General features: G+C 34.7%; 3 protein-coding genes across 8 annotated transcripts in view; 2 read left to right on the forward strand and 1 right to left on the reverse strand.

Moving 5' to 3' along the window:
- Positions 1-56,481: 56,481 nt before the first annotated feature.
- Positions 56,482-109,268, forward strand: LOC121410367. The gene is made up of 6 exons (XM_041602401.1): positions 56,482-56,752; positions 84,182-84,281; positions 84,707-84,758; positions 93,438-93,533; positions 95,991-96,128; positions 106,983-109,268. Exons 2-6 carry the CDS (start codon positions 84,201-84,203, stop codon positions 106,991-106,993), a joined length of 378 nt encoding a protein of 125 aa, XP_041458335.1. The 5' UTR covers positions 56,482-56,752; positions 84,182-84,200; the 3' UTR covers positions 106,994-109,268.
- Positions 109,269-111,270: 2,002 nt separating this feature from the next.
- LOC121410368 (talin-1-like) lies at positions 111,271-218,079 on the reverse strand. Of its 6 annotated transcripts, none has more exons than XM_041602402.1 (58): positions 217,757-218,079; positions 216,148-216,342; positions 213,999-214,096; positions 200,856-200,930; positions 198,184-198,238; positions 197,635-197,729; positions 190,139-190,226; positions 188,714-188,856; positions 187,950-188,077; positions 187,334-187,397; positions 185,616-185,720; positions 184,270-184,359; positions 183,651-183,818; positions 182,730-182,898; positions 178,379-178,464; positions 175,720-175,857; positions 175,119-175,279; positions 174,286-174,439; positions 173,630-173,731; positions 173,138-173,305; positions 172,569-172,670; positions 171,698-171,925; positions 171,295-171,423; positions 170,059-170,187; positions 169,382-169,495; positions 168,929-169,042; positions 167,997-168,131; positions 167,040-167,168; positions 165,350-165,661; positions 164,075-164,194; positions 161,382-161,477; positions 160,014-160,214; positions 159,320-159,456; positions 158,639-158,822; positions 158,054-158,176; positions 157,330-157,473; positions 156,172-156,333; positions 154,081-154,221; positions 153,130-153,311; positions 152,286-152,418; positions 151,592-151,693; positions 150,871-151,041; positions 150,472-150,618; positions 149,202-149,303; positions 148,540-148,659; positions 147,037-147,057; positions 141,818-141,964; positions 140,287-140,456; positions 139,614-139,774; positions 137,853-138,001; positions 137,409-137,525; positions 136,928-137,113; positions 136,371-136,475; positions 134,585-134,690; positions 133,549-133,673; positions 119,152-119,277; positions 117,449-117,694; positions 111,271-114,809 (listed from the first exon to the last, which is right to left on the reverse strand). In XM_041602402.1, exons 2-58 carry the CDS (start codon positions 216,287-216,289, stop codon positions 114,564-114,566), a joined length of 7,791 nt encoding a protein of 2,596 aa, XP_041458336.1. In that variant the 5' UTR covers positions 216,290-216,342; positions 217,757-218,079; the 3' UTR covers positions 111,271-114,563. The 6 variants fall into 6 exon arrangements, with proteins under 6 accessions (XP_041458336.1, XP_041458338.1, XP_041458339.1 ...); XM_041602404.1 differs by lacking the exon at positions 161,382-161,477 and adding an exon at positions 162,798-162,830 and having other exon boundaries at positions 217,757-218,078; XM_041602405.1 differs by lacking the exon at positions 161,382-161,477 and adding an exon at positions 163,119-163,136 and having other exon boundaries at positions 217,757-218,078.
- Positions 218,080-268,827: 50,748 nt separating this feature from the next.
- Positions 268,828-288,358, forward strand: part of LOC121411976 (cytoplasmic dynein 2 intermediate chain 1-like) — a 44,294-nt gene continuing 24,763 nt past the window's right edge. The window contains exons 1-12 of the mRNA XM_041604888.1: positions 268,828-269,036; positions 274,822-274,869; positions 276,763-277,300; positions 281,192-281,319; positions 281,869-282,155; positions 283,813-283,903; positions 284,080-284,154; positions 285,285-285,312; positions 285,734-285,960; positions 286,788-286,899; positions 287,511-287,602; positions 287,930-287,967. Of these exons, the coding sequence (XP_041460822.1) occupies positions 269,025-269,036; positions 274,822-274,869; positions 276,763-277,300; positions 281,192-281,319; positions 281,869-282,155; positions 283,813-283,903; positions 284,080-284,154; positions 285,285-285,312; positions 285,734-285,960; positions 286,788-286,899; positions 287,511-287,602; positions 287,930-287,967 (1,676 nt within the window). The 5' untranslated portion in view covers positions 268,828-269,024. The remainder of the gene's footprint in view (positions 269,037-274,821; positions 274,870-276,762; positions 277,301-281,191; positions 281,320-281,868; positions 282,156-283,812; positions 283,904-284,079; positions 284,155-285,284; positions 285,313-285,733; positions 285,961-286,787; positions 286,900-287,510; positions 287,603-287,929; positions 287,968-288,358) is intronic.

Here is a 288,358-nt window from a genome sequence, read left to right on the forward strand (position 1 = left end):
GTATATCTTAAAAGAAGATGTTTTACATCGGTAATGTTAAATTAGGATTATCCAATAGCTATTAAAATTAATTAAGTTTACGCAGATTTTTATTACGAACATTTTTTGAAAGTATTGGGTTATGGGCTACGTCTCCCGCTTCAATGCTTTTTGAGCTTCTTCGCCAATATATCGCTCACTGAAGCACCCACGCAATGTTTAGGTCCTTGCTCATCACAATTATATATATATATATATATATATATATATATATATATATATATATATATATATATATATATAAACACATTATTAACTATTAAAAACAACTTTGTGAAAATATTGCATATTCATATATCCCATTACTTCTATCGTGTGTTGGCTATTCCATGGTCAGTCCCATATTATGTGTCTTTTCTATTACTTGATGATGTCAGTTTTACAGGGGTGAGTGTTTCTATCACCGTGACTTTTACTTGACAACCCAGGCTTTAAAACGATACATACGGAAAGGTTGCAGGCTGTATATTGTGGATGCCATGACATAAAATTATACACAAAAAAGGACATGGAAATAAGTGACTAATTACTTTTTTTTATATTTCTTCCAAATAAAAACACCTTTGCCAATTTCATTACCTACAAAATGTTTCTTACATAATCTCAAATAAGACATTTGAATTTTGGTGAGCAACTTCGAGTTTCTTTTGTGGATAGAAAAAACCCGGTCAGTCGCTATACAGACATTCTAATTACACTTTGTCCGGCACCACAAATTATATATTTTTTCCCCACAACTTAAGGTTGAACATTCTCTTTTAATATGATGTATAACAATGATATTCATGTTATTCGACTGAAAGTTTTACACAGCAAGCAATAGTTTTCTCTCAAATTGAAATTAAAGTATAAAATATAAAATAGTCTGATATACATATGTCATTTTGTTTTGCTTCGTTCGGGTTCTTCTATAAGGAGATGCATAAGGACGATTTTTTTTTTATTAAAGGCTGATTATGATCCCTATTTGTATTTATGAACTTCCATATGGGTTTAGTCCAACATTTTGATCCAGATTTGAAAAAGAGGAAACATAAAATTTTGGAAAATGTCCGCTTTGGCTTGGAATCATACATCTGAAAAAGTGTATGTGGGTGTCCGAATGAATGAAGTCTGGGTACTCGTTATATCATAAGACAAAATGGAAAATGCCAGAATCAGGGAACACTATTTTTGTATTTTTCATTTCATAATTGTTTTAAAATCATCACACAACTGGCACGTATTATTTTTAAATGTCTTGTCTGAATGTACATAAAATGGGTACAAAATACAAAACAATTTTACAGTTCACATTGCATGGAACAAGTGACATGATTGATGAGAGTAATAGGTTGTCTATCCAGTACAGATGTGCATAAATGCAATGTAACACTAAATTCAACTCCGTTAAGATTACACGTTAGCGTATCAGTTCCTGTTTGTGCTTTAAAAATACTCTCAACGATTTAAAATGGTTCAAGTTGTCTCTGTACAAACGTCCAGGGAGCTTTCAGATAATTGTTGTTTAAACAAATTGCCTAGGATGTTATTTCCTCCCACAACAGTTACTCCATTAGTCGAATCCGTGCTCTCATGATTGCCATGTTTTTCATCAAACATTAGGGGCGGCAACCCGGTCCAAAGTGACGATCGATCAGTCTTCTTCGTTGAGTTTGTATTCTTGATATCTCTGAAACTTCACGATTTCTGACACTTTTTTTTACATTTTTTCACACATACAAATTGATAGTAAAGTTGTAGTAGGTCCATGGTAAATCAAAGATAATGACAAATATGCAAAGATATGATATTCAACAAATCTAACAAGGTATACAGCATTGCCGGTTATGAAATGCAAACTATTCATATTATTTCAAATAGACTTAACCATATTTTAACCATGTTTTTTATGTTCTGAAATTTTAAATCAATTAGCTTCCACGTTCCAGGTTTGAGGTTATGCTTCATTTAGATTTCTTAACCATAACAAAAATAAGAATCTTGATATTTCAATTGGCAGTGTTAGTGGTAACTGTTTCTTAAAAAACTATACTGTGATGTGATTGCGCTTGAAGATTAATCAAGACCCCAAAATTAATTTATATTTATTAACATTTACTTGATACTGATTACTTTTTTTGTAGAAAAACGAGAAGTAAAATATTAAAAAAAATACCGTCGCAGGGGCGGATCCAGCCTTTGCCAATATAGGGGAGGGTGATTTTTTCAGTCACATTTTCCCCGATCGGCCGCTCGAAGTTGATTCTTGTTTGTTTCTTTGAAGGGGTAGCCCTAATAGTCACTTCTGACACTTCTGATATATATGTATATATATATATATATATATGTATGTATGTATGTATATATAAAAATCTCATGAGCCTTATTCAAAGGACAAGTCAACCCCAACAAAAAGTAAACTTGAATAAAAAGAGAAAAATCCAACAAGCATAACACTCAAAATTTCATCAAAATCGGATGCAAAATAAAAAGTTATGACATTGCAAAGTTTTGCTTAGTTTCACAAAATAGTTAGATGCACATCCTGGTCGGTATGCAAAAGAGGAGACTTATGACGCCATCCACTAACTATTTCTATTGTATTTTATTATAATGAAATATGATATATTCTAATTGTATCCACATTGTCAGGTGAAACAATTATTAATTCCTCCCTGAACATATGGAATTGGCATAGTTTAATACTATAGGGTTCAGTCAAGTTGATCCTTCTTGTCAAATCTGTAATAAATGAAATATTGTATAATTCAAACAATAAAAAAACAAAAGAAATATATAGTGAGGGACATCACTTGCATGTCACCGAGTTGTGCATATCAATGTTTTATTAAAAAATGAGCGAAACTTTAAAATGACACAACTTTCTTATTTTACATTTCGATGAAATTTTCAACGCTATGCTAGTTTGATTTTTTTTATTTATTCATATCAACATTTTTCTTGGGTGGTCTTGACCTTTAAGCAGTGCAAGCGCGAATCGCGATCTACTTTTTTTATTTCATGTATTTTTGTCCTAAAATTTCAACGCTCAAAGCAATGTGTGTGATCCTGAACGAGATGCGTAGACAAGTAAATAATTACTGCGAACGCGAAGCGCGAGCAGACATTTTTAATATATATATATATATATATATATATATATATATATATATGTATGTATATATAAAAATCTCATGAGCCTTATTCAAAGGACAAGTCAACCCCAACAAAAAGTAAACTTGAATAAAAAGAGAAAAATCCAACAAGCATAACACTCAAAATTTCATCAAAATCGGATGCAAAATAAAAAGTTATGACATTGCAAAGTTTTGCTTAGTTTCACAAAATAGTTAGATGCACATCCTGGTCGGTATGCAAAAGAGGAGACTTATGACGCCATCCACTAACTATTTCTATTGTATTTTATTATAATGAAATATGATATATTCTAATTGTATCCACATTGTCAGGTGAAACAATTATTAATTCCTCCCTGAACATATGGAATTGGCATAGTTTAATACTATAGGGTTCAGTCAAGTTGATCCTTCTTGTCAAATCTGTAATAAATGAAATATTGTATAATTCAAACAATAAAAAAACAAAAGAAATATATAGTGAGGGACATCACTTGCATGTCACCGAGTTGTGCATATCAATGTTTTATTAAAAAATGAGCGAAACTTTAAAATGACACAACTTTCTTATTTTACATTTCGATGAAATTTTCAACGCTATGCTAGTTTGATTTTTTTTATTTATTCATATCAACATTTTTCTTGGGTGGTCTTGACCTTTAAGCAGTGCAAGCGCGAATCGCGATCTACTTTTTTTATTTCATGTATTTTTGTCCTAAAATTTCAACGCTCAAAGCAATGTGTGTGATCCTGAACGAGATGCGTAGACAAGTAAATAATTACTGCGAACGCGAAGCGCGAGCAGACATTTTTAATATACGTTTTGATCTCATAAAAACAAATCTGTTAACGGCTGCTTGCATTCAGCCATGAAGACGTTACATATTTAAATATCAAATAATACGAGCGCGAAGCACGAGCTGATAATTTTGACATTTCTACCTGAAGAATGGAAATTATAAGCACTCTTTGTAATCGTGAAAAAGATAAGTATATAAATAATAATAGATGTATAAGAAGTATATAAATAAAATAGATGCGAGCGCAAAGCACGAGTGGAAAAAATCGAGATTTACACTAAAAAATTGAACACTCTATTCATGTTTTGTAAATTGTTAAAAGAATGAGCAACTGGAAATCTTCCTACATTAATAATGCGAGCGCAAAACGCGAGCAGAATTTTTTTTATATTTACAGTGATCTGAAACTTAAAAACGATTTAAATAAAGAACAAGCTGCTTATCTGAATAAACATGCACGTGCGCGCGTGTTTCAGATTTTGGCCTAAAATATGGGCATTCTAAATACCTCTTTATCATGAAAATCAATAAAGCTATCGCCAGCCAAAAATATTTTATATTCCGATCTGAAAAAGGGTAAATTTAAGCTCTGTATTTCAAGCTCTTTGTACGAAAATTGTGAGGTGAATATGGATCACAGATAAAAAAAGAGCTGATATATTTCATTATTATTATTTTGAGTTTTGACATTCTAAGAACATTATAATTTATCATCATATAAAAATGATGACTATCATTCTATTTCTCTTCCTAAGCGCGAGATGAAACCTGTCGATATTCCATTCTGAAAAAAAGGGACAATTCAATTGTCAAAATAATATGTTATTGATTAATACAATAAGCCTAATGAGAGCGCGAAATCTGTTAAAATCATGGCCTGAAAACTGGACATTTTAAATCACTTTTGTAATTATGAATAAGATGCATGAGTTAATATAATTGTTTTCATCAATCATTGCGAGTGCAAATCGCGATCCGAAATTTTTGATAAACTGTTATGAACTGGGGATTTTAAGTAGTTTTTAATAGAATTTGTATTGAGATATACATAACTCACCAACCAAAATGCAAGCGTGCAGCGCTAGCTGATACGTATTGACAATCTGACCTGACCTGATATTTTGATAATTTTATGGAATACAGGAAAATAATAGGTACCTCACGAATAAAATTTTGCGAGCGCAAAGCGCGAACAGAAAATTTTAATATTCAGACCATTAAACAAATTTTTACAGATTACTTTTTAAAAATCAAATAGTAATCAAACAAAATAATGAAAGTTCGATTTCCAAGCTGAAATGTGCTTTGTTTATTGATCTCAAAATTTGATAGTTTAAGCTCCATATTGAGCAACTTATGTAAATCTTTTGAAAAGCAATGCGAAAAGATTTTTTAAAATTATCTCCCCCTCATCTAATTTAATTCACTCGTCTCCCTCCTCCATTCCATTCTTTCTCCCTTTCCCCCCTTTTTTGGCTCCGCCAATGGGGGGGGGGGGGAGAGGGAGGCCCTCGCCCCACATGGATGAGTCGTGCGTTAGTATAACAAATTCAACAATTTAAAGTTCCGCATTGCTTGCACAAGTATATATTTTTCATTTATTTTAATATGGTTATTTTCAACTCCCCATATTTGCAAAAACACATTTTACTTCGATGTCACACTTTCACAAGCATAAAACATCTCGTTGATCAATGACACATCTTATTAATGTACAGTAATATTTTCATTTTTTAAGGGTATCTAAATGTTGGCTCTCCCATTTATGTAGGTTTTAACACACGAGATTCGTACTAACTCATTTAAATTCCGGTAGATGACAATTGAACCTTCCAAATATGTCGTCCTAATTACGTCACAAAATTGGGATGATGAACAAGACGGGTGACTTAAAACGAGTTAAATATGAGTAGTCAATGCTTTCAGTTGGAAAAAAAATTCTCAAAATCTTCATTCAATCTGAAACACCCGTCAATCTCTAGGAGTGACATAAATCAAACAAAACAAGTGCCCACGGCACTAAATGGCACAATTCCAATACTCTAATCTATTGTAGTTCCATGACATGTGCTCCGACGACACTTGCTCCGCTATAAATCCACATTTTAACCGAGTGAGTAACTTCAACCTCGGATTTAACAACACAGCCAAACCTAAACATAAACTCCCTTTGGACCCTAACCCTTCATCTAACATAAAACCATCTTTTGAACCCAACCCTAACCCTAAAACTTAGACAAAATTAAGGCCAGAGCAATCGTCGTCCGAGAAAAGCCGTGTAACCCTTCATGATATTATACGAAAGAAGCCCAAATAGTTTAAATATATCAACATCTATCTCGTCTAAATAAACAGCTTAAAAAATCATTTGTAAATGGAGATATCTGGTCAAAGTATCTGATAAGAAAGATGCATCTGCATCATCATCCGCATCGTCTTCGTCGTCAACAACAACGTCATCGTGTCATTGTTATCGCTATCAGAATTATACTACGGTCTTTGTCGCCATCGCCTTGAAATAGAAGTATCAGTACAATTAATCACGTTAAAAGCAGCAGTAGCAGCATCATCGTAAAAAGGTAATAACGATAGAACGTAATTCACCATAAGGTAAACATTATTTTCTCATCCCAATTATTTTTTTGTCTCGCGATATTATACGGCACGGTTTAGACTCCAGCTTTCGTAACAAAGAAGTTGAGGGGGTTGATAATTGTTTCTGTATATTACATGAAATGACACATTCAATTGTGAAGGAAAAAAAAACAACATTTTGTCAGGAAACGTGTCGAGACGATCTTCGTTTAAGTTGGGTAAATCACTTTTGTAATCGCCTGAAATCTCCGCTGTGAGTAATCTTGCCAGTTTCACAGCTTACTCTTTTTCCCATTAAATGACAAGGTTAAATATGACAGAAATCGTAGAAGATGTAAGATTAGCACAAAGCCTTGGAATCCACCATCAATCTCTTGTGATATAGCTAGCTTGAGGCCCTATTGAGGTATCGCCGATTTCTTTTTTTTGACAGAAATTATTCAAATATTGGATTAGGGAGTACTAACAGAGCTCATCATTAAACCTACAATATGCATGATTTACTGGAAAATTCATTATAAGGTACAATTGAAATATTGTATCAAAGAAGAAAGATAAACGAAATACAACTTTAGATAACATGTATCCCATGTAATTATTGAGATTACATTCACATCATTCATTGTTCGTAATTATAATATTCATTTAATCTTGACATATTATTTTTTATAGGATTACATGATGGTATTGAAGAGTGTCTTAAGATGAAATGAAATTTTGTAGTTGTCAGAATTATAATCATATTGCATTTACCTTTAATCCGTAGGATGTATTGGTTCAATTTGAGCATAATCACAATTTGTTTCAAATATACCTCTTCGTAAAATGGGAATTAGAGTGTATTCTTCACCGTACTATTATGCTTTTTGTTTCAATCAAAATTAGATTCTTCATTTGCTAGTTTATCAGAAAAACATAGAAATTGGTAGAGAGTGAATTGTGCGGTGAATTTTTTTTGTTAATGTGGCAATTCAGATGATTTCCAAATTTGACATTTTGAAAGGCGAGGAAAAACACGGCTAGTCACAATTACTGTCTCAACATCCTCCCAAGTTGATCCCCTACTGAATCTGCGATTTCTGTTTTAATCGGGATTAGACAGACTGCTGAAACTACCTAAAATCAATTTCTTCTCAGCGACCCGCCTTCTCAATTTCCGCCATCACATCCATGTCAATATTGCCCCTGGCCTACACACATCAATTTATGAATGAAAGGGGGCATGGTCCTTCTATCAACTTCTATATAATATATTTGCTTTTCTTGTTTTTCTAATCACGATGATCATCGCATTAGGGTTCCATGACCGTACTGCACTCTCAGTTCATTAAAGGGGATTAACCTAAAACATAAAGCGGATATTATTTGCATTAATCCGTTGGGGATTCAGATTATACAAGTACAAAACAACCTTCTGGGTATGAACATATTTCAGCTTAGGATTCTTGGAATTTATACACTTCGTGAGTTCTAAATAATTGTTTAATATCTGATATTTGCATTTTAAGAATCACATAGCCCTGTAAGAAGGTCGTAATAGTCAACTCTTATGTAAAATGCAAATCAGTGAAAGCTTTTATTTTCCATACGTCAATGTGAATGGTACTTGCATTGAGGGAATGTGCTTTATTAAGTATTATCTTTTGGAAGCCATTGTTTGAAAAAATGTGTGGAGCTTTAACTTTCTCATGGTTGACGGGGAGTCTTTTGATTCAGGGAGAAATTATCCTGACTGGGCGTGAAAAAAAGGAGAGCGCAGAAATTCCGTGTCGCTTTCTATCTTCTTACAAGGACCTTTACCTTTATGAAGTACGTCAGGATTTATTCAGTTGATTTCTATTTTAAGTTTATACTTGCAAAACTGGCAATGATATATTATTGATAACAAATGTCGCATTCAAATCTCCCAGCACCCTTTTTATATCAAAATGTACTTTATTATCTGGTTGTCGGATTGGTAATTAACATTTCTGTGAGAGGTTTCGGGTGTGAACATTATGTGACCAATATCTGTATTTCATCAACGCCAAGTACACAGTTCTATGCAAAGCTTCTTTGAGTGCATGTATAGACGTATAAATGTATAAATTTCAGTGGAGGCCTAGTGTATTTCAAAATGGAGGGGCATCAAGGAAAAGGTACAGTTTACAAAGAATATAGGCAATTTAAAATTCACAAAATGGGACATTTAAAATAATTGGACTTTTGGGGTGTTTGAAAAAGTGTGTGTGTTTAGAGGGGAAATGAGCCCCATGAAGAGAGGTATGAATGGCAGAGGTGAAAAAGGCAGAGGTAGAAATGTCGAGTTAAATACATGTATATGAATAATATCATTATGAATAGCAAACCGTTACATTATTGTTACTAGCGGATGGATCAGAAGTGGGAAGGGTCAAAAGTATATTAGTTTTACTGCTGTCATTTTTAAATCCGCAATTCGAACTTTGTCATTTTAACTCAGCTATTTTGTACCACGCACCATTAATACAGGATCAGAATTCTCGCATAGTTTATAGAGATTATAATAGATTTACAGAATTTAGATAGAGATATTATGGAGATTACAGGGGCCTACATTTAGGCTTGTAAATATTTACTCTTGAATGGGTAAACTAACTTTCGCTAGATACTGTTCAATATTTTCTATCTATCAAGTCCATTTACAACACTGGACAGACCACCAGAAGTCTTTCAGAGTACTCTCATCTCATAGACTTTAAAGTATAACTTGAATTTAGTCCAGGATAGAAGAGGCATAACCTTGTTTTTTCATATATACAATATTTGTTTATGGTTTCTTGTCAATTCGAGGGTGCTGATTTCGAATCTGAATGATGCCACTCGTGTAACCTTGAGCACTTTCCGCAAATCGGCAAAATCCAATATGGCCGCCAAAATATGCAAATTTCCCATTAAAATCATAAAATTGTCCGCACATTGGCTATGAAATGCATGAAATTGTGTGGCAGGGGTGAAATACTCTCTGAAAAAAATATCTTTTTTTACAAAATATTTATTTATCTCATATTCAAAATGGCCGCCATATGCCATTGTATACTTATATAATGTGAATAGGGAAAACTATTGCATTTTGCCAATTTGCGGAAAATGCTCAAAGTACCACGAATGGCATCATTCAGATTCGTAATCAGCACTCTGGAATTGACAAGAAACCGTCAAAAAATATTGTATATATAAAAAAACAAGGTTTGGTCGAGTTTCTATGGGGCCTATCCTGGACTAATTCACGACATAAGGGATGAAAAGAGAAAATCCCCCATGAATGGAGTCACAATGAAACGTGTATTTTACGCTGATTAGAGTGAGCATGTGAGGGTGATGTATATAGGCTGACTTAAACACTTCATTTTCTGTCAATTTATTGAAAGTTTATGGCCGACGTTGGTATACTGATACATAATTTCAAAATTTTCTTGTCAGTGACTACTATATCATTTTATTTACAGCCTCTTTTCTTAGACAGTTACAGACTTATGTATTAAATTAGGTGATAAGCGCTATACTTGTATAAAGCAAGCGTAATTATCATAATTGTTTGAAAAATAATTGATTTTCCGATCTTGCCTCTTATTACTGAAGGGAGTTAGTAGCAAATTTCTTGATACACTTTTATAATAACGGTGAACAAAACTAATCGTAATTTTATATGTACCCATTCTCAAAGACGCATGGAATTAATTTCTCCGATCAGAAAGGAAATAATTTCATAATAGTTTGTCCGTAAGCTGGTGTCGACTCTATACCAAGCGGTAGTCCATTGATATTCAGCCTGATTCTTTGATAATTATATTATCTTACCCAGATGTTGTTTAATCACGTTACCTCTTTGTTGACAATAACCTCACCACCTGAATAGGGTCACAATCAAATTATAGCCCCCCCCCCTTCACGTAAAAAGGTAGAGCAAGTATTGGACAAAAAAAACTTAATTTTAGTGTACACTTTAATGAAAGGGCAATGTTTGTAAACAGTTATCTTTTGTCGTCACCCTTCCACATTCTACTATATAATATAGTCTAACTAATAAGTCTTAGTAAGTATATAGTCTTAATAAGAATGATAAAATGATACCAAAGACCTAAGTAATCTTAGATGGTTTAGAAGTATGCATATCATATAGAAGGAGGGAATTATATCAAATCTTTTTCGAAATATGGTTTGCAGAAAAACAAAACTAGTACTGCAGGTGACTGTAAATATAATTTAGTTCATAATGCATTGCTATTAGCAAGGTTCTAAGGTAACTTCCTGGAACCAGATTCTGCATGATGGTACCAAAAGCTGGAATATGGCATGCCATGTTGATATCTCAGAATTTTCAACAGCCAAAATTCAAACATCTTGAAGTTTAAACACCTTGATTACCATGTTAAAGACAGATTTTTAAAATGTTTTATAGGAGATCATTAGAAAACATTGTCACAAGTTATAGATCGACTGATATTTCGCCATTTCATATTGCAGTTTGTAGGTTCTTGCGTGTAGACTTTTAAGAACATCTCGGCTATGTTAGCTCTATTATGATGATATTGAATTTATCGTCTTTGTGACATCTTTCTTGTAGACACATAAATATAGTCAAATTGTATAGATTTCTCATCGCAAGGTATGTTTATGCACAGGTCTGGATATATTTTTTCGACACTGTAGAAGAGACGCCTTGACCAAAAGGAACCATTAGAAATGAATAATCTCCTGTGATGTTTCAAACAAAATTTATAGAAATTTGGGATGTGTTATCTTGTTAAAGATCGAATGCATTTTTGGTGTGAAGAGCGGTGAATTTTATATTTACCGTCATGCACTATTCATGCAGTTCTCTTCCCGCAAATGTCAAAGAAAAATAGTATCCGTAGTCTTCATACGCTAGTAGTGTATCTGTTCCCGTATATTCTGGTTGCCTTTTTCAGAATCTATTGATTACACAAGGATCTGAGGGTCTCTGTCTTGAATATGTCTGTCACCATTCAATTTGTAAACAATTTTTTCAAATGTTAATTGTGATTATATACGTTATCACAATGAGTGTTTGTTAAACAGGTTGATATTTGCGAAGAATCAACCGAACGTAAAAACTTTTATTAAAAAATAGTGTCAATAAATGCCACGTATCCATGGGTAACCCGGCACACCATTTTAATAAGAGCAGAATTTCTAATTCTGACTCTAAGTAAATGTGATATGATGAAGCGCTTTAGAGACTTACATCACAACTAAATCCCTCACACTCCTACCTTGACAAAAGAAATCCGGTGACAAATGGTGCTGGATCATGTTGTTGGATAATCTACCATGCATGCATTAGGAGTTACCTATGAAGCTACATGATACCCTGTTTTCAAGTTAAAAGTCATATCTGTGCATGTCTTTAAAAGGTATACTCAGGGGATTGATTTCATATGATGCAGATTCGTTTCTTTATTAAATAAAGAAATGAATAGATTATAAATAAATTAAGATCAGGATGAATCGTTCCATCTAATGTTACTAAATTTATTTTCTAAAATGTATCCCTCCCGCGGCTAAATTATCAAAGTAATTTATAACGCAAGCAAAGTATCTTTAGAAAGTGAGTGTGGCAATTGAAACAAAATGCGATGTTTTACTAATTGAATCCACGGATAGCTATACATTTATTTCTAAAATTAAATGAACGTCAGAATATGCCTAAAATGCATTTACATTTATAAAGGTTACATGAACTAGATTTTTTCCATTTGGAAGAAAGAATTATATCATTCGTAGATGGACATGGAAAAATACAATCAATGCAGTTAAATGAGACGACAGACAAGATCCCACTAAACAAAAACACACAAAAAAGGTAAAACCATCTGTCAAAGCTCGTTCTTATGATGTTACCCTCGATCAATATTGTAATTCTACTTGTAGACTTTCGTGCTGTTGGAACATTAAGCATTAAAAATCATGAAAGTCACCCGTGGGACTACAATATTTACGAGTGTACCGTCGTAAACGATATTTTATAGTCAAGAAAAAGGGTGAGCACTCTTTATTTTTCTGTAATTTCCAACTAGTCAAAATGATTTCAAGGTTATATGGAAAATAGATGGCTATTTCATGAATATAAAAATGAAAAATGTGAAGTTTCAACAACTTTCGGGGATTTTTTTCTTGCATTTTGTCACTAATTCGACGTATGTTCTGCCGATATTGGATTTTGAAGAGAGAAAAATATGGGTTGATCGGTCAAGGACAACTGAACATTTTTTTTTCATTACAACTATATGCACACGGATTTCTAATAGTCGTACTTGTGTGATAAAACCTACCTTAACAAATGAAAATATCGGACTGTGTTCTTTAAGTTGATAACCTTTTTGTCCCATTTCATTTAATACAATGCAATTGTCCTTTTAAAATATTCATTTTCTTTTAGCAATGTATTATGGATAATCCTTTAACCCCTATGAGTTCCATTTGGAATATCTATAGCTTTGTTATGATATTCAGTCGGATTTAAGCGGGAAAATTTTGAACAAATGATTTAGATTAAATCTAAGCCACGACGTATATGCTAACCATTTGCAGATAGTATCCATTACATATCAGGTTCAGGTAAATGTTATAGAGCGAGAATCCGTTTATTTTCTAAAACCGACTACACCACGTGTCTGATGAACGCATCGATAATACGAAATAGCAGCCAACCGTACGAATCTTTTTTAAATATGACGTGAGGAGGTACACCAGATATAAACGGTAACATGGAGAAAGAGAGAAAGAAAAGAAAACAAATATATATATAAAGAAAGAATCGTTACAGAAGGGGATACACGGTAAGCTAGGGATAAAGACGTGTGCGCGTGCAGATGTGTGTGTGCGACGGCATTGAAAGGTGAGTATATGATTTGTGTTTTTCTAATCAATAGAATAATAACAAATTTTCAGTGTTTGAATAATCTCAGTTACAGAGGTTTTTTGTCATGCTCATCAAGATGGCTTAATGAGAAGTGAATCCCACAGGCAACATCTTTATCCATTTGTATTAGATGAGGGTCTCCGTAATGTTATAAAGGATCCAAAATGGGTGAAGAAGGAATATTTTGAGGGCGGTTTTATGTTAAGAGAATCGAATGTATGCATTTTGTTCCACTAAGTTATATCTGTATCTTTAAGATGTTTTCGTACAACCTGACCGATATGACTTCACCGAACATGGGCGTCGGAGCAGATGATTATCTTTTGTATTATTTTAAGGGGGTACGAAACAATAGAAGCCCCCCATGAACAAAAGATAATCCACTGCGCCGACGCCAATGCCACCGAAAGTTATCCTGTCATTGCGTTTCCAGAAATCGTGTATCAAAAAAGGGGAATGAAAACATTGGCAAATTCAGGACAGGGGGGCGCAGCGAAGTTGAAAGAAGGGGGGGGGGGGGCACAGGGGAAAGAGGCACCTCTTTCAAAAAGGGCACTATCTTAAAACAAAGGAAAATTTACTTATCTATCCCAAGTCACATGAGTCGTGAAACTTAAGGCACGTAGGATTATTCTTACAAGTTTCTTTCTTTCAAAAGTAGTGACATATAAAAATGAGAATATTGTTTTTTTGTTTCTTGCCTATGATGTTTGATTATGGGAATTTGCAAAAGTATTGCAAACAACAGCCTCGTATTCGTCGAGATAATTATAATGTGGAATTGAAATTCATCAATTTAACATTTCTTCTCCAGAATCACAATAATAGGAACACTTGTTCCAAAGAAAAAGGAACGCCGTCAGAATATTAACAGACTATGCTTGAGCAAACTAGAAAAGAGACGGGGCATTTATCAAAAGTAAATAAGGGCATGTTAAAATAGGGCGTTTAATCATAGGTTAAAATGGATGAATTTTATTATCAAAAGAAACAGAAGTAGCGAAAGGGCCATATCATATTTGGAAGAGGATTATGCGACTATAGGCTGAAATTGTAGAAGGAAGCATATTAGCTAACTAAAAAAACCAGGTGCTCATCCGGCACGAAAAGAGTGGGTTTTTTAAGGACTTATTATCTGATCTGGAAAATATGCACATATGAGAAGGCAAAGGGGGCAATCGTTAACACATAAAACGGGTCCTTCTCATGTGAAAAGGGCACATAAAATGTTTGTGAGGGACATTTTCATTGGGTAAAAAGGGGCACTGATTCGAAAATGGTACTTGCAACAAAGCAAGGGGGCACTTGCCCACACATAAAATGGGTCCATATCAGGTGAAAGGGGCACAGAACACGTTCAAAAGGGGCATATTTTGGTAAAAATCGGCATTTATACTATAAAAGGTGCTTGGTAACACATAAAATGTATCCTCAGGTGAAAGGGGCACAGTAAACTTTCGTAAGGGGGCATTTTTTGCGTAAAAAAGAACGTTTCTGTTGTTCAAAAAGTTGCCCCGGCTCTCTTAGGATCGCAGCCCCTGGGCACTCTTATATTTTCAATAAACAAGCTGTATTATTTTACCGGCTTTATTGATAAGAATAAAGCTCGAAGCTATCAATCATGTCATTTTCATATTTTCCAATCTTCTCAAGGTCGTGACGTCATTTGCAGGAACGATAATTATGTCAAATCAAAGATTGACGTAATTGGAACAATTCTTTTCAAAATTATTACAAATCTCGAGCAAGAATGTAATGGGGCGGAAATAATTGCAATAATGAATTGGAGGGGCCAAAACCAGAAAAAACAGGGGTTTCGTATCACTCATCGTATGACATTTTCAAACCATTCTTGATATAAACTTACAGCCTCCTTTGAAATTGATGCGAAAGGTCCGAAATTATTTTTTAATGTTGAAAATGGTTTTGACTGACTATTGTAATTTCTTTAATACTGCATGGATACCGGAGAGTCATTCAATTGAAACCATTATGAAAGTCATTTAAAATACCCACAAATTTAGCTTTATAGAAACGTACAATATACATTCCTGGTATAAAAAACCCAAATATTTTGAATAAAAAAAATTATATCTTGAAATTTGGAAGTTTATACACGAAGAAGACATGGATCGACTTTCCCGCAGAGATCTTGTAAAAATAAATATATGTTTGTGATAAATTCTAATAATTATGTTGCCATATTTCACCGTTTTTACTTAACATTTTGTTGTGCTTTGTTGTGCTTTGTTTTCATTCCTTTTTCGCTATTTGTATACCACCACTTTGCATTGGCGTAAACTGAAACCAACTGGCTACTGCCAACTGGACACCTAGCATTACACATTGTGACCTAACCAGAGACTGAATAAGCTATAATGATATAATAGAGAACACAGTGGGTGATTTCAAGTACAGTGTTTAAATCTGGTGTTGGTGTTTTGGTGGATACCAGCACATTATAAAGGTTCACTTTATTGTAATTTATTATCAACAACACCGTACTTGAAATGATGCTGGTGTCGTAATTTCGGCAGTTCGCATTGAGCGCTAGTGTTGAATGTCGTCTTCTGAACCCAGCATTACAGCTGGTGTTGACGATGTACGTGTTATTTGCCCATTCACCAACACCAACCCCTGTGATTAGGAAAATCGTGATTTTGAGTTCGGTGTTGATATTGATGAACTGAAGCTCACGAACATGCGGCGAACTGGATACAGCATGCCTGGAAAAAGTATCTTTTACAGTTGAGGTGAGTGCAAAGTTATATATACTTTAATGAAAAATAATATTTTCTATTTCTTCTTCTTGCAGGCATTCTGTACGATAAGATTTTACTGCAATTTCTACCCGATTTCTTTTTCGTCGTCAAGACTTCTCGGGTGAAAGATGATCGGCAGCGCAGGCGTGTGACGTCATGAGCTAACGATAAGGCGATGGGTATCGTTCTTCTTAACCCAGCTCGATTAGGCAGCCCTATCAGGCTCTCAACACCAACACTAACCAATCACCGTACTTGAAATCACCCATGCAATTATTATCAAAAATTGATTTAACGTTGTCACTATGTTTCACAGTGTGCTAACTGTGTGTTCTTTACCCCCACCACACGGATGACATGTGCATCGGACTACTCTATATCAAATATCGTATCATTGTAGAATGATATTTTATTACAAAAATAAAATGTCACATTTTTTGTAAATTAATTTAACCCAATTCCCCTAACATAAGTCCTTTCTCGTCTATGATAATAAAATAAAAATTGATCGGTCAGTTGTAATCGACTTTTTGTAAATGAACTTTGTTTATATCCCCATCTCTTCTCCATCACTCTCATCGTTTCTCTCTCTCCACCCCCTTCTCTTTCTCAGACACACTCACGCTAACTCCCACATTTTCCCTCACACACTCATACCCACACACATATCATGACCCCTGAGTACTCATAAATTCTGTGCTGAATAATTCAAACTCTACTGAATAAGGAAAGAGTCATAAATTACCATCGAATTTCACGCAAGAGTAAAAAAAACCCGTCTCCCAACAGACGACAAAGGGGTCAAAAGAGGGCGTGACCATTAATCACATAAATGAACTCTTAAAAAAAATCATAAGAAATAGGTGGTTACTGGTTATCCATTAAAGTGAGTTTTCCTGGAAGAAAAATAAAAGAAATATATATCACAATAACAACTTTGAAATCCCTTGTTTTTAATCTGACAGTATAATTGCCTATTTCAAACGAAGCAATAAATTTAATAACCTCCATTTTCAATTATACATAATCACAGGGTCAAATTAAACCTCAAAAGTAAATCAACATAAAGAAATTTCTAAACTGTATGAATCTTTAGATGGTTATCATTTCTTTTTAATTACGATGATAGCTTGCTGTCCAAAGAGTCAAGTCCATCAAAACAAAACTTGAATTTGAATTAATAGAGAGGACTGAACTATAGCATAACGCTAAGGCTCAATTGAAATCGGATATAAAGTAAGAAGGCTGTGACGTTTTAAACTATTTCATTTCGCACAAGACAGAGAACATGACACTTCCTGACGGAAATTCTGTCGGGAAATTCTGAAACGGAGTTTGCAGATAGGGCCTAGTTATTTTCATTTTATTGATTTTGAGGCAGAGTTTCATCAGGTGCGGTGTTGGGAGTTGTTTCAAATTTAAACTTATTGGTGCAATCGTGTCAAAGATTCCTCGTCAATATAAAACACCTATCAGCAAATACTGCAAATTCTAGGTAGGCAAAAGTGAATATTCCCTGAAACATACATGTAGGTTCCTAACAGCAAGGTAACTTATTCTCTCTGAAGTACTATAACACTGCATCTTTAGGAGGAAAAAGGCTCATTTTTACAAGTCTAAAATCTTAAAAGACATCAAGAGAGATTCAAAGAAAATCAATCTACACCACAACAACACATCGACATCTTCAAACCATGATATGGACAACTAAACTTCCAAAAGATAATTATTACATGACCTCATGACGTATGAAAACGATAGTAGGAAGAAGTGCTCTATTGCAAGATTGTGTATAATTCAATTAAAACCAACAACACACTATAAAATGATCCCTTCTTATAAATTTTGTGTTTTTACCTAGAATGTATTTCTATTTTTAGCCGGAATATATTTTGTATTGTTACCCAGAATGTATAATCTAAACTTTTGTTTTCTTAGCACCTTGGCTTTTCTGTGAAACTTTGTCAGAGCTGTTTTGCGTAGATATGGATCTATAATGTCTGTTTACATTACAGATTTGAAAAATATGAAAATCCATTGTAACTGTTTTGCTAAGACGGTAAACATCCCATCCTTATCGAATCTAGCTAAAGTACTGGGATTGCTTTTGAAAAATCCCAAAGCATATACTGCATATATTGAAGAAGAAATTCGAACCAACTGCAATAGGTCATGTAACACCTCTTTCTTTTGACAGTTCTAGCGGACAATACACTTGGGCCTCCAAAGGCGATTATAACTGAGATCCCAAGACGAGAGGGGATGACCAAGTAATCTGTCTCTGCCCTTACCATTTGATCGAAAAACGCTCTTTAGATTCTCATTTCTGAGGCATGGATTTCACACCTATTATTAATACATTTCTTATCTTTTATTAAAGACATGCAATTGAATCCTCGTGGACGCGGGACAGATAAACAAATATTAATTTGGTAGTTAATCTGAATTATGATATAAGGCGTATCAAATCAGTAACATTGCTAATTTGCATGCTCCTAGAGCTTTATGTTGCGCCATTGACAGTTATTCTTTCGTAGTACCTACGTGTGCTTCAAACAACAATAAAATGGCATCAAACACCATATCGTCACAATCACATATTTCTGAATGAAAGAAAAATTAAAAGTTGATTTAAGAAGTATTGCTTTAATCTAGATGTACCCTAAGACCAGGTTGAATGGAAGGTTTATCATTCTCTTTTTTCACAGCTCTTCGCTATTATCATTATCGCTTGGTCTGAAACCTTAATTGTTTGAAAGATGAAAATGGTAATATCACTACAGGCAATATTAGGTTAAATGGTTGTTTTACAATCAGGGTATATTGTAAAGGGGTCTTTTGTGCATAATGAAAATGAATATGTAGGCCTAAAATGGGATCTCAAATCTACGATGGCATGGCTATTGGGTACTTTATACTACGCGTTTACTTCCAAAACTTGACCATGTGTGGAATTTTAAGGCATAAATTATATTAAAAAAATATGGAACATGTGTACCGTTCTATAAAACGATCTCTTTTACGATATAAAGTTCGTTTGAAAACAAATTTACATGGAGTATCAGTGAATCCCTATCTGCTTCTCCGTAAATGAATGACAAAATAGAGTTGTTAATCTTGATATCCCGTTTGCTTCTGATGGTTACGTGTCTAGAATAAAATGCACAGTTAACGTATACAAGCAGATTTATTGTTGTCATTGTGGAGAAAACTCGTCCTTCAAGCCAATCCTAAACTCGTCTTCATCGTCAAAATTCTCCTTTCTTGCCTTTCCTCTGATGGGAATATCATATTGGCAGAGTTCACACCTTGCTTAATATTCAATCATCCCAAAGGCTTCATTGAGAGGGAGGATCTCTCTTCTAAGCTTGGGGAGTCTGGTAAGGAACCAAAATAAGACTCGATGCTCCTTCCTGTCATTGATAATTATAAATTGAGACCAGAACAGAGGAAGATGGAGAGGGAACAAATGCAAAAGAAAGATTTAATGGGAGAGATATATAGAACGCCAGAATCATGTATATTATAAATACAGAAATACAAATCATGTAGATATATAGATAGATATAGATAAATAGACAAAAATGAGTGTATAAATACAGAAAGAAAAAAAACAGATACATATATCATGGTGATATTTGAGTGGAGAGATATGAATAAATAATGAATAAGATATGTAGATATAGGAAATAAATGTAGAAATCGGGATAGGTAGAAAACGAGAAAGAGAGAGAAGGGAAGATAGCGGGGTGGGGATAAAGAGATAAGGGGGTTGAATTGAACAGACGAGAAAGGTTTAATAATAAAATAAATTCATCGTAAAATTGTATTATTGTGGTATACAATAAGTTTTTACTTGATAAGCTCTTCTACCAATTTGGAGATCGTACCCAAAACGTCGATAGGTATACGCTCCAAACCATCTCTCCCGCTTATACCTTGCACCTTTTGTTTTGAGTATAATAACAGGTGGATTTCAAGCTTCGAATGCACATAAGCACAAGAAAGGTATTCATCTTGTCAACAATTAACTTTTAGTATGTGAATGACATTGACTCCTTGAGGGAACGGTTCATAGTTTCTTAACCTAAAAATGGTGACAGTGTAATTACAATTACATTCATCGAAAATTAATGTCCAACTTCCATAGTATAAAAGGTATGATGAATTTCAGTTACGTCTCATGAGATTTACGGGGAAAAGATATGTCAGATAATGATGAGAAAAGTGCAACATACTCATCTGGGGTTAATATGAGTTCAAATTACTTGACCTAATTGATATTCAAAGTTCATGCTATTGAGGGTATGAAATACATGCTCAGCTGGAGACGTGTAGTATGAAAATTACTGAAGTGTGTCCCTACAGAATGAAGTTGGCACGGGGAAAAAATTTCTCCATCTTCTTCATTCTTCAGTCACAACAAAGAAATCGACTACATATCGACAAAGCTATCACGTGATTATTAGTTGGGAGTTGGTGTGACTGTATACTGGCCTAGCATTTTAGCATTCTCTTTCATGTTGATCATGTAGATTGTTGAAGAAGATAATAATGTTTGGTGTGTCGAGGCAAGTATTCATTGAATTCCTAGCCGAATCATAAAAGTTTTGGCTGGAAGATCTATTCGAATATCACAGAAATAAAACATATATATTTTTATAGATAAATAATAGCTATTGTGCATTCATTACAAATAAAGAAATGGTCTTCAACGCAGTTTTTACATGACGGATGAATGCCTTACCGATCCTATTCACACTAAGATAGATAATTATTACCTCCTTCTTGTATACATGTTGCCTCCTTCTCTTTCTCGAATTCTCTAAAACAATGTGATAAATTACACAACGATGTCAACGACGACCATGAGGATGATGTTAATAACAACAAGAATTGTAATGTTTTATTTCTTGCAATTACTAGTTAGATTATATGAAAAAAATGGATGAGGCGTAATTTTCTGTCATAGTGTTTTCGTTACATGATTGGTTTGTCAACCAAAAGCAGAAGCTTATCGATTAGCAAACCACTTGGTTATTTCTTGTGCGTATCATAATACATGCGGGAATTCTCGTTCTTTCAAACAAACATTTGCTAAAGTTTGCTAAACATTTTTCACCCTTTTCGAATTCAGAGAAATTACTGCTATTGCTTTAACAAAAATCACAAAGCACACCTTCCGTTCCTTCTTATCGAGCTTCATCTGCAACCTAAATGGTCACGAGAGTTGTATTTTGCATAGCGCCACCAACCCCTTGTGTTTCTGATAGCAGAAGCAGAAAGAGAGAGACAAATAGTAATGGAAAAGAGAAGAAACGCAGCGAACACATTGCTTGTACATTGAATTACCCATATTGGGCTTACTTTGTTGGCTATAAATCTCTTAAATTCCATTTTGACATTCATTTTGATTGTTATTGTCTCTAAAAAATAGATAAGTGTCGGTGCGCTGAAGCAATAATAGTTACGAGTAGTAAAAAAACTTATTTACTTATTTAAAAATACTTTAAATTGTCATCTATATTGAGTGATTTGAGAAGAAAAGTGTAGAAATATTTTGCCATTGCTCACCTTTTAATTTCATACGAGGCATCAAATCACAGAGGCAATATTCCTAAATAATATGAAAGGTAATGAACATCCACAAAATCTGAATAACGTCGTGAGACACAACAACAACTACATATACATTAGAACTGTGGCATCGTATTAAACTCACTGAAAGAAAATTATGGGCGCGTTACTTCTTCAAAAATACCTTAAATTATCATCTTAATAGATTTATGTTGGCGATACACTAAAAACGCGTATTTTGGTCTGCATCAAATGCCCGTTCAATACTAGAACGTATCCCTTAAAACCGACCAAAATCCGACGAAAACAAGGGACCAAATTCACAAAAAATTAATGGTTTTAATATTCATGATCGGTTGAACCCTTGGTTTATGAAGATTTCCTGTACAAATCACGCTAATTAAATGCCTCTATTAAAATTATTACCTATACACAAGGCATTCATAATAAATAAATGTCATTTCGCTCGCTACTTTAAATCGAAGACCAACGGGGTAAAAATTTGCCCTCCCCGGGCTTTGCCTATAGGAATATTGTACAAAAACAGATGGCCATTTTTCTGCTAGTGTGCTTGCGTATATGTTTATTTAGTGCGTATACAGTGTCCAACGCTGATGCGCACTTTTGTCACAGTGCGAAAAAATGCCTGTTGGCATGGTTAAGTACGCTTTTTTTATCCATTGAGTCCACTGTTTGAAGAATGGACTCATTGGCCCGAATTCAAAAGGTGGTTTTTAAAACCATCGGCTGAACCCACGGTTTATGCAGATTTCCTGTATAAATTACGCAGCATAAAGCACAATCAATTACCGATAAACCAAAAGCCGGTTCTGAACCGAAAGCCAATGCACTCAATAATGAACTACAAGTCCCATATCAACGATCAAATTTCATCTTATGAAGTGGTATAGTAGGATGGGGGGTCGGGTGTCCGGATATTTTTAAAGCCTTTTTTCTGGTCTTTGGATTACACTAAGAATATGCATTCAATAAATGTAATCATCTTCAATTTTGTTCTCTTATTTCCTAATATTTTGTACTAAATATTTATAATATTCGCTTGTAAATTTTTCCAAATGACTTTCTAAAATTGATCGTCCGGACACACAACCTGTCCGGACACACAACAACTGGGTGTATATGATGTAGTAAGTAAAAAATTGTTCCCGCTTTTTTTTTAATGATGGGGCTGGGATAGATGATAATAGTTAGATTTCATGGAATACCATATTTCACTCGTCAGGGCCAATATTCCAGGATGGACGATTCGTAGGAATATTTGCCCAAACTCTTGGAATATTTTAATTTTTCATTCTAAACCATCCGATGTAATAAAAATGGTCAATGATTAACAATTTGAAATGGGTTTATTTTTGCGAATCAAGGATAAGAAAATGAATTATTGCAGATTTAGAAAAGAAAAAGTCGTATATCTTACGCCCATATCTCATTATCAAAATGAAATGGAAAGTTTCGACATCTAAGGTAGATATGAACTTACTTCTGTTACCGCTAGATGGCAGCAATCAAATTTGAACGAAATGCAGCGTCTTCTGGCCGGATGGTCTACCCTTGACGTCACACATAGACAGGCGATCGATCCCCAGCCCGGCACTTGTGGTATCGATCAAAGCGTTTTCTCTACTACAATGCTCTTTAAGCCCCACTGTGTCTAAATGGAATTGTTTACTTTACGTAACAATTACAAATGTGACGATGCGCTATGCTGAAACCAAACAAATCCTAACTTAGTTATCATAAATTATAATGAATTATATATCACCTGAAAGAGGAAAATGTATCCTTTGTTTTACCAAGGCTACACAATAATGAATGATTGTGAATTATTTTGTACAATATAGGCATAATGTTCAGACCTTTCTGTGATCATGGAACCATAGCTCGCAATGTAACCATGATTATATTCCGTAAGATGAGATGAATATGTTTTTATTCGACTTGAAATTCTTAGCAAATGTTTTTAGATGAATAGATATCTGACTGATGTTGCTTCATTGACCTTTATAAATGGGTGTATAATTTCATTTTTCATATTTCATATTCTATTGAAATATGAAACAAAAAAAAATAAATATGGCCTATATTTTGCACTAGTCCCAAATGGTTTTTAGTCATTTATGACTTGATTTGATAATTGATTTGGTGGAGCGTTGTGGCCCAGTGGATAAGTCTTCTGACTTTGAAACAGAGGGTCGTGGGTTCGAATGGGTTCGATGGCGCTATATAAATGCCTATTATTATTATTATAATAAAACAAAATCATCATCATCATTATAATAGACATTTGCATAGCGCCATCTATTGAAAAATAATCTATTCCGAGGGGCATTGTTATTAATACCCCGGCTTTAGCATGTTTAGCTCGAGCTACCTTCAGCGCTCTCGCCGGGTACCCATTCACCTCACCTGGGTTGAGTGCGTGCAGTACAATGTGGATAAATTTCTTGCCGAAGGAAAACATGCCATGGCTGGGATTCGAAGCCACGACCATCTGCTTGAAAGATGAGTAGTCCGGGAGCAAGGACAGGAGATTCCTGAGAAATATTAGGTGGTACAACCAACCAACACCACAGAAAAGGTTTGACCCAATAGGTAGTTAGTATGGACAAGAAGTTTTTATGACTGGAGTTCCAACAGGCAACAAATTTATTCAAGCAGCTGTTCATTTCTAAAGAAGCACAAAAGAAAGAACGGCAGTTAAGACCTTTTTGATGTCCGCCTTCGAAGCCGCCAGTTTTACTGAAGAAATCCAAGAGGTGAAATATCCATTTGGATCAATTTTCCATCTTTTTTATTAATAAACAAACAGAAATTTGTACGCATGACAAGACATCAATAACCAAGCACTATATACGCTGAGACATTTGCCCAGATTATGTCAATTTACCTTTAATTAGTGGAAAAAGTAAGAATTTGATCTTTACTGAAATCAGATTTTAACACTTCCGATCGTCTGCGGCAAATGAAAATTTCAAATGTGGTCGATGGAATATTGCTATTCATTATTGTATATGCCAGTCGAGGAAATTTGAGTCATATTTTGGGACATACATATTGCATAGTTAATTTTCGCATCCCTCCGATTTATGTACTACATTATATATGTAGACCAGATGCGGCAAAAAGTAATTATTATCACAAAATCATATTTCCCTTTACATATGATCTATAGCTGCGGAGTCATGCGGGAATCATTTGTCTGCACAATTGCAAGAGATGTTGAGCAAAGTGTGGCCTGACATACTTTCTGCTGGCGGTTTTAAACCTTGTTCAAAGGGATTTTATTTGCTGTAACTCCATCTCGTTTGAAACCTCCTTGGTATGTACCCTTTAGATCGCTGCTAGGTAGGTTGTAACCTCAAATCACTTTTTTTTCTACAGTTGAATTGAAAGAGCAATGTAAAATAACCCCCCAAAAAGAAAAAAAAATCAATTACCTTTAAGGGGAGGTGAAATGTAAGTTTCCACATCTCCGCTTGTATCATAATACGTCATTCATGCATCAAAATGTTTCTGGGTGACAGCTCTAACGTTACAGCAACATTCAAAAGTGAAATTTAGATATCGAACCTTCAAAAAAGAATACACTGATTACTAGTGACCATTTCCGTCAAATCTGAGACGATAAATAGATTTTTTGTGTTTAAATATGTGGCGCTCTTTTAAACTATATTTGGATTAAATATGCGTTATTCTTACACTCTAAAAACACTTGTGTAAAATTTTACCTAAATTGGGTAGAAAGGGAACATGCATGTTTGCTGGGTATTTTTTTTTACCCCTAATTGGGCTATTTCAACGCAACATTGCGTAAATTGACAACATATTGGGTATGTTTCTACCCAACCAACTTGCATGTTCCCATTTTACCCAATACTGGGTAACCTTTTTTTAGAGTGTACAAAATAAAGATTTTTTTTTTAAATTCAGATATTTTCTAACTACCCTACCCTACAGGTGGGCTTCTATTTACAATCTTGTAGTGCCGTTAGCTTGGATCTAACGCTGCATAAATCAATCAAAATCAATTTTTACTGGCGATATAATCTGATCCAAACCAAGTTCATTACCACTAGAACCCCCGCCCTCAAAAAGTAAAACGATGGGGCCAGACATGGAGTATGGGGCAAAATGTCTTAGAAACTGTGCGCGACCGATGCGATTGAGCCAATATTACGATTTTGATACAACAATATACTTTTTACAGATTATGACACGAAATCCAGAAAATATAATATTTCCTCCTTTCCCTTTCCTTTTCTTTCTTCTATAACTTCATTTTTTAACAGTGAAATTTCTGAAAATATTATCCTGGTATATTAAAGCCTATTTTTACAGGAACCTTTTAAAAGTTACCTCATCCTTTTTCGTAGTTGACATACAGTGCGTCCCACAAAAAAACACGAAACTAAGGTTTAGCGATGATTTATCATAACTTAATCTCAAATACAATAGACAAATTACCTATCATAAAAAGCTTAGAATGTCTTCATTAAGTTGATATAACAAACAAGATTTTTCATCTACACATGAGTGAGTAAAAAACAAGAATAGCAAAAAGTCATTTAGTGGGGGTATCAATTTCAAAAGAAAATCATATCAATATCTGCTCTTTAATTTGATAGCTAAATCGCAGAAAATGGTTAAGAAATAACAAAGTATTGTTTCATGTTTCTTCTAAACAATGCTTGCATTTCCATAATTCCATTAAACATACGTGTTTTCACCGGTTTCCCACGGAAGCTATCGCACAGTTAACAAATGACTTTCTGCATGGTTGATCGTCAACAAAACGGAGAGTCGAGTAAGTCTAAAAGCTATCCTATAAAACCTCTTCACTTATTATTTCAAACAAATAGGAGTTTGTTACATGTATTTCTTGACAAGTTTGTTTTTGTTATTCAGGTATCAAATTAAAGAGCAGATATTGAACTTTTTTAAAATGTGATTATATTATTGAAACTCAGATACCGCCCGCCAAGTGACTTTTTGGTTTCCTTTCTTCAAACTGTTTTTGCTAACCCATGCATAACTGAAGAATAATTTCAGTTATATCAAATGAAAGAGACCCTACGCTTTACAATGATAGATCATTTGTCTATTGTATTTGTGATTAAGGCATCTAAAAATCTCGGTTTCATTTTTTGTTGGACGTATTGTATATTTAGAAATATCGTCTTTTGCATCACCATTGGAGTAAAATGACATTTTTTCTGTATCCGGAAACATCGGAAGCAGCTTTTTGCCTCAATGGGGGCTCAAAAATGGCAGATTTTCCAATGATGGTATGAGTAACTTCGGCAGCCCCCTGAGTGGTATAGGCTTCGATGTCCCAGCACTTCTTTATGTTATGTAGCTGCAGAGAAAAGCCTACTATTTTGTCCCCAAGTGATTTCATGACAATAAAAGCAGCTTTACTACATAGCAGATACGTTCTTTTTTGCCTCAAAATGGCAGATTTTTACACAAATAGGCAAAATACAGAAAATGGCTGGGTGACTTTGCTTGGCAGCCCCCCCCCCCTGAGCGAGTAGGCTTCAATGTGCCAGCACCTCCTTATTTGGAACAGATGGATAAAAGGTTGTCTTAAAGTTGCTTCAAAAGAATCGTGGATTTGCTATATTACTGAAACGCTTTTTGCCTCAATATGGACTACAAAATGGCAAAAATTTCCAAGAAATAGACAAACTTCGGAAAAAGGGATGGGATGACTTTGGCACCCCCCCTTCCCCCTGGGGGAGGCCTTTCGGCCAATGAACCCTGTAAAAAGAATTCAAAATTTAAAGAATTTAGAACAAATTTAGTTTGAAGAAAGAAAATGTAATACGGTTTGAAATAGGTTATATCCCCAGTAAACAAGAAATTCTAATTGATTCATGCAGAGTTGGATCTCAAACTAATGGCATTACAAGATTGTGAACAGAATCCCGTATATGGTATTAAAACATATCTGAAATGTTTAAAACAATGCCAAAATCTCCATTTTGTTATGAGTAATGCATATTTAGTCCCACTGCTGTTTTGTAGAGCGCATCATATTAACAATCGTATTAATTTTTTCAAATCTACTTGTGATGGAAGTAATAGTGTGGTACGGTATGTCACTGACACAGCTCCCGTAGGACTAGGGTGCCAAAATTGATTTTTTGGTTGTTTTGGCTTCAATAGGGTCCCCTTAGACCAAAAACGATGGGGTTCAAATTTTCAGACCCTTCCTTTCCTTTGTGGGGGGTCCTTTTTGGCGCCATATTGGCCTGTACAAAGCCGAATAGGATAATCCATTGTTTTCAACCTTATTTCTCACTTTTCTTCTCCAATTTTATTTTTACGTTGTCTGAGGTGTACAAGAATGAATATTTGATGATGTTGTGATGTCAATATTTTTTCACTTTTCCCATACGAGGGGCGGATTTTGCGAAAAATGCCCCAAAACTTGTAAAATATTGCCCCCAAAATATTATTTTTCCCTTTTTTGGCACTAAAATTAGGACAAAGGGATTACAAAATGAAATGAATATGTCTTGTTATACAATCCAACAACAGATCTATATCACATGTAATGTATATCATTATTTTTGGTCAATTGATGTAAAAATCATCCCCATTTCAGGATTTTATGCAGTGAAAACCTTTCTACAACACTAGAGGGCGCCATAACTAATGATAAGCACTTCCCTAAAAAAATCTAATTCTAGGCACTGTCATTTTATCAATAAATTTGAAAGCTGACACATTTCAAGAGAAATTATTTCCAATGCCGATTAATAGTATGGGCATCTAATTTGTTTTGATTCTACCCCCCCCCCCCCTTAAGTGACCTTAATTTGGTTTCTATACACAGATTTTTAAGGGTGAAGAAGTATATCGGGAAAATTACAAGGACCCAGAAATCCAAGATGGCTTCCAAAAATGGAGTTTGAAATTGCTGTTGATACTTTAAATGGACATAGCACATTTTATATACCTGAGATAGATGGAATCGGTGTCTAGACCATGGTTTCATCGATCAAAATTGGGACAAGAATACCGTTTCCTTTTTTTTAATTTATTTAACTTTTGGAGGCCATCTTGGACTCAACATACCGGGACAGTCAGTGGTCCGGTATGCTAAAAAATCTAAGATGGCTTCCAAAAATGGAGTTTGAAATTGCTGTTGCTGCTTGAAAAACCGAAATAGTTTGTTCAATATCCGGGAATATGAATGTGTGTGACTACCATGGAAAAGTGAGTCTAATAATACATTAGAATAAGGAGAGTCGTTGGTGGTGTATGTTAAACAATAGAGTATAAAATAGCCACTGTTATTTACAAGTGGACATGTAATATCCATCAAGAATATGGTTTGATATCTAAACCATGATTTTTAAAGTCAGAAAATTAGTTACAACCGTTTGAGTGTTGTGGCCCAGTGGATTGGTCATTTGACTTTGAAAGGGTCGTGGGTTCGAATCCCAGCCATGGCATAGTTTCATTCTGCAAGAAATTTATCAACATTGTGCTGCACTCAACCCAGGTGAGGTAAATGGGTACCCGGTATAGGAAGAAATACCCTGAATGCGCAAAGATATTCCTTGAATGCTAGAGCGCCTAGGCAGCCCATCTAAGGCAGGGGTAATAATAATGGCATTGCCCGCTGGGAGAACAGTTTTTAGAACTGAAGTGGCTTCCCTAGGTAAATATACCTATATTATTAATATTATCATAACAAGGACAGTCATTGGTCTATGTCGGAAAATCCAAGATGGCGTGAAGAAATCTGAGTCTAAAGTGAATGCTGTTACTTAAAAATGGACATCGTTCATTTAAAATTCACCAAGGACATGTGATTTTGGTGTCCACTCAATGGTTTCATGATTATAATGATACTTTCGACTAGTTACAAAGATATGCACTTGTCCATTTTGCCTAAAAATCCAAGAAAGTTTTCAAAATGGCATCTAAAATGATTCCTAAAACTCATTAATAATGGTCAGAGTTCATACAATATGTGAGGAATAATTTGGATGTCTACATGGTGGTATAAAGGGTCAGATAATACATTCAACAAATAACAAGGATATTTAGTTTTCCATTTTGTCTAAAATCCATGGTAGATTGAAAAATATACATCAAATGGGTGCTATTACAAACTCATGAATCAATATGATAACTTATCCCATACATTTAAGTGTAGGCACCAAAATATTTCTCACAGGTTGGTATTGTTTGAATAATGCCTCCACTTTTAAGTAACAATAGTCATTTTGGAACCCATTTTTAAAAGCCAACTTGGATTTTAAGGCAAAATGGATAACTGCATAGTCATTGTAGCCAGTCCTTAATAAATATTTTTAATTTCAACTCTTGAAATACTAGTGTAGACACCAAAATAATATACCCAGGTGTATGTTTTATGTTCTATATCCACTTTTAAGTAATAGCAGTCATTTTAAGCAATCTTGGATTTTTTATAAACTTGACATCCGACTGTTCTTTCAACTTAAAACAATACTTGATCCTTTAAACTCTAGTGTAGACACCAAAATCAAATCCACAATGTGCATTTCTAATGAACTAGGTCTACCTTTAAGAACCACAGTCAATTTAGACCCTGCATTTTGGAGGCCATATCGCATTTTTTGACATACCAGACCACTGACAGCCCTTATTTACTGATCCAAATGTCTTATTTGACCCTTGAAACCATTGGTTTGGACACCAAGTCCTTTAATCGTAAATTGTACTCTAGAACAAGTGGCCGAATGGTGAAAGTTGTATGCCAGTAAGTTTGGGGGGAGTACGGGATATGGTTGGTAGGATGCTCGTCTAACTTGAAGCCTTCAGATATAGGCATTCTAGCTGTCTAGGGATGATAAAATACCATAAAACAATTCATTTTATAACCCGGCGCAAAATTACGAATACTCCTGTTTTTAGTGGGTCTTGATATAGGTGACCCCCCCCCCCATCAGGCAGTGGGTGAGGGTGGGGAAAATTGGAACCCTATCATTTCCTGATAGATTGGACCCAAGTGAATCAAAAAAAAAAAAAAATTGGGCACAAAAATCCTGCAGGAGCTGTGTCATGATATACCGTACCATTCTAATATCATCATGATATGTTATGGCACCCTCTAGTGTTGTAGTTAGGTTTTTTACTGCATAAAATCCTGAAATGGGGGTGACTTTTACATTAATTTACCAAGAATAATGATATAAATTACATGTGATGTATTCCTCTGTTATTGCACTGTACAACAAGACATATGCACTTCATTTTATAATCTTTTTGTCCTAATTCTAGTGCCAAAAAGGGGGGAAATTATATTTTGGGGTAATATTTTACAAGTTTTGGGGCATTTTTCGCAAAATCCCCCCCCTTATGGGAAAGGTGAAAAAATATTGACATCACAACATCATCAAATATTCATTACTGTACACCTCAGACAACTTAAAAATAAAATTGGCGAAGAAAAGTGAGAAATAAGGTTGAAAACAATGGATTATCCTATTGGGCTTTGTACAGGCCAATATGGCGCCAAAAAGGACCCCCCTCAAAGGGAAGGAGGGGTCTGAAAATTTAAACCCCATCGTTTTTGGTATAATGGGACCCTATTGAAGCCAAAACAACAAAAAAAATCAATTTTGGCACGCTAGTCCTACGGGATGACACACCATACCGCACTAAAGTGGATATTGGCCATGAGTGTATTCCTATTTTGAAGGTTTGATATCTAATGATATGGCAACTTACATTTCAACTTGCCATTAAAGGTAATTGAATGTTTTTCATTTGTTTGCTATTTTACATCGCTCTTTAAATGCGACTGTAGAAAAAAAATGATACCTAAATTTTAGGTTACTATTACCGAGCAGTAATCTAGAGGGCGTGGGTTATACGAACCCCTTCAATAGGGCTCCTATGAGATTTTGCTCCCGGACTAGAGAGTCGTAACCACTAGACCCCGCATTTTTATTAATTGCTGCACAAAAGATGGCTAAATTTTATATTTGTCTCAATACACATTCTAGAAATATAAAGTAATGCCTATAAAAGACTAGTATGGCTTTTTTTAAAAACCCAGTAATGGGTATTGTTGGGTGTGATGGTGATACAGTTGTCAAGCCATTTTAGATGACGACGAATGTATACAGGTATAAGTTTTAACCTACGTCTGATTTTTGAGAACACTCATACCACAAGTAGACCATGAAAAGTGGTATTGTTAAAATGTCACGGATCTCTTTACATTTGCTCAAGCAAGCAGAGTCACCCTTATGGGATAAAATGGCACCAACTAAAATAATCGAGTACCTATAATCCAGAGGGAATATCATTGAGAATCCCTGAACTGTTAAACTGATTCTATTGAAAGAAAAACATATTCAAATAATTGTATTTCATACAGTATGTCCATTTTAGCTTTACGTCAAAGAGACGTTCAAGTATTTTTTTAAATGTAAATACAGTGGCGTAAAGATTCAATGTTTTTTTAGGGGAGGGGGTAACACGGCGTTTGTGGCGCAATTGTCTATAAAGTCGTCAGCGAGAAAAAAAATGAAAATACAATATTAGTGATAGATTCTTAAATAATTGCAACAAATGTATTTACCATATTTTTCCATTTTTCTTTTGGTTTCCTTTTTTCCGTTGGGGCGGGAGACGAAATTAATTTTCCCACCACAGTTCCCGACCCAAATATGAATATTCATTATTAGCATCTTCGGAATAAGAGTACGTATGCGCGTGGCTGTTCACGTTAACATTGCCGCGAATAAATCGGCACCTTCAAATTACCGGTTCCCTTACATATTAAGTACATATACATATAAGCCTCAGGCTTAGATCTGTATCTGGATCAAATTGCCATTAATGACAAGACAAAGTGCTAGGCTAGACTCTAGGGCTAGCCTAGGCTAGCACATTAACTATATCTCAAATCTGGACCTGTCAAATGCCTAATGCCGACTAATGCCATGGTTAACTTAGAACTGGTTTACCTTGATTTACCTTGATGTTGGGCATAAAGTATAGAAGACTTATTTGCCCCTCTGCATCTTCTTAGAACTTTTCCTCAGTTATAAACGAAACAACGTAATATGCCTAGTTCATATATAGAACTAGTAACACAGTTGCCGATTTCGAACACGGAAATAAAAAAAAATTGGTAAAGAAAATGCATCTACTACTCTGCGATTTTTATATATGCTAGCCGCACGTGTACATAAACAGTTTACGAACTTTATGTGCACAGTGTTCTGCGCACTGACGTGACGTTCATTTGTGCCTGACATTTATACGTTCCATGCTGATACAGTGTAGATGATCAGAGTCTGTCAAGATCTATAGAGACTAGGTCTTGCCCGTGAAAGATACCACCCAAATAAACGTGATTAACTGATATGCATTGATAAATGATAACTTAAGTGTTGCAAGGGCAGAAAGCAAAATAAATGGGGATAGAAAGACTTGAGTAGCTTTCAAAGCTCAAAGATAGCTCAAACAAAACATAATTATCATAACTTTTTGTGATCATCATCTTTATCCTCGTCATGATTATCATTGTTATTATTTTGGCAATTTTTCATTGTTGCTATCGTTCTATCAATGCATGGGCGATTCACATAAAATATCAAGTGTAAAAAAAAAAGAACTTCCGGAAAGAACACATTGTGCCTATGTGTGTTCAAGGTGTGGAGCACCGAGTGAAATCATCGTCTCATTTTTTTTTAATTTGAGTATTTTAACAGTATGAATATACAGTGTGAATGTTCACAATATTTGTAAGCTGTGCACATTCACACTGTAGAGATGTCTACAATCCAAAATGTTTACCACGTCACTGGGCGAAGACACTGTGGTCAGTCCAGCAAGAAAATTTCATTCTTATTATTTTTCAACATTTTCATTAAAGGTCAAGTCCACCTCAGAAAAATGTTGATTTGAATCAATAGAGAAAAATCAGACAAACACAATGCAGAAAATTTCATCAAAATCGGATGTAAAATAAGAAAGTTATGACATTTCAAAGTTTTACTTATTTTTAACAAAATAGTTATACGAACGAGCCAGTTACATCAAAATGAGAGAGCCGATGATGTCACTCACTATTTCTTTTGTTTTTTGTTTGAATTATAGAATAGTTCAATTTTTACGAATTTGACTATTAGGACCTCCTTGCCTGAAGCACAAAATGTTAAAATAATGGAATTCCACGTGTTCAGGGAGGAATGAAACTTCATTTCACATGACAATGATGAGAAAATGAAAATATTTCATATAATAAAATACAAAAGAAATAGTGAGTGATTTCATCAGTGCCCCATTTGCATACTGACCGAGATGTGCAAATGAAGTGAAACTTTAGAATGCCATAACTTTCTTATTTCACATTAGATTTTGATGAAATTTTCAGAGTTATGCTTGTTGAAATTTTCTCTTTTTATTCAAATAAGTTTTTGTTGGGGTGGACTTGTCCTTTAAAAACACAAACACACTGTTTTTATCAGCGAACTCAATGCATTTCCTCTCGCCCCTGTCGCTAAAAACAAACTTGATTATTTTTTTACATTCCAGAGTGGTCAATAGATTTCGCGTAACATTGCAGCCGAAGCCTTCAAACAGCATTATCTGATTGAAATTATGTTAATCTTGCAAAATTGCTCAAGTACAATATACAAGGGAACGGCTTTCAATTACAAGTTTTATTTGTATTAAATATCAAGTATTGCTTTCCTCTTCTGCCCCCTCTTTCGTCTCCCATTGGTCATTGTGGATGAGAGAATGCATGTTGATACTGGATAATAAATTTTCTTTTAAGATCAAAATGGAGAATCCGTTTATATGTTTATTGTAAAACAGTTTTCATAATAAAGGAAATTAAATGCGTTTCTGTTTACTTCTTTATGTTAACATGGCTTATGACAATGCATACATCACGTGCCCGAAGGCGCCAAATTCAAGTTGCTTGTCTTTCATACACAACTACCGCCACGTACCGTACGCTTTCTGTTACGTAATGCATGCATGTACACGTATACGGCGTTTTCATTTGAAGAAAGTCACTCGGCCTACATAAATTTGACACATTTATTCCTAATAACTTAAACCATATTCCAGCATGCCAATCAGCTTATCTGATAATGTAACTAATAAACTTCAAAATAAACAAGTATAACTTACGTCATTGGGCTCGTATCACGAAATTAGAGAAATTTAACAACAACTTCGGACAGGCGACACGCTTCCCATGACCGGGTAAAAAGGCAATACTCCCTCAATCGGTAAATTCAAATCGATTTACAAAATGAAACAAAGAGAGTATCAAAACAAATTAGAAATTAGAAAAAAAATCATCCTGTACACGACAGTATAGATTAACACTTAAAGATGGTCACAGTGATTTTAATTTTTCTTATGTTGAAATTTGTAAATTATTTGGACATATCAGAAGTACAACTCTTATAAGATTTTTAAATGGAGCCATATATAATAACAGAATATTTGGAGAGATTTGGTTTCGTGGGGGATGATTACTGCTCGTTTTGTTGTACACAAATTGAATCATATTTTCATATGAAGAGATATGTTCTCAAAGGAGCTTAATCCACTTTTGGTATTTTCTGTAATCGAGCTTTTTTTAATTCACCACTTTCCCTTAGTCACTGTTGTTTTATTTTTATATGTATGATTGTACTATCATCATATAGGAAAAATAACAAATCTTATAACCGTGTAGTGAATTTAGCTCCTTTTGGAACAAAACTCAAATTTGCAATCAATTTTTACCAACCTTTCCAAATGTTTTTCCTAATGCGATATGTGGCATTTGATTTCCACGTTCAAGATACATATATTTGTATTTAAAAAAAAATCAATTTTGGTCAAAAGTGGATTTAGCTCCTTTTGGAATCAAGTTCTTCATATATTCATGGACTTTGTGGTTAAACCACTGCGGCAATTTTGTATTAATCATATTTGTTTAGGTGAATTAGAAATATGAATGGGTGGGATATATTTTAAGAATTACCTGGAAATTCCAATAGAAATAAATGTGTTAATTCTGTAATTTTATTCATGCTATTCTTAATTCTAGACATGAAAACCGGATACCATCTTTCATAAAAATACCAAAAAAAAATTATGGGATGTATAGAGGAAGAAAGTCGCCTGGCAACAAAACGGGTAGGATGGGTCTAGTGTGGTGCGATTGTCAATTTTGGTATGAGTGTTGATGATTGGGTGAGTGATGATGATTTTGTACTAGTTCGCTTTAATTTCCTCTTCTCTTTTGTCATTCTGATTTGCAGATTTTTCTTTCTGTACCCTATGTTAAATTTTGATATTCATGAGCAGTTTTTGAATATATGTTTATGAATGTGTGTGGTGTGTTGATTGTGTGTGTGCGAGTATGGGTGTATAATGTCAATGCCCTTTTTTCATTGTATGAAGAAACTGAATGTAAAATTGATTAGTGGCCCAACGATAACATGCTGTTTTTCTGCAAAATGTTCAATATTATTCATTTGTATTAAATGGTGACATAAGGGGTCGGGGCTGAGTTAATTTTGTGTATATATTAAATATATTATATAATTAAATATATCATAATTAATGTTATATATATTTTAGGAATTTCATTCCATCATTATTTGCTTCACTTTGTTGGTAAATATTTTTGTATTTTGTTATTGATATGGAATGAAGATTTGTCAATTTTGCTTATATTAACCTTGACTTCAATTGAATGAAAACCTTAATAAAAACATGTTGAAAAAAGTGATTTCATTTTCTAACGGTTTCGGCACGTCGCCTTTCATGTCGATCCGTTAAACATTTTTTCTGGTAAAAGCATATTTTGAAATCAAACCAAACCAATGTCATTCTGTCTGTGTCATCTGCTTATTGTAAATCAATGCTTTAAGACGTGGATAAGTTATATATATTCTGACATGACAGCTGATGGTAATCAAAGCTTCCATACTATTAAAGCCCATCAAACACTATCGACCCACCCATCCCTTTCAATATTTTCGCCATTCGTTTCCAATGAGGAAACACCATGTACTTCATGTGACCTTAAATTTATTTTTCATTTAAACAACAAGTGATATAATAATTGCGTTCTAATATTCAAGTTCTATTGAAGAATGAAGTTGACAAATTAGATAGAGATGACAGGGAATGGTGTTGGAGGGCTCGTACTTACAAATGTAATAATCAAAGCCTTTTCTTAGTAGCACCATTGACACTACGGAAGCTGAGTAAAAACAAAAGCCCATGTAAACAAATGGAAAATATAGAAGTGCAAACATAGATATAGACTGAAAAATAGCCTCGTATATGGCCATGCTATAGAAGATGTGTCAACAGCGAGGAAACAGGACATTTTGCATTGATGTGTTGAAAAATGGCACCGTGCCTAACAATTTCTTATGGTAAGAACACTTGACTTGATGAAAACGATTCCTACCATCTATAATTTAATTTTCTTTTTCTCTTCTTTGTGCAAATAAAAGACATCAAGTCAAGCTATATTATCTAAACTACCTTGGTTTGTTATTTTTCATTCAACATCTCTTCTAAATGAATTGAATTACACGTTTTACATGTCAGTAAATAAAATCGAATACATCATTTAATCCAAAAACCAATCATGTTTTGAAACAATAATGATTTTCTTTTATTTTATATTGTTTGAAGTTCATTGTCTAGCTAATAATGAATATTATTTTATTCTGGAAACTTAATGTAAATTCTTCTTTATATAGAAAGCATTTCCCTCTTTGAGTAAAAGGCCTTCTAATAGATATATCTAGCAGATATTATGTGAAACATCATGTAGTATTGGCTGTGTATGATGTTTTGGTATGGTATACTACTTTTTTAGAGGGCCAAGTTAGTCAGTCTCCTGACAGGCAGGATTATTGAAAAAAATCATTCTGAATGAAAAATCGGCTAACTTAAACTATTACTACAATATAAAGTGTAAGTCATACACAAATTACATTTAGCCTATGTCTATATTTACTTATGACTTTACAGGTCCAGGAGATGGGTTGCATACATTTTTATAAGGAGTTTCAATTATCCTGAATTATTAGCGCTGAGGTATAATATGATTGATTAAGTGTTTGTGCACGACTGTCTTTTTTCCACATTAAACAAAATTCCTTTTCCACAACAGTGATTAGCAAATGTATTTTAAATAGAACAAGTGAAACGTTCTGATACACATTAATGGTTTGTGTTAATATATCAGGCGGTTATCCAGGCTGAGTCATGCTCTTAATTTTCTGCAATTTGCAGGATTCTCTAAAATGGCGCCATTGCTGCCAAGTACACGGACTCAAGTTTGGACAACTGGTAAGTTATACAATCGCTAAAATTTGCAAGGCTCATATTTCTTTGATTTCCATTGTTTTGGGTTTTTTTGTATTTTTTACACAAGTCAAATTTTCCTTTGGGAGAAAGGCCTGCACTTCCAACCGATGTCCTTGGTAAGCTCGTATGGGGTATTAACCAATCCCAAATCACGACACATAATTCACATCACGTCACTGTCATACGAGGCGAAACATCTCTTTTTCTACACAAGATTTGTCTGTATATTTTGTGGCGCAGTGATCAAATTATTGCGACCAGGTTTACCACAAGAAGAAGATTTGGTTTGTTTATCTAACTTGTATAACCGTACTTCAGTCGTCTTCGTTGACGTATGATTGTAAAAACTCTGCGACTCTTTCCGACGTGTGAACTTCTAGACAACGTAACCATTGGAGATGTTTTACCAAGTGGGGGTCACCTGCTGGTAACAGTGTTGATCTTAGGTTAGAAATTTAATATACTCAGCATTAAGCATCCTTCTCCAGACACATTCAATCAGATTTTCAGAACAGCTTGCACCTGGCACAAGATATAAAATAGAAGTGTATGTGCCAAACGACTGTGTAGGCCTACATGTATTAGAATTATTAAGTAATACAAAGGTTTTGATTTAAACAACACGAGTAAAATACAGGCCTACAAATATATTTATTTCTTATGTCATAATATGTATTTAATATTATATTTATTTGAATAAAGAGAAGATATAACCAGTGATGTTGGTTATCGCTTTGGATTGATAATAAAAATGAAAAACTTTTATATACTATGTCCAGTCTGGATTAATTTGACACAATACCCCTCTGACCCCAAACTCCACAATTGCTGTTTAATATCACTACTTCATTAAACCCATACACTTAAAAGTATTATCTAAACTGCATGTGCACTGCCAGTTGAATTAAATACCATTTGAAGTGAAATACTTCACTGAAATACACCGAAAATGCCATAGACGGATTCTTTTATAACACGGCTATGACACCATAAACCAGTCCACACACACACACACACATATACCACCCATCACACACAGACACACAGCCACTACCAACCTACACATTTGCACACCTACACCATTAATGCAATCGGTTTGTGATAATCGATAGCGACATGATATCTCGATATTAAACAAAAATGATGATCATTTTTTTCTTAAATTAAAAAAATATATCGTTACGAGGATATAAGACCTGAGTTTCTGTTATCAATATCACAAGGACTATTTTCTGTCCTCTTGGAGCGTTGTGGCCCAGTGGATTAGTCTTCGGACTTTGAAACAGAGGGTCCTGGGTTCGAATCCCAGCCATGGCGTAATTTCCTTCAGCAAGAAACTGATCCACGATGTGCTGCACTCGACCCAAGTGAGGTAAATGGGTACCGGTAGGAAGTAATTCCTTAAGAAGCTGTGTGCGCTATGAACGCCTAGCTTAGCCGGGTAATATAGGAGCGCCTTGAGCACCTAACAAGGTGGAAATGTGCGCAATATAAATATCCTATATTATTATTATTATTTAAAAATACATATTTTCATAGTTTAACCATATACGTAGAAAAATTGTGTTTTTTTCAGCTGAAGATGTAAATTTTTGGTCCAAAATTAGGTTAACTGAAATTAACATTTGCAAATTCTAATATGGCTTCAACTATTTTTTTGTAATGCATAAATAATGAACCGCTTAAAAACACTGTTAAAAAAAAATCTTCCTCTCATTTCGATTTCGCTTGTATACCTTGTGATTGAAAAAAAGTATATATATATATATATATATATATATATATATATATATATTGATACGGTGGCAGTAATAACAGGCGCACCGTAAAATGATTTCAATATCTAATGCATGTATTTCTTATACGAAAGTCAACTCTTGATATCTAACATGTCCTATCTACCAAAGGAGATATGGGGGCAGAGTAATCGTAAGCTAAGGATCTGCTATGGTGTAAAACTTTTTAGATTTTCTCGATTGTGCCTGAAAGAAGGGGAAAAGAATTTATCTTGGGGCAAGAGGAAGCAGAAGCTGAAGGTATGATAGTAAAAAAACCGGTACTAACTTTAATCACTAATATGGCAGGGTCGAATCACTATGCAATGACAGAGAAAGGCTTGTGACGATAAAACGAAATACCCTCTTTTCTCGAAACGAGGACGAACTCCTTTATAAACTCCGAAAGCGCAATCTTGATGAACAAATGTTCATCTCTCCGAAATCTTTTGAAAAAAATACAGCTAAATTTTGGAAGTGACAAATACAGGCCTAATAAATTCATGATCCCAGAAAGTATTATATTTATATTGAAATTAGCATGATAATCAGCAAAACTTTGATTGATGTTCCTTTTTAAGTCGTTGAATACTGTAAAATTATAAATCTGAGTTTTATGTTGAAGTCTTTTCGTCCAATGGATTTTTGGATATTGCCTGGGATATTGTTAGAACAGAATAGGCCGATATAGAGCACTATGGTGACTAATCAGTCAAGTTTTAACGACAAAATAAAATATTCAGCAAAATGAGGAAAATGCGATTTTCTGATTTCCGAGGATTAATAAAACAACATTCATGCAATTTATTTTTTCTCTCATGAATATCATTTGAATATTACGAAAATTAAAAAAACGATAATTGCCCCCAAAATTGCATTTTTTCTTTTTTTTTACATTTGAACCAAATGATAGAATCCGAGACATATACGTGAATTAAAAAAAATCGTGGTTTGTCTAGTTTGGAGACTACACCTTAGAGTCAAGCAATCATACTCTGTAGCAATCAAATGGATATAGGTAAACGTGTTTTGATAACTCCCAAAGTAAAACCCCATGTCGAATTAAAGGTTTTAAACACTGTCGTCAAACGTCATTTGATCACGTGGGCGATATCAAAGTACCCGGATTAACCTTCTGCGGCGGCTCAAAAGTGCTACGAGTGTGGGAGTCTTTGGGCAAGGACCGCTTAACATAAGACCGCCATCATGATTAAGTGTCTTCCAAAATAAACGTGTCTCTACATCATACCACTTAGGGATAGGCCAATGGACCGGAAAGTTTTCTGGGCCAATCTTGGGTTCCGTATTTTACAATGAGTAAGTTAATACATAAACCTTTGAATTGGAAATAAAAACGAAATGATCTATGAATCCTTGATAAATGGCGGTATTATGACAGGAAACTTCATCATGATATCATTAGACATTAATCATCTGCAAACCCAATTTATACGTGAGCTATTACGTGGCTGTTTATGGCCAAAGTAGTACACAAAATTTACTTGTAACCATACCTTATGCCGACGGATGCCCACACCACTCCCTGTAGTCTTTCGTTATTTTCCTCTTATCCTGTTTATTTTTGTGTTTAATCTTCATAATATTTATACTAATTTTCTTCTTAGTTGTCATTGTATCTTCTTCTTCCCCCTTCTTATTTTTTCTCTTCTTCTTCTTCTTCTCCTCCTCCCCTTTCTTCTTTGCTTTTCAATTTAATTCAACTTAGTCAATAGTTAAAGTCATTGGTATTCTGAAACTCTTCAGGTTTCTGACAGGTCTTAGACATATTCAAACAGTAAAATGGAGTCAACGTGTCAAAATTGCATATATATCTAACATTCCTAGTAACTGTAAGAAAAAAATACTTTCGTTATCCAAAAAGTGCTTTAACGTCGATCAAATGGAAATGAGAAAATACAAATGAATTTGTCCCCCGTCCACCTCTCCCCTTTTTTTCTTCTTCTACGTCTACTTCTCCTCCTCCTCCTCCATCTTCTTCGCCCCCTTCTCCTCCCCCATTCTTCTTTGCTTTTATTCCCAAGCTTTTCAGGTTTCTGACAGGTCTTAGACATATTCAAACAGTAAAATGAAGTCAACGTGTCAAAATTGCATATGTCTAACATTCCTAGTAACTGTAAGAAAAATAATACTTTCGTTATCCAAAAAGTGTTTTAACGTCGATCAAATGGAAATGAGAAAATACAAATGAATTTGTCCATCAGTCCACCTCTTCCCTTCGTCACCTTGCTGTAGCTAGAGAAATTGCCATTTCAGAGGAAACTTTTTTTATCTGTTATTCGAATTAGATTATATTTTCTTTTGGTATTGAGTTTTCCTCTCTTTATTTCATACGATTATTATTTAAATAATCATAGTGGCGTAACTATTAGGGGAATGGGGGACACGTGCCCCCCAAATCGGCTGGCAAAAAAAAAAGACGGGGAAAAGGAGAAAAAGAGGGAGAAAGGAAAAGAAACGTAGTGGGAAAAAAATTATGTTCATTATAATGCTATTATTATGTAATAATTATGTCATGTTATATTTACATAAGAAACATTTTTTCATAACTTTATGAAACATAATTTGCTCAGGGCCTATGTCTTTATTGTTGGTGGTGCTCGCATTACTTGTTTAATGAGATATATAATCTTGTTGTACTAAAACCTCCCGTTTTCAAGTCAATATACACCAAATATATTTCCTCGCACTTCATACTATTATTGTTTTATGTAGTGACATATGCCTCTTTTTCATGACTAATTAACGTGATTGCCCCATTTTAAGGTCTTAATATGAAATGTTGCATTGCGTGCTTACGTTCGCATTAGTGGATTGGTGAGATATGTCTGCTCTTCATGAATTTCTAAAATCAGTCCTTAAAATGTCCCCTTTTCTGATCTAAATATTAAAAAATTTCAGCTCGCGCTACGCTTTCCCATCATTTGGTTAGTAAAATATGTATGGTCTTAGTGAATTTCTACAAACAAGAATTAGAATGCCCCTCTACATGTCTGAATTTCCTAATTTTTTAGCTCGCGCTTCGCGTTCGCAATATTTTATTAGTGAGATGCGTATGTTCATTATTACAAAGACTACAAGTGCGTCATGTGTTTAGATGTAATTCTAACAAAATCTATTGCGCTTGGCACTTGCTTGAGATGACTATGGTGAGATATGTATACGCTTAATAGATTCCTTAAATACGGTCCTTAAAATGTCCCTGTTTGGGGTCAATAAATACAAAAATCCCAGCTCGCGCTTCGCGCTCGCATTGTTTGTTTAGCGAGAAAGGTACGTATCATGACTACAAACATTTGCTTATAATGTCAATTTTTAGGTCTGAATACCAAATATTTTCAGCTCGCGCTTCGCGCTCGCATTATTTGATCAAAGACATACATATCCGTTTAATGGCACTGTCCTTAAAATGCCTCTATTAGATCAGTATACTTGGCAATTGATCGCGCTTCGCGTGCTCAATAAGCAATAAGTTGCTTTATTTTTTTTGCTGGTCCCCCCATGCCGTGACCCACGGTACGCTACTGGTTATATCAATATATTCAAAGGTTTAAAGAAGTTCATATCACTGACTACCTCTTAAATTCTTTCTGTTCTTTTATACGAGTGCTTGTGTATGGTAATGGAAAATATTCAAGAACAAAAAGTAAAAATGATTTTATTTGCAATAACAGAACAGCTTCTGTAATACGCTTAAATGCTTCCCGAAGTATATTTTAATAAGAAATATATGGCAGAACAAGTGCAGTGTCCAATGAAAAGAATACTCAGTCTGGAATATTAAAGAAAACTTCGTTTTCAAACCATTCATCCATCCAATCCATATTGTTCGAAATAAACATGAAATACTCCGAAAATTTGTTTCGCCCAATTAATCGTGGGCCAGCAGGAGCTGTGCAGCGTCAGATCGACGAGGCTCTTTCCCTTTAATTTATCGTTGAATGACAAACAGGACAGCAGCAAATCCAATTTTTTTAACGTCTTTTGGTCTGACGCGGCCGGGGTTTGAACTCCCGACCTCCCGGTTGTGAGACGGACGCTGTACAAACTGAACCAACACACCGGTTAGATTAGATTATCTTTTCTTTTGGTAATGAGTTTTCCTTTTGAGTTTTGTACACTATCCTCTTGTTCCGAGAAATGGGCTTTCTTGTTCTTTATGGCAAATCCAGGTAAGTTATAGATTCATACACATCCATAACGAATGCTGTGTAACGTTTCGGTTCTAATAATATACCATCAGAATTTTCATGGATATTTTATTCTTGAGAGTACCGAAGCGTGACATTGTTAAAAAGATGCATTCCGGGACGCATTCCATTAAGGTTTTATTCATAATATATCTCAGAGCAGAAGCGGCATGATAAAAAAACACATCCCAAATATAAAGCTAATGTATTGTGTGCCTGTTTCTAAACATTTTGAAAGATAATTTTCAACATCTAGCTGAGCAGTCTGTTAGTTACACACACTATCAGAGACTATAGAAATTTCTCTGTTGCAGATCAACCTTTTCAATCTGCATTTCTCCCTTTTTAAGCCAATGGTCGTGATTTGATGTAAATTTCAATTTCAAATTATCAGGTGTGATACGTTTCATTTTATTTCACCCATTTTCAGTTTTTACCTTTTTAAAATACCTTTTTTTAATGATAGATGCATGTATACTATTTATTAGTCACTTTGTGTGATTAAGTAAATAAGAAACACTGTTTGCCCCTTCAGCAATAGGACATGAGAGATGCAATCGGTTTACGTAGGGATTATAACTGTGATAAGCGTTTGAAGAATATCAGTAGATCTGGATCCCTCATCTGGCAGGTGTCTAGTATTATTATTAGTTGTGTCTGTCTGCAAAACGTAGAGTTTCCTTTCCCATAATGTTCACATTCAAATGGGTTGGTTGAATGCAAGTTACTTATAACTCAGAGGCATCAAATAAGCTGAACGAATCGTAAAGTCAAGTAAAGTTATTACAAACTTTAATCTACCATTAAACTCAAACTCCAAAAACAACACAATAAAAACAAATAAAAACTAGTTGTATATAATATATATATATATATATATATATGTGTGTGTGTGTGTATACCGCTCTCTGATAAATGTAGCTCTAAAGATTGACAGGTTTTTTTTTACAGTGCAGTGCAGTATTTTTACTCTTAAATTAGAAGGAGAGATAAAAGAAGAAGAGAAAGTAATTCATATTCCGCAAAAAAAAATAAAAAAAATGTTACAAATAATATTTGTAAAATTACAGCTGCAATTTGGAACGTGATTCTGTAGTTAAAAAAACACGATATCAGCTATATTCATTGTTAAATCGTTGTCTTGTATATATATTTTTGTATACCATGGGTATGATTATATTTTAATGATTGTATTTTTTTGTATAGTGCATATACATATGAAGCTTGACCCCATTAGTATTTATTTGATAAATTTTAATCAGTTATTTATTTAAGGGGGCTCACATAAGCAAGCGATGCTTTCTAGTGAGTTCCCTTTTTTTCATTTCTGTTATTCATATTTTAATTTGTTCCTACTTACTCTGTCAATTTGTTTGAAATGAAGAAGAATAATAAATTCATTCATTCAATCAATACAAATCGTATAGCATATCAAATCTGCTAGTGTTTTAGACATTATAAGTTTCAAATCTTGTATTGACTGCAAGTACATGAATTGTGGTAATCAACTTTTACACTTCAATTTTACGAACAGATACCTTCTCCATTTTTCAGTGCTACGATAACCATAACAGACGCAATCAAAATCGAACACAAAAGTATAAACACGATCTTTTCATTTGTTGTTGCATGTGCGTTATATCATTATTCAATCTTGAGAAATAAGTGTCTCTTATCAACGATTTAATACATACCCTGATATCTTTGACCTCTTTTTCCTTTTCCGGAAAATTGTAAAAGAAAGGTTTATAACACGTTTTACTTTTGCGATCAATATACATGTAGCTCCCTCTATATTTTCAAAAAATATGAAATGAGTGTCATTCTGTCCGTTGACTGCTCTTCACAAGGATATATAATACAATTCAATTGCCTTAAATATTCTATATCTCCAATTTAAGCACATCTAGATTTTTTAATGAAGAGATGAGATGAAAATGATGATCCTCCTATACAGTGAATGTATTATAAACATTAGCATCAATGGCAGATTATCTCTATGACTGATGGAAAACTTCATGGAGTCAAGACTCGTATACATCTACTCTAATTTTTTTTATAACCAAACAGTACGTAAACTTGAAAATGAAATGATGCATTAATTTGAATTGAATGAATTTCTACAGCTTGAATATGTTGTTCTGAATCAGTTACACATAACAAGCTTGCGTAACATGTCAGAGCCAAAAGTGCTCAAAAACGTGATTTCATGCACAAAACCAATACAAATTTTCTGAATAGCGAAGATTCATAAATTTATCATTATTTATACTTCTACAGATAGAAAGCAATTTATATCATGTCATTTAGGACTGAAAAAAAATATGAATACTCAAAATTCATTAATGTATCATTATTTTTACTTCTACAGATAGAAAGCAATTTATATCATGTTATTTAGGACTGAAAAACAAAACAAAATTCTGAATATCCAAAATTCATTAATGTATCATTAGTTTTACTTCTACAGATAGAAAATAACTTATTTCATGTTGTTTAGGACTGGAAAACAAAGAAATGTATAAGATATTTTAAGAACAATGAAGTAACTAAGAAGAAATTGGATATCCTTATCAATTAATTACACATTTGCTGAGAATCCTAAAAGCGTGTCCATACCAAAATTTATCAATTTCGGAGCTAATTCAAAAGAAATAGAGCCTAATTGTGATTTCATGCATTAATAATCATAATTAATTAATCAAAAATTAATCGGAGTTACTTTTTAACAATTAAGTATCCAATTTTGGAGATGACGTCATTGGTGACGCGCGTGTCAATTTTCGTCACGATTGCGCGCTCAACAAACGAGATCTGAGGAGTGGTCCAACCCCCCTCCGCTATGCGTTTTCAAAATAGCCCGGGACAATGAATGAGCGACGCAAAGGAATTTGAAACTCATATCAAAACAACTTTCTTAAAGAATGTGATTATGAATATTTTACTAAATAATTCTTAGCAATGTGGCCTTTTGCTGAATATCATTCACTTGTCCGTTGCATTTTTTTAAAACAATTTTTGCAACAATAAGTTGACGAACTTGACTATCACAGCATACACTACGAAGCAGTCTTACAGAAAGGTCAAAGTTACAGCATATTCTACCGTGATAAACCCGTAGGGGTACTCAAATCCTTCTATTATTGACGACGCTATCAGTAATCATTTAGATTCTGAAGAACTTAAAGGAGATATAAGACGTTCCAGAATCTTTTCATCGATGTATATTTTTCTAAGGACTACTAATTGTTTTACGCTCTGTGATTAACAAATATAGGTCATTTTTCACTGTTCGGTCACTTTTTATTTATTTATTTATTGTTATAAAGCTCAATTTATACTCCCCAGGCAGGTTATAGATGACACTGTAATAGGATTTCAATAATATGTCTCTCTTACTTCTATTTACATCGTAAAAATAATATTGCGACAAACCACTGATATGGTTTGATATGTATGTGTATTATGTAGGCATGCATGAAGATTTTAAAATATGAAAGCTCATCAACCACCTTTATAAAATGCAACTATTTTCCGTGTCTGTGACGGTCCCATCATCAATATCTTTAGTTTGAGATAGCATTGCCATTCTGCATATTTGTTGCCATTCTGGAATATTGGGTGCTTTTTTAGTTTTTTTTTTCAATCAAATTCTGACTACAATTAGGTGACACAAAGACTCTTCATCTGCGTTCAACGCTCTACTTACAGTCAGGATTTCCCATGCAGGTAGAGCAATATGTTTTGGCTAATCTAATTGTTCTGATTTATTAGTGTGCATTTTCTAATCCGCTGTGGTTTGAAATCATACGTACCCAATCAAATAACATGTACGTTGAGTCACTGATCCATTTGCTCAATATTCTATGAAATTATTAATCATCACATGACGGTAAGTAGGGCCGGATCCAGGATTTTGAAATAGGGGGGGGCGCCAGCGGCGAGGGAGCGAAGCGACCGAGCGGAGGGGAGGGTGTGGGAGGGGGGATACCCCCCTCCCCCTCATGCGAAATAGTGGAATTTAATTACTCACACTATAATATATAAGGGATATACTTTTAAAGCTCTGCACGGTAAGGACTTTTTCAAAAAATCATGTCCAAAAGTCGTATTTTGAGAGCACCTTTAGAAGAAAAATGCAATTGATGTTTTTTCTACATGTTAAATCAATGTATACTATAGCTTTCCAACCAACAAAGTAAATGTTGTAAACTGTATTGATTGCCTTCTGTTGGGCAAAGCTATTCCTGCCAAGTTTGAGCTCAATCAGTACTTTTATTTTTTAAGATGAATATATGGAAAGTTTATTTATGCAAGACAAACGAAGAACAGACGAAATAGTGGAATTTAATTACTCACACTATAATATATAAGGGATATACTTTTAAAGCTCTGCACGGTAAGGACTTTTTCAAAAAATCATGTCCAAAAGTCGTATTTTGAGAGCACCTTTAGAAGAAAAATGCACACTTAAATCACTGTAACTTCATGAATAAAAGACACATACTGACTCATTTAGGAGCTGGTTTCCAGCCACACACCGTATAAGCGGTCATTCAAAACATACATTTGGCAAAGGCTCTTCACTTGCTTGCATCGTATGATTGAAACGTCAAATTTAAATGATACGAAACTGAGACTTGTAATCGATAAGTTCCGAATAATCCATTCTGTTTATTGTCACTTGTGTATTTACATTGTGTGTTTCAAACGAGAATTGTTTAGTCGTATGGCAACATGCATAAAATTTGTTTTTTTCCCCCAAAATGCACAGTAAATTGTTACAAACTACAGAAAAAACGACATCATCTTCTGGTAATCAACCTTTTCCCTCGTATTATTTTCAAATCATCTTCAATAATCCAGTCATTCTGCACAACCTCAAAGTAATATAATGCTTCTTAAGGGGATTCTCATCATTTTTATTGTTTACGTTCAAAGTCTCTCATCGCGTTGCCATCTTAACTTATGACCAGCCAGGATGAAATTGTATTTATATTTATTTTAACATAAGATAATCAATTTTTACGAAGCACTTGTTAAAACTATACCACAAATAATCAAATAAGGTCAATGATAAAATGCTAGAAAATACATGTAAGGAGCTTTGATATCCAGTCCATAATTGTATAAGTTATAACTATCAGTGGCAGAAAATGTAAAATAAACCGAGACTCGTCTTCGGTATACAGAGTTCAGAAGGCATTTTGTATAAGCTTTTCATTTATGAAATTACAACTTGTTTAGACCATGAATTCATATAGGCTTCCAATTTGATGTTTTTTCTACATGTTAAATCAATGTATACTAGCTTTCCAACCAACAAAGTAAATGTTGTAAACTGTATTGATTGCCTTCTGTTGGGCAAAGCTATTCCTGCCAAGTTTGAGCTCAATCAGTACTTTTATTTTTTAAGATGAATATATGGAAAGTTTATTTATGCAAGACAAACGAAGAACAGACGAAATAGTGGAATTTAATTACTCACACTATAATATATAAGGGATATACTTTTAAAGCTCTGCACTATATAGATCCCGTTTGCTGCCTGTGCAAGTCTCGAGGTTCTGTGGGCATGGTCCCGCTTATTTAATACCGTATCCTCCCATTTTGTCATAATTATATTGTGTTAAGATACTGCATACTTAACTAGTTCATCATCATTACAATGTTGTGATTGCTTTCAGCTAGGTTTGTGTCTGTTCAGTGGTGTTGATCTTTTTTTTGCGTAATCGCTGGTACAAATTTAGTTTCTGAAAAAGAGATAATGATTTTTTTTCATATGGCGGAGCGGTAAATAGTTATTTAGTCTGCAGACTTCTATTTCATTTTTTCATACCATCTTAGAGAAAATTGTGACTTTTTTGGTCTGAGTTGCAAGATAATGGTTTTGCATTAGGGTTACGGAATAGGAATAATGTTTAGGACTTACAAAACTATTTTTTTTTTCGATTTTGCTGGCAATTTTTTTAAAAAGATATATTGTAATCAGCAAACCTATAGATTATCAAACATTAAAAATGGGGTAAGGGGGGGGGGGTTAATGTCACAATTTCTACTTTTTAACAATACACAATGTGTCCTCGGGACGTTTTTCCCCAGCACGAAAGTATTTTTATTCTCCCCCCCCCCCCGTCACATAAAATCTTCGCTCCTTACGCTGACATATAGCTGCCTATACACAGCAAACGCGGAGTGGGGTCGACTGGTGATTGAGAATATACAATTTTGCTCCTTGATAATTCGTTGGAATGATTGCTTCGGCGAAACTTAGTTGGGGCGCCCTGGATAATATGCCTCTGAATCTACCAGAAAGTGTAAAAGTTAGATTACATTAAATACAAATATGTCTGACCTATACATTTCAGTGAAAACGTACATGACCAAGGCAGAATGATAATGCTGCGCACGTGGCGCCCGATATAGGGCTTCATCTTTGAGTGAAGAATAATCTCGGGGATAGACATTATCATTCGCATCGTTGACACTTTCTCTCGCGATCTGTTACTTACAATTTACATGTAATTGCCATAAAGACGGACAAACGCATGTTACAAAAAACACAAAATTTCGGAAAAAAATGATATCCAATCCAACATCTTCACACTGGTCACTGCACTGCAACTCCCGATTACAAGTGGTGCAATTTTCCAACCAATCGACTTGCGCGCCCTGGAATTCCGGAATTTACATATTGCAATACAGTATGACAAAGGTGCATTTGTGCGAACACAAAGGCCATGAGCGTAAGTTAAAATATAGTTTTGACTAGATTGTACCAATTGTACCTTGAAATTGACTACATTGTACCAATCCAGTAAATATAACCATCCAAAAAAAAAAAAAATCCGGCGAAAATAGGGGGGGGCCCCGGGGCGCCCCCCTCTGGATCCGCCACTGGTAAGTAGTGTTCAAAACCGCGCAAACATGATAACAGAGATTAAGATATATGCATTTCTGTCTACGAACATACTACAGCTGGAGGTAAAAATATACCTCTTTAACATGGCACAGATTATTTTTTTTACTCAAAAGTGCTGAAGTCGTATTCTAAGTCAGATTGTTTGGGAATGAATAGCACAAAGCAAAAACTTTAATAAACAATATGTATAAACTTAAGAAAAAAGTGGTTTAATATATTCAACAGTTTAGAGAAACAAAATATTTTAAGATTATTTACAATGTTCACATTTTGAGCGATGAATATTAGAAACTAAAAATATTTGCGCAAATGTTAAGGGGAAGTCCACACCAGAAAAGAGTTGATTCGAATTGAAAAGATTAGTGTCAAACGAGCATAACACTGAAAATTTCATCATAATCTGATGTACAATAACATAATTATTAATGTTTAAAGTTCGGCTTTTACGCACATCCAGATAAAATCGCAATGCTTAAGCCTACTTGAAAAAAGATCGCGTTTTTTTTTTCTAAGCATAGTCTGATTAACAGATAAAAATAATCTATTCATATTCATTAAAAAGCAATTTTTAGATTTCAAACAAACGACTGATGATTTTATTCCCTTTAATTATGTTGTTCCTTTTTCTTTGAAAGAAAAAGTGCAACAGTCAATCAATTGAAAGTCCTAAAAAATAAGTTTTCAGGAAAAGTTCCATATGTTGGTAATATGATCTTTCAAGGTATGTTAAATGTTCATACTTAAGCTGTTGTCATATCTTATCAAATACAGGTAAGTGAAAAAATAAAGCCTAGTATTTGGTTTAAAAATAATTGAAACAAAGAAGAGAAAAGGCGGACGAGATGTGGACTTCCATGCTCAAAAGGGAAAGTTCACCCTGAAGAACAGTTTGTTATAAAAGTAGCAAAATAAAAAAATAAAAATATTGGTGAAGGTTTGAAGAAAATCTATTAAAGATTACGAAAGTTATTACAATTTTCATTTATGTATTTGTAACGTCATAAACGACCAGCTGCTCCATTATGTTATATGATATAAAATACAGAAATTTCAATTTTTTAAGGGATCGTGATGACTTATTTTTGTTTTCTCTTTCGGAACGGGTGTGATATGATTTGTATATACTGAAGGTGTAAAAACGATTTTCAATTTTCTGAGAAAATAATATTTCATTTATTAGTTACCATGCGATATCTAGAAGAGCTGATTAGACATGATGCAACAAAGCATATAAATTATTATTTTTTATTCTTTGATGGATTTCTCTCAAAACTTGAATTAAGATGTTTATCAATAAGCACCCTTCCACCACCACCACCTATCGGTGTTTGTATTTTTTTTTTACTTCAACTTTTCCTTTCAGTATACATAATATATTAAGTTGCATTATATTTTCGTAATCATTTCAAGTTTGATGTTTTTAAATCTGTACACTCTATGTATATGTAAACTGTACGCAATTCAGCATTTTGGCTGCAAAGTTCAGTAATTTTAATAAAACCTTTTCAATTTCAATTTCAATATATTATATGATTCTACATGCTATTTTTACAATTAACTTTTTTGTCAGGGTGAACTTCCCCAATTAAAGCCCCCCCCCCCCCCCGTCTTCAGTTTCAATAAATTATCATACTTATTTATTCAAGTGAATTAAATTGTAAGATCATTTAATCGGGTTTAGGGATGTAAAAGTGTAAATGCATATTTTTGGAAAATTGTCAACGTAATGAAAGCATAGACGACTCTTTTAAACAAACTTTTATTAAGTAATATCAACATTTTATTAAGCATGCTAACCGGTATCCCTTATACGTTTTAAGACATGTTTAGAAATTGCTTAATCAAAGTGAATGTGTAAATCCTTAATTTTGGTGTTATACTTAATTACAGATATACAATTTATTTGTTTTCTTTACCTTTCCTTCAAGGCCATCGCACACCTTACAATTTTTCTGCGACTTGATTTTGGAATAAAACGTACTAGAATATGATGCTATTGAGACATGGAGTATCGTACTTTGTAAGTTCTAAGTCATCGTAGGAATATACCTATATTCAAATCTGTGCTAGCATTCTTATTAGAATAAAAAAACGAATTTAATGTCTACTTGTAATAACGTCATAGTAGTCGCACGGTTGGCTATGATTTGAAACTGATCTGGCCTTTACTAAAAAACAAAGGCTTGCAATCATCCAAATATGATGCTTTTCATTCACATTCTCGGAAATGAGCAAAATCGGATTGTGGACCAGCAGTAAGGTGTGCGGTGGCCTTTGTCCACTTAAATCAAGTTACCTCAACTTCGCATATATTCGTATTAAATTTCGACGCTCCGTTATTCCGAAGGTTCGTTATTACGAATGTTTGTAATTCCGAAGGTTCGCTAGTCCGCAAACGAAATAAGGTTCATAATTCCGAAGGTTCGTTAGTCCGAAAACGGACTGAGGTTCGTTAATCCGAAGGTTCGTTAGTCCGAAAACGAAATGAGGTTCGTTAGTCCGAAAACGAAATAAGGTTCGTTAGTCCGAAAACGGAGTGAGGTTCGTTAGTCCAGAAACGAAATGAGGTTCGTTAGTCCGAAAACGAAATGAGGTTCGTTAGTCCGAAAACGAAATTAGGTTCGTTAATCTGAAAATGAAATAAGGTTCGCTTGGAGTACTTACTAGTATTCTATTCATGTATTCCATGAAGGTCTCAAAATATTCCTTTTCAGGTCTGATCGTCAAAACTTATCAGCTGGTGACTGCATGCTCGCATTTTCATTAGTATGTATAAAGCCTACTTCTATATGACTTCTAACAAGTTACTTAAAATCTCTTTCTATGACAACTGTTTATAAAAACAAAATAGCTTGCACTTCGCGCTCGAAGTAATTAGTTAGTTCCATACGCGACTTGTTCATTTTCACAAACATTGCTCAGAATGTTCAATTCTTAAGAAAAAAATCTTGAAATTTCAATAAAATTTAGGTCGGCTTCTCGCGTTCGCATTATTCAATCAGGGATTATGAGATAAAATTATCTTGTTTATAAGAATAAAGCTAAGGAGTCACTTTTCGGACAACCCCAAAGAAAAAAAAATCAGCTTTGAGCAGCCGATCGGGAAAATGTGAATGACCCCCCCCCCCTTATATGCGATAGCTCGATCCACATCAATATGTGTGAAATAAGTGTGTGCTTTCATTCCGAAAAGATGGTTACGATGGCTGCGGATGACTATTTCTCCTGCCCTGGACAAAATTTATCCCCTCAATATTGGTTCAAACAATCCCCCCCTCCCCGCGCAGAGCGATTTTGTTTAAGTTTTGTATATAAGTGGTAAACATTTAATCAAGAATGGATCTTTTAGTATACATTTTTAACTTTGAAAAAACAATTTCAAAATGCAACAACACGCCCCTATCGATATTTGATGTGATAACTTTTATGATAATAATTCTGCTCTTATACTGGTCTTCGTTAATAGGTCAATAGTAGTTTTCTCGTTGAATGCATTTCTATTTTATTTGTTTGATGTTCAGTAGTCTTTTTTTAAGTTTTAATTATTGTAAACTTGTCTAGTTTGGTACTTGTAACTTTGCATCATATGCATTTATTTACATGTATGTTTGCTTAAATAAAGTGAATAATACAATAATATTTGCAGGTCTAGCAATGAGAAAAAAAAATATATATATACATAAACTAGCCTTTGATCATCCCTTAGAGAGAATTCTGCGTACGTAAACGCCCCTGGCAATGATGGATCAGCCCCTACCTACAGGGGTGGTGAAAGCAAGGGCAGGGGGACAGGGGGCACTTGCACCCCCCCAAACAAAAATTCGCCGTAGGATTGAAATACTCGTTTTCCAAAATGGAAATTCCCTTGCTCTCTTTTTTCCAAAATGAAATGTGCAGTTTTTCGAATTGAAATACTTTTGTTGAAGAATACATTTTAGATGAGAAAATCCCAATGGGGGGGGGTTATTGTTATCAGTTATTGTTTAGTAGGCTACTCACCGTTTTTGGTTGTAAAAGAATGTGAATTTCCAGTTTTCAGGCTCGAATATCTTTTTAGCTCGCGCTTCACACTCGCAGTATTCGATGTATCCTATTCATGATGACTAAACGCAGTCCTTAACATGTTCCTTTTATGGTCGGTTTATTTTAGCTCGCACTTCGTGCTCGCGTTAATTCTTCAGTTAGATGCACATCTTTTTAACGATTGCAAAAACTGCTCAGAATTTGTTATTTTCATTTTTTATTGAAATGTCCAATAGTTTAAGCTTGCGATTCACGCTCACAACACCTCCCAAGGAGACCCTTTTAACAGTAATGGACCCAAAAAATGGGTTTTACAACATCAGCTTTGAACATTTTTTTTCCTAACCACTCGCTCGTTACAATCTCTGGCGAAAAATAAAGCCTAAATATATTATTATACCATAATCAGAAATCACTTAAAAATGCTTTGTCCTACTTCACTCTAATTTGCTCCACCGCCCTTCGTTTTGCCTCCTTAACACAATAAAATTGAACAGCAATGGTTTCCCCCCTCCCACCACCACGCTCACCTTTCCGATTTTCCCGGCTTCGCCATCGATTATTCCTTTTTTTTGGATTAACGAACCTTCGGAATAAAGAACCTTATTTCGTTTCCGGGTTAGAGAACCTTCGGAACAACGAATCTTATTTTGTTTTCGGATTAAAGAATCTTCGGAACAACGAACATTATTTCGTTTTCGGACTAACGAATTTTGTTTCGTATTCGGACTGACGAACCTTTGGAATAACGCCACTATTGTTCGGATTAACGAACATCGAGGTATATGCAATTTACGTGTTTCGGAACTACGAATCTTTGGAATAACGAAGTGTAGCCTATCAACTTAATTCAATTTAGTAAATCTTGCCATTGAATATGAATAAAGATATTGTAGTTCTTACTTTCTTGTATTTATTAGTTTACATTTTATTGGGGGGCTATTCGTTTTCGCTTCGCTAACTTTGCTGAAGCTAAATGGGAAGTAAAAATGCCGTTTTGTAATTCCAGTAACTGAAAAAATCAAAATCGTTTTAAAGTTTACCGACTGGCAGTGGAAGATTTTGTTTTGTTATTTCAAGGGTACGGACACTGGCGCCTAATTAAGAGAAAGTTAAAATAATGCACAAGCTTTGTCCCGAAAACTGAAGTAGAAACTTTAAATACCAAACCAACATTCATAATCAGTCTCGTTCTTGCGTCATTGCCGAAAACCTTAACTGGCGAATGAGAGTCGCCAGGTACACTCAATATATTTTATATAGGCTTGCATAGTATTTCCCTTTTCTTTGCGCACGACACCTTTCTATCAATGAATGTGAAGTATTGTGCACACGGCACGTCGTTTTCCTGAGGATACGAATTGAAAGTTGGAGATATATGCATCCCTTTTAAGGTGGGGTAAGGCATTGAGTTTCAACAACGACTGCTGGCTTGCATGGACATTATTAGTGACCTACTGAGAATATTTCATCTCTAATATTTATTTTGACCCAAAACAAAAGAGGCATGTACCAGGAGAACTCATAACGCAAAACGGCTCGGTGGTTGATTTTTTTTATGCCCTGGGTTTTGAAGAGAGCTTACGGTTAACCAAGCTTTCTTCCCCCATCAGCAGAGTTTTGTATATGTATATAGAGACCACAGGTGAGAATCAACTTTTCTTCTTTTTTCTCCAATGTCTGATCAGTAATCTTCTATTGAAATCGTTACGTACATTGTCGGAGTAAGTCCATAGTCCAACTTGAGAGCAAATTCAGAGAGTTAATTTGAGATTCGTATTTTTATTCCTTTCAAGTACTTCTTTTTAATGAAGATTTAATTAAGGGTTTTGTTAAATAGTGTAGTTTTCTCTACACAAACACAAAACTTTAATCAATGACGAGTTAAGTCGGATTATTAACCCGAATCCACTTCTTCATACCTAATCACCACCTATTTGTGAATGATGAATTGTATTTTTGAAAAATTTCTTTAAATTTGATTAATTTCTTTTAAAGACACAGACTTTTGGAGAAAATACAATTCAAATTATTATGCTTAAAAATCATATGAACATGTGTAATACCGTTTTTTTTATTTTAAAAAGTTTCAAATGTTTAAAGTACCCCCAATAGATTTGAATCCGCACATACTTTTTTTTGTTTAAGATTTCCTTTTGGTTTTTAAGAATTTCAACGTAAATCAAATTAGAAATAGAAATTGACACAAATTGTCACAATTCGATTTTAATGTCTTTCCTATAACGATGGAAATACTATTCAGTATTCTGAATATGGGTATGAATCAAATAAAATGCAGATAACTTTCTCAAATATGTACACTTACCATAAATCATCTTAAATCATAAAGTTTATTGTTGCATTCGGCCTGCGTCATCTTCGGGGCATGTAAACGATCTCCCATTTCTTGTGGAATGTGGGAGAAAGAACTGAATTCAAATCCACGTGCAGCGTAGTGATAAAAAAAATCAATGCTCATTTTGACATGCGATGTCCGTACGATGTTCGTTAATTCATCGTAGCAGCCATTTCGTATAGCTTCGATTTTGGTGACTTAATACGATCGTAAAATTTTACGATTTTAAAATGTTACGGGTATTACATAGCTTCTTATATTTTGATAAAAAGACATATTATTCTTTGAAAAAAAATAGTCGTAGTGTAACGCAACTGATTTTTCTGCACAGAACAAGAACGATTGTAGTTTTCTCTATAAACGCTAATTGAAATATATAGGTCAGTGCACTTATATTGCACGATTTCATTTTGGACTGCTCGCTGCATAGGCATGATAAAGGGTACGAGAAATGGCACGATGTCTGCATATGAATACAACAATATGAATACATATTATTCTTTTGTATCCGCACCTAAAATCACACGTAGAAGACGTTTGCAATCAAAATTGTATATTTTATTTTGAAAGTGAGATCCCTCTTGTTCCCTCTGTCACTTTTAAGGATATAAACAAAATATTTGCTATTTTTGACATTTATGCAATTACGAATCATTTCTTAAATATATTATCTTTATGACATCTCAAAGTCATCGGCAGTCTTTATTATCGCTATCTCCAATACCTCATTCAAACATAACTTAAATAAAATCAATAATCATAAGGGCTTCCATTAAAAACCGAACGAATTTCATTTTCTTGTTTTTTTTTACATTTGTTCTCTTATCGTCATATGGTCATTTTATCATACCAATTCGTCATCTGTTCTCGAGGCTTTGAACTAACTAATAATATCATTTGTCATTCACTTTTATCCCCAGTGCTTCATTTGGCATCAATCGTTAGTATGCAATTGAGTCAGTCAATTTCCAGAAATTTGGTATAATGGCATTTTGCCAATCCTGTTATAGCTATTGACTTGAAGTAGGATAATGTTAGAAATATTGACAAACGATGGATTCCTGCTAAATAATTAAATCTAATATGTCATGGTACAGTTTTTTCTTCGACTCTTCGAGTATTGTACCCCATTCAAAACTAGTTTTCATTGTGTCGTGATGAATTATTTCATCCTTTCATAATTATTTCGTAAAGATTTATTCTGTCTTTAATTTTTTTTTTAAATTTAAGATTTTCAACAAAAACAGGCATATTCATTTTCAACGAAAATAATTTTGTATATATATTTTGCTTTAAATTATTACAAAATCAGAATATTTCAAAGAGAAGGTATTGCAGTATGAAAGTTAGAATCTCGAGCCAAATATTTATAAATTAAAAGTGAAGAAATTATGATGATAAATTACAGCCACTGGATGAATAAGATGATTAACATTGATCAGAGAAAGTAATCCACGCCGAACAATTCAGATTTTAGGACGACATGCGCATTCAAATTTTACCACTGGATTATATAAACCCTCTACTTCTCAATAGCCTACTCATTATTTCCACTTTACATTCATATTTTTGTGTCGTTCAAACTAAACTGATGATAATTTTTACCTGAAATATTTTTTACACGAATCAAACTAAGATTATTCAGCGTTGTAGATAAAGAGAACCTTATTTTGTGCACGGAAAGAAGATAACATGCCATATCTGATTCTATGAAACAGGTAGTATTAATTAATCCAAACAGCCAAAACTGTGGTGTTAACCGGTGTACATAGAGGACCACACCAGTTATTTTACACCGGTGTTAAATTGGTGGTGTTAGTTTTACACCTATAGGTGTTATTACAACACCTTTTGTTGTTACATTTACACTCTTTGGTGTTATGTTTAATCTCTAGGGTGTAATTTTAACACCTCAGGGTGTGGTCCTCTATTAACACCAATTGGTGTCAGTTTTGAAACCGCAGTTTTTACAGGGCAGCTCAAAATCTGTCAGAGTTTCAAGAGCTCTTCGAGATGAAATACCACGATTACAACTGCACTTACTATTCTTCTTACATTGTTTATTTACCCAATTGTTTCTGTTGTTTGTAACCTAACCTAATGCAGCAATCTTTAAAGAATAATCTGTATCAAAACTAAGAGAGAAAATACATGAAATACAAAATACGAGACTCACCAAGGCATTAATGTCGTAAGGTTCGATTATCAAGTCTCGACTGAAAAACAAATTCACAATCAATTTACAGCAGAAATCTACCAAAACATGTGATTAAGAATATGATTAAAAACACAACATATAAAATTAATTGAGTGTGATATATATATATTTTTGTATCTGCTATTCTCAGTGATAATAATCCTGTATTAAAATATGCAATATCCTCACACTGCCGTAGTTTCCGATTTCACAGTTTCGACCGAAAAACCAATTTACAATAGTGTGAACCTTGTTTCACAAAAATGAACAGATTATTGGTAATTTCCTTCAAATATAGTGATTAAAATTGTTTTGTATGTAATTTCTGAACACTTTCTTTTAGCACAAATCTGTTAGCGCTCTAAATGCAGCGAAATTTCCCTTAGCAGATAAGCTGCTACGCATCCTGCGTTTCAAGGATTATATTTTTGCCAGAGCCCCCTACTCGGGTCGAGTGAATTACAATATGAATGAATTTCTTGCTGGAGTGATAACGTTCGATGTAACCTGCGACCCTCTGATTAAGAGACGCTAGTATTAATCATTCCTCTGTGACGCTTAAAAAAATATGTATTGAAAAATAAATCATCATAACTTTGTGTAGATATTCTAGAATTTTCCAATGACATACACAGTCTATAAAAGATTACTAAAGGTACATGTAATTCATTTATATGTATGCGAATCTCTATGATTAAATATAATGGAGTCACAAGGTATGTATTACAACGCTGTACTATCTTATTGTCTTTTTCTTAATTTTATTTGCTGACATAACGAACACATACAAGTACACAGAATACATAAATAATATAATTTTTTTTCATGACCGATGTTATTGCACTTTATATCCAATTACTCTGAAAGCATCTTCGGGTCCCAGGTCGATTCTTTCAGTTTGGTTTATAAACGTGTACCATTTAGGGCTGAATATTTATATTGAGAAGTCTTAAGGGTTGGTATCCATACGTACAAGTCATATCTGATAGACTAGTTAAACTCAAATATACTCACCCACCCCTTACAAACACGCACATTCAATAAACACATCTAACTCAAACATTTAAACAGATTTTACCGTTTTATATAAGTTTTCTAAATATTCATTTTCCATCAAATGACAGGCAAAACTATTAAATTTCATGTCAAAAAGCCGATGATGCTAAATAGTAAAATTATGAAATAGCTTTCAGATATAAAGAGTATGAAGTAAGTTCGGACGGTGTTCGTAGTGAATTGATAACGGTAAACACAAATTTTGCATAATAAATCGAAATATATTCTCATTGAATTCTGTATTAAATATGGTAAATCTATTTTTAACCACCAGACAGGGCAGTTCAATTAGTTGTTGAGTAGCTCATTACATTTAAAGTCTTCAATATCTTCTTAAAAGGCATTAATGAGAAATACTGATTAAACAAACATTTAGCAAAACAAGGTTATAGAAATCCAATTTAATGCGATTCAATATTAATATTTAGTTGAAGTAGATCATATTGCCTGTTTTATAGATTATTTTGCTTCAAGTGGACGTGTATAATCAAAATGAAGACACTTGATATTTTTTCAAATATTCATTGTCTTAACACCAAAAAATTGAGATTTAATTCTCAATGAATATTAAAACTTTGAGCTTGTGTTATTCCTTATTTTTTGCAACTAACCTATCATACTGACATTACCTAACCAAAGTCAAATTTGATGGGTTCAGTGATTATACAAAGATACATGTTGTTGAAAGGGTTTTTAAAAAATGTGCATAAAATGACTGAATGTCTGCATGCAAAATATATTTGCCAAAGGATTCTGGAAGAAATCGTGTAGTTGCTGAAAAATTTGCCCCCCCAAAAATGTAATTCCAGGTAGACGGATCTTATTAAAAAAATAATACATTATCCCTTATGTGCTTAATATCTGTGTTGGTTATTTTCAGTGTGATCTTTCAGTTTTAATTTTAATTTCACAAAATTCAATATATGTTACTGTACCAGATCTAGATCTACGATGATATGAAGACAGTTGACCTTGGTTCAACAGACTTTCTCATGAACAAAAAAGGGTTCACTGCAACTACATTCATTTTTCTAGAACATATCAAGGAACATGAAAAACTGGGCGTTGTGGCGTGCGCCTGTAATCCAAGCTGTGGGGAAGTTACAAATTTTTGCAGAGGGTCGAGGTTCGAGCCCTGGTCACGTCTTTCGGATGGTGACGTTAAAGGTCGGTCCCAGACGTAAATAATCATATCTGATTGATACACGTCTGACAAAACTCAAATACACACATACACACACTTATTCACTGCTTGTCCTGACTCGACAGATCGCTTACCTTACATGTGTATGCACCTGCTTTACTGATCTATTTATTTGAGGATTCCTCGAAAAGATAGAAGGGTTGTTCAGAAATTATCCCCGGAAGTGTTAACCCACAAATACAACATAGGAGAAGTAGGTTGACATTAATCAGATCCAAGGAAAAACTGCACTTCCACAAACTCCCCATTTCAGGCTAAAAGATAATACATTCAAACGCAGTTTGATATTGCCGAAACACGGCAGGATGACAAAGTAGTCAGTTTTATTATGTAATTTCACCGGATTTTGTTGGAGAAATTAAAAATTATACATGTTTTAATCGATTATTGTACTAGAAATCAGAATAGCAATGAATATGACTGCCATTTTGGAATTTTAACAAAATGGCTGCCAAAAAAGGGATTCTCGACAATATTTCGGCTTATAAGCAACCTAGAATCATGTTTTTGGTACCTAAACTACCATTTCTGAGGTCAAGGTATCCATTGGTATAAAAATAATCGAATTCATTCAAGAGAGAATATTATTTTCATAAAATGTCTTTTTCTATGTATTTCAACACTTGTACTGAAATTAAAGGCCAAAATAGGTGTTGCAAATTAAAGGACAAGTCCACCCCAACAAAAGTTGATTAAAAAAAATTCAACAAACATGACACTGAAAATTTCATCAAAATCGGATGTAAAATAAGAAAGTTATGATATTTTTAAGTTTCGCTTAATTTAACAAAACAGTTATATTCACATCCTTGTCGGTATGCAAATGGGGAGACTGATGACATCACTCACTCACTATTTCTTTTGTATTTTATTATGTGCAATATGAAATATTATATTTTTTCCCTATTGTCGTGTAAAACAACGATTTATTCCTCCCTGAACATGTGCAATTAGCATTGTTTAATATAGTCAGGGGCTTTAGGCCCAAAATTTGAAGATTTGGGGACAGAGTTTACAAAAGCACCAAAATTTTCCTATGTCACTATTAGGTCAACAGCTTCATTTTTCCCCACAGAACACGGTGTTGAAAATTGCATCTTCATGCAAAAATATGCTAATTTATGTAAATTAGCAGTAATTTATGCATGAAATCATATGCCAATAGGAATTAATTAACAAAAGTTAATCAAAAAGATACCAACCCTTAGGAAAGTTTCTATCAGGTCAATAGCTTTAATTTTTCCCACAGAACATGGTGTTGAATATTGCATCTTCATGCAAAAATATGATAATTTATGTAAATTAGTAGTATTAAATTTATGCATGAAGCCATATGCCAATAGGAAATATTTAATAAAAGTAAATAAAGAGATACCAAACTTTAAGAAAGTCTCTTTTAGGTCAATAGCTTTAAATTTCCTTATCAAACATGATATTGAAAATCCTGTCTTCATGCAAAATATGCTAATTTATGTTAATTAGCAATTATTTCATATGAATAAATTAGTCCCATTCCAATGGGTATTAACAGTAGAAAAGGGCCCAAACTTTTGAAGTACCTCTATCAACTCAAAAGTTTCAATTTTACCAGCAAAACATGCTATTGAAAATCCTGTTTCCATGCAAAAATGTGTTAGATTATGTAAATTAGCAATAATTTATGTATGAAGCTGTATTCCAACCCAAACATTGGCAAAAATCGAGCCAGAGCGGCCAGAATCGAGCTGAATTTAGCCCTAATCCTCCGATTATCGCCAAATGACGACCTGAATAACGACCCGAATCGAACGATTATATGCCAGAATTCTCCAAGTACGCCACCGAATTTCCAGATAATGCGCCAGATTCTTTTGAAATGGGCTATAATTCACCGATTTGGCAGCTATTCGGATGCCATTTTTCTATTTTCTGGCCAATTCGTCTCGCTCGTCTATATTCTTCTTTGTACTCGAGTAATGATTCGTATGATATGGGGAAGCAAGAGTCAGACCTTTACTCTATGACTGATACGAAGAGGTCTTAATCTTCCCAGAATACCCACAAATGCCTCCCAAAATACAAACGATTTTTTATCGGAATACATCCCGAATGTGGCCCGAATGGAATTTGTCGTAGCGACATTCGGGAGTATTTTGGAGGTATTCGGCTGTTTTTGAACATTTTCATAACGAGCCGAATTCCTCCAAAAATGTTTTCTAACCCCTCCTGAATTTTCCTGCATTCGGGAGGGGAGAACAGAGTGCTCCAAAGTCTATCCTTATGTGTATTCGGATAGATTTGCAGCTGATTCGGCTCCGGTGTTACCCATGTTTTAAGTAGGCAATCCGTTTCTAGATGACAAACCAGAATAGGATGCAACTGTGGTAAACAGTGTCTGTAAAACATTCAGATGAAAGTACAGTAGCAAGAATAAATCACGTCAGTCCTGGTTTAAGCTAGGTTTTACACCAAAACCAAATTCTCCCGAATAAATTCGGACATATTCTGCCCGATTATGAGGTGATTCAGATGGATAGGGAAGTGGGTCCAGAATATGTTGCGATTCTGCGCAGAATCGCCAAGAATTGACCAAATCAATTTTTGCCATCCTCCAAAAAATAGAATGCCAACACGAATGGTGGAAGAATCAACCCAAGCATGTCCAGAACCAACCGAATGTGACCCGATATCACTGATTTACAGCCGAACGATGGCCTGAATTATGGACCAGAATCAGAACGAATGCACCGAGCTCGGACGGTTCGGGATAGTTATGCCCAGAATGATACAAATAGGTCAGAATCCGCCCAGAAAACTTGTTGCCCGAATACTTATGTGGCCAGAATGAAATCTATTGTGGTCACATTCGGGAATATTCTGGAAGGCATTCGGCTAGTTTGGAACATTTCAAAATGAGCTGAATTTCTCAGCGAATGTTCCCGAATTTTCTCGCATTTACGAAGGCAAAACATAATATTCCTGAAACCACCAGATTTAGTGTATATGGATGGATTCGCAGCTGAATCGTCTCCGTTCTAACCCTAGCTTTAAGCAAGGGTTACACCAAAACCAAATTCTCCCGAACAAATTCGGACCAATTCTGCCCAAAATGGCCTGGATTCTGTACTTATCTATCTCTGATTCGGGGAGCTCCCGGAATCGATTCGGAAGGATTAGGGACTATTCTCTTCTCCCTCCCCATCGGGAACATTCATGGAGGGATTCTGCTTGTCTTGAAATGTTTAAAGCCAGCCGAATATCCTCCAAAATGTTCCCGAATGTGGCCAAGACACATTTTATTCAAGCCACATTCGAGATGTATTGGGAGAATTTGGTTTTGGTGTTACCTTAGTTTTAGAGATAGAGATCAATTCATAAGCCAATAAAGAGAAATCACTTAAATTATTCAGGTCACGTCACCGTCAATGAAGGGAAGACAGAAAAAGAAGAAGGATCAGGTCTCTTCGCTCAATTCTGATGTGTCCCTGTTCTAAAAATGTACATAGTTGTCAGAGGGGCAAACATGGACAGCTTTTTTCTGACATGAGAACCATCCATATACCCTCCTCTTTCTGACAGGGAAAAACTCTACTTGGGAAAGAAATTTGACCTCTTGAATTGCTTTGAAAAAAAAGATAAAATACTGGTTTATCTTTTCCATGTGTTTTTTTTAAATTGTGAAATGGGTATGCACAGGATTTATAATTTGCATAAATTTGTATTTTAAACATGATGCTCTCCTCTGGTCGCATGGAAAGTCACCATTATAAATGGATTGTGGAACAGTGTCTCATATGCATAGCGTTGTGCTCTTCCCTCAGTTTAAAACCTCAAAATATGATAATTGATGAGTTTTACACATATTTGCAGAAATTTTGCATAAATTGGCACCGATTTACATTGAAAATTGATTCTTATTCAGGAACTGTACAGAAATCAATCTAGATTTGATGCCCTATCAAAATAAATCCCAAATACCCCCCCCCCAAAAAATAGGCTTCTATAGAAAAGTTTAGGTCTGTACTATATATATATATACAGTAATTTACGGTGAATAGTGTGATTTTGCATAATTTTGCATAAATTAGCACTATGAAATAGGATTCCAGTCATTGATACCGAAGCATCCTATCAAGAATTAATGTTTTTGGTATCAGTGACACATGTGGACAAAAATTGTGATTTTGACAATTCTATATGTCGATATATGATAGAATATATGTTTTTACATCTAATTTGCATAAAATTTGCATAAATTAACTTTAAGAATTGGTTCATGCTCACCAATTTTATAAAAAATCGACCTGCAGTTGAATATTTAGCAAAAGAAGACCCAAATACACAAAAATTGGGCATTTTAAAATTGTTTTTGGTGAGATATGGTGAATTATGAGTTTTTTGCATAAAATTTGCATAAATTGGCAGTTTAAAATAGGGTGCCCTTCACCGATTTCGGGGCACCCTATCTAGAATTAATGCTTTTGATACCAGGGACCCACATGCAAAAAAATGGCGCTTTTTTGCTAAGGCCCCTGACTAGTCCTTATTGTCAAATTTGTAAAAATGAAATATTGTATAACTCAAACAATAAAAAAAACAAAAGAAATAGTGAGTGAAGGACATCATCGACTCTCTCATTTGTATGTCGCTGAGTTGTGCATATCACTGTTTTGTAAAAAAAATTGCGAAAAAATAAAATGTCATAACTTTCTTATTTTACATCCGATTTTGATGAAATTTGAAGTGTTGTGCTAGTTTGATATTTCTCTATTTATTCAAATCAGCATTTTTCTTGGGTGGACTTTACCTTTAATTTGGACTTTAATATAAGTTCTAGTCTAGAAATATGTAGAAAAGAGACACAAAAGTTCATGAAATTTTTCTTTCGAATAAAGTTGATTATTTTTATACCAAAAGATTCTTTGACCTCCGAAATGGTGATTTAGTCGTCACAATCATGATTCTACTGTAGGTTATTTAGAAGCAGAGGTTTAAAAAATCCAAGATGGCTGCCATATAGGCCACGGTGCAAATGGAAATATTGTAATTCTGAATCCTTATACAATTACCTTTCTGAAAAAAAATCCTGCGAAAGCTCAAATATGAACAAAGTGAACCTGCTATAGGCCATATTTGGATTTTTTTAAATGAGTGAGAACCATAAAATGGACGTCATTATTGTGATATATGAGCTAAGTATTGTCTGAAAACATGATTTCTAATGAAATGTACAATTCTTGTATGCATGAGGTAAATGCTGTATGTTTAAATTCAAAATGGCCGCCATAGGTCCTTACCGTATTATTCACAATATAAATGGGGACAAATAATTTTGACGGAATTTGGATTTGCTTAACTACACTCTAAAAAATGAAGTGCTAATTTAGCTCTTAAAGAGCGTGTATAATGACTGCACTTCGGAGTGCTGATTTGTCTAGTTCAAATTTGAACACTGTTGTGTGTGCTAAACATCCTGTCTGAGTTTCAAGTCCCATGATCAAGGTCAAAGGTCATTTGGGGTCAATGAACTTTGGCCAAATTGGGGGCATATGTTGAATTACCATCATGACTCTGATAGTTTATGGATCTGATTCATGAAGCTTGGACATAAGAGTAGTCAAGTATCACTGAACATCCTGTGCGAGTTTCAGGTCACATGACTGAGGTCAAAGGTCAGTGAATTTTGGCCATGTTTGGGGTATTTGTTGAATAACCATCATAACGCTGAAAGTGTATGGATCTAGTTCATAAAACGTGGACATGAGAGTAATCAAGTAACACTGAACATCTCATGTTCCAGTTTCAGGTCACATGTCCAAAGTCAAAAGGTCATTTATGGTCATTGAACTTTGGCCAGTTTGAAGGTAATTATTAGATTGCTGTCATAACCTTCAAAGTTTATAGATATAGTTTATAAAATGTGGATGTAGGGGTAATCAAGTATCACTGACAAGTCTTAGGTCTCATGATCAAGGTCAAATGTCATTTATTGTCAGTAAACGTATTATTGCTTCATTATATGAATGGTTTTTTTTTCTTAATAATTATTTCAGAGTAGTTTTCAAAGTCAGTACTGCTGCTATATTGAATCGCGTGATGCAGTTGAGACTGCCAGAGGCGCTCCACTTGTATAGTCACAAGTTTTTCGTCCCCGATCACATTGTACATAATTCTCTTCGGATCTAGGGTGGTCATTTTGAGTTTTAAAAGTACAGTGTTAATCACCAACATACATGGCTGACGAAATGAAGTTTTTGGACAATATTTTACTAATTAGTCACAATTTCATGCACTTCATGGTGATCACTCTGGTGAAAATAAATTTTCCCAGTTAGCATTATACATGAGATTGGGCCAACGACGTCCGTTTTAAATGTCAAAATACAGCATTTATCACAGATATGAAATACGAAATGACATATCTCGTTAGAAACCATATTTTCATTAATAAATCACAATTATAGCCATTTTATAGTAAAGCAAAGCCAAATTTCATGGGAATTTTTTGTTCCAGTTCATTTTGCACATAACTTAGGGAGCCTATGGAAGTTAAATTTTATTCTAAAAAGATCATTTTTCACATACATGACATGAAAAATTATATATTCCGTTTAGAATAATGTTTACAGACGGTAGTCGAATAGATCACAGTCACATGCATTGTAGTGTTCATTTTTGTGAAAATTATTTTCCCCACTCATATTGCAAATAATAGAGTAAACAGGGGTCTGTGGCAGCCATTTTGAAAATTAAATTAAAAAAAATGTTTTCAGACAGCATTTCACACTTTATCACTATTACAGGTATTTTATTGACAGCGTCTGTGCAATATTGTGATTTCCATGGGTAATTTACATATTTTTGCGGCTACATCTATATTGAATTTTGGCAATTTGCAGGAAATGCTCAAGGTTCTGCGAGTGGCGTTGGAATCAGCACCTTCCTTAACTAGGATAACTTGCGTAGTAGTTAAATACTACTAGACATTGCCTAAAAAAGCATGCTGATTTTATTTTCATCTCATTTGCATAATAATATAGAAGAAGACTTTTCTGAATTTTCTGATGTTCAAAAGTATTCATACCCCTGTCCTTCTCAAGTATAAGACACCATATTTTTCACAATTCAGATATTTTACTACCCCCAAATCGATTCAAGCTGGACCCTATAATGTCAGGCATGAATACAAAATAATTTAAGCCATGTTGCATGGTATCCAGGAAGAGGAAGTTCCTGAGATCTCAGAAATCTTCTCTCTTCTGAGGCTTGTCCAGATGTCAGTTGCCATGTTGATGAAATAGATTTATAATCAATTCAATACAAGATTGGGGGAGGGGGGGCATTCCGCCTTTTTGAAATGAAATTTTGTTGAGAAAACCAAAGTTTTTGAATTCTAGAAACATTAGTGGTTCTATAAATTGAGAATCAGTGGCAAGATCTTTGCCAGTTCATCGGAGTCGGCTTAAACTTCATCATGGTCATGCGAAAGGAACTTAGTGACGACCTGAGATCGCGAATAGTGAATGCTCACAAAGATGGTTTGGGCTACAAGGCAATATCCAAGCGTTTTGAGGTTCATGTGGCTACTGTCCAGAGCATTATCAGAGAGTACAAGACTTTCAACAAAGTGGAGAACCTTAAAAGACCTGGACGGAAGCCCATAGTCTCAGCAAGGCAAGCGAGATGTTTAGTTCGAGCTGCTGCTGTCAACCCCAGAATCACCACAAAGGAGATGCTGAAGGATCTCAATGGCCCAGGGACCAAGATCTCTAGGCAAACCATCCAGAGGACCTTGAATAAGGCAGGATTGAATGGACGATGGCCACGGAAGACTCCACTCCTAAAACACAACCACACAAGATCACGTTTGGACTTTGCTAGAAGACATCTGGGAAATGATGAAACTTTTTGGAGGTCTGTTCTTTGGTCTGATGAAATGAAGATGGAGCTGTTCGGACACAGAGGTGTCGCCTACGTCTGGAGGAAGAAAGGGAAGCCTTTAACCCAAAGAACACAGTGCCCGCAGTAAAACATGGTGGAGGGAGCATAATGATTTGGGGCTATTTTTCAGGAAGTGGGACAGTGAATCTTGTTAAGGTGAGTTTGCAACATTATCAACGCATCATTTCTTTTTTGTTTTGTTTTACAAGTAGTGAAATGATTTTATTGAATAAGAATAATACAGATTTTCTTATCTTTGACTAGATATTTAACTTCACCAAAATTGGAGTCAAATGAAATTGGAAATTCTCATTTTAAGTAAATTACGACATTGCTGGTTAAGTACTAACTCACGGCACGCCAATTACCTTGTATGCTTAGTTTTACATTGAAATGCCCCTAGGAATGTTTTGCCTAGTGTCTTTGGAGGTTTTTAAGCCATGTTGAAATAAGACTATAACACCTTTTTTCTTTTGATAGGTCAATGACATCATGAAGAAGGAGCAGTAACTCGAAATCCTGCATGAGAACATGAAAGAGTCTGCTGAAGCACTTGGCCCCAATTGGATCTTCCAACAGGACAACGATCCAAAGCACACTACCAAGAAGGTCAAAAAATGGTTTCAGGAGCATGCAGTCAGCGTACTGGAGTGGCCGAGCCAAAGTCCTGACTTGAACCGAATCGAAAACATTTGGAAAGAGCTCAAGGTGAAGGTCAACGCAAGGAAGCCCAGCAACCTGAAGGACTTGAAGAGGATTGCAAAGGAGGGATGGGCCAAAATCCCTGTAGAGACATGCAAGAACTTAGTAACAAACTATAGGAGACGTCTGGAGGCAGTCATTGCGAATAAAGGCTTTTCAATTGATTATTAACTTGTGGTTCATGACAGGGGCATGAATACTTTTGGACATCAGATAATCCAGGAAAGTTATCTATTCTTTTGATATGCAAATAACGTGAAAATAAAAATGCCATGCTTTTGTACATGATACCTAAATGTATTTGACTGATTTGTATTAAAACACTGACTTTATTTATACTCTTATTTTTCTAAAAAAATGCAAAAAACTGTAATTTCCAAGGGATATGAATACTTCTGAGCACAACTATATATATATATATATAAACAGTTTATGTAAAGAGCCAAGCTATGAATGCATGCCATCCGTACGACTTAATATCCTCCTCATATATTGAAATCGTGCAGTGATCTGACAATTGACAATTTGGGATCTAAAGGAAAATCGCAGGGTCCCCAAGTCGCATACACCCACTGAATCAAACCACACACGCTCTCCATACGATTTCTGTATAGATTGAGGAGATAGTAGGGCAACTGCATTCACTTGTAATGCGCAATGCCCCTATCGGATCTTTGTAAAGTCTTTGTCCGAATTTCCGCATAAAAGAACAATCCCAAAACTGATATCATTAAATTTTTAACGCAACGGGAGATACTAGGTGACAAAAAAGGGTGTTGAAATTATGGTGAATGAAGATCAAATTGTATTGATCAGCTACTGATGCTTAAGTTATTTGCAATTTCCTTGATCGTAGCACTTTAAACAGCTGCTGTGTATATATTTGGAATAACGTTTTATAAAAAATAACTGCCCGACTATAACTGGCAGAATGCACCAAATAACTAAATTTCAGAGTGATCTGCTTTGAGAGGCATACCAGGCGTCACTTTCTCTCTTACTAAAAGCCTGGTTATTTCAAGAACTGTGCTGCTATCAAAATGACACTGAGTATCCGATGAAGAGTGCAAATATGCTGCGGCCATCTAACATACCGAGCAAAAAGGGAGAGTAAATGAAAAGAAACCGGAAAATCACGAAAACTGCCACAAGAAATGTATGTTATTTTTTTTTAAATAGTTGACGAGAGACCTGTAAAGGTAGTTCGTTGTCGGTTTATTTTCCCCACTAGGCGATACTATACAGAGGAAAGATCATTTCCAGTATGTGCAGAGACATACGACCGTTTTCAAAAGTACCCATCTCAACCTGGTTTATGAAAAAGGAGGGATCGTACGCTCACTATTTCTCCTTTTCTGACAATGACAATCTATGTCTTTATAAGAAGAATAACAAACTCACCATAGTTCCTGTCATCTTCTGCCAGAGGCCTAAATATACTCTCCCTAACTTTTACGTCACTCACAAGTCCGTTTTCGTCAAGACGGGCACTTTTTAAAATTCTTAGGTGTTAGGATTAACACGCTGGCTATCTCAGCATTCACTGTTTCATTCCATTTTTCGATATAAGCAATAAAGGTCGTTGCAATGGACTTCGCCATCCATATAAACAGGTTAAAATTCACATACGCTGAAAGCTTACAGCCGTCCTAATCCATTTATATACATCTGATCGCAAGGATGAAAAGGAGACAATTGAGAAAAGTGTCCTTGAAATTTTGTTATAATGATATTCTAGATAAAAATACCATCATGGATTAATCCTTAATTATCGTTCCAACGAATATAATACATCCGAAATGCAATAGAAATGGATCAAAAATTCATGTTAAAGTGCAAGGCTACCCACAGGGCCAGGAGATCGGATTAACTTCTGATTTTTATATTAATAATAATGACTTTTGGACTGCATTGAAATCCATCAAGCAAGGTGCACAGAGACATAAATCTCTGAAGTATTCCAAACAGATATATAAACTTACGCCAAACATCAAATAACACTTGCATGGAAGGGGCTAACCAACTAAATTGAATTATCTTAATGATGCAGCTACACTTCAATTGCATACTTTCTGCAACATCTTTTCTCTTTATGTCTTTATTAAAAACTCGTACAACAATAAGAGAACATGAGAACAATTGACTGACATGAAAATGTAAGCTTAAAAAATTTACAATCCAATACACAAAAAGACAAGGAATATCTATGTATAAAAGGATTAATCCCACCGCTTGCTAGCATTATTCATAAAGCAATCAGTCGTTTCTCTCCAGCTCTTTTATATTCAACATTACGTTTTAACTTAACCAACTGCAAAAAACATCAATGTTAAGCAAAGCATCTTGAAAATTTGACCGATAAATAAACATATTTAAATTTTGAAAACTGCCTATGGGGTGACTGATATGTATAGATCCGGATAGCTGAAGCCAAATTAGGCACCTTTGTACAATCAAGGGTTTCTGGTTCTTCATCACAGAAGTTACATTATTATGTCGAAATCTAAACTGTTAATATAAGTATTTCTGCAACATATTGATAGTCTTGAAGGAAGTTTTGGATTCAGCGTAAATTGTGTATGACTCTGACACCTTATGAAGCCAAACTTCAAAGAATAATCAGTAATGACGGTTTAACCCCGATTAGTCACAAATACTGATATCAATCATGGTTATCATTAGCACAAAGGCAAATGTTTAATTGCTAATCGAGCATGTTAAGAAGCGAGGTTTAGAGTAAGTGATTTGACGAGGTATTCTACAAAATTGTTTTAACTTTCCGCTTAACCAGCCTCCTTACTTTTATCATTATTTGATGTAATTGAGGAACTAGGCATGAGGAAAAGCTATTCATCATCATTTGAGAGCAGTGTCATTAAAAAAAAGGAAAATACATGATTGTTCCTTCGTTAATCATTTAAGCGCTAATTGTTTAAAAATTAAATGAAAACACATTAGTTATCCGCAAGCAACGATGGTTATATCTGGATCAAATCGGATGATTAATGTGCTTTTATATCAAATGTATACATTAACATATAGACATGTAACTTTATATGGACGTCATCTTACACACACACACACCCTCACACCCACACACACACACACACACACACATATATATATATATATATATATATTTGTATACTTTTGTATACTTTCTCCCACACGTGTACTGTATCAAAGCACTAGCTTTGTATCAAAGCAATATCTTTGATCCAGCTGAGGCATGGCGGCTTGTCATTGTTCAAAACCCAACTTCACCCGACAAAGGAAATGATAATTGGTATGGTGTCGAAAATCTGTCTATCTGACGGTCAATTGGATCAGGCTCGCCCTTATCACTAACCCGTCTAAGCGGTCTAGTGGTTAAGGCACCGGCGTTCAAAGCTGGGGGCCCGGGTTCGATTCCCGGCAGAGACATTTTTTCGTCATCACCAATTTTTCCAAAGGGTAGATAGCTCTGGGGAGCCTTGATTTAAGCTACGCCTACCATTGTTCTCTTCATCCATTTCTTTGCACAATATATATATATATATATATATATATATATATATATATAAGCATCTTGGTTTTCCACGTATTGGCAATAACAAGACATCAGAAATGCGAAACAAATTATATTCACGAGTAATGCAAGTTTGCAATGCCAACAAGTTCTTTTATTCAAAGAAATACACCTTTTTGCATTTGTATCTACATTGAAGGGTTTCTACAGTGCGTATCAAAAAAAATTTTACACTTTGAAAAAGCCGTGGGAATTAAAGAATATACAATATGTTGGTATTTTTTTCACATATATTCTTGGGTTTGGGTCTCATTTATCTAATGAAAGTAAAAAGTGTTGACGGAATGTTACACTTGAGTGAGCACTGTCCGTTTTTGTAAAGCTCGCAGAAATCTGTTTGCGCAGAAATGCTTGTTTTCACGCTGTGTCAAGGGGAAAGGGTGAAATCAAACTTTCCCTGCGAAACATTTCTCATACATTTCCCTTGCACTTTAAGTCAATTGAAATAAAAGGGATACATTCAAGCATTTTGCAAGAATTTTGCCACAAAAATTGAAATTTCAGCACTTGGTAAGCACAACCTTTACACTTTTTGTGTCAGCTGGATCTGAGGACATGACTGAATCTGAACAAAAGTTTTTATCAGACATCTCCAGCATTTTTTCACTATGTTTTTATCATTTAAAGTGGGTTTACATTTCATTTTTCACGTAATACTTGTTTCTCCACACTTTTCCGAAGCTTGACAATGATTAACAAAATGAAAATCAAGCCTAAGCCATTTCATGTAAATCACAGCGCAGTGTAAAGCAAATATCGTCACGATGGCCTCGGTGTATGGGGAGTGGGGTGGGGTGAAATGCACTTTTAGAAGTGTTTTGGGCAAAGAAACAGGTCAAGAAAGGTAAAAGATATCTTCAAATCAGTTCAACTAGCTAAATTCCACGTGTTCTTCATGATTCAGGTCTACTTTTATTCGCATAACTATTTAAAAGTTCTGCGCAAATCATTTTTACTGCTTTTCAAAAGTAAGTGGTGCTCACTCAAGCAGAAATATTTTTTGACAGTTATATCGTCATTTGCTTAAATGGATCTGTACCAATGTTAAAATGTGGAAAAATCTTCAGGATATTACAAATGTATAATTTTACAGAATTTTTTCAAAGTGTAAACTTTTTTTTGATACGCACTGTATAAAACATTTTTTTCGGTCGAGATGATGTCAAATAATGATAATAATATTCCGCATTTATATAGCGCTTAACACATCGGAACGACGTCTCTAAGCGCTTTACAGATATATTAATACCCCGGTCATCGGATCCTTGCATGCCCGCAAACAATATGCACCTTTTCCACTTCCTGGGGAGCATTCCAACAAGAGTTCCAAGACTCAGTTGCTAGGCATACTACATAGGCTTTTACATCCTATCGGGTACCCATTTAACACCTGGGTGGAGAGTGGCAAATTGTGGATTGACGTCTTGCCTGAGGACGCTAGGCCATGGTGGGATTCAAACACACGACCCTCTGATTACAAGGCGAGTGTCAGAACCGCTACACCACGGCGCTTCCACGCTTCCAAATACGCAACATCTTCAGGAGTACATGGCCTTTAACATCAAGTAACATCAAGTAAACATGCGCCAACATACCTATTTATTCACAAGGTATAGCAATATATATGAAAAAGAAACAAGATCAATATCCCAGAAAGTGCGACTATCAGAGTCGATATGAAGAAACAAATAAAAAAGGATCAAGATAAGAACACAATAGATTATACCCACTTCCCTTTGACTTAAGTTGTAAGTCGATGGCATTTTGATCACAATATGAGATTGTATCGTGTGGGCGAAGGGGATAATAAAGAGGATGATTCCACGTCCCATTCTTAAATATCTACAGTTATTACACAAAAGTGCACTTGAAGATGAATATACTTATGAACTTTTGTACTTTATTTACTTTGCAAGAGATAATACACCAGTTGGTGGACTGCACTTCATCAAAGAAGATGCGTATGTATTGTTTTATTCATATTACTATGATTTTCTCGCTCAAAAATATGCGAAAGGTAATTTCGAGAAAAGAGTTTACTTAAAAAGTACATGCCACAATAATGTAACACGAATGTAGACAGTTTAAACAGTTAGATTAACATTTATTTTTCTCGCTAAATCATTATTACATTTACGATATGTATTTGATCAATTCGTTCATCCCTCAAAGACTCGCAGACTAATAAGTCAACCTGCCATGATGGTGTTCTTCAACTACCCGTATAGCCGCAAGTGACTCTTGGGTGAAATGAGCATGCTCTTTAGACACATAAACAGACGTCATCGAGAAGACAAAAGGATCTACACTTCGGAGGAACCCCCGCAAATATTTGAAGACTGAATTCATCCATCATTGCCTTCATATCAACATCTTCATAATTCCCGATCAAACATTTTTTTTCTTCTTCATTGAGCCCCTATAGCTTCCCTGCACTTTTTAACTTTTTTTCATTATCGACGCTTTTTATTTGTCTGTAAACCTAAATATTTCCTTTTTAAACAATCAACTTTATACATTTTATACAATCATGAGTTGTTAAAATTTAGAATCTGAGTCGCACCTGTAAATTTATGTACATGCTATTTATATTCTGTTAACGCTTCTAAGTCTGTCTTATTGTGCTTGTATCCAGCCCTGGTAAATTCCGTCACATTTTGTCAACCCTTGTTGGGGTGACGCCACAATGCTTCTCAATCGGTTGTGTCAGGAGCCTGCATACTCAGGGGAGATCTCGGATAAAAATGAAGATTATCTGAAGTAGTCACCAAAGAATGCAGTAAAATGAAATGAAAGTTCATATCTAACCATGGGATCTCATAAGGGATCTCATTATGAAGCCCCTCATTGGCTTTGCAAAATCACTTGAAAGGTTATCTTACTTGTGAGTAATGCTGGAAAAAAGAAGGTTTTGAGACAGAACTGTCGTATATTGGCATTGAGAAGTTAGCCTCCTCTTCTTTTGATTAAATATTTTTGTTGTAACCTTACCGTGTGCAGTTTATATGACAATGTATGAATTGTTTTCTTCTCCATTATCTTATTCCCCGATTATCCAATCTAAATCGTTCTTCCGATAACATCTACCAACATTCTTAACTCTCATCAACAATTCACTTCTAATGCCAGACAATTCAATCAACCACGCTTTCATTTCTTTTTCTCTTCACTTGGATTCATTTTGTGTAACCCTTCAAGACTATATTCGTCCTAAAATTCGGTTTTGTATAATTTGCTAGATATTTTGCCCGTCAAACTTATGGGAGAATAATTTTACTAGTAAAATTGTGTCCAATTAGGAGGGATAACTAATCTTTGAGTTTACATACATTCACGCGAGAACACACGCCCCCACGCACACAAATATACACACCCTCTCCCCACTGTATATATAACCACTACAATGGCAATACCGTCTGCATAATGGATCTGTGCGAGATCATTTTTGTATACAATCATGTAAAAAAAAATGGGACTTTCAATTTTGTATCTCCGATGATGTTTTTAAACAATCCATAATGTGCACATTATGTATTTTCCTGTGATTTTTTTTATGAGTAAAATCTTCTTTTGTTGTAGTTCTTATAATGACCTTCGAATCATAAATTTGTAGGCCTAATGTCAATCCGGTCGTCAGATTTCTTGTAGAAAAATTTTCGGCTACGACGCGCATGAATACTGAACAAGCGTACCATTCCGTGATATGTGGTGAGATGCTCTCAATCCAAGCGATAGAACTCACGCTCTCATCATAACAAATACCTGTCAATCATGCCCTCTTATAAAGCGCTCTTGCGAAACAAATCATGGTCTTGTAAGTCATAATCAAATCAAGGGTGTGAGCGCGTATACACAAATCTTGCATTTATATCAACACTGGACCTATCCTTGATTAGGGAGCTTATAACACGCAAAGAGACAGAGATTCAGAGCGAACGAGACATGAAATATATGATGAAAAGAAGAAGGAAGAAGTAAAAATAGAAGAAAGTGCAAAGTCAAGGTTTTGTGTTCTTAAAAACATGTATTGAACATATTTCATTAATACTTGTAAAATTATTTGTTTACACATAATTAAAAGAAAAGCCGCTAGTATTTTGATAATGAAAAACCTCGCGTATCATAGCGATTCTTAAGTTATTATCATCTTATCTTGCTTATTGGCTTGCTATCTCAACAATATACAAAGTAGCGTAGCAAATTGTTCTTATTAAATGTAACTTATATAGAAACTTGAAAGGCATTATTTCATCAATACTTAAAAATAAGGAGTTGCTCTGATTGGTTATGTAACACAAAACAATAATTAAAAACATAATCACAGTATTACTACCACTTACCATTGTTTTCTTATGGCCGTATTTATTGTTGAGAATAATCCTCTATCCCCTTTTTCTATTAATAAGTTTGCACATCCGTCATTTTCTTTAACACTTTCATGACTTTACAGCGTTCATTTATTCAGATCTATTGATATGAATATATCAATAAAACTTTCTACTGTTTGAATCGATAATTTTTTTTATTATTTATTTATTTATTTTTTGGGGGGGGGCCGTGAAGGGGTTAAAGATATTTTGCTCCTGGTTAATCTTATTGGTATTATCCCTGGGAAATAGGAACGAAGCATATGGGGGAAATAGTACATTGTATGATCTTTCTATGGTTATGAAACGTGAGAGGTGCATGGGAATCTAGTGATGGCACGAATTTAGACAGGCCCAAGGGAACATTTATGGAAAATTGAAGCACATGGACAGCCGAGCAAGACGAGCTTGATTGAAATCAAAACCAAATTAAATGTTACCAAGTCCTATACAAAACTCTTTAAAGAGTACATATTGAACAGTATTCTCCCAATATAGCAAAGCCTGTATACATGTTATATACAGGATATATCTTGTCCGTTGGGGTAGCTCACACATTTTCTTGTCGTAATTCAAAGGTCCCTTATCGACTATGGCTTGATAAGTTTAACTACATAGACTACATCAATATCATGCATGTAGGATTTAGAGCGATGTGTTTTTTAATACGCTTGTTGGGAAAATATGTTTGTAGAATTAGTGATTCCGTTTCTAATTATATCATGTTCACCTCAAATCTCAAAATATGTGTCCACGTAGAGAGTGATTTCAATAAAATCAATTTCTTTCAATTAATACTGATGTTCATAACAATGTTTAGATTAATAATGACAGCGACAGTTCAGAACCATTCTCAAACACAATAAAGACTTTCACATTTTATCATGCTGAAAATGAGAAGTTATTGCCTTGTGTGCAATCTGAGATTAAAAGTTGATTATATAGGAAAAGGAGGAACCTGATAAATTAATTCTAATTCTTCTAGCCCTATTGCTGACATATTGACGATCACACGTATTGCTCCCATTTACTTTCTCAAGTTGGGCCCTCGAATTGGCGGTAAATCTTAATAATGGGAATGTATAGTCTGCGCACGACTATTTACACCCATTGAGTATGTGTGCATGGTTGATACTTCAAACATCTTTCAATGAATATCTCTGGTTGCCATCTTTCAATAGTCACCCTTCAACTAGAATACACGGGGTATTAAATATGAATATTCCCTTTTTCATTAAATCTGCTATTTACAAAGTATGTTGTTTAAAGGGTCAATGACGAATTTTGAAAAGGGTAGCGAAGTTGCTATCTCTTGCTCACTGGTTCTTATGTTAGGGCTGCATGCACTCTGTCATCACATATTTTCTTCTCTTTCGCTATATTAAAAATAGTAACTTTACCTTTTATACGTCGAAAGTGAATACGAGTCATATTAATTTCTTTGTTTGTATATGCGTGTATGTTACTTATTATGATTGCATAGTGATACAAAATATCATGCTTGCAAGACTAATTTTAAGTGTTCACTTAAATCATGACGGCAAGCCTTACTATTACTTTGTAAACATTATTCATATAAGCCCATAGAACGGCTACTAAAAACAAAAAACAAAAAGTAAATGTTATTTGCCATATTAACAACCTCCAATGGAAGTCTCTTCGACATTTAATTAAGCTTCGACATTACCAACCATAATCACAATAGAATTTTTAATCAATCCCTCTTATTCTAGAAAATGTGTGGTTTATTTGTAATTGGAAACCTGATATTTCACTGTAATTGTTTTCATATGCTTGTATTCCAACCAAATGCTTATTTCGGGCATGGTAGTACTTATTAGAATTACATAATTTTTGTCTTGCTTCAAACAGTAATCATGAAATTTGTTACGTCATTTATGTATTGATAGAAATCGATAAGAACCCATAACGAAACTCCGATAAAGACTTTCCATCTATACAAGTAGTGTACAGAAATCACCCATTATATGAGTTGCATTGCAGCATCGCAATTTTGTGACCAAGACAATTATACAAACATGAAAAGGATGTATATGAATAGTACCGGACCATTATGGCATCGATTAAGGCTGTCCATGTTTCTATTGATCAGTTGTTGTTAATTGCATTAGGAATGGATGTACTCACCTTGAATTCCTTAATTACTTAATTGTATTGTAACCTACGTATTTTGTGGTAATTCAAGTCTAATTATAGGGGTAATTATAGAAATCAAAATCGATATGCCTACAGCATCGAATAAATGTCGAGCCATCACTGTCCCTGCACATCTATAATATTAAACATTTTTTAAATGAATTTAAATAATTATCAAAAATCCTATCACCATAAGTGACTTGATTACAACTATATATTCATATGATATTTATGAAACATAACCAAGAAATTCACATTGTTTTAATACACACGTTAAATAAATCTAATAAACAACCAAACAAGTAATACGACTTTACGAATACGTTTTTTTTTTAACTTGCTAAATTCAATAGGATGGAAATGCATGTTCTCGTGTTAAAAATAACTTGAATGATAAGGATAGTATTTTATGGTAATTTTCAAAATATCTTATAATATACTCACCGAGATTTTATGATGGAAAAGTGTCATTCACTGTGGTTACATTTTCTGTGAGTTAAATTGAAATCTGTATTTCCTCACAATGATATGAAGGTAAATTTTATTGGACACATGACTTGTGATTTCATTTAATTTTTTTTCAAGTCACGCGTGATGTGTTTGGGAATGTATCAATTCAAATTTGAATGACTAAGGTGAGTGTTGAACACAACTTCTCCTAATATCACACTCGATTAGTGTATGTTTTCGTTAGCTTTCCTGTAATGTAGCTTTGCCTTAGGATGTAAAGGGGGGCCTTTTCTTTACACGGTGTTGTCTACAAGCTCAACAATTGATGGAACAATCCGTCATCAGTTCAATCCCAAAGCTCGAAATACAATGTTTAAGCAGTCTTTCTCAGTTAGCCCACTTGCATGGAAAAGAAAACACTAAAAGAGCGTCAAAGGCCGCAGGGAGGGGGTAAGGGGAATCTAGGTGTATTTGTAGTTTAGAACCGAATCCGGCCATATTTAAAGCTGTCAATATTAAACCCGTTTGTACCGTCTCCTTTGAACGTGAATGTTTTGCTCACGAATATTTACTAATTTTGAGGAATGGATCTGGAAAAGTGTATTTTCTTTGTCAATGGTTTAGGATGTATGTGCGATCTAGATATCAAAATCTGTAATAAAAACAAAACAGAACAATATGAAGCCAAATGAATTTGTTAACCTTCCTGGGACGTAAACAAAGGTCAGCAATTAATCGCTAATATGAAAGAACAATTCTTATTGGTTCCTACTTCCTAGTCAGTGTAACTAGCAAATTGTACATGCAACAATGATCTTGATAGGCCATTTCATTTAACGATTGATAGCTAATCTTTGTGATTTCGCTATCGCCCATTTTGTCTATTGTCTGGAGTGGATGAAACCGGATAGAGCCACCCCGACATTTTGTTTGTCCGCTATCCGTTATGAGTCCGTTTTGTGTCCGTTAGCCAGTGGGACCAGGCCTAAAAGTCCCTGGGAGCGTTTCATAAAGGATTTGTCGGACGTTTCATCCGACAAGTCAAATGACTCATGTCACATACAACGTGAAGCCGGTGTAGCGGCGGATATATCCGCCGGCAGATATCGTTCATATTTGGAACCATATTCGCCGGGTATGACGCGGTTTGATGTTTTCAGATTTGGTTCCTCAGCGGATTTCGTTCAGATCATGGCGGCAGAAGCATAAAAATTTAGGAGGGGGGGGCGGAAAAAATATGTTCATCCGAATTTTCCGAGTCGGCTGCTAAAAGCTGTTGTTTATATTTTTTGTTTACGGAGTAGTCTACACTAACGTCTGTAGTTTTAAGTACATCTTAGTTTTTCTTACAAACATGATGAGATATCTAACAAGACAGGCGCATTTACAGGATTTTGCACCCCGTGGGCCCTACCTGATTTTGTTGCCATTGTGAACTTTTCGAAAAATGGAGCCCCCATCAACATGAATGATGAACAGGATAGTATCTAAATAAACCTTTTATGCGAGCGCAAAGCGCGAGGTGAAATGTTTGATAACCTGACCTAAAATGTTGACATTCTAAGCACTTTGGGTCATCAAGCAGGATGCCGTATCTATCTCTCTTTACAATTGATGTGAACATTTTTTATATTTTGACATAAAATCTGGACAATGCACTTTTGACAATCATGAATAGAATCTAAACATTTTTTGCGAGTGCGTAGCGCGAGCTGAAAACTTTTGATATAGATCCGGCCCAAAATTTGATATTCTAAAGCAATTTTGGGAACCATGAAAGGGATGGGTATTTATCTAAACAATTAATGCAAGGGTGAAGCCCAAGCTGAAAAAATAAAGATTTTCTGACCTAAAGTTTTGACACCATTATCTAAGCACTTTTGGTCATCATGGGTAGGATAGGAATACATGTATAACTAAACAACAATAACTTTTAACGATAGAAGATCGTTAACAAGCGGTTATCCACAGTATAGACTCCGAGGTCGAATTTTGAGATCTGCTCGCCCGGCGGTCGTGGACAGGTGGTCCATTTTGACGGCTTTGTTTGGCCTAAACAATTCAGCGAGGAAATTTCTCTCTTGCTTCTTCACTTTTTTTCGTTGCGTTCAGAGTAGCACGTCGTATAACAATGTTTGTTATTCCAACCCAAAACTGGACATTCTAAGCACTTTTGTGACCATGAACAGGATGGGTATCTATCTAAACATTTGATGCGAGCGCGAAGCGCGAGCTGGAAGTTTGTGGTAATTTGGCCTAAACTTGGGACATTCTGACTAAACATTTTATGTTAGAGCGAAGCGTGAGCTAAATTTTTTTTTATATTCCGACTCAAAGCTTTAAATTCTAATACATTTATTGTGACCATGAACTGGATGGATATCTATCTAAACAATTGGTGTGAGCTAAAAAAAACATTCTGAGCTAAAACATCGGATTCTAAGCTCTTTTTGAAACGATGAATAGGAAGGGCATGTTACTAAACAATAATGATGCGAGGAGCGAGATGAAAGTAAGCGATATACTGACTTTTGAGAAACTGTAACATTTGAGAAACTGTTTTCTGTAATACATGAAGAGAAAACGTATCTCACTACATTTGCCTGTAAAATTATGACATCGCATAGCGCTAGCAGATTTTGTTTTATGATATTCAATATTTTTTGTAAGCATAAACAGAATGCAATGGAAACTCGAATCGCAAGCAAAATAATTTGTACATATTGACTTCAAGATTGGATAGGCCAATTCTAAGCTCCATGGTATCCTAATTAGCAGGAAGTGGACGAGGGTGAGGACATGACGCATATGGCAGACCAAAAAATGACGCCATCTCGTACCATTTGGCTATGTGGACGTGTGTTTCTAAAACTGCTCAATTGCAGGCCTCTGACCATGTGTAACAGGGGTAAAATGATCTCAAGACGGCTTTAAACTGAAGACGTGAAGGAGTCAGCTTCAAGCCAGATACATATATATCAGGGATCTTAGACTGAAAATGAAAGACCACTTGCTCTTAAGAACATTTTTTTTTGCGTTTTTGCAGGTTCTTGAGGTAATAGAACGATTTACTGTCATTCATATTCTTTCTTTACAGATTCGAATATCTTTTCAAGATGATGAAAGAATTAACAGTTGCTGCTCTTGTTATATTGGCTTTATCAAGTGCATTTGCCTCACCTATCCTTGAATCTCAGGTAAGCTATTAAAATTTGCTGATGTGGTTTACGGTACACCATGTGGAGTGTTATAGAAACAGTGGATAGAAGAAGAGAAGAAGTGGATAGGCGAGAAAGTGGAGATTTGAGAATAGAGTATTCTTTCTTGAAAATAGTCCTGAAAAGGACTGTAAACCAGAAGGAATGTTGAGTGAGAACAGCTTGAGTAGTAGAGCTGATGAGGAGATGCTGGCTTGAGTCGGCGAGTAGAGATGATGAGTAGTAGAGAGACTCGACGTTTCGGACAGGTTGACTGTCCGTCTTCAGGAGTGAAGACGGACAGTCAACCTGTCCGAAACGTGGAGTCTCTCTACTAGAAATTAAATTTATTTTAAGTATTCATAATACACGTCTATAAAGTTTAATTACTATCGTTTCTTCTCAATTTCTATACATTTTTCTAGCTCCGTCTACAGTCTGATGTCGCCGAACTTATTGCAGATATATTCAAAAATGGTAAGTGATACCATTGCTTTCTGAGTGAAATACAAGTTTATCTCAATGAATAGCTCTACCAATCTCCTATGCTTATTTTCATTAAAATATTTTAACATAATTTAACACTGTGGGTACGTTTCATACTTTTTTCTATTCGTTTGCGTATAATCACTACCTCAGGTGGATACATCATAAAAGCTGATCGTAAGGTTACGCAAGACTGATGAAACATTTTCTTTTAAATGCGAAGTCAGCTATACATCATGTAACACAAGAAAAGGTTATGCGTAAAATCATTCGTAACTAACACATGGCTTTTGTGAAACACCCTCCGGATCGTAATTACTTTGTTTTTTTATTGAGTAGTTTTTTATTGACAACTTTAATTCATATACAAAATAAAATAAATATAACAAATAAAAGTTTGATGTCTTTACAAATTAATAAATACCTTGACGACTTATAAATCAACACTATATTTTCCTTAAGTGTTGCAATAAAACACAGTATCAGACAATACATAATTATGATAACATTGATGATAATAAAATGGATTAAGAATAGACTTCTGCGTTAAATTCAACATATTCAATTTTTCCGAGTGTCAAATATTAACTTAAAAAAGGAGATTTTCCAACTACACAAAAATGAATCAATACTAAAACCTGAACGAATTGAAGCCATCAGCATTTAAAAAAAAAAACCGATCGCCTCGGCCTATTCATTCAGATAATTACTATCCCAACAACAATCTCAGCCCTGGTCCCTATCCCCCCGACCCTCCCTAGAACACCCCCATGGCCCCACTGCCTATCCGGTGGAGAACTGGCTCTGGGTTCCTATTAATGGTCTAATATATAAGTTATATCATTTAGAGAAATGGATTGTAAGAGTCCCCCTCTTTGTTGCCAATTTCTTTTCTTCTCTTTGATTCCCTCTTATACTTCGTGACTTCATCATTCGATTATATTTTTTATGGTATTTAGATTGTCCGCCCATTATCTAAATATTTAGTTTACATTGATATACATAATCCCTTTTATTGGAAACCATCATCATAGAATCCTCTTACATACCAAGAAACCGAACCGTCTGCTTTTCTAAACTGGAGGATGAAATCCAATTCATAATTTTCGAATTAGATTTGGATGCATATATAATCCAAAGTAATTGAGATTTTGTAAATTAAGATACTCTCAATGCATCACAGAAATATACACTTTGTAGAATTAATATTCATTGCATGTCTTTATTTAATTTCCTAACTTGATTAATCAAAGAGCACATTGTTGACTATAAACATCATATACAAATTATTTCGGTCATTGACACAATTCACTTTTCCTGCCACAGATCAATAGCGTTTGACTCAACCAATTCGGGACAAAGTTGGAATCGTAACAAAATAAATGAAATTTTCATTTTCTATATTTCTTTTATATAACATTGCGACCAAGACAGTGTCCGTCAATATCGAAATATTCGTCATGATTATTCTTCGATATTCTTCTTCACGAGAAAAAAGGTTAATCTCATCCGAAGGGCATTCCTTTTTACTAGAAATTTAATTTCTAAATCATGAAATATCCATATCTTCTATATAATATCCATAAAATGTAGGGAAAATGCACTTTAACATGTACTACTTCTTCTTAAAATCGTCTTGATTTTGTAAAGGACATTTGGAATTGTCTGAGTCAATGGTAAAACAGAAGACGCCATACACGAGGAAATACCATGTAATGAAGTATATTTTGGTGTGTGTTTTGATACAGCAGTCAGTATTTCAATATGTCCAAATCAATTAAACTAATAATAGCACACAAATCAATTAGACATTACGGTGCAGATTTATGGAATAATTTATCACCTGACACTAAGTTATGTTCTACACTTTATTCATTTAAGGCTGTTTTGAAGAGAAATACACTCTTGAAATATGATACCTAAAATCTCTGTGTGTCACGTACCAACCGATATTACAACCCCCCCCCCCTTGCACTTGCACTCTCGCACACTTGTATTTTCTCTTCTATCAACATGATTATAACTTCCTCATTTTAATTTTTCTTTCCCTATCTACTTTTTTGGTAATATTCCTATTATTTTGTGCAGTAAAGGATAAGTCTCTTTTATTGCACTGTTTGTCTGATTTTCCTTCCCCTTTCCTTTTGAGGCCTTCATCACTTTCAAGCTCTAAGCTTAAGATGAAGGTCTCTCACATTTCAAAATGTACTATGTTGATATATGTATATATATTATGATTTTTCTGCTATTTTTTGTAACAATTAAATAAAAATATCAGGTATAAATATATTTCAATTAGATTATTAGATTGTATATATGTTATGTTATTAATTATATCATTTACTTATGTTATGCTGAGAAAAAAATGATTTCACTTGTATGTGATTTTATTGGAATGTGGAAATAAATAAATCAAATCAAATCAAATGTTCAACCTGTTAGATAAACTGCATTTCCCGACTTCCGATACTCTCCCTTTACCTTTCTCAATACAATAAATATTCATTTTCTATCTTTCTCCTTCCCTCTCAGTTCAAAACGAGGATATATGCAAACACAGCCCTCTATTCCCCGAAAGGAAAAGAAAAATGTCATCCTTATCTCTCGCTAGACCTTATTAAATGAATCATTCACATCAACATACAAAATTGTCCTTTTTCTGGAAATCGGAAAGGCCACTTTCGCAAATGAACCAAATATTAGAAAGGTTGCCTAGGTAGCTTTTATCTTGTTGGCAGTGCAGTGGTTATCACGATAGAGAGTAAAACTATCGTGTGATAATTTAGTAACCCAAGGCCCACGTTGAACTTGATCATGTAGGGATGGAATGTTGATCTTTATACCTGTAGAAAATTGTTTTTATTAAATGCCTCAAAGGGGAGATTTGGGAAGTACTTTTCTACTTTTGGTGAAAGGTATCTTCAACACATTTCTGAGGATAACACGACATCATTACCCAAGTGATGGCCTGAACGGATTCGTTTTAAAATGTTATTCATCACTTATTCCTACGTTCCCCCGTTGATATCCATTCCTTTTCTGCTCTAAAATATGAATGATTTCGACAGAACAGTATTGGCAGGAAGCAATTCAATTCCATTAGTGGATCAAATGGTCTTTCTAGTTTTTATACCAAGAAAGTTAGAATTCACCCAGGTTTTAGTTTCTATATTCCATCGATTCCTCAATATCATCACTACTAAATAGTGAGGAAAATACATATTCATGTAGGGGATATAGTTTTGCTCTGACATTTCAGTTTGGTATAATAATGATAAATCAATGGTAGAGTAGATAATCTAGATGGATCAATGAGATAAGTATGACTTACCTAGTAGGATTTCTAGCGCATATATGGTGATTGATATAAATCTTTACTATGACATGTATTTCCATCCTCTCTTCGCTAGAACATTAACAATCTAAGCAATGATGTACTTATTTGTTGATGTAGACCTCCCCTGTGTATCGTACATATAGATTTTGAAAGCACATTTGAAACCTTAGATTTTATATATTTTTTTACATGCATTCTTCTAAAGGCATGTTAATGAGTGCGTGACAAATCCTTGTCTTCCTCTGTTCAATCTTCGTGAAATGAGCTGACTAGATCTTTCACAGTCTTCCAAAAGTTTATGAACACTTTGCAATAATTAAATGTTCTTTTTTTAATCCATATATATTTTTCTATTGAATAATTTAAGTAGCGCTGTGAAATTCGAACTATTGAAATGGATACTAAATCAGGGGCGGATCCAGGATTTTCCAAACGGGGAAGGGTCATATTTTACCGAGGAAATATTTGACAAGCAAGGTTTTCGTCCACGAAAAAAAATGACAAGCAAAAAAAAACGAAGACCTTCACTTTCAAGGGGGGGGGCACACACTTCTATTTTAACTCAATTTTTGCATGACAATTGTGCCTCTCAGGGGGGGGGGGGTGGGCGGCACGGGCCGGTTTCGCCCCCTCCCCTGGATCCACCGATATGCTAAATGGTAACACATTGTATTGTCTTTGACATGTAAAAGAACTCACCAGCAAAAATAAACACAATATGACTACTAGTTCCTGGCCCTTTATAAGCTCATTTTTTTGACAAATTATTGCTTGTTTTGGTTAATATTTATAACGATAAACATACATTATTATAGCAAACATATAAACCAATTGCTGTGTATCTAGATTATGTAGTTTATTTTTTGGACATTTTCCGGAAACATTTTAAACAAAGTATAACAAAATGTAATCAACATTGACGTAGGTATTGGTGTGTGTAGTTCGACCACTTCGACCACCACACCTCCTGCAAACACATACACCCACAGGGACACCCTCAATTGAACACACACACATTTATATTGCTATAGATCGAGGGGAACGTATTGTTCTCCCGATTGTTCTTCAGACAGTCAACAGATAACGCACATATCCTATGTTCAATATTCTAGGAGAAGAGTCACGCTTTCAAGTACGAATGTTCTTATGATTTTTTTTTCAGTCCTGGGGCTAGCGGTGAACAAATTGAGTCAAAGTTTGAACGACAGTGAGACGCGCAATATTTCAGAGATGTTTCTCCCCATTTTTTATCTTTTTGAAAAAAGACCTTCTTTTTAGAAGAAAAAAAATGAGAAGGTAATGTAAAATAGATTGTAATTTCTCTTTGTCTAGCGATGCATATTTCCAATTGTCTCGCAGTTTCATATATATATATAAGTTAGAATAATCTCTGCGTATGAGGAGAGCTATCCTAGTTACTCGACATCTAATCAACTCAATCTCTAACCCAGTTTCTTCTTTTATCAATACGCGGAGAATTTGCTTTGCTTTGACATTGTTTTTGCTGAGGATAATAATTATGTATCCACTTTGAAATAAAACTATATCAGCATTTGCTTATTTGTCTCGTTGGTACATATGGCGTGAATGTGAAGGATATATCTGGATCCAGAATTTCGTTTATTCAATGTAGGCCTATGTGTGTGTGTGTGTGTGTGTGAGAGAGAGAGAGGAGTGTGGTACGGTCTGAGAGTGAGGATGAGGGTGTATGTATGTATGTATGTTGTGTGTGATGATATTGACATGCAAGGTGTTTTTAATAAGAAATAAATTTTAAATTGCTTATTCATGAACAGAGGTACCTAAATGCTTTAAACACGCAGAAATGATCACGACGATTTGTGTTATGATTTGTAGATGACATTTAAAGCTTGGCTTTGATTTTGACTCTATCGACCTCACATTATTGGATTGACTCTGTCCGATGGAGACTATCGTTTATCTAGCAGGCAATATCCTTCAGGCATTTAAAGACGACGGTAGCTTGCTAGTCAAAGGATGATACTCCCACCATCATGAACATTAACCATACTATAGATTGTACCAACATTTAAATTTATCTGACCATAAAAAGTATGATAAATAAAAAAAAAGATTTGAGCTCTCATGTGATTGGTTCTGTAAGAAATGCATACTTGCCGTTATTTATGCCTCCACCCTTTCCTGATATAAATGTCTTGCACTTTATTTTGTTTAATCCTCTCTTTATTTCTTTCATACAAGCACTACGATGCCTTCCATAGCCATGTTAAAACGAATGATAGAAAAATAATAAACAGATAACGGAATAGCAGAGAGACTTTCGTCGATGAATTTGTGAAGAAATCTCATTAATGTTTGGTACAATTTTCTATCAACTAGTCTAGCTATTCTCTTTTCTCAAAGATACAGCATCTAACGTGTGGTCACGCTTGAGATAAATGTATAATGTTTATTTTTTTGTATGTTATTGTGGAAATGAATGATTTGATTTGAATTGAATTAAAAATTGTTTGCGGTAAAATGATGAGTTCCCACCCTCTTCAATTTGATTAAATTTCAAGGAACTCATATCATATACAAGTTTTCCTTTCCTATTAATTCAAATTGAACTTGTGACCATACAATGCACCACCATACTATTTTATTTATTTTGCTTCATGATTATAATATACAACAATATATGATTTCAAGTTATATTGATCAAAGGCACTCAATACATGCACTGCGATGAAAAAAATCCTAATTCTACATAGCTATGACATAATGTTTAAGTCATACATCTATATAATAGAGAAGCAAAAATTTTGTTACTCTTTTGGGATATCTTTATCTGAATAACCTGTCAGGGGAGAAAATAAAATCTTGTCTAAACGACATTTTTATTGCCTGTCATAGAAATATGTAAATGACATTTGTTTAAGAGATTTAATATTATGAGAAAACAATACAATAAACATGGTAGCGTGCTGTGCGGTCGTCTACCCTTTTGTGAGTTTGAACGACACATTTTTTTTCAATAATCATATGATGGTGATCTAAAATTAGATTTGTTCAGTTGTTTAACGCGAAGTACACATCCAATCTGACATTACTGCAAAGGAACTATTTTCATCCAAGCTCTAATAATGTATCAAAAGGAAGGTTCCTTTATATAGTCTGTAGCAATCATTCTGTATAGCGCTTTTACGCGTATAAAGGCTTTACAAAAGCAAACATTACTTCATACGCAATTCGATAAAGAATAATGTGTGAAAATGACCAACGAAGTCTGTATGGGATGTTGGATTGGATCATAATACGGAAACTGTTATATATCGTAATTGATCGTTTATAACATAGACAACCATAAAAAAATGCACAAGCTTTTCGGTATATCGGATAACCCACTGTGAGATATTCTAAATGGGTATTTGTTCAGTTTTTGTCTTACTGTATTGTTTATACCTTGGTCACATTTGCTCTACGGCGGCCGTACGGCGAGTCGAAAACAGCGGTATTATTAATTTTAATTCAAACCACCTATATGTAGTTGGTACAAAAATTATCAAAACGGCTGTTTTCGACTCGCCGTACGGCCGCCGTAGAGCAAATGTGACCAAGGTATAAGGCAAAAAAAAATCAATCTAAAAGGGTGGGTGCCGTTACCGGAATGAATGTAAGGATATTTTTTTAAATGTCGATACCTTCACACTCAACAGCTACTCATTTTAGATCCTCACCATGTTGGAACATATTCATCCAAACTAAGTTCTACAGTACCAGTATATAAAAATGGTCAAAAGCAAATGTGGAAGTTACAATTACACTATAGGATAGGATGCATGAAAGCCCCCTAAATACTTTGATTTTGCCGGGGGGGGGGGTCTAATTCAGGAATTCAGATCTGAATTATAATCCAGGTAGCAGTCAAGAATTGTATTTCTAAGAACCATGTGTAACCCATGGCTCTGTTTTCCCTGTTGCTGCACCTGCCACATTTGTCCATTATGGACCACAAAGTGACTGCTAAGCAACACTTACAATGTGATATTCAAATGTGATAGAGCGAAAATCTTTCTCACTCTTCGCGTTCCCTTGTCTATAAACTGTTATCCATCACAAGCAAAGAAGTATGATTTGACAAATTTCACTTGGTTCCTTCAAAACCATTGAGTAATCAAAAGTGTGATTGTACCACACGACAGAAACGCCTTTTAGTGAAGATGTTTAATCACGTGATCATTCCCAAAGAGCAAAGGGATAGCTATGAGCTTTAAATTGTCTCTTGTGTCTTTTCACGTTAATAAATGTGTACCCCTCTCTCCCAGTTGTCGTAAGAGTACATAGATCAAATACTTTTATATGTTCAATTTCGGATTTGATGAAGAATTTAAGCTCTCACATTTTCACTTGTACATGCGTCTTTCTTGTATCATATAAGCTTTTGAAAATAAACATATTTTGATAAGGTGATGTACATTTTACAGTTATGTATTCATTTCGGAAATTAGTTTAAAAACCGAAAATAAAAAAAGTCATTTTTGTTTTAGTTTTAAGAGTATGTTCCTCAAGCAGAGCACGGTAATACACGAAGATGCGTGGAAACTACTTTAGTGACTATGAGCAAAATTAACCTACCATTTTAATTGCTATTCATTTATAATTGTATTCATCCTAGTAATCAAAGAGTAGAAATTATATATATCAATAATCGATTAATCAATAATATCCATAATACTAAAATTTACCACATTATTTTCTGTCCTCCATATAATATGTCATATATAAATCTGTATTCTGATTTCTCTTTACGGTATAGGTGCTTGAGACTGTGCACGGTTATTAATTTTTCTTTATTCCAATAAACCTATGTATTTTACAAATTAATTGCAATTTCAATCTAGAAAACAAGAATGATAACTACAAAAGATATGAAATCGATGAGTTGCATTGGGAATATAGTTCGTTGACATGAGTCGGTGTTTACTCACGAGACGAAGAGCTCATCATCGTTCATTTGCAGATAATTTCAATCTGTGCTTTACAACTTGTCCCCAAGAGAACTTGAGTTTAATTGTATTAGGGTACTGGTTATGACAATGTCAGTGACTAACCGGGTAGCTTTCAGGGTAGAATGATGATGCGTGCTCTTGATACATCTCGCTCATTGACAGTCATTCTATTGTCTTATCGATACTGTTCCTGAATCTATACAGTTTTTAAATTGATTTCAAAATCATTTATGAAACCAATGATGATGAAATGGATAATGATGATGACCACGATCATAATAATCATATTGGTGAGGAGGGTAGTTAAATGAATGTTATTAATGATACCACATTTCTCATCGTTTAAATCATACTATATAGGAGGATTGAAAAGGAACAAATCGCCAAACTTTACAGCTAAATTGGCCCAGATGCACGCCATAGGAGGAATGGGAAAGCGGACTATAGAAAAAGAAGGTAAATATATCTATTAAGAATCAATCATTTCCATTTTTCATTTCTTGTAATTACCATCATGAAACTTGCTTTACTGTATGACCTGTTCTGTTTTCTGTATTTTTCATTTATTATAAACATTGTTCATATTTATTAAAATTCTGCATAGTTGCAACGAAGGAATTAAACTGAATCATACTAAAACCACGTTATTCCTGTTCTCTATTTGACCCAGAGTCTGTCATTTCAATCATGTTTACATCTAGGTTGGGTAGGAATTGTCATTGATTAAGATTATTCTTACGTCTGCGTATTCCGTTAAAATGACGTAAGTGATTAATGAGCACCATGGCATGTTGCTATTGAGGCGTTCCATAACAATAAGCACATCAGTAAAGAGCTATGTTTCCCCTCTTTCACTTTGAAGTTCATCCCAACGTTCATAATGCACGCGTGATTGAGTTATAACAAAATGAAAATGTTCGAGTACATTTTCATTAGCACGAACATATCACGATTTTAAGTGAGTTTTTTTTCTTGCTTTTACTGATATTCGGAAAAAAACTTCATAACTTAAATATCCATTTTGTCATCTTTCTTATGAGACCTTGTGCGTAAAATATAGTCAAGAAAAAGTTGCATGAAAACATGCTTGATTTCTACCTTTGCACGGATCATTCAAATTTAAGCATATTTCTTGGGCATATTTTTTTTGTAAAACGTAAAAAAAAAGAGAGAAAAGATCAAATTAGTTAGACGAGGCAGGGGCAGCGGAATGTTGGATGGGGGGGGGGGGGGCGGGTGGCGGCGGCCGAAGCTCTTAAAGGAAAATAAGCATTCCGAGTCACACATGGTTTTCTCCTCTACACTTATAAAGAGTTATGTACCCTTTTTATGCTTCATCCCGACCCTTCAAACATGTTCCGCCTCCCATGTAAAATGTAGCGACGAGCGAAACGAACGAGAGAAGTTCGAGATAAAAAAATCAGTAAAAGATAACCATTACAAAATTTAACTCCCATCTATAGACTCCAGGCCGTATCAATGAAGGGCTTTCGTTCTCTGGCCCGAAAAGCATTCCCGTTAGCCTATTGTCTGCTGCTTTGTTTGGGGAAACCGAAATGCTTGTTTTTCAACGATCCGTCGAATAGGTAGAAATCGAGCATGTTTTCATGCAAGTGTTTCTCAACCTTTCGTCAATCACATTTTACGCACAAGATCTCATAATATGAGCGATTACAAAATTGATGTTTGAGTTAGGAACTTTGTTTTCGGAATTTATAGCATTATAGCAGTATAAGCGAGAGGGGGGGGGGGGGCAGGGATAGGACCTTTGCATGTGTTGTGACTCATCAGGGGGGCAGTCTGCCCCCCCCCCGTAGGTACAAGTGCAGTGACCACGTAGTATTGTGTCAATCGAGACATTTTGTCTAAGATTCGACCAAGAAGGAATGTGTTCCTATAAACTAGTTTATTTTCATTTACTCCTTCCATGTTTGGGACATTTCTTTATTTGGTTGGAGATCAAGTTCATATAAAAAAAATTTACGTCGGTTGACTTCAAACGAATCGCAGCTGCAACAGGACCCAATAAGACAGAGCTTTAGAATGATTGTATGATTGATTTTTACAATTGATGGTATAAATTATTCGTACAATCAATCGTAAAATCTCATGATCACTTGCTACACTTTTGAGTGGGGGCATCCAGATCCCAACCTTATATGAAGCATACTCAAATAGGCCAAGGGACTGATTAAAAAGGGGAAATGTGATTACGTGAGACTTAAGAAAATAACCACCCTGTTGAGTTTTCTTGTCTGCTGTTAGCCAGATGGCTCAGATTACGATTTTGCATCCTCGTCGATTTTTGTTTCTGATGGCCAAAAAAAGTTTATGGTATATAACCATGAAAACCACTTATTTTACAAGCTCGCGTCGTATACCCTGAAGTTGGAGGGGGGTTAAAAACGGAACTTCGTTTATGCTGCTTTTTTGATTGATAACAAAAAGCAAAAATAATATGACCTCTTCCAAAAAATCAGACAACACGATTTTGCAAACCCATTATTTTTCGAGGAAGTTTGATAATTAAAGCATAATTATTTTTTTATGAAATATTGTCAAACAGTGAAACGTTTACAGATTCATATATAAAGTCTGAAAATGAAAATGTTAATTTCTTTTTTTTTTCTTCTTTTTTTCTTTGATTTCCTTAAAACACGATTCTGGTACCCCTATATAACTGTTCTTGTTTCCTTTCTCATTAGGTGTATTTCTGAAACCTTACTAATTACTTTTAAATCATACCGACCAAATCCTTCATCTAAATAATCTTCTATGTATAAAATACTCATTTGCTAATTGGTATTTTCATATTCTTTGTGCTACAACTAAATCGTCATACTTTCATTATAAAACATTAAACAACCACTTCTATTCGTTTTTGTCTAACCAAACACCCGTTTTCTTTTTCAGATATAGCTAAAAACCTCCGGTTGCTGAGAGCCTTAAGTAATGAGTTTGATCTCAGTGATACGAAGTCAATACAGAACAGAAGGCCGAATCTCAATCAGGATGAGCTTTATGAAGAAGATGTCCATCCATTTCACGAAGGCAAGTATCAAAAGAGAACTAGAATGACTTAGCACTAACAACAGGCTTTGTAAACTAAGGAATATCTTTAACTTGAACATAGTCCCTTCAATGAGATAATCATTCACTCCATGTATGTGCCAAAATGTAAGAAAATAGGTTTTCGAGGCAACTCGGGATAAAAACAACAACGTGTGAATTTCTTAAATTGCCGCGTCATCGAGTTTCTCGCTGTTTTTCGTCGCAACGCAGTGTTAACATTGTACCACATTTTCTCTTACCCCCCCCCCCCTCACTCTAATGGAGTGGTGTAACATCGGAAAACGATTTCATACTAAGAGGAATCGTGCACAGTGTGAAAGCAATATATATTTTTAATGAAATGTCTAAAATTTTCAAAGATCCCAATGAGCAAAAGGCATTTCTACGCTTTTCGAATATTGAAAACCAAAATATAACCGGTTATTCATGGATATATCGCCATAGTTATTGATATATCTCCATACACATACGCATAGTTATGGATATATTTCCATACACATACGCATAGTTATGGATATATTTCCATACACATACGCACATACCCTCCCTCCAAATATACACAAAGCAACTAACACTATCATATGCACATATAATTAACTATAAGGAACTGTAATTTATTCTTTCGTTGTTGCTTATTGTCTATTAAATCATAATCGAATGAAAAACTTTGCTTTATGATTTGTTGCTCTGTTTGGTGTTCATCTTAAACTACTACGCCACTCACCCTATTCACGCACACCCACACTTACATTGTGCGCCCAAACACACGCATATATTCACGTGAATTATTACGGAGCACTAGAAACCAATGTTCTAAAGGATTTTCATTCGTACCCAATTATCACTTAAAAAAACAATACACCCATCCTTCCAACATGCACACACACATAATTTAGTAGCGCGCACTCTAATTACACGAAAGTTCCCTGAGATGTGTCAAGTTTATGGATTTATTATATAGAATATCGACTGATATGCCCAAATTTTTACCTAACGATCTTAATATGTTACTAAGGATGTCTTCTATCTACCTAGGGTGTCTACGTATCTCATGAAGAAAGCATATTCAACATGGCCCCATTTCCAGTGTCCTTGATATTTATTTATTTATTTATTTTTTTTTTTTGTGGGGGGGGTTATATATGCTACATAAGACTATATTATTATTATTATTATTATTCCCCTTTTCACTCATCCTTTCATGCCTGTCAACCAAAGTAATAATATGAATATTTTATCAACACACAGTTTTTTGTTAGCTTACAGAATTTACCCTTTTCCACCAATTAAGCTATTTTCTGCCTATATACGCTTTTTATCACTATCATTCACATACACGCCAGGTTCATGAGAGAATTTCATCAATGCTTGATATTGGATGATTGACTCATCATGACTATTTGTCAATTCATGTAGCGAATTCTTTAAATAAATGCGATGTTTCAAATGGAAGTATAAATTATAATCGTTAAGGTAATGGGAATAAGAAGGAAAAAGCAAAGCCCCCCCCAAAAAAAAAAATGGGCTGTGGAAAATCAATCATCGAATAGTCATCTGAATTTCTTTCAGGAGAATAAGATTTTTTTCCCTTTTTAAACTATGTTGCACAGACAGTACCTGCAAAATGACTTTAATATCACAAAGAGTTTGACGAGGCGAAAACATGCAGGAATGAAACGTCTCTGCTCTTCATCAAAGAGAATCTAAGGAATTTATTTTTCGAACTGAACATAACTCAGAGAAGGTCATTGTGAAAAACTGTCGATTATATTTATTGAAAAATGTGAGCATGAAAATATGATTGAAAATTTCGCCAATGATCTTGGTGATGGAATGTTGGACAGGTATAAAGTGAAATATATGTTCCATCCAGTTATGTCGAGACATGTTCGTCGAAGTCGTCCGTTTGATTTAGACTTCAATTATTGAACTGCACAAGATTTATATTAGACTATAGGAAAGAAAACAAGTTATTTATGAAAGAGGACATTTGGATGATTATTCGGTATTACGCTGCATTCCGTATTGGAACCTAACCTTCACATGGTGTACTTGCTGGTAGATTCGGACGCCTGTAATTGAAAAAGCGGATGTTTCTCCCCTTTTTTTTTGTTTTCACGGAGTGTACAGAATTATGTATTCCCTCTAGTTGTGGCGGGAACGTTATAGAATCTTTGCAGCTCCTTTTTGGAAAAGGTCAGCATTGATATTGGGAACTCAGAACCATCATCCAAAGATAGTCATCATCATATTAGACCCTGTTAGAGGGACATCCCGACCAATCTCAACAAGTTTTTTGTTCAGGTAATTGAGGGATTAGTTGTGTCATGTCTCGGAAGAAAAATCATCGTCTTACGTAGAGAAGGTTTCTTGATAGATCAAAGAACTTTTCTCGGTGTAAGTTCTTATACCACCATTTGGCTAACTGGAAGGATTTACTAAGTACTCATCCGTTAATTCAAAACCGTAATGCCGATATGTATATACTTTATGTATAATTATGTGTAGAATTTGAGGAAAAACAACCAGTGAAGAACAAGTTTAATAGTCAAAAAGAGGCTCAATCATCCACTATATTATTAAAATATTTGAACTACGAATTGGATGTTATCTTATATGCACCAAGAATGTATGAAAACTGCAGTATTTATGTAATCTAAATGTCAACACATTTTGATTAGCAGGCCATGCCTGATTAACCTATGTATTTGTTTATGTCCAGATGTAAATGATCATTCACGCGAGAACGAGCTATTCTAATCAATAGACAAACACCAAATGGACCTATATTCTTAAACTGGGAGAATGCACTTAAATAATATTTCAATTTTCTCACTGATCTCGAGATATTGATAAAGTGATTCGAATCATGCCGGCTGTTGTCCATGAAAAATAGCAAGATCGTTCAGCCTCTAACGGGTTAAACGTTCCTTCTGCATTGGAGTAATATAAGTAGTTATGTCATATTGCTCACATATATCGTTTTAATCATTTTCTTGTCTGCCATTTCAAAAAGATGCATCCCGTTAATTTCCTATTCTCCTATATATCTTCATTTCAAAAGTATATGATATAGTCCTATTGCCGAGAGGGTTTCTAATCCCCTAGATCACGAAAATTAAGTAAGTTTTGGTGCTATCTGCTTTTTCCGAAGGGTTTTAATCTTTTTTATCATCTCTGCTACGCATATTTAGATAAATGGCACAGACACTGCCACAGTTCTTTTCCGTATACAATATATTAGAGATGGAAGGATAACTATTGCCTCATTCACATTTCATTATGACGTGAAAGAAAAGGATAAAATACACCCTCATAATACCTGATGTAATTCAAACAGAGGGGTGAAACAATGTAAATAAATAGATATCACAAATATCAATAGCTCATGTAATCACGACCAAAACATAATTCTGTTTGAGAGGAATTTTATTTTTCTGCGAAGTCTGAAGAAGCACAAAGTAATGATTCATTTTTACATGGATTCAATATTGAATAATTTCTGCCAATTACAATATTGACATTTTTCCCTAGCCCACAAGATCATATTTGGAAAAGACATACTCTATTGAAGATGAGAATGGTAGATAATAATATTTGTTGTGGCCCTGTCTTGTCTTTCCTTGTAATCATCACTTTTAATACGTCGTTTTTCTGTCCCCGCCGGTGGTATTTTCGTCCCAAATTGCAGCCTACTCGTACTTGTCCGTTCCAATTTGCTGCTAGTTTTGAAACGGTCACGATCGACCGCTCTCCTCATCGCTCCAATAGTCTTAAGTCACCCATTATACTTTTGCTGAGAAGGACGATCAGCCTTTTGTTTGACCATGTCCTTTCATCATTGCACATTGACGTGATTAATTTCAATTGCTTCATATCTACCATTGATAACTACTATTTCTGTGCTAATACCGATTTACAATACCGTTAGGAATCGGTTGTACACGGGGGTGTACATCTTCTATTCAAAATAAAAAAATTAAAAGATGTTACAGTCTTATCCTGTCCAATTTTAGACTTTTTTAAAAGTAGTAAAATCCTTGTGTTTTAACTCTGAACACCAGAACCATGTGATCTGTTTAATCATTTTTTTTTATTCTTTCCAGTTTTATCTCCCTCTCTCTTGTTTTAATCCCTACCCTCTGTCCATATAGTCCCTGCACTCTCATCTCTCTTGCCTTTAACTCTCCCTTTTCTATTTTTTTTTCTCAACTATACTATAATTTTGTTCATATCTCTCATATCCTTCAATCTCCATATCTGCATCTCTCACTCCCACTTCCTCTCTATCCCTTATTCCTCATCTCCCTCCTTCTCTCTCTCCATTCCCTCTCTTGTTGCGTATATACTAGTATTTGGTCATTGACGAACGAGGCGCGGTGTTATCAAACTACATGTCGGCCGCTGTACTCAATACCAAATTAGATTGATTGTGTTCGGTGGGGACGGATCACTTCCGATTCATAACCAGCTATAAGAAAGTACTAAAGACCTTTCTGATATAACATGATACATGCTGCTTTCGATTAATATCCCTCTCTTTTGCTATAATTCCATATGAACGGTTCCCTTTGCTTAATCCCTCAAATTATGTACGAAATAGAGAAATATAAGATGTCCCCTATTATCTTTGTAATTGATTTTTTCTTAATTTTTATTTATTGTTATCATTACTGGTACATGAATAAAAAAATAATTTGACCGCCTTGTTATTCATATAATAGAAAAATACTTTTAATACATTTATTTAGATTAAGAGTTATCACGTATTTCACCGACATATTTTGAGAATAAGAATACATCATTTCATATTTTCACTATTTCGCATTCTGTCAATGAAACTACATTATTGAGTGTGTTCTTAGTAGTGTTTTACGTGGGAAATCCACCAGAATTAAATTTATTCATGAGTTTATGAATTCAAATCTATGAAGGAATTGGACACGAAATCCCCGCCTGTTTCTTAGGATTTGATTCATCAGTGATGTGGAAGAATGAATAAGAAAGTAAGATAAGTCATTTCGACATGCTTATCACGCTCCAATCCATGTACCACTCTATTCAACCATCAACAAGTTTGAATGAAATTCAAACTACATCGTTTATTTCTCCCTCATTATTGCACTTCCTCAAATAGAACGAACTATATGTAAAAATCAATAATCCATAAAAAGGGTAAAATGGGATTTGGGATTTATGTCCTCTTTTCCAGCTAAAAGGAATATAACAAGAATGTAGAAGTCAATGAATAATTTTGACTGACAAATCGGTATGATTTCGTGTTTAATATTCATACTTCATCAGTATCATAGTAAACCTTGGAAGCAGATGTAATACGACTGCATAAAGAAACGACATATAGACACAAACAGTGTATTTTAAAGTTATGAAACTTAGTATTAAGATAACCAAAAAAAATCACATAGGCAGGAGTGTGAGACATTTTTTCTTTAGTATTGACTATTGTTTAAAATATCAATAATCATTTACTATTGAGTCACTGGGATTTACCCTTCATAAAGGTTTTAATATTGATATTTGTTTTATATCATGTAACACACGGAACAACATGGATTGAATAAATATATATACGATGGTTACTATTCAAACGTTCAAGGTATAGACATACTATGAAATATAATATATGTTTGAATCTTCATAATGGCATTTCACCCAGTCCCCAGGTTATTCAGAAATGGCAATATATTATAGGCAGTAATATCAGTTGGCATCATCATAATTCTCGGAAATTTATCTATTTTGGGAATAGTGCTTTCTGATTAATACTACCTCCATTATCTTTGAACATAACGCGATTGCTATGTTACAATCACTGATCTGAAGTGGTTACAACGGACACATCAAAAGGTACTAGTACATCCTCGCCTTTACTATTTCTTTTCATTCATGGCAGGGGGAGGGGGTTCGTTTACACATGTCAACAGATAAAACATTCGGTTGACTTGCACTTACATGTAAACCCCCTTTGTTTGGTTAGCCTATATGTGAATTAATATGATTACAAAGATCCGCTACACAAAGGTTAGCGAATGATCGCTAATTTTATTTTCACGATTTATTGTACACTGTAGTCAATGCAATCAGTTGTAGAAAAAATTGTTCTACGATCATTGCTAAACTTTGTTATACAGGCCACACCGGATGGGGCGTTTCACAATAAAAATCGACAAGTAGCGTGTGGTAACTTTAAGCCTGCCGCGCACTACACAATCCGATACATTGCGATTTCGGAACAAATCGCCTTTTGCATTAATTGCGAAACTTCCAATCAGTATTATGATAAGTTTGGTACCATATTAGGAGTACTGAAATATTGCCGAGTTGCAAGGCTTTATGGTTAGCATAAAATCCACATCGGCTTCAAGCTAGTTGCAACCGATAATGTTGTCATTACGATTTAATATTGAATTGGATTTTATTTCAGGAGGCTCGAAATATAGACTATAATTTCGATTTCAGTAGTCACACCACTATTCGGAACTTTGATTCGATTCAGTCGACTTACATCCAAATCCCATTTGTTTGGTCGGCCAATAATATGTGAATGAATAACCTAGATCGGGTGGGGTGTCTCACAATGTACAAATCGCCAAGTAGCGTGTGATAACTTAAACCCGTCGCACACTACACGATCCGATACATTGCGATTTCTGAACAAATCGTCTTTTGCAATCACTGTGAAATTTTCAAGCAGTAAAATTATTATTATAAGTTCTATATCATGTTAGGAGTACTGAATATTGCTTTGTTGCAAGCATTATGATTAAATTTATAGGTTACAATGTTCATACTTAAAGCCATTACAATTTCTTTGAAAATCGGATCGCAACGGATCGTGTAGTCTGCGCCGGGTGTGATATCTAGTCTCCACGATTTGCGTAAAGATTGAAACCGTGGTCTTAACCGTGGAGTAATCGTAATCTTGTCAGATCGTATAATATCGTATCACATTAGTCTTGGTAATCGTAGAATTTTTTTTTTTGAATTGTTCATTTTTTCCGCAATCAGCTACGAAAATCCATCGTGGATTTCGTAACGGATCGCACAACAGAAGAAACGAGGCATTTCGAAACACTACATCACTGCATTGGTCTGACACCGGTGGATCGCGTTTTTCCTGATCTCGCTTTTGCTTATTAAGGCCACCAAACACCTTACGACTGGTCCACGGTCCAATTTTGGAAGAAATCGCATTATGCTTATTTTCTGAAAATGTGAATAAATAGCATCTTTACATTGGAGATTCAAATTAAGACCAATATAACAATTTTGGTTGATTGCAAGCCATTATTTTAAAGTTAAGGCAAAATTAGTTTCAAATCTTAGCCAATCGTACGATTGCTATTACGTCATTATATGAATAATTTTATATTCGTTTGTATTTTAATAAGGATGATAGCATGTCACATATTTGAACATAGGTATTTGTACGATGACTTAGAACATTACACAGTAAGATATTTGATGTCTCAATATTAGCATCAAATTCTACTACCTTTTATTCCAAAATCGGGTTGCAGATCAATCATAAGGTATTCAGTGGCATTTAGACAGGACATTGGGGTGCTTAATGACACTGTGCGGTATAAATGACGTGTGTGCGTTTGCATTTACATGACTTTGAATGAATTAAATCTTACTCATTGTGAAGCACCCTTTTTGCTCTTGTTTTTCAAAAGAATTTAGTATTTCACTCTGATTTATTAAAAGTAATATATAAAAAAGTGAAATGCTTCTTTTCAGGGAAGGCGACCTTTGACTGAAGAGCACGTGGATGCTACCTTAATAGCAACATCTTTGTGTATATCTGTTATCTTGGATTGTATTTCTTCTTTTCCATTCAGGAAACTTTTCCTTCTCTGTTCGATCATGTGGGGATGTAACTCCAATCCAATGTATTCAACAACAGTTTGGCTCCTACCGAAGGGGCGTCGCTAGGCCTTTTCCAGGGGGAGGGGGGGGGGGGTGTGGTGGCCATGATTACCAACAGATATCGGTACCGATTTACTGACGTCCGGCGACTATGAGTCATGGTAGAGTTCCTCATTCTCTTTAGCCTTTCGTCAAACCCGGGGCACAGTGGCGTACCGTGGGTCACGGCATTCGGGGGCACCACCAAAAATTTTGAGTCACTTAGTGGGCGCGCAAAGCGCGCTAAATTGGTAGGCATACTTGTTTGTTTGTTTGCATTTATTTCCATATAAAAAGATAAAATATATACATGATCTATTTGACATAACATACAGATGGAGGATGGCCCATTTCAGCGGTATCAATAAGATACCACTGTTCTTCCATGGGGCCCTTAATACTGATCTAATAGAGCCATTTTAAGGACTGTGCCATTAAACAGATATGTATCTCACTGATCAAATAATGCAAGCACGAAGCGCGAGCTGAAAATTTTTTATATTCAGACCTAAAAAGGGACATATTAAAACAATTTTTTGCAATCATTATACGTACCTGTCTCGCTAAACAAACAATGCGAGCGAGAAGCGCGAGCTGAAATTTGTATATATTGACCATTGACTTTTTTTACATTTTTTGAAGGACTCCATTTAGAGAATACATATCTGACCATAGTCATGAAATGCGAATGCCAAGCGCTTGTTCATTTTGTTAGAATTATCTAAACACATTAAACACTTTTTGTAGTAATTGTTATCATGATTAGCATACGTATCTTACTAATCAAATATTGCGAGCACGAAGCGTGAGCTGAAAAATTAGGAAATTCTGACCTTTAAGGCTTGTTTGTAGAAATTCACTAAGACCATACGCATTTCACTAACCAAATAATGCGAGCACGAAGCTCGAGCTGAATTTTTTTATATTCAGATAAGAAAAAAAGGCATTTTAAGGACTGATTTTAGGAATTAATGAAGAGCAGACATATCTCACCAAACCCCTAATGCGAACATAAGCACGGACTGGTAATGTTTTACCTTAAAAGGGAGAAATCACTTTAAGTATTCATGAAATAGAAGCATATGTCACTATATAAAACAGTAATAACTCGAATCGAGAGGAAATAAATTTGGTGTATATCTCGTTAAACAGACAATGCGAGCACCGTGAACGATGAACATATAGGCCCTGAGCAAATTATGGTTCATAAAGTTAAATATTATAATGTACAATAACTTCCTCTTTCCCACTACGTTTCTTTTCCTTTCTCTCTCTTTTTCTCCATTTCTCACTTTTTTTCTTTTTGCCAGCCGATGGGGGGGGGGCAGGTACACCCATGCACCATATATAGTTACGCCACTGCAGGGGCAGTTACAGCTTTCATCAATACGAGGGGGATATTTTCATTCACATTTTCCAACCGCCAAAAACTGATTCTTTTTTTTTTTTTGGGGGGGGGTTAGTCCTAACTATATTTCCATGTAGCCTTGATCTGAATTACGTTTGGTTGATGTCTGTCAAATTCTGCATGAGATGCGACTTCTACGTTTTTAAAGATCTTTAACATTATGTTGTTAAAAATTGATGGTATGATAATGATTTCAATTATAGGGGAGCAGACGATAGGCCATTATTTTAAATTGATTATTTGCTTAATGCGTAAGAGTATTGTTAATTGCTTAAGAGGCTTGAAATGAACAAAAACTATGCAGGTAATTCTTTGTATCGTCTTACGTGTATGTATTATTTAATGATGTTTGATATTTTTATGTAAATGTTAAATGAAGATGTACATAATAAATAAATGCTAAAGAAAGACAAAAAAAAATGGTATATAATATGAATTTAAAAAAAGAAATCTGTAATGGCTTGAAAAGAAATTGAGCCCAGTCCGGCCATTTTATTAGACAAAGGCGATGGGGATTTTTTTTGCTTTCTAATCATGACAGACTTCCTTTTTTATCAAATTGTTTTTTACACACCCCTTAAAACAAGAAAAAAATCTATGTCAATATGAATTACTCGCGATGGTTAAACTTGTTAATCACTTCTTGATGATTTATATTTTTTAAGAGAGACTTTAAATATCTCGCAGAATTAAGGGAATATATCGTCATTAAAAATTTAGTCAAATAGTGTCAGTGTACACTGTACATCCGAGTGATATGACGTCATAATCATTACCGTAACTTTGGAATTAGTATATTATGAAATTAACATTCTTAAGTAGTCTAAAATACACATGATCACGCAATTAGCTTTGTCAATCAATGGAATTGATTTTTATTCATATCAAGAGTCTTGTTTAATTCATGTTTTATATGATTATATCAATAAAATACTATAATAATTGGATTTACTTGAATTAGAGGATTTATTTTTGACTACATTTATCACTCGCCTAAGCTTTGTAAGCCGTCAAGCTCAAGAGCTGATCGTTGCCACATGCCAAGACATTATTTAATCTGAAACTCATTCATTCCATATTGTAAAAGAACTTAAATCCATGAATATCAATATCACCTCACAGTACTTCTAATTTCATGTAAAAAAATGTCGGCCTTATTTTGTGATCAAGAATTAGATACTATTGGTTTTATATAAAATATTAAAGAATAAGAAAATGAAATAATCAATATAAATCCATTTCTCCCCCATATCATTATCATCGTAGTATCATGCTCTGCCCCATATTTAGATTATTCACAAAAGAAATGCAGCGACACGTATCTAGCTCATTCGAGTGTACCATTTTAAGAATAGTATATTCGGTACAAAACCACTCTACTCCACGTCTTCATTTTTTTTCAGATATCAGAGATCTCTCAAAGCTCACGTATCCATTAGTAATTTTCTAATACCCTCTCTTCCGTTTAATTTTATATTTTCTTTGTATAACAGTGAATTGGTGAGGAGTGATATGCAACCACCACCTGATCACCCCAATTCTGCATCCACCTCGACCAATTGATGCCCTATTTCAGCACTACCAACGTCATCTCTCATTATCTACAATCTTATTTTAGCATGTTCAACATAATCGAGCGCATCTTTCAGAACATGCTTAACATGCACACTCTCAAACAAACAAAAAAAACTTTTATCTTTGGGGAGGGGTCGAAAAAATTATAAAATATTTCCCCGGATTTTCTTTTTTAATATAATAGAATTGAGAGCAAAAATGAGAAAACGTATCGAAGGTAATTTAGAATAACACATTTTAAAATGTAAGTTATAAGGGGCAATTCAAAGAACAGCTATTACCAATTTCAACCTCCTAGAAAAAAAACGTTCTTTGTAAGTGGTTTAGGGACTGTGAAAAGAACATTTTATTGCAGCTTGAGTAATAAAATAAAAATCACCTCTGTGTATGTAAATATATACATATTATGTTTAGTTCCATGTTTCATGTGTCTAGTAATGATAATTATCTTTTAATACTAAAGAAAACATGATGAATAACAAGTTTGAATAGGTAAGATAGTGCGGTGTCAAACGGGCAACAGTAAATTGTGTTTAGCAGCAACATAGTCCGAGCATTTAATTTCGATTTAAATAATACTCTTGATCTTCATTGCAAGAAATGTTTCGTGAAGTAGGGTAGACAGGTAGTTGAAGAAAATGGAAATTGTGAATTGTGGTGCCTAAACTATTTTTTTTCCTAGTTTACATTTCACTTTAACAAGTAGCATTCATTGTGTAGTGATAAGAAACCAAAGGTTAAAATTTTGAGCAACTATTTTATCATTTACTTCAGTAATTATCTCCTTTTCAAGAAACTTGGGATATCAAGCCAAGTAACTTTCCACGGGTATATGAATGGGTCAAATATCAGAATTCAAACGTATAAGAATGAAAACACATGGCCAAACAAAACCAGAAACAAGTTAATACAATAAGGTGATCATTCGAAAGGTAAGCTAAATTTAAGATGTGGTTCAGGAAAATTGTTAACATTCAAATCCTAAATCTGACTGGAGTCAATTCTGTTACTTCAGTGACAAAAGCATAATTTAGTTACAACAAATTTCATTTATAACCTATGTAAAAAAAAGGTTTCAAGAACTTGTAGTCATAAACTACAAACCTATACTTGTACATGTGTGTTTAACCAAGTTTGATGAAAGCTGTGAAATACAAGTAAGAATCTAATTTGGTTTGAGTGCTTGTATTATTCGTCTGCATATGCCAACTGAGGTAATGAGATTACTTCAAATAATGTAAGCCAGCTATTTTCTTAGCTCAGATGACTTGTAACAAATGCAAATGGAACGCAAATGATAACAAAATGTAACTTATTTATGTAAGTATTTGGAAAGATTTTCTTAGATTTTTTCAGGTAGTTTTACTTACTCTTGCATCTTTCGCCTTGAGATGTTTATTCAAGAACATTTTCATTTAGGGGTACACGTCTCCACACGAAGATGCGCGCATTGTCTGGAAAACAATACTGGAATAGGTTGATGTTGAACATATTAGAATATCAAATTATAGTTTTCATTCACGAATCAAAAGTGTTTCTTCTATTTACGAAAATTAATATTTTTATGACGGAGATGTAAAATGCTGATTTAGTACAATGATGTTACTCCCTACCAAGCTGCTTTAGCAATTAATGAAAAAAAATAACTGCATATTGAAGATGGGTAGCACACACACAAAAAAAATGTTTACTGTATGCGGTGGCAGGGAACACAATGAAATGCTTGATTCTAATATAACTAAATGTCACTGGGATTCATCATGATGAGACTACTATTTTTACGTTTAGAATAACTTAGGTCTAACTTTCATATTTGAATCTATGGTTAACTTATGTATGCACTGATGTATTTATGTGTAATTACAAACATGTTTATCAAATCATGGAAAGAAATGTTTAAAGACAGTGCATACTGTATACTAAGTAAATAAAGATTTCTCTTCTTTTGTCCAAAATATTATGGCCTTTCAAACCCTGGTTACCATATCAAACTCACTTGTCTCATTGATCAGTAATTTCAAATGCAAGATCTTTTTATTTTGAAGGTGGAGACTTTATTAAAGAAGCACCTACTTCAACACCATGTGAAAATGATTAAAACCTTGCTGGGAATGTTCCTATCTTATATGAGGGGAAAAACTAAGTACAAGTGCTGTACATAAGTAATATAATTTGTAGAACTAATGAGAAAAAAGAAATAAAGTTTACAATATAAATAACTTGTTTCTTGTTTTCATTTTGTGAAATTGTTAATTTAAGACAAATTGAACATTTCAGTTGTTTGAAAACACATAAATTATGATCAAACTTTCATAACAAGATTTTTTTTACGCTAAAAGAAAGAAAATGTTACTATTGGCAATAGCAGATCCTAGGGTCCTGTAATATACAAATTTATATTGGTATCATAAAACGATAATTTGATTCAGAATAACAATGAAAGTCAAATTCTCTTTTATCCATCCATCTCTGCTATGCTTCAATAGGCAAATAAGATGGGCATACTAGTAGAAATGCCCATCTTATTTACCTACCTGTCTTCAAATGGGTCCCATTGATGACCAACTGATTTATTTATTTATTTATTTCATTTTATTTTTTTTTTGGGGGGGATAAGTCACTCAGAGGAGGACAAGGTGAAAGTAAAAAGTTATTCCATAACAGACATTTTTCTTCCAGAGCTGATGGAAGTTCTGCATAGTTCTGAGACCAAGGACAGGTCAAAGGAAAGGTGGTGCCAAAAGTCACTACAGGTTCTACGAGACAAGAAATTTTCAAGAAACAGTTGGAAACTGGTGAAGTACCAATCAAATCAACCTGCCTCAACTGTTGCTAGTGAAGTTGAAATTAAATTCAAAATAAAAAATAAGGAGGCATTGTTCAAAAGTTCTTGTCTTGATCGACACCATAGTGAACAGAAGATTCGACAGTAATTTTGGCAGGTATACTTGATAGTTCCTTTACAATGACGATGACACTGCTCAAAATTCACTAAGAATCTAGCGATTCCCCTGCAAGAAAAAGATTGTTGACTTTGATTAATGTGCTGATAGAACTGACATTTTTCCATGTCCCCCCCTAAAAAAGGATTCAATAAAAGAAATAGGCAAGAATGCTAAGATGACAAGGCAGAGGGGCATTTCAGAAGAATCCATATTGCAGTGCAAGAGGCATGGCTAGGATGGATGAAATTATGCATTTAATTTGAGGATTATTATCAAAGAACATTATGAAATTTGCTCTTCAGAATTGATTAAAATTTCATGATACCAGTCATGTTACTTTTTAGACATGCCTCGTACATGCATCATGTGTTTGTTCAACATTGAACTTGATAAATCAAACATCATATCTAGACTCTAAAAAACAAGGAAAAAGAAATTTTGTGTCTCGCCCACTTATGAAAATAACCAGAAATATCGTGATTTGCGAGGGCACGCAAGAGAATTATATCAAACTTCGTTGTGAAATGACTGGGATGGAATAACACTTTCAGAAGAGCCTTGCACATAAACTTTAATGTTGACCTGAAAATGACCTTTGACCTTCATACCATGTGACCTCCGACTGCAGCATAACATGCAGGTCGCCTAAGTACATCCACCATCCAAGTTTTGTTGAAAAGTGACTTACGGTTGCAGAGTTAGGTGTCATAAGAGTCTTGCATGTAAACTTTAACGTTGACCTGACATGACCTTTGACTTTACCATGTGACCTCCAACTGCAGCATAACATGCAGGTCCCCCAAGTCCATCTACCATTTAAGTTTGGTTGAAAAGTGACTAACGGTTGCGGAGTTAGGTGTCATAAGAGAGTCTTGCATGCAAACTTTAATGTTGACCTGAAAATGACCTTTGACCTTACTATGTGACCTCAGACTGCAGCATAACATTCAGGTCCCCCAAGTCCATCTACCATCCAAGTTTGGTTGAAAAGCGACTTACGGTTGTGGAGTTATGAGTCATTACAGGTTTGTGACGGACGACATTTGGATCCCTAAGTCTCGCCTTCACCTCTGGTGGGCGAGACAATAAAAGGATAGAAAGAGGTAAGCCATCCTTTAAATAGGCTGAGTGACACTTTTTAATAAGGGTGGAAAACAGAGCAACTCCTTGGCCCTATTCCCTCCTTTTTGCCTCTTTGTGTTTTTAACATGTATCATCATACACATTCACACAAATAATACAAGACGTCTTCACACATCTCTTCATTTATGTATAAATGTTCCTTGATGTATTTTTGTTTTTATTTCAAAAAACGTGAATATCATACAGGCATATATGTGATATATCATGTAAATCCAAGAGAGAGTTAAGAAAGAGATACTATTTTATAATTAATAGACTGAATCACAATTTTGTAACTTTGTTCTGTCTTAAATCTGTTTCATGAATTATTAAACTGTTTTTCTGTCATTAAAAAAAAATAATCATAGAAAATGACTATTAGTTTTGACAGTTATATCAAAGTATATTCATAATTCTTTGATAATGTAATTACAAAAATCATAAAAATTTGTTGAAACACACATGAAAAAGAAATTAATGAATTAGATGTAACCCAAACTAATTAGACCCAAACACATCAAGCATCCATGCAAATAATATATAGCTTAGTGATAATAAAACTAGGATGAAAACAATTCATTCCAAACTACAAAAAATGAAAGCTAAAGCTTTGAGCAGGTGTAACTAAATATGTCATTACATAAAGATATAAATTGTTTGAATAACATTTAGAGATAAATGTTTTTTTTCTTTGCTCAAGAGCTGGAAATTATTTACAATAGGCAATTAATGAGCACAGGCAATACTAACTGCATACATAATCACATATCATGTACCAACGTTGTGTGCTATACCATTATTTGCAACAAATTATCTTCATTTACATATCCAAGATTTGTTATTCAACTTGAATTCCATTAAGTCATTCCAAAGTCAATATATTATCTTTGTACTCTCCTAACTTGTCTTCAAGTAGTAAATGTTATAAAAGCTAAAAACCACTTAGTTGTTTTATGTGTGTGTGTTTTGTTTCTTGTGGTAATGTCATATACAAATGAAATGCTTTGCTGTTCATTACCATCAACCTTCAGAGATATATTTTCAACCATTTACCATTCAGTGCATATAGAGATTCTGAGTGCTTGCTGCATGACATTATTAACAGCAAGTTGTCACAATTATTTAATCATCATCATCGTTGTTTTATGTTAAACTGTGCATCCATCTGAGCTATGTGAGTGATTCTGAACATGACAATAAATCATACAATGTAGAATTTGCTGCTTCAATGAACAGGTGAGCGTTCTTTTGTGATAGCATCTTATAATTCTTGCATATTCATTTACTTGATATCCACATGTCTTAATCACATACTCCCAATTGCATTCAGAGGGGTAACAAAATATATATACATTATAAACATACAACTTCACAGACATGCTCTATCTAATATGAAAATATATTGTTCTCTCAACAATTAATGACAAACACGATCTTGAGAGCATTTATATTTCACCCAGTGATCTTGGGATAGTTTGATGATCTGTTTTAGCATCTAGAAGAATAATTTTCAAATGTCACAACAATCATGGTATCACTTTTCCCCCAAAATCAAACTTGTTGATGCTTATGACCAATGAAAAAATGAGTAGCAAAAAACGAAAAAAAAAAAAATAAAGTACAAGTTTTCACTATTAATGCAACTCTACAAATTGGATATAGACCATATTATAATTTAAAATAAAACTTGATATTTCAAACATGTACAGTAAACAAAACAGAACATACTATATAAATACTAGCAATCTTCTTACATACAGATCATACAATTGAACCAATACACATTTCGAGATGCAACTTGCAGAAATTTTTTTTCTATATTTTTCTTTAACACAGAGAGTGAGTTAGAAAACTCCATAAAATCTAAGCTAGAAATAGAGAAAGGGATCAAAATTAACATTTATTTAATTTTTATCATTAATACACCACATGAAAGGCAGATATATACATAGACACGCACACACTAACAATCAGATTGTTATCATCCAAAATGTGATATGAATGAAAGCATCAGACATGGAAGCTATAATAATGTTTGACAAAATTTACAAAAAGAAAATCTTCATTATCTGCCCTTTTCAATCAAACTTGTAAACTTATTTCTGAAAGAAAAAAATATTTAAAGCCTGAAGATGGAAGACAATAATTAAACTATGTCATTCAGGCCTAACTCACTATATACTCATGATTAGATTTATCTTCAACAATATACCACCAGTCAGGAAATCTAATATCAGAGTAAGTTATGTCATTGTAAGTCTTCAAATAAATTGAAATAATAATCAATGGATATTTTGCTACAGTAGACACAAATAAAAAATAAGATTCAATGTATAATGCTGCACCACAGGTCAGACATATCTTGGGTGAACATACAAATAGTCCACAATAACATAATTTCACACCTAATGAATATCTATAATTTTACTACATTACAAAAGCACTATTAGGCACCTTAAAAAGTCTGAACATCTTTTAGCAGAAATCCCACTCAGTGTATTTCAAAATGGTTTTCCCCATATTCCTTATTGTTCTCTACTTAAGTGCTGAAATGGGAGGATTAGAGAGAAAAAGACGCTGAGGAGGATTCCTGCAGCAAGACATGGCACAGATTTTGCCATAGACAAGACATGGCACAGATTCTGCCGTAGACAAGATACGTCACAGATTCTGCCGTAGACAAGATATGTCACAGCTTCTGCCATAGACAAAACATGTCGCAGTTTGTGTAGGTCTAAATCATCAACACCATAGAGATTTAATTCATTAATCTATGTAACATAATCGAAAGCAATAATATGATCTAAAACATTATTTATTTCTAAATCTACACAATATACTAAATGACAAGCATGGCGACATTGGTATTGATCATCCCATTTTTTCTTCTAATTTAAGAATACACACATGGGGTAGGCAGACTCGCAGAGCATTACATTTTTCATAGAAAACATTTTGTTTCAAAATTTCTGTAACACAAAATACATCGATATTTGACCATCCATCTTATCACAGGGAAAGCAACACCATTGTCCACTCAACATACCTCTAGAAAAAAAAACGTTTTATTTTTTGTTTCATTTTTACAGCAATTTTTCTTTTCCATGTGTAAGAGATATAGTTTACGTAAGATACACTTCTGCCATTCAATGAACTGCTCAGACCAATGAAAAAAAAAATGAGTGATTAACCTATTGCTCAAGATAACTTGGGTTTGGGTCTATGAATTATGTGCATAATGCTAAAACATTTTTTTGATATAAGAGAAGTGAACAAAATATAGGAATATCTTACACACATTGAAGTAACACTAAACAAGTTATCCATTCTGAATATCATTGTACTTTTTTATATTGTTGCAAAAAAGATACAGAACTAAAACATTGATCTTCTTAAAAATATTTATAATGAACTGTCTATAAGTGGTTAGAATCAATCTTCATCTGATGGAGGTTTGTTGGCATACTTTTTCTTGCGGATTATTTCAAGTTTCCTTCTTGCTTCTTCTAATTCCTTCTCCTTCTTCAAGATTGCCTCCTGAGCTTCAATCTCAATTGCGATGTTACCTACCATACGGTCTGTAATCTCTACACCTTGTGATTCTTCTGATGCTTCCTGGGACTGTTGAGCAGCCTTTACCAGGTTATCTGAGGCACGTTTTACTGCATTACCAGCAACCTGTACAAAGAGAGTCACAAAGAAATACTTTCCACATAAATCATCTGACAAGATCGCATGTTACAACTACACAATATCATAAGAAATGCCAAGAGTTAGATGGTGTTTTGGTATCATTACATAAACTTGGATCATAAGAAAAGATCTAATGCTGTCAAACTAATCCTTTCTTTTCTCAGCTGAGACTTGGCATGCACATAATAAATATTTTGCAATGAGAAGTAACCTTTCATTATTTTTTGTGAAATTCCATATTAATAATGTTTCCGGTTTTTACAATTCCCTATAGTATATGAATTATAACGGATAGAGAAATTGGAAAATCCATCAAACACCTACACGACTATCAATGAATAAAGATATTGCATTATCATCACTGACATTTGCATCACCTCATCAATATTTTCTAATACATGTAAACATCATCCTACATGTACAATGGAATCTTCCGAGAGCATTCATCCCTCTAAGTAATCTATCTTTACTCTTCCTGATAAATCATTTATGTTGTGCAAGCTAAAAGGTGAAGACCATATCTCGAGTGAGGACACTCAACAAGGACAACTCATTTCAAACCCCGATGTGCTAAATTGATAAATGCATCGCGCCTCTAATATTTGCACAACACTAGCTCAATAACACGCCTCCATTCGCATGTTACTTTCTTCCTTTTTCAACCACAGATCAAATGACAAGTCCATTTACAATGATTCAATTTGGGTCATTTTTTGTAGAAACAATATGAACTAAATGTGGCTGATATTTAATGAAATACAACATATACTTTTCATCTCAGTTGTACCACTACTGGGTCAAGCCCTTTGTAGAAATGATGTGGCTAAAACAAAGCCCAAGCATGACATTGCTACGATTTCCAGATTAAAATGATAATACATTTAAGAGATAAAATCTGAAAGGAGATATTTGAACGATGTGCAGATATCAAGAATTAGGACATTTCATTTTACCAAACTAGCTGGTCAGATTTATTTATTTCATTGGATCAATTGCTCATGTAACATAATGAACAAACTAAAAGTTTAATAAAAGGTATTAATCAATGCAGTGACATATTCAATGCTTGCCCCAAAAAACTATAAAGGTTACAACAAATAAGAGAAGCACTAATAATGTCTCTATAGGTATCAGCTGCATGATGCAATTTGTTAAAGCAGTATTTTAATCACACTATTTACAGTTTGAAAACAGTATTTTCTTAACTGAATTTGTATTTTGAACTTCTGATAGTCATCATGAGAAAAATGGAGAATAACTTTTCTAGCTCATAACATGTAGGAACAATAAAAATAGAAATAGAATAATGACAAAAAAGGTAGCATTTGTGAAATTCATCAAATTACACACATATTATTAAGTTATTGTTGTACAGGTAAATGTGTAAGAAAACCATATTTTCAGGGTCCTACAGGAAACCATTATTCAAGCAAAATATCAAATGAAAATGCATGAAAGCATGAGATACATGTAATACACAGAGCCTTAATTTATCTCATTTAGATAAATAAGAGTTTAAAATCAGATAAATAAGTGTTTAAAATCAGTGTACTTCCCTATCAAGCATATCTATGTTTTGTCTATTTTTTTTCATTTTCTACAAATCACTAAAAAGAAAAATGTGTATATAAATCATTCTGATTTGTTTGTTCTACTGTGCCAGTGTGTAAAGATCTACACCTTGCTTTGTGCAAAGGTGGGTAAATACCAGTTTTCTGACATACCATTCTTTTTTGCCGAGCTTTTTCATTGCACAGCAAGCAACAACTATTGAGTAAATTTACAGCTGATTCCTGATTGGTATATACAGATATATAGATGATTAGTAATATATGGACATGCAAGTAATGGAAAGGCAGTGAGATATGAAAGCCAGGGGAGAGTGTCATGAATCACCTGGTCAGTGAGGATTACTGAGTAATTTTCTTTGAGCCAATCAGATGCAAGGATATTGGCAGCCTATAAAACTTGACAGTCAAAATCACTGACTAATTTGCTTTGAGCCAATCAGATGCAAGGATATTGGTAGCCTATAAAACTTGACAGTCAAAAATCACTGAGTAATTTGCTTTGAGCCAATCAGATGCAAGGATATTGGTAGCCTATAAAACTTGACAGTCAAAAATCACTGAGTAATTTGCTTTGAGCCAATCAGATGCAAGGATATTGGTAGCCTATAAAACTTGACAGTCAAAATCACTGACTAATTGTTTCATGCAATGCTCCCCTGAAGTAGCTTAAAAGCTCTGAATTTAGATTCCTTATCTACAGACTTTGAGGTGAGTGCCATTATTTTTTTAGTGAGAACTGAAAGAACTTGTGAAAAGCATAAACCTGACAAAAAACAAAGCATCCAAACATGGGAATCATACAGATCTCAAGGTCTAAATGCATGAAGTCAATTCAGAGATTTTGAGAAAATATATATTATGCTTTACAGTGAATAACTCTGAATATCTTATTTATTTCAGAATTCAATGATAGATATCCTAGATAATAAATACTCTTCTAAATTCACATTACCATATCTGTATATAAACCCAATTGAGGCAGCTGTAAATATATCAGTTAAATCCCTTTATATTCAAGAGGTTGTTGTAGATAAATGATACATTAAGACATACCTGTAATCTTCGCATGGATTCACTAAAGGTGTCAGCCTTGACCTTGCACGCAACCAAGAGTTGGGCAGTAGAACTAGCGACTTGCTTGGCTGATCCAATCAAGCGTTCTTCACTAGCATGACCTTGTACCACAGAGTTTGCTGATTCACACAGACCTTGTGTAGCTGCAGCAACCTTACGAGCAGCAGAAATCAGACCCATTGACCATTGACCATCTTCACTGTAGGGTGATGGGTTAGCACGCACCTAAACCAGAAATAAAATCAATTCTGAAATATCAGGCTTGTAAAACATTAACCTTTATAAACAAACTAACAAGAGAACATGGGAATACAAATGTATGAAATATGGATGGTCAATAAAGATTGAGTTAAATTAGTAAAATAATACTATGAATTCTTCCCTTTTTTGTAACTGAGCTTTTGTCAAATTTTCTTCATCATTTGATAATAATAATTACATTTGCTTATATAGCACTTAACACCTCTTGTATCAGAAGTCTCTAAGTGCTTTACAATAAATGCAATATGATTTTACTGGCAATACCATGTGTCTTCAAATTTAAATGATATTCACAAATTATGTATTTTTTAATTCCACAAATACCTGCCAATCTTAAAGCAGAACTGATATTTGGTTCTTGCTACATACATGTATGGATACAAACTACACAATATCTGCAGAAATAGCAATTAACAATAATTATTCTATAGAAGAAACAAGCTTTGGTGACTGATGGTATCTGAACTTCAATGACACACTGGCAACAAAATACATTTGCATTACATGCAGCAGAACTAAGAGGAGACTCGTCTAATTTCAATTAAAGTACTCCTGATAATTTAAAACAGCATTATAGTATCATCACATCCTTTCTTCTCTGGTATGAAGCCAATTAAAGTTAATTAATGTATCAAAGCAGCATGTAAATACTGGCAAAACAAAACAAAATCTGATTGTATGATCAAGGTAAAGTTGTTTTATTTTTAGAAATTTATTTAGGTGTATGTTGAAGGACTCGGATATGGGGCCAATTTAAGTTGAATAGACTTAATTATATATCAAACCTCACTCTTTAATTTACAATATCTCTGAACAGGAAATATAGTGCTAACTAAACAATTGACTGTGACTATGTCAGAGGGCACATGTAGAGATAAGGTGGTTTCAAATCGCCTCGATCACAAGAATCCCAGTTAAATTACAAGAACTTTTTAAGGCTAAAAAATACCCATTATTTCTGCATTCACACCGCCCCGAAACATAAGCTTCGAGAAAAGTTCCTGAAGTTACGAGCATGCGCAGTATGGTCTGATAAGCAGGCAAGGTGCGAGATTCAAAATTAATAGCCCAGCAGCCATCCGCGGCTTCCGCGCCCAACGACCCGCTGGGCTAAAAGTTCCCGTAAATTGCTTTCACATTGCCAAAATACCTGCGACCTTGGAAAAATCCCGGCGAAAGTTCTTGTAATTTCGCCAAGTACCTACTATATAGCGGGTATTTTCTTTCGGGGAAATTATGCGTAGTTTGCTTTCACATTACCAAAATACCTGGTATTTTCTGATCGGGGTAAATTTCCCGATCAGAGAATACCTGGAACTGACGAACTTCGAGGCGGTCTGAAACCACCTATAGTCTACATAAATTGGATATTACAACTTTTTTTTCTTGCTTGAAAAAAGAACAAATGCAAAGTCGCTTACCCTTCCTTGTTGAACCAATTCCCTCTGTGCATAGCCAGCTGCCTTGACAAGAGCACTTGTTGCTGCAGCAATGGCTTTAGCTGCCTCCAAGATTTGCTCCTCAAAGTTAAGACTGTCATCTGCTTTCTGCCAAAGCGATCAAGATAAAACACAACATGTAGAATTTGCAATTTACTTTATATAGGTACAATTGTGAAAACAAATGTTCATAGAAATATGGGGGGGGGTGGAGAGGATCATCATGGGGGTGGGATCATCCATCATTTAGCCATGATGAAATATCAGTTATATGTACACATGCATGATTAGGGTAGTTGAAAAAAACTTATGATGCAGTGATAACAAAAAAGCATGAATTTCACAAACTATGTAACGAAAAAAATTACAGAGCAATACATGAACCTTCCATTCAAGCTCGACCTCCTTGGACAATAAAAAAATATCAAATAAAAGTGTTCTAATTTCATTAAATGTAGGATTCATTACATAAACATTTTCAGGATCTACTAAGTTAACAAAATACACATGTCTACTGAATGCTGCATGTGTAAATACTGTTAAATAAATACAGTTTTTAGTACACAAAGTTTTTTCACCAATTAACATATATTGCATTGGGTATCTCTAGTAAAAAAAAAAAATCTTTACAGTATGAGGCAAGGGAAAAAAGGGTTTGGCAAAAATTCAAAATGTGTTTTCTTTCAATCACAATAGCTTTCTGCTTGCAAACATAGAAATGTAAAAGATTTCCACTCAAAATTACCTCCTTCAAGAAATACAATGTGTACAATCATTCCATTGGTTCCAACGGAAGAAACTGTTAGCTTCGACAGGCTATGGTCATATAGTTTGAACAATAATTTTCACATAATGCCAATTACTTTATTTTTTATTTATAGAACCATAGCAGTCTTAATTAACAAATTTCATAACTCAAGATGGCTGAATGGCATTAGTCTATGATTCAACAACTATTTGAAGTACAATGTGCACATTTTAGATTTAAAAGACACAAATCAGAAAGTGCATCAAACACCATTTTCCATTCCATTTTCAAAGAAAGTGCTTAAGGTCTTTTGTTTCATGGATCTCTTTGAAATTTGATAGGTTTAAGGACTCGTTATAATAAAATTAGAATGCAGCTAGAGGAAATATCTTTGATTATCATACATGTACATGCTCCCCAAGGTAGTCTCCAACTCATCTCATCTCTTAAACTGAAAACATAGATTTCATCATTCACATTGTGTCAACACTACTATAAACAACGAAATATCAAACAAAAAATGTCAAATATGCTTCTTCCAAGTACAAATTCTAACACATCCCAAAATTTTCAAACTGAATTGAAAACATAGATTTCATTTTTCACATCGTGTCAATATAAACAAGGCCATAATAAAAGGAATGTTGTTCCAAAACAAAATGGGGAAAAGCAGCAATCATGTATGCGATTTATTTCCAATTGGTCTAATGCCAATTTATCTCATTACCAACTCGTCTACTATGGTCTATCGGCAATTCGTCCACTATCCACATGGTCTAATTGCTATTTCGTTCACTCACCATTTTGTCTGATAACCAGTTGGTCCAATAGCCATTTATTCCATAAACCATTTGTTAATTGGGCGAAATGAATGAAAAGAAAATGGGTGTTAGACCAACTGGTTATTAGACAAAATGGTCATAGACGAACTGATGATTAAAAGAAGTGATTATTGGACCAAATGGTTGTTAGATGAAATGTTGATGGACTGAATGGAATTAGACTAAATGAAGGTAGACCATGTGATGAGTGGACGAGTTGGCAATAGAGAAATGGGCAGTTCACCATGTATGCACATGATGAAAGTCAAGATCAAAGCAGAAAACAAACTCAAATTATTTTCTTTTAAAACAAGCACTTCTGTGTAATTCTTGTTTAAAGTACATGTACCACAGGAAAAATTGAACAAATTTATTCCTAGTATTATTATCTTACTTTACTTTGTAATACCTTCGTTTAAAGTGAGATTTATATTCAATTCATGTTCACATAAAATGACAGACAATTTAAGTATTTCATAAGTGCCAACCTATTTCTAATGATTTTATAACTTGCATGAAATTCAAGTGTTTTTGCGTTATCAGTATGAAACCAATCGACCTTCCTAATACTGATGAAATGATACTGAAGTGATTATATCACAATGCTGGGCACTATATCATGTACTTAAACAAATAGTGCATTAATTGTCATGTTAAAATAAATGTCAACTGTAGTAATGATTTCAAAATGAGGTCATACAGGATCAGGTCTTTTCTAAGCAATTAATACCAAACTGTGTTGGTGATCTCAAGTGTGATTATTGTTCAGTTTAGATTTAATGATTTCTCAAAGTTCAGTTTGTGTAACAGTACGAGACCTAGATCTTGGATAATTTGATGACATACTTGCTTAATTCAGACTTTCTCATGAAATCAGCATTTAATGCAACTACTTTCATGAATCTTTAATCATGATTAGAAAGACAAGTGAGTTGATCTTTGTACATAAATCACATATGTAACATGTCATTGTGTTTATAATCAATCTAGGGAAACGGAAGGGGGGTAGGTAACAAGTGCTGAAGCAATGCTTTGCATTAAAAGTTCCAAAATCATCTTATTGCTATAACTCAAAATAGGATTTTAGCCTTATTTTGAAGGTATGGTGAGGTGCCAGTTTCAACTGCTGTTGATCCTATGATGTCATCAGGTTTGCGTTGTCATAAATAGTATAAACCAATTCGGTTTGGATACCTTGTTTATGATAATTTGCAACTTTCCAACTGACGCTGCAACCTACATGGCTCATTTCATAGCCCATTCAAACTTTTATATTCTTCATTGGAATCCCTCCTGCTATAGATTTATACAGTCACTGGGTGGTCATTTTTTAAATGTATATCGAATTTACAGGCACATAGACAAGAGGGATTTGCCTCCAAGTCTAATATCAGTTAAAAACTTATCATGATGAAGAAAAGCAGATTACATGTACATACCCTCAAGGGAATTTACAATAAGAAATTAACCGAAACACCCTTCTTCTTCGACCCCCCCATGACAATAATTACAGCCCCCTCCCCCCCCCCCCCCAACAAACTCGATTATAGCCCTGAAAATTTACAACATAATACTTAGAGTTACACTCACATTTTTAGGTCAACTGAAAACAGGCCACAAATAATTTGCGTAAGTGTATCAAGTATGACTGAAAATAAATTACAATGCTCTTGTTCTTCAGATTCTATCCTCAGATTCTATCCTCAGTCATGTTGATAAAATGGGAAACCTTTTTAAGTGTTTGATATGAAAACAATTTGCAGTTTGCCTGTCATACTTTTCCCTCAACTTTATTTGTATGGAACTTATTTACACAAAACCATTATCAATGTATATGTTGTAATACATTATATACAGCAATAATGTTAAATCAACTACATCAGAAATCAACTTATATTGTAACAATAACAGTAACTTATATTGGAGCACTTTCGTCGCATGCACCACGAACCGTCCTCGTGGAATAGATACAGTGCGCTATCGCGCCTCGCGATTTCACCACGAACCGTCCTCTCTTGTTACGATGCCCACTGTGGCGTAAATAATTCACTTCAGGAAAATATAAAGATACGGGATGAAACTTTGGAACCTAAACTATCGATGGAAGACACCGACAAATAATTTGCTTTTCTTGTAGGTGCACTTATTGCTGGTTTTAAAAAAGCTTTTCTTTAAATGCGTTTTCTGCGAAACTAACTTTCGTATCGAAGTGCGCAGAGAGGACGGTTCGTGGTGCGTGCGACGATTTGTAGAAATACACATTTCTCTAAGATACATGTATATTCAAATCAGCAATCACAAAATGTATTTCAGCAGAATGATTAAAATGCTGATAACCATGATTTGTGCTGGTTGATAAGTTTGATTTTATTGCCAGTAAAACATCGCTGATAACATGATATATAGTCGAGTCTGAAAATGCATTATAATATGTTCATTAACCCTTTGCACACTGATGTTGCAATCTTGCACATTCTTATAATTAAATTCAACAATAGTAATAATTAGTTTTCTCCCCAATCTTCAAATTAGATGAGCTAATAAGACAATATAAGACAAATGATAAGTATCAATGATGCAGCAATATGGAAATCTTGTATTAAAGGAAATAACATTGAAACAATTGTTATTATTATCCCCCCAAAAAAAAAAATTCAGTATGCAGAGAGTTAAGAACTGCAATTTCAAGAGAGCAGGGAAGAGGAAATAAAAGTATTATCGGTGCCTGAAAAACCATGAAAAGTGGGCATTTTGGTACCAATTTTCCAAGGTCTGAATTGGTTCCAACTCCAAGCAATACAGAACAGCATTTTTGTCAATAGATAGTGATTAGTTTTTACAATCAACAAAATTTTGGTCATATCATGTTACCACGATAAATCAACACATTCATAAATCCATTATTGAATATTTAATTTTTCTTTGAAAATCACATAATTTTGATAATATTAAAATATTATCCAAAACTGACCATGATGCATTTTAATTGTTTACTGTTAGTTGCCTATATTTAAAGTTGGCTTACTTTAACTATGTATTACGATGAAAGAAAAAAGTGCTACAATCAATATCTTTCCTGGAAAGTATTGCTCCCTGTGACTACTTAGGCTTGAAGCTTGGATTGAAAAGCAATATAGCTTGGGTAGTTTAAACTAAAATTATTAGTGTTCATGCAGGCTTTATTCTATCAAGAACAGAATTTAGATATATTGGAGCAGTACTCAGCATGATTGCATTGATATATGAAGCACTGTGAGCTATGTCTAATTGGGTTGAGTTTACATGACATGATTACTAATCAATCTCCAACCAAAAAGAGACATATCATACAGAGTGTCATAGGCATAGGAGTAACAGGAAAGGGTTTTAGGAAAATAGAAAGAGACTAGAGTTTGAGAGATTCACAGAAAATGAGGGGGGTTTAAGAAACTGTGTCAATGAATTAAGTTGGTATGATATGAGGTGTGGATGAAGCACTTGCCAGATTGCCCATGATGGCAACTGAAAATCTAAGGCAGGAAAGTGTTTGGTGAAAATGCAAAAAAAAAATATATATATATTACCCTAATCAGGCAAGAAACCATTTCAAATTATTTTTTTAGATTTAGTTTCATACTTAATCATCAAATCAAGACAGGCTTGAATGTGCTTCGTCATTTTTCATTTTTAAGGACATATCATATCATTATTTATTTGTGCACAGAGTGACTTAGAAAAGACAGAAGTCACCCACATGACATGGCCAGTGCAAACAATGTGTCTTATAAATGATCTTGGATGTGTTGAGACTCCTACATTCATTTATATGACTTTTTCAGTTTTATATGTTTGAAGGACAAAGTGAACTTTTGAAACTTCAACTTGGAAAGAGCTTTCAAAAAGTTTTGTAACACATAAATGTATGGAAGGGATGATGAGACAGGATGATAAGAAAGGGAATAAAGAGAGAAAGAGAAGTAGAGGATATTCGTTGGGTTGAAAACTGTCAAAGTGAACAGAGATTCAAGAAAAATATTCAAAGATTCTAGAAGGTGCAAGATACGGATAGGTACATGGATAGAGCAAGAGAAAACTGAAATAGAGAGAAATATGTAAACAATGAAAGAAAGATGAGCAAGTTACATTTACCAAAAAAAAAAGAATAGAAGAAAAAGTGATCATTGAGGAAGAAAACCCTAAAGTACATGCGTAGACTCAAGTTTTAAGACCAGGAGCATGCTTGAAGATCAGCAAATGAAGAAAATGGGAGTCTGAACTAACCTACATGGCTAACTACAACTTAGAGCAAAAGCAATGAAAATCATATAGCATTTTTAGAAATTGAACTATTAAGGAATAGGCATTGCTAATTGATCATGCTCTAAGGTGTGGGAGAATTAACTTTCTGAAATCTTACTTAAAGGGGAATGAAAACTTTGGAACATATAGGCTTGTGTAGAAACAGAAAAATCAAAGAATAAGAATAAAGAAAGTTTGAGAAAAATCGGACAATAAATGAGAAAGTTATGAGCATATAAATATTGCAATCACTAATGCTATGGAGATCCTCTCATTGGCAATGCGACAAGGATGTGTGATGTCACTGATGAACAACTTTCCTTTTGGTGGACTATAAAATACCCTCAAAATGTCTCTTTTTGCTTTTTCTTATGATGATACAAACTCTTTATCCATGATGTATTTTTTAAAAATATGTATTACATGCCCTCATGTAGAAAGAACACATGATCTATGGATAGATGTGCTAAAAGAGGCAATTCAAGTGAAATATATACTAAAATAATGGGGAGAGTTGTTCATCAGTGACATCACACATCCTTGTCGCATTGCCAATGGGAGGATCTCCATAGCATTAGTGATTGCAATATTTAAATGCTCATAACTTTCTCATTTATTGTCCGATTTTTCTCAAACTTTTGTTGATCTGTTTCTTTGATTTTTCTGTTTTCACACAAGCTATCTTGTTCCAATGGTTTCATTCTCCTTTAAAGAGAGTTTCTCAATCATAAAATTATATCAAGGCACTGATTATACCCTTTCATACCTTGGTCTAAACATTTTTTTCCTCTAAAAAAGACTCCTCTACATGTTTTCCATGTTTAAAATCTATTCTTTGCATTTTTATTTCCATTAATGTTTCACTTGTTGTAATCTAAATTTAATTTAGGATACAGATATCTATCAGTACGAAATTAATCTAGACCTTCAACAAACAAAAGGGTGTCACAATATTTTATTACAAATTGTGCTTCTTTGATGGAGTAAATTTCTCAGGACTAGAGCTTTTTATATTTGTGCAATTAAGTTTGATCTTGAATTTTGATTGTTGGAAAGAAAGTACTGCTCAAAATTATTATAATAAAAGATCTACTCCGTCAACTTTGAATGTGACTTGGTTTTAGTTGGATTTTACTTACTCGTAAGATCACTGATATATCCACCAGGATAGGATTATAATCTGTCATATCGTCAGTGATTTTACAAACTAGCTCAAACCTCGGCTGGTCTCCAAATCATGATTTCAAGATAATCGCGTTCAAAATTTGAATGTTTTTCAGACCCTCATAACTTCATGCCTTGAAAGAAACCAGATAAATTATTCATACCAATTGCAAGCATACATTCTATTCTTTTATAATATGCAGAAGTCATTCATATTCATTATCTCAATATTTGATAAAAAGTATAGTATGCATTTTAGAAACTGCTAATTTTTCCCCAAAATGGGGGTTTGAGCCAGTTCGTAAATCACGCGTACCATGCACACTGATTGTAAGCATCACAAACCACGGTTTGAGCCAGTTCGTAAAATCATTCATGAGATGCGCTTGTTTTTTCACAGGCACAAACCCTGCGCAAACCACATACGCACAGCATACACGCAGCATCTAGCGTGCCATTCCAGAGACTTAATAGTACACAAAGTATGGTTTAAGCCTGTTTGTAAAATTAAAGGAGGGGGTTGAGTTGGTTCGTAAAAAATTAAATATACTCTTATTCTTTAAATAATGCAAATTTTATCTGAAATTTGGCAAATCAATAGAGTGAATCACTGGCTTTCAGAATATGCAAAAAAATACATTTTGAAAATTTGACCGAAAATTAGGTTTGAGCCAGTTCGTAAAATCACTGACTATACATTATTCAATCCTACAATTTTAATAGTATGGTTATGTGTAAGGTATATTGATAACTATAAAATTGTTAAATCCAAATACTTTAAACCAAGCCCATTACTTTTTCCTCAAAATTACTTAATTTGCTTGCTAAATCGAACTTTTCTTTTTAGGAAATGGTAGTAATATGTCTTTCAAATTAAAAGACAAACAGATAATTTTGTATGTACTTAAAAGAATTCAAAGTAAGAAATATCATCATAAAAGTCCAATAATTGCACAAATAAAAGCAATTTTTTTCAGGCAAGGTTATTTCAAACTCGTTTTATTAGCCTCTGACAAATTTGATGGTCCCAAGAAATTCCACTTTGGTACATTCAATAACTGCTTTACAATGATTATTGTGGCAGTATAGTGCTGTTTTGTAATATTCTCCATAATTTCACAAGTGGTGGATGAGCATGCAATCTAAAGGAAGTTCATTTCAAGTAAATCCCTTTCAGAAATTCCAGACTCAATATCAGCCTCATGAATCCAAATGGTTGAATGAAAATTACACCCTGAAATGGGAAATATTATACTCATCATAATTTCTATGCATGCTATTTGCACGATTCTCAATGAATTCAGAAATAATGAGCTTAAAACACAACTGTCATTTCCTGAAAACATGTAATTCAACATTTCACTGCAACCTTTTTAACAAAGTGACTGATCACAGTCACTAGGGACTGATAAATGTTATAGCTTTGATGTAGGATGGTCCAGTTTCTGAAGAAGTGATTCTATCAAAAGCAGAGAGTTTGAATCCAGTGATGAGTGACACTCTTTGCTTGCCTCCCTTCACCCACGTGAGGTTGGTCTGTACCATATAAGAATCAATATTTTAATGATAGGGTGCTACACTGGCAGCTATACATTGCTGTATAATTATACATGTATAGAACCCCCTCTTATTGTAATCTTCATTAATATTACTTAAAACATGTTGATGGTCTCCTACCTCCCAATTCAGATCATCACTTCACTCAAAAAGTACATTTCCATGCACGTGAACACCTCCTCATTCAATAAAAAGTATTTCATTTGGAAGTGAGTTGCCCCGTAATAATTGAAAATAACAACATATAATTATGTACATATAATATTATAAATGGTCAGCCCATTTATACAAAGATAACAAATGAACCCTACAATAAAAAAAAAATAGGTTGGAAAAGCAAAGTACTTACAAAAATCCTCATTTTTACTTAGTCCAGTATTATAACATAGGATCCAATACAATCACAAACACCTACACTAAACCCATTGCCAATCCTGAAATAGCAACACATGATCTGCAAGATTATACCCAAATTAAATGATTGGATCGCGCCTACTTTCCATAACACACTAGGACAAAGTGATTCTATGTCGGGGCAAAAGGGGGAGCACTTTTCATCACGTGCATCAGTACTGGGGAAAAATAGGGATTATTGTATTGCAAGGGAAGGGCAAGCTATTGAGGTTCAGTTGAGACTTGGCAAAAAGTTTCTATCAACACAGGAGATAAGCAATAACATTGTTAGGACAAAATTATAATCCCTTAAATTGATGATAAAGCCCATAGCTCAAGCATAAAAACTCATTCTGCCATTTCTTTTTCATTTATGAAAATACTGATAAACACTCAAATAATCACCCCATAGTAAATGGTATTATTGTCATTGGAACGTTGTAGCATACATTCAGTCTTCTGTAAATTACAAAAAATAGGATTATACATGCCATTTTACTTGATTATAGACTTACATTTCATGAATGCAAGTTCTCTACATAAATCTTTAAATTTGCAGATATATTCATTTTGTTCTACCTGTTCAATTGAAAATGAACACCTCTTGTGTCATTTGTTTTTGTGTATTTTGTAGAGGATATTTATTTGGTATTTCAGTACAAATCAAGATACAGACGAGTGAGACGACAGGTACTCATATAAATAACAACACACAACAAGTTGACATGTAAAAGTAATCAAATAAGAAAAGGGTAAATTTGAAATGATCAGGCAAATTGACAGGCACAACACGAAGGCTTATTATCATTCACTTGTTAAGGGTTAAATCAACTTTAGATGGTGAAAAATCAGAGGTTTGCTTGATATGTCTGTTTCTGTTATAATTAATAAAAATGGGAACAATGAGGCACTGGTTTGCAAACTAAAGTGTAAGTTATTTGATATTATGCATCATACTGGATGCTTTGAGGGACTAACTGAAAATGTCATTAGACAATCTCATATTCATACAGTTATTATAGTTGTGAAGGTAAAAACATCCAACAGCCACAAGACTTGAGTTCTACACTTTTTGTGTATGGGGGTGTGTGTATGTGTACAGGTTTGTAGTGCATATTCAAACCATCATTCCTCCAATATTCAAATGAGCTTTTTAATGAAATTTGAAATTCAAAGCATCCTTATAATTTGTCAGATATTATATTATTGGAACTTTTACCTATCTGCTTATCTCATTTTCTTTTTGCTTTCAAGAAAAATGTTCATATGGGTTGCATTTATCTAAAAAGCAAGACAAGTCTACATTTATATACAATAATTTCTTTGTAATGATTTATACAGAAGTATGTTTCTAGGATGAGTCCACTTTAATTGCTTTTTTTGGAATTCAACCCTATCCAATAAAACTATATAATGAAAAATACAAGGACATATCTGAATAAGCAATATGAAAATTGATCAAACTATTTGGATGCCGCCCTTGATAATTTGAATTAATGGAAAACCAGCATGTTTATATATTCATTTGATGAGTTAGATATTGATTTTGAGTAAATAAAACATATTATTAGGAGCATCCAATTGTTAGACTGGTTCCATTAATGCAGGTGGTAATGTCATCTCCATATAATACCTAAATCATACAACTAGTTTTTAATAATTTTGTTTGCCTTGAGAGATAAAAGCAGATATAGTAGTGGAAAATGTAATCATTGCTTCCTGATTATTCATAGTCAATCACAGACAGGGAATATGAGAAGCTATTACGGGCTCTGATACAAAGTAGGAGATAAAGAGATGTAAGCAAGGGTAAAGTAGAAATTGGGTTGAGCTAAGGTGTGGCAGGGGCTTAAGTGTGACAACCTGAGTAAGGTATGATTATATAGTATCAGTAATCAGGTGAAACTGGGAAAAGTCAAATATGTGGTAATTGTGATAGAGACACTATCTTCAGTGATGAATAACAGGTTCAGACTGTGTGGTAGGGGTACGGATATGGGTGTATGGCAAGGAATTAGATGGATAAGGGTTTTGTGTGTGGTAAGAGCAATGGGTCAAGAGTCTGGGTGAGTTAAGTGTGAGGAGACTGAGCATGCCTGAGTGATGTGTACATACAAATGACAAGTCCTCTCCTCGTAAGACTTTATTCCACATAGGGGTTCCCTCAGATGCACCATACTGTGTGTCATGTGACAATGCAAAGGATGATATGTGCCGAGAGATGATGGTGAGGGGAATGAAATAAGCCACAGACAGAAATACAGACAAACAAATAAGCAATGAGTGAATATGTGTTAAAGAGCAACACAAGCAATTACAGAACAGATAACATCTAACAATAAAAGTTTGAATGGAGATTAATTCAGACCTGTATCTCTATTGTTTGATTCATTATTGTACTTAATGCTCGTGTACATTTATCTGGATAATTTGATCAATTCATTCTGTTTCGTGTTTAATTATAATAACTATGAATATTATGAAGCACACATGTATGTCTGCAGAGAGCTCAAGGTGGTTATTGTCATAATTATCTATTCTCTGAAAAAAAAATCCCCTCACATTCTGTACACATGATGATCATTTTACAACCTCCCAAATCACATATCTTCAAACATTGCTCAAAAAAAAAATTGAACGATGGACATGAATTAGAAAGAAACTTCTTGGAGGAGGAAACAGTGCTGTACAGTTACCAACATTTCAAAAAATAACCACAGCTGTACATGTACAAACAGAAACAGGGGGTGTTTCACAAAGATTTAAGTATTCAGAGTCACACTTAAATGTCTAGTTGCATGCGGTATAAAGGCATGACCGCATTGGTCAGAAAATGCGAAGAGGAAGCGCACTACTGCGCATTGATCAATAAGACTGCACGTTGCATATCATGTACTCGTCGGCATTTAAGTGCGACTCTAAGTCATACTGAAATCTTTGTGAAACACCACCCTGATGTGCTTTATAAGGCTGTCTATATTCATATATGACTTTACAGTTCACATGTTATCAGTTGATTCCCATGAGATAAATCTAAAATTGTATGTTAATTGGAATCCTTCTTATTAACAGGTATATGAATGCAATAGTCAAAGGGTTATATAGAATTAAAGTTCACTTTGTTTGAACCAACAGGGAGAAAATTAGGTTTAGATATTTTACTAATTGCATGTCAAGTCATGTGTATCACTTTTATGAAATACTCTTCAGTAAATACCCTCTGGTGAATAACAAATTTTGAAAAAAATTCAGAATGAAATTCATGATATTCATACTCAGTAAGATGAGACTAAATACAAATTTTCCTGCTTAAAAAATAGTAGAAATAATATTGAAAATATAATGGATTTGCCGAAGCATTCCTGATAGATAACTATTTTGAGAATGAGACTGTGTTTTGGCAAGGATGAATTCAGGTACAACTAACAAGTGGCACAGGTGAGCAGTACTAAAGGTACACAGTAATAATTCAATAAGCATCAACTTTACCTGACAGAATCCATTCATAATTATCAGGGAGAAAAACAAGTTGTACCACCAATGTGATCACATTATTTGTTTAGTCATGTTAAATAGCCTTTTTTTTAATGATATAGAATTATCTTGTCTCTGTTTACTGTGGATTCTTGTAAAATGAAGAGACTTGAATATCAGTAAAGAGGATTCCAGCCAGTCAAGTTGCTACGAAAGTATCAAGATGTATATTGTTTTGTACAAATACTTAGTAACATAACCTAGTGCATCTAACATGGTTAAAATTTATTTAAATAAAATATATTTCCTAGGGGGAAGATACTGTCTCCTGAAAGTTACAACAGGGATTATGCCCGTCTGGTTATTACAAAACATAGGTGGCATTTAACATACAATATATTCAATCTTCTTTCAGAGTAGATTGAGAAACATGAGTCATATGTAGACTACTTCCAGTCAGTCTTATAGAGCAGTTGGGAAGGAAATATGGCAGAGTAGAGGAATTCAGATAAGAACTATGCACATCGGTTGGGGTTTATGGTTACAGTTCATGCAAATTCAATAATTAGAACCCATTTTCACTTCTTTCCATATCAACATCAACAAGTAAACAAAGTATGATGATTATAGTAACTGATATTGATGTTTGTCTAAGCTAATATTTATTATCATATATTGGGATTTATTTTCAAAGTATCGTTGTTCATATTCACATTTCAATAGTTACTGTTATATAAACAGGTGGCAATCCATTTGACAACTCTAAATGTTTATGCTTGTAGAATTAACACTGCTTAATTCTATGTTTAAAACAGGAAATTAAAAAAAAATACTACTTACAATTGTCTGTGCTAATACTTCTATTACATTAAAAGGGATCTTATCTCAAGAATACACATTCACACAATCATCTTTGCACTCCAATGTAATGACAAGGAATGATGAATATAATTGTTTTCTTCATCATTATAAATTGTCAGAAAGGGGCCAGTGAAAAAAGTGTCAAGACTGTATATTCAAATTTTTACATTGTTCACCTCCAATAATTTCAACACATAATTAGACCATGGCTTAAATTTGAATTAAACCAGAGCTCATACTTTGTGTCAATGAGATAGTAAGTATAGTAATCAGAGAGTAATCCCCATAAAACTTGAATTTAATGTCTAATTACGGTCTTGACACAAACTGTTATAATTACATTCCATACACACACACACACAGTCATTTCATTTTTTCATAATTTAACAAAGAAAAAAAATCAAAATTATAATGTATGTATTTTATCTGCAGATTGCTATTTGTCCTAATAGAGGACTTCTATGCTAGAACTCATCCCTAAACATCCATACTTATGATACATGAGCATCTAAGCTGGTAAATGATTATTTTTAACTTTGGGAAAGCATCAATACAGTAAATACAGTAAACAAAACTACTACAATCTACAAGATTTGTAAATCTGAATGGAAATTCTTTTTAAGTTCCCACTTTACAAATGACAGGGGGAAATAACTACTGGAAAGGGAAAGAAAATCTTAATCTCTAAATTTCTTCAGCAAATCTGAATGGGTTGTACATCATTAGTTCTCAACATAATTATCATAATTTCAGCAATATTGGTTGTCTGTATAATTTCAACTCTGAATATATAGTTCTCTACAATGTCATGCTAAATGGGGGGAAATTGACAAAGCAGCATTATCCCAAAATCAACATGGACTCATCAATCAAACAAAAGACAAACATACATTATCTGAGAGTGGTTTTCAGAGGTTGATGCAATACGCCAATCCTAAGCATTGAAATTGTTAATATAACACACAGAACATCCATAAGTAAAAGAATGAAATATGATCAATACAAAACCTCTCAAACCAATTACACAAGTATTAGAGTGGGTGAGTTTGGGAGTTTATGAGTGAACAATAATGGACAACTTACCCTAGCACCTTGACGTGGTTTCAGCTGGGATAGTTTCTTTGCAGCAGCTTCAATGGCATTGGCAGCACTAAGGAGTTCATTCTCAGCAATAACATTAGGATCATCAGGGTTCACCCAATCAGCACCTATCCATTCATGACAAAATTATTCAACATCATTAAACAGTCATATGGGTGCCATCTTCAACAACTCTATATTCATGTGGAAACATGTCCAGTACATTGCATCTGTTGTGAAAGGTAATGCTCTTTGTGTTTACAATAAGCACACAATGTTATTGGCTTAGACAGACATCATCACAGTGTGGGCAAATCTAGTTGATGAATACATTATAAGTGTTTTCACTGGTCACAGCAAATAAAAACAGTTTTTCATTCTTACAAGAATGTTGCAGTGCCAAGGGCTAATCATATGGACAGTATAGTTGGATAAAGCTTCAAGCTTCAAGGTAAAAAAAATGCAAATATTTTTTTATGCATCCTCTTTCTTTTATTTACAGAATAGCATTTTGCATAATAACTTCTCAGATATGAGCTGTACACTGAATTTAATATTGCACTTCAAATGATATTTCATGTCAATAATATGCTTTATCTATTGCTTGCTTTAATATACTATGAACTTAAATTTTTGCAACAGTATAAATCAACTATGAATAATGCCCTTTACTGGGACATACACAAGATAGAGTCACCATTCTCTTGTAGCATGTTGGATAAATACTGGACTTAATCCTATATCAAGGGGATTAAATTTCCACCCCACTTAATTACTTACAATTCTTACAAAGCCACACCTTAACATAACAAGCCATTGCATAATGTATATTTGAAGCTTCACAAATATTTTGGTACAAATTTATGAACATCGGACAAGCCGTCACATGCACAAAGACGTTAAATAGCAAAAAAAATATACCCATTAAAATCAATGAAAGCCCATTATGACTGATATACACTTGCCTGAGAATGTTAATCGAATTCTCTGTAATCATGTTCAATTAAAAAACATCTGAATGGTAAGAAGAATGGCATACCTTTGAGTTGCTCTGCATGTTGAACAAGCTCACTGACTGTATGTGCTACACGCTTAGAATGTTGAACAAGTCTCTGTTTCCCGTCTGGTGTTGGCTTCTGAATGTTCTGTTTACAAGAACGTAATGAACTAAAACATTTGATACATGGTCTGACGTCACTTTACTTGTTTATTACATATGTAAATTACTAATATAATTCTTTTATTGACACAAGATGGCTAACCGCAAACACCTATTACAATCCATTAGTTCTCTTAATCACTCAGTAATGTGCATTCTCCTGTTCTTTCTGTAGTGTAACATTAACTCATGTTCTTCAAGGAAAAGACTTCTAACAACAACTTTTAATAGGGCTTTCAAGGTAAGGATAGACTGTTTAAAGCAGGTAAAGTATGAGGAGAGGAGGGTCGATGGCAGAGAATACACTGAATAAAAGATTGGTTATTTCCTTGAAGTTTGAAGATATTGCACAACACCTAAACAGCTTATAAAATGCATGCCAATGGAAGATAAACATCCAAATTTCATACCATCACAAATTTTGCCACATTAATATGTGGACATCAACTGGTTACCAGCAACCAAATCTTGTATGAGCATGATACAAAGACTACAAAGAGGATCATTTAAAATAAAAACTGTCAGAGCTCAGGCCGGTGCATGAAGTTCATGATACTCTAGACTGGAATACTTTACAGTAACATAAAATTTCACTTTATTGTGTCTTATATCAATCATTCCATGATATGTTGCCTGCTAATTTTAACGAAGAAAATTAAGACTTTGAGATACCATACACATAAAGGGAACTAAGTTATCTTGCCTATAAAAACCTTACACTGAAAAATTGTAAATGTAACTTCTAATTTTGATGTGAAAAATTGTATAGCAATTCCTCATAGCATCCTAAAGAATTGTTCAACTTATAAATAAGAAATTATAGAAATAACAAAAAATATGTAATGATGATTTCATGTTTGGACTGTCTAGATATCTAACCTTAACCCTAACCGTAACCCGCATGTTCATGCACACATACTTTTAAATTGTTATATAATGTTTTATATCAAATTGTAAATGTCATAGAAATTGTAATATTAATTTAATCTATTTATATTTTGGGACCCAGGAAAGAACAGATTGGCTATTAATAGCCAATCTGATACAGGTTATCCTTACGATATGATTTCTATATTTTGAATTACATTCATTGTTCTGTATTGCTATTGTTACATATAATCATTTGATCATGCAATGTACATTTTGTTTATATTTCACGTATTTTCAATGATGAATAAAACCAAACCAACAAATATGTCATAAAAGCACACCATCGCTCTGCCATATCACATCACAATAAAATATGATGCATACTCTATGCTGTAATTAATACTTGCCGAGTCTATGAGCATCAACATTTACTCCTAGTAACACATATCATTTTCTTCTTTAGTGATGTAACAAAAAAGTAGATCACAAAGTAATTTTGCATTGCACATTGTACACTAAAACAAAAGCACATTATTATCAATTTTCTATATCAAATCAGCAATTCTTTCACCATTTTCAAACCTTGATTTACATACTAAGAATTTGCTTAATTTCACTCTCTAAACTTTCTTATCATAGAAAAACACAAAATATAATAATTTACTTATTACTACAGTAAAATTGCTTGGGGTGAAAGCATAATAAATTTATTCGAAAAGGCAAAGCTATTGTGTTCATTAGATCTATCAAACTTTCACATCATGTGAAATTCTTTACTATCCTACTCATGACTTACTGAATGAACTTGTTCCAGAAGACATCTGAATGCATCAGCACACTGGTGACCAGCCATCAAGGTACGGTTCCTAACCTCAGGATTCTCAGCAATAGGAGCTGCCCTCTGCAATTAAAGACAATCTCTAAACATTCCTTACAAGGTTAGGTGGTATAACACTTTAATAGAAAATAAATATCATGTTGATATTTCTGTCTTAGTAGAGCTTATTTATTTCTTGATATTTCTGTCTTAGTAAAGCTTATCAATTTCTTGATATTTCTGTCTCAGTAAAGCTTATCTATTTCTTGATATTTCTGTCTTAGTAAAACTATTAGAGCACTTCTATTTTTTGTATTTTGTCTTGAATTCAATATCTGGAATGGGTAGAGAAAACTTATTTATGGAAATTCAATGACACATGAACTGAAGCCACCAGTTTTATATTAAAGTATACACATATAAAAGAGGAGTTTCAAGAAGGGGTTTCAACTGTTCTTCTTTACTTAGAAAGGTGCCTGTGTTCATGTCATGACCAGACCCCTTCTCCATCTTCCATCTATCCATCATGAGCTTACCCTGCAAGTGTCAAGCATTTCAAAGACAGCCTGCCTGGAGACATTAGATGCTTGGATGACATCATCTTGCCGACATGAGTTACCTGCTCCAACAGCTTTGGCAGTAGCCAGAGTAACTTGCTTGGTACTACGGATAAGTTCTTCTGGAGAGGCAAGTGAATCTGATGGTGGAGCGGTGTCAAGTATCTATGAACATAGCAAGAGAAACAGACTTTAGATACTGGACAAACTGTGGAAGACAAACAACTCACAAATATCACTTTATCTTTCGTCGTATCATTCAAGAACAATTATCCCCAAGAGAAGAAATCATGGATTGCAATAACAATAGGGAAGAGAGAATGAAAAAGATTATTGCATTATAATATTTATTCATATATAATTTCACAATTTTTCTTCTTTACCATGAATCATGTTGACCCATTATTGAATTTTTAAACAATTATAAAATAGATGATATACATGGAGATTTGATACTCACCCTAGCTTCTTGTACAATAGCATCAATGGTTGCTTCAAGAGCTCTGGTACCCCTTGTTGCTTCATCTTCAACACTCTTCACAGTCTTCAGCAAAGATGTTACATTTGTTACCATCAGCTATGTAACATAAAACATCACAACAAAGAAAGAGTACTAGAAGAGTGCTATACATGTATGTAAATTTCTCAAACCGGTAATTGTACATGTTATTCAAATCCAAATACAATTACCTAATATAAAAAGAATATCCTTTATCTTTACTGATTAAACAACCTAACGGGTGAGGATTTGAACATTAAAAAAACACACAAAAAAGCACATGTCACAATTAGCCTGTACCCTCATGTTCATGCCCTTCATGACACCTTATCCTAACTATATGATATCTGTGACAGGGTTATAAAACCTCATATAAAGAAAAAAATAGGAAGAGAATGAGCTTACTTTAGCAGAGTTCTTGAGTGGTTCCATTGCTGGGTCATTACTGCTCTTGCCTGCAGCCATCTTGGTTGATGAGATAAGATCACCCAGAGCAGAGGCCACATCTTTCACAGCATTGATGAGAAGAACTTGACCATCTGGATCATCTCCACCTATCAGACACAATTTATAAGAAATAGATGGATGGAAGATGATAAAATAGGAAAAGATGATGAAAATGCAAAAATCAAATTAAATGGAGTGTTTAACCTTCACAGTCTAAATTAGGCCCGTTTTGAAAGTCCATTTTTGATGCACGTGTACACGGCGTGTTTTTCGGTCGTGTACACGTTGTAAACACTGTGAGAGCGAGTTCTGTTTTCATGTCGACACGGACCCGCATCAATATGTCATAAAAAGGGGTCTATATAGCCTAAGTCACGGTTTTAAAGCTTACCTGAGAAGTTTGAAGTATCAATCCACAAAAATTGGTGCAAATTAAAAGTTTACTCGGCTTAGCAGCGCTTTAAATTAATAAAGAATGCAAAAGAAAATCAGTGCAGGGCCCTAGCTATCGCCGACGCTCGGTGGATGCGCATTTTGTATACTGTACCGTACATGCATGCACAGATCGCTGCAGAATAAGTGTAACTGAAGTTATCGATTAATTTTCATTATTATGTTGCCAATTTGAAGAGCGTTTATTTGTAGGCTTGTGTGCGAGCGTATAACACGTAAGTTGTAGCGATGATCGCTATCGCAATTGGTGATTCTCAAATTGACTCTGAGTGTGATTGAGCAACGCTTTCGAGCTTTTGAGACCGGAGCAGACCCATTTCGTGCCGATTTCGTGGTACAAAAACGTGAGTCTCCAGAAAGAATGTGGATTAAATTGGCGATTTTGGAAGTGAACTCACTCTGGATTAATTGAAATATGTTGACATATTAGTAATTAAAACATGTGCAGTGTCTGAGAACTAAGATTTAATGTGAGGCTGTGAGCTTGTTTATGCAGATGCTACCGTGTACACGGTGATGGAATTTAGTACACGTGCACTGACTTGACCGTGCGTGTACACGTGTACCCGAAACGGGCCTAGTCTAAATATTCATCTCGATGTCCTATTATTTGCCAACCTTCTCTCTATTTCTTTTTTTTTCTCTTCTTTATGTAATCATGTTTGATATCAAACAGATATTCATTTATGTTCTGCTGATAAATATTTTAAAAATAATAACAATAATTATAGGCAAATATGGAAAACACTGCTTCACTGGATCATTAATCACCATGGAAAGGAGTTTGATATTTGATAGTTGAAAGCATGACTGATGAGGATACCTATGAATTCATCAGAGCTATTGGGAAAGTGCAGAATCATTCTAAAAGAATTTGAGCTATTTTTAATATTGTAGGATCTCATTTTATCAAAGTTTTATCAGTAATGTCACCATCTACATTATTGGTTAAAACACACAGGATAAAATTTTATATGGTACATATTGTATGCGAGCATCAGTTTTTGGTGAAAAAATGTTCAATAATTCCAAAACTCATGTTTGTTGCTTTGGCCTGAGCTGAGAGCTCATTTGCATTAACCATGGAAACCAGTAGGAATCTAGTAATCTTTGATGGAAGCTTGTATTCAATATTGCTTTTTCTCTATATTCAACCTACACAAAGCATACTTTAAAGCCACTTCAAGTTTAGGCCAAAAGTGGTTCATATGTCAAACCAACTAATGTATGTAAGGGTTGGTTAAGATTTAGCCCAGGTTGACTTACCAAGGGTTGCAGCTCCTAATTTGACAACATCAGCAAGTTGTGTAATGGTACCAACGGCAGACTGAGCAGCAATAGCAAGCTGTTCCTGACTATCTGCAGCTCCTGAAACCAAGGTCTTGGTATCCTCTACCAAAGCTCTCGCAGTCTTCAAGATGTTCTCTCTGTAAATAACAATTTATCTTCCATGATCTCGACAAAACTTGATATCTTGATTAAATATTCAGTTACATAAAAATTGAAAATATTCACAGATTGACAAAAAAGCCTTTTGATAGAATAATATGAGTGGTTATATCTATTATGGATTCACTGTCAAAAGATTTGTATTGTTTCATCATGAGAATATACATTTATGAGAAATTATAAAATTGTGCTCTTAGAAAGTCCCTCATTCAAGAGAAAACAGAAAATTCTGTATGTGAAATACATGGTATATTCAATTTATGATTATTTATACATAAATGCATCAACATGATACAAAGAATAAAATACACATAAAGAGAAATTAAAGCATATAATTGGACTATGTATGATAGGGAGAGGAACAAAGGAATAAACATTGTGACAGGCTTTAAACCTCGACACATAATGCAGTGACGAAAGAACACTACAAATATATGAGTGTAGTTAAAAAGTAACCTTGAAATGGTCAAGAATATTTGACTGCACTCACCTGTGATCACCAAATGAGCCAATATCTGGTTCAGCAGAGAGTGTACCAGCTGATGCAAACATAATGGTAGTATCAAGATCACCAATGATACCAGATACTGTACTAGCTGCATCAATACAAGCCTGAGTACCTCGCGAACCAGCCTGTAATGCTGCCATTACAAAGTTAGCCTGTCAAAAAACAACAACATGGTTATGGAAGTGTAAAATTTGTTTTCAGAGTATATCAATTCAAACGCTTATCAACACATTGTTATAAACATGTTTTGCAAGAAGAGTATGTGAAGTTGAAGCATGTTTGCAAACTTGGGATTTACATGAATAAACATTCTCCCAGTATAACAAGGAATAGCTTCTGCCAAGAGGTTGATTTACCTACATCTACTTTGGATTCATTATCATGTATTCAATATTTTCTTTTAACTCTGGTGGAATGGTTTCATTCATTAAAAGAAAATATTAAATTCAAAACCGATGAAGCATAAGAGGGAAAATAAAGAGAGATTCTGCACGAACTTCACAATGAGTTCAGGCGATCACTGTTCAGGATTACAACTGATAATATGCATCATTACGTATATTAACACTACTTACATGTCCAGTGTGCATAAAAAACAACATTGCTATAACAGAAAGCCTTTATATCTACCACACTGTATAATTGAGATGGTCAGAAGATTTTATTTCAAATTACAAATACAGTCCGACCTCTCTTATGCGGCCTCCCCTTAACCGGATCTCTCTGTTATCCGGACGCACACCTGCCGAGATATCTTTTTTTATTTATTTAATCTAGTACCGGTACGTGAGGAAATGAATGAGATTTCAATCTAAACTCAATCCTATACGTAAACTCACTTTGATATTTCCCAACATGGTCACCCTACACCAAACATATTTTTCATGAAAATATCTCACCCAAATCACCAAAAGAACTTTAGGAATGATAATTTCCAGTAAATCAGAGTGCAGCGCAAACATTTGATCACGTTTCTCTTTTTGCTTCACAGGAAAAACAACACATGTCTTGCTAGCTAACTTTAGGCCTCAATGCGGACAGCGCCATCTATCATGATTGAGCCTACAGTCAGTATAACAATGGCTGACATTGCGAAGCTGCGATACCCGCCGCGATGATCTAATTTTAAAACTTGGTTTCATCGAGTCATTCTCTTTCTTTCGAGGTATGCTCGATGTATACCTCAGTCATTTTAGCAGGTAAATCATCCAAGAGTTTTGGCAATCGATCGATTTCACTGCCTATAATTTGCACTGACTTTGCAGTGAATATTGTCTGTACCGTACCCCCACTACAGACAATAGTGTAGCTACCGCCGGTGGCCTGGGGAGGCAGCCGGCAGCGCTGCTGCGTGTATTTAATATTGGGTCTCCCAGATCCGGATAAATCCCTTATCCGGATTGATGCTGGTCCCAACGTGTCCGAATAAGAGAGGTCGGACTGTAGTGGAAAGAGCTCTTTGTTTAATCAATTTTTTAGTGTTTAGTGTGGTATGACCTTGAAGACCACTCACCTTCTCACATGTGTCCCTAGCCTTATCAGATAGTGCTTTCTTGGAAATTTTATCTGTAGGGTTACCTTGCACGTTACCTGCTTCTTTAATCAAACCAATGCAAGAATTGCCAAGATCCTGCACAGACTTCTTGATTCTCTCTGCAACCTATAACATTTCATTCAAAGAAGAAAAAAAACAAGACAAAATAAGAATTGATTTCATCTCCAAGTATGAAAGACAACAAACAATACTATGGTTTTATCTATCAATAACATAGTAAATGACACAGAATTCATATTATTCCATCGCTTTATTCCTATCCTCAACAGTGACTCCACAGAATACTTTGGAATAAAAAGATGCAATCTGACATAATCACCAACAGAACTACACAACCACGGAGCTGCAGGAAGTTTGCTTTCTCTTACCCATTTATTTCTTTGTAAAAAGATAACACAGCAATATGCAACAATAACAAGACCACTAATGATCATCAGCTCATTGGGGGTAAGCCCACTCCTAAAACGATCCGCAAGGTATCGAAATATCTTCACTAATTCTGACCGCATGTTGATTAACCCAGTATCACTCCCTTTTAAAATGATAACTAGATGAAGTCGTATGCTAGCAGAGAAGTGAGAATATAATTAAATCTTTGTTGAACCCTGGGATTTTACATTCCCAAAATAATTCCTCACTTTGTTCGGAAATAAAAAATCAAGCCCAATCGTGATTGATACACAGTACTTGCTAAGGATTTAAAATTTGCATCCATCTTGAACTCTTTACATAGAGAGAACAGATAGGATTCATTCAGTATCCAAGCAATGAAATGAATTAATTACTCTGGCCTATAAAGTAACTGATCTCTAAGTGATTATATAGCGTTGTATCAGGATATAGAGACAACACAGATTAACTGATTCTCCATGGATTCTGAGATGTATTGAATTACCACAGTCGAAAGTGATACGTTTCTTCAGCATGAATGGTACAGTGTTTATAATCTCCCTGTAGTCTACAAAATGACATGAACTGTACATGAAAGATATCATAATGAAGCTACTTGTAAATCATGTATCTATATCTAGATGTGTAATATATGTTTAGTTCAGTGAACCTTGAATATAATACCAATCTACCATAAAAGTCACTTTATATAAGAATTGTAATCTTCCTCTCTCCATCCAAAGGACTGTATTCTTGCTACAATTATAAAAAGATATTTATTCTACTTCAATGGAATATTTATACTTCAAAAACATAGAAAGAATCCTATAGGAACAATGGAAATCCCAGGTTTACCACTACACATCATAGATTCAATGAACTTTTAAAAAATCTTCAGGTAAAAATATACAATAAGAGTTGTTGCATGACAATAGAAAGTGAAATTTTATTTGCATTTAATTCTCAAATATTATAAACAAAAGATTGCTCAGCTAATGTTTCAAACTTGACTGATAGATCAACACAAACATTCAACCATTTTGTTAACCATATGTATATCAGTGACTCATACTTCCAACAGAATAATTTCATGCAAACTTCACTCCAATTATTAAAGGAATCATTTTCTCCTCATCTGAGCAACCATACTCAAGCTGTCCCATTTTCAATTCTTTGCAAGTGTTAGTTCTTCAGCAGAGCAAAAGAAAACTTGATCTTTTGATGAGAGGGGATTGAATGGGTTAGAAAAACAATTGGTATCTGATTTCATATTTGTTTTACAATTCAGCTTGAATATAATGGTTGAGTTGCACATGGCAATTTGACACTCAACAACGACATTGCAGGCAAATCTGCAGGTGGGTACAATATATGAATTATAACATGCATATATATGTATATTTTCATGCATGTAACCATTTAAAATTCAGGATAGCATAAACATATCTAGCTCTGACTCTATTCAATTGAGAATGTCGGTTCAATACACCTCATTAACAACAGGTAGAGGGTTTGATCCTCGGTTGGATCATACTGAAGACTTGATGAGAAAGGTGATTATAAAATATTTTTTATACAGAGCCCCCTGGAGGGCAGTTCATAAAAGTTGGAATGGCTCACCTAGATAATTATGACATCCCTTTTAAAATTTTGTATTATATCTCTTAACAAAAGTGGCGCTAAGGCAAGCACATAATACGCCTGCCTGTAATGCGGGAAATGGTGTTATTGGTCAAGCAAGAAAAGTAGAAGGTGGCAACTTCACCTTAGTATCATACACACCAAATTATATGAGCCTAGGTTAAGTTAAACTGAAGTTATTGCATTTAAAAGGACTGCAAAATGGCAAGATGAAAAGCTGTCACTGTGACCTTGACCTTTGACCTAAATATCAATAGGCTCCTAGGGTCCATGCTGGTATTCTACACACCAAATTATATGAGACTAGGTTAAGTCAAACTGAATTTATTATGTTTACAAAGAAGAGTTAATGGACAGACAGACGGACACTGAGCGTGATACCATAATATGTCCCATCTTGGATGGGCATATAAGAAATCATATCATAAAGTTATTCTAATTATGTGTTTTAGTTTGAAAAGTCTTAAATTTGTGCGAAACAAATGGAACACCTCTGGCAGTCTCTCCTGCATTTCGCAATTCAATATATCAGCAGTGCTGACTTTGAAAACTATTGAATATTTATTCACAAAAGACACAATTCATAAGTAAATAGTCCCTTACTGACCTTTGACCTTGATCATGTTAGAAAGACTCATGCGAGGCGATTACTAATACTTGATTACCCGTATGTCTACATTTCTAGATCTAGATCCATATATTAACTTTAAGTTATAATGGCAATTCAACAACAACAAAACACATGGCCAAAATTCATTGACCTTAAATGACCTTTGACCTTAGTCATGTGACCTAAAACTCACACAGAATTTCAATGGTATTTGATGACTCTTATGTCCAATTTTCATGAACTAGATCCATATACTTTTTTAGTTAGGAGGAAATTTCAAAAACTTAACCTTGGTTATTAAGATTTCAATGTTGACGACGCACCCGCCGCAGCCACCTCCAATATAGGAACAGTTATGCCTATAATCTTGCTCTGCTATGCAGGCAAGACAAAAAAAAAACAAGGAGGATCTAACTATAAACATAATAACGTATCTTCCAAAGAAAGACCTTCAATCATAACAGAATCCTAAAGATTATTGTAATGTTGAAGAAAAATAGATCGTTATGAATTCTACCTTGAATTCCAATATAATGAATTAAATCTCAGATTGTGATACCTCTAAAAAATTATATGAATTTAGGCACTGGGCATACAGTGTGAAACAGTATGATTGTGAACCCAACTTCCTCTTTAATACAAATGATGTGGATGTCATCTCAAGATAATTCATTTATGCAAAAAAGAGTTCAGACTGCAAAATTAGTACACAAGAACATATCATAGATTCTATCATCAGAAAAAAAAATCATTCAGAAATAATTCAAAAGGACAATGAAATAAAATTCCATATTTTGTACACAACTCATTACAAAATTCCATCATCACTCCAACTAATTTACAATACTTCTTTAAACCATGACAATTACAACACATAATTCACTCTTTTATCTCAAGTCTATATATGACATAAATCCATGCCGTTCAATTCATGCAAAACACAAGGATCAGTAAAGACAGAATGTGGCTGAATATCACTCTTCATGTTAATTTTGACTATTTAATTTCACTGTAATTGGGACTCTGGGAGAAAAAATGTGACCATTTGAATAATGAGAAAGATTACTTCAATCAAAGAAATTGTGGTAACATGTGATTCTCATCCAGTATACTATATCTTAGGGAAGAGGGCAATATGAGAATGACATATCTCTTGACTATATCCAGTCCCATTTTCTTTTACATAATGTAATTTACAATTTAATAATAATGATAATAATAATAATAACAATAATAATAATAATAATAATAATAATAATATTAATAATAAAAGCTGGATTTATAAATTGCTTTTTGCCAGAGGACACAAAGCGCTGCTATTATTACCCCAGCTTCAGCACGAGCTACCATCACCGGCGCTCAGTGCATGCAAGGAATTACTCCTGCCGGGTACCCATTCACCTCACCTGGGTCGAGTGCAGCAGTGTGGATAGCTTTCTTGCTGAAGGAAAACACGCCATGGCTAGGATTCGAACCCATGACCCTCTGTTTAAAAGGCGAGAGTCAGAACCAGTAGACCACGATGCACCCACACTTTTAATTACAGTCACATTGCTAAACCGAGAATGAAAGTTTGATTTATACCCCCTCCCATCCATATCCCCCAATAAAAATGTATTTTGATTACTTCTAAAGAATGTTTATGTTTCCCTTTCCTGGTAAATTCTTACCCCTCAATTTTAATATGATCCCTCAATCATGAGTGTAATGTGTTGAACCACTAAGAGTATATATACATGTAATAATCTAATTGATAATAGTCTATATGGAGCTACTGGGTAATCAGATTGTAGCTACATGCTGGGGTAAACAGTACTTGAAACTTTATATTTGGACAGAAAAACAACATATACATAAGAAAGAGAAGAAAAAAAGCATCACAATATTATCAACAATACAAAGAAAAGAACATAAAAAAAGAGGAAAGACAAAGACTCTACTATGCCTCTGGCAGCCCTCTTCTATAGACAGACACATAATACACTATAAATAAACAAAACAAAAAAATCTACAAAACTTATTAAGAGAACAGACAATAGAAAAATAGAATAGAAGGGTTGGATTTCAATGGTACAAGGGTTAGAAGACAAAGTGATGAAAAATGAGCATGAACTGTGATGACAGAATGGGAAAATTGGTGGAAAGAAAAACAAATAAAGGCATAGAACAGAAAGAGTGTTAGAGAGAGAAGGGAGACAAAAGAAATAGAAAAAAAAGATTGATAAAAACAATAACATAAAACCTTTTTCTAAAATGGGATGAATTCAGCTAATGAAGAGGAAAGGGGAATACTACTGTACCCATACTACACATTCCAGTATTTCTCAAATGCAAGCAGTATTTTATATTGCATATCTAATTACAGCCTTGTCTTTTGGCAGTGTAAAAACTTTGATATTTTGTTTGAGATACTGGAATATGGAAAGGGCCTAACATGGTATCGCAATAAAGAAAGAAAAAAATGCAGTAAACATAGAAGCATTTCCTGCTTGTTAGGAATCAACTCCAGGATTGCACAATATCTGGTTAATTTTACCTCTTGGGATGGGTACTTCATCTGTTCAGATGTATGGAAATACACAAGAGAGACAACATTGTAAAACAAGGTATCTAATCAAAAGTGTGAACAGTGCTTCTAAGCATAACAGTAATAGTTATCCAATCAAGATTTGGTTTGTATTTCACACACTTTCATCTAAACACACACACACATAGAGGATTAGAAAGGTTAAAACATCAACCAGGTACACATTTAACTTTGCAGGCTCATTCCATTCATGATGATCTTGATTTTACTTTGCTCAATTTTACTTACTTCGTACGGCTGAACACCATTTTTCTCAAAATCCTAAAGAATTTTGGGATTTAGATAAACAGTGTTGTTATACATGGAGAAAGAAAGATATGCTCTCAGAGCCAATATCAATTCATTTAACCCTCTCTAGGCATGGGGGAGGGGGGGTGGGGTTGGAGGCCCCCCTCGTCTTTCGCACAATATTTTCAGAATGCACAGAGATCTCGCTGCAATGTTTCATGACTTTTTCCTTCAAGTCTCTGGCATCCTGACAATCTAATCTGCAACACCCAGGTTCATGGTTTCAAAATTACACAACATTTCACGAGTGCACGTCAGATCAAAAACTGCTCATTAACATGAAGTTGTGTACAAAAGTCAATGCAAATTATGTGTCTTCAATCATAGTTCAGTGTGATTATTTTTACTTTTGCGAGTTTAAATGGATTTATTTTATGTTGTTATGATTGAAAAGTGTCCCTGACAAAGTTCATCTAAAAACAATGAAAAACAAAAAAAAACATAAGAAATTACAAAAACAATATATTACATACAAAATATTACAACAAAAATCTGATATTGCAATTTTTTTCTTGTACATGTGCTAAGAATGAAAAAGAGTATCTACCATGGACATTTGGAGATTATTTAGGGAGTTACAGCAAATTTTACTTTTTGATTTGGCATACTAATTATGCATAATTTAGCATAAGTAATTAATAGCAATTTAAAAAAAGTATAAGTATACAATTTGAAGGCTATGTCCCAGGCAACATGCATGCCAAATCTCAGCGCGATCGACAGCCAAGATCTCATATGATCTCCCAAATACCCCAGCCTAGTTAGGGTTAAACATTTGAATTAAAGCTTTCAAAGTGAACCCACTAACAACAAGCACAAACGTAAGAGTTCTAAGTTGGAAAAAAAAGAGATAAACCAACCAAAATGAAACATTTCACATCAAATTGGAAGACGCTAGAAAACACTCCATCTTCAGTTAAAGAAAAAACTCTGAAAATTATTTTTTTCAAGGAAATAACACAAATTCAGGTCCAAATAAACGCAACCAAAGAATTCAGCAGCAGACTTGAATGATTCTCATTAAAATATCAAACAAAATGTTAAATTATTGAGGAAAAGTTAAAACAAAATTAAAATAAAATAAAAAATATCAACAACCACAAAGTAGAGCAGGTATAAATAAAGTCTTAATGGCATTTTAAAAGAGTGATGAATAAAGATTACCTCTTGATTGGTGGAAGCCTGTGCACCCCTGGCATTTTGAGCTAGCTTGTTGTAGTGATGCTGGAGTTGATTAGCTAAGGTTCCTAGTTCACCAGTCTGATTAATATTAGCCTTGGACACCTATTTGACATACAGAAAAAAAATCAATTGGCTCAGGACCTGTCATCATTACAATAAATAAATACATAGGCCCTGTCACATTTAGCCCGATGCACGGCCTAAGCATTGAAATTCAATCAAAAATAGAGAAAAAATTATCAGTGCGTCATTGTGAGCATTTTTTAGCATACTCAAAAAATCTTGACTGACAAGTGGATGGCATCAAACAGATAATGTTCATGTACAATGACGCGCATTAAGCGAATGACAGCAAACTGGCCAAAACTGCACAATTTCAATGTGCTTGATGTGTGCCCCTCATGTGACACGCATGTGTAACAGGTCCATATTATCTTGAAGTACCTACAGAAAAATAGCATGCTTACTAATGGTTGTTTGGGATTAACAATATGAACTCCATGAATTTCAGATGAAAACTTGACCAACTTTCTGAAAAATCTGACAATACATGAAATAAAGATATGAAATCATTTGAATTTGATTTTTAAGTGGTTGAAACCAATCCATGTATACATGATAATAACACAAAGAAATAAATTTACCATATCTTGAGCTGTTCTGATGATGGCCTTGGTAGTCTTAACCATGTCTGTCTGGTAGTCTACAAAGTCACCAACTTCATTCTCTGGTACAGCTTGCTCAGTCTGAAAGCACAATATTTATGAGACAGTTCATTTTGGTACACATCTACCATTCATTTTCTGTCCACAATCCTGCTGTTACTCTCAAAGGGTGATCATCTTTGCCAGAGTAAATTGCTGAGCACTTATCACAATGCACATACTGGATTTCAATTCAATTCAACATTTCTTTTTTCAATTCCTATAAAACATACATATATCATACAATTGCATGAACACTTAATTAAAATTAAGCTATTAAAAATGAAAATATATACAGATTACACATGTTTAATATCAGATGTAATAAAAAGAACACAACAGTACTGGAACAGGGTGGTCATAAACACCTAAAAGAATTGTCTAAATCATCACCCTTGATAAGAATATAGTATAGAATTAAATTAAATCCATAATAGGTTAATAACTCAAATTAAAGTAAAAATAATTTATGATAAGATAATGGGAAAATAATTTATACTATAAAAAGAGCAAAACATAAAACAAATACAAATAGTTTCTTGGTACTTCCACTTGATTTGCTTACTGCAAAAATGTCATGCATACTATACATCCCCCAAAAGAATGTAATTTTCTGTCAGATAAATAAAATAAAGTTGTATTTTCTTTCTCAAACTACATCACACCAAGAAGTGCCTTTCACAAGGATAGCTCTTGAGATGCTGTCTACCATTCCAGTGATGATACCAAACTCAGTTTAAACATCACATCACACCAAGAAGTGACTTACACAAGGATGGTTCTTGAGATGCTGTCTGCCATTCCAGTGATGATACCAAACTCAGTTTAAACATCACATCACACCAAGAAGTGACTTACAACAAGAATGGTTCTTGAGATGCTGTCTACCATTCCAGAGACGATACCAAACTCAGTTTACACATCACATCACAAAGTGACTTACACAAGGATAGCTCTTGAGATGCTGTCTGCCATTCCAGTGATGATACCAAACTCAGTTTAAACATCACATCAAACCAAGAAGTGACTTACACAAGGATGGTTCTTGAGATGCTGCCTGCCATTCCAGTGATGATACCAAACTCAGTTTAAACATCACATCACACCAAGAAGTGACTTACAACAAGAATGGTTCTTGAGATGCTGTCTACCATTCCAGAGACGATACCAAACTCAGTTTACACATCACATTACATCAAAAGTGACTTACCACAAGGATAGCTCTTGAGATGCTATCTACCATTCCACTGACAACACCAAACTCACTAGCTGCTTCCTCCAGGGTTGCAATGAGATCAGCTACTGCTTCCTTACTACCTTGAGCTGCTTCATCTACAGCTCCATGGGTCTGTAATGCCTATCAGCAACAAATAATAATATTCATTAATCATATTCTTCTTCTTTCAGCAATGGAATAATATTCTTCTCTTATTTCTGCAGTAGATGATGGTAAATTGAAAATAAAAAAGTTTTTCTATATTCAGTACAATGCTAATAATATATGGCTCAGTTATTACATTTTTCTCACAGTATAAACATTGATAGCTGGTTTTATGGTATTTCCTCATCTTCACATAATGAATATTTTCTCTCTCTCAAGATGACCTACCTTTGGATTTCCACCGCTTTCTTTAGAAACATAGAGAAGCTGGAGTGAGGACTCGGCAACCGTCTTGGTTTGATCTAAGAGATCGCTCTGTCTTTGTGAGTTTATGCTTTTGGATGCAGCCCCAATGGCATTCCGAGTTAGAGGCTCAAAGTAATTTGCCATAGCAGTAACCTACATACAAAGGGAGAGAATAGATCATTTAGCAAGGCAATAAAAATTGAAGCAGAATTGAGAGAACTAGATGAAGGAAGCAAACAGTTTTGCCTAAGTAGAATATACAGTTTACAAATGCTAATTCAATAAATCTTCACAACTAAGCACTAAACAGCCATTTGAGTAATCTAGCATTTAATTAAAACTTTCTTTTTTCTGATACATTAGTTTTCCCCTTTTCACTATTAAAACGTCATATATCAATTGAAGCAATCTCATAGATGTGCATAGAGTGTCAAATGAGCTGACAAATTGAACCTGGACTGTTAGAAATTTGTGTCACAATTGGCTTTCCATAGATGGATGTCCACAACTAAAGACCAGAGTTAATAGTAAACACAAATTCAGAATATAGGCCAATGAGTTGATGTGGTTTAACTTGTTTGAGTTGCAAAATCATACCTCTCTAATCAAAACTTACAGGCCCTTTTTCCAATTTGTTCCCTGATTGCTATAAAGCTGGCAACCAAGTATTTTCTCAGCAATAAAAAAAGATAGTAAATCTTACCCCATGTCCAAGTTGCTCTGCTTGTCCTTTAGCTGCAGCAGCCACTTTATCAATATTAGCGTTGATCTGTGCTAAGCTGTTAAGCAGGTTCTCAGTGTAGCCCTGTCAATACACAAAGCAAAAAATCAACTGAATTTAATTTAATAAATTCATTTCAATGAATAAAAGGTAATCCTTGAGCATGAATTGATAAATTACCCATTAACACACTTTGCAACTATCCCATCTAGACTTATCCAGCATGCAATCATTCTCGGAATTCATCAATTTGTGATTTTTTCTTTTCTTTTTAAGGGTTAATTGTATTTAGGTCCATTAATCCTGTTCTTTTACAATGCATATATATTTCATCTAAAAAAAGGTTTTCCCTGTTTCAGGGGTGCCTTTGAAGTTTACTTTGAAGAGTATAAATTAAATAGACTCATATTATCTCAAAATCTATTGGTAATAAAGAGGCAACTTTCTAAAATGGAATAGGGATGGTACAGGAGCAATGAAGTAAGATAATAAAAGGGAAGAAAGTATTTAAAGAAAGAGGGAGTGCTAGAAATAAAAGGTGGGATTCATAGGGTGAGAAAAAACTAGGAAGTCATATGAGAATATTCATGATAACTAGGAAGGGGTGACACAATCCTAACAATAGTAATAAATTAATCATGAAATTCATAAATCAACATATCTTTATAATATATACCCTGAGAGACAAGCCTTCTTGTGGAGGCAGAGTCTGACCAACAGCAGCTAAAGAAGCTTGATCTAAATCACGGATTGATTGATTCACTTTATTGATTGCTTCATCACATTCTCTTTGTCCAGGTGCACGATCCCTGTATAAAAAAAAACACACCAACACCACAAATAAGCAATCTCTATCCTTCAAGTTTTGATATGACTGTATGATTCTTCATCTGTTTTATAATATTCATATTTTCATAACTTCATTACATATGATTCATACCAGAAATGGCATGAAAAACATAGATACATCGAAAATGAAGTATAACTACAAGATTATCCTTTAAAAAGTAACAAAAATTTTGCAAAGTGTGTAATATCCAAAATGATAAAAGGATGGCCTGATTAAGAGGTTTAATCTCCCTGCTTATTTAAGCCACCATCTAGGATCTTCCATGTACATACACACTAAATATTTAAAAAAAAATCATTCAACTGGTGTTATTCTGCTCTTGGGCATAATGACAGCCTCCACTTTAAACCTCATTTATGAATTTGGACTAAAATTTCAGCATGTTAACTATATAAAAAATATATAGATAAACAGGCAAGAAAATGCAAGGATTACACAACGTATGATTTGAAAATAAATCTGTTCCTGCCTAGCCCCCCCCCTTCCTCCCATATAGAAAGAGTATGATAAAAATCTAGTGTTCATCACGATATATCATGCTAATGGCTGCAACAAAAAGTAGTCCAATAGGGGATCCGATGATCAACAATATAATTGTACAATAATCTTAGCATACAATGTTGATCACAACTACTACAAATGGGAATACACATAATATAAAATAACTAACCTGATAGATGCAATGAGTTCCTTGATAGAATCTGATACATTCTTGCTATGATTGGACAATAGCTGCCATGTAGGAGGATCCTTAGGATTGATAGCCAATGGCTTGGCTGTTTGGATCAAGGCACTAGAGCTAGAAATCATACGTTTGCCTGCTGTAACGATAGGCGTCATTGCAACTTGGGCCTGCAAAGAAAATGAAAAATAAAAACATGCATTATATGGAAGAAGTACAGGGCAGCTAAATAAGCCATTGTCATTGTTAGGATAACAAGTAAATTAAATGGAAGGGAACTGAGAAACCACTGATTTAAAATGCAGGGAATAGTTACTTTAAAGTGATTAATTATACTGTGAATGACAAGAGGGAGAAGAAAACTTTATTACTGATCAAGAGCCTAGAGCAGAAAGAGTTGACTTTTTAGCAGGTTTAAACCCTTGGTATAAGGTATGTAATGTGAATTATATCCAAGTGTCATCTTATATTCAAGTATTGCAAAATTGTAGTGGTCATTGTATGCATTTTTTCAGTCATCAGAATATAAAATTTGCATTTTTTTTTCAGCTGTCAGAATTTGAACTTGGGGTCTATTGCCCTCTCATGGTAATGTTTTTAATCATTATTCAAAATAGCTTTCTGGAAACCTGCTTTACGCATAGAGTAATTATATATCATAAAGATACCCAAATAGGTGATATCCTAATGTTTTAGACCATTCCATTCTTGCTAGGCAAAAACACAGAGATTTTTTGATGATTTCTTAATAATTTTTCATCCCCCATCGTTTTTTTAATGTTACATTACTCAGAAATTGTATATGGACTCATGAATACATCAATAAATACATTTTGATTTACAAGTCAATGAAATTCCCCCAAAATCTCTTTACATGAATATATCTTTTTTATAGTTTTTCTCTTATTTCTGCTGCATATTAATTACATTTGACCTTACCTGTGGTGTAATCTTGGCAGGCACACTGGCAAACTCAGGAGAACTAGCAAACGTGATAAGATTCTCAACTGCTTCCACAAGAGGTCGCGTCGTTTCACCGCAGTTACGACGATTTGCTTCAGAGAAGTTACCATCCAGTTCCTGAAAGAAAAATGGTAAAATATTGACAGTGATTCAGATTGATTTAAGAAATATTATTGGTATTCATATGTACCATCATATCAGTCAATTTTGATAAAAAAATAGATTTTGGGATTTTTTGGCATTCATCAAAACTGCCATATCAGTCAATTTTGATCAAAAAATTGTTTTTAAGATTTTTGCAGAAAATTAAAGTACAAGTCCTTATCTATACATACATTAATTTTTGGGCAGCAATTTATTTCAGTTTCTGAGATATGTAGGGATTTTTAAGGCAGAATGCACTAATCACAATGAAAACGTATACTGTAGCAAAGAAAACAAGCAACAGCTGCACGCTCTTAATATGCAAATGCATGTTCAGCCAAACGGTCGTATCTGCAATGCATTGACTTCGCACATGAAAGTTATACAACGTTTTGCTTGATTGCGGCGTATAAAATTCGCGGTCAGGGTTGTTGTATTCCCTTCGGGGCTTTTCAACAGGGAAAATCAAAACCACTCAAACCGAAATTACAAGCAAGTAGTTCTTTTGCGATATCTTGTCTAATTCTTGTTTCTGTGTAAAAATAAAGATATCAATAAAGAAAGCATGTGTCTTGGTCTTTCTTACCATGTATTTTTCAAGCAATAAAAATCTTGTATGGCTTGGGACAAAAAGTGCATATTATAGTAAACTTTGAAGTCGATTTTCTCTGATGTACTGTTAGGACAGTTTTTAAAGATCAGGGCATTATGCTGTGATTGCCTTGAATAGCAAATGTGAATTAAAAAAATGACACATTGTCTTTTTTCAATCATCTTATTAAAAAAACTCATAGTGGAAATAGGCCTCTTGGAAAACTATTATCAATGCATAATAACATTATAGTGTCTGATTACATAAGTATGACTACTTACTTATTGATCTCAGTCAATATACTTGCAGTTCAAAAGCTTCTACACAAATATACAAATGTGTGCCAAAAGTGCATATGCCTAATGATTTTTAATAAAAGAATGCATTTTGATAGGACATCAATATTCAATCCTCTAGTTATGAGAGTAAATTCTCATATACAGTTATTTTCTATTTATTTCCCACATCACATTACTTTTTAGGAAAAAAATGGGAAGGAAGAAATATTGAAGCAGTGTAAGAACCTCAAGCCAAATTGAAATAATGATTGAGAAAGTAAAAAAAAATAGCACATCAATGATAAGGAGCTCATCCGGCATCTCGCCACAAAATTTAACACAATTTTAATTTCAGCCCAGTTGACACTGCAGTGAATTATAGTGGTGACATTAATTGAGGAGATAGAATGGAAATTGATGAAGAAATGACATAGCATTTTTTGCTATCTATGAATAGATTTCATATAACTTAAGTCTAAATAATTTTCTAGTCAAAATTTCTAAACTCTGTGTAGAACCTTGGTGAACCTCATGTAGCTCTCAGATGGAACAAAAATTATCAAAATCAATTAACAAATAAATAAGTATTTTTTGTGAGCTTTGAAAATATATGAAGGTCAACAAATAAAGAAGCATCATATTAGGTGAATTTTAAAAAATATGCATAAATCAATTTTGCATAAATTAGCGTAAATATTGTTATAGTCAAAATTTCGAAATTCTGAATAGAAGTTTGATGAACCTCATCAAGCTCTACCAGATGGAAGCAAAAAATTCAAAATCGGTCAACAAATAAACAAAAAGAAGCATTTTTTGTGAATTTTAAAAATGTACATTAATTTGCATGTTTAATGAGTGTTATAATTCTGTGTAGAAGTTTTCAATCCCCCACCTAGTGCTATCATATAAAGCAAACAGCATTGAAATCGGACTTGAAATGGCGAAGAAGCATTTTGAAATTGTGGACGGATGACAGACGACAGACACCACGCCACGGCATAAGCTCATCTGGCCATTTGGGCCCGATGAGCTAAAAAACAAATAAACTGTTACCCTGATGCTCTTGACCAAGTTGGCGGTACTGTTAGCCACATCTTTTGCTGACTGGACAAAGTGTTTCTTAGCTACTGGGTTGCTGGTCTTTGTAGAAGCACCTTTACATATATTGCACAGGGCTGAAGTGTGTTTGGCAACCTCTGTTGCTGCAGCCAAAACCTGTAATGATTCCAACAACAATCAGGCACCTTATTTATTAAAATTGTATCATAAAATATTTTTAGAAAATCTTTTGAATGGATTCTTTGGTTAACTTGTTCCCTTCTTTAATATAAAGATCTTATATCAAATATGTAAATAAGTAGGCCTAATGATGTCCGCTCTCTGCTATTACAAGTATGGCTTCTTTTTAATGAGAATTCTTTGAAGATACTGATCAAAATCTAGATTACTCTTGTTCTTGACAAAGAAACCCTTGAAGGCCAAGTTGTTATTGTCAGATCTTTGATTCTCATGATTTAACCAGCATGCAGAATTTGAAACTAATCAAAAAATCTAGATTATTCTTGTTCTTGACAAAGAAACCCTTGAAGGCCAAGTTGTTATTGTCAGATCTTTGATTCTCATGATTCCAGAAAGCAAATTTTGTGAATTGAAGAAATGGAAGGACATAGTAGCAGCCCCAATCAAATCATGTTTCAACTGGATGTAACTTGATTAAACAGAATACATACATAATATATAACATCAGAAATAATGGGCAATACATCCTCAGGGTACCTCTCATTACAGACCAACCATCAAGCTTCTCCAAAATCTATTCTGGATCAGGTGAACTTCCCGAAAGTTAACAGAGACACAACATTCAAACTGCATTATAACACATTAAATAAGGCATTTATCAGCAGGTATTCTGGAGGCTAAAAATATTTTTGGTTAAACATTGTAACTATTTGTAGCAATATGGAATACCATCTGCCATGAGGAAAAATGTGCAAAAAGAATTGGTATGCATTAGTCTACTCCTTGTCCATATCAATGGTTTAAATTACATATGTAGACAGTCTGTATCTAAACAAGAGGGCTTAACCCTAAATAGACTAAACGTGGAGGGGGTGGGGGGGGCAGGCGGTCGAACATTAGCATAAATTGAAATTCACTTATCCCGATAAGTTTGAGAAAGAAGTTCAGATTTTGTCTTCAAGAGAAACTCACCTGTTGTTGGTTGCTATCTGGATTAAGAAGGCTCTGACAAGCAGATTCAATAGCTTGGAAGGCACGAACTAACTGAGACTGGTCAACAAGACCTGGTCTACCTGCTACACTCGATGGGTCAGAGATACCAACCAAATATGCAGACTGAAAGCAAAAATAGATTTCATTATATACATCAGACAAGAAAAAAAAACAGGTAAGTATTAGGTACCGGTAGGCGAAATATTTACATAAAAGTTAATTCCCCAAATCCAATTTGACATGGATTTCCTATTCATATCAACAACAAAACAATCAATTAGCGTAACAACACTCTATTATATCAAACTAGCATGTTCATAAACCGTTACAAAGATAAATCACTGTGACAGAAACAGTCACTTTTACTCCAAGATATGTAACTTCCTTCCTAGAGTAGCAGGTTGATAATTTTTAAATAAACTACTCTGGTCACTGTTCAGAAAAGTTGTAAGCACCGACTTAATGTCACCTCTAACAGTTTAGTGAAATCTGGTCTCTGGTTCTTACTATGCTGTCTGATATTGACAACTTCTCCGAGTTACACATCTTCATAAAATGGTTGCCAGGGGGATTCATGAAGCTTATTGTCAGTGAACTGTACTAACAAACTTGATCTACACAAATCAGGATCACAGTAGCTTCTAAGAATAGTTGAGTGAAAATCTGTGACTACTGCTTCATAACACGGCTTTTACATGTTTACCTGAGCAGCAGCTTCGGTGAGTCCACAAACAGCCTGACCTGCTGAATCTACCATCTGACCAAACTTCTCTAGCTCACCGTCCTTGGCAGTCTTAGCAATACCATTCACGCTTTCACCAAGGTCCTAACAAATATAACAGCAAAATATTGTATCTTAATAGCAAGCTAAACAAATGAACATATTAACACTGGTACAGGAAATTGACAATGTATGACACTTTTTATAAATCCACTTAATTATTTTGCAAGAATCGATAGCACTGCATAGTTCAAGAAAAGAAATTCATATGAAAGTAATCATCTACAAAATCAAGGCATGAAATGTCCATTTTTGAAATATTTCCTTAATTGAAAGGCACTTTTCAACAAAATAAGAACAATCAATATTCTCTCATATAAAACAAGTTTATATAAAAACTTACATAACAGGAAATTCTTTCAGAATATTTCTACGAGCAATACTTATTAATCAATTCAAAGCGAACACTTTATTTGTGAGTCTAATTTCAATATTAAACATTTTTACTGTGAGCACTTTTCTAGTTTATCAACATTCTAATAGGTTACTTGGAAGTCAAAAGTTTACCTTTGATTTGAGCATGATGGAATCAAGACATTCAAAGTAAGTCCAGTCATTGATTGGTTCATTGATGTTATCAAGGATAGACTTGATTGTTTGAATATTACGTAATGCATTATCACATTCCTTCTGTCCAGGGGCACTCTGCATGAATGTATTCAATAACTGATTCACACTGTCTGTTACTTGCCTGGGAAAACAAACAAAATATAATCCCATCACTTGACAAATATGATTATGAACATATATTCAACCTGGAAACCCAAAACTTGCAAACATAACATCAACTTTAAATTCTTTTGTTGAGTATAAATCTCAAACTATTTTTAAAGGAAAGACAATTACAATTGTTTTGGGGAAAATTTTCTAAATCTGATCCTTTCTGATATTAGAATTAAACCTTGTCATTTTTAAAAACATTATTTCAAGCAAAACATACATCTACAGGAATAGCCACACAAAGATTTTTACTTTTTTTAAATTTCTGTTGAAATTCTCTTGAATGGGAGTTCATTGTGTAATCTAAAAGGGAAGAGTATCTTGAGATCTACTTTGGATTACTTGTTTGGAACCTTTTTGGAGAAACTACAATGACCAACCCAGAATGGCATGATAACTAGGCCACAGATATCCCACCTGATACCCACATACACCTGGGTATAGAGGAGGAAAGATAGTAATCCTTACCTAGCAGCAGAAGCCAACAGGTTCTTAGCATTGGGGGCATTAGGATCCACTGACATAGACTTGACAGCTAAGAGAAGTTTACTTGATGATACTGAGATGTTCTTCAGACTACCCACCATGTTGTTCTGTGCGTCAGTCTGAGCAAACACAAGAATTAAAACATCGCCTTATTTGTATGCATATATTCTTTACCCATGTGACCATTATATGATTTCAATATTACATTCCATAAAGCCTAGCCTGACCCATCCCAGGCATAGGCCTCACTGTGTGGAATTTACAGATATACAATTATCTCTTCCAATACTTAAATTTCAATTCATTATATAATACCATACATACATTTTTTTAAAAAAGGGTCTTGCTCCTGACATGAATTCATTTTTCATTTTGATTAGCAGAAATCACTTCACACTGCGTCTTCGACACCAAGGATATTGCAAATGTAGTACATCTTAAATATTAATCTGCTAAAACAATAGCAAGCAATGTATATCTAGCTTTCTGTGAAATGTCGCTCTAAAATCACTTTTGAACTTTCACTTCTTTGTAATTATTGTAACACACCATGGAAACCTTGATTGTAATTGTCTGCTTAATGGATGTTGTTCGGGGGATACAATAATGGAAGTTGTCATGACTGTGACATTACCACAATTGTAATGAAATGGTCCACAGGTGTTTCTAGACTTACCGGAGCTGTCCTGGCCATACCCATACCAGAGTCCATCAATTCCTGGAATTCCCTGCTGAACTCATTAGCTGCTAAAGCCAGTTCTTCAGTTGTACCTCTGGCAGCCACCACTAGTTCTCCACTAGCTACATTGAGTCCTTGAGCAGCACTGTTCAATGCATTCTGATGCTCCTGATAATTCCTCTGGGTTCCTTCTGGCAGCTGCAGGGGGGGCGATTTGGTGACAGGCCGATGCATAGGGGTGCAATTAGGAGGAAGGGTAGTGGCAGGTGGTGGGAAGGGCAATTGGTAGGATTCAATGGAAATAAAAAGAAATAAAGTTAGCATCAAAAACACTTTACGACATACAAATAATAAACAAGATATATGTTTATTTGCAGCCCCCCACAAAAATAGATGGTTGAATCAATGCATACTGTGCTGCATAATTGAATAATACAAATGACATTAATATTGCAAACAATTATCTTTTCGAGACCCCCCTCCCCATAAACCTACCTACTTAATATGGACGACAAAAGAAACATTAAAAAATAACTAGTCAAATTATATCTTGAATGAAATTGATTTGAATTATATATTTCTAAATTAGCTCTTGAAATATATACATTACTTTCAAACTGAAGAAAAACCATGAAAATTGTAATATGAAAACATATATAACAAGGACTAATAAAAATCCAAAATAATAGGAAAATGTGTAAAATCCATCCAGGACTATCAAAGAAAACAGTAAAACAATACATCAAAACAGCTTTATATCAATATATGTTGTTTGATTTCACTGTATACTCAGAAAGGATAGGGCATGTTTTAATATATTGCTGACAGGCAAAATATAAGAAATGTGCATACTTAAAAGTTGAGGTATGAAGGAAAATATAGTCACAATACATAAAATCCACAATACAGAAATAAATTCTAGGAGACATACAAAAAATACACCACCATATTTTGCACAAATACAATACTTTCAGGACAAACTTTGTAACATGATACATCAGTTTGCAAGTACCCAAATGGTCTAGTATTTTTTCTCAATCTGTCTGCCTTTCTTTTTTGGCATGTAAGGTTTTACATTTTACATCTTTAAAAATCAATTTTGCATAATTTACCAATATGGTCTTAAGGTTTCTTTCAATATTGCAAAAATTAAAAATAACATGTTTAGAAAACAACAAGTTATATTTCTATAAAGTCATCTATATAATAAAACACTGTATGGCTTCATCATATTCCGAAAGTATTTAGAAAATAAAGCAATGAATGACTTTCATTAGCCTCAAAATATGTAGAAGTGGGATGGGGGAAAGAAAATTGATCAGCTACTAGTACAACTTTTTTTGGTTGCTTTTTTAAGAGACATACACTTGAAAACAAAGCCATCAAATCCTCTTGGGTCATACTAGACGTAGGTGATACGAGATCCATAGACAAGCTGTGACGATTATATGGCTTGCTCAACTACACCACGTACGTTGAACCCATGATATGGAGTGAGATGTGATAGGAGACATCAACAGATGAAGGAAAGATTGGAAATAGCCACAAGAGAGAGAGGTGAGAATAGACAGAGGCAGTGAAAGATGGAGTAGAGAAGAGAATCAAGATGTAAGCAATAGGAATATTATCAGAGGAGGAAAGAGATTTGCAAAGAAAAGATATAGAGAGAAAGTAGTCAGAAGATGGGATCAAAGGTTGAGGAATATGTTACACCAGGATGACCAGTAGAAATGGATGATGACACCATGGCACAACAAACATGCAAAGGTATAGAAAGAATAAAAAACATGGTTAATTATGAAAAGAAATACCAGTCACATTGCCAAACCAATCTAAAACCATCATCCACTGAAAAGTGTTGTTTTTATCATGTTAACTTCTGCAGCTCCCTTTTTGTATTTACCTGCAGGAACAATAATCCAATTTACTTTCTTTTCCAATTCCTCATAAATTTTCAGTCGATTCCAAAAGCAAAAATATTTCAAGACTTTACAGCAAACTTGGAATGACCAAAAGGACAATATTTTCAGGAGCAATGAACTAAAAGAAAGCTATTGCGTACAAGGAATATTTTCCATTCCAGTTTTCAATTATCAGTTTCCACCATAACCTATGTAAAAGCAATATGAGTTACTTTTAAGTTGTTGGTAACATATAACCCAGCGTTAGTCTTATATTGTAATGTGAATGGATAATTTTGTCTAGTCTGCTGATCTGATACCAGTCTAGTTTATGTCACAATTGCTTAAATAAGGATTATTGGAAAGTATGCAAAAACACACCAACAGGAACATTATTGGGAAATGATAATATACTGGAAAATTCAAATCCATTTGGTGTAAATATTTAAGCCTATAGTGAAAAACAACACCAGAAAGTCCATGTTCTTTTTTTCCTAGATATTACATTTTTCTTTTCTAAAAACTTTGATTTTTTTCTTTCAAAATAACTTGAGAGTTGCTCTTAAGAGTTTGATCTACATGTTTGTTCAACTTATCTTCAGAATTAATTAAAGGAATTCAATTAAAAAATTCTCAAAGGAAATTCCATAGATTGATTTGTATTTATATTTGAATATAAGAGAGAAGACATTTCCAGAGGGATAATTGCCAAAAAGAAAATACACCACAAGCAAACATAAAGGACAGTTATAGCAAGATACAATATTGGGGTACAACATGTAAAGAAGAATAACAATGTGCAAATACAGTATTTGTGACTTTTGATACAGTGCTATATAAAAACCCACAGATTTGTTTGGTTTTCAAATTGCCTACATACCATGGCATATTTCTCCTGCGCTTTTTTCATCATCTAATTAGTAAGCATGTCAAGAAGCAAGTATTATGAGTACAATAAAAAATAACAAAAAAAATATGATGAGGGCAAGAAAAGTAAGATATGCTTACATGGTTTCCAACATAATTTTCACAATAAAGTACTGATTAAAAGAAATATGAAGTGAATGATGAATAAGATTTAAAGATGAAAAAGCCTAGTAGATTTAAAAAGCTAAGAGGAATGTTCTAGTGGTAGACAGACAGCCAGAAAGCTTTTTTCTTCATGACTCTCAAAATTCAGTATATTTTGTAATGTAATTACCGTTAAAGGCTCATCCTCCTTTCAGTAAGAAGAACAATATATTCAACAAATTTAAGTATTAAGATATAAGAAAATAATCAGTGTTTGTGGAATGTAAATCAATCATAAATATTTGTATCAAAGTATAAAACATGATGGAAAGAAATTGTAAACATCACTTTCACTGTCAGAAAGCATGCTACCAATGAATATTACAATGACTTAAGCTTTCTAATTAAATAACAGCATTCAATGAATATTTGACATTAATAATTTACATTACACATCAAAGATATAAAGTCAATGCTGTGTTTTATTAAAGACAATATGAACAGAATATAATTCATAAAACAAAATAAAAATAAATTAATTATAACATAAATTGTAAGAAAGTTTTCAACTATAAATCTTCCCAGCTTGGTATTCTAGACAATGATCTTCAAAGAAATAATTCAAAATTGTAATTATTTGCATCATTGATGGTATTTCTGTCCAGAAATATTCAAACTATATTTGTCATGGCATAGGACACATTAAGAGATGAAAACACTCTTTTCCAAAATGGATGACATAAGTCACATTTGCTCCTTTTTTGCTATGGTCTTAATATCTCAGAGGGCATAGGGTTAGAGTTGGCAATGTAATAGTTTTGGTTCAGACTAATGTAAAGATTTATTTAGTTTTGGAGGTAAGGTTTTAGGTTTGGCTTAAAGTACAGAATTTCCATCGGAGCAATTTTTGCTGGAGCATATATCATGAAACCCTAAAATGATATTAGTATTATCATCAAATGAGAATCAAGATGCAGAAAGAAAACATGGCATGCCATGAACATACAATGCACCAATTCATTCAACTGATGGTGTGAGGACACACACAATGCATTGATTAATTCCATTGATGATGTGAGGATATCACACACAATGCACCAATTATTTCCATTGATGGTGTGAGGACATCATGCTTGTCCCACCTACCTTGCCAGACATGAGTCCTTTACTAGACTCTACTACTGCCCTGATGGCCTTATCCACATCACGCTGTCCTGGTAAGCAGTTCACGCAATTATTGAGGGCAAGAGACACTGCCTTTGCAACCTGTAATGAGAAAATAAAGTTAAGACATGGTATACATCTGAACAGGGCACATCATTTTAAAGACCATAAACAAATTGCAAAACTTTGGAAACCTCATTGAGCTTAGTGAAATCCAAAAGTATACTGAAAATACTGATCATATGAACAGAATACAATGAGCATTGGAACTCTGGACCCCAAATTGATTTTGAGGAGTATCATGAGAGCGGTACTTTCAGGATAATATCTATTAAACGATTAACCTCATTGCTCCAAAATCTTATGAATTTGCCTGACTGCAATCCCTATTTATAAAGCTTAAAAAAACCCACTCATTAGTTGAGATATTGCTTGTTCAAGAGTTTGTAGAGAGACAAAAGGACGAATTGAAAACAGAATGCCTCCTGCAGACTTGATTCAAATTCAAATTCACTTTATTCACATCCATTTAAAAAGGTACAACTAAAAGCACAATGGAAGATACTTTGTGAAGATATTTTGGCATGACATCTATTCAGATTTATACATGTGTATTGAAAAAACAAAGAATTTCTACAAAATTTGATTGAATTTAAAGGCCATTATTGTGTTAATACTAAATCTATCGTTGACATACCGTACCAAATAAATATTCCACATTGACTTTATAAGACATTAATAGCAAATGCATTTTAAAAGCTTACAGACAAAGTTAAGAAGATATTTTCGGCAAAGTAATTGAGAAATAAACCATACTTTGCATATCCCATAATTAGGATATCAATGCAAGTGTAGTGTCTATAAAGGGACACTTGTTTATGTGAGTGTGAATACCAAGAAACTAATGGAAATCACTTTCAAATTGGATTGTATGATCTTGAATGATTAATCATTTCCTCTTATAAATTCATGCAGCCAAATTTTCCTAGGATGGAAGCTTAGTTAAAATAGAGTTAAATCCATTTGTTAACAAATTTGAGTTAAACTAACAACTTTTCTCCATGGAAATGTCAGAGAACCATATTGAAGCTCCTCTTGACCAAAATATTATAAAACAAGTTATGACGCACATTATTTAAAGGTTTTTCAACATAACTGTAAATGTTATCTTAAGGACTTAAGAGTTCTCCATGAGGTCTTCTGAGTCATCATTCATTGATAAGGACATCTAAGTATCTTGAAGCAGAGTAGACTCACCTGTGCTAATCTCTGTTGATTTCCTGGATCATCAAGGTTCTGCAGGGCCTTCTTAGCTTCGTCTAGGAGATTAGCAGACTTATCCATGACATCCTTGGCATGGTCAATGATACCCTCCTGGACCTCTGGATCATCAGTACTTGCAACCACACCCCTAACAGCACCCTTTAAGTTCTTGAGAGCATTGGCTGTGTCTCTGGCTGCCATACCAGTGTAGTTCTCATTACCTTGGGCAGCAGCTGTCAGGAGCTGGGCCATTGATGCACCAACACCTTTGGATGTTGCGCTGAGTTGAGTGGCACAGTATTCAGGCTGAGAGGGGTGCAGTTATTAGGAGGGAAGGGAAAGGCAGCAAAGGATGTCATTCAAAAAGGAAGTGGAAAGATTGAAAGAGCATTGTATGAGTTGGGTTAGTTGAAATGGTAGCTTTAATGGAAAGGTGCCAACTACATTACAGCGTAATGTTGCAAAGAGACTTCTACAACATAAATTTGGAATTCATCTAAAAACCACATTCATTTCATACTTATACAATTCTTCTTCATTTATTGCTTAGATTAACCATGAAATATTTCTAGTCCAAATATAAAAAAAACATTAACAAATATATTAACAAACTAAAAGAATACTAAACTTGTGAAAACTGATAACACTAACACATTGACTTCATTTGGTTAAAAAAATCTAAATAAATAAACATGTATTACACTGGAAGCTGTAATTCCAAAAATTAATTAAAAGTCTTAGAAAAAAATATCAAGTTTAAAATAAATAAATCTTTAAACACAGAATGAGTTGTATTCTTGACATTTTAAAATAGAAGAAATTTAGATTTCACTTTTTTTAAAAAATGGATGTTGTCCAATCAATGAGTCAATATTTCACCTAGTTACTTGATATGTCTAGAAGGTAAACTATCACTTGATAGGTTTTATAAAAGAGAAAGTTAAAAAAAAAAGATGAGAAGAGATGAAAGGAAAAGCTGGAAATATGAATGAGAGCAAGGGAAAGATGGGAGAGAGCGTTTCTAAAGCAAAGGGTACGCTAAGAAGTTCATCGACCTTGAAATGCAGATGTTTACACACTTAGTGTTTATCTTAAAGGATTAGCTGATTATTTTACTTCATAGAAGATTAAAAGAACATAAGATCATAATGCACATCTACCTTTGAATTGCTTTGCAAAGCCACCTTGATTTCATTTTGAGAAAACTTTTAACAAATCTTACACATGTAGTTTTATTCATTCATTTAAAAATGCTCCAAGTCACAATAATAATAATGAATATAATGATGGTAATAATCTGGTACTTTATAAGGTGCTTCACTTTAGGTATCTAAGTGCTTACAGATAATTCTACACCTTGAATTCAAAGCTTTGTAGTGGAATATTACTGAGCATTGGACAGCTATTGCATGAGAACTTGCTAGAGTTTTCTTTCTTCAGAGATGGCTGTTCTACGAACAAACTACTATTCAATCATTCAGTGAGCTACCATTTTCGATGCAGTGACAAATAAATCTCTTACTGAGGTCAACTGACATTTTTTAAAGGAGTAACATTTCTAGATAAATCCATCCTTGTTTGCTCCTATCATGTATCTATTTTTAAGTGCAATAGTTGCTTTCATGATGTCAAGATAACCATGATGCACATACAATTCAATCATGCTTAGTGTTTTAATGCTTACCGTTTCACCTGGTAGACGATGTAAGTTACCATCCCTGGCATTCTTCTTCACTTGATCTAGTTCATCTTCTAAACCATGGATCATCTCTATAGCATTATCAATCTCCATAGCACCACATGCTTCTTGGGCCTGAGGGTCAAAGGTCAAATCAACAGCATTCAGTTTTACAATGTAAAACCATCTCTACATTCAATAAAGTCTTTCTCATAATGGATAGTATGTTCTTATTGCAGTGAGATAAGGCAGCCAAACATGTAGTTCAAGCTGTATACCTATGGTAATTCTGCATCCTTACAACATCAATCACCGAAATAATGACAGACTTCTGCTTTCATTCTATGCAAACTTTAATGAATTAGAAGTATAATATTTTTAGGATAAAATCAAGTTCAAATATTAAATTCTCCTCAAGGTAAAAGATTTTCCCAGACAAATGTCAACATTGATACAGAGTCTGTCCAATTTTAATCCCTTACAGTATAACATACAACTGTCTCAACTGTTTTTACAGTCAAAGCATATGAAATTTTTGCCAATCCCAAACTTCAGCATTATTATTGTCAACCCGCAAAATGGAGTAAAGTCATTTAATGCCTAGAATATTCCCTATATGATATATAAATTCTCAAGTAGTATATTCCTTGCCTGTTAATACTCCTAATACAAACAAAAGGTATACAGTGACATACTGAAAGAGTGTGCACAAATCTATGTCCGTGTATGAAATATGATCTCATAATTTCCAGGATGTGAGGGTAGTTTCCTCCCAAATAAATTCATCCATCAATATAACCCATTAAAAACCTGAATATCCACATTTCCATAATCCAATTTCAGCTGTTGACCATAAAACTGCTACAAGAAATTTGACAAAACATCTTAAAATTTATTCAAATGTTTGAAAAAGATAAGTAATAAAATGACAATATTCAATGATAAAAATGGCACAAGTCTTACCCTGGAAGCAATACTCTTCAGCTCAGCAAGGGCAGTGTTCAAATTCTTAGAGCAATTGCTTAGTTGCATGGCTGCTGAAGGGTTACTGACATTGGGTAAAGCCTGCTTAGAAGCAGTCACAAGCTTGTTCCCAGGCTACAAATAAAGGAAGCAGTATAATAAATGTTACATATCTGACAGAACACACTGACAGTAATTCATATATACTGCCCTCCACTGTTAATTATGATCTACAGGTCACATATGAGTAATCAATTTGTGTCACTGCATTATTCAATAAGGAAGTACAGTGTAGACTAATATGATGCTATTAACTGATTTCAGTATCAAACATTGTACTGAATATATGTACCTTATTTTCTTGGACAAACATGGTGATGCCTCTCTAACAAAGAAAAACAAATCTGTCAAATGATTTCTTTTTAATGGATTTTTTGTCACAAAATGTCATTTAAATGTGAAATAAGGGGAGTCAGAATAACTTGTGGTACCATAAAATTATCAATATATTCAACTTACCTATCATATCCAAAATATATAACAATGTTCTTCTTTAATGAATGGTGCAATTTAAAGTATATTACAACCAAGTATAGAGTATTGTTTGTGAATTTGCTGGCATTTACGGCTCCTCTTAAAATTTGCCTGATCTTTATTATCGATAGTGAAAATAAAGTATCAACTGAATAAGTAATTTCCTCCAAAATTTCTGAGAGTATTCTTTTATTACGAACATTTACAAAAGGGAGAATCAAGCTCAAGGAAAGAAGTGTATCTACAGACAAATGGAGTTTTACATGGTTTACCGAAACAGCTGATGTCATGGGTATTTTGATAGATTCGTAAAGATTAAATCAATTAGAACTTTCCACTAAAAATGAGAATCTCGTTCATCCATATCCCCTCCCCCAATACTTCTGAATTTCACCAACCTGGACAAAGTTCTGGCAAGCATTGATAAGACTGATCTGAGCCCTGGAGCTACCTGGTTGATTGACAGAATCTCTTACACCATGGATCAATGCTGGAAGATGTTCAGCAACAATCTTCATAAATAAAGAATAAACTTTCTCCATTGTATATTAACATGATAAAACAAACTGAAATAATACTATAAAAACAAATCGTATAAAATGTAAACTGTTGCGTATGAGTTACGAAAATAAGTGTCTAGACAATAATGACTAAATTGTATATAATGAGTACAATTTACTCCTTCCTTACTGCATCATTAGCAAAATACTCATATGGATATTCATATCATCACAACCATCAATCCACTCATTTCACTCAAACGATAACTGTGATACCAACTCAATCCATCATTATCATTGCAATAACAGCACATATTAATATATCATCTGATACCACCAGGAGAGACTTACCTTGCATTCATCAATGAGTGCCTGTTGGGCAGCAGTATTGCTATTTGATGGACCAGCTCCTTGAGCAGCAGAGATAGTCTGAGTGGCCATGGCAGCTGCTTGCTTTGCAGATACCTATTAATCAATAATCAATGCTGCTTTAACAAAAACAATCTCATTTGCCATATCATACTGAACATCCTCTTTGGAGTTTTCATCAAAACTATATGTATTAGGATAAATTTATTAATAGCTGAGTAAGTAGAGCTTTGGACTTGGAATTGATTCCCATTCAGTGTGCGAAGGTCCTTCAGCAAGGCATTTATCCTCATTATGTGGTCCCTCACAGAGGACCTTAAGCAGTTGATCCTCTGGTTGCTTACTAACACGAATGTAATCTTTCTTAGCACTCAGGCAATTTATTCCTAACCCTCCAATAATTAGGGACAATGAGGGCAACATGTTTTATGTTTGTCAATTGTATATTTAGATATCACAGGAACATTAATAGGATAGACAGACGGACAGACAGCCAGAAAACCCTGAAAATTTGCTTATGGAAAACACCTAGGTGGGTGGAGGCATAACAATCAATGGCATTAGCATCATTTGAAAATATAATATTGCTGTATAACACAAGTCCTATAATTCTTTATGCATTTCTGAAGGCCAACTGAAAATGTTGAAAGGTTTCTTACCTCAAGTTTGAGAATAAGTTTCTTCTTAAGGGCATTGTTAGCTGCAGCATTAGTAGCAATATGAAGGTCTTTTGTTGCATCCAGCAGCTGTTGCTGTTTCACAGGATCATTTGGACTTTGAGCACATTGCTACAACCAAAATAAAACAATTCAGATTTTTTATATCAATTCCCTAAGAAAGAGTTTTCAAATATGTCATATGCTGCACTGAAAAAAACAACAACACACAAATCAAAATCTAAATAAACATTGTAAGGACCAAGCGCTTACTTCCTCCTCAGCAATGCCCCCATTTGGCACCTGCACTTTTACATTAAGATAGTATTATTAAAAAATAATTTGTAATTGTTTTCCGGGGCTAAGCCAAGCTTTTATTGGCATGACCTGCAACCTTCTTTCTTTATATGTTACGTTAAATAAAATACATCTTTGTTCATTGTTTTGACTGTAAAATATTTTGTTATGTACTATGTATTTTCTTTGTTGATTTGAAGATGAGAAAAATGCAGAAACAATAATTTAAAAAAAATAAATAAGAAAGTAGAATATAAATCTAGCAGCAAAAAAGTTCCCCATACATTTTCAAAATTATTATCATTAGAAAATGTCATCAAAGTTTTCTTAAATCTTTCCACTCAATTAGGTTTTACACAAAATGGTATATTTGACATGGTGGGTGAGAGAAGGTGAAAAAGCATAGTGACTGGAGTTTACTGCTAGATGCTGGTGGGAACAAGGGAGAGTTAGACCCGCATCAAATACAAAGGGTAATTAGCCTTGTACTTATTTTCTTACACATTTTCTCGTATCTCTCACCTTATTTACTACCTTATTTTCAGTACATGCTTTGGTTAATTCAATTTTTTAAAAAGAGTGAAACAAAAATAAAAGATACTCTGACAAAGATTGACATTAAGTTTTTCACATATGTAATTTCTTCTTTTCAAAGAAACATTTTTTCGCAAAAATACATGATAGCCTGAAAAAAAAGCATTATAAGCTCTTGTCTGTTTATGCATTTTTCAATGGACTATGGCAGCATAGACTATTTTAAAATATAGGATAAACCATTCCCTTCCCTCTTCCCCTTCCTAACATCTCTCACAAGTGTCCTACAGAGTTTCTCTTTCGAGCTCTACATTGATAAGTCATTACAAATAATTTCTTCTAATTAACCCTGCTAATTTTGCCTGCTTAACAAAGACAGGCAAAATGAACAACACATGAAGTACATACCTTAGCAGCTTCAACCATCTTAGCTGTAGCATCAGCGAGTTGTTTAGCAGCTCCTAGAAGTCTCTTTTGAGTATCTCCTTCTACATCTTCTGCTTCACCCTTGATGGCATTCACCAGCTGAGATGTTGCCTATAAGGTTTGAAGAGTCAAAGTTATGACTGGTAGATTTTTTTGCCTACAGAATACAGATTAATATTTTTCATAGGGGCTCGATTTTATGATCAATATCTCTCTAGGATACTGCACTTTTTTTTAAATCCAAACTACAGAAGGATTGATAATTTGAAGCGTTATTCAAAAGTGATACCAAAAAAAATTTATTCCTTCAATTAAAAAACTTCACACCTGACCAACAACCGACAGACTACATGTACATTCATGAGAATAAAAAGGGTTGACTTACCATAGCCAATAGTTTAGCTTGCTTGACCATCTCACCAGCATTACCAACACTGTTGCCAAGTTTGTCTGTTGCTGTGACGATTCGCTCACATGCCTCATCAAAGAGTGGTACTGCCCTCTGTGTGCCAGTACCTTGTCTGACATGATCCAGGAGGTTATTGAGTGCTTTAGTAACAGCGGTAGCAGCTGCTCCAAGATCCTGCATGAGACCTTCATCATCGGTAGCTTGCTGGAAGAATGAATAGATTCATATTGAGATGAGACGTGTTTAACATGCCTTCCAAAACCATCTAATGCTTTTGCAAATCAAATGTGTATTAAAAGCCTTCAAAATTCTGACGATCCTTTGTCTTCTTCAGGAGTAAATGACAAGACATAATATACAAGCCATGCTTAGGCTGTGTTGAGAGTGATGGTAACAGTGATGATGATGATGGTGGTGGTGATAATGATCGTGGTGATGGTGATAATTTGATGGTAAAGGTGATGGTGATAGTAATGATATCAACAATTAAAAAAAATCATTCTATCAAATACAGCAAATTAAATGATTACAGGTATTTTTCTTTTAATTCCTTTTTTTCTTGAATAATAGATCTTGCTCTTAGAAATGAATGAATGTAGAGATATTTCAAATTTCCCAGTGTCAAAAAGAGGATAAAAATTAGCCAAAAAAGTACTTAAATAAGCACCTGTGAGTATAATATCATCTTTAATAGAGGGAAAATTATAAAGATTATAAAAATGGAAATAAATTTTTGATAAAGTTTGACAATGACATATAGAGGGATATGTTCATTGTAATCTTTACTAAAGTTCTTGTGAAGAAAAGAGACATGGTTTTAGTGACTAAGATGTTGACTCATTCTTACCCTGGATGCATCCACCACATTCTCTACAGTCTTGGCAACCAATTTAGCTGCTTCAACTAACTGCTCCTGACAAGCCGGACTACTAATGGTAGGTGCAATCACCTAAAACAACAAGAAAAGAAGACACAAATTTAATTTCAGTATTGATAATAACAAGGATAGTGAAAAGTGAGATTTCCTATCAAAAACGAAATATTGACAGCTTTATCATGTGTTTCCCCGGTGATACATATAAAATATTTTGTCAAGTAATGCCTCTGCCTTTCATGGATATTTCTAATGATATTATCAATCAACAAAGCTATATCTCTATTAAACTGAAGTGGTTAGTCTGAGTAGAATACCTGAAACTGAAAAGTGCATTGATGTCATTGATGCAAATGTGAGTTTGGAGTAAAATCAGAACCTAGTATAGGACAGCATTTCTTTGTTGGTTTACAAAATGATATGCTAAAATACAAGCTGTCGGTTTGCAGAAATGTACTTAAATGTTTGACCCTAAGTGTGGAGGAGAATATATATACCCTTTAAAGTTTACACATAAGCATAAAAAGAAAGTGTATGTTTACCTTGGTACAGGCCACAAGCTGTGAAGTGTTTAGTGCACACTGAGTAGCAGAAGCAATGACTTTATCCTGTAATTCTTGGTCTTGTGTCTTGGAAGCAACATTCTTAGCAGTGAGAACCATTGCAGCAGTGGCATTGGCTACAGCTTTGGCAAGGGCTAACAGAGCATCCTAGACGATCAAAAATCAAATCATATATTCATAATTTATCCTTTACAAAATGTTTAAAGACAACTATACTACATTCTCTTATTTTTTTAAACACATTCATGAAAAATAAAGAAAGATGTGTACATTATATCATAGAAAATGTTAAAAACCAAGAATTTCATAATTGCTAATTGGTTTTCACCATTAACTTCCATATGCACTAGAACTGCATCAGGAGGATCCTAGAAACATTTATTTAATTACTTGTTAATCTTTGTTACACTGGTTTAATCATCTTCATAACATTTTTATATCTAATAAGTTTGTAGTCATATTTTACTTCACCTGGAATCTTGGATCCATATCACCAGTGCTTCCCATGCAGCGTAACAATGCATTCTGGGTCTCTCCAACATGATTGGCTGCTCCAAGTAGGTGCTGACGAGGCTGTAGAATTTTTCATTACAATAAATAAAAAAATAAATAAAATGTAGTGAACAAAAGGTACAATAATTATCTGTATTGGAGGAGATTGGACTCACTTCAGTGTTAAATAATTAATACAGCAATTTTGAGAAAAAGATAGCTTATGACATTGATCAGATCACTGATCTAATGAGGATGTCATACTACATCTCCTAATCTGAAAACAAAAGGAAGGAATTACTATAGAATTCATATTCATTTCTAGTAAGAGCATGAGGTATGATACTACTACCATAACCTAATTACCACCTCACTATTCACTACTAGTTCTCCTACTTTTCTCATCTGATTAAAGAAACCCTTGTATTTTATTTCTCAAACTAATTGTGTGATTTTACAAGTCAACATCATACAACAAAGATAATAAATACCACTTGAACACCTACTGGTTAAATGACTAACATAATGGCAAGTAACCTGTTTACTTGTAATCCTGTAATTCTCATTGGCTTTGTACAGGGATCTCTTGGTTCTAGTAGGTAATGGGCTAAAAATCTTAACATGGATATAGTTACCTCTTGGCTATCAGGCTGTGCATATTTAAGAAGATCAGAGAAAGCATCCATGAGATTTCTAGCAGCATCAAGTAAACTTTCGCTATCTCCATCATCACCCAACAATGCAGCAAGCATCTTTACTCCTTTAGTCATCTCGGTCAAGTTAGATGAGCTAAAGATTATAATGTTTATTATATAAAGTATTCAACCCCACAATTTACGAAAAATACACATTCACTGCTACCAACACCAAGTCCCCCCCCCCAAAAAAAAAGCTAATTTAATCTTCAATTCTACGGAATTTTAAACTTATTCTACGACAATAAGCATGTATCAAATACCTGAATTCCATAACCAGAGTTACGGGCATCACTTTAAAATAATGCCACTATTATGCTTCCTAGTACCACTTCTCAATAATGGATTTCTTGACGTAGGTATTGCCAGTGAATGTTACACTCTACCATTACATGTACAATTAAAATGATTCTCCAAATACTTTTCTTTCTTTTTTATAACAACCTGATACTTCTTATCCTTGCTAGGAAAAAAAGGCCTCATGTCTAATTTGGGGGGGGGGGCAGAAATTACTCATTTAGTTTTAAAAACCCCGATAATACATATAATGTTGTCCTGTCTGAATTCCAGACAACTCTGATTTCTCCAAAAATTAAAGTCCTATATTTCATACGTAAGACAGTTTTGATAGTTTTATTCATTCCACTCTTCTAAAGATGCAACCTTTCAGAGATATGTTTTACAAGGTTTTTTCATGCTACTTCTATCTTATTTATTTATATTCCACAAGATAACCTTCATCACAAATGCTACTCATATTTCTGCACTCTTACATTGTTGTAACATGAGATCCAACAGTAGTGTAGTCTGTATCATCAGCAGACCCTGATGTTTCACTTATGATACCAGCTGTAGCTGCAGCCATAGCACTCAGCTGAGACTGAATGTTCTGCTTGTTCACATCCATTTCATTATCTCTCCATTGTCTCGATGCCTATACAATATTTTGAAATTATATAAAAGAAATAAATAATCCATCAACATCTCGTACATAAGGTGAAATAAGCATGAGTATAAGATGAAGAACACATCTTTTCATTATAATAACCACTTTAAGTACTTATCCTAGTTATAGTAACCAAGAAATGAAAAATCTTTCTTTTTTTCTTAAGGATAATGAGATATGTCTGCCATACCAACATATATAAATATATTTTTTAATTGTTTTATTTCACTTGGTTGTTGTTTCCTTATTTCTGTCTGAATTACAAAAAAAATTAAAATTGGTAATTCTAAAACGAAACAATGAAACTGGTAATTCTATAAAAAATAATCAACAATTGGACACAATCATGAGGATCAAATGATCTGAAAACCAGGGAAAGGTGATATTGTACAAGGCTTATGAAAAGACATATATGATTGTAGTCTAACCTGATCAGATCCAAGTGGTGGTATTTCAGCCCGTGTACCTAGGTCATTCCTTGCTTCTTCCATTGCTGTAAATCCTTGTTTGATATTGGTCATCAAGTTCTGTTGGGCTAATGTCATACCAGGCTTCTTAGCCTGATCCTATTAGAATACAGAATAAAACAAAACAATGTTAATCGAAAGTGTTTCAAATGTAGAACCAATACTAATGACTGACAATCAATTACAGGAGCTTAATATAGAAAAAAAGAAGAAATACCTAGCACATAATACATGACTTTTATCACCTTACTAGAATGATTTTTCCTTTACAAATGTTAAGAAAATCATGTTGATATTTGAGGGTCAAAAGGAAATACAAGCTCAATTGTTTACTTTCTCTGAAAAAGAGCAGAAAATAAGACAAGGAATGAAAAAAAAATAAAACAAAATTTGATTACTGTAGGATCTTTAATGCCTCCTTAACAAAGAGTATCACTATCATAATATGCCATTACCAGACATAATTTTTTTTTCTTAGATGTTTATGATTCATAAAAAAATCGTAATTGAGTAGCACTCCTGTTAGGTAAAGAGATATAGATTTTACAAACAAGAGACTTCCCACCCCCCAATCAAATCTAAATTCTTGTTGATTTTAAGTCTGTACCTAAATGATATGTTACATAACTTTTCTATTACGTGCCTCATAAATGAACTTCATCTTTCTCACTCTTAATTTTCTGATTCCCTATTGATCAAGTTAAGATTGGCTTACCTTTTAAAAGATGCAAGTTTGTGAAAACTTGAATTGATAATTTGTTAACATCTTATTTTAATGGTATACATTTATCTTCAGATGAATAGAACCAGGAATACAAAGGTTTTAAAATAAGTGATATTATCAAGACATGGATGACTAAGTATTGATGTTCATAAAATAGTTCTGTGGTACCGTCATTGCGCTTTATCATGAAAAATAATCTAGCAATTCCTGTCTTTTAGATACATGTATTTTTAACCTTTTGAAGCATATGATGATTCTATATTACCTTTTCACACCTTCATTTATATACTATATTATATGCTTCTAGAGCAAAGGGGTCTTTTCCTTCGCATCGTTTTTTTTAATCGCTTTTGATCTCTGCTGGCATCTACCTATCACACATTATATGCTTGATTATGTGATATATTATGCACAATCTTATTGTTTAATACGCAATAGTGCACGTCCATATATGACCAATGCAGTGACACCTTTTATATCACCATTCAAATATGTGAATTCAAGAGCAACACATGTAGGTCACATTAAACACACAGAGAATTTAATAATCCATCTTACTACAATCTCAATAAATCTTTGGGGGAAGTGGGGTAAAGTTTTGAACATACTTAGATCACAGGACATGTACAGGACAAAGTTGAATATTGAAAACATCCTCATATAAAATCGACTGAGCTCAATATACATGTACTGAAACTGAAACCAAGTTAATATTGTTTTCAATTATTATATATGATGCACTTGAAAGATGAATAATATGGTAATAACTGCCACAGAATCAGTGCCAGTATTGCTTCTTATTCAAAGTATTCATAAATCCACATATATTGATTTAATTGATTCTAAATTAAATATTAAGGACAGGGAATACACATCATATTAAAAAAAAATTGGTTTGATTTTTACATAAAAGAAACAAGCTTTTATGATAATCAACAAATATTTGATAAGACGAACATAAAAATATTACATTACACATGTGCATACTATTGCGAGAGAGGTTTAAATAACAAAAATATTACCTCAAATCATGTACTTACATGCAAATATGAGAAACATTAGGAAACATAATCCTTTAGATGAATGACCCAATACACATGGATTAAAGATTTGCAGAAGAAACAACATGTAGCTTGAGCATTTGATTCATTAGACCCTATTAACCTTGTAGGAGCCATGCGATACACCTGTATTTGAATATCATACTATCCAGACAGTAAAACCTGTGGCTCATTGCTTTATGTGAGGTGGGAGATGACGTACTTGGTTTACTTCAAACCAAGTTCATGTCAGAACTCTTAGCCCCTTGTTCATCATCAAAAAGGAGCATAGTGATATCACTTCCTTAACAAATACCGCTCGGGATGAAAAAATTCTGGCGGGAATCCAAAATTTTAACCGAAACAGAAGTCAGTAGCACTACATCCCATGAGCTGCTGATGTGCTATCATTCAGTGATTTTTTTTTAGACATGGTACTAATAGTTTTAGGTACACAAATTAATAAACATTTCCTATCAAATAAACTATATACATTAGACTGATTAAGTTTAATTTTATACACATAATTACTGGGAGAGTAATCACATTTTCAAATGTAAAAGTCTGTATTTTCCTGCCAAAACACAATCAAAGAGTAATATCTTTAAAGGCAGAGACCTTTAGATGGAGTCAGTGTGATTTAAATGGAAGTAACAAATCATAATCTCACACATACTAATGTATCATGAATCAGTGGTAATATTTCTCATTCAAACTAATACACATGACTTACTCTGTCAGATTTGAGTTTATTTTACACAAGAAAAAAAAAGTTATATGACCAAACCTAATTACAGTGATTACAGTAAAAATCTATCAAAAATACTATGTGAAGCATCATGTAAAGTAGACTTACCAATGGTGCTTGATGCTGCTGGCGTGCCGAGCCTGTAGTCATGGCTTGCTGAGCTGTCTGCATCTCACCTGTTGTGAATGTCCCAGCTGAAGTTCACCATGTAAAGGAAGTGCAGCCCCCAGTCAATGTACAGGGCAAGTAAGGGGGGATGGGCCAGATACAGGCATAGAGGGGAAAAGGTGGAGACAGAAAATACAGATAGAGAATTTAAGAAAAGGAGGGGGAGAGAGGGAGGGAGGTAGAGAAAGGAAGAAACAAGAAAAGAAAGCAATGAACAACAACAACACTTTTGTCAATAAATAATAATAAAATTATTAATCTGAAAAACAGCTTTCATGATTTAATGCATTACATCATAATATGCCACATTACCATGAACATTGCTTCTAAGCTGCCCATGTGTGAAAGGATATACTGTGAGTCACACATGACAACAGACTGGATCCTGAAATGTAGAAAATGGATAATGGATATTGCAATAGAATATTTTGGATGAAGTTCAAAAGAGACAAGAAAAGATTAGGAGCAAGAAGAGGGGGAATGAAGTACTCATCTTAACTAGTGTACCCCCTCCCATGTTTGAGAGAGGCAAAATACAAATTTGGATCATTTCGACAGCTGGACAATATTCATGCATACAGTGGTGCTCAAAAGTTAGGGGACCCCATCAGAAAATTAACATATTTAACCCTAATACTCAAGGGGTATTTCAGAGCTTATTACCAGGGAGGGGCCATTATGGCCCTGCCCCCACCCCTGAGATCTAGGCCATTGGTCGCCTGATTGCCTCAAAATTTTGCACAAGCATTACATTATGTAATCTACATATCTGTATTGATAAATTTACAAAAATTCTTTTATTCTTTTTAATTAATTCATTTATGCTGATTTATGCTAATTTATGCAAGAAATCATAGATTTTGGCATTTCTCACAAAATAAATAAAGCCTTTGGAATAGCAATTTTTGGCACAAATGTCGTTCATAACTCCCTCATCAATTCCTGAAAGGAAAAGATAGGTTGTGGTTATTATTCCTTATGTTTTTTTTTTTATTTTTGTATTTCTCTGTTTTTGTCAAGTGTTTTCAGATGCATATATTTGAGTGTGGGTGTGTGTTTTGTGGTGTATGTGTGTGTGGTAATTATTTAAACTATTTGAAACAATGTTGATACTTTATACTACAAAAGTATTTACATAAACTGGGAAAGCTCCTCATATTATCCATAGGATCATACACAGTCATATAGAGAAATAGCGAAATTTCAGTGACGTGTATTCAGTAAATGTAATCTGACACCCACACAGGTCCGATCGCCGTAAATTTTTATCAAAATGTGCAGGGAGGATCAGAGAAAAAGTCATGAAATTTTGTCTTGAAATATGAATGCATTAGGAAGTATCGAAAAAATTTTGACTGGGGGGGGGGGGCATTATGTCCCCCAAAAAGTATTCAGGGTTAAAGTGTGCAAGTTCTGCCATGTTTCAGAAATTTTATTGTGAATGTGAGGTCAGTTGAAATATTACATTCATGAAAATTTGTTTCTCTGGGCTGCCAAACATGGTATTGGTACTTGTTGTCTACATTCAACACTCAGCATAAAGGAGTGCATTTTGTGGTAAGGTTTACCAGCATTTAAGCGCAACTGTATATAAACACAGATGAGGAAGTAATATAAATACAAAAAGTTTGTGGATCTGACTTCATCTGAAGGTCAGAAGTCACTAGTGGAAACAAACACATCCATATTAAATGAAAAGCAGTGTGAGGGGAAGGAAGAAACATGGAAGAGGGTTGGCTATAAACTTCCACCTTTGCATGACTAGACTGAGAAACTAATAGAAATTGTACCCTGGAGGGAATGAAGGTGTGCAACATACAACAAGATCTGGCTGTTTTTAGTTTACAGTTTAAAAATAGACCTGGCCCAGACAGGGTATATTATGAAGAAAAAATGAGAAAATAAAAACATCATATTAGATATATCAACTTTTCTTTCATAACGATATAATATTTTTAGTTGGGTTATTGTATTTAAAACATGAACTAGTCAAAATGACATGTTCTATGGCAAATTTCAATAACAAAGTAACAATAGACAAGTGAGAGATAACTAAACTATCCTTACACATGCACAATAATGAATGATCAATCACTAATTAAGCTATTAAAAGTCTAATTTGTCTTTACAAGAAGTTGATAATGATCCCCATTCAATTTCCAAATTTGAAATCATTCAGTTTGTTCACGAGATAATTCATCCAATCTTTCAAAACAATTTGTAGTTTAAATAGATCGGCCTATATAAATTAATAGACATACATGTAATCTTGAGACATACTCAGATCCCTTATGTCATACTTAAGGTCTACCGTATTGAATTACATCAATAGAGTGAAATTAATTACACGGAAAAGTTTGAAAAATAATTAGATACATCACTCTAATTTTGGCAATGTTAAGGCTTTATGCTAACTGATGATTTGGTAACTGCATTATTTTCATTAACATCATTATCACTACATAGATCGTTGGCGGTCATCCGAACCGTCGTATCCACATACCACAATGCACACCCATTTCAGAGAAAAATCAACTTGAAAGTTTATTATAATTTTCACACTTAGTTCTCCAGCCTCACAACATACATGTATTCATTGCTAGCAAAATACATGGTTGGAAAGAACAAGACAAATGCTTGACAATGGTATCCTTATTTTTGCACAAAACCAAGGATCACAGAAAATGTCGCAAAAGAGCTCCATGCTTGTAATTTCGGTTTGAATAGTTTAAATTTCCCCTGTACAAAACGTTGTATGAAATACAACAACCCTGACCACAATTTCAATGCACGTGGTCAGTCAAAACGTATCACTTTTCATGTGCAAAGTCAATGCAGTGCAGATGGCCGATACAACACTTTGGTTGACCACGTGCATTGAAATCGCGGTCAGTCAAAACGTTGTATCACTCTGCTACAGTACATGCTTCCAATGGGATTTGCGCATTTTATTAAAAATCCTCTCATATCTCAGAAACTAAAGTAAATTGCTGCCTAAAAATTCAGTTATGAATAGAATAGGCTCTAACATGAAAACGGGCAGCTGAATTTGGTATCGACTTAAAGCTTAGACATCTAGCAAAATGATGATGATAGAATTTAAACAGAAATCTACTGAAATCCAAATGTTTCTAATGTGAATTAAAATAACATGGATTATTAGCCTATTTCGAGGAATAATTGTCCTATAAACTTCTTGAAATGTGTCTTTTATCTAATTTGAACCTTTTCACATGAAAAAAGAATATATCAGGATTATGTGGGTGCCATTTCAGATTCCTACATGAAAAACCTCATGTGAACAGTGAAATAGCTCATTTTCAACTAAGTTATCATATTCGCAGCATTTTACAAAATGTCACATTTTATGATTTGAGGTAGGAAATCAACAACCTTTATGCTTATGCAAATTCCTGAATGAAATATTTTGCTAAGTTTTCTTTAAAGTGTTGTCTTTCAGCTGGGCATGACAAAAATTAAATATCTGAAATTGCCCAAAATGACTCTTTGCACACTTTTGTTTCGCCCCGGCCCACTGTGCGACGGTTTGAATGAAAGCCGACGATATTATTACTATCTTATTTAACATTATCATTTTTATTTTCATCTTCACAATCATCTTCACCATCATCTTCATCATCATCATCATCTTTTTCACTACAATCAGTATTAGTAATTTTGTAAAAAATACACAATATTTGCAATAAATTAATACAGAAATATTGAACAAGTAATATAGAGAGCCAGTTAAAAGTGATATACATGGAATTGGAAAAGAGTAGAAAATTTTTTTTATCCATGGGTTAGGTTAGGCTTGCAAAAGTAAAATTCTTCAAAGTAGTCCAGCCCTTATGGGAAACCAAATAAATGTATGTACTACACATTCTCACAACATAATGCAAAAGAAAAAAGACATAATTTTCTATAGAATATTTAATTTTTTTTTAGGGGTTTCCTTACTTGATTAAACTCAATATAAAACATGCATTACATATAAATGTAGCCATACTTAAAAAAAATAATCATTAATTTTTTTCAATAAATTCATACTCTGTATACAGAAAATTGCAAGTATTTAAGTAAACAAGCAAAGTTTCAGATGAATCTTTCAGAGATCTTTCTTATCATGATAACCGATAAGAATCCATCAAAGTGTTTATAAATTCTTCAACATACCTTTGATATAACAGATACCACTACAGAATTAGAGCTAAAGCCATTTCTAGGTATTCTAACATATCATAAGGATGAATATTTTGATGAATTAAATGTACAGAGATGAGATATTTACCATTTCCACCAGGTCTCATGAGTCCAGGCATAGCTACAGATCCCTCTGTCATATGACCCTTCTTATTAGACTGAAGCTGGATAATACGAGCTTTAGTAGCACTCACATTCTCTTCAAACAATAGAGATTCATCATCTCCTTCAAGACCCATTCGATCTTTGCCTTTTTGCTAGAAGACAAAGAGTTTAAAATATTATTAATTTTTCTTTAGTATAATATTAACTGTTAATCAATACATGTAGATACAAAATCGCAAAAGACTTGAAATATAAAATACAATATTATATTCACACATTTGCCAAATATAATTTGCCTGTGAACTGGTGTTTGCATTGTCTTATATGTAAAGTGACATGAGCATCATACCTGATCAACTTGAATGCTCTAACATGCATTTACCTACATTTGCTAGTACGAATCAATATTCAAACTGCTAAAAAGTGCCTACGCAAAAGTTGGGGTAATATGCAGTGCCAATTAACATTTTTTTTTAGCAATCTGGAAATGTTGAATATAAATATCAGGAAATGTTGAATATTATTATCATTATTACTCCCAAAATCTTCAACAACATACTCTAATCACCGGAATGAAAGCTTTAAGCTTGAAGTCGGGCTTTAATGAAATGGTAAAAAATTATATATTCTTCACACTACATACGAAATAAGATAATTTGATCTTTTTCAGAGAATAGTTAACATACAGTCAGACAATGACATCTTGGGGCAAATTGCCCATGAACCTCTTGGCTTGCCTAATTAATACAAGTGAATTGCTCAATACAACAACCATTTCATCTAGTATTGTTATGGTACAAACAAGTAAAAACAAACTGAATAGAAATCAGCCAAACTTAACACTCTTGTTTGTAGGATGGAACATGAATCAATTTGAGCTTAGTGATTCTGTGTAGATATGTACCTTCTTGAGGATGATATCAATGTATCCAGCAATAAGAGCTCCAATGGCCTCACCCTCAGTGGTTTGTACAGAATAATAGGAGTCAGAGTAATCTCCAAAGTCAAGGGTGAAACTCTTAGGTGATGCAGCCCAGCGGCGAACAGTCGTCAAATTCCAAGTCTTCAAAATCTACAAGTATAAATGGGTAAGAAATATGGTAATGTGCTGGCCTTCAAGAAAACTTTCAATTGCCACTGCATATCTATTCTCAACTACTTTGCAGTAAATGTACCCTCAAAAGACCATGAACTCTAAAGAGTAGTCTCCAAAGACTACAAACTATATCAGTACCATAAAAGCAATGGTGAATTTTCAAAATGGTAATAGCATCTCCCCATAACACAATTAAAAAAAAATATTAGTTATACAAAACCTTTAACAGATGGGTTGAAATAATTCACTGAGCAGAAAGACACAGTTATGTAAGTGTATGGAATAAAAATACCATAACATTGTGTTTTGGATTGTGAGGGACGAAATATGAAGAACTATCGAGTAAATAATGTGTACATGAACTGAGATAGGAAGGGGGAGCACTGGTACATGAGAGCTTTCAAGACAATAGATAAATGATACTAACCTCCTTGGTCTTCTCATCAACACGAACCACACTCTCTCTGTTGATACCCAGAAGACGAGGTACCAGCTTATTCTTGCCTTTCATCTTTTCCTGTAAATAATCATATGAAAATTGCATTTGGATAAATCAGTGTAAGTCTGTGACTACTAAGTTAGGTAGGGTAATATATTGCATATTTTGGGAATTTGATTATTGACAGCTATATCATGATGAATTGATATATCACATGATGTTCACATTCTATGCTTCTCTCACTTGGCTTACAAACACACAATGTTTAATATGAAGGGGATAAAACACTTGGTTAGTGTTAAAACTTTGATGATCCTTTACATAGAACCCTGGTGACTGGGATAAAGGATTTTTACGGCCTCCTATAAATATGAAACATATTGTGTGATTGATATATCACCTTCTCAGTATCGTCTAAATTCATCAAATTTTCAATGTCATGGTATTTTGATATTGTCATATCATGTAGCTCTCAAGCATGGTATTTTGCTCCAACTAACTACTGCAAAATCTCTCAATAAGCCACCTTAAAATCAGTTATTCCTTCATTACTACAGCAACATTGAAAATGCATCAGAATATTGAAATACTGAAAGAGCATTAATTAAGTATCACACAAAGCAAGCAATTGAAAACTGTGACAATTTGACTGCAAGTGCTAGCCTTCAGCAGGCAATGTAGAGCAAGTACAAACTGTACCTATTTATATAATGGTCACGTGGCATAATCTTACTCATATGGGTTTTATGAATGTGGTGTCATGGTAGCAAAGGGTGGTGCTTGCAGACTTGGAAGCTGTACCAAATAGATGACCACACTAATCAGGGAGCACATCCGGGTGAGGTGATCCAATGTGACCGTGGTATAATAATGCATGATAAGGATTCATGCTGCTTGCTCTTATGTAGGTGAGCAAATGTAGACCATCTTAATATCTGTTTGCTTACTTCAAGTGACAATTGATTGTTAGTTCTTTGTCACGATGATCAAAATTTTCTTTTTGACTGATATATCATGAATTTACCACAAAATATTCAAGTATAGAAAATACCCAATGCATACTGAAAAAATCTACCTTGAAATCTACTTCATCTAATGTAACTGTTACAGCAAAATTGAAAATGCATAAGAAAATTGAAATATCATTAAATTTTCTACAATACACTCGAGAATAAAAGACAAATTAATTAAAGAAGAGCTACAACCAAGATATCAAACTACATTCATAAGCATGTAGATACAGATCTTATATCACTACTGTTGTGAATATTACCTTGTCATAAAATAATGACATATCATAACTTTGTAATCCAAGTCACCAAGAGTGAACTAACCTTAACTAAGAAGAAGGTGATACCATATGTCTTCAGAGATCGACAATGCTGGGTGTATTTGACTTTTGCATCTAGCTCAGCCATTCCTATCATTTCCCTGTGTTCCTGGAATATCAAAATAAAAGATGAAAATTATTCTGATTATTACAGAAAATATCTTAATGACAACAAAATCTCACCATTGTAAAAAACGATACAATATCGAAAGCAAAAAGGTACATTCATGTAAATACATACTTTATTTTGAAGATGTAATGAATAATTTAATTCTGTTTTAAAGTGAATTCCGATGGAGGAGTCTATAATCTATTAGAAAGTATTAACAAGTTGATCAAAAAAATCTAAGTACATTACTGAGATTAATCAAATAAATGTTAGATAAAATTAATATGTACACATATCATGTTTGGTTTTTCAATTTAACAGAGTTGTTTTTATTCTCTTTACAGATGGACAATTTTTTTTCAATTTACTTCACAGATGGACAGGGTTTTTTTGCAAATAATGAAATATCTTGTCGCTAACTTTTGATACATTTTCTTCTCTTAGTGGCACCAGTTGTTTTGTTTTCAATTTATGTATCCATTTTTTTCTTTGCCATATGAATAAAAATATTGTTATCACTAGTGTTCATAGTTGTTATTGTTCCTTGATGGATTCCAAGAGTTGGTAATAAAGGAAAATTCATGACCTCATAATGATGTGACTTGTAACAGACCACATTCTAATGACATTTTTACTTTTTCATTTCACCACACTGATTCCTTCATATCCTACAATTGATGAAAAGCTTGATCTCAATCTCTATTCCAAACAATAGGATAGTGGTGGCAGTAAGATATAGACTTTATAAATGGTCTAATAATATCCCCCCCCCCCCCCCCCCTGGATATCTAAATCTGTTTTATCTATGATACCTAATTGAATAGCAACAGCTGCATATTTTCAAATAGCTTTGGCACATCATCTTGCCCTCCATTCATTTTACTGTCTACACCACATATTAAGAAAAGAGTTGTCAGTTGAAGGGCAGTGAGTGCAGACCTGCCAAATCTACTCAGTAAATGTGATTCCATCAACAACATAATGCGACTATTACATTAAAAACCTTCAACATTCATTATAACAGTATGCAAATGGATTCTGAGAAAAAAGCATAAAGCCATCACTAACCTATATTCTCTCTATATTAATGATCATATGACAGGATATACAATAATAGTAATGGGTGATTGAAACAGACTATTCATTGAATAGTCATACATGATAGGAAGTATATTATGCTACAACGCATGCAGAGACATAATTATGTTTAGAACTCAATGTAGTAGTTTCTAATATCATCACTAAGTGAAAATTACACTATCCAAGCTGATCCTTATCTTCATTATTCCTACATGTTATAAAAAAATAAGAAGAAAACCTGGATAAATAGCTTTCTTTAACTAAGTCTGTTATATACTGGTGAAAAATGTTATGACAAATATATAAATAGATACATTAAAAAAACTGAAAGCAATGTATGGAAATATTTATAGTCAACTAGACAAAACTTTCTGCCCATTTGGTATGTCTATTCAGATGGCAATAAGTTCTTCCAGAAATTTCTGTTAAAATCTTCTGGAAAGATAAGCTGATTTCATCATGCTTTCACTCTTCTGATTTATTTCTGTAGCATCTGAGATTTACCATCTGCCAATTACCCTACCAGTACTTACTGCAAATATTCTCTTCTCCACACCTTTGACCTTTACATACTCCTTTGGTAGCATATCCTTTAGTCTATAGATTAAATAATAATGACACAAAACACAAATCATCTGAATAAGTTTACAAATATAATGACTGACATGTGCATCATTTATAGTAATACGAATCTTAATACTCTACTAAAGTAGGGGTAAATATTCATAATTAGAACCAATACCATTTATTTTAAAAATTGCCATATCACGTTGGACATCTGATGATACTCTGACCACATGAAATGTTTCCTTCTTGTGGAGAAATTCCTTCTGGATATATACATGATGCCTTGGTGTGAGGGCTTTTCAATTTTCAATTCAACTTGGTCTCAACCCTCCACCCACAATGAATATCAAGCAATTATAATCTATTTTGTGACAGAACAAGGAACAATCAAGGATCCTTATCATTATACATCCTGTGAAACATCTGTCAAATGTCACATTTGGAAGCTTCCTTTCACTTAATTTTCCTGAATTAAGACAAAAGACTCAAATATTTTAAGTCTTACTTGAATTATTTTAAGAATGTCCCTAGTTTTCCTACATGATTATTTCTCATATGATGTGGGTAATATTTCCAACTTACTCCAAGAATCCTGGCTTGTGCTTGCTTTCATTGTGATCACCATATTGTATTTGACACTGAGTACCTGCTAAGAGACACGCCTCTTCTAATGAGCAGGGGTGGGTCCCATTCAGGATAGCATCACGTGACTAAACAATGGAAAGAACATACAACAAACAAAGTCACGATCATCCTTTGCTTCACACAGCATAATGTTATGTGATCAAGTTATCATCTTCAATAAATATATATGAACTCTACATCTTGCATTGATTTGCCTCTTATTAAGTCTGGTTGAAAATAAAAGAGCATTCGATCCAATCCCAACACAACAATAACTCTAACAAAATTAGCAAATGATTTTATATTTCCCAAAGTAACTATTTAACTCTTGAAAGATTATACAAAATGTTCTTGAAAACATTATCATCTTCAATAAATATATATGAACTCTACATCTTGCATTGATTTGCCTCTTATTAAGTCTGGTTGAAAATAAAAGAGCATTCGATCCAATCCCAACACAACAATAACTCTAACAAAATTAGCAAATGATTTTATATTTCCCAAAGTAACTATTTAACTCTTGAAAGATTATACAAAATGTTCTTGAAACATTGTGCAAATTAATAAGATTTTACACTTTTCGCAATCTGCACTGACCGATAATTGTTTTAAAATACTAAACATTACATAAAATAGTCATGAATAATGATAATTTCAAAGAAGGGAAAAATTCATATGGATTTAAATTTCATCAAAATAATTTTCACTTGTTTATTTACCTGTACATAGAGGAGGTTGAGTTGGACTGGATCACGTTTGTCTACATTCTGATCAGAATAGAAATACTTGCGTCGGAAGATGAGGCACTCGTTCTCGTCAACACCTTGTTCTCGAAGGGTCCTCGTGTGATCAAGCCAATTCACTATGTAAACAGCATATTAGCATTAATGGAAACAGTTTCAGTGCCAATTCTTTTTTCAGATGTTATATCAAGAGTATAAAACAGATTATTAAGAAGAACCTTTTTCAATGAAAGATTTGCCAATTAGATTCTTCAGATTTTACCCCTGGGTTTGTGTGTAGCTGTGCTATAATCAATGCAAGTTCAAAAAGGTATATTCATGCAATCAATAAGAATGTATGAAGACTTCATACTATTATGAACACTATTTTTTTCTCATAATATACATGTAGCAATCATGAGGAAGAAAGTGTCATAACATAGGAAATCACAAATATCCCACCATTTTGGTTTCTATTTGAAATTACATTTTTTTTCCTTCTAGTTTTCATTCACATATATTTGTATATCTATATTTTGTTGAAAACTTCTAATAGCCGGAAAACACATTCAGTGTAAATATTTTGATTGTATGATGAAATTTTCACCAATGATTTTGTCTCAACGTCAATGAACATCAATCCTTTGATCTCAGCTTTGATAGGATGTGGGTGAAAAGTATCAATGTTCTAATTACAACATCAATAGAAAAGAGGTCATTTCCTAATAGAACATTACATTCATCCTTGGATTTAGAAGGTGGTGAATATTACAAACCACACTTCTGTCAACATAGGGATTCTATGGTTGTTAACACTATTTTTTCCTCCATATTAATACAACCTTGATTCAACAAGAGATTTATAAGTACATTATGGTGTACCATTCTTGTAGAGCCATACGTGAGCTAACATCTCTGTATGATTCAAAAGAGCTTTGGATACTATGAACCCCAGCAAGAAAATGTACTTCAAAAGTAAAGTGTAATTTCCAATTTCTTTACAATTCGCAATCAAATCATGAAAAGATGTTATTGAATGGACAAATTAAATTAATATTAATTATATTACATGCATTTGAGAATCAAACTTCTCATCAGTAACTCCCATACCAGTGGCATGCTCACAAGATTTTTCCCAGGGCTTTAACACAAAAGTTTTTTTCTGAAAACACAAACACAGGAACCAATCATGAGTGTTTTTTTTTTAAATATTTGAAATCAATTGTAAACCTTTATCTTACAGGGCCCAGGAATTACTTTTATTGTGTAGTCAATGTCATTATCATTTCAAACTCCTAGTCTTCATTCAGTAAACACTGTCATTGATACTAAGTATAGCACATCAAAGTCTGTATCAAGAGGTTAGAACTCTGTTTTCTTTGTAAATCAATCATGAACCAATATAATGTAAATATTACTCACTCTCATCATCTGTATGCAGCTTCCTCTTCAGTGTTTCCATTTTCTTCTCATCTCTCAAGATGGATGCTCCTGGATCTTTCTTCTTCTCCTGAAAATCAGACATGAATGAAACAAGTCATAAATAGATTCAATAGTATTACAAAGAAAATAATGCAATATAGGATATAGATCCACATGAGTTTAAGAAAACTTTTTACACGTACATGTCATGACTAGATGAGCCTACTTAAGAAGTATTACTGCTTTTAATGAACTCAATTACTCTGTTGACATCTGGCGTAATTTACTTGAACTTTACAAACACAGCAGCATGAAAACAAATTTAAATGTAAAGCTTACATGCATTACCTGTAGAATATAAAGAGATTCAAATAGGCTTTATAACAGAAATCTCTAAAAATGTTCTCATGAAATTAATCATCATCCATTTGATAGTGAATGTATGATCCTGAATACTTAGTTGCCTTAAATGCTTTTATCATTCTAACATGTGAGAAAAGAAATAAAAAATTATGAAAATACTTACCTGATTTTCTTATTTACGAGATAACTCATACATCTACTTGATTTGCTAGTTCAGCCCTCTGGACTGCCATACCCGAATAGAACTCCCAAGGATTTAAAAAGCGCGAGCGCGCCCTCTCCCGTTCAGGCCCACTACCCATGATCACCGCGCAATTAGCGTCCATCTTCCTCACCTTTCGCAAGCCCATACGTTGAAACATGTTGCTACGCAAGGCGGAGGGTCGGTGGGAGGGTATCAAGTAGATGTATGAGTTATCTCGTAAATAAGAAAATCAGGTAAGTATTTTCATAATTTACTTCAATAACTCCATACATCTACTTGATTTGCTAGACCAGCACGGACTCAAACCGTAGGGAGGCATGTTTTCAATTGTAAGCCTAAGAAAATTTTAAAAGAAAAAAACAAAAACAACGAAATTTAGGGAGAGGGGGAAAAAGCCGCAGCTGCTTTAAGCGCCGAAGCAGCAAATCTCGCCTCGCTGGACGGAATGTCCTTCAAGTAGAAAGAAGTGAAGGAGTTAGTTGAGCGCCAAAAGGCGGCCCTCAAAAATGTCCTCGAGAGGAATGCCCTGTATACTCAGGAATACTAAGTATCATGGGCCCTCGGCCTAGTGTCAGGAGAACAACATCACCTGCTGACTAGAGCGTAAGAATTGAAATTTGTTGAAAATTTCAACAAGAATCGTGATCGGAAAACTGAAGCTTTTAAGGCTCAGTAAGTGATCAATCGACCAATCTGAGAAGGCGAGATATCTCAGAACCCCTACCGAAATTTAAGCGTGCCGCTTGCTAGTAACTAGCATGCGACTAGCAGGGCACTCGCTTAATAAGCGAGTGCATGCTAGCGAACAGTCCCTGCTCGCTAAAAGATCGCTTAACTATTACTCTGCACGCATATCACACGCTTATTAAGCTAACCGCATGCTAGTTACTAGCATGCCGCAAGCTTGCGCAAGCTAGTCGCACGCTTCCCGCAAGCTTGGAAATTTCTGTAGGGGAAGCCTCCGCGTGGGAGAAAGCGCCCAGAATTCGATATCTGTCTCAAATGCGTGAGGGCAGAAAATCTGCAGAATTCTGATAGAGAGCTGTGGTAAAAAGTTACTAGCGGTCCGAAGGGGACCAGGAACGACGGAGAGTAGGGATTTAGGAAGAAAACCACTCGTAAGGCAGACAAGGGTCGAGAAAGCGACTGAGTGCCATCCTGTTAATAAGGAATGCCGCGGACATGTTGCCTATGTAGAATAGAGCAGTCTGGTCAAAACAGCTCAACCGGGCGTGTCAGGGAAACAGCGCGGTACACATCACGACAAAAGTGTGTTAGACCGAGTGATCGAGAGAGAACTCAGGATCCCCTTTCTCCCATACTGATTGAAGCACCCATCTGAGGGTGCAGTGCCCGCGGTGGAAGAGGTGGCTTGGCTCAAGCCACCATCGCCGAGAGAGCCCGTGAGGCTAGGCTGCGATGGCTGTCCGCTGGGCGGGGGAATCCCTAGCAGCAGCAAGCGTACGCCAGAGGGAGCTGGCGAAAAAAAATCTGTCACGATATTACGTGTAAACGACCATCAAGAGATGCTCTAAACGAACAGACATCGCCAGATATGATACCTCAACCGTTACATTCCCAACGGAATCGAATGAGGTAGCAACGGCCCTGTCCTATCAAGTTAGGGACGGAAACTGGCTAAGAGTGTCGAAGTCCTCGCTTGAAGAAACAAGCGAAGGAGACTTGAGGAAGTAATCACAAAATTTCCATCAGTCTGCGGTGAGAACCAGTTGTTTATGAAAACAGTCACAAGGCCTGTTTCTCAGGTGATCGTAAGAGCAAGCACCGCCGGCGCCGGTTGCGGCAGCGTGGAACAGTCCGATATCGGTAAGATAAGGAGCTCCAAAAAGCTGCGGGGGGCGGCAAAAATGACGCCCTAAGCAGCGGGGGATGAGAATCTAAATTTCTAAAAGAAGAACTCCAGTGAAGTAAATCACTTACATGGAGAGACTCATCCACAGTCGGCCCGAGAGAAGGCGGGTCGTAGTGATCGTGGTTAGGAAGGCATAAGCATACATCCATCCACGGTTACATCATCCTCGGTCGTGCGGTGACCCTGGCCACATGCATTGCATGGAAGGAGGATGAAAGCAGCATGCGGGGCGACTCGAGTGTGCCGTGAAAAAATTTCTAAGAAAGAAGCCGATTCGACAAACGGGCACGGTAAAGACATCCACCGTAGACCACTCCGCACAAGGAGGGAACGGCGGAGACGCCCGCAAGATTGACCCACATAGAGGGCAGTCTATAAGATAGACAGTTAGAGCTCGACCGATGGTCTGGCGGTGTACAGTTTGGTGTGAACTCGCCGACCCGGTACGGTGGGTGTGCCCAGAAAGTAGGCATAGAATGCCGACAGAGAATCCTGGGGCTTTAAACAAGTTTGAACGCACGTACATAGCCAACAATCTCATGAGATGTACGGCGGTTACTTTCCTCCGAGATGATGTTTACCCAACCGGGAAAGACTCGGGGAACAGCTGTGAATGTCAACAGGAGGGATATCTAGCATATGAAAAGCTGATTCCTTCCACGTATTCGGTGCGGGTGCTGCCGGCGGTGTCCGGCGGGACGACCGGTGATGGCAGCTCGGGCAGGGTTCGTACGAGCCGCCCGAATACGAGACAAATAGGTTAACATAACCATAATGCACCGGGTGGTGAAGGCATAGCGATTATTAAGCACAGGAGAACTTTTAATCGCCGTGACATTCAGATCCGATATACATACTCATAAGCTCGGAGAGCTATGAGATAGTGAGACATACCGCTGGGCGGTGATGGTGCTCATATCAGAGTCGCCCTCTCTTCAGCGGCGATCGCTGGAGAACGGGTATCTGTACTAGCCCTGACTCTGGCGTTGCAAGGGTAGGAGCTAAGTAAGACAGGGCACCCTTACTTTCGAATAGAAAGTGAGGTTCAGGCCAGAAAAGCGACGGTCTCGTCGCCTGGGCGGACGGTCCGCGGACGTGATAGGTTGCCCTCTCAAAGCAGTCAAACATTCTCACGAGAGAAGTGCGGCATGCGGTATGTAAGAGATTCATACCTCCAATCTACGGGCCCGCTTAGGGGGAAGAATGGAGAGAGTTACCGCTGAAGGAGTCGTCGCCGTATGTGAGCTTGACGTAGAGGGCGAATTCGGGAGTACCTGCATAATAATCGCCCCCCCCCCTGCCTCTGCCTTCTCGCTAGCCTCGAGAGGCTTGAAAATTTCGAGACGGCGGCGCCGGAGCCTGGCGCTTCCGGGCAGCAGCAGAGCGGGGGTGGATTTACACCCTCGGAGCTGGCGGCTTCCTCGTCGTAGGAGCCGCCTCGTCTAGAGCGACCCCGTCACTCTCCGAGACCCCCAATTCGGCCGATTGAGCTCGGGGCGCCTGAAGAGGCGGGGCGAGAAAATATGGACTCCCTTGCTTCATCACTACCCCCGCTCGGAGGGTAGATGTGAGGTAGATACTTGTCAAGCAGCGCCTGAGCGCTTACTGAAAAGTCGACCGCGGGATAGGGGTTGTCCTCGTAAAGGGAGTCTCGCTCTATGGACTGAACCGGGGGGTTGTCCAGTAAGCGCCGGGGTGGCCCCGCGTGTCGGCTGGGGCACGTGCTCTGAGATCGACGAAAATGCTGGAAAGCACACGCGATCTTGGGGCACCCGGTTAGTCGGTGCACTGGCTGGCGATTTAACAGAATCGCTCGAGGATTTCCCGGGTGTCTGGTGGTTATTGCCCACTTGTCTCGCTTGATGCTCAGGGGCATCAGCGGGGTGAGTAGACGTCGAGGGTGGGGTGAACCCGCACTACTCGAAAGCAGAATGTAGCAGCATGAATAGCTGTAACATCTGACCACCGACACAAGGGTCTGAAGGAGGGACGCCCATGGCAACAGGGCTGGCCGACCTCACCTTCGACCTCTTCTTCTTCGCGGCCTCCGCCGGTGTGGCCGGGGCAGAAGAAGGCACAAGAGGCACGGGTGATTTCTTACGATTTGCCGCCCCTGGCAGGGCGGCCGTCAACAACGAAACTTCACCCGAATCTGACGGGGTCAGATTGTGGTCACAGTCTGATGTGTGACGCCTCTCGCGGTAGCAGAATGTAGCAGCATGAATAGCTGTAACATCTGACCACCGACACAAGGGTCTGAAGGAGGAACGCCCATGGCAGCAGGGCTGGCCAACCTCTCCTTCGACCTCTTCTTCTTCTTCTCTTTCTGCGGGCTCCGCCGGCGTGGCCGGGGCAGAAGAAGGCATGAGAGGCACGGGTGATTTCTTACGATTTGCCGCCCCTGGCAGGGCGGCCGCCGACAATGAAACTTCACCCGAATCTGACGGGGTCAGATTGTGGTCACAGCCCGATGTGTGACGCCTCTCGCGGTAGCAGAATATAGCAGCATAACATGTATGACTGTAACATCTGGCCACCGATAAGAGGGTCTGAAGGAGGAATGCCCATGGCAACAGGGCTGGCCGACCTCTCCTTCGACCTCTTCTTCTTCTTCTTATTTTGCGGGCTCCACCGGCGTGGCCGGAGCAGAAGAAGGCACAAGAGGCACGGGTGATCTCTTACGATTTGCCGCCCCTGGCAGGGCGGCCGCCAACAACGAAACTTCACCCGAATCTGACGGGGTCAGATTGTGGTCACGATCAGATTGTGGTTACAGTCTGTGTGACGCCTCTCGCGGTCAGGGGCTGGGCGATCTCTCCCGATGCTGTCAACGGAGGACGACTTATACGGCAGAGATCCTGACCTGTGCCGGGGGGAGAGAACCGCACTCTCCCTCCGGACTTCTGGTGACCCGGTAGCCGGTGGGTCGCATAGCCCTATGGGTGCTGCGGCGGCAGGACCTAGTTTAGGCTTGGAAGCCTTGGCTACCACTTTTTCCTTTGTCCGAGACCGTGGCACCACAGTCTCGGCCTTCCTTCTCTTAGCATCCGACCGCAAATTCGGAATGCTGATCGACGCACCCTCATACTCACCGCCGCTGGGCGCTCACCGCGGCGTCCCTCCTGCTCGCCTGGAGGCGGCCGACTTCTGTAACTTGCAATCGGGACGGTCCCCGTGGAGGGCACCAGGTCCTCTGGGGCTGTGTTAGTCCCATTCAAAGATACCTCTCTCTACCCTGAAAAAGGAAAAACAAGAATTTTTCTTTTTCTTCTTTTTTTTTTTACAAAGATCTCGCTTAGATTAAAAGTGGAGACCGGAGTGGTCTTTCCCTCCTCCTAAAAGGAGTTTGTTTGAGCAAACAGAACAAAACAAGAGGGGAGGGGTAGGGAGGAAGAAGAACCTAAGAATAGTTTAGGTATCTGCCTGTAAGAAAATAAAAAGGAGGTCGGAGACTTTGAAAAAAGAAACTCCTACAAGGTTCCCCTACTATATTCTCTTTTTTTTTTTTTTGTGCCCGAAGGAAAAATTCGAAACAAAAATTCAAAAATGAATGCAAGTTCAGAAGAGAACGAAGTTTCCACCTGCGAAGAAACACAAAAACAAGCATTTCAGAGCAGGAAGAAAAGGGATTGAGAGACAAATAATTCCAGATAAGAGAAATTTTACGATAATTTCCAAGAGGGAAAAAAAAAAAAAAGTAACCTCCTGTGGAAAGGTAAAGAAATTCAGAACAGGAGGAAGGAGGAACGTCTCTAGTAACGATTCCAAGAGGAAGAACGACACAGTAAATCCTCAAAGGGAATCGTAGAGCCCGCCTGTCGAAATAACAAAATATATAAGACTAGGAGGGAAGAGGGAATTGAACGAAGAAAACAATTCCGGGACAGGTCAAAAAAAATTCTAACAGGAAGGAGACCCCACCTGTAAAGAACAAAAATTTTTTTTTTTTTTTTTTTTTTTAGGGGGGATTGAATAACCGAACAATCATCAGGTATAATTGCGTAAGCCGAATTAAACAATCCCCGAAGCGTCTGTGAATAAAATATTAATCAAGAATTTTATTCAGAACAGAAAGGAAAAGGAATTGAGCTTTAGGATGCGCCTGTGAATAAAATATCAATCAAGAAATTTATTCAGAACAGAAGGAAAAGGAATTGAGCTTTAAGATCCGCCTGTGAATAAAATATCAATCAAGAAATTTATTCAGAACAAAAGGAAAAAGGAATTGAGCTTTAAGATCCGCCTGTGAATAAAATATCAATTAAGAAATTTATTCAGAACAGAAAGGAAAGAGAATTGAAGAATTAATCAATCAATAATCAATCGAAAATCTTAATAAATCAATTCCAGAAAGCAAGGAAGGAACAGAGTTGAAGATCCCAACCTGCAAAAAGAAATAACAATAAAACCCTCGACAACAAAGTGTAGAGGCTGTCTAGAATTTAATTCAAAAACGGCACCAAAAGCCACCACGCTTTGAACGTGAAGAACAATAACCATGACAGGTGGTGAAGGCTTGCTGCCACGTAGGCAGGCCAAGCCCGGTGCCTCGCGAACGCGCTAGCGATGCGGCGCGACGAGAACTCAAACGTTAGAAAAACAATTTAAGTGTCACCAAAAACACGTCTAAAAAGTCACGCCAAGTGTAAATTCTGAACACAATCTTACACACAAATGGAAAGATTGAAATTAAAAGGGAGAATGCACCACAGATAAGCGAAAATAATATACCAAAGCTCAAAAAGATTTGAGCTCTTAGGAGACTTATCTGAGCACGTCTTGACAGGTGGCTTGCCGAAAGCAAAAGAGGACGCTAATTGCGCGGTGATCATGGGTAGTAAGCCTGAACGGGAGAGGGCGCGCTCGCGCTTTTTAAATCCTTGGGAGTTCTATTCGGGTATGGCAGTCCAGAGGGCTGAACTAGCAAATCAAGTAGATGTATGGAGTTATTGAAGCAAATATATGTATACATGTGAAAGAAATGAGCATAAAAATTTGCCAAGCAAACTTGGGAAGGGGCAAGTAATATTATAGAAGACAACTCTTTAAAAATACCTTTTTGAGTGTACTTCTGTTGAGGGTTCCTCCATCTTTCTTGATTTCTTCCTCCATATCTCTACACAATGAATACTCATCATAGTTTGTTACACCTGTAATTTTACAACATAATACAATAGATACAACTTTCCATTCTATCATCACGTCATTCTGCAGAATACATATCGTACCCAATCATAAATTCAGGATAGGGCAATGATATAAGATATGATATTTCAAAGTATATACATGTATAGATCGGTATTGAGTGTGATAATAGCAAGCAAAGCAAAATATGCCTAGGGATAGCATATTCACATAAAATTGATCTCCATCCTAACTTCCCTAGGATTTTATCAATCTGAATCTACCCCTTCTTTGCCATCTCTTATGTTTTCAAAGCTACCTAGAAAAAGACATATAGAACAGATTATGTTTGAGGAGCTATTTGGAAAATTGATCTTAAAAAAATATTGATTTCCATATACCTAAATACATTTTTTTTAAATTTCTTGTCACAGAAATCATACGTTACAATAAATGAATGAAACATGAATCTTCACTCACCAACTTTTGTGCAGATAGTTATCAACATCTGGCTCACTGTGTTGCTATCATCAATCTGAATAAAACAGAAATATAAAATACATACACTGAACTTACTAATTTCCTTAAAATCAAATAATAAAAGACAACTTAGTTCCACTATGTCTTCAGTTCCCTTATTCCCATAGAGCTCTCTTTCTTGACCCCATATTTTTCCCATTCTCATCTACTCTTTTCTTCTTCTATATCTTGTTTTGTACTTATTCTTTCTCTTGGATCAATAGAGTATGGTTTTACATCATAAAGATTTTCTTCCATCAAAACACAACTTATTTCATTTAAATTTATATCATCCTCCTATAGCTCAGTCGATAGAGCTGTGGTTTCGGAATCCGGTGACCTGGGTTCGATTCCCAAGTGGTGCGCTAGTGCCCTTTGGTAAGGCATTTATCCTCATTACCAGGTCCCTCAGAGAGGATCTTAAGCCGTTGGTCCCCTGGCTGCTTGCCCACAAGCATTCGTACTTTTTATAGTCAGGTAAAAAAAACCTGTTACCCTCTTAATCAATGTTTAAGCCTATTCCTTAATCTAAAGGGCAGTGGAAGTTAACTGTGTGAGAGCAATTTACTGATTTTCAAGGAAACAATCTCCTGCTGGGCACTTCCATTGACACCTAATATCGTAGGATACAACAGATGCTTGTTTATTTCCTTTCTCCTACATAGTAGGCTGTACTTACAGGGATGTAGGGTTAATGGTTGAGTGTTCCATCTACCATCCCTACCTCAAGTTGGAAGGGGTGCTATATGGAACAAATCGAGTGAATGGTTGTTGTGAATTGAAGCAAAGTGAGTTTACATTAAGAGAAGAAATTGCATAATTGGCAGCCAATGCATGCAAACACATCAATGTACAGCTAGTGCATGGCATGTACATGCAGTAAAGGGAAATTTAGGTATTTGACCATCACTATTTTTTTTCAAAAAATTGAATATTTGAATATTCCAAATAGTTTCATTTTCACTTTCATTACATTAGGTAAACAGGATTGTATCTTAAAAGTGCTCAACAACAGCTTTCATTTCTAGTGGCCTAATAGTGTGTACTGTTCATTTCCTTTTTCAAAGCATACCACACATTATCAGGTCAATTGGTCTTACATGTAGATATGAGTGCAATACTTGCATGTATTAATACTAATCTCAGTAGAATGGATATTCACTGAATTAGCAGTCTCTGCTGAATGCACATTGATCAGCAAATTTTTGTATTTTATAATACAGGCTTCTCTATTACAGACACCTTAATTGAAATTTTCCAAAGTGCTCTGGAAACCCTATTAGGAACCAATTAACTCCTGTGCTATTTATTCAAGCTCCATCTTCGTTTTAATTATAACGAACCACACTAAATTTAATGAATAGCACTGTCTGTGCACTTTTGGCACAAAAATCTTTAGTGACAAGCAGTGCCTCCAGTAAACAGAAATCAATATTGCAGACCTACTTTATATGGGCACTATGATGGGATGAGTAAATTTCATTTCTTATATTTCAGAATTGTTGACTTCAAATAATTTTCAATCAAGCAAGTAAGCCTTGCTTTGGATTTTCAAAACATATGTGTGAAATAAAGTGCACATTCATAAATGTTGTTTCCAACATAATTTCAATGCATTTCTCCTTGCAGAATAGGTATCAACAACTTCACTTAGAACTCTTCAAAACAATACATGTACTTATTTTCAAATCTACATCAGATGAGTAAGTGAAAATAAATGAAATTTTGAATATGTCAGCTGGTGATAATATGGAAAGACCAATGTTGATGAGGGAAATGAGATACAACTACTGTATCTACTACTGTTTCTAAATAAAGTCTTTGGTAAACCATAACACTTACGTGTACTTCATCATATAAATAGGGATATACGATGGCATCTTTGTTGCAAACATTGATTGTGTCACTTTACATTACAGGGCCAAGATCTAATAAAAACTCTTGTATTCTACTATCATGTTTTCACGATAAAATTTAAAATTTTTAAATTATTCATAAATGTATTTCAATCGCTCTCTGACCAGCATTTTCAGAAATCATAAAAATCACTATCTATCAGACTTATCTCCAGGGAAATTATAGAAATTTACCAATAGGGGACTAATTATGATACATAACTGTTAAACATATGATTCCTAAAATTTTGATGTTCATACATGTACAAAATACACATTAATCTCTATCCAAAATCATTTTCACTGTGATGTGAAGCAATAATAGATTAATGTTACATGGATTTGACTAACTGTCCTTCTCACTATCCATTTTTTTAATTTCGGATCCCTCTTAATCATTTTTGGATATATTGATGCATTCCCATTAACACTGACATTCATGTTGATTTTCAAGTAGAAAATAACAGATCACCAAGGACCTATCTCTAAAAGACTTGTGATTTCAGAACATTCAAACTAATACTGATCTAAATTTTTGAAGAGAAACTTTAGATCCATCTCAATTTGTGTTCGATTCAAATCATCTGCAAATGTTTGCAAGACATAGCCAAAGACTTTTCATTATAGATTTTATCCTTGGTTGATCAATCAAACAGACGAGGTTACGCCTTCTCAAAATATATTTGGAGACTGAGCACACATCGCCTGATGTATCACTCCTATAGATCATATACTTACCAAAAGAGTTTTGGCAGATCCATCTAACATTTTAATCCTGAGGGGGCGGATCTTTTTCCTGTATTCCAACACATCCTGAAAAGAAATATAGGAATCAAACGCAAGATTATCAGAAAACCATAAAATATACTTTAAGAGATAAAAACCAGTTTGGATTATGATCTCAAATGATGTAAGAAACTGTCTCATAAGGATTGAGAAATGTTGATTATAACACCCTCACATATAAAGAAATAGGAATAAGTGTATGCTGTAAAATTTTGGAATCAGCAAAATAATGAAAAACTTTTCTGCAATATGCATGTATGAGACTAAATACAAATACTTGGCCTAAACATTTCAATTACTTAGTGTATGGATTTATTGTTGTTATAAGAAACTTTAAAGTACATAAAAACTAATACCATATTTTCACTTCTCCTACAATAAGAGTTTCTCTCTTATTGTGAATAAGAAAGAAAAATTAATTCATTGCCCTCAATTAAAGCTTTATAGTTTAGAATAAAAGTATTAACATTTATGATGTATATGCCAGTATTTATTGTTTGAACCATACAACAGAAAATTTGATTCTGATCGAAAGAAATGAATGATATCAATACAGGCTTTATAGATGCTTCTTTTTGACATTGCTATACTGTAGTTCTCAATAACTCTTAATTGTAACATCAGACAAAACTGCAGGGATGAGGAAACGGAAGTTTAGGGTGACAACCATGTTTCCTGCTGTCAACACATCCTAGATTCTTTGGGTAACACTTGTCCTTGCCTCTGCCCCTAGCAGGCTGAGCCCTGCCCACCCCCCCCCCCCTATTCTCACTCACACATATGCACTGTAAAATGTGACACACCTTGATATGCTTTTAAAAAGATAACACACCTTCTAAAACTTTCCTAAAGATGTAAGAACAAAAATCAGTCCAAACCACTAACAATGTATTTTTGAAAGATCTATTAAATAACCCTTTAACAATTTATTTTTATTTCACTATACTCTTTATATACTGTGAGCAGTGAAAATGAATGACATCATACAAACCAGTGTACATGTACATGTAGGCCTACATAAACAAAGTGCAATTCAAGAGAGTACATTTTCTTTATATTGGACCCACTACACTAGAACTCATTATCAGTTTTGTCCATGACTGATAATAAAAGAAAATGCATTCATATCATATTGACTGGGCTTAGTGAGTATATTAAAAAAATGGCCATGCTGAAAAAAAGGCATTAAGTTAAAAATGCAAGTGCTGTATGACCCCCCCCCCCTTTTGAACCAAGGTCGATACCATTTGCACTGGAATAAGGACTGACAAATACCGTGTTTACACAGTGACACGGCTCGGGGGTTCGACACGCGAGCCGTGCTCAACACGGCAATTTTATGCTGTGTAAACGCGATCAGTGTGATCCGCGAGCCGTGTCAAACACGGCTTTTTTGATCCGCCAAAATAGTAGGTTTCAACCCGCGAGCCGAGTCAGACTCGGCAATTTTTTCGTGTGTAAACAGAAAGCCGTGTCGAACTCTCTTGACCAGGTCACTGCGCGCGCTTTCACTTTTGGCATTGTTGTTGTTCGCACGGACAAGATTCGATTCCTGCGGTGAATTTCCCGCGTTTAATTTGCGACGTCATAATTCTTTTTCCGTTCGAGATCCGCGAGCCGTGTTGAACTCGCCTTTTTATATGTACGTATAAACGCGATCTCTGATCCCTTCTTCGCAGTGTTCAACCCGGCTCGTGGATTCAACACCCGAGCCGAGTCAATGTGTAAACACGGTAAAAAAGGTGCTTTCTGACCATGTATGTTTGGTATAGGGCATTGTATAGTAAAGCATAGGTGGTTTCAGACCGCCTCGAAGTTCGTCAGTTCCAGGTATTCTCTGATCGGGAAATTTATCCCGATCAGAAAATACCAGGTATTTTGGTAATGTGAAAGCAAACTACGCGCAATTTCCCCTAAAGAAAATACCTGCTAAATAGTAGGTACTTGGTGAATTACGAGAACTTTCGCGGGGATTTTTCCAAGGTCGCAGGTATTTTGGCGATGTGAAAGCAAATTACGGGAACTTTTAGCCCAGCGTGTCATTGGGCGCGGCGCCGTGGGTGGCTGCTGGGCTAGTGATTTTGAATCTCGCGCCTTGCCTGCTTATCAGACCATACTGCGCATGCTCGTAACTTCAGGAACTTAACCCGAAGGGTATGTTTCAGGGCGGTGTGAATGCAGGAATAATTAATGGTCTTTTTCAGCCTAAAAAAGTTCTCGTAATTTAACGGGGATTCTTGTGATCGAGGCGGTTTGAAACCACCTCATGTGAATTTTATGGTGAACCAGCGATTTTGAGTCGTGCGGGTCTTATTCAGACCAATATGCATGCTCATAGTTCCAAGAAATTAATCTGGAAGGGTTTAGTTCAGGTATTTTTGTGATGGATTCGGTTTGAAAGCACCTAAATATTAAAGGGATCGTTTCACTTTGTGAGCAGCTGATTTAACAAATTCTCAAACTGAGATGAAACATGTGTATGAGTGCCTGTATTTGTCCTCAAAAACCCTGAAACAGGCCACAATATAGGATGAAACTTCCTCTAATTAAGATACAAGCAGCAATTTATTAGCCTGAATTTGAGAACCTGTCTGCTTGACAGGCTAAGCTTATGAACAGTTTTCTCCAATTCCAAAAGTCAGTTGGCTGCGATGACAGAAAAGGGCATCACAAGCAATCTGATTCAAATGTATGCCAATACAACCATGTCTTATTACAAACAGTATAGACCTGCATATACAAACATGTACATGTAAAGTATCAACAAACTTTAAATGTAAAGGAAATAGGGTGAAGATAGACTACACAGAAGCAGGAAGTTTCTTCTTATATATCAAGACACCTTCATATATGACACAAAGTTCTGTGAAATATAACCTACATGTATAGTACCCTTTTTATACAGGATTTTCTTAGCCCCGGACTATCGCTAACCCCGTATTATCCTTAACCCTGTACTATTTTTTTTCCTTTTCACACATGCCAAATTTTTATTGCTAACCTCGGATAAGGAATGCTTGCTTTTCACACACGAAACTCGCTAACCCCAGACTAGTGGTAGCTCATGAATATTGACGAGCGTCGATGAGGAAAGTATTAAAACATGAGTTCCAACTCGCTGACAAATTTTTATTGCTAACCTCGGATAAGGAATGCTTGCTTTTCACACACGAAACTCGCTAACCCCAGACTAGTGGTAGCTCATGAATATTGACGAGCGTCGATGAGGAAAGTATTAAAACATGAGTTCCAACTCGCTGACTTATGGCGTGCACTTTTTCTCATTCGCCGTGTTCGCTGTTTATGAATATTCATTAAATGCTTACCTCTGATTGGCCAACAGGGCCGGCTCTGTTGCGGGGCATGAATGGGAGCGCTTAGCCCACTTTCGTTGTACACTAGCAATCTTAACCCCGTAATATCGCTCTTAGCACCGCAATTGCTGGGATAACCCTGCTTTTTGCAGGGCCAAATAATCCCGTACCAAAGGTGGGGTTAGCCCACTTTGCAAAAATGCTGTGTAAAAAGAAAGTGGGCTAACCTTAACCCCGTACTATAGGTGGGGCTAAAATTAAATGGCAATTTATCCCCACCTATAGTACAGGGTTAAGGAAATTTTAGCGTGTGCAAAAAGGGTATAGGTAAAGTTTCATCTCCAAACTGCATAAGTTGTGTAATAAACAGAGAAGTGTATCTGATAAAGATCGAAGGAAGTTTGAGCATTGGCATGTTACACATTTGTAGCATTAATGTATAAAGTACCAAAGTAAGAAGAAAAAAAAAGTGCTATCATATTAAAGGAAAATGGCCTTTTGGGGGTACAGGCCTATAGGTCTATCAAACCTCCACTCCTACTCCAGAAAACAGAAACTGGGATTGTGGTCATTATCTTTCTGTTTTTGAAGGAGTGGCACTCTCAAAGCCATTTAATTACACAACTTAAGACTCTTAAATTGAATATCACTATATCTGCATCTGAAAAAGCATATCATATATGTTCTTAGCACTTCAATATAGTTGTTTGATGTTAGGCCTTTCAGGTCAGTGACACACAGCCATGGAATCTATGACCTACATGTATTGCTATTACTGTGATCATAGACATGTATACAGTATGTACATGTACATGTAGTCTACCTTTGTGCAAGTTTTAAATACATGTACATGTACTAGGGCTATAATGGCAATGCTGATGGTATTGGCTCATTGGTTTTCTTAGTTTTCTGTTTCTAATTGTAAATTATGTCAATGCTATTGTTTTGGGGCCATTCTCGACAAGCAGTTTGCTTTTTTTATGGTCTTAGCCATATTTTGTACCATTTGTTGCATAATTATGTACACTGTATGATTTGTATATTTTTATGGTTGAATAAAATTGAATTGAAATTGGTTGTTTGTTAATATTAATCATAATTTGTGACTGTTCTTCATTCATTGCTGCATTCAGAAGAAAATGTCAGGAGATTATTGATATTCTGTTTCATTTCTGTTTCAATCATTCAAGCAGGCACTGTTCTAAAACAGCGAAGAGCATCCTCTATATTTGCAACCATTCCCCAACCTAATTTCAGCAGTCATCCCTGAATGTCAGACCAATTTTGAGAGGACATCATCTTCCTCCTCCATAGTTACTATCCTCTGCCTTGAGATCAAGGTTTCTGCTTACTCCTGTATCAACGATTGACATACCAGGCGTACCACGCACAAACGTGGTATGTCACTGACTCACTCAGCCTATATGCATTTGTATAATGTAGGCTGGCACTGTACATCCCAATAGGCCTAATTAAATTGTGTAGTGAAAGCCTACTGTGGGGTCAACAAGCTGACTGTCACACAATTTACAACATGATATAGGGCTAGCCAGGATTACTATGAATAAAAGTCTTGAAATATGAACAAGAATTTGGAAACCATGTCCGCTGCTCCTAATCTAAAATGTACGGTACATGTAAGATTACGCAGGAGTCGTTTTTTAAAAACATTTAAACGCTATTAATTAACAGGCGTTTACGGTTAACCGACAGTGGTTAAAAATAAAAAATAAATACATGTAGATACAAACCTTCCCCCCAAATTTCTGAAATTTCACATTTTATATCCATAAAATAGCCATCTATTTTCCATATTTCCGAAATTGTTTTTAGTTGGAACTATGAAGAAAATGAGGAACATTCACCCTTTTTTTACTCTGAAAGATCGTTTTATATGTTAAACTCGGTCAACACCATGAAACTGTACAAGGACTACTGGTGCCGTTATCAGTAAGAAAATTCTCTATCGATATATCCCTAAAAATATCTTACTGATAACGATAATTATCGACAAAAGAACATAATCAATACACATTTTTTATGCATTGATTAGCGTTGGTCAAAATTTTTATCTGCCACTGTACCAACAATGCTTTAAAATCTGCGTTCATCAAATGTAAATGATTACATATTACATCTTTTAACAAACATATTTAGCATCAATACATGTACATCCTCACCTTTCATGTTATTAGCATTATTTTAGGGTTGGATTAAGGTTTTTCGATAATTTGGGGGTTTTTTGGACCTCGTTCTGAGCAGTCAACTACTATCGCCAATCTGCCATTTTGATATCGTGCTGTACATCTTCCGAAGTAGAAGGCAGCAACACAAGGATATGTGCTGCCTTCTAAATGTATAGTTGGTACTTGTTTTAGGTCGCTGAAATGAGCTTGCGCTTGTGAATGTTTTCGATATGATCGAGAGGAGTCGAGTGCAGTCACGATGTTTGGATTGTCATGATTATAATGAAGTGAGATCATGTTTTGTGGCTAGTAAGTATTCGGTTTTGTTGAGATTTTGGAGTAATTTCTGTTGCTGTTCTGTGCATTTCGAGGAAAAATATGTTTTCCATTTGACAAAGTCACTTTCAAGGGCCGTTTCGGTGAATTCTGTCCGTTTTCCACAGGAGGGTATTATCGATAACGTGAGAAAGTGGCAAAAAACATGCGATAATGGACAGGACTAGCGAAAAAAGAGGTCATCGATAATAGCACTGAAGGGACTACGTATTGATCTTTCAGAGTCAAGAAAGAAGTGAAAACTCCATTTTCCATTTTTCGAACTAAATGAAAACAATTTCAAGGAAATATAGAAAACAGACGATCATTTCATGGATTAAAAGATGTAAAATGTGAAACTTCGGCAACTTTTTTAAAAGGTCTTTTTTCCCCTAGATCTATAGTTGTCAAAATATGTAGATGTTTATGCTTTTAGTGGTCGTTTGAACATTCAAACCAAGGTCCTAGAATATAGAATTCTTTGAATGTCGACGCACATCATGTAGCTACTTAAACTGTTGGAGCGGTCGTGGAGCGGAGAGAAAAAATCATTAACGCTCGCTACCGTACACCACCGTTTAACCAAAGTTGGCCTCCGCCGAATACGCTCGGCCGCCGCTGATGGTCCCTCCTACCGCTTCGAAAGTTTTGAGCTGCTCAAAATATAGCGAGCAGTGAGGAGAGGCCAATTTTCCACTCCAGCAAAGTTGACTACCGCTCTAACAACGCCCAGTCAAAGTTTGACACTGTTAGACGAAAGTTCGTGAACGCTTGGGTCCGCTAGGCCAACGCAGAAATCTTGAACGCTGGACAACCGTTGCTTCGCCAGCGTTGCCCGGCCGGAGATTAAACGGTTCACAAACTTTGGTGGACCGGTTGTAAGCGATTTCCGAGCAGACACGGGATTGCTGGAACAGTGCATTCATCCTTTCATTGTTAAATAATAGCAATGAAGGGATGTACTTTTGTCTACCAGAGTAATTGTGGCGAGTACAATGAGTAGCTGCATAAATAGTACACTCTCTTTGTCATCATGATCATAGTGTTAAACCCTGTCGAGCCGACGCCCGCATGCGCAGAACTCCGCTCTATCAACGTTCGAGTCACCGCTAAACCAACGCTCGCCACCGTTAAACCAACGCTAAAGCTATGCTGGCTTCAGCGGTGCACCTCTAAGGCAACGCCTATGTTTTTTATTTTTTCCCCAATTTTGTGAGTGGTGACGAGCGTTTCGACCCTCTCTCCATACCGCTCCACGACCGCTCCAACAACGCTCGGGCCGTGTGACCAGACCTTTAATTTGTTTTCCTTCAATGTTTGTACAGTACATGCATATTTGATATTTCTACCCCCTCCCCCGTCCCTGTGTGATTGACTTTGTGGTGTGATTTTGTTGTTGTTTGTTTTGTGTTTTAATGTTTATTTTTCCTTCTGTTTGTTAAAATACTTTAGTCTTTTGTGTACACACTTCACCTTTTTTTCTTACTGGGGGAATGTTTTAACCCACAAGCTTTGCTTTTTACTTCCCCCTTTTCTACATTTACTTTATTGTACATTAAGTGATTTATGGATTGCATTTGTCATCTACTGTATTATAGGTATGCATTTATATGATCTTATGTATTGTACATTTTTAATGGTTTAGAAATGAAGACACAGAATTGAATTTGAAAAATATGTTTTGACTCAGCCCTATGTATAATGATAAAAATTTTAGATACAGGGTAAACACAACAATAACCATCTTTAGCAATCAAATTATATACATGTAGGCCTACACGGTAAGTGAATTCATGTAGCATTTCTCAAATCTGCAGATCTATCCAACGTTCATGTACATGTATCTGTTGTGAATTTAAATCCTTTACAAAATGAAAAAAATAACCTCCATCTATATAACTGGTTCTTGAAAATAAAATTTCTTTATTGTCAAATTTCATTTTAAGGGCATACTGCACAGACTTGCAACATCTTCATATTAAAAATAAATGCATGATGCATATCCTGGAATATTGGAACACCTGTGCAAATTCCAAATAACATTCCCTTTAGAGTGCCAAGTGAAGAGAGCATCATACTAGTCAATTTGATATCACAATCTTGTTGGAAGATTGATTGGACGAGAGTCAAAACGTGATCCCTAAATGTTATCTAAAACGCACTGGGAGAGATACAAAATGGCTTTTGGAATTCCCCCATAAAATTCCCATCAAATTTCACAATTCTTCCTTTTCTAGACTTTTCCCATGTAATTCATGGCTCATAAGAATTGTCATGCTCTGAATCAAATAAAAGTTGCCATTGTGAGATTCCTTTATATATTTTCACCGTCATTTGACGGTAAGCCGATTTCATGGCAGGTGAAAATTATTGTTGTCTTTCTCTACTTTGTAGTTTTATAAATGAAATATTTACAATGTAGCCGAAATTTGTTTTTTTTAGGGGTTATATTTTTCCACATTAGGGTGATTGAAGAATTTTGGGGGCTATTTCTTTCATTTTAAGGGCTACTTTTTAGGGGTAACAAGCAATTATGCAGTAAAAGCAATATCATTATTCTATCATAGTTAGAATATTGATTTTCTAAATAATCTTGAATATAGTTTGTGACATGATTTTTGGGTTACTCTAGCTCTGGTAAGAATGGTCGCCCCACAGCATGCATTTGGGGGATTTTAAGGGGCTACTTGGGCTGTCATTTGGGCAATATCACCCCTAGATGTATTTCTTATGCTGATATTGTTAAGATGATGTCATTTCAACTTGCTCATCTAAGTTTAGCCTCCAGAGTCCAGACTCCAATATTTTATTTTTACAGGAAGTCAAGGTAGCCAATGCAGTCCCAGTTGATGAAAAATTTTCTCAGCAAGTTTGTACACTGTATGTAATGTTATACATGTACATCACACACATCCTCAATGATTTCATTTTTGCTGATGATTTGTATAAAGAAAAAAAATAGTAATCTAAAATAAATATGTTCAGTCATTACAAGTATAAGGTACAAAGTTTGAACAGAATAAAAGAAAACAACCCAGAAAATTTTGCTGAGAATTTGACCTAACTTGACCTCACGCCTATTTGCAGACAATAACAATGACTGCCAAAAAAAATCATTCTAGCATGTTTACAGCCCTGAGGGGTGAGTTTTCTTGTCAAAAACAATCTTCAGTTGGGTTCTTCACAGAAAGTCAGCTCTGTGATGCTTTCCATCTTGCACACAGATTGTAAAGAGGAAAACAATGACATGTATAGGCTTATATTCTTTACATATTCTGTTTTCTAAAGTTCAAGTTCCATATTTCATAACTTTATATGTTCTATTGTAGTTTTTATCTCAAAGATGTGTTAGGCTCTAAGAAATGATGAAAAGTGAGTCACTGTTGTTGCACAAAACTTAAATGTACATGCAAAATAATGATGAACAAATCATTATCTCATACTTGTATAGTATCATGTAATAGATCTTTAATCATTTTCTGCTCAAATTGGTCAATATGGACTATATAATCATAATAATGATAATAATAATAATAACAAAAATAATAATAATATCAACAACTACAAATTTATAGGGTGTTTTTATGGGTGTTTCAAAGTGCATATTTTATTCAATAGTTTGATGACCTTAAGTTTTAATAAGTTAAATGAAAATGACGATTTACAGTTTTTGTATGGCATCATGTACATTATATAGTAACACATCATACATGTACATGTAGGCATTCATATGTCAGTAATTCATGTAGAACCCCCCCCCCCCCTCAAAAAAAGAAAATGAATAAAAAAATTAACAAGATAAAAATCATAAATGAAAAATAAAGAATAGACTTTTCTACACAAAAATCAATACATGAAGATTTTTGCACTTAAGTGGCTACATGCAGCTTCAGCTTTTCAATGTTGTAAAATTTGCTAATTCATTTTTTCCTCATAATTGGTTTTCAGGTTCTGCCTCATTTTCGAACAATCACAATAACCTTCATTATAAAAAAAATCATAGCATCACAACTACATGTACAACCCAAGCCAGAGGCATTTAAACAGAAGGTTAGAATTGCCAAATATTCCTAGTTGTGTTATTACATTTCCGATGAGTTAGAGCACTACTGTTTGGCAAATTACCACCAAAGAAATTAATCTGTGTTCTTGAACAATAGCCAGCACTTTATGTACATGTATACAGTAAATGAAAAAAGTTTTGACACATGGGCTATTCCACGGTTACTCACGTTACATTTGGAGACACCTTGACTCATACTTGGAGCTGTAACTCCATTATTATTGATAGGAACTGAACATCTCCTTATCACAACAAAGTACACAGTCTGACTATCCTTCGTATAAAAACAAAACTTGGGAAATTCTATTATGCTCCTGGCAAATCTTTGGAATGTGTCGGTTACTCACGTTACATGATTTGGACATGCATAAAATTAAAAGTCAACATAAGTGAAAAGTCTCCTCATACAAGGCTTTTATGAAAGTTGATTATATCCATTTCAAAGAAGTGTATTAGGGAGACAAACTTTGTATATAATTAAAAAAATAAAGAACACATGGTTTTTACTTGGGGTGCAGATAATATGGTTACTCACGTTACGGTTACTCACGTTACATTTTGTCTATGTATGGTTAACAACACACATGTCATTAAAAATTCAATAATGTGTGTAAAATTCATTGCTCGGAACATCTACATGTGTAAAAGAGATTTTATACCAAAAATTGGAACAATTGGAGCTTTATTAGGAAGTAGGAGGGAAAAGTATGATTTCGCTTACTAATTATGCATTAATTAGCATAATCGCTTAATACCAATTTTCATGGAATAAATTACTGTATATTATTGTAGATTATGTCCAAGACAACCTGCACGCAAATTTTCGGCGTGATCGTGCGGCCAATGGCCGAGATCTCATGGGGGGCCTGGGAGCCCCCCCCACCCCCACCCCCCCCCCGGGCCATATCAACTCCCAAAATACCCCGGCCTAGATAGGGTTACAGGTAAGGGCATTCAATGTGTTGCTCAAACACTCTTTAAAGTTTGGTTAATCAAAACCAAGTCTTATTAATGCACTCTCGCATTGTGAATACTTCTACTAATAATTCAATTTTTTTGTGTGATTGTATGACCACTGATATTTTGATGAACAAAGAGTCGCATCAAAGAGATGTACCCTCATTTTGCTTTTAATTAATCAAAAATAACTTCACAACTCACCATGAGACTTAAAACTTGACATCCCACAGAAAATGTTACCGAACTGAATAATTTTTACTGGTTACTCACATTACATGATGGTTACTCACGTTACAAAGTTACTCACGTTACAGATTTTCTTCATCAATTTTATAAAAAAATTGTACTTTTTAATGATTTTGTTCGTCATCACTGTGTCAAAGATTGTTTGAAGGAAGAGAATTTAAAATCCCACCAATTAACTGTGAAGAATTTTTCTCTCAGAAAACAAAGTCAGTTTTTTCGGTTACTCACGTTACATCACCTGAGCAGGTTGCAATATTTATTTTTTAATGAGTACTACAAATTTACTTGAAAAGTGGTTGTGTATTTTAAGTAATTTGACTCTTCTAAACTTCAGAAATATATAAAGTGGTATGTTGTTGCAACAACAAAATGGTAATAAGGCATATTTCATTTTTCACTATTTTTCTTGTATTTTGGTACACAATGGAAGACACAACTTTTGACCATTTTTTTCCAAAGTATACATATGAAAATAAACTTTTTATTTCTTGTTCCTGAAACTATCATGTATGAAGGACTTAAAGTATTAAAAAATTCAAGAAAATATTGAATTTGAATTTTTAAGCTCATGTCCACCAACCTGTGGAATTGCCCACATGTATTTGTATTGGTTCTACCTCAGGGGGTTACGCAAATAAGCTTTGGATTCCAAAACAAAATGTGATACAATAAAACATGAGTACATTGTACACCCAATTCCTGTTTACAACTATCACATATAATGAGCCAAGTAAACCATTTCCAAGAATCATATTACACACAACAAAAAAGTATTAGAGTATTGTTTCAACATAATATGATTATTACAACCAACTTTGATTGTAAAACATGGTTGATATACATGTAGGCCTACATGAATAGAAAGCATGCAGATTACAAGCAACATGGAAAATTGTGTGGTCGTGTTGTGCCTAACTTATTTTGGTTTGTACCATTTTTTTATGACAAATATAAGCAAGTCATTAGGTGGTTTCAGACCGCCTCGAAGTTCGCCAGTTCCAGGTATTCTCTGATCGGGAAATTTACCCCGATCAGAAAATACCAGGTATTTTGGTAATGTGAAAGCAAACTACGCGTAATATCCCCGAAAGAAAATACCCGCTAAATAGTAGGTACTTGGCGAAATTACGAGAACTTTCGTGGGGATTTTTCCAAGGTCGCAGGTATTTTGGCGATGTGAAAGCAAATTACGGGAACTTTTATCCCAGGGTGTCGTTGGGCGCGGCGGCGTGGGTGGCTGCTGGGCTAGTGATTTTGAATCTCGCGCCTTGTCTGCTTATCAGACCATACTGCGCATGCTCGTAACTTCGGGGACTTATCCCGAAGGATGTGTTTCGGGGCGGTGTGAATGCAGGAATAATTAACGGGCATTTTTTAGCCTTAAAAAGTTCTCGTAATTTAACGGGGATTCTTGTGATCGAGGCGGTTTGAAACCGCCTCATTATGGGTCTGAACTTTCATAAAGAACTCCAGGATAAATTCTACAGTATGTTCTCCTTTATTGTATGTAAATTACATTGGCAACATAAGTGCACAAAAAGGTTGGTTAATGCATTAAGGTAATGCCAGTGCAAAGCTAATCATAAGAAACAAATCTGAGAAATGATGATAAAACATCAGGGCCCTGTCTTACAAAAAGTTACAATTGATCCGATCAATCGTAACTCTATGGAAATCCATCAGTGTCATAATTTTTTCTACGAAAAATTTGCACTATATCCTTTGTATGCAAAGAGAAGCGCAGAGAAATTTCAAGATAAGAATGAATGCATGAATATATATCAAAATATTTTGAACAAACATACATAATAGATGTTGACGTTGCTGGCCGTCCATAGATGCAATTGATTGGATCAATCGTAACTCTTTGTAAGACGGGGGCCCTAATCAGCATGAATAGCCATATAATTTTGATTTTGGACGCCTGTTCTTACATTAAAGAAGTTTGAAATTATGCATGATGTTCAGCAAGTTTCGTCATTCTGAGAGCTAATGTTTTACTACTACTTACCCCACTTCTCAGCATATAATGCTCTAGGGTTTTGTTTGGCTCCAGCCATACTCCTTTCTTTGGATCTTCGTCAGCTAAGAACAGACCAAATTCATTTGCTGTGGGGTAAAGGGAAAAATATGCTGACCTTTACTAGGGAAATACTTAAAGGACAAGTCCACCCCAACAAAAACTTGATTTGAATAAAAAAAGAAAAATTCAACAAGCATAACACTGAAAATTTCATCAAAATCGGAGTTAAAATAAGAAAGTGATGGCATTTTAAAGTTTCGCTTATTATCAACAAAATAGTGATATGAACGAGCCAGTTACATCCAAATGAGAGAGTTGATGACATCACTCACTCACTATTTCTTTTGTATTTTATCATATGACATATGAAATATTTTTATTTTCTCGTCATTGTCATGTGAAATGAAGTTTCATTCCTCCCTGAACACATGGAATTCCATTATTTTAACATTTTGTGCTTCAGGCAAGGAGGTCCTAATCGTCAAATTCGTAAAAATTGAAATATTGTATAATTCAAACAATAAAAAACAAAAGAAATAGTGAGTGAGTGACATCATCGACTCTCTCATTTGGATGTAACTGGCTCGTTCATATAACTATTTTGTTAAAAATAAGCGAAACTTTGAAATGTCATAACTTTCTTATTTTACATCCGATTTTGATGAAATTTTCAGCAATGTGCTTGTCTGATTTTTCTCTATTGATTCAAATCAACATTTTTCTGAGGTGGACTTGACCTTTAATAACAAGCAATCATACATCTTTTTGTAAAAACCAAATTTTTTCAAGGAACAGTATGAAATTAAAAATAATTTTTTATCACATGAGATCTTAAGATCAGGGGGAAAAATACACGGGGACGGGGACAAATTCATCCCGGAAATGCCTTAAGTCGCCCCTGAAATCACCAAAATCATGTTTCGGGGAGGCATAAAATCCGGAAGTTGCTCCCGAAATAATTGTTAAGCGATAATATAGGCTGCGTGAGCTGTGCTGCAAGCTCAGCGGCCCCAAGCTGGCTGGAACGCACGAGGTCCCTCCATACTATGATAGTGAAAATTTTCCTTTTTTATTGCATTTTGAAGATTCCATCCTAAATTTGCAAGAAAATAAGATCGTCAACTCTGAACAAAATCATAGTTGTTTTTTTTTCATTTTAGCGTATTTTTCGGCGACCCTAGTTCTTAAATATGAACTAAGCCTTGGGGTGCTCTGGAAATATGCAGATTTCTCAATTTAAAGGCCAAAATTAGGATTTTCAGAGGGAATTTTTGGTGAGTAACAGTCAGTGCTTGAGTATACATGTACCTTATTGGCACTAATCACCTGTGTTGCGGTGATAATTGACTGTGAGCTGTGCTGCGTTCAGTGGCTGCGCTGACGTAGGCATAGCTTAGCTTGTGAAATAAGTTGACATGTTGACATTAGCTGTCAGGCTGCGATGCATTCAATATTTCATAAGATAATTTTCAAGTGAGTTTTTATCAAATAAGAAATTAAAATTTATGAAAACGATTCCTCAAAGTCCGAATTCTGTTCAAACTGGATAAACTTCATCACATTCAAATCAATGGACAAACTGGAAAATTTAGAAGGTCCATTTAATTGAAAACATGAGTTACAAACAATAAACATTAGCTCTAAATGAACAAGAAATTAGATAATCATTTAACAATTAATAACAATGATGAAAAAATAAATTAAGCAATTAAATAAACAATGTTTAATAAACATTAAATTAATTTGGAAACAAACAGGTTGGGCGATTGTCCTGGGTCGCACATTACATAAAATGTAAATACAGGTTATGAAAAGTGGAGCCCCAAAATGAAAAAGTAACCCCTGAAAGGTAGAAAATGGAGCCCCCGAAATTTTACATAAATTGAAAACAGAGGCCCCGATAAAAAATGAATCATTTTTTTCCTGCTAAAGATGAATGTGTAAGGGTGAAAACTTGAAATTGTCTAAAAACTTACTGCTGTATAAAAACACAAATAACTCTAACATTTTCAAAAAAGAAAAAAATTAAGAATAACATTAACTTCAATCTGTTGAAATGTTCTAAAATTAAAGAAAATAATTTATCATGACTGAATTATTTGACTGATTAAATATTTGCTACAAGATTATAACTCACGGTTGCCTGCTTGGTCTTTAGCTTCGGTGCTCTTTTCTCTGATGGTACGGCATACATCATAGACACTGTCAGTGGGGGGAAATTGAATAGTCTTGGTGCTATTAGCCTGAACGATGTGCACTTTTAATGACAGCAGCGCCATCACGAGGCGACTTCAATGGCAGCAATGGATGAAAAGTGGAGCTATTTACCAACCTGCCAAAGAACAAAGAAAGATCAAAGATAAAATTATCTTAATAATTCTGAACAATGATACAAACAAAGCATAATGCACTCTCCTCATTGCATATCCACCCTACATTTCATTCCAAGTCAAGCACAGATCAGAAAATTCATAATCAATTTGGGGAAAGGGTATATACATGTACATGTAGAAACATCATAGTCATGATGCTTTGATGAGTTATGCCACGCTCATTCATCTGATCCCACCTGTCCAATACCACATTGAACAAATCACATTGTATTGTTGGTATGTTTACATGGGGTGCAGGCCTTTTTTCTGCACACTCCTTCATTTTCAGTAATGCTTAACACCCTCCAGCTGCCTCAAATACAATTAAATATTTATAAGGATACAATTAACATCAAAACAACATCATCCATAGATATAGAATTATACAAACAAATGACATAACACTTGCAAGTGGATTTATCACGCCGTGAAATTTATTGATGTAATTTTTTGTTCAAAATTTAGATATCGAAATGGATATTCAAAAGATATTTTCAGCCTGTATTACAAGTAAATATATGAATTTATAGATGATGAACGGTAAACATTTGTGGAGTATCAACATTTAGTGTTTAATATTCAATGTCAAATACTGATTGTATTGTATCACATAATATTGTCATAGTCAAGCAAGGAAGTACATGTACAATGAATGTAGATTGTTTGCCTTAAATTTTAATGTGATGATATAAAAGTCAATGAATCTATTCTATAAAAAATGGGGAAGAAGAAAAAAAATTGGCAAGTTCGTAAATTACATGCAAGTATTTCATATTCCAATTACCAATGGTGCTTGCCAATCTTGCCATCAGTTAACATTCATACAGTAATTCAATTCATGTTATGACTCATACAGGTAGGCCTACATGTACATGTATACTATTTAAACTATAAAACAAGACCCTTAATCACAACACATCTGACTTTTAGGGGATGCAAGATAGGGGGGGGGGTTGAGGATGATTTTCGAGTCAGAGTCACACATGAATGGCAAACTACATGATGGTCAATTTCAGGCATGAAAATAAAAAAAAGATCTAGAAAATTATTTTCATCCATATACATGGACCTGTATGTTTCTCTTCAATTCATATTAATATTTTGTTTGCAATAACTGACTGCTGCTTACATGTATACTTAGGACTTTTTCCTTAAAATTTGATTTGACAAAATTAGCTAGACCTTCATAACAGATACTGCTTTATAATCGAGATGGGCATACATGTACATCATGTCTCTGGCCTATACAAAATATAAAAAAATACCCTAGTAGTAGTCTACTATGAGTATGACTAGCTGAAACTGCTAACATTCCTCTCTTCTTAAGCATCAAAACAATCTTGAAAGACACCATGACATTTCTTATTCACTTACAAATGTTGACATTTAATGTCTTAGTGGATCAAATTCTGAATATCCTCTAATTTCAATCAGGAAGTATGCATTCCTCTTGTCTGGTAGAATCTATGGTGATTTACAATATCCAATGGCATAAACATTTCAGAAGTTCATGATGATTACTTGATCTCTCCACTAAACAGTAAATTCATGAAATAAGATGTGTTTGATCTGGTAATCACCAGAGTACATGAATAAGACATTCAAAATCAGCAAGATGGCACATAATGATTTCCTTTTCCAGCCTATCTCGACAGAAACTATACATATGATGAAGGCCTACGATATATATGCAACACCATGGACATACTGTACATGTACGTGTAGCCTCCAAGCAGGTTTCCTCCAAGGATATTCTAGGCTTTTCATTCTGCCAGCATGGTCCTTTCATTATATCATCATCCAAGCATGGACAAAGGAGAACATAAAATTACACCATATTCAACACTACTACTGTATCATAAAATATTGATGCTTTCCTAATCATGTTATTACACGAAGATAATGATGACAAAAAAAAACAGAACTCAAGCAGAGTAAGACTGAAGGAAAGACTACATGTATTTCAGATTGGATCTCATGAAGTGAAAGTATACATGACACATAAGTGTCCTGTCATGCATGAGTCACAAGACAATGCATATTCGAGCTGCTGCACAGACAAGCAATGGATGTGGAAAGCTGACAAGCTAATATTTTAAATATCTTGCTTCTGAGCAGTTAGATATTTTTTTTGTTGGAGGGGGGGGGGCAAATGAAAGTACTCATATCTATTTTGTATATCAATAGTAATCAATGTAAATGGACACTACAGTGTATGTACCTTTAAATTACCAAATTATCACATACATCGTCAAAGCAGCTCTGCCCATTTCTTTATCATTCTGACTTTATGAATAATTAAATAAAAAGAATCAACATGCATGATGTTTAGAATGGATGTTAATGATCATGGATATACATGTATATATATATAAACTTAATTGGCAATGAAAACATTATTTTGTTACCTTAGAGAAGCCAATACGTGAAACTTTAAGATATATATATATATATATATATATATATGCATACATCCTTCGTAATGGCGAAGTCTATGAATGGGTTTATTCCATTATAATACACATTTAGATGTTACGTGGAAGGTAGAGAGCGTTAAGGCGCATTTCAAACATTAAAAAAAAAATTCGCCTTAAATGCAGATGTAGAAAGGTATGTATATATAATACAGGACACATTCTCCAACCTTGTTTTCTTTTTAATACCTACATGTAAGAAATTTCAGACAGTTCACTGTAAAGCATGGATCCTACTAGTTCTAGGAGAATTCATGATCTAAGGGAACATGCATTTTAGATTTGATACAGGAGTATAAATATTCCAACCTCGTTTTGTGGCCACATCGGATGAGCATACAGCAAATATGGCCTGGCCAGAAAGGCCAAATTTCATGGCTAAAATGTACTTCCTTGTTACTGTTTACCAAAAGGTTATTGAAATATGTCATATTTCTACATGTAGGCCTAAACATAATATGAAACTGAAATGACCTACAAAACAGATTACAGAAAATGATCGTGAATACACTTTACAACACAAAATAATTTCTGCCATATCCTTCAAGTGTACTGAAGCTAGGTGTTGGCCAAACAGCATTCAGAGTACATTGTAGGATTCATGATCACAGTAACCCCACTGTAAATAGATGATCATTCCAGGGAACACTTCCCTGGTCATTCAAAGATATGTAAACATCATTCTAGTCATAAAAACTAAAAAAATTGCCATGATGATGTGTTGACACCTGACTCCTTCCCTTCAATAAAATTGAAATCTACCTCAATTGTCAACTTACTTTGTCAAAATAAATCTTTGTTGTGACTTATGCTTTACTTTATACAATGATAAGGAAGGCAATCATTTCTTATACATGAAGTACAATGTTGGTTGAAATTAACTATTGAAATTGTAAATAATTGTTGTATTTAAGTGCAAGTTGAGTCATGCAGAATGTGAATACTTTCGTTGTCTTACAGTCAACACACCTGCCAGCTATGACTATCCATCCCACAATGTAGGTATTCAATTTTCATAGTCCGAGGGAACCATAATCAGATTATCCTACAATATTTACAAATTTCAAGATAGCATGTGCGCATGACCCATCCTAAATAGTTTAATAACTCAACTTGATGGGAGGAAGAAGAAGAGATAGGTTCATCTTGCATCAGTGATCCAGGTATCTTGTCTTATAAATTACATTTTATGGATGGTGGCTCGTGTTTGTGCTCAGATGAGCAAACAGTAATCAATTGCAGGGATGCCAAGGAGGAGATGTGGGCTAAAAAAGCAGGTATGAGGTAACCTATTCACACTACATGATAGTTACACAGTTTGAAATAAATGCAAGAGAGTCTAGCATATAAACTTGTATGTAGAATCTCTTGGGATCACATAAATCTAACCTGGATTAGAGTAAACTTACATGCAGAAGGGTTTAATACTTTCTGTTTTCAAAATGCGCTTTGACTTTATTAGCGGCAATTAATTTTTCGAATAAAAATGAAGGATTGATTACAGTTGTATGAAGGCTATTGGTAAATAGCAAAGGTCTAATAAAAATAATCTTTGTGCGATTATATATAGGCCTACATGTAAATGCTGCATAAACAATAGCATTAAAATGAACTAGTGCTGCCATATATTCACAATTTAGAATAGTGCAGTCAATGGTTGATACTCGTCCTCTTCTCTAGTGTAAGGAATGGAAGGGTGAAAAGGGGGAGGGGCACCTCAATGCACACCACAAACTTCAGTCATCTTCCAAAGTTAGATATCTCCTTGGTTAGATTGAATCACATGATCTTCGGTCTGTCATAGCAGATGCTGTAAATGCTTCTAGGCTAGTGAATTACTCAATGTTCAGACTCCCACCCCCGCCCCACCCCCCCCCAAAAAAAAATGGGGTGTTTTGAAATATTTTTTCATGATGAGCATATTCTGTTTATTGATGAGTAGTTTTTAAGTCTTAAAAAGTCACTTGAAACAATGGAAATGTGTGCTTTATTTGTTACAAGATAGACCTACTCAAACAAACAGGAAAATTCAACTGATCAATCTTCAATTTATCCTGGTCTAAATGGGGAGAATAGAGGAGAGCAAGATGCATGATGGAGTTGTTGCAGTAATTGGCATCAAAGGGAGATTGTTGTTTTATTAGATGGAAGCAAGAAAATGTACATAGCAACCAAGATTGTCAAATATGGATAGGAAGCATAGCAGGGTTCCTCCAGGATGGTGATAAAAGTAGGAGAATAAACTTAACAAGTCAATAACTGCTTCCTCAAAATATTGGCAGATGATAATGAAGAAGAGGTAGCTCAGTATAAATAATGAAGATATTGGTTGAGTGATCAGGAGAGACCTGGGACATAATGCAATCAAACTTATGCCCAAGGTCAAACACAGATTATACGATTAAAATTTTCAATCTCAAGACCCACTACAGGTGATGTTGTCAGGCCAAGGAGCTCAGTGGTAGTCCTTGGTCAGATCAGATCAAGGAGAGATGTGCAGGCATAATTTTCACACCTAATCATCAAGAGGCCAAAGATAAGATCCACTAGAATTTCTCCTTTAATATATAAATGCTTTCCTGTACATGGAGGCTTACATGTACATGTACAGGCCAACCTGGAATATCACATGAAATAGCTACATGTATAGGCACAAAGATGATGGCTCAGTTGTAAAGAACCTGCCTCATGAATGGGAGGTCGAAGGTTCAAATTATCATATCATCTACAGGACCTTCTGCCTTCTTGTGACATGCTTGTTATAAATATTATCATCATTGCCATTATTATTATTAAAAATATGACTAACTCAATTTTGTTTAGCATAATTTTAATCTTCACCATTAACAGATTAATTCTTAACACTAATAAAGTTATTGTATTATATCAATTTCCCCATCAGTCTGTATTATTATTTATATCAATCTGTACAAGTAGTAGAGTTGTAAACGTTATTTAAATATCATTAAAATTTGTATGTTCTGTGATATAGATGCATGATGAATATTCCAAAGTTTATTACATCTTGATATAAAATATTCAGTAAATACTTTTTCCAAAATGAATGCTAACAATTTATGTATTTTTCCTTTCACTATCAAATTAAGCTGCCAAATTATTTTTATTTATGGATGCATTGAATGTAGGCCTACATTCTTTGGGGCATGAATAAAATGTGGGGTTTCAAAGAACCATAACAAAGAAAAACCTTGTGTCCACAAAAAGGCCATTAGCAAACTAGGAGCCAAAAATGCCATGTTCAGGATTTTGGAACTTGGGAGGCCTACATGTACATGTATACATGTACATGTAGCTTATAAATTATCACAGATAGGCCTAGCTCTATCCAATTTCTGAGTTTGCATATTTATTCAAAATATTTACTCCGTGAGCTCCAGTTTGACACTTTAAAATCAAGGACGTTTTTTTTTTTCAAATTATGGACATGATATAGCACCTCATACTTTTCTCACAACTTTCATTTAATATGGTAAAAACCATTAAAGCTCCAGTTGGATGTGTATAACTATTCTTTTGATGATTTAGAGAACTAAAAATCTGTAGGCTTGTATATCTCATTCTGATTTTATGGATATTTCTTCACATTAGCTTAAAGCAAAGTCAGTGCACAATATCATCGCACCATTCTCCAAGTCTAAACCATCTAAACAAAAAATAGCCACCAAAATTGTACAATTTCCTTGAAATCCTACCTCCTTGAGTAAATCAACCCCCTAAAGCAAACTAAGTACACTCAACCTCCTTTGACATACGAATAGCACTGGAAATTATATATTCCTTTCTGCCATATTTATTGTTACTGATAATTCTAGGCATTCTTTATGCATGGAAGGTCATGGCAACTTGGCAAGGGGTCATACTTGACAGCTACATTGACCTCTACAGGAATAGCAAATTTAATGGAGGAAATAGAAGAGACTGGTTGAGATATGAATGCATGTATCATGAAATCTACACCTGCGATAGTGACACACATAAACCTAGATGGTGGCATTTGATATTGATAGGCTTATCAGGAAATAGAACCCAGTAAATGTGCTCAGAAAAAAAAACAGGATACTGGGTAGTACAACATCCACTAGTACAGCATATTTAAAACAAAGGCAACCTAGTATGTAAATGGACACTTTACAATACATTTCAGTTCACTGAAGAAGGATTACAGTCTTATACCCCTTTCATAAACCCAATTATGCGGCTAATAGCAGTTTATTTTGGTCGAAAAAATCGGAGGAGGACCAGAGTTATCCACATTATTTTGATGCTGCTATTATCCGCATAATAGCAGCATCAGGGCCAGATTTTGACTTTATGAACGCATTTTGAAAGTAATGCGGATAATTGCCATGGAGCGGTCACAAGGTCACCCTTTTCCAACGCAACCACATCAGAGGGGGTGTGTGCAGTTGCAATGACGATTATCCTCCTTTTTCAGGACAGGCGCTCGTAAAATTAGTGCGGATTATTATTTTCAGAGTTTATGAACGCAATTTTATTGAATTATCCGCATTACTCTTAGGCGGCTAATTGGAGGATAGGTTTATGAAAGAGGTACAAGCTTTCAAAACAATATACATGTAGCCAAGACAAGTCCATGTACATGTAGCTAAATACATATTTTTTAACTATCAACTATAAATGACACTTTCTCAATTTAAAATCATACCTCTAAAAGTTGTGAAAATTGTAATTCACTAAGGACACAAACGTAACAATGAAACTGAAAACATATTTCAAATCAAATCTGACTGAAGTGTAGACCCCTATAGTAACTGTATGACATGGACAGTTATCCAAGAATGATGTCCTTTCTTGTGTACATGTACATCTATAGGCTTAACTTCAAGAGATTACCTCAAAAGTCAAAAGACCTAAAAGGGGAAGTTCACCCTAACAAAGAGTTTATTGTAGAAATAGCAGAAAAAAATATTGAAGGTTTGAGGAAAATCCATCAAATATTCAAAAGTTATTAGAATTTGATTTTTTGATATGATTTCATATGCCGGGAACTCCCCATATACATGTACCGTACATGAATTGTGTAGCAGAAAAAAAATGAAATTTCAATTTCTCAAAAAAATTGAAAACTGAAAACTTTCTGAATTTTCATGGATTTTCCTTAAACCTTCATTATTTTATTTATTGATTTATTTATCTATTTTTGGGGGGGTGGTATTTTCACAACAAACCTTTTTTTTCAGGGCGAAATTCTCCTTTAAAATCCAACACAAGTGTTTGCTGATTATTGTCTTTCAGCATATTTTCAACAAAGACTTCATTTGAAGCATGAAAAAAAAACACCCTGTAGAACAAAAAAATCACAAAGAGTTGATTGACAGAAATTAAACAGTTATGAAATAATTTAGCATTTTCATCTTTCATTGAAATATTTATTAATACTCAATCACAAACTATACCCTAAACACTGTCAATCTGTATACCATTTTTTTTTCAATTACTTTAAACTTGACAACAGTAAAAACAGGACAAAATAAATTGAATTTGTTTGAAAATGTTTTTACCTCACCTGCAATGGGATTTTAATCGTGGATAAAATTTTAGGATTTAGTCTAGAGCCATGACCAGATCAAAGCTCTTTACATACATGTACATGTACAACACATGGATATATAAGCAGACTGTATTAAGTAGAGAGCTTCATCCCTGAAGGAGAGATTAATCAACATGTGTTTATGTCATTAGCAGTAATTGCAAAGATTAAATATCTGTGTACAGTCATTCGCTTCATATTATCCAACTGTAATGGAGTTAGCTGCTCGCTGAATATCAAGCAGCGCAGCCATACTTTGGGATTCAATTCAACAGATGACAAAAATTGGAGAATACCCACAGATTCTGTGCTTAAGCAAACAACAATATAAAGTGCAGTCCAAAGTCCAAACAATGCTAAAATTTCTAATGAGAAATGCATAGATGTACATAGTATTTAGAGCATTGAGGTCTTAATTGTACAATTTTACAGGTCTTTTCAAATAGCAATGCAAACAAATGTTTGTGTTTTTTCATAATGAATATTAAAGCACTACTTGTGTGCAACTTCAAAACATAATAGACATTGGCCTAAAGACACTGTGACACAAAACATTTTTTTAAATGCCAAGGAAAACTCATGGATTTCCACAGGCCTGCATGTTGAGAGTGTTTCATAGTTACAATGCAGTGTATTTGAGGGAATTTACAATGACTCAACATGTAAAATGGGCTAGCCAGTCAAACTGCATGCCCAAGATGCCTGCTATCTTACACATATGTGCATCATTTGTTAATTGATTCAATAGAAAATATGAATAAATAGCAGAATTGGTTACAAATCCAACCAAATATTCAAGGACTGCAAACTGTCACGAAGATGGACTGCAAACCTCTTTACAACACCACAACTAGAGAAGAAAAATTGAAAAGGCCTAATGTGCTTCTCATAAATCCTTGCCTCCTGTATCCTTGAAATTGGAAAATCGTTGGATTAAAGTACATGTAGACAAATATCTTGCAGAAGGAAATTAATGTCATATCTGAGATTCAAACCCATGACCCTCTGAATAAAAGGTGAGAGTCAGAACAACCAGAACATATACATCAATCACACTTATTATTAGCTTAATGGATTAAATGTAAACAACCAGGTACACAACTGGATCTGCATAGTAAACAGTATTTACATGTACATACAAACGAGCAAATCAAGGAGAATAAATAATAAGTGTTCTATTTACTGAACTGATTGCAATGGACTGTCAAACACCAAGGCCAATACAGAATGCTATGAAAGTATTATTTTTAAAGTTGTTTTGGGGACCAACACATTGGCTGGCCTCAATGTTCTGTGATTATGTGTAGCTGGGGAAAAAATTCAAAAAATTACACCGACACTCAAGGTGATCCCCCCGCGCCCCCTCCCGAAATGCTAAACAGAGCCCTGAAAAATAAAACAAAACCCAATTCACTTCAATGATTTTAGAGCTTATGTTGCAGATTAGTCACTCAGGAGGTTGTAAAATTTACCACCGAAAAAATTTGCCGATGTGCAGGCCTTACACCCAAGGGCAGCTCAGCACATATGCATATACTATTTACTGTGATTTTCCTCATTTATATCATGTGTATAATACTGTATGTAGGCCTACATTAAGTACAGACTTTATTTTATATCAGACAGCATACAAGCAGTGCAATTAAAGAGAAATTCCAGTAGTTGCAGTTAACATTGATTTCATGAGAGTCTGTAAAACAAGGCTTAATTGCCAGTATATCATCGAGGATCTAGATCTGGTACAGTTACATCAACTGGACTTTGTGAAATCTTGAAATCTACGCTGAAAAATGTTCACACCGAAAATCCCCAACACAGATAAGCGCACGTGGGACAATGTATAGTTATTGCTTAGGGCGTCGGGCCCGACGCCCTACCCGAATCCCGTGCTTATTTGCTGATTTCTCAGCAATTACACAATTTCTTCCAGAATCCTTTGGCACATGAGTTTTATTTATACAAACAGACACTTTAGTGGTCATTTCATTGGATTCTGTACAAACTCATTTTGATATCGTTACCAAAACTAGCATTTACCTTTAAGGTTATAATCAGTTACCAGTAGTTTTTTAATGCGTGTATGCAGCCTATCTACATGTATCTAATTTATATACATGTACATACAACATGATACATGTACGTACAAAAGAATTATGACAGTTGGAACTGTGTGTTGGTATAAAATGTATGAGAATAAATCGATTATTAAAGGTCAAGTCCACCTCAGAAAAATGTTGATTTGAATCAATAGAGAAAAATCAGACAAGCACAATGCTGAAGATTTCATCAAAATCGGATGTAAAATAAGAAAGTTATGACATTTCAAAGTTTCGCTTATTTTTAACAAAATAGTTATATGAACGAGCCAGTTACATCCAAATGAGAGAGTCGATGTCACTCACTAACTATTTCTTTTGTTTTTTATTGTTTGAATTATACAATTTTTCAATTTTTACGAATTTTGATGATTAGGACCTCCTTGCCTGAAGCACAAAATGTTAAAATACTGGAATTCCACGTGTTCAGGGAGGAATGAAACTTCATTTCACATGACAATGAAAAGAAAATCAAAATATTTCATATTTCAAACAATAAAAAAAAAAAGAAATAGTGAGTGAGTGACATCATCAACTCTCTCATTTGGATGTAACTGGCTCGTTCATATAACTATTTTGTTAAAAATAAGCGAAACTTTGAAATGTCATAACTTTCTTATTTTACATCCGATTTTGATGAAATTTTCAGTGTTGTGCTTGTTGAATCTTTCTCTTTTTATTCAAATCAAGTTTTTGTTGGGGTGGACTTGTCCTTTAATGTTGGTGTTCGCATGATCATACAACATACTGACCGCTTGAACTTTTGGAGGAATCCTACCAAGCACCAAAGACAATGTGAATATACAGTGTACATGTTTTTCAAAAATATTTTTCATTTTCTAATGGAAAAATTTTTCACTAAAAAAATCAAGATGTACCATATACCACATGTACAATGTAGGCCTAGATTTTTTTTGTTGCTGTTTTATGTTGTTACAACTTTAATATTTAAGGGATTTTATGGTACAAGTATATTCAGTACACTGATAACTGAAAGTATTGAATGTATGCTGCAGTGGATATATCAATTTCATTGCAGAGTACACTGGTTGAAAGATTCACACTGTCACAAACTGGACAAAACCAACCAGCATATTTTTTAAACTTAACAGCCCTGAAATATCAAATATCATTTACACGACCCAGTAAACTCTGTATTCAAGCTTCATAATATTAAATAGATTTTAAAAAATGGAATTTATAGGAAAACATTTCATTCATAAATATTCCCCAATCAAAAGAATGTCAGACAATGCTATCCTTTGCAAATAAAATACTTGTAACAAGTGGAACGTCTTTGTCAATCTTGCCTGTATTGTACAACTAATAGCACCAGGGCCAACTTTGAAAACAACTATCATTTCAATAAAATGAATAATAAAGAAAGAAAACAATCTGATCATAAAAGTTGACCTCAAATGACCTTTGACCTGAAATTTCATTATCTATTTTGCGAAACTTGATAACAATTATGTTATATTCTTGCCATTGGGATTTATACTTTCAACATTATCCTGAAAATTCAAAATCATAACCATGGTCAAATTTGATGCTGATACCGCATGGTCAAAGTTCATTGAATCCCACTCTTGAGTCATGAAATAATTCACAAAAATTATGAGAAAAACACTGCCAAAAAAAACAAATTCAAACCAATATTATAACACAAGAGAAGTAACTCCACTTGTACATTTACCTGTCATCTACAATTCAAAAGCTTGTCCCCCCCCCCCCCCGATTTCTTGGAATAAAGAGGAACAATATTAAGCACTTTTAGAATCACACGTCCACATAGACGACTGGTACGAGATGACATCATATTTTGACCTGCCATATGCGTCAGGTCCTCACCCTCACATGCTATCATAATTAAGAACCTTGTCACCTCCATTCTGCTGTTCACCTACATGTACAAATGTAAGTCATATCAACTGCTCAAGCTCAGAATGAAAATCAATTGCAATGGATCCTTTCCCTTATAAAACACAGTTTTCAGTAACTTTTCACAAAGTTAATGTAAGTACTTCAGTTTATCATACTTGAAATTGCTTTCTCAACTCTAAAATATGAATTGCTATATATCCTAACTCGTGTAAAAAGGAATCAAAACAAGTGATTGAACAAGTGTGCACAAGTTGCAGCTTCGAATCACCTGACAGGGTTGTGACTTGATTGAAAGCCAGATCTTCCGAGTTGGGCAGCCTGTCTCACCCGCTAGTTACTGTGTTTCATGTAGGGACATAGGCCTACACATAAGCTTGTAACCGATTTTGCGATCGGCAACCGATTCCATTCGATTTCACCACAATCGGCGATCACTTGCCGATCTTCGATCATGCCCCTTGAAGGAAAAAATCGAAAATAAAAAATTGGCGTAGATCTAGTTGCAGTGCGTGATTGTTCAGAACATATTTCAAGATTGTTTTTGAGGTGCTAGCTATTAAGAGGTCGCATTATTCAGGGAGAAAGACGCGGTATTATATCTGACGATGTTTAAGAGGATAGATATCTTCTCTTCCAACTCATGGTGATAGCGGATGCCGCCGTGAAATTTTCAAAGGTCGTATTACTGACGAAGATCACTGCGCTACTCTCACATCGTTTATGATGATATAAATCTTCTCTTCAATCTCGTGGTGATAGCGGACCCCGCCGTGAACTTCTAAAAGTCGTACTATCGACGGAGCTCATTGCGTTACTCTTACATCGTTTATGACGATATACATCTCAACCTCAATGATATATTTGTCTTTGCAACTTCGTCGGGAGATGCTTCTTTTATATTTCTTCTTAGATATCAAAAGTTCATTTCTCAAGATAGTAATATTAATAAATTGATTTGAAAACGCTAGCTACCCAAAACATTTTAATAAAATATTTCAAATCATCGTGCGTGCTTGCGTCTTCTACTACATTTTGATTGCACTTGCGACTTTAAGATGATGCGTCGTACGAGATCAAGAGATCATTCCAATAATTCTAAATCGCTATCACCTAAAAATACTTATAAAAGATATCCCGCCGATCGTTCATTAACCTGTGATCTATGAGAAATATTTTCATTTTATTTTCCTTTGCGCCTTTGCTCGGAAGATGCGTCTTTCGTTTATCTTTCTAATAAAAATCACTCTGTTTATTTTAAAGCAATAACACCTCAAAACCCTTTTAAAACATGTTCCAAACGATCGCGCATGTTGGCGACTTCCATTCCAATGCATTCTTCTTTGTGACTTTGTCAGGAAGATGCGCGCGACCGCGAACTAAATTTTGATGGAAACCAGTTCAGGTTTAGTTTAATGGAAACTATACGGTAAATCAAGAAAACATGAGGATGGGAAGAACGAGTGCCTGAGAGGACATAAAAAAAGGTCCACCACAACAAAAGATTGCTGTACAAATTGTCTAACATTCTTAAGTGTTGAACTCCTGGCCAAATGTTTGTATGCATGCAGGCTCATACAGTGTACATTCATTTGAGTGTACATTGTGAGTGAATCACAGCGCAGAAAATTTTCCAACCATTTTGATGTATAACAGCATCTACTATACATTAAAATCAAGTTTTCAAAATAACTTGAAAGTGTTTCTTCCACATTTCAATTTTATGACCAGGATGTTAATAAAGGAATTTAGTCCAGGCTGAAAATATTTATATCTAAATAAATAAAGTAAAATCCACTGAGCAAAATGCTGAAAATTTCTTCAAAATCGGACAACAGATAATGAAGTTTTATTGAATTTCATAGTTTATCAATATTTTGTAAAAACAGTTATATGCACATTGTCATGAATATTCATTAGATGGGCTGATGATGTCATCTCCCCACTTTCCTTGTTCTTATGTTATTACATGAAATCATAATTGATTCATTTTATCACATGTTCAAATCCCAGCCATGGCATAGTTTCCTTCAGCAAGAAATTTATCTACATTTTGCTGCACTCAACCCATGTGAGGTGAATGGGTTCCTGGCAGGAATTTATTCCTTGAAATGCTGAGTGCTGGAAAGGCTGATTGAGCTACAGTCCTTTGGAAGCGCAGGGAGACGTTATTCATAATGTGTTATGCGCTATACAAGTACTGACTGCTATCATTATTATTACATACATGTGTAAATGATGTGTCTCCATTATGATGAAATAAGTTGCGTCAATAAATAAGTAATGCACTTAATCAGTTGTCAATACAATTGAATAGTTCTTTGTAGAAAATGTTTGAATAAACCTAATTTCATACAAAAGAACAAGTGGGGATATGACATCATCAGCCCACCTAATAAATATTCATGAAGACATGCCTTGAACTGTTTCACCGGAATAATGCAAATTTTTAAAATTCAATAACTTTGTTATTTGTTATCTATTTTGATCAAATTTTCACCATTTTGTTGTATGAATTTTATTCTATTTGAAAAAGAAATATCTCCAGCCTGGACCATTATTATATTTATAAGGACTAAAAAATGCTGGATAATTTAGATGTATTTCAATGACTGCAAATAGACATTTCTCAGTATCTGCTCTAGCATGGCTAAGCATGCACATGTTGAACAGTGCATGATTCATCAATTTGTACTCTTGGCTTCAATTTGTGATATGGACTTGGCAAAGCATCATGTGGGTCAATTTCTGCTTTATTTCCCTTGAATGGTGGCATTAATGAATGAGTAGCAGATGCTATCTCTGCATGAACCAGCTCATCTCTCATGAATGTTGATGACGGTCCTAACCTGGTTTACTTCCTTTCTTTCACACCATGAAAGCTGTCTATAGCAAACACATTCAGGCCTATACTAAAGCAAAAAATATCATTTCCATACTGTTTACATGATCCTAACACTCAAAACACACTAATACAAATTTACTCAGTATAAATCGCCATGAGCGAACTCTGACCCGATTAAAGTCTACTACATTGTATTGTTTTTTTTTTACTTTGCATGAATGTAAACCCCACAACCATTTGATTATGGCATGTACAGTTGTATGTGTGAATGTGGAATGTTGCATTCTAAATAAACACATTATTATGCTCATATATGCTCATATCCGACTTAACAGATGAAAGGGGAAGTTATTGCTCGCTCACGTCATACCCATATTTGATTTGCACACATATTTTCGTATAAATAATGTACATGCTTGACTGCCACATCTCGTCAATAAATCTATACTATGAAGCCTCTAACAATGGTGTATGGACACATCTGGCAATTGACTAGGGTGTATATATTTGAGGGCAAGTATAGGTCTCCTGGAGGTGCTAATTTAAGCAGGCTAATTACTGTGTGTATTGGCAAGGATTAAATTATTCTGGTTTAATGGTCTGCCATAGCCTTCATGCAAGGCATGTACATATAGTGTACATGAACACTAGTTAGCAACAACTGCATAGTTTTGTATGGTAGCTGTTATTTACAAAATGACCTCTGGATGAAATGGAATGAATTGATATATTTGTTTGATAACAACAGAAATAAAAACATGGAAAACAAGGCTTTAATGTGACGGTCACATAGGCCTATACTGTACATAATGCAAATCAAATTGTACTGTAATTCCGTACAGCCTACACATTTTACAGGAAATGGTACATGCCTTCCTCTGTGACTGTGATTATGCCCATTTAAGCTGAGAAACACATGCATCGGCGTGTAGGCCTACATCCCTACATGTAAATCACAATTCATGTTTGTCTTTTGCAATATCATTTTAAAAATCATTCTGCTCAGTTCTAGCTTTGGATTCATGCAGAATCATGTTTTTAATGCATCATTTGAATTCTTTTCCTGAATTTGTGGATGTTGATTTTTAAGCATATTTGTATGGAAATCAAAATGATATCAATCAAGATGAACACTCACTAAAAGCGAATTATGAAAATTGGTGTACATGTATCAGTCTACCAAAAATGCGTTATTATGAGAAATATTAATAGGAAAGGCTGGAATCTAGACTGCTTTTTAAGTCTGGATCAAATTTGATGATGGAAAGAGGATCATTATAGTTATCACTGACTGTATGTACTTGACTGCAAGAGGCAAATCATAAGCTTAGGATTACTGTAATGGTGAGATTATCTTAACATAGAGATCTGTGCTGAATACTGATTGCTGAAAAAAAGGAAGAAAACATATCTATTTCATTGATAATACTGGCTCGTGGAGATGGGCTCTGATATATATCATAATTTGAAAGAGATACATGTACTACGTAGGCTACATGACTTTGTTTTATTGTACAAATATGTCCAAACTACCGGCTGGAATAAAACTTATAGCAATTATTTTCTTTTTAAAGAAATAAATTTAAAGCTTAGGCCTACATGTAGGCCTATATTCCATTTTTATAGCGAAATAGAATGATCTGAAACTGACCTATAGGCATATATTTAAAGCTTCAAATTGCCTGCCAATCCTGTACAATGTATGTAAGACAATCCGATATCCAATGGTCTAACCCCATGATTACCCTTGAATTTCAGTCAATTAGGAAAAAAATAATTTAAAAAAAGTTCATTTTTATTCAAACCCACAGGTAATTCCCCTCCCCTCCATCTACCCCTTGTGATCTAACAGCAATCTTCATGGTAAAACTATCACTGTCTTTACTGTGAGTAAACAAAGTTAAACTACATCTGGGATTTATCTCCTAGACAAGGGACATTTATTACTTTAATATATTCAACTTGAGATGAAAAGTATCAGAGCATTACACAGTAGTACATTTGCTGATACAAGTAGTGGTATGTAAGTCTATGCCTTGAAAACAATCAAGCTCGAATGTTATTCCCAGCATACACGTACATCATTGTATTGTACAGAGTGGATGTCTAGCCCACTTTTTCTGCTACCTCCCATACCAGTTTCTGACCTCTGCCTCCCAGCATCCCTTGCATTCCTAAAGCATACCATCTAAGCAAGCAGCTTTAAAGGGAGTAGGTAACCATCAAGCTCAGATAAAAAAGTGTACTATCATTCTATTGCTGGATATTAAAGAGGGTCCAAGAGAACAGGTACTGATCTCAGCTTATTATATGTTAAACATTTTGGTAGAGTTATATCTGTTGCAATATTTATCAACAATAACAATAGAAAAAATTCATGTCGCAACCTCCATACCATCACAAATTATTCAGGCAGGCAAAGCCCTGTGTAGTAATCATTAAAGGGGAATGAAACCTTTGGAACAATTGTATGGAAGCAAAAAAAAATCAAAGAATAAGATCAAAGAACATTTGGGACGAGTAGACAAAAGTTATGAGCATTTGAATGGTGTAATCACTTATGGTATAGAGATATCATCCCATTGGCAATGCAACAAAGATTTGTGATGTCACATCATCAGTGATTTTACGAACAGACTCAAACCTACTTTTCTGTCCAATTTTCTTCTTTTTTTTGCATATTCTGACAGGCTGGGATTCACTATATTGATTTGCCAAATTCAAGATAAGAATTCTACTATTAATAAAGAATAAGGGCATATTCAAATTTCTTACGAACCGCCTCAACTCCCTCCTTTGATTTTACAAACTGGCTCAAATCAATCTTTGGGTACTACTAAAGGCCACCACACACCTTCCGACCCGACTGGTCAGCGACTGGCTTGCGACTGGGTGAGGGGAGATGAATCGCAAGGGGGTCATAAGCCTTGCTAACTGACTTTCACGCTGTCTGCGACTCACGCATGCGCTTTTTGCCATAACAAGTGAGAAAATATGCACTTACTACTGCGTATGCGCGTTGTTTAGCATTTACGCGTCGTACAACTCTGCTGTCTGATTGGCTGGAAGTTGGATTGAGATTGCGATCCACTCATGATTTACGATTTCCCTTGCGACTTGTCTCTGTCCGGTCTGCGACGCTCAAGCTGACAACAGCTGTGACGTCACATCTCCCCTCACTCAGTCGCAAGCCAGTCGCCGACCAGTCGAGTCGTAAGGTGTGCGGTGGCCTTACATGTAAGTCTCTGGAATGGTGCGCACAGGTCAAGACCTGACCTAGATGCTGCCCGTGTCCAGGGCGTAACTTGTTTTTGCCTCTAAAAAACATAGGCATGGCAAGAATGATTTTGCGAACTGGCTGAAACTGTGCTTTGTGCTGCTAAAAAGCAGTGCACATGGAGCGCATAATTTTACGAATTGACTCAAACCCCATGTTTTTAGTAAAAATCATCAGCTTCTGAAATGCATACATGCGCTTCATTTCAAATATAAAAAGAATAAATATGAATTGCGGACAATTGTTTATAATAAAAAATAGAATGTATACTTCAAATTGGTGTAAATAATTGATCTGGTTTCTTCCAAAGCGCAAAGTCTGAAAAACGAACATCTGAAAAACCTCCTAACTTTGAACGCGATTATGATCTCAAAATCATGTTTTGGAGACCAGCGGAGGTTTGAGCCAGTTCACAGGTGTACATGTAAAATACCCCAAAAGGTCTCTATTTGCTCTTTCTTTATTACAACAAACTCTTCATCCATTATGTTTTCTTTGAAAATCTACATTACATGCCTTCTTATAGAAAGAATACATAATCTACTGATGTAGATATGATAAAAGCTCGCATTTTAAGTGAAATATATACAAAAGGGGGAAAGATGTTCACATCATATAACATTACACATCTTTTTTACATTGCCAATGTGAAGACCAACATAAACAAGAATGATCTTAACTTCAAATGCTCATTTTTCTCAAACTTTTGTTAATCTGTTATCGTAGAAGTCATTTTCCTTTATAATCATTATTTCTCAAAGAAATGTACATGTACATGCAAGTGTCAACAGTACACATAAGCCAGATATATTTTGTTGTGGAACAAGATGTCATATCCCTGACTATAATACAGAAACAGTGATACACAACTAATCCAATCCTTCACAAATATAATTAATACCAGCTAGAATTAAATGTACCTTTAACATGCTTCCTCAGTGTGCATGGCAGGTTTGTCACTTCATCTCATCTCTGCCTTGAATTATTGATGACCTGGATACCTCACTCTAAAGTATATGTAATTATGTAACAACGTTAATTGGAGAGTGAGCAGTGACTATGGCTGTCCAATCATATGATCAATAACAATCCGTCCCATAGGAGTAAAAATCAAACAGCAGCAGGGCATTGGAGTCAACAGACAAAGAAAGGCATTTGCACTACCAAAAAAATATTTTAATAGACAGAAAACCAAGAAATCAACATACATTGGAAAGTACTGATTTGTAACTACTGAATACATCATTCAGAATCATTCAGAGTAAAATGAAAATCAAACACTCAACAGCATTGAATGAGTAATACTGTATTTCAACCAAAACATTCATGTGCTTTAAAGGGGAGGTTTGCCCTGACAAAAAGTTTATTGTAAAAACAGCAGAAAAAATACAAAATTGCTGAAGTTTTGAGAAAAATCCATCAAAGGGTAAAAAAAATTATTAAAATCATAATTATTTAATTTGTGACGTCATATGCGAGCAGCTTTCCTGCCTATCGTACATTTAAAAAAATCAATGAAATGTCGTTTTTTTTTAATTGAAAGTGGTTTTTAGTGTACCTTCAGAATAACAATAGACAAATCATTCACCACTGTTCCAAAAAGAAAAAAAAAGGCATTACGAACTATTAAAATAAGAAATTTAGTCATTTTATATAACATAACATATGGGGCAGCTGCTCGTTTATGACATCATGAATCCAAACTTAAAATTGTAATAACTTTCTTATCTTTAATTGATTTTCCTCAAACCTTAACCAATATTTTGTACTGTTTTTTATCTGCTATTTTTACAATAAATTTTTCTTCAGGGTGAAGTTCCCATTTTTGTTCTCATTGTATGAGCCTGATTTCACTGGTTTTAAAAAATTTAAGCGTAAATAATTTCCATATTTTTAGTATACATATTTTGTATGCTATTCTTTGTGGTTAAGGTAATTGCTGCTTTCTTTTTTGTAGGATTTTGAGTTTTAATAGTACTCCAGGATTGAATGCATGCTCAATAGTTACAAACTGTCTCTTTGGGCTAATTATCAATAATTGCTTAGTTTAATTTCATGTAATTGTAAGATACACTGTATCTAGGCCTACCGGGTCATTTCGAGGTGCACTTTGGGTGAATGTATTAGTCAATTTCTCCAGGTGCCCCTTATGTGGTGCCTGGTTACTTAAATACTATTTTCCTCTCCGTTTCTATTTCTGTCTCAAGTGCACTGCGAAAATGACCTTAAATGTTCAATGTTATAAACTCTTGATTGTTCAATATCTTGTGATTTTTTTTATTTGCCATTCATTCATGTTCATTTTAATTTGTACTGCTATACATGTTGTTTTTAATAAAATCTATATATCTATATATCTATTATGTTCATGGTAACAATGCAAATGCTGTCATACTAACACTTGTTAGAACATTTGAATTGTCACCATAACATAGACATACTTAAAAATCCTGAAATAACACACCAACTTTAAATTGGATTCAACATAAAAAAAAACCAGACCTATGTATGTGTACACCTCAGGGCAAAAAATCTTTGTGTGGTTTGCATCAATTACCATAATGCACAAACAAGTACGCCTACGTCCTTGTTTTAAAAATAGAAGAACATACGGTACAGTATTACATGTACATACCCAATTACATGTGTGTGTAGACAATACATAGAGGAACAAAGTACTTAAAATCTAACATTGTTTTAAAGTAGAATCATCTATTTTTTTAAATACTTTTCTTGTAATATGCAATTTGCATATCATCGTACCTTGTGTTTGTCAAGTAGATGTATTGAGTGTACCGTGCAAGTAAAATATTCTTTAAATAGATGAACTCTTTTCTTTAATAAAATAGTTGATTATAATAAGCGACTGGATAAGATTAAAAAAAAGTGAAAACAAAAATAACAGTTGAACATATGAAAGTATGTTTACTCTGGGGCAGGTTAAAGGGGAAATTCACCCTAAAGAAAAGTTTATTGAAAAATAGCAGAAAATAGAAGGAAAATTTTGGAGGTTTGAGGAAATCCAATGAAGATTAAGAAAGCTAATTTTGAATTTTGATTTCTGATTTCATAAAAGAGCAGCTGCCCCAAAAAATCGCGCTCCTAAAAATATTTTTTTTAAATACAAAATAAATAAAAAATGAAAACAAAATTGCTAAAATTTCACATTTTACATCTTTAAATCCATGAAATGGCCTTCCTTTTTCCATAGTTCCTTGAAATTACTTTGATTTAGTTGAAAACTATCAGAAAAATGAAGAATATTCATCTCTTTCCCGACTCTGATTTTAATATAAACTCGGTAAATATTGCAGTCCCATGTAGTCCCATATGTAGATTTTCATGGCAACACCATGGAAGTCTTCATGTGGGACTACAATATTTACCGAGGTAAGTTCAAATTAGAGTCGGGAAAGAGGTGAATATTCTTCATTTTTCTGATAGTTTTCAACTAAATCAAAGTAATTTAAAGGAATTATGGAAAAAAGAAGGCCATTTCATGGATTCAAAGATGTAAAATGTGAAATTTTTGATTTTTTTTTTAGCAGGAGGGCGTATGACATCTTGTAAACTTATGAATGTGTCCCAGGCCTAGTTTTACCACAGATTAATTAATAGCTAACACAGCTATTGTATATATGTTAAGAAAAATCTACAATTAACATGTATTGCAATAAATTGATTTGAGCTCCTCACGGAGAGCGATTCTTAGCTCAATGGAGCTCCTCAAAAAAATAAGGAGAGCGATTTATTGAGCTCCAAGAAATTATAAACGTGAAGGACTGTTTATTATTTTTTCTGCTATTTTTCAATGCGGTAATATATGTATAAATATGTGAGACTGACTGATTGTGCTACATGAATTTCACCCCAATAACAGAAAAAGGGTTTGTTTATGCTTCCATTTTGGAGACAGAATCAACATTTTCAAACGTCGTTTCAGAACGCCGATCACAAACGTGGTCCTGGGAGTATGTTTATGCTTAATTTTCAGAGGCAAAATCCTGATCTGCAGCTGGCTTCACATCGTAATTTTCATTGAGAAGGAATGTGAAGTCAAATTTGGCACGCCCTTTTTCAAAACTTTTCTGAGTCGTTATGGTTGACTATTATTTCAACTTCGAACAAATTATGATCTTTTATTAATTGCATGGAGCTAGTGACATAGCCAAAGAAGTTCCACCATGGAGAGGATAATAGTAAGATACAATAATGTTGGCCTTATAAAATACGTAGGAAAATGATAAGATATCAATTTGTTTATGCTAGCTACTGGGGCTTCTGGATCAGCAATGTCTCCTCATTATAACTCATGTTCAAATTTGTTCATCAATCATTAGGACGACAAATAATAAGAGTACATGTAGCAATAGTGATAGACGTCACCCCGTTCTCATTACACTTCTAAAACTACCTTACTGGAAACTGGTTCAGGAAACCAGTTTGGAAGATAGCTTTGCTAGCATTCCCATTTGATCACACCAAAGGTGTTTTTCAAAATCACTTCACGCAAAGCGATCTTGTTGCTATGGAAACGCTCTCAGTAGGGTGACACGTTTCACGCGAAATTCAAAACCACAGCGTCGACATTCTACACACAGTGTGTAAAGTAGCGTGCCCAAAATGTGCAAAGATCGCTTCCTGAAGAACGGTTGTGTCCTGACTTTCGCTAAAACCAGTTTAACGGGGCAAAGCAATATTGAAAACTACTTCGCGAAGTGGTTTTATGAACCTGTTTGGAAAATCGCTTTGACCGTTCTCATTACACGTTAAACTAGTTTTCCCTAATCTAATATCCAGTAAACTAGTTTTAGGAAGGTAGTGAGAACGGCGTCTTTGTATAATCATGCAAAATGTACATTGGTCATCATTAGAACCAGGGACCCGTTTCTCAACACCGTCATAAGTCTAACTTCTTGACTAAATCGGAGACAGTGAACTACTTGCCGCAAACCATTTTACGAAGCCCTCATTGCCAAGATCAGGTACAACAATCTCACTAAATATATATGACACCTCCGAACCTGTCATAACTTCTTTCTTCATCACGTAGAGGCATCACGTGGGATAGACTACGTCATGCAAAAGTGCCCCTTCAAACTCTGACTGGAAGGGGGGGTATAAATATTATCCAACATTACATTACATTGCATGTGAATTACATGTACATGCCTTGGTTCAGTGATTATTTTTAAAGAGCTCACTACTGACAACTTCCAGGTCTATATTAAAATACTTTAATGGTAACAGAAAGTAGTTACAGCAAAAAAAAATAATTTTTTATGAGAAAGTCTTTTAAATCAAAGTTAATTGTCACCATATCTAGATCTGGTAATGTAAACTTATCTTCGTAATATCAAGAAACCTAGTTAGTTCAAAACTAATGCAGAAAAGCATATTTGGGACAGTGGGTGATTTCAAGTACTGTGTTGAAATCTGGTGTTGGTGTTGGTGTTGGGACAACACAAACACCAGCTACAACACCGTACTTGAAATCACGCTTGTGTTGGGATTGACCTTGGAAAATATGACGTATTCCCGGCAGTTTTTGTTGAGCTCTGTGTTGAATGTCGTCTGCTGAACTGAGCATTACAGCTGGTGTTGACGATCTACGTGCAATTTCCCTATTTACCAACACCAACCCCCAGGGATTGGGAAAATCAAGATTTCAAGTTCGGTGATGGTGTTGATGAACTGTAGTTCACGAACAGGAGGCGAACACGATGAAACACCCCCATAAAATTATACAGTTAAGATGAGCACAAATCATTAGAGTTTTACAAATTTTAATGAAAAATAATATTTATGCTTTCTGATTATTGCAGTGATTTTAACCTGTGCATTCTATATGATAAGATTTTACTGCAATTTCTTCCCGATTTCACTTTCGTCATCGAGAATTTCTCGCGTAAAGTTGAGATGATCAGCAACGCAGATGCGTGACGTCATAGGATATCGATAACGCGATCGGTATCGTTCCTCTGAACTCAGCTCGGTGTTGGGGCTCGGTTCAGCAGCCTTTTCACGCTCTCAACACCAACACCGAACACCGTACTTGAAATCACCCAGTGTATTAATATTGCTTGGAAAAAATATCTGACATTAATGGAATTCTGTGCTTATTTTACTCCTCTCTCAGCAATTACACATTTTCTTACGGAGCCATTTGGCACATTTTTTAATCAAATACAAACACTTGGGTGGTAATTTTATTGGATTCTGTTCGAACTCATTTTGAAATCGTTACCACAACTAGTATTTATATGTAGGCCCTACATGTATATAAATTGATTACAACTACACGCACATTGCACTGCTAGCAACATGGCAATTTTCAATACTTTTTTTGGCAGATGAAGCATTTGGAGGAACTTTCTATGTTTGCTTGGCAAAGTAGCAGGATTTATGAAGACCTATTGAGAGAATGTGCATGTATATATGCAGAAGAATTATATATGGGCTGGACTTATAAGGGCACTTCAATGAGGTGGACAGCCTAACTCATTTCACAGGGATGTATTCACAGGTCAGCTAGTCTACATAATAGACTAAAAACCGGGAGGGGGGGAGCCAGTGAAATATATTGCTGTACACACGCGTGACCCCAAAAACGCGTTTAAAGGGGTGTTTTGGACGCGGTCCGAGCGTGGACTCGTTAAGGGTATCAAAAACACAAATTTTCAAGAAAAGGGGTGGTTTTGAAAGACTGGTCAATGGTCAATCATGGGGTCAAACATATTCAGGGTATGTTTTTTTCCCTAAAGCTTTTTTTTAAGACTAGCCAAACGTGTTTAGGGTATGTTTATTTTTCCCAAACTTTTTCCCTAAGGTAATATTTTGGTGACAACTTGTTTAGGGACCAAAATGTGTAAATAAAGCCAGCGAAAAACTTGTTTAGGGGGTAGTTTTGCACGCACAGAAAAACTCGTTTAGGGGGTGTCTGGAAATTACTTGGTCACGCATGTGTACAGCAATATATTTGACTGGCCCTCGGGCTAAAAAATTGTGAGCCGAGAGGTTGATTTGCCTTCAGTTCAGATGAAACATGATTGCGACCATCAGTGCACACTTGTACACTACTGTACACACACAACAGAGAACTCTGGAAATTAACAATTATGAACCTTAAAAAGTATTAAACAATATTTGAAGAAGCTACACACATTCTTCTCCAGAGGATGTGATCTATCGAGAGAATATAAAATGTATAAAAACAGTATAAATTTAAATAGAAATAAAATTCATCTTTAAATTTAGCCATGAAAATAATCAACAGTCTTCAGGATGAAATTAATCCAATAGTTATCTATGCTTGTTTGAATGAGACATATCTTGGAGCAGACCTTGGAGGGATCACAAAACTTCCTAATCCAGGATGTAGGGATTAAAGTGTAGACTCCAGTTAAAGCTATACATGAAGATGATACTACAATCCGAGACTACATAAAACCAACATATAGCTATAAAGGTCTAGATCAATATAGTTTTGCTCCTCAATTTCTTTTTCTTTATCTTTCAAAATTTGACAAAATAATGAGTAAAAAGTAATGTAGGCCTATGATTTGAATGAAATGCTGCTATTGTATATTCAAATGTGTTAACTTGGAAGAATTATTAAATTAATTCAAGATTGATAAATAACATTTTTTTAATACATTGATATTCCACTTGCATGATTACTTCATGAAGTCGCATTCAGGATAATGTCTGAGAACTGGAAGAGTATCTCTGTAAAGGAGACTGTATACAAATCAAGGCAGATATATGGGATTAAAAGTTACATGAATTGGTGGTGGAGAACTCAAGTTTGTAGATACATGTACAGGGCGCGACAAACCAGCTTGCCCGAGGCAAGTGAAGATGTGTGGGCAAGCATTACTCAAAGTCAATTGCCTGATCAGGCAAGTGGTTGATTTGAAAATCAAAAAAATAATAAGATAGTAAATTTCAATAGATTCTTGATAAATCACAATTATTAGTCAATTATCTCTCATGCAGTATCAAACCAATCAAAAAACAGTGGAAACATGTAAAATCAGTGCCAATTTACAGATAAGTATTCGCCAGGTAACTCATTCAAAGTTCATAGCTATGAGAGCTGGCATCTTACGCTCTAAAATACACTTTGCGCATGCGCTACTATCTTGCACAATTTGCCGATGACGAAGGCTGGGCAAACCCCTTATTTTGCTGTGTGCTCATGCTTCATACATCAGCGCTACATCTCAAGCGCTGATTCTCGAGCTTGCTGCAAACTTTGTGACTCGGCCTTAGCTCAAGATTCTTGATCGTTCCCAAATTAAAATTGGTGATTTTTGTCATCATGATCGGCAATGACTTAGACACCGTTCTCACTACCATCCTAAAACTAGTTTACTGGAAACTACATGTAGTTCAGTGGAAACTAGTTTAACGTGCAATGAGAACAGTCGAAGCGGTCTTGGAAGCGATCTTCCAAACCCTTCAGAAAACTACCTCGCGATGTAGTTTTGAAGATCATTTTGCCTCGTTAATTTTTGTAGAGGCCTGTAGTACATGTATATGTATCAAAGTTATTTTATATTGAAGTCATCATGACTACCCTGATAAACAATGAAATTGTGAATGATAAGTTCCAGAAAATTTCTGAATACTGACATCAAGTACATGTATGGGTCAGCTATTCATGGGCGATACAGTTACATGTGATTGTAAGTAAGAAAGTTTTGTTGTGTTATTGTGCCTACATGACACATTATTATTCATTCAATGCATTTTTACTTTTAAAAAGCCCTGAAGTATAGAGTACATTACCTGTGTGTCTATATAAATGCCACACAAATAACCACTATTAAATCAATAATTCAACAAAGATCAACAACCTTCAAGAGAATTCCTATGACATGATGTGCTTACATACATGTACTAAATTGCAACAAATACATGTACGATTTTGCAATCAATATTGCTGTATTTATGTAACTGTACCAATCAAATATATTAGAGAAATAATGAAAGTTTTAAATTGAACTGGTGGCCATTGAACCAAAATCTGCTGTACACATACAAGCAGGCCTACATTGCACAGTATAACCATGAATAAAAAAAATACTACAAAAAGAAAACATTATGCCTACATGTAATAATGTTCATACAGTGTAATCCAATCAACTGCACACTGCATTTTACATACATGTAGAAGCAATACATTGATAGAAATGCAGTACTATGGTATGACCATGGACCTACACATAGGAAGAAAATATTCCTGTATCAAACTTCAAATGCCCAGAGCAGAATGGTGGAGGTCACGTTTACTAAAAAGAGAGAATTGCTACTCCATTTGTATGTAAATTGCAACGCATCTACTACCGGGTTTGGATTTGTCTCTCTCTAGCTTCACACTGGACAATCATCTGGAACGAACACGGCATATCAAAACACGAGGTACGGATGCGACGGCCGTTTAGATTCTAAAAAGAACAAACATCTGCGGTAATCGCGAGATGCGCTGTGATCGTACCTATTCCAGTGAGGGGGAAAACACATGCTCAATCAATACTGAAAATTTTTAATTTGTTCATCTTTTCCAACAATTCCTATGATTTTTCCGGTTTTATTTTTATCTTCTTTTTTTTATAAATATTTATGTATCTCCTTCTCATTGTTTTAATATTTTCATCTTATGTAAACATTGTTCTCTCCTTCTGTTTTCTTCATGATTTCTTACGTATTTCTATACATGTATGTTTTAATTCTGCTTTCACTCTCTTTTCTATCAAATTTTAGTTATTTCTTTTTTTTTCAATTCTTCTCTTCTCTTTGATCAATTATGTATATCATTTTTTTGAGTTTTCTATTATATTTCCTTTTATCAATCATTTTGTATTTCTTTGATTTAAGTTTTCTTTCACATTTTCTTAGATTCTTATATATGCATTTCTACATTTTAATTTTCTTGCATTTGTTTTCTATCAATTCTTAGATACTACTATGCTTAAACACTTCTTTCATCTTTTCTTTTATCAATAATTATGTATTTCTTTGTTTTGTTTTTTCTTTCATCTTTTCTTCTATCAATTCTTCTGTATTTTCTTGTTTTAATTCTTTCATCACCTATGTATCATAGTTTGTTCTTTCCTTCTATTTTCTCTGATTTATTATGTATTTCTATGAGTTTTGATTCTTCATTCAATTTCTTTTCTTTCGAATCTTACTTATTTCTGTTTTTTATTCTTCAGTCAGTTCTGTTTATTCTAATGTTCCAACTCTTCTTTTATCTTTTGTTTTATTGATTCTTATATATTTCTTTGTTCTGATTTTTCTTCTTTCTTTGTTCTATCAATTATTTTGTACTCGTTTTAATTCTTCTTTATTTATTCTACGAAATCTTATGTATTTCTTTGTTTTCTCATTGCGATTTCTTTTCTATAATTTCTCATATATTTCTTTGTTTCATTTCTCCTGCCATCTTCTTAATCAATTTTCTTATGTATTTCTTTGTTTATAATTACATCTTGATTCATCTTTAATTTTGGTTTTCTCTTCTTTTTTTTTACGAAATCTTATTTATTTCTTCATTTTCTCCTTCTTCCATTTTCTTTTCTATAATTTCTCAGGTATTTCTTTGTTTCTTTTAGGTAATCTTTCATCTGCTTAATCAATTTTCTTATGTATAATTTCTTTGTTTATATTTATAATCTTGATTCATATTTCAATTTTTTTCTTCTCTTCTTTGTCTTTTTTTCCTTAGGTCAATGTCAGTCAAGGGAGAAAGCTTGCGCTGCACAACGATCGAGGCCATTTGCTCAGATAAATGACTTCCATTTTCTATGCCGCGTTTTTGCTGTGACCACTTAGATCTACAGTCCAACAGCGGATCACGTCGTGTAATCTCGCGATTGTGCTAGACTATCCAGAATGTATTTTCCCTCGCGATTCCCTCAGATTCGTGCAGACACCATTTAGATCTAACGACTCATCTAGAACGACTTGCGGTAGCCTCCGGAGGCACTCTAGATTTTCGTTACATCTAAACAGGATATAGGATGCCAGTAGCTCAGTAAGCATGAACCAAATTATCAATTTTGCTTCAATGCAGCAAACAAATCACCGAAGGGATTGATTTGCTTGTGATTTCATGAGAACAGGTAATTTAGTGAGAAAAGAGCCTGGCCTAAACACGGAAATGTTCAGATCTAAAGACCTGTCATAGTTATCCATGAAGTCATTTAAAAATTTGTTCACTCAAAGTATATTGTAAACTGTTTAATATGAGCAATAATATGAAATACACTTAAAAAATGTAGAAAACTAGTAAGTGAACTCTTGTAGGATCCAGAGAATTAGAATGTACACACACACACACACATAACCATTCCATGTTTGAGTAACATACATGTGAGTAGGCCTGTACTTTGAGGCACTTAAAATGCCTTTAACGCACAAAGTCCTGCTATCAGGTACAGTATAGTAGAAAAGAGATGTTAAATTTAAAATCATCACATCAGGTATGGTGTAATCCTGTGCATGTTCAATTTCTTTTTCCTGTAAAATGACACTCTCTATCCGGCAAAATCCTAAAAAGATAGTATCACCCAACAGCAAAATGAAATAGAAACTGAAATAATGTCTAAAAAGATGCTAAAGGAAGATCACAGTAAGATTGATATCAATTCTCCAACAAAACAGAAATCTTAGGTTACAGCAAATTAAAACTACATATGAAGACTCACTGATTATTCTCATAATTTTATTTCCATCAATTCTATCTGCACATATTTTGACAGAATTAACACCTATTATAAAAGATAACTCATAAAACTATGTTTAAAGGTCAAGTCCACTTCAGAAAAATGTTGATTTGAATCAATAGAGAAAAATCAGACAAGCACAATGCTGAAAATTTCATCAAAATCGGATGTAAAATAAGAAAGTTATGACATTTCAAAGTTTCGCTTATTTTTAACAAATAGTTACCGTAAGTAACGGTGAATTAACGCACCCCCAACTTTGGACTAAAAAAAAAAATAAAAAAAAAATCTTCTCACATTTACATGCATATTTGAGGTACGAAGAAACAAAATCTAAGTTTTTTAAGATTTCAAAGTATCCAAAGAGATTACCGGTATGCAGATATATGCTGTTCTTGATCAATTCATCTACAAATGTTAGAAAGAAAGAACGGTCCCGACAATATTGGCAACTTACACACTCGCTCACCTCACAGTCACAGTGTACACACACAGCACTGCCATTACATTGCAAACTACGATACAGTACAAGTCATGCCAGTACATCTTATCAAATTATGATCTGTGTCTTTCCCAGGCCCAGCGTAGGAGGAAGAAACATTCACATTTCTTGCATCACAATCTCACAATCACTTTCAGAAATTTGATGTCTTAGCATGAATTTTGGATACGGGATTATAGGAAGGTTCAAGAAACAAAGAAATTGGCATTTTTTCCATTTGTTTTTTACGGCTTCTTGCCGTCTCTCTCGTGCGTGGTTTACATGGTATCATGTGAAAAGCAAACAGGAAGGAAAAAAACAAGCTGGCGCGAAACAGGACTTTGAATAGCGCCAGCTTAATATAACCACATTACAACGCAATCTCTAAGCTCACTCAACTCTCGCTCAGCGGTGACAAAATATTACCGAGTATGCTTGGCGTCTCTTTAAATTCACCAGGGAACTTCACTACTTTGAATCGAGAATAAAGTCAAAATTATTGTCATGAAGGTGGGTGCGTTTGTTATGGACAACATTTAATTAATATTGCAATAATCGCTTCCCATTACCCGCGGCTCATACCCCTCTAAACGACATTGCCTGGGCGGCTACGCCCGGCCACTCGATGTGTTGTGAACTGGCAGACATCGTACATGTACGGGAGGGGTTACGGCGGGCTGGCTCAGACCCGTCACCGTGTATAAACCGCACCCCCGACTTTTGCTTCTGCCCCGCCGAGAAAAAGGTGCGGTTAATACACCGTTACTTACGGTATATGAACAAGCCAGTTACATCCAAATGAGAGTGCCGATGATGTCACTCACTCACTATTTCTTTTGTTTTTTATTGTTTGAATTATACATTATTTCAATTTTTACGAATTTGACGATTAGGACCTCCTTGCCTGTAGCACAGAGAGGAATAAAACTTCATTCATATGACAATGACGAGAAAAAATAAATATTTCACATTTCAAAAGAAATAGTGAGTTCATCAGTTCCTCATTTGCATACCGACCGAGATGTGCATATAACTGTTTTGTGAAATGAAGCGAAACTTTAAAATGCCATAACTTTCTTATTTTACATCCGATTTTGATAAAATTTTCAGTGTTATGCTTGTTGAATTTTTCTCTTTTTATTCAAATCAAGTTTTTGTTGGGGTGGACTTACCCTTTAATAAAGAGATGCAAAATCAAAGAAGTCTAGTACACTGAAAATCCCATCAATAGGTAAAATAATATGGCACAAGTTTTGCTCATAAGTTTCACAAACATGCACAAGAGTATTGAGAAGACAATAACCCGTTCTCATCTACTTTCTTGAACTGCTTTATCTCTTAATAAATTCTTAATTTACAAATTTTTTTGGCCCGCAAAGCAAATTTAGTGGCCTGAACCAATAGAAAACATTACAATTTATCAAAACTTCGGGGGGATTCCATGCAAAAGCGGACATTTTCAAAAAATAAATATTTGCTCTATTTCCAATCTAGATCAATTTTTTGTATTAAAACTCATAGATGAATGTTCATTAAAACAAAGGGGATCATATAATTAGCCTCAATTTTTTTAACGCATCTCCTTATAGGAGAATCTGAACCATACAAAAATTATATACATGGGACGATAGATTTTTTTTACTTAAATTAAATTCAACAGAAATATTTTTTTTTTCTTTTTTGACATTTTCAGTTTGATAATCTGGAGGTCATCATTTTAAATCATAATAAAAGAAAATCTTCAAATATAGGTCGCAGGAAAGGCTATAAAATGTCAAATTTGTAGTGCCGGACAAAGTGTAATGCGACTATCCACAAGTGAAGCTCAAAGTTGCTTCCCAAATTGAAATGTCTTATTTGACACTTCTATGTAAGTAGTGTTTTGCAGGTATTTAAATTGGCAAAAGTGTGTTGATTTAAAAGAACTATTAAAAAGTAATCAGTCACATTTTTTCCATGTCCTTTTTGTGTAAATGCGACTGACCAATTTGTGAGACGTTACAGTGTCCAAAATGTACATGTACATCCTACAACCATTCTGTATACTATTGTTCTAAAGCTTCAGATGTCAAGATAAATTGACAGTGTAAACTTGACACAAAGACTGACCCCTGTAAAACTGACAGCACCAAGTATTTAAAAAGACACTAATACCCCTTTCATAAACCCAATTATGCGGCTAATAGCAGCATAATTTGGTCGTAAAATCAGAGGAGGACCAGAGTTATCCGCATTAATTTGATGCTGCTATTATCCACATAATAGCAGCATCGGGACCAGATTTTGACTTTATGAACACATTTCCAAATAATGCGGATAATTGCCATGGTACGGTCACAAGGTCACCCTTTTCCAACACAACTGCACACGCCCCATCCGATGCAGTTGTCATGACGATTATCCGCCTTTTTCAGGACGGGCGCTTGTAAAAATAGTGCGGATTATTTTCGGAGTTCGTGAACGCAATTTTTATTGAATTATCCACATTACTCTTAGGCGGCTAATTGGAGGATGGGTTTATGAAAGGGGTATTAAAGGTGTAATGCGACTTACCGCGGAATCGCCCATTGGTAGCCCCACCAAGTGTTGGCTTTTAAATAATTTTGGTGGCCCAATTCATATTTTTTGTTGCACTGGGCCACCTGGCCACTGCTAATGTTAAACATTGCCTATAAACCTATGCTTCAACCAAGTTAACTAGGCAAAGTGATCTTTAAAACCAAATCACATTGTTTTTTTCCAAATTGGTTTGGCAGACCACTTAAGATCGCTTCCAAGACTGCATGTTATTGTTAAGCCAGTTAAACTTAAGTTTCACTGATGTAAAGTAAGTGTATTCTTCTGTATTTTGTAATGCTTTTTTTCAGAGAAAATTGCAGCTCAAGGATATTTTGAAATTGGATTACCGTAAGTAACGGTGTATTAACCGCACCTTTTTCTCGGCGGGATAGAAGCAAAAGTCGCGGGTGCGGTTTATACACGGTGACGGGTCTGAGCCAGCCCGCCGTAACCCCTCCCGCACATGTATGATGTCTGTCAGTTCACAACACATCGGATGGCCGGGCGTAGCCGCCCAGGCAATGTCGTTTAGAGGGGTATGAGCCGCGGGTAATGATGGGAAGCGATTATTACGACCATTTAAATATTGTCCATAACAAACGCACCCACCTTCATGACACTAATTTTGACTTTATTCTCGATTCAAAGTAGTGAAGTTCCCTGGCTAATTTAAAAGAGACGCCAAGCATTTTGTCGCCGCTGAGCGAGAGTTGAGTGAGCTTAAAGATTGCGTTGTAAAGTGGTTATAGTGGGACTTAAGCTGGCGCTATTCAAAGTCCCGTTTCATGCCAGCTTTTTTTTTTCCTTCCTGTTTGCTTTTCATAAGATACCATGTAAACCACGCACGAGAGAGACGGCACGAAGCTGTAAAAAACAACTGGAATAATGTCAATTTCTTTGTTTCTTGAACCTTCCTGTAATCCCGTATCCAAAATTCATGCTAAGACATCAAATTTCTGAAAGTGATTGTGAGGTTGTGATGCAAGAAATGTGAATGTTTCTTCCTCCTACGCTGGGAAAGACACAGATCATAATTTGATGTACTGGCATGACTTGTACTGTATCGTAGTTTGCAATGTTATGGCAGTGCTGTGTGTGTGTGTGTACATGTACACTGTGACTGAGGTGAGTGAGTGTGTAAGTTGCCAATATTGTCGGGACCGTTCTTTCTTTCTAACATTTGTAGATGAATTGATCAAGAACAGCAGATTTCCGCATACCGGTAATCTCTTTGGATACTTTGAAATCTTAAAAACTTAGATTTTGTTTCTTTGTACCTCAAATATGCATGTAAATGTGAGAAGATTTTTTTTTTTTTTTTTAGTCCAAAGTTGGGGGTGCGGTTAATACACGGGTGCGGTTAATACACTGTTACTTACGGTAGTAAGTTTTTAACAAATTTCAATATCACAAAGCCCACAGGAAGTTGCAGAAATTGTGCTCTTCAGAAAAGACTAGGATAATTATCATGAAGATATCATGACTGCTCAGCGCAAAGTTAGTTGTATAACTTGATAATTTGCGGAAAAGGTTGGGCTCTCAGAATGGTAGACAAAATATTACGAACTCATATTTCTTACATCTAGAGTAGACTTAATTTGTACACAAGATCAAAGTATATAAATAAATAAAAATATAACTTTAAAGGGGAGGGGCTAACCATTAACATCACTATATTACATGGATATTCTCAAGTACTACATTTTCAAAAAACATTTTAAAAGGAAAATGTAGTGAGCAAACTGGACTGCATTGCATTGTATTCATTGTAATAAAATTGCATTCCATTGTGAAAATAGGACCTGGGAGTCTTTTCTTAAAATATGAAAAGCAAAATGAAAAACCATCCAATCAATAAATAAATGAGAAAAAAATGGAATTCATATTTTAGGTTACAGCTAAAAAATAACAAAATTCTTGCAAGCAAAACATTTGCAGTGCAATTGCACATAGTTAAAACATCCTCTACAATGGACCTGTAATACTCATAAGAATTTTTTTTTTCAATTAAATTCAATTCCATTAAAAACCATAAAGTTTCATCCATTGCACTTTAAGGTATAAAAGCATATTCTACTACAAAACACTTTTCATATCATCACACAGTTAAGTCATCTTTGATCCTTTCGTTGGTCAACGTAAGTTGCCATCTTGGATGATGTCATCATCCTTACAGACATATTTACCAGGCGCTATATATCGCGATTTGCGTCGCTGCTTAGCGCTTGCATATGTGCGTGCGTTCAGAACTTGTTGCTCGCATTGATTGGCCAGGATATCGAAAATTAAATTGGAACGCCTTGATAAAAGCAAAACTCATTGAGCGTAGAGGGCAGCAACACACAGCTGCCATTTTTCCCTCTCTGGCACTCCTGGCAGAAAATTTAAAAATAAGGAATAAATCATCGGTAGGCCTAACGTATATTTTCGATATTTTCTTAGAAATTATAAAGTATCAAAAGAAAGATTAGATTCTAACAAAAATATGTTAGTGGACTTCGTTCAAGATAATGTAATGTCATTTAGAATTTTTTTTAAAATTAAAATCTGGACAAAACCCAATCGGCCGAATTGCTGACCTGATTACACATGCAGGCTCGCTCTAACACACTAACGTCGGTGAAAGGGGATTAGTAAAATGTTAAAAAATTGTTAAATAAATCCCCTGAAACAATGGTTATTCCTGTCTACATTGCACCAAGTTATGAACAATATGATTATCATTAATATCAAATAGCCTAGATAGTTAGATGCTATCCAAATTCCAAGAAATTGTAATTTATGATGAACTCTGATATGAAGAGGAGAAAACTAGCTAATTAGAGTCTAGAATCTAGGCATTATTACGATTGTTAAATTTAATTCTACGAATGTGCAAAATTGCAATACCAGCGCGCAAAGGCATGAAAGGTTTTAAACCGACCCGAATTCGGAAGTTCAGAACTCAACTCTGTCATGTCTGTAGAAAAGCTTCGGTCTCTGTTTTTGTTGGTTGTTCCGCTGAACTCCGTTGGATCCATTCACCAATTACGAGGAAAAAAAATGTTACTGTTATTTTAGTGTTATATATGGCAGTGCATCCTATTGCCGGACACCTTTATTTCAGTGCTTTAAAAATGACAACTAGAGGAAATACAATGAAAAAATATTATACCTTGCAATTCCAAATATTCTGAAAATTATGAATATGATGAAATTATTTTATATTTTCCAACCGTTTTCTTTGCACCGCACTTGCCGCATACCCCTCCGCGAAAAACAATTATTTTCGTGCGTGACAAATTACATCATAATTCCGGACATGCGACGGACGGGTAAAAATATTCTTAATTATAATGATGTAAGAAAGAGTTGGTGTGAGTTTTTCCACTCATTCAATGAACAAGGTTATAATATAACCTTGTTCTCAGTTATATCTCCATGTGTGACAAAATAAGGGTGGCAATGTTTGGCTTATTTTCTCTTTTTCTTTGGGGCAAATGCTTGATTTTTTTACACTGACAGTTTCCATTAGACCTGTTAATTTATACTGCTTGGCTCTTATTTAAATTTCATTCTTTATATCATTTTTTTCTTAATTAAAAATAGAGATCAAAAAATGAAAATTTTCTTGCCATATTACTTTCCACCAATAGAGGGCGTACACAAAAATATGCCCAAAATTCAAGTTTTTGAGCGCTCTGGTGAATACAAAAATTATTCCCACATTACTAATGATAAATAAATTAAAAATGTATGGAAATTAGTAATTTTGGTCACAAAAGTGATATTTTAATGATTTTTTAAAGTGTGTGCTCTATACAGCATTGGCATACCATAGTCCTACCTGTAGATTCTCCACAGGCCAGATGGTAGCAGTGAACAAGTGAGCTTTTCCTGATATATCATCTCATGAGTAAATTCTAAGTTTTTGTTTGCTTTCTTATATCGATTTTGAGCAGATCTTTGTAATAAATTGGTGTTTGCTAACTAATTTCATTTTTTTTAATTTTTTTTGATTGCGTGTTCGATATGGCACTTTCCAGTATTAATGCTCATTCATATCGTGACCCTCAGTCAAATTCTATCGATGCGCAGACGATCGTTGACGGCTCTCTATCTACCTCGCGCACGGACGGCCGGGGTACATACCTTGAGAACTAGCCGTCGACGATCTGATCGATGGAGCGGACGAGATTGAAATTCGGCGAATCAGGCCCGAAATTAGGTCCGTATTGCCATCAGAAAATAGATCAATTGGGATCAATTGTTAATGCAAAACTATGTTATATGTTATTTTTAGCATTTTCTGTCATTTTAGAGAAAAATAAGGTAAAAGTTGGATTTTTTCGCCTTGTTTTTGCAGACTTGTTCTTTGAATTGATCTGTGAAATTGAACTGCGGAAGTCTTACGGTACGAAATTGATTTCGTAAGCAGTAATATGCGCGTCCGGAAATATGATAGTGTCCGGTAATACAATACGTGACTAGGATACTTAAAACACTCCTTGAAACAGACGGCTGCCAGCTGTGTAATAACTTGGTTACCAATCATCAATGACCAACCAAATCAGATTTGTTAAATAAAATTGTTTATGTTTGGTTTGGATGCAAAACGCGTTTGCTTAGGCCTAATTGAATTTGAACTTAAGTTTGAGAACTGACATGACTGAAAAGAAACTTAGAAAGTGAAACTTAAAAGTCTTAATTAAAGTCGGAAACCTTAGGTAAAGTTAAACCTCCGGCATCGATTTAACAAAAAAGCAATCACAATTTTAACTATAAGAGTAGACATCGATGCAGATGGCACTTACCAATACTTCTACTTTATTTGCAATCTTCGAATGGTTTGAAGCACTGATCCAATCGATCACATCGAAATCTGTCGCAGTCCTCCACTGCACTGACTGTACTTAGCTTCGCCTACAGGGTTTGTCCGATGAATCATCGACCGTAGCACAGACTAGCTAGGCGGTATACGGATACGGTACGGTACTCCTGCGCCGAGCGCGCTGCTCGATCCTTTGGCTAGCGCTGGCTACCAATATGCAGAAACATTTGGGAAACTCCCAAAATGGTTTTACTGTTAACCTCATTCCCGGGATTTTTTTCAGCAAAACTTCAGGACGGACCGTATGCAGCGTAAATGAAGGCGAATTGACCTGTGGGGATACCATACATGTATATAAATCAATATAAAGAACAGAATTGGTACAATAAAATACAATACAATAAACGATACAATAAAATAAAGATGAATTAGGTATTAATGAACTGATGTAGTGATATTGAGGAAAAAACTTCCGTGGTGTAACCCTATTTTTTATGCATTGTTTCACTTTAATTGTTAAAGGACAAGTCCACCCCAACAAAAAGGAGAAAATCGAACAAGCAAAACACTGAAAATATCATCAAAATCGGATGTAAATTAAGAAAGTTATGACATGGTAATTGGCAGACTGATGACGTCACAAACTCACTATTTCTTTTGTATTTTATCATATGAAATATGAAACATTCTAATTTTCTCCTCCTTGTCAAATGAAACAAAGTTTTATTCCTGAACATGTGGACTTACTATCAGTATTTTAACAGTATATGGTTAAGTTAAGTTGGTCCTTACTGTCAAATTTGTAAAAATTGAAATGTTGTATTATTCATACAATAAAACAATATATGTATGTATGTATGTATATGTATGTATGTATGGATATATATATATATATGATGCGCTGCTGCAAGTCATCCAGATCTGCAGGTGGGGTGCTGTACACTTTTGACTTCAATCACATAAAATGCTTCTTCTTCTATTTTGTCGACTAATTTTTATTTAGAGACTTCGCAGGGCCATGGCAGCAATGCTCCATCGAGCTCAGAAGTGCATCAAGAGAAATGGACAACACGTGGAAGATTGAAGGTGGGAAGTTTTGTCCAAGCTGTGGCCGAAATGACAATGAAAAGGAACTTTTAAGTGAAAATGGTTTATTGATTTACTGGTTCTCTTATTTATTTTTCTTGATTAATAAACATACGCATAAACTTTACGTTCATTGTTTGTGTGAATGCTTTTGTCTTTGTTTCAGCGGGTACAGGTAATCACCTGACTTGGTGCAAATGGGTTTTGACACTTTTTTAAACAATGGCTGTTGTGCACTCAATCATAACAACAACACTGAAACAAATTTTACCAAGTGACAAAGGAATATTTACTCTATCCTTAGAATTTCTCTCTGAATCCCACATTATCTTGGAAAATACTTAGTTTAAAAAGTGTAACATTTTTCTGACTCACACTATATATATATAAAAAAAAGTTTACACTGTGATAAAGCCCTGGGAATTAAAAAATATACAAAATTTGGTAATTTTTCACCTATTGTCAGGAAAGAAATTTAGTTTTAGAATGTTTAAGTTAAAGTTTATAACATGTGTTAAACATTTTTTGCTTCATCCAGGTTACGGTTGTCTTGTACACAAGTAGGTACATATGTTTTGAATATAAACAAGCATTGGAAACGCTTGATACCCCCCTTTTGTACCAGGTTGATGTCATATTTTATTCTATGTAAGCATTTTCATACAGGTGTAATATAGCAAAGAGTGCTCTAGCATTGATGAATGTAAGTGTATAGAATGCACAGGGAGTCTCTTATTAATAGAATGCAGGGGCGGATCCAGGAGGGGGCCGAGCCGGCCCCGGCCCCCCCTATTTTTTGACAACCTGCAGAAAAAGTGTACTCTTTACCTTGATAGAAACTACGAAAAACAGAAAGAAAAGTAAGAAAGAGGTATTTTACCCATGATCTGATGATGTGTAATTTACAGCCTCGTAAGGGCCGGCCCGACCCCGAAGGAAACCAAAAAAAAGGTGAGGGGAAGAATTGGAAAATAGACTTTATATAAAATTTTTCGCTCGCGCTTCGCGCTCGCATTGCCTGTGTAATGAATCCCATTCAAGAGGGTTAAATGACACTAATATATAACCAATATATATACATGTACAATATATCCAGTTCTGATATCAATTTGCACACATTTTTTTTTAGCTCGCACATCAAGCTTTCATTATTTTGTTTGATTTACACAAATTGTTGATGTGTATCAAAATGTTCAGCTCGCGCTGCGCGCTCGTATTGTTTGATTTGTGAAAAACCTATGCTCTTTGGAAATTCTTACCAAAATTTGTCAAAATGCTCCTTTATCTCGCATTTAATTGTTTGAGACACACAGCTTGTTTATTTAAATAAAAACGCGCTTAGACTGTTCATTTTTTTTCAGGTCGGAATATCAGAAATTTTGGACTCGCGCTTCGCACTCTCATTATTTAATTGGTGATACTTGTATCCTCTTCATTAATCACTAAAAACAGTCCTAATTGAGTCACTTTTCACATTATACCATGATCACATTTGTTCTACGGCGGCCGTACGGCGACTCGAAAACGGCCGTTTTATCAATTTTGATTCAAACCACCTTTATGTAGTTGGACAAAAAATGTTAAAACGGCTGTTTTCGACTCGCCGTACGGCCGCCGTAGAACAAATGTGACCATGGCATTACTATATGATAAAATTTCGGCTCGCGCTTCGCGCTCGCATTGTTTAGTTGGATACTTATCTTTGTTCATGATTATAAAAACTGCTCTGAATATTCAGTTCTAAGGACATAAAATATCAAAGATTTTTTAGCTCGCGCTTCGCGCTCGCATTATATATTAAGACCACATGAAATACCGTATATTGTTTATAGCAATAAAAATTAACATATAATTAAAACTTCAGTCTTTAGTTAGGGCTACCCCCTGAAAAACCAACAAAAAAGCCAGATTGTTGCGGCCAATCGAGAAATATGTTGATCAAAATATTTTTCGGCCCCCCCCTATTGGCGAAAGCTGGATCCGCCCCTGGAATGTGTTGCTTAATGCACTCATCTGTCAGTGCAATTCTTTGAATTACTTTATAGAAATTTTACAGTTAGTCCTAGTAACGGTAGGGTATATTAGGAAGTTAATTTGAGTAATTCAGGGAGAACCACCTAAGCCAGAATAGACTACAGATGTTCGTGTAGGCAGTCTAAGTTAAAAATGAGGGACTACGTCGGTGACGAGATAACGACCCCAGCTGCCGTCGGTTCTCCACCGACATGACTGGTCAAAAAAATCATGTCATCATTGGGGGCTCGATCTCGTCCACTAATTCGTTGAAGCCAAATCTCTCTTATCTGGGGGCTACTCATCGAGGGGTAACACAGTCTGCGGAGGCCGAGACCGAGTAGAGAAGAGACATCGCAACCTGCGGAGGCCAGGAACTGGACCGACCACGAGGGCCAAGTGGTCGTGTCAGACCAGATAGGATGATGGGGGCTCACATCAACGATTACCGTTTAAGTTAAGTTATATTTTTATTATCCATAATCCACATCTATGTTTATTTTCTTGTACAATCATTGTCAAAAAAATCAAAAGAAATATTGAAAAGGTTTGATTAAATCTTTCATAGCTGTAATCCTCAGTTTTTACGTATTCCTTATTTGGTGTCAAGCAGCAGTAAATAAATAATTATAAAAAAAATCACTTCCCACGTGACACCTATATTCTTGGGTTTGGGTCTCATCTATCCAATGAAAGTAAAAGTTTTGACAGAATGTTACACTTGAGTGAGCACTGTCCACTTTTGTAAAGCTCGCAGAAGTCTGTTTGCGCAAAAATGCTTGTTTTCACGCTGTGTCAAGGGAAAAGGCAAAATCAAACTTACCCTGTGAAACCTTTCTCATACATTTCCCTTCCATTTTTAGTCAATTGAAATAAAACGGATACATTCAAGCATTTTAAACAAATTTTCCAGCAAAATTAAAATTTTAACACTTAGTAAGCACAACTTTTACCCTTTTTGTGCCAGCTGGATCTGAGGACATATAACTGAATCTAAGCAAAAGTTTATATCAGACATCTCCAACATTTTTTCACTAAGTTTTTATCATTTTACGTGGGTTTACATTTCATTTTTCATTTAATACTTGTTTCTCCACACTTCACCCGAGCTTTACAGTGATTAACAAAAGAAAAATCAAGCCTAAGCCATTTCTTGTAAATCACAGCTCAGTGTAAAGCAAATATCACCTCCATGGCCTCTATGTGTAGGGGAGTGGGTTGGGTGCATTGGCACTTTCGAAGTTCTTGGGGCAAGAAAACAAGTTAAAAAGGTATAATATATCCTCAAATCAACTTTACTAGCTAAATTTCATGTGTTCTTCATGATTAAGGTTTACTTTTATTCGCATAACTATTTCAAAGTTCTGCGCAAATCATTTTTCACTAAGTTTTCAAAAGTAAGTGGTGCTGACTCAAGCGGAAATATTTTTCGACAGTTATATCGTCATTTGCTTAAATGGATCTGTACCAATGTTAAAATGTGGAAAAATCTTCAGAATATTACCAATGTATAATTTTACAGGACTTTTTCTAAGTGTAAACTTTTTTTTTGACACGCACAGTATATATATATATATATATATATATATGTATGTATACACCCTCACACATGCAGGGCTGTATATTGTGTATTTTATTTTTTTTATATATTTATTCAGGAAAAACACAAGATCAGTATAAAAACACTGTTTTACATCAAGGTCCCGAAAAGGTTAAAAAGTTACATCAAAATTCTAAGCTGATATAAAAATACGACCAGCTGCATATAATAAGCTAAAAAAAAATGACAATGGCAGTTCCTATCACGCAATTTTATTGAGAATCGGTATTTACAAGTTAAAATGAGGAAGAAAAGAGAAACCAGGAACCATTTGCAAACCTCGTGATCCATTTAAAGAGTAGGCCTCCACACTACGCACCCATCCTCCACCCTATCACCCAAAACACATTCACCCACAATTACTCACAATCAATCACAATCAGTCAACCCCACCCAGATTAATTCATAAACTCTCAAACAATCACGGTAGTCCCCACTCAATACAAATGATTGCACAAAAGGTTTAAAAGAGACTAAAAATAAATGCAGCTGGACATTGGTAAAAATACATATAAGGCAACACTTAGTTAAAAAATGCTTAAAAGATAATACAGATGTTGAAGTTTTTGTAGCTTACATCCCGCATACATAAAACCATGTTTGAAACATTCTAGGTTAGGGTTTGGCAAGATTACATTAAGAGAATCGGCAGATCTTGTATTATTCAATTATTGCACATTCTAGTGGGAGCAAATCCATGAATACATTTATACATCAGTAATGCTAAGAAATAATCCCTTCTTTGTTCAAAAGTTTGCCATGTATACGAGGGCATATAACCCCAAAATAGGTCTACATAATACTACCATCACTAGCATACCTACGGGGGGGGGGCAGTCTGCCCCCCTGACGAGTCACAACCCATGCAAAGGACGTATCCCTGCCCCCCCCCCCCCCCCCTGACAAGCTTGAAGACCTTTTTTTTGCTTGTAAATTTTTTTTTCTGGTACGAAATCCTATATTTCTGGTTCTGGTTGAAGACGACCTTTTTTTTTTATTTTTTTTTTATTTTGCTTGTCAAGTTTTTGGGCAGTCGAATTTGCCCCCCCCCCTGTGGAAAATCCTATATGTACGCCACTGACTACCATCTTTGTTTTTCAATAGATATTGTAATGGATTTAATGTGATTATCAATATGCGAGCAAAGCGAGCGAGAAAATTTTAAGTTGTTGAAATTGAAACTTGAAAGACAGAATGGTGTCCAACATCTCCAGTGGTGTGAATCACATCATATATATATCAAGTATAAAAATGTGTACCTAATCTAATGCCATCTTTCAGTTAAGACCTATTTCGATTTTTTTGATTGCTTTACTTTAATTTACTTATGTGTTTGTTGAGATATTACAGTGAATATCACCATGTGAGCGAGCGAAATAAGTGACTGAGCAAATTTTCAATTGTTGGAAGACAGAACTGATGACCAAAATCTTTTTTCAAGGTGACAGTGTATGATTATTAGCTAAATGCAGCGAGTGAGCGTAGTGAGCGAGCCTTGAAAAAGTTGTTTTGCTTCAGTCGTATAAATGATATGCATATTTTACAGAGGATGGTGACTATATACATTAACAATAACGTAATCCTTTCGGGGAAATGGATATAAGAAGAAAAGAAATATAAAGAGCAGATGAGAATTAAACAGTCCAGATTTTGTTAAACGGAAACTCATTTGCTCGCTTGTTAAAAGTGAGATGAGAATGATAAAAAAATGGGATCATGATTATCGGGATTAAAGGTGCTTTATGAAAATTAATGATTATAGACCATCACAGTCACCATAAAAACTTCCAAAAAAAATGTGGGAATTGTACAGTGACGCAAATACAAATTAAAATATCGCACAAAGGAAGGATTTTTGATAATATTTAAGCTTGGGAAATGATGCAACATTCAAAATTTTGAGTAAAATTTATACATTAAATATTTATTGGATTATTATATGGAATAAATGTGATTTAAGGTCTGCTGAACCGAATGAAATTGTATAAAGTGTGACCTAAAAAAAAGAAAAGTGTACCTTAATTCCGACTGTATTTGACTTATGAGGAGGATACATATCCCCCCAAACAGATAATGCGAGCGCGAAGAGTGAGCTTAAATTTCTTTATATTCTGACCTGTAAGCTTGATATTCTAAGCATTTTTTTTTTCAATGTATATAAGCGCGATGCGCGGGCTGAAATTGTTAATATTTCGATCTGAAAATAATTGACAGTTTATTTTAATAAAGAAAACCGGGCATTTTAAGCACGCTTTTAAATAAATAACGAGTTGTTTGTATGTCTCAATTAACATAGTAATGCGAGCGTGGAGATCGAATTGACTTTTTTTTTATGTTGCTATCAGTGATGCAAGCGCGATGTGAGAGCAACATTTGGGTGGGGAATTTCAATCTAACAACTGGACATTCTAAACACCTTTTACAGCCTAATTATGGACAGGATGAATATATCTAACTAAACAATGATATCAATGTGAATGCAAAGTGTTGAAAATATAGGCCTACTGGCCCGAATATTAGATATTTCAAATATTATAAAGTCAGGAATTCGATGTATATAATTTGATGCGATTGTGTAATCATGAACAGGATGCATAATCGCGTATCTCGCTAAAAGAAATAACGAAATTCGAATCGTAAGCATAATAATCGGTTCAAATTGTTTATTAAAAAACAGGATATATTTCACGCCCGTAGTTTCATTAACTTTTCTTATTCTTTTGAATCCTTTCCTCCTGGGATCTTTTTTTTTTTTCCTTTTTCTTTTTCCCCATTCTTTGTTGCTGTTGGCAAGCGGCGGGGTTCGGCAGATCCAAGGGAACCCCCTGACTTCGGTCCTGGGCTTGTTCTGGTCCATACAAAGGAAAAATGTAATGATATTGCAAATGTTGAGTTCAATTTTACTTCACAATCATGCAAGAGGATTCATCGATTTTCTGCATAACATAATTTTCCAAACTTCATTTCGTTATAAATCATCCATTTAGTTATATACTTGCTGATGTTCTGCCGAATCTACGATTTCTCCCGCGCATTATTGACAAGTGAAAATCTAAAATATAACCCTATACATTCAAGATGAGGTGAGTTAAAATATTAAAGTGTTTGGCATTTTCTTGTTTATTCACTGTCAGAAATATATTTATGCCTATATATTGAAATTCCTGTGCAAATTGCTTAACAAATTTCTAATGATAGAAGGAAGCATTTCCCGAGAGGAGCGCTGATAAATCATAATTTTGCACTGTATTATTGATGTCAAAACCAAATTTTGTATTTTGCTTGGTTGATTCGGCGATTTCTCTGTAGCATTAAAATTATATTTTATTTGTGCACTTTCGAAATTATTTTGGGCCAAAACGTTGTGCTTGCCCCACATATTTTCAATGGTGGGGCGATCGACCCCCCCCCCTCAGGGTCGACTCCTCTGCTGCCAGATCGCTGTTTCAAAGAAATCCAAGGCAGATAGATACCATGCAGACTGTCCGAAACAAAGACCAAGCTCACGAACTATAGACGACATAGGATAAGGCCAACGCCTCTGGACTTGACAGTAAGAAAAGTGCCCACACGAACGTGTTCTGTGCCCATTAACGAGTGCGCCTTTGCCTTCTCATATAGGTGCCTGTAAATTATTTTTCTGAAAAAACACTCTTTTCGTGCCCGATGAACGCCCGGTTTCTTTATTTAGCACCGTTTTGCTTTCTTCTGCAACTGCATAATGAATGAAATATATATAATATATATATATATACACAACAAAAAAGTAAGTCCCCCCTTAAACAAACATCAATAATTTCCAAACCAATGCGAGTTTTTAATATATTTTTACATGAGCGTGTAGGTAATTTTATAAGCTACCCTATGAGTAATTGTTATGGACGTATTTTACGTCATGCTTCAGTGAGCACCGTCAGAAGGCAAAAATGTCACTTTTGAAAAGTCACAAGCCAAATATAATGACTTTGATTCCATTTTATTGGAACTTATTCCACATTCTCATCATGAAAAATAGTCAGAAGGCTTATAAAAGGTACTTTCCAAAGGACGACACAAGTTTTTTGGCTAAATTTCACGGTTGAATAAACACAAGTCAAAATTTGCTATAATTGGATATTTTACATGTTTCTATCAATAAAAATGATAGAATATGATGACAGTTATTTTGGGGAAGAGTTTCTTCAACAATATTCATCGTTTCACGGTTCAATGAACCTTCATTGAAAACAAAAAATACGATTTTCAAATATCATAGGCAAGTATTGTTTCATTTTGATAACTGAAAATGATCTTTTCTCAACTTTTTCGTTGTGTTTATGACCAATTAACATGCTTCAATGATTCAAAGGCGTTTAATTAAACATTCACGCTTGAATGAACATGTGGAATGTGATTAGCTCTTTTTTACGTTATTGGAAAAAATGCAATTTGTAACTATGGATATCTGTCACAAACCTCCTTGAATAGTTCATTTGATTTGATATTTGTGAAAATCCCGATGTTTAATGCATCAGTTAACACACAATACTCGAAAATTATGCAAATGAGAAGAAAGTTCAAGGCCTTGGCCCCACTCTGTGCCGTATCGAATTGTTATTTTGGTGTGCGCACCTTTTGGATAGTGTTACTCTGAAGCCATGTGCGAAGTTTCATGAAATAACTGTTGGCAGAAGTAACAAAAACCGTCCATGAAACAAACCCACATTTCAAAATTTTGACTTCTTCTCTCATAGACTTGTGTACATTATGGGTGCATAACATATGTTTACGAATAAGTAACCCCTTATTTCAATATGGTGGAACTTTTTTTCAAGGCTGTCTTTAGCAATGTCGTTTGGCAGTAATGTTTATCAACCTATGGGCAAAATTCTGTGCAAAAATGAAATCGATTTATTTATTTATGGATGAGTGAGCACGCATCAAAGTGGGAAAATTGGTATTTTCAATGTCACAGACACATTTTAAAGGATAATAAAAAATTAGTGATAATTGGGGGCAAATTCGGTTTCAAATGTGACTTTAATTGCTGTTGTTTTTTATCATCCATCATTTCTATCACCACACACTTTCCGAATTTTAAACATTTTCATGGTTGAGCGAGCACAATCGAAAACTTGGGAATGAATACTCTTTATACTGCATAAATGTGTTCTTTTCCTAACAATTTCTCAGGATCAGTTAAATGTATGGACAAATCAGTGGTGGATCCAGAATTCTAAAATGGGGGAGGGGCCTATATTCGGGGAGCCACTAACATTTTCAAATTTTAACATGATCTAACAAGTTGTAGAGGATACTACCATAAACCCCTATGATGATACGTCACAATTCAGGGGCCGCGGAACGGTTTTCAAAGTGGGAGGGGGGAGACTGAGTCAAAAGTGAGGGGGGGGGGTGCTGATCATGCAAAAAAATGAAAACTGTATGGTCATTTTTACATTTTTGTACATGCTTTTGGAAAAAAGTTGGGGCTGAAGCCCACCCCCCTGCTTCCGCAGCCCCTGCAATACATTGTGCTCACTCAACCATGAACATAGTCAAAATCTGGTCTGAAGTGATTGAATGATGGACAGTAAAACAGCATAAGACCAAAAAATTCACCTGAAAACAACTTTTTCCCAACTTTGAATTTAAACAAACTGAAAAACGACTCTTGTGACTTTTAAAAATGGTCATTTTTAATTCAATCTTTAATCACTCATGCATGACTCCACCGATCGATCTCATGTTTCCCCAGGAGTTGCTTAATGAGTGCAGAAAACCACCTATGAAATATCATATCTCAAACTAATTCGGTTCAAAAGTTACAGCAATTTGATTTAGGGGGGACTTATTTTTTTGTTGTGTATATATCTTACGTGCCTTAAGTTTCATGAGTCATCTGAGTGGGCCGTAAAGTATTTTTATTCTTTGTTTTAAGATCATGGCAGCAGGGCAGTTGCCCCCCCCCCCGAAATTTTGAAAACTCACATTATTTCACTTCAGATTTTCACAAAATTTCACCAAAAGTATGCACAAAAATCCATCCATTCACTTAACAAAGTGCAAAAGCGCCTAAATGATAAGGATTTCTTATCAAATGATTATAGGCCACAATATAAACTTTAAAAAAAAATTGGAAATAGCACAATGATTTTGAATAATCCTTTAGATTATTTATCAAATTTTGAGTAAAGGTAATATTTGAAATATTTGTTAGATTGCTGTGCTAATGTGTATTAATTTATTATTCGTTTAAAACATGGACGTCCATTCAACAATGTGTGGTCTCCCATGTGACAATGCAAATAGCATAACATAACAATTATTACAGTTCATTTACATAGCAACATCATAACATCATAAGAAAGGCATAAATAGATTAGTAAGTACATGTGAAGGAAATAAGGAAACATACAATTAAAGGGGAATGAAACCTTTGGAACAAATGTGCTTGTTTAGAAACAGAAAAATCAAAGAATAAGAATAAAGAAAGTTTGAGGAAAATCGGACAAATAATGAGAAAGTTATGAGCATCTGAATATTGCAATCACTAATGCTATGGAGATCCTCCCATTGGCAATGCGACAAGGATGTGTGATGTCACTGATGAACAACTTTCCCTTTGGTGGACTATAAAATACCCTCAAAATGTCTCTTTTTGCTTTTTCTTATGATGATTCAAACTTTTTATCCATGATGTATTCTTAAAAAATATGTATTACATGCCCTCATGTAGAAAGAACATATGATCTATGGATAGATGTGATAAAAGAGGCAATTCAAGTGAAATATATACTAAAGTACTGGGAGAGTTGTTCACAAGTGACATCACACATCTTTGTCGCATTGCCAATTTGCTATCTCCATAGCATTCTCATTATTTGTCCGATTTATCTCAAATTTTTGTTGACCTGTTTATTTGATTTTTCTGTTTTCACACAAGCTATCTTGTTCCAATGGTTTCATTCTCCTTTAACAATTAAAGTACAATGATTTGCAGATGACGTGAAAGTATGATTAAAGTATCCTATTAAATACGGGATAAAATTATCGTAAAGATATTGCGGTTCTATGCCTTTGTTTTTATTAATGGCATTGATTACCATTAGCAAACCTTTCGTACACTTAACTGATAGTATATGTGTATATAATATATATATATATATATATGTATATATAAATGCTCATAGATGAGATTTTGACGGAGCTGTTTGCTGTTATTTCTTTTTTGGGGTAGCCAGTTCGAGTAGATAGGGTGTTTTGATAGAGACTTAGCAAAATCTAGACATAATTTTCTTCTCCTTGTCTCGAGGGTTTGAATATTTGGCAAATTACATGCACTTTCGTAATTTTCATACCTAAGTCCCAAAATAATCCGGAACACTCGTTTCTGGATTCTTTCCAAAGTCAAAGACTGACCTTTTGTCAAACCGCTGTGAAAGATAGGGGCGCAATACTCAAGGAGAGGGTGAATGTATTCGGTGTATACCGTCTTCAGGTCATCTATGGACAATCCATGTTGCTTCAGGGTCCTAAACATATACATTTTCTTGTTGCATTTCTTGATCATTTGGGAGATATGTTCATCCCACTTTAGGTTTGATTGCACTAGTACACCCAAAATCTTAGTGCTGGATACTTCAGTGAGGGGGTGTCATCAATTGAGAGCACATTAGGGGGTTGAGGGTTCTTTGAGAAAGTAACACTCATTGAGATACACTTAGATGGATTCAATTGCATACGATTATCAAATGTCCATTTGTGGAAATCTGACAAGTACGATTGAAGGTTTGAATCCTGACCATGGGTAAGTAGCTCTACTATTGTTATGTCGTCAACATATTTGAAATATGATAGATTGCCATCGCAAAGGGCATCATTTATCATGATAAGAAACAATATGGGCCCCAATTTAGTACCATGCGGAACACCTGAAAAATTGTACTTGGACTCAGACAAAATTCCTTGATACTTAACGCATTGACGCCTATTTTCAAGGAAGCACAATCCAATCAATTAACCATGGTCTTACTTTATATTTCATTAGGTTATTTACAAGTATGGTCCAGTTTATCAAATGTCTTTTTAAAGTCTGTACATATAACTCTTGCTACTGATTTGGGTTTTTCACAATGTTCATAGAGATAGTGGAGTAAACCGACAAGGTAAAGCACAGTTGATAACCCTGGTTGGTTGCCAAATTAACGTTGATCTATGTTCTTAGCGATATCCTCAAGGAGCCACTTGGCTGCAAAGGTCTCGGCTAATATACCTTGGCAAAGTAATTGGTGAGGGAGATGGGTCGAAGATTGTTGATAGTAGGAGGGTTAGATTTAGGAATTGGGGTAATTTGTGAGGCTTTCCATTGTGATGGTACATCACCCAGTCTGAAAGTCTGTATACAATGTACATTGTATACTTATAAAAAAAGAATGGGAAACAATAGAAAAGAAAGGAAAGAGAAAGAGGAAAAGAGTTGGGTGAGGAGAGAAAAGAGGGGGTATAGAAGAAAAAGAAAAGAGAGAGAGGGGGAGGGGAGAGAGGAGAGGGAGGGGAGAGATCAGGGCCCCGTATTACAAAGAGTTACGATTGATCCGATCAATCGTAACTATAGACGGCCAGCAACGTCAACTTCTATCAAAATATTTTCTAGCTATGATGTATATTCATGCATTCATTGTTTTCTAGAAAATTCACCGTGCTTCTCTTTGTTCACAAAGGACATTGTGCAAATTTCTTGTAGAAAAAAATTATGGCACTGATGGATTTCCATAGAGTTACGATTGATTGGATCAATCATAACTCTTTGTAAGATGCACGGGGCCCAGAAATAGTGAACAATGTGAGTTATTGATCTAGAAGATTGTAGTCGCCCCAGATGGATTCATTCTTTGCACAATACACTGAGAAAGACGAAACGACCGCCATTTTACTCAAATTATCTCTAATCGAAGAATATTTTGTCCGTCTGACCTCTTGGCATTCAAGCCAAAGGCATGGGGTAACGCAGCGAATTCTCAAATTAATAGACTTTTTATTCTACAAAAAATTATTAATCATGCAGAGTTCAGGGCACATACAAATATTCTGTTTTTGAGAAATAAAGTCTTGAAGGTTAAAGATTTATATTCTTTTCAACTCGGACAGTAAAAAAATTACCATTACCTTTTAATGATATGTTTGTAAAAAATGGTACAATCCATAAGCACTTCACTCGCCAGGCGAGTTCCTTTCATTTACCTCTAAATAGAACATCGTTTGCACAGAAGACATTTGTTTTTACTGGTCCAAAATTATGGAATTCTTTTTCAAAGGATATTATACAATGTAATTCAATACAAAATTTCAAAGGAAAACTTAAAAAGATTCTTCTGAAGTCATATCGTTTCTTCACAAAGTAATGTAATTCAGAACTTAAAATGTAAATATATTTATTAATTTCTCTTCGTATATATGTTTAATCGTTTTATGATTTCTGTATACAGTGTATACTTAATCATTTATTTTCATTATTATTTATTTATCTTTATTTGTTTATTTTTATTCATTATATATATATATTGTTTATTTCTTTATTTTATCTTATTTTTTATTAATATAATGTACTTATGAAAGGGGGCCTTCACCCTACAAGCTCTGCTTTTTAGTTGGTCTCCTTCTCTTTCGATTTCATAGTATTATTGTGTTATAAAAATGATTTAAATGTCATATTTTGTAAATATGTATATTTAACAATGTAAAAAGATTGATAGAGAAAATAAATGAATTGAATTGAATTGAAAATTGAATTGAATAGTTATTGGCGAATTTCTGTGAGTTACTGAGATGTAGTTTCTTTGCTGATTATATCTCTATTCCTGGCGAAGAGATTGCGCTAAAATTTAAGAATTTCGTGTCAAATTAAAGTTCATGATTGCAAATATCATTCATCAAAATATATTTTTTGTTCGATTAAAATTATTTGATTTAAAATAATTTTAATTAGAATAATTCTAAAAACACTATATCGTGAAAAAATAATTTATGTAGGAATATTGACTTTTTTTGAACGAGGACGTGTTTCCAATGTATACAAATTCTACATATTTTCACAGTGATTTAGTAAGCAAAATTTTTACCCGAGTGTGCTCAGGTAAATGGAAGCGTGTGAGTTTTCGAAGCAGATGTTACCAAGTTTTACAAGAGGATTGATGGAGATAAATTTGTAGCTGTTAGTGTTTTGGAATTGTACAGGATGCCAGGGAAGGTGTGTAAGCATCATCACTTCACGTCACGTCGGAATTCGGAATGACTGCATACGGTATCGCGCCGCTGTTCATTCCCTCACTGCTACAGTCCCATATATTAACATTTGTGACAGGGCAGTGTTTCCACAGATCCAAAACAAATTTCCTAAAACGAATCCTAAATTTCTCGAAAAATGAAAGTCATAGATATTTCCTAGAATTTTCAAGCTTGATTTTTGACAACAATTGGGCAATATTAAAATGAGCCTAAACTTGGTCAAAGACAAGTGACCAAAATGAAGGAATTTAATTTTTTTCATGCACTGACAGTGCGAGTAGCCTGGGGCGTTTTGGGGACAGAAAGTCAGATACTGTACGTATGGTCACTCCCCACAAATGCCTGGATTTGCTTTACATGCCTTTCCGTAGCGGACAGGATTACCCGTGTTGAACCTAGACCTAAATCACCAATTTTACTAGTTTTAGTTTTTCACACAAAGTTATGTACATGGGCAAGTTTTATGTTTACTCCCATTTTAAGAATGGCAGTGTATACAGCCACACGCGTGTGTCTTTACCATCCAGCCACACACGTGTGGTTATATCCAGAACACCTATCTGTGGATACCGCCACACGCCGCCAGTAATAACAGTAAAACACGTATGTAGGTCTGACCGTCTATATCACGATCAAAATAACCTCATTTCTTCATTAAATTCTTACATTCTAAACCCCTTTGATATCCTTAGATCGTTTCAATTTCATTCTCACCGTCTTCTCTCCTTGCTTTTCTTGTCTTGTTACAAACGGTCGTCTGTTTAACAGCAATTCTCTTTTTCTACTTGTGTCGATTCTGGCTTCCTTCGCGGTGGCAGACCCATACAGCTACAGCGTTAGCGCAGTAGTAGACATACACAGTTTGGGTTTACGTTTGGTACGAATTATGAACTGTGTATGTCTACTACTGCGCTGCGCTAACGCTGTATGGGTCTGCCACCGCGAAGGAAGCCAGAATCGACACAAGTAGAAAAAGAGAATTTGCTGTTAAACAGACGACCGTTTGTAACAAGACAAGAAAAGCAAGGAGAGAAGACGGTGAGAATGAAATTGAAACGATCTAAGGATATCAAAGGGGTTTAGAATGTAAGAATTTAATGAAGAAATGAGGTTATTTTGATCGTGATATAGACGGTCAGACCTACATACTACGTGTTTTACTGTTATTACTGGCGGCGTGTGGCGGTATCCACAGATAGGTGTTCTGGATATAACCACACGCGTGTGGCTGGATGGTAAAGACACACGCGTGTGGCTGTATACACTGCCTTTAAGAATTCTTTAGTACTTTTCATTCGCTAATAATGATAAAATATTTGTTTTAATCGATAAATATCATATAAATTACTTTATGATATTTATCAACTGAAACAAATATTTTACGAACCGTGATTTTTATTGACAAATGCAAATATTTTTTAAATCTAAGTTGCAGCTCTGCACGCATGTTACCGTGTGTGTATCTAGGTATCAATAACAAAAGAAATCAAATTGGAGGACTAAACAGACGGGGTAAGTGACAGTGTTGCAGTGCTTTGATGCTCGGCCTTGGCCTTAAGGCGCCTTAAGGCCTATTTTTTCAAAGCCTTGGCCTTGAGGATTTTGAGCCTTGAAATTTCAAGGCATTTTCAATGCATTTTCAAGGCTTTTCAAGGCATTGTATTTTGTACTTTCATTTGTTTTATATTATAAGTAATTATAAATGTTTCAATTGTTCTGTATATCTAATGACACTAAATACTACCAGTCAGCAGCAGCAGCAGTAAGTGTACTAAGCAGTGCCATCAATTTGCAATTATCATCACATAATTATGTAACAAAGAGAAATGATGAAAATTAATATTATTTATTGGTAATATGTTGTAATCATGACTAATAAGGATAATGACAATATCAATAATAATGATAATAATTATGATTAGGATAGTCATTAGGATAGTCAGTGGCGTAACTACAGGGGCATGGGGGGCACGTGCCCCCTCAATCGGCTGACTAAAAAAAGGGGGAAAGGAAAAAAGAGGGAGAAAGGAAGAGAAACGTGGTGGAAAGAAGACATCATTATGTTATAATTATGTAAACATTTTTGTCATAACTTTATGAAAAATAATTTGCTCAGGACATATGTCTTCATTGTTCCTTGTGCTCGCATTGTCTGTTTACCAAGATATATAATCCTGTTATACTACAATGTAAAACCTCCCGTTTTCAAGTCAATATACACCAAACTACCAAATATATTTCCTCGCACTTCAAGTTATTGTTTTACATGTACAATAGTATGCTTCTTTTTCATGAATACTTTTTTAAGGTCTTAATATAAAACATTTCCTGTCCGTGCTTAGGTGCGCAGTAGTGGATTGGTGAAATATGTCTGCTCTCCATCAATTCCTAGAAGAGTCCTTAAAATATCCCTTTTTTCTGTTTTCTGATCTGAATATCAAAAATTTTCAGCTCACCCTTCGCGCTCGCATCATTTGGTTAGTGAACTACATGTACATATGGTCTTCATGAATTCCTACAAACAAGCCTTAAAATGCCCCTCTTCAGGTCTGAATTTCCTAAATTTTCAGCTCGCGCTTCGCGCTCGCATTATTTAGCAAGACAGGATACGTGTCATGATTACAAAAGATTGATTGTAATGTCCCTTTTTAGGTCTGAATATCAAAAATTTTAAGCTCACGCTTCGCGCTCGCATTATTTGACGAGTGAGATACATATCCGTTTATTGGCACTGTCCTTAAAACATCTCTATTAAGGTCAGTATACCTGGCAACTGGGCGCGCTTTGCGCGCTCACTAGGTGACTCAAAATTTTTGCTGGTGCCCCCAATGCCGTGACCCACGGTACGCCACTGATTATAGTGATTTTATGACAGGAATAATTCTGACTGCAATTTTGACAATAATTTTCATACTTTAAAAATAGCTTATTCTAAAGAATGATAACAAGGTTGATTTCTATTCCATTAGGGTTTTCCTTGTTTTCTTTTCTTTGACCAACAAGAATGGTTTAAGTCTTAATGATATTCTGAAAAGATTCAGTAAACTTGAACACAAACTTCAATTTTGTTATTTCCAAATGGGCTATGGCATCAATGGCATGATGAGCCAAAAATTTTGAGGGGCCAAGCATGGCATACAGAGCAAAATTTTAGGTTCCAAAATCAACAAATTTTGGATTGTGCTCGCATAAATTATTGTTAAGTAAGGTTCGCATTCCATTTACACAAAAAAATGCTTAGAATGTCCAGTTTTCAGGTCGGAATATCACAAATTTTTGAGCTCGTGCTTTGCGCTCGCATTATTTGATTGGTGAGTTATGTATCCTATTTATGAGTCACTAAGTGCAGTTCAGAACAGCTTCCTTTTCATGGTCAGTAAAAATTTCAGCTTGTGTTTTTGCTGCGCTCAAGTTAAGTTAAGATGCACACCTTTTTCATGATTACAAAAACAGCTCGGAATATTTAAATTTTTTTCTTATTACATCTCATTACAACATCTCACAAGGATGCCCTTTTAACAGTGATTAGCACCATAATTGACCAAAGATTGAGTTTTACAACTTCAAAATTGATTTTTTTTTTTTTTAAACCGCTTGCTCGCTATGCTTTCTATAGCGGAAAATTAAAGCCTAAATCAAAATATCTGTCTTATCAATTAGAAATCACTTAAAAAAGCTTTGCTGAACTTAATTTCCACAAAACACACAACTTCTTCACACAGTTAATAATCTCATTTTGAAAATATCTGTTTGCACCAAAATTCTCATTTTGACTTATACTGTAAGTGCATTTTTGGCTTTGACCCCCCTCCCCCTCCCCCCCAAAAAATACATTCTGCCTCCCCTGTCCCAGGGAGAGGAGAAAGACATATGTTGAGAATGGGCATGCCAGGATCAGATCACCTTGTAATAATTATTGCAATGTGAATCGCCTAGAAAAATAATTAAATGTACAAAGGTAACTATATATTTATTTTAATTTTATGTCTAAATCTACATGATCTATCATGAAATTATTTTCGTTTTAAATGTACAAGGGTAAAAAAATTTGCCCGCTCAATTCGCTCGCTCACACCTACATTTGGTCCTGTGTGTCATGTCTGCCGCCTAAGCATTGTTGTCTAATTGTTCCATATATTGAACAATTGAAATGCCTTGGCCTTGGCCTTGAGGTTTTCAGGCCTTGGCCTTGGCCTTGGGTTTCCATGCCTTGGCCTCAGCCTTGGGTATTGAAGCCTTGGCCTTGGGTATGAAAGCCTTGGCCTTGGAGGTTTGAGCCTTGACTACAACACTGGTAAGTGAATGCTCTTGCTCTTAACTTCTTTCAATTTTTATCATTATTAGCAAATGAAAAGTACTAAAGAATTCTTAAAATGGGAGTAAACATAAAACTTGCCCATGTACATAACTTTAGGCGAAAAACTAAAACTAAAATTGGTGATTTAGGTCTAGGTTCAACATGGGTAATCCTGTCCGCTACGGAAAGGCATGTAAAGCAAATCCAGGCGTTTGTGGGGAGTGACCATACGTACAGTATCTGACTTTCAGTCCCCAAAACGCCCCAGGCTAAGTGCGAGTGGCGTGCAGAAGTTAGAATGTGAGCAGAAAATTTTGAACTACGTTTGAGGCAAACAATTCTATAAGTATAACATGAATATTGAAAGTTGATATGTTTAATTGTTGTTTAACTGTAATTTTTGGCTGCCTTTTTGCTTTGCATTTCCTAGAATTTCTTGGATTTTTGTTCATCAAAGTTCAAACCTTTCCAGGAAAAAGTATAAAATTCCTGAAATTCATGAAATTTTGGGAGAAGTGGAATCATATTAGAACAGGGCAGGGCCAGGGGACAGGTCAGAGATCACAATATTGATTTTTGGCCACTTGTTCACTGTTACCTCCCTGCCTATGGGGAATCTAAATGTAGATGCAGTGTAGGCTACAACACACATTTTAGAAATTCATTAAAATGCCACTTTTGTAACAAAAAATACTAATTTTCACAGTTGCAATCTATTTTTCATGAGTAATGTGGGGATAATTTTTGTGTTCACCAGAGTGCTAAAATTTTTTTTTTTAAATCAATATTTGGCATATTTTGCGTAATTTGTTCAGTATTCATCCATCAACAGCAATTCAAAGTCAAAGTAATGAATAGTCTTACTTGATATTCTAATAAAAAAATTAAACACTTGAAGTAGGACGACAACTAGTATGACTTTGTAACCAGAATAACAACTCCTGAGTTTAAGTCCCAAGATCACCATTTCAGGACAGTCAAAAGTCATTTAGCAATCTTTGCAAATAAGTAAAGTTGTAACTAGTCTTACTAGATGTTTATGATGTTATATTAGGTGAAGGAAGAGTGAGGATAGGCAGATGGCATCTTCCCGCTACTAGTATGCTGTACACGTGATGTACATGTTGTCTATGATGCTGTACACTGTAGATATTGACACTCAAATATCCAGTTGCAGTAGTCAACAATCAGGATAAATAATCCTCAAATTTAATGCTAGATAATGTAGAAAACTTCACTCTATGATCATAAATATTGATTTTATATGGTTTTTGATTAAATTTGAATAAGATTTCAAGTGGAAAGATGAATTAGAAAACCAATAAGTCGGAGCCCTAGTAAAACATAATCTGCTCACTTGGTTCCCGCCATGTTACCTTCAACTTGATTAATCTGCAATGACAAGCTTTCTATTAATGTTATTTGTACTTCACATTTTTTTTAATTACAGAGCAAAGAAGACACATGGGGAGCGAAGGAATTGACTGAATCTATCAAGGTACTCATATCAAAAGACAGATTACAAATATATATTTACATTAGATCTAGGCCTAAAATAATTAGAAAATAATAAGCACTGCTTGATCTACTGGTACTGGTACATGTAAGTTCCAAGTACATGTACATGTATGGTAAGGTCCCCCAAGTCTGCACAGTGCCCCTTGTCCACATTTTGCATGTATCCGGGCGATTCTTATAACACAATACATAGACATAGGCCCCTATGTTCATTAAAAATGTAGAACCTAAGTAATGCTTTGTTGGTTTTACTTAGATTGACTTAGGGATTGATTGAGATAATTTTTTGTATGATAGGAGCATCATCATATTGTGTCTTCTGGTTGTTTTCATTCTTGCTAAAAGGTCAGATGCATTTGTATTATTAATCATGCTTACTATGATTTTTATAATATCACATTTAAGGCTTCAAAATACTGTAGATCTAGATGATATGTAGGTCTTAACGTGGTTGATAATCACAGTCTTTCTGACACTGAATTTCTTACATTTTTGTCTCACCTGCATAGCAGAGTGAGACTATAGGCGCCGCTTTTCCGACGACGGGGGCGTCAACACCAAATCTTAACCGAAGATTAAGTTTTTGAAATGACAGCATACAGTGTAACTTAGAAAGCATATGGACCTAGTTCATGAAACTTGGCCATAAGGTTAATCATGTATTACTGAACATCCTGCTTGAGTTTCATGTCACATGACCAAGGTCAAAGGTCATTTAAGGTCAATGAACTTGGACCATGTTGGGGAAATCAACATCAATATCTTAACCTAAGTTTAAGTTTTTGAAATGTCATCATAACTTAGAAAATATATGGACCTAGTTTATGAAACTTGGACACAAGGTTAATCAAGGGTCAATGAACTTTGGCTGAATTGGGGGTATCTGTTGAATTACCATCATAACTTTGAAAGTTTATGGATCTTATTCATGAAACTTGGACATGATAGTAATCAAGTATCACTGAACATCCTGTGCAAGTTTCAGGTCACATGATTAAGGTCAAAGGTCATTTAGGGTCAATGAACTTTGGCCAAATTGGGGGTATTTGTTGAATTACTGCAACTTTGAAAGTATATTGGTCTAGTTAAAAAAAACTTGGACATAAGAGTAATCAAGTATCCCTGAATATCCTGTGCGCATTTCAGGTCACATGACCAAGTTCAAAGGTCAATGATCTTTTGCCATAATGAGGGTATCTGTTGAATTACCATCATAACTTTATAAGTTTATGGATCTGACTCATGAGACTTGGACATAAATGTAAGAGTGATCAGATATCACTGAACATCCTGTACGAGTTTCAGGTCACATGATCAAGGTAAAAGGTCATGTAAGGTCAATGAACTTTTGCCATGTTGGGGGTATTTGTTGAATTACCATCATACATGTATCTCTGTAAGTGTATTGGTCTAGTTCATAAAACATGGAAAGAAGAGTAACCAAGTATCACTGACCATCTTGTGCGAGTTATAGTCGTCGTCAAAGTCAGCACTGCTGCTATATTGAATCGCGTGATGCAGGTGAGACTGCCAGAGGCATTCCACTTGTTTTCTTATTTCATCAGTCTACTGGTCTCACTGGCAGTCACTGGTTAAAACACACACACACATGCACCTACACAAAGAATACCCCGTTTTGACTCCACCCTAATGATATTTATGATAATGACTCCTAATGTGGATACTCTATGAGCTAACAATACAGGTGTAATGATTTGATTACTACATTTGTACATGAAATTATATAAAAATCTCCATACTTTGCAGCAATATTACATACTTGACTCAGTATTGAGTTTAATTGGATTTAATGATAAATTGCTATTTTTCATATTAATTTGTTTTTATTTGATTTGTTTTTTGTTTCTAATAGGAAGCACGGTCATCTGGGAAAAGCAAACACAGGGATAGAGACCGTGATAAAGAAAGAGAAAAGACAAGTGATAAAGACAAAGACAGACATAGGGAGAGAGATAAAGAACGTGATAGAGAGAAAGATAAAGATAGACACAGAGACAAGGATAAGGAAAGACATCGAGATAAAGAACATGACCGTACAAGGGACAAGGATAGAGACAGGCATAGAGATAAGGAAAGAGATAAGGAAAGAGACAGAGATCGTGACAAACACAGAGAAAAGGAAAAAGAAAGGAGAAAGGATCGTGAAAATGAATCTTCAAAGGAGAAGGACAGAGAAAGAAGAAAAGATCGTGAAAGGGAATCTTTAAAAGAGAAGGACAAAGAAAGAAGAAAAGACCATGGAAGGGATTCCTCAAAAGAGAAGAACAGAGAAAGAAGGAAAGATCGTGAAAGGGATTCATCAAGAGATAAAGACAGAAAGGAAAAGGACAGAAGCAAACACAGAGAGAAGGAAAAGGACAGAGATAGAGAAAAAAAGGAAAGATCACATGGTAAGAAAAGTACTTTACTACTTGTGATAATAAATCTTGAGTTCTTATATTCACAGAAAAAGCATACATGACTTTGTTTGCAGATTATTACTCTGTGAGTTGCATTTTTTTGTCTCACCTGCATAGCAGAGAGACTGTAGGCGCCACTTTTCCGACTGTGGCAGCGGCGGCGTCAACATCAAATCTTAATCGGAGGTTAAGTTTTTTAAATGACAGCATAACTTAGAAAGTATATGGACCAACATGTAGTTCATGAAACTGAGACATAAGGTTAATAAATACATGTATTACTGAATATCCTGCCTGAGTTTCGGGTCACATGACCAAGGTCAAAGGTAATTCAGGGTTAATGAACCGAGACCATGTTGGGGGAGTCAATATCAAAATCTTAACCTAAGATTAAGTTCATAACTAAAAGTATATGGGCCTAGTTCATGAAGCCTGATAATCAATATTACTGAAGATCCTTCTTGAGTTTCAAGTCACAAGACCAAGGTCATAGGTCATTTAGGGTCAATGAATTTTAGCCAAGTTGGGGGTATTTGTTGAATTACCATGATAACTTTGAATGTTTATGGATCTGATTCATAAAACTTGGACATAAGAGTAAACAAGTATCACTGAACATCCCATGTGAGTTTCAGGTCACACGATCAAGGTCAAAGGTCATTTAAGGTCAATGAACTTTGAGGGTATTTGTGAATTACCATCATAACTTTGAAAGTTTGAAGGAAACCAAGACTCAAGAAGAGAAGCTTATTGGAATGAGTAAAACAAAATGAACAATTTAAAACAAGTATAATCAAAATCGGTTATGAAATACTCAAGGTATGGATGTTTAAAAAAAGTCTTGTTGTACTTTCTCTGGGGATCCTCAAATTGGCAAACATGCTTGAAAATGGCTGATTTTGTGGACAACCCTCCATTTGTTTTGTACACAAATTGTCAGATTTCCCCCTGTATTTTACATATTTCACATCATCTCCTCCCGAACTTGACATATGTGGTGCAAATTATATTTTCCCATGACATATGCTCGAGAATGAGGCTATATGCAATTTTAACGATAATAGGGAAAAATCTGAAAAATTGTGTACAGAACAAATAAAGGGTTGTCCACAAAATCAGCCATTTTGAAACGTGTTTGCCAATTTGAGGATCCCCATAGAAAGCACTTTTTAAATGTCCATACCTTGCCTAATTCACAACTGATTTTGATGAAACTTGTTTTAAATTGTTCCTCTTATTTTACTCTTTCCAATAAGACTGCTTCTCATCTTGGGTTTTGGTTTCCTTTAAGGATCTGATTCATATAACTTGGACATAAGAGTAATCAAGTATCACTGAACATCCTGTAGTCACATGACCAAGGTCAAAGTTCATTAAGGTCAATGAACTTTGGCCATGTTTGAGGTAATTATTAAATTGCTGTCATAACTTTCAAAGTTAATGGATATAGTTTGTGAATTGTGGACATAGGGATAATCAAGTATCATTGACAAGTCTTAGGTCGCAAAATCAAGGTCAAATGTCATGAACATAGTATTGAATCATTATATGAATGGTGTTTTTTTTTGTCAATGATTATTTTATTGTAGTTTTTAAAGTCAGCACTGCTGAATTGTTTAATGAAGGTGAGACTGCCAGAGGTGCTCCTGTTCTTTTTTTTTTTTTTTGGGGGGGATTTGACAGGAAGTGATAATTTTGAGATCCACTTAATAGAGGATATGTAGGTTATGTAAATTACACAAAGGAGCATTTGTTTACAAATTATAATTTCATTAAAGCCTCTTTATTTACTATATATTGTCCACGGCAGACTGCATTTGCATATTATGCATATTAATGAGTCAGAAAGAAGAGGATCGAGGGTATTTGAATTCCAGTTTATCATGATTTAGCTGTGAACCAGAAAAGCCTGGTGGTTAAGTCGCTGTCCGGAAAGCAGTAGATGGCAGGTTCGAATCCCACTGGTTCCAATTTTTTCTGACTTATGATTTTCATTAAAGATCGAGCATGCGATCTTAATACATAGGAGTAATGCCAAAAAAATTTGTTTACAAATTATAATTTCCTCCTATTAAAGCCTCTTTATTTACTATATATTGTCCACGGCGGACTGCATTTGCATATTATGCATATTAATGAGTCAGAAAGAAGAGGATCAGGGTATTTGAATTCCAGTTTATCATGATTTAGCCGTGAACCAGAATAGCCTGGTGGTTAAGTCGCTGCCCGGAAAGCAGTAGATGGCAGGTTCGAATCCCACTGGTTCCAATTTTTTCTGACTTATGGTTTTCATTAAAGATCGAGCATGCGATCTTAATTCATAGGAGTTATGCCGAAAATTTGTTTACAAAGAGCATATATATTATTGATATCACAAATTAAGTCTGACCAGATATAAAAGAACAAACAAAGAGCACATTATTGATATCACAAAATAAGTCTGACCAGATATTAAAGAACAAAGCTCCTCTTGGCAATATAAAATTGTATTACCAACAAAGAACATATCAGAAACTCTCATAGGATTCATAAAGAAGGGATGGCAGTATTCATGCCAAAGTCTGAATTCAAGTTAGAGATGTTGTCATCCATAGACAGGCTTTTATGTGCCAGCTGGTAAAAGTTATGTATATGGGCAATTCCAAGCAGAAGTGGACATTTTCCAAAAAATGATTTTGGCTCTACATGTATTTCGAATCTGGATCAAAATCTCACAACTCAAATGGGATTTCATAAATACAAAAGGGGAACATAATTAGCCACAATTTTTTTTCTTGTAACGCATCTCCTTACAGGAGAATCCAAACCATACAAAAATTCTATAGATTCGTGTACATGTGACTACATATATTGTTGTTGTTTTTTACTTAATTTCAATTTAACAGAAAACTATTGCTTGTTTTGTAAAATTTTCTTTTGGATAATCTGAAGGTCATCATTTTACATCATATCAAAAGAAAATTTTGAAATATGAGTTCATTTCACGTTGCCTGTGTGTGAATATTTTAGATGTCACTCCGTAGCCGTCACTCTAACCTGGTATGGGTTTATTTTTTAAGATGTAATTAATGAAAAAATGCACCATTATTAAAATGTAATGCAGTGTATTAAAGCTAGAACAACATAGAATCCAATCAATAACTCAACATTGTGATAGCCATTTTAAAGGTCACGAATTTGAGCAATATGTTTTCTCCTTAAATATGTATGTCCATTTTATGTCACTCTGTAAACCATGTTTATGAATATTCATATCTCATTAATTCAGTGGATCAAAATAACAAATGTTGTTATTATTTTGAAAAGTGGGTTTCAGCAACTACTGTCAGGTACCAATTCTTTGCAAATATTTAAATACATGTATGGGTGATATCTTTGTTTGAATGATAAAAACTTGATTCTGAATGTCACTATGTTACCTTGGAATGCCATATCTGTATGACTGTATTTCCCTTAACCGACCTTTTTGTTTGATTATATGAGGCAATACGTGGGTAATAGTGGGGAGGTAATTATATGATTGGGAACAAAATTGTTAAGGGAGATATACAGTATGTGGATATCTTTTTCAAATTTTGTCCAAAGTTTTCCCCTGTATAGATTGATTAATTGCACTATACTTTGACCATTTTCTATATATTTCTCTTATTGAACGTAGGAAAGGGCTTATTTATGTTATTTTATTTTTCAAATCTTTTTTTTTTGGGTGGGGGGGAAGGGGTTATAATTAAAAATAAAATTCAAATTTTGATTGCATGATATGTAATATCATGTTGTGTTATTCTATAATAATATGGGAATTATAGATTGAATCAATTTTTAAAGAAATTCTTGTCAGTACATTTTCATTTGATTTTGTATTAAATCATTGTTCTTCATTAGATAACAGAGAGAGGGCAGAAAGGACAGACTCTGGAAAAAAGGAGAGACACAGAGATAAAGATGAGAAAAGGAGAGAACAAAGGAATGAAGACGGCAGTAGGGATAGAGATAAATCAAGAACCAAAGATGTAGGTTGATGATGCAATGTGTTGAAGAAGTTCTCATTATTTTTTTGTACTGTTCAAATACAATGTATGGTGGAATAAATGGGCATTGTACACTTCAAGTCTAAGAAATTTTCCAAAGTAAATTACAAAATATTTATTCAATTATTTGAATATTCATGACTCCTGGTACTTTGTTTCATGAGGGTACATGCATTGTAGATCAGTACTCCAGTTCAAGGTTTGCATTTATGATAAAGTTTTATAGGATTGCCCATATCAGATTTATGAAGGATATATGTAAAAATGCATTTTGCATGCTATATCATATTTGGATAAAATTTACTACTTTTTATTTAATGAGAATATGCAAACATGCAAGCTGTGCAAGAAACTTGGAGTAAATTCTGAGTGTGCTTCTCTTTTTAAATAAAATGGAAAGAGATTTTGATTGAATTGATGTAGAAATAAAGTTTACCTTTACCTTTATTTTCCTTTTTGTTTCTCATATTGAGATCTTTTGCCTACCCACCAACATGTTAGAGATCCAACATGTATTTTTTTCTCCATTAGGAGGAGCGAGATAGAAGAAGGGAGGAGAAAAGGCACAGAGATAAAGACAGAGAGAGGAAAAGAGAAAAGGAAAGTCATGATAGTGACCGTGAGAAAAGGAAACATAGAGACAAAGATGGCTCGGCTGAAAGGAAGAAAAGGGAAAGGAGTGGAGAGCATAAACATCGGAAGGAACATCGAGAAGAGAAAGATAGAAGGAAATCAGAATATAAAATGGCCGAGATGAGAGACTGGAGGAGAAAGATAAAAAGGAAAGAAGACAGCATGAAAATAATCATGAAGATGAGGTAACTTGTATTTTCATTCTTCTTCTCCATATGTACAGGCCACACTGTTTGGTGTATTACCATACTCTTATTCATGCTCTCATACTTTTCTCATGAATTTTATTATGGATTTACTTCACTTTCTGTAAGTTTTACTAATTTTCTATTCTCATTTTCTTTATATCTCATTTCAATTATGTCTTTTGACTATGAATGGAATTGAATTGAATACATAGGTAACTGATTTGTTGGAAGATCATATTATTTAATAGATGCTTGATTTATTGCGGCTGGATATCATGGAGCGTTGTGGCCCAGTGGATTAGTCTTCGGACTTTGAAACAGAGGGTTGTGGGTTCTAATCCCAGCCATGGCGTAATTTCCTTCAGCAAGAAACTGATCCACAATGTGCTGCACTCAACCCAGGTGAGGTAAATGGGTACCGGTAGGAAGTGATTTCTTAAAAAGCTGTGTGCGCTTTGAACGCCTAGCTTAGCCGGGTAATATAGGAGCACCTTGAGCACCTAACAAGGTGGATATGTGCGCAATGTAAATAACCTATATTATTATTATATCACCAGCTTTTATTTTCTTTGTTAGCAAGACACCATGTATGTTTTTATGATATATCAGTCATGCTTATTTATATGATATTGTTATTAATCTATTGTATTTAGGATGATGTAGGAGAGGAGATTCACAATGCACCAGAAAGCAATGAGCAAAATCAAGAAGAATCAAACCAGGATTATGCTTATGAAGATGATTTTGAAGTAAGTGTGCTAAATACATATTTGATCATATGATTTATTGAAAAGTTCATTGAAAATTATAATGTGTATTGTATGTTCCTGTAGATGGCAAATATTGACATGATAACCACTGCATTGAGTTTGGAAGGATAAGTATTATTCATTCTCATAATATTTAACTGTAAAAGATTTGAAATAAAATTTTAACAAAATTGTTGGTGTTGATTGTGTTGATGTTGATGATGATGATGACAATAACGATAATGATAGTTATTGTGAAAGTGAAAATCAAAGTATAAGAAGAGTGTCAGTAACAAATATGATAAAAATGATACTCATATTGATCATGTATTTAATTCATAATGTGCCATTTATTAGCATCTAGCAAGGTTTTTCTTTGCAGCTCAATTATTTAGAATCTACTGGATTATATTTTTATTTTTTTTTCAGGATTATGATGATGACTTTGAAGATGATGATGAAGAAGACAATGAAGATTCTGTAGTAAGTTTTTGTTGATATCCGTTCTTTTGTGTACTCTTGTGGAGATTCTGGGTCCATCCAGGTTAATTAGTAGCGAGAAATCTTTTGCAAATGTGATCTAGGGTAAAATGCTCACCAAAATCTTATTCACATAAACTCATGAGTGAAATCTCTGGATGCATATCATAAGATGGGCAATGGCATGAGAAGATCTGACTCCCTACAGTGTATATGTGGAACCTTCCTGAAATGATTTGTCTCTGTTTTTTGTAATGTGAAAACTTGTGATGCTTTCAAATAATTGCTGGACCAGAGAAAAATGAGGGTTGGACCTTGAAAAAATGTTTATTAGTTTATATGGAATGGCCTAGATTTAGGCAGCCAAGCTAATTTTAATGATGCAGAATATAATATAACATATGTTATGTTTATATTCTGTATAGGAAGAGACCAAGTCAATTTACACAAAGAACAGTGTTAAACTGCAGTAAATCAGTGTTTGTACCCCAGCTTCCTCCCCCTCCAAACACAAATGTATATGGGTGCAGGGAAGGACTTTGGAACAAACACTGAATTACTACAGTTTGATATTGTTTCCCTTGATTCTGTACATTTGAATGATTATTGATTTATCAAAATCACAGAGTTTATTGATATTCATTGGAATGGTGTGACATTTGCTTGGTTTGAATGATGATCTTATTTCTCAGATGCCAAGTGAGATTGATAACCTAAGGAGAGCAATGGCTGCTGAGAATGAAGCTTTGAGACGAAGTGCAGAATCAGTAAGTATTACTTACAGTCAAATTAAATACAATTGGCTTTACCGTGAAAATTCTGATCTATCTAATATAATTTTTTTTTTTGCATGTAAAGATAAAATCACTTCTAGTGTTTCATATTCTATTATTACCTGCCCCTTCCCTCTCCCCTAGATAAACAAAGTTGTCGTAATGAACAGGTAATTGATGGTCTCTTGGAATTCCTTTACTGAGTATCCATTATGTATGAATTGACTTGATATTTGCATGTAGGTCAACCCAAAAGTCATTCATGAATTTCAAAATTGCATTAAATTTGATTAAAAAATGAATTATTTACAATAACCAAAACTTCTTGTAAAATATTCAAGGTGTTGCACTTCTCTGTGGGAGCAAAATGCAAGTCAATGAGATTACTAAGTGCATTGTGCACTGTAGCCACTCTGATTTGCCCATATGATAACTGACTGATAAATTTATACTTGTTACGAAACTAAATTTAACGCTCATAATCAATAGACTGTTATAGACAGATTAATTTTTATGTCCTATGTCAGTGTCATAGAATAAAACAAAATACATAAGGATACAATACAAACATCAATCAAGTTCATATTTTATATCTATTATTATCAATCTTCTGTTCAATTATACTGTTATATTGATTAATTTGATATCTTATGTTTATGATTTAAAAATGAGCAATTAACTTTGTATGTTTATGGATGAAAGGAAGCAAGCCATGATGGATGTGGAATATGGCGTGACAGAGGGACATTTTCAATTTTAGACATAACTGTTTTAGGTTTATATGCCAATAATTGTATTATCTTTTCAAAGGTCTTGGGTGCTATAGTTTTAAAAAATCTGACTTTGAATGAAGGATTTCCCAAAATTCCTCTTGTAATGTGATGTTTTCAAATATTATTATTGATTTAAATGCAGTTTCAGGAGGCATATGAATAAAAAAAATATTAACATGTAAATTGTTGTTGGTTGAAATAGATATAAATTAATAACTTGAAGTTGGTCATATTTTCTATAGGTATATGTCTCTGCTTTTTCACTAATTTAAAAATTTATTGAATTTGTAAATAAGGGATTACATGTATTATGTATCTTATATATGATATTTGAAATTGTTCCTTCTTTAGCGTGACTCAAGATCACAACAATCAAGTGGTAAGTTTCATGAGCTGCTATTTCATACAATTATTTCCTTGTTTTAGACATTCCTTGCCAAAATGGCATTGGAATAATGTGGTTGATAGTTACACTGTAGTTCTCAAAGTGTTTGTTTAAAAAAAATCAGCAGATGTCATTCAGTATCCTGACTGTGCAATAGAAATGGCAGATGATGATGGTGATATGAAGGTATGATAATAATTAGAAATATTTTTTGTCATAGCTATTAATACAAGAAAAGTAATATTAGAGGTATGATAATAAATTAATTGACGTAATCTTTGTTTACAAAATAGCATTCAGTAAAATGATGTCTTACATTTTGGAATGTGGAGTTTAACACCTTATGGTTGTTTATTAATGCTTCATTGTGAGAACAATGGTGACAGATACTAATTCTTGTTATTTTTTTTTGCAGCAAACACCCGTCCAACCACTTCTCGAACAGGGCGTACCTTTATTAATTTTGTAGCAGCCAAGCAGCGTGAGATTAGTGATCAGGTTTCTCAAAGGACTAAGAAAAGAGGTCAAGAACTCATGACCTTGATTGACCTTGACTCAACAGGTTTTGATATCTTTGATATGCCTCCTGTTAGGGAATATGACCGCTACATCGCAAGCTTTGGCCGCTCAAACACTAAACAGGTATTTCATGATATCTCTATATGACATTTCTTTTAAAAAACTAACCTTGAGATTTACTTCCAAATGAAACATATCAGGCAAAACTCAAATGGTTGATTGCATGAATATAGGCAGCTCAGCTAAGGCCGAGGTAATAATATCAAGCTCTTTGTATCCTTGGCCAAAAAATGCTATTCAAGTCCAGCTATTATTGTTATTATTAAGTTTTGATTGATACCAAGTTTCTCATAGTTGGATAAATATTTTTTATGATATTGGAGATTTTACAGTTTTGTCAAATTGATATGTATGGAATTACTTTGGTGTAGCTGAACTTTTGACTCTAATTGTAGCTTGCACCAAACTGATATTTAGTTAACAGGTATATGAAAATTGAATTTTGATTTAATTTAAATTGAATCCATCCATATTATATTGTTTGAAATAGAATCTGATATAGAAATACTCTGACGTTAATTTTGTTCATCTTGGGCCAGGCAGCCACCGTGCAGTGCCAGATTGACATTGCTCTATCCCTCAAATCGTTGAATGCCAAACAAGGGTAGCAGAAACTCCCATCTTTTAATGTTGATTTGGTCTGACATTGCCGGGGCTTGAAACTCTTTGTTGTGAGATGGATACTCTACCAACTGTGCCATTATTACTTTCCATCCTCAATATTGCTTTTGAATGTATTAGAGTTTGCATCTCTTTTGGATGATGGATGTGGGTTTATTGTATAATGCTAAATGGGATGCAGTTGGTTGATGTGGCAACCTTGCATTTATTGTAAAGGTATGAGGTCAAAGGTCAAGGGATTGATGTTCATTGAATCTCATTCTATTCAGGCTTTTGTACAGTGCAATGATGATAACTTAGATCGTGATATACAGACTGAAGAGATTGATAAGAATGATAGATGGACCCAACATCCACAAGAAGGTAGTGCTGCTACAGGAGGTAAATTCAAATTATAATTATTTTCAAGCTAAGAGGAGGAGAGAGGGAGGGCGGGGGCATTAGGCTTAGTAAATTAGTTTTCATGAAGATACCTTTATCAACATCATTTTGGGGTTACAAGTATGTAGGTTTTTATTTACATGCAATGCTATTTAGTGAAAGCTTGCCAGTTCTACAGATTCTGTGTTATTCTCTGTACATTACATTTGTTATATATTTTTAGTTCTACATATATCTGCATAAAACAGTGGAAACTTATTTGTTTGTTTCGTTTTTTTCTTCTTCAAAATTTGTTATTGATTTTTTGTGTTATGGGTGATATCAAACAATAAATTAATTGAAAATTTGGCTTTAGAAAGTGTTAAGCAGTTTGTATCCTCTTTTGCAAGGATTACAATTTTCTTTACCCAATCAATTTGATTGTTTGTAAGGTTATAGAATCAATTGATGAATTGAATTTTCATTTCACAAGCTGTTACATATCTCCTGTGAATGAGTGTGCTTGATGAAACGTCTATTGTATATTTCCCCAGGTTCTCTCATTTCAGTTTATTGTTTATATATATTATATTATTGTCGATATGATATGATTTTTTTTAAATCTTTGGCAGGAAGCAATGTCAAAGGAGAGAGTGATGAAGTACCACTAGAAAGAGAGACAAACTCATTACAGTTCAATCGCTTTGTGGAGAATGCCACTCAGGTAATGTAAAGAAAGATTTGATCTTTGTTTGTAGTAAGTTTAAATAATCTTTCTGATGTGAGATACTTGTGTCAGTGTCACACTAGGTGTAGAATATACCTATCTCTTTAAGAATCTTGCATAAACCAATCTTTTAATTGGACAAAAGTTGAGTTGTAATTTCATAAATGCCTGCAACCCTCTTTCCCCAAACGGGGCATAGAGAATATGTGAATACACAGTATTGACTTTTGAAATAAAGTAATACTACCTCTATGTCAAAATGTTATTATTCTTCAAATTTTGACCATGTTTATCATGTTTTACTCCATATTTTTTTGTTATCAGCTGATCTCTGTCCTGTTAGATGAGCAATTGGCCATAGAGTAGGAGGCAAGCTGGAGAGTAATAAGAGGAGTATTGTATTCAGTGATGGTTATACACTTATGAATACTGTACTCCTATACTACAAGGTATTTAGGTTTTTTATTTATTATTATTTTTTGCAAAAGTAATCAGGGTCTTTTAATATGAATACCGGTAAATACAATTAGTATTTTCATAATATGATCGTGATTTTTGTGGCCATTTGTGATAGACTTACAATGAAATGAATTGTACAAATGTTATGTTCAACGTTAATAAAAACTGACATTTGTTATGATTATTGTAAGATTGTGTTATTATGAAACAAGTTGCCATTAAATGTGAAGCAGTGGGCAAAGAAATTTATTTTTTATATATATATTTTCTGTCAATTGTAAAATGCTTTAAAGC

The sequence above is a fragment of the Lytechinus variegatus genome, chromosome 3 (assembly GCF_018143015.1).
Source record: "Lytechinus variegatus isolate NC3 chromosome 3, Lvar_3.0, whole genome shotgun sequence".
In the NCBI taxonomy this organism is placed as follows: Eukaryota; Metazoa; Echinodermata; class Echinoidea; order Temnopleuroida; family Toxopneustidae; genus Lytechinus; species Lytechinus variegatus.

What these genes read in the sequence shown, in the direction of transcription:
- LOC121410367 (XM_041602401.1), top strand. Translation starts at nt 84,201, where the DNA reads ATGATGAAAGAATTAACAGTTGCTGCTCTTGTTATATTGGCTTTATCA. An exon ending in CACCTATCCTTGAATCTCAG is followed by an intron (nt 84,282 to 84,706) that starts GTAAGCTATTAA and finishes ACATTTTTCTAG; the next exon opens with CTCCGTCTACAGTCTGATGT. An exon ending in TGCAGATATATTCAAAAATG is followed by an intron (nt 84,759 to 93,437) that starts GTAAGTGATACC and finishes CATACTATATAG; the next exon opens with GAGGATTGAAAAGGAACAAA.
- LOC121410368 (XM_041602402.1), bottom strand. Translation starts at nt 216,289, where the DNA reads ATGGCGCTGCTGTCATTAAAAGTGCACATCGTTCAGGCTAATAGCACC. An exon ending in AGGCTTCCACCAATCAAGAG is followed by an intron (nt 147,058 to 148,539) that starts GTAATCTTTATT and finishes ACATCTGAACAG; the next exon opens with ATGAAGTACCCATCCCAAGA. An exon ending in TTCTGGAACAAGTTCATTCA is followed by an intron (nt 134,691 to 136,370) that starts GTAAGTCATGAG and finishes TCTTGTAAACAG; the next exon opens with AACATTCAGAAGCCAACACC.